Source organism: Sorex araneus, chromosome 3 (assembly GCF_027595985.1).
Source record: "Sorex araneus isolate mSorAra2 chromosome 3, mSorAra2.pri, whole genome shotgun sequence".
In the NCBI taxonomy this organism is placed as follows: domain Eukaryota; kingdom Metazoa; phylum Chordata; class Mammalia; order Eulipotyphla; family Soricidae; genus Sorex; species Sorex araneus.
Window position 1 is genome coordinate 47754390 of NC_073304.1, and position 231080 is coordinate 47985469.

Consider the following 231080-nt stretch of genomic DNA (forward strand, 5'->3'; position numbering starts at 1 on the left):
CAAAATTCGTGCTCTTCTCCTTCTAATGCCTCTCTCAAATCCCTCTCTTCCTGCCACCCGCATAGGGGCTATATTTTTATATAAAATATATTTTTTATTTTATAAAGTAGGTCACAATATTTTATTGCGTTTAATATTCAGACACCAATCCCACCATCATACACCTTCCCACCACCATATTTCAGGTGTTCCAATATTTTTATATTTTTGTTTTACCTCATTGTTTTTGCTTACTCTGATTTCTTTGTGCAAGAACAAAGTTCTTAGAACTGAACCCTGTTCATAGGCTTTCATGTTATCTCTTAGTGGCTTTCCCTTTGCTCATTACCATCATGATCATCCCGTTGATCGTCGATTTTCTCCAGCGGTCTCAGTACCATCTCCATTCGTCCTAGCCCTGAGATTTTAGAAGCCTCTTTACTCATCCTTCCCAATGGTGCGCATTGGAGGCTCTTTTAGGGTCAGGGAATGAGACCCATTATTGCTATTGGTTTTGGCATATGAATACACCATGGGGAGCTTGCCAGGTTCTCCCATGCGGGCAAGAAACCCTCAGTAGCTTGCCAGATTCTCTGAAGGGGAGAATTAGGCTATAAAATGTTGCTTCTGGGAGCTTGGTTTTATAGTCTCTGGATGTTGGCTGTTGATGGGATTACATGGCACCCCGGAGACAGTTTCTGGTTGTGACCGCCTAGCTAGAAAATGGGGAACCTGGGCAGAAAAGACCTAGTCATGATCAGAGCAGGCTTAGAGATCTCAGCCCCGGGTCCCACACACTTGGGTTCCTCTGCCAGTTCCTTCATGCGAGAGGTTCTTCTGAACATGTGGAGAGGGGCCTTGAGCATGGCTGTGGCTGGGTTCTGGAGGTCTTTGGCTGCTGGTGCTCTGCTTGGGGCAGGGAGGGAAACTCAACCCACCCCCTCCAAGGGACCCCGGTGAAGACAACCAGGCGCAGGGCAAGAGACTCTGCCCCCCTTTGCTGCTAGAAATAATTCCGTTTCAGACCGTTCCTGATACAGTCCTTATCTGCTCTCAGAGACTGTATCCAGCAAGACAGAGCAAGTTCCTATCCTTGCTGGTTTTTTAAGGCTGAGGGAGAGAATTGATACAGTGGGAGTAAAAGACAAACTAGTTAATCTAAGGCTAATCTTATCAGATTGTTTTCATCTCAACCACCTGTAAAAGGATTCAATCAAGAATAGATGATTCTTGGAATGGGAAATCAGGATGGGAAATAGTAGCAGATAAAAGGAACCGCCAGACAGGCTCCCAGACTGCAGAATCAGGTCCAACCCACACAGGAACAGAAGGCGGAATGAGGTAGGACTCATAGATTGGGAAAATTGCTGAATCAGGCAGGGCTCTCATGCCCAGACTGTGTCAAGTTATTGAACATGGGAGTCTGACCTACGCACACATATCCACGGTCAGAGACAAAGGAAAGTCAAGACCACAGAGAATCACTGGGGTGCAGTCCTAAAGAGGCCCAATGACAAGAGTTCAGATGAGGAAAGAATACACTGCATAGATAATGGTGTAGGAGTAAGATCAGATCTCACACACCGGAGGCAGCCAGGATCTGAACCAGAAAGACACAGACACACACAGACACATAGACACACACGCACACACACACATGCACAACTAGTGGTGTTATACACATACACTAGTAGATGTCTGAACCTTTTTATTTGAACTGTATAATAAACTTTTATTTCTTAAGGATTTGAGTTTTGTCTGGAAACCTTCCATACAATTCTCAAGAAATGGCATTTGGGACATGCAATTTTTAAAGATAATTTTGTGATTACAAACAATAATGAAGTACTGATGCCAGATATGTAAATAGTCCTAATTAGATTTATAAAGTGATAAATTATGAGAAATATTCTGTCATGTCAGAATATGATATTAAGCAGATGCTGTGAGACCTACAGTTTTCAGTTAAGATGCTGGAGAGAAAGTCAAGAAAATCGTATTCAAGATTCTTTTTTTTTATTTTTTAAAGAATTTGCTCAAAGCTTTTGCTAAAAATCACCTACTGTAGTATATGCTAGTTGTATAATGAAAGCAAGCCCAAAATAATAAAGAAGGGGGGAAAATCCAGGAAGGAAAGTAAACATAATAATAGGAAGAAAGAAAAAAATAATTAAGGAATGTTACATGCAATTGCAGATAAAGTGTTCTGTAAAAAATTTGAAGAAAGGGACCTGAGAGATGGTGCAGCATTGCATGGGGGGAGCTGGAAGGGGGGGAAGGGGAGGATAGGGAGGGCCTGATCATTGCCAGGTCCCTTAAACACTAACAGAAGTGATCCCTCACCACCACAAGGGGGTGACTCAACCTTCCCTCCTCCCTCCAACAAAAGTGGAGAAAAGTAGCTTTTAACATTTGTTTTCTGGAATTGATCCTTCCATGCAAAACAAAAGCAAAAACAAAAACAAATCCCTGTTTGCTCCTGACCTTGTTTTTCTATTTCACAGCCCTACATTGTCTGTCAGACACTTGAAATTATGTCTGATCATCAGCTCTTGTGAGGGGGACATTGGAAGATTTCAGGTGTAGAATGCTAAATGAACACATCAGAGTTAAGCAGGGGCTAAAGCTAATTTGGGAAAAGAAATAAAGCAGGTTAAAACATTTACCTGCTGCTGCTGCTCCTCCTCTGCCTCTTCCTCTTCCCCTTTCTTCCTCTTCTTCTTTATTTTATGTTTTGAGAGAGGCAGGGTACGCCCTGCAATGCTCAGGGCAATCTAACTCAGAACCTTGGTACAAAGCATGCATTCCTGCCTGCTGAAGCACCTCCCAGCCTTCCTTCTCTTTTTATTAATTTTATTTTTCTTTTGCCCTTTCTAATTGAAGGTGTCCTGTGACCTGTCTTGGACTGTTGAGAGGAAGTGTGATTCCTAAATAATTCTGTGAAGATAAAGCCATTCCTGCACTTGAAGAAAGTATTTTAAAAAGCCCTAATTATTAAATAATTTGAGTTCTAATCTTTGATCAGAAGTTTGATCTTATTTTTTGGATTTTTTTTTTTTTTGGCGACATCCAGAAATGCTCGGGACTTACTCCAGTCTTTGTGTTCAGGGATCACACCTGGCAGTGCTCGGGCTAACATACGTGGTCCTGGTGATTGAGTCCAAGTATGCAGCATTTGAGGCAAGTATCTTAATTCCTGGACTATCTTTCCTGCTTGGTGTCTATTTAATTATTCAACAAAGTTGTTAAGATCCATAGAATGGTTAGGTTAGATCTCACTTGAGAAGCTGACCTGATTTCTTCATCCTTCTCCCAAAATCCACCCCTTTGTTAAGCTTGCAGATACATATGCTTTAAGAGAGCAGCTTATGGGAATTTTATTGTTTATTCCTGTGTCCACTAATCTGAAACCCACCCTTTCTTTCTTTTTCTTTGCCTATAAAAACTTTGGGAGATACTCGGGCTGAAGAGATAGTTTAACAGGCTGAGCAAATGTTTTGTGTATAGGAGGTCAAGGTTCTAGTACCTTCACCACCTGGTCCCTGAGGATTGCCAGAGATGGGAGTAGCCCCTAAAATCTTCCAGGTGTGGGGGGTGGAGTGATAGCACAGCGGGTAGGGCATTTTTCTTGCACGCAGCTGACCTGGGTTCGATTCCCAGCATCCTATATGGTCCCCTGAGCACCGCCAGGAGTAATTCCTGAGTGCAGAGCCAGGAGTAACCCCTGTGCATCGCAGGTGTGACCCAAAAAAAGCAAAAAAAAAAAAACCAAAAAAAACTTTTGGTGTGGCCACAAACTCCCTACACACAAAACTAAATAGCTTTAGGGCTTATATTATAGGCCAAGACCCCATTTCACCTAGGTTAGATTTCTTTATCTTACATGATCTTATATGATATCAGAAACAGTAAGGAAGTCTTCAAGCAGAGGGACAGAATGATTTAAATTAAACCAAAGAAAGTCCTTGTGTTCCTATAAACATTGGTTATTCAAATATGTTTCTTTTATATTTGTTTATTTGGGGGGTCACACTCAGCAGTACTCAGGTCTACTCCTGGCTCTGTACTCAGGGATCACTCCTGGTGGAGCTTGGGAAATTTAAGTAATGAAAAGGTGACAGTTTCAGCATTATTATGCCTACAAGACAAAAAATCAGAGAAACAGCTGTCTCTTTAAAGGTTATTTTTCACAATTTGCAACAATTTTTAAACATTTAGCATTTTTCTTAGACCCTTGTGTTAAAATCCAGAAAACAGTATCCAGAACATGTTGATAATAGAAATGCACACAAAAGTTTCTGTGTTGTACAGGAAAACAGGTTTGATTTTCTAATGAATGTTATCAAATTAGTACTCCATTGCATTAGACATTTTTAACAAATTGTAAAGGAAAAGAAGGTATTTTTTCCTGGGAGTTTCCCAAAGAGAGAATAGCTCTTTCACTCATGAGACACTTTGTTAATTTTGAAGACTTGCTTTTAAAAACCCGGTTTTTAAAAGCCAGTCTCTGAAATTTCATGATTTAGCATTCAGAGCAAAGAACTGGGTCTGGAGAGATAGTATAGAGGTTAAAGTGCTTGCCTTGCTTGCAGGCACCCCCAGTTTGATTCCTGGCACCACATATAGTCCCCAAAACACCTCTTAGAGTGATCCCTGAGCTCAGGGTCAGAAGTAAGGGCTGATTACAACTTACCTCCCCCTCATCCCTCTCCTAGAAAGCAAGAAAGATATATTTTTGTTTTGGTTTTGCATTTTTGGCTGCTGGGGTCATATCCAGCAGTGCTCAGGAATCCCTTCCAGGAATGCACAAAAGACCATCCAGTCCCACAAATCAAACCCAGACCCCATGCATACAAAGCACGTGCTCAGCTCCTGAGCTATTAGGCCAGATAATTATATTTTCAATCATAGAAAATGGATAGGAATAAATAAAAATTTACCTAGTTAGGCAAGGAGCTTGAAGCATTTACCTTCTTGACTTGTGGGGGAAAGTTTGTCTGACAGTAATAACAACGGACGATAACAATGATAAGAGGTGGAGAAAGAGGTTGGGGAGATGACTAAAAGGGCTAGTGCACGTGTTTTGCATGCTGGAGAGGTTTGGATCCCTGCCAGCGGGGTGCTGTGGTGGCAGTAGCACCATTGGTATAACCAAAGTAACCAAAAAGTCATCAAACAGACAAAAAGGTAGAGAGCGAATATTCCCAAAGTTTCTGGGGAGTACCTATCGCCAACTGATCAGTTATGTGAGCCAGTGCAACTGTGTTCAATGCTTAAGTTAACTTGCTGTGGGTTGTTCTCATGAAACAATGTTAATATAAGCACAGACTCCAGGGAGGGAGAGTGAAAATAGAGGTTCACTCCCTAAGTGAAGAGACTTAAAGCTTACCTTAGAAATGTCATATCAAAGCCTTGAAGATCAGAGGAACCACAAAGAGAAACAAAGACCTGGGGTACATAAATCAGCCTGGCTGCTGAAGAATTTGGGGCCTGTTGAAATTGATGAGAGATGTAACTTAGGAAAGAAACCTGGTCAGCCAATCCCCACAGATGCCTAGTTTTATATAAAATTTATTATTTTTGAATTAGGAATTCATTGATTGAGATTCTTTGATTTGCAACACTATTAAGAATAGTTTGCATGCATATAATTCCAACATCACACCCATCACTATGTACTCACCCATTTTTGAGAAGTTTGGGGAGAGCTCAGTGGCAAAGGCACCAGCCTTAAAGGTCTGAGGCTGGTGGGCTGTGAACTTAGTCCCTGGCAGAGCAGCTGCACTCCTGCTTCCAAGAGTGTGATCCCAGCAACTCTTTTGTTTTAAACCCCAGTCTACAACACAGGTGTGATGTCCAGTGTATCACAGCTGAGTGGGTAAGCACTCAACCAACATGAGAATAGTCCCTAGTGAGCACCTGTCTCCCAGTGTATGCAACTTCTAATCATCACAACAACAATAAAGGGCAGTGGAATATATTACTTTGTTGGCTTTTGAGGTCACACCCAGTGAGGCACAGGGGTTACTCCTGGATCTGCACTCAGAATTACTCCTGGCAGTGCTGGAGGACTCTATGGGATGCTGGCGATCGAACCCAGGCCGGCCACATGCAAGACAAATGCCCTACCGGCTGTACTATAACTCCAGCCACGAAATATATATTTAAATTAAAAGAAAATTATTTTGAACCAAAGGCAACTAAGAAGCAGTAAAACTAGAACCACTTGCTTTTCTTTCTAGAAGGATATTGTTGTTGGAGATAGACACTCAGCAGTCCAAAAGATGTACCAAAGCAGTGTTTCTTAATACTTTTCTGACATGGCTCCCTTTCAAATTTCTTTCTTCCCCTCATCTAATGCCATTAGCTACTCATTTACCTTTTTGTCACCTGTAACCCCTGGGATTGTCCTGGGAACTTATACAGAGCTTTATGGCCCCCAGTTGAGAAACACTGTACTAGAGAAATCTGCAAACAAACCTTACTCCAGGGAGAGCTTGGGGGTAGAATATCTGCCTTGCAAGTGTGATGCCAGTGAGGCTGCAAATTTTATTCCCAGAACCATCTCAAGTATTACAGTGAAATCTCAATGGCTCTTCATTTTGGGATCCCTAGTACTCCTGCAAAGTATGAGATGTCTAATGCACAACAATCAATTGTATGCAAGTAGCACAATTAAGTGTGTGACCCCTCTTGAGCACCACAACTGAGAGCTGCTAGTTCTGTAATCAAGAATTTCTTCTATAAAAACAAGGGGAGAGGAAGAGGAATATGTAAATGACTAAGATTTGAAAATATTTCCTCCTGGACCAAACTCTAGCTAAGCTCCTCTTAGTCCTCTTGATATATAAAGGCTTGATTCAGGCTGGAGAGATCATATGGGAGGTAAGCCACTTGTCTCGTATGCAGCTGTACTCGGTTGGATCCTTGGCACCATGTATGGCACACTACCAGTGGTGATGCCTGAACACAGAACCAAGAGTATTCCTGAGTACCATGGGGTGTGGCCCAAACCACCGCTTCCCCAAATAAAGACTTGATCATACTCAATTTTTTTTCTCACAGTTCTAAGATATATCTGGAAGATGACTTCATCCCTCCTTTAAGTAGTTGCTTGAGAAAATTTGAAGCTGTCACAGAAATTTATGCCATTTGTTCTAGTTGTCACCTGAGGACTGGTCTCTGTCTCTCCAGCTCTATGTAAAAATGGAATTTTAATTTCCAGAGTCAAGGTATACGGCTAGCTTGATGGCATTTATGATGAGTCTCCCTTTGCAATTTTGCACTATTGTCCTTTCTCCCTTTTCACTCATTCACCCCTCAACCACACGGTTACCTCCATAAACTCAGGTTGAGTTTGGTTCATGTAGGACTTCTTTCTGCATAGAAGAACTTTTGAAAAACTGCAAAAGTACTTGGTGATTAAAGTCTATCCTTATCACTTTAAGTACTGTCTGGCTTTGTTCAACTGACAAAGTACCAGAAATCTGGTATCACTCTGTATGCTACAGAGGCCCATTTAAGCAGGATTTTGCAGATAACAAGCTGGAAGCTGAGTTTTGTTACTGTTATTGTTGTGATTTAGTATTGGAGTCTACACCCAGCCGTGTACTCAGGGGACCATGCAGTGCCCGGGACCAACCCAGCGACTTTCTCATGCAAAACATGCATGGGCTCAGCCAGTAATCTCTCTAGTCCTGTGAGCTGGGTTTTAAAATATGCTACTTACGATATGCTACTGTATGGAGAACAGAACATAGCTGGTAAGGGGAATTAAAAGCTGGGAGACTAGTCACTGGCTGCTGAATGGTTAGGTGGAGGACCATCGTGGATATCCAGGCTGTGCACATTATCTGGTGCATTATGTACGTGCACATTAGTATTTGAAAATTACCCTTTACTCTCTTTCCAGCCATTGGGGGGAAGGGCAGTAATTGAGAATCATTCTTCTGTATAGTCCCTTTAATACTTCTCATTTATTACTCAGCATTGCTGGAAGAGCTAGATAGCCATTTGGATAATTTTTCAATTATAGAAAAGTGAATCCTAAGGCTGAGAGAAGAAAAATCTTAGGAAGAAAAAAATATAGCTGCTTCAGGTCAAGAAAAATTACAGCTCCCCTAGGGTAATTCACCATTTGAGCAAATTTCCTTATTTTCCAGGGAGAGAACAACCTCAATTCCTCTCCTAAGCTCAGAAAAAGCATGGAGAATTCTGTTTCGCCTTTTTGTCTTACATTCTGTTTCTGATTTTCCTCTTAGCTTTCTGGAGAACGTGTGCACGTGCTACTACGTTGCTTGTGGCTTAATGATAAAGATGTGTGTGTGTGTGTGTGTGTGTGTGTGTGTGTGTGTGTGTGAAGGGGTAAATTTGCACTTTCTACTTATTACCATTTTATTTCTGTCTATGTTTTGTGTTTGCTGGTACTTTCTACTTTTGTTTTGGCAAGCGAGAGCAGCAGCTGCCTCCAGGGAATTTCATGTTCTGTCCCTAATTCAAGGCTGGGGCTGGCCAGGATGAAAGCAGGAACAAATGCAGGAGAAAAGCAATCTCTCTTACCCTCCCCATCTCTAAACACAGTCTCCCTGATGGTGTTGCTGGAGCCAAGACTGGCCCTCACGGTTCCCACTAATGACTATGTAGGAATAAATAATCTGGGCTGTTAATGAGGATTTGAGTGATTGCCCCCACAAGTCAGCTTTCCAGCAGCCTGTGGCTCCAGAGCTTTGAGAAGTGTGTGTGTCTCAGAAGCAGCTGCCATTTTCACATTCCTTCCTCGAAGGCAGGACATTTTTAAAAAATGAGGATAAAGCCGCTTCTGATAATGGGCCTCTTGGGTGGCACCCCTGGAAAATAAAGTAGGTCCCAGCCTGTCTACTCTGAGCTGGAGAAAGTGAAAAAAAAATCTACAAAGATGAAGAGGAGGGGCTGGAGCAATAGCACAGTGGGTAGGGCGTTTACCTTGCATGCAGCCGACCCACGTTCAAATCCAGCATCCCATATGGTCCCCCAAGCACCACCAGGAGTAATTTCTGAGTGCATGAGCCAGGAGTAACCCCTGTGCAATGCCGGGTGTGACCCCAAAAGAAAAAAACAAAAAGATGAAGAGGAACTCTGCCTTGAACCTCACTTGCACAGAATAAAAGTTCAACCCTAGTTAATGCATATGACAAATCCGTTTTGATCTCTTTGGCCAAACATTGACCCTGAATGTTGGGGAGCCTTTGAAACACCAAGAGGTGGCAATTCAGTGCAGCAACCCCCAACCTCCATAGGCCTCCTGGGTCCTTCAGTGCTGTTAGTCTGCCATCAGTGCTCAGCCACTGCTAGGCCAGCCTCAGGCCCTCACATCCTGACTCCCTCTGCCAGACCTTTACTGTCCTCAGTGCTATGGAGTCACTCCTCTGCTCCTGCACCATCAAAGGGACACAAAGGGCATTTCTGTGACCCCCTGGGGTTCAGGGACCTCAATGCTGATTATTCCGGCTTCACTGACCTGTGAAATGGAACAGCTTAACTGCATCTGCCAACATCAAAGGCTGCAGACAGGAGGCACACCTTACTGCTGTTTGGTTTGTATTATCCACCGAATAACAAAGATTCGAGCCAACATCTGAAAAAAAAATCAGAAAATTTTCATTTGTTTCAGATCTTCACCCATCCTTTTCTGTCTCCCTGTATTCTCTGAGCCTTCAAACAGGTTTCTTACAGATAATAGCTGAAACAATCTGCCCCAATATACCACAGAAGAAATGATTGATGAAAGATAGCCACAGGTGTCTCTATTGATGCCAAAGTCAATCTGACAGTTCCTAGTGCTCTGAATTAGAACCTTGAGATACTTTCAGAAGCACAAGAAAAAGCACAGGTTACAATCTGCTTGTTCTTTGACTATTCACTTGCACCCAAGAACTGGTGATCCAAAATTTGGTAATTCCTGTAATTCCTGATTATCTTTCTTAGCATCATAGCATTGCCGTCCCATTGCTCATCGATTTGCTCAAACGGACACCAGTAACGTCTCCACTGTGAGACTTGTTGTTACTGTTTTTGGCATATTGAATATGCCACAAGTAGCTTGCCAGGCTCTGCTGTGTGGAAGGGATACTCTCGGTAGCTTGCCAGGCTTTCCAAGAGGGACGGAGGAATCAAACCCGGGTCAGCCGTGTGCAAGGCAAACACCCTACCTGCTATGCTATTGCTCCAGCTCGATTCTCTTTCTTACTAAAATAAATAAATAAAACCAAAAGGAAAAACACCCCCTCCCAAAAGCAGGGGGCAGGGATTAAGACAATTTTATTTCATGTGACTGATCCTGCATCAATCTCTGATAACACCACTTGGCCCTTGGACACTACTGGCTATGAGCCCTCTAGACTCCACTTCAATAAATAAATTGGGATAAAGAGGTCAGAGGATCATGAAATGCAAAACAGCACTTCTCATTCAGAGACTGCTGGTGGGAGTTTCTCCAGATTTAGAGAGATGATGAGTAACACTATGCCCCTAGAGAATATAAACTCTACATTCTTGTAAACCGGGTTATTTGAGTTTAAAAAAATTTTTTTAAGAAAATGGAAAGTATTCTAAGGACTAGAATTAGGAGCTGTTTGGGAGGGAGACTGGGACTTGGAAAATCTTACAAAAACATTAAGGAGCTCCCTGAAATTAAAGGAAGTCAGACCATTTCTTTTAGATTATATTTTATGTCAAGATATCTGTAAAATTTGTTGCATTTATTAAATGTTTGTGATTTACTGCTTTTGCTTCAGGGGGAGGTTGCTTATTTGTTTTAAAAAATTATTGAATCTGGGGGCTGGAACGATAGCACAGCGGGTAGGGCGTTTGCCTTGCTTGCGGCTGACCTGGGTTCGATTCCCAGCATCCCATATGGTCCCCCAAGCACTGCCAGGAGTAATTCCTGAGTGCAGAGCCAGGAGTAACCCCTGTGCATCACCAGGTGTGACCCAAAAAGCAAAAAAAAAAATTATTGAATCACTGTGAGATACAAAGTTTTTCATTTTGAGGTTTCAGTCATGTAATGTTCCAACACCAAGCCCACCACCAAAGTTACTTTTTTTTGCTTTTCTCTTAGTTTGGGGCCATGGCCCATGATACTCAGTGCCTACAGTGAGCTCAGTGTTCTGGAGGTCATTCTCTGCCATGCCTAGGGACCGTGCAGTACAAGGAATCAATTCTGGGTCTCCTGCATGCAAAGCATATACTTGATCCTTTGAGCTCTGTCTCCGGTCTCACATTACATATTCAATACCTGATTATTACATGAACCCCTTCGGCATACATAACCATCTGTGTGTGCTAGTGCAAGTATATCTTGATGTGGAGATGAGGTTAAACTAGTCTGTGAGGAACAGTGTGTGAGGGAAGGCCTGAAGCCTGGTGGAGAGACAGGCGAGGGAAGGTCCAAAATCCCATAGTTGGAGGCATCTAGCTGATGCCCCTCTTAGCTGTCCCCTAGATTTCAAATATTTGTCTCAGTCTATTTCAGGAGCTTTTCACAGCATATTTTCCTCTTCATTCAGCAACCTTCTCATTTACACCTCTGGTTTCAAAGCTACATTTGCTGATTTTTTTTTTGAGCAATTTTCAGTGTTTTTGTTTTATTCTCCCAGTACATGTCATTTTATTATTTATTTATTTATTTATATTATTGAATCACCATGTGGAAAATTACAATGCTTTCAGGCTTAAGTCTCAGTTATACAATGCTGAAACACATATTCTACCACCAAAACAACCCCAGTATACCTCCCATCCCTCCCCCCACCCACCTGTGTAACTGATAAATTTCACTTTACTTTCTCTTTACTTTGGTTACATTCACTATTTCAACAAAAAACTCACTATTATTATTAGGAGTTCTCCACTAGAGACAGACCTGCAGTGGAGAGATATGAGGCCGCGATTGCGGCTGCGCGGTTTTGGATTTCTGTATTTTAGCACCTAAGTCCAGGGAAATTTCTTCCAGAAATTGGGTCATTGTGAGCTTGTATCTCTCATTAGTAGTCCTCATAATATGGTGGTCACCATGCCCCTCCCCCCAGCAAGGAAAAGGTGAGCGAGAAAAACCTTTCCCCTCCAGGGCAGGCATGGGGCCGCAACTTAGTTCTCAGTCTGGAGACATTCTGCAAGGAGCTGCCGGTACCAAAAGGATTATAATTGCCAGCAGCCACTGCGTTCTGAGATTGGTTTCTGTGCCTCTGGGATAATGGACTCCCAGGGGTGGCGAAGCCATTCCTGAGGATATATTTTGCATATCAGGAAAGGTCACATGGCCACATAAGTGGCCGTGCAGTTTGGAGGTGTCCCATTCCCGCACACCAGAGCCGTGTTAGTAGCTGCTCAGTGTCGCCAGGGCTCCATCAGGATAAGGCATGCCAGCTGTACCTTCTCGTTTGGACCCCCGGTGTTGTTGGCTCGGTCTGGGGTCTGGAGAATCTTCAGCTGGCAGTGCCCACCGGAGCAGCCCAAATTCTTCACTCTACATTTGCTGATTCTTAAATCTAAACATTTAGATCTGCATAGAGCCCCTATGTACATAATCTTTGAACCTCATTGCTCAGTGGATCTTCCCAAAATTCAAGAAGAGGGAGATGTCACTCAAGAGAGATAGAGCATAATAAGCCACAATGAAACATGATATTTCACTATGGTGTAGGAGAAGTAACACTGATGAGCATCAAGTAGAGAGTAGAATGATGAGCATCAAGTAGACTGTAGAATCAGGACTAAAGAGATGGCTTTGTGGACTGAGCATATGCTTTGCCTGTAAGAGACCGAGGTTCGATCCCCAGCCTCTCCTTCACTGCTGGTGGGAATGCCGACTGGTTCAGCCCCAAGGAATCCACTCCATGAACTTCCGGAGGGGCCCACGTCCTGGAGACACTCAGCAGGCAGAGATCATGATGTTGGAGCCATAAGGAAGGCCATGTTCGATTCATGAGTTTCTTTGGCAAATGTTTCTTGGTGCCTGGTGTTTGCCAGGCCCCAGCCCAGACATTGGGGTGCAGCAATGAACAAATAAATGAGGACTTTCCCCAGCAGAGTTGACCTACTGGGGACAATAAACATCAATAAATGCAAAAAGAATAATAATATGCATTGTTTGGGCACATATACTACCTGTGCCCATGTGTAGCTATAGAGTGCAGGTGGTTCCTGAGCACATGTGTTACCTGCATCTCCCCTCTTGAGATGAGTACTTTCATACTTTCATATATAATGCTGGGATGTGTATTGGGGCTCCCTCTACACTCCAGGGAAGCCCATGTTCTCTTTTGGGTGCATTCTCTCTCTCTCTCTCTCTCTCTCTCTCTCTCTCTCTCTCGCTCGCTCGCTCTCTCTCTCTCTCCCTCTCCCTGCCACCCTCCTCCTCAAAACTTCCAAATAAAACCGGTTTTAACTTCAAATAAATTAATTAATTAAATGTATTATTTGTGGAGACTTACCAGGCTCTGCCGTGAGGGTGAGATACTCTCAGTAGCTTGCCAGGCTCTCCAAGAGGGGTGGAGGAATCGAGCCTGGGTTAGCTGCGTGCAAGGCAAATGCGCTACCCCACTGTGCTATCATTTCAACCCTTGATGAGCAATGGGTTGACAGTGATACAGTGATACAGTGATTTGTGGAGACTAAGGAGATAGTATATAGTGGATGGGGTGTTTGTCCTGCATGGGGTCAACCAAGGTTTAATCCTTGGCACCTCATATGGTTCCCTGAGCAACCCCAGAAGTGATCCCTGAGCACAGAAGCAAAAATAATCCCTGAACCCCTGTTGAATGGGACCCCAAAACAAAATAAGATGATAGAATGTATTATTTGTTTTGGATCCACACCCAATAGTACTCAGGGGCTACTCTCTGAGGATGCACTGGGGACCGTGTGGTACTGGGATGCTATCTCCTTTTAGCTGTCTCTGCAGCCAAGGTTATTTGTTGTTGGAGGAAGAGGGCTTTAGGCCACACTCTGTGGTTCTCAGGAATCACTCCTGGAAGGGCTTGAGGGATCATGCCTGGGATCAAACAGGGGTTGGCCATGTGTGTGCAAGACAAATGTCCCTGTAGTATCTCTTCATCTCTTAAGCCCCAAATGATGATTAACACCGTGGATTTCCTTGGCAAATAGTGGTTTGAAATACACATAATTCTCCCTGTAACTGTTATAAGCATAATACTCATCAGTGTCCTGTCCACAATCACGCTTGCTCAGAAAATATGTAACTCCCTATGGAGCTCCCCGACCAGAGGTTCCTACAACATCATACCAGACCAGCTCCATCTGTTTTACTTAGGGGGTGGCAGAAATGCACTTTCTCCAGCCCACCCCAGATTGTCTGAATATGAGATTCTGAGAGTGGACACACAGACACATGGCAGACACACAGCCTGCTCTGTGTCTTAGCAAGACCCTCGGGTGAGATTTTCTAGAAGGAAAACAAATCTGGTTGCTCCCAAGCTGACTTCTTGCCCATGAGATACACTGCCGTGGCCCCGCTGTGACTCTCCCTCGGCACAGTTCCCTCTGCATCATCTATTGGCTCGAGTTCAGCCACAGCTCAGCACTTACTTGTTTCCAGGTTGCTCCCATGGCCTGTACCTGTATAGGCAGCCTTCATCTGCAACAATTTCCTTCCCACTTCCTTTCTCACCCCTTCAGACATCAAGTGAACTAAATTGAGGGAGATAAATTGGTCAAATCCTTTGTTCCATAAAAAAAAAATTACCATCTCTGTCCTTCTCACACTTTCCTGGGAAGGAACAAGTTCTTTTCTTTCCTTCCTCAATTGTTCAGGAGACCCCCCAGATGCCCATACAATCTTGAAGAGGCTTCCCTGATCTCATCATGAGGACCTTTGGCCCCTGATGGGGAGGTATAGCATGGGTAAGAGATGTGACTTTGCTCAGGCCTTGATATTGCTGCCTGAGTACCATTCTTACGTTGTTCACTGCTGCTCTCAGCTCAACTGATTTGCAGCTAGTTTGTGGCTTTAGCTTCCTGCCAGCCAGGGGAGACTAACTCCCATCTCTGATCATGAGCAAATTCTACATTTCCTGTCACTAGCCCCTATATCACAGAGGCAATATCCCCAACACTGAATGTATCGGCTTTACAAGGGAGAGCGAATCCCTTTTCTGGAATATTCTGCAAAGATACATTTTGACTTATGACTGCAGAATTAGACGACTAAAAATGATCAAGATTTTAAAAATCTCAGTTCCAGTCACATCTAACAAACCTGGAAGACCCAGGTAGGTTTAACATTTTGTCTCATGCCACCAGGGCACCATCTATTCCATCCCCAACCAATATCATAATTGGCAGCTCTCACTCATAGCCTCAAAACAAACTGTCAGCCCCAAGGACCCCACAGCTTTACATTTGACACAAACATGCCCATAGCATTCTGGTGCCTTCCTTAACCCAATTTTACTGTTTCACATTCTTCCCTTGGAAATGTAAAGTTGCAAGTTCTGGTTGCATTGTAGACTCTGGAAAGTTTCATCAAGTTGTTATATGACAGCTTACATTCCTAGAGTTTCCTTGTGACCATCCACGATAAACTCTCATTCCATCATGCACACACACAGTCCTAATCAACTTCTTCTTCTCCACATATAAAAGTCTGCTTTAAACCAGACCTCAAAGACTCAACACAGCAGACCTTGACCTTCCCCACCCAGGCACTATCACTCATCCTCTATGATTTGCAGCTTTGCCTAATTTATTAACAGTTATATGGGCAGCCAGCACCCAATAAGGTTTTGTTTTTTTCCTTTCTATATCCTAATTGGTGTCGGGGATGGGGAAAAAGGAGGGAGAGGTGTAAGTTTGTATTCAAGGAAACAATTTTTTTGAGTGCTTTTTTTTTTGAGGGGTGGGTCAGGGAAGTGGGTTGGATCATACCTAGTGGGTGCTCAGAATCTATGCTTAGAGGTCACTCCTAGTAATCTCAAGAGCCATCTACGGAGCCAGGAATCGAACTAGGATCAGTCATTTGCAAGACAAACTCCTTATTCTCTGTGCTTTCTGCCCCAATAAGAGTTTTGTTCTCTCATCAAGTTCAAGAATAAAGAATTCCTATATTTTCAGATGTTAATACTGAATATACTATAAAAACAAACTGGACAGACATGGAGATAATATCCCAAATGCCTTAGTCTTTACAGAAAAATTGCCCTTTGACTTCTTCCAGGCAATTAAGCTTATCTGTAATGTAAACATGACCACAACAATGACAACGACAGACACGACGACAACGACGGTGGCGACGACCACCAAGATGACAAGGATGGATGATGATGATAATGATGGTGGTGGTAGTGATGATGATGATGATAATGATGATGATGATGATGATGATGATGATGATGATGATGATGATGCCTTCTGAGAACTGACCAGCAGAGGGTGCTCTTGAGAAAGAATTATTCAGAAGTTTCTGTCAGGGACTGGAAAATTCCCACACAGGAGGCACCCTTAATTTCAATTATTGTAATTAATGGTATATGCTAGCGGAATTTCCGCGGGACAAAAGCCAGAACAGTCACGGAGTGACAGAGGTACCAATAGTGGAAAACCCAGAGGAGAAACTTCCCAAATAATGCTCAAAGAACTTCAGGTGTTTAATGGGGTTTTGCTTTCTTATTAAGACTCCCGCAATAACAGAATCCTTTAGGTCATATCATATTGAAATATATCATAACTACTTACTCTGAGTCCCCTGAGAAATTTTCGCTGCATTCATATAGGAAGCCACCCTGAAGCAAGAGTTCACAACCTTTTCTTTTTCCTGGAAATAATAGACTTTCATTTTTACAAGGGCCACATAAATTCTGTCACATTATCTCTAGTCTTTTGCTATCGTTCAAAAGCAGGCACCGAAAATGCAAAACTAATGGACATGACTGTGTTCTAATACAGCTGACTTTATGAACCCTGAGAATTAAATTTTATATAATATTTACAGGTCACTAAATATCATTTTTCTTTTGATTTTTTCTCAAATAATTAAAAAAAAATTAAACTTGTATGTGATGAAAAACTTAACTGGTTTATACCTTGGCTGGTGGTTTCTATCAAGAAAGCTGAGGGTGTTAAAACGTCTCTTTGTGGTCCTATGTCCGTCTGTTAGTTCTGAGAGGGATGTTTCAAATGCTACACTGAGATACTCATGATTCCCAAGGATCAGCATAAATAACGGATTTTTCTGATGGGATAGCAAAATGTGTGTCTCACCAGAAAGACTCCTCTGAGCAGGGGGGGAGAGTGAAGGTACTGTGGGTCTCACAAAGCTGGGAACTCAGATAGAGCATCACAGACCGCCGTCTCGGACATGTTGTGCTTAAGTGCTCCGCCTTGCTGTCCTCACCTGTAAAAGGAGGTGATAATAGCATCTATCTGATAGATCTTTCTTTGGGACTGTGAAACTCAGTTATGGTCGCTTTTGTCACCTAGAAGGTGCGACAAAGCAAAAGAAATACTTCATGTATCTCAGAGAACCAGGGTACACTCTGACCTAAATAGTCGGTTTTAGGGTGTCATTGTTCACCCAAACTATTCTATTGCAACAGTCTATAGAGAGGGAGGGAGGGAGGGTGGGAGAGAGAGAGAGAGAGAGAGAGAGAGAGAGAGAGAGAGAGAGAGAGAGAGAGAGAGAGAGAGAGAGAGAGAGAAGAACAAGAGAAATGAATTTCTGACATTTTGGGAGGCCAAATAATCCAAGATCAAGTTGCTGCCAGTCTTGGTATCTGGGGAAGGCCTGTCGCCTGGTTCACAGACTCTGTCTTCTCTGTGTTCTTGCATGTCATAAGAGGTAAGAAATCTCTTGAGGGTCTCTTTTTCTAGGGGCCTCCTTCAAATATCATCACATCCAGAGTTAGGACTGTGGCAGGTGACTTATGTGAGGTGAATGGTAGTAACCGCAAGAGGGCAGTCTGCCACCTTTCTCTCCACCCTCCTCAGTCGCCGGAGACATGCCTAGATGGTTCAGGACTGCTGGGGTCTGCCAGGAGCTCCTGTGTGGCATGGATGCTTACACCCCACCAACTCTACTCAGCAGCTCTCTCACTTGTGTCCCACTTGATCTACACAACATGGAATGGAATCCCCACCACCCGATTTCTCAAAGAGTAGTGGAACTCAGGAGGAACTGATCTTTGCAGAAAAAGGAAAATCAGTGCTAACTCATACCCAGGTCCTTCTCAGACATATTAACTACCCTCAGCAGAAAAAAATTTTCAGGAGACAAGCTCTCAAGTAAAACAGTTTATTTAGTGATTACGGGGAAGGAGAGAGGGAGAGTGTTGCATCCAAGAATGAACAGATACCTTCTGAAGGGATATACATGATTACTTTTCAGTATCTGTATTGCAAACCAGGATGCCCAAAAGGGGTGTGTGTGAGAGAGAGAGAGAGAGACAGACAGACAGACAGAGACAGAGAGATGGAGACAGAGACAGAGACAGAGAAGTGCCTGCCATAGAAGCAGGTGGGGGTGGGAGGTGGAGAGGGAAACTGGGACATTGGTGGTGGGAAATGTACACTGTTGGAACATTGTATCACTGAAATCCAATCACAAACAACTTTGTAATTTTGCATCTCACTGTGATTCAATAAAAAACAAATTAATTAAAAATAAAAAGAAAAAATAGAGATTTCTCCAGACGGGGGAGAGCAGAGGGTACACTATAAAGTAAAAGGAAAGCATTACATATCCCAAATTGAGATGTGGGTTGTCTCCAGAATGGGAGAGCACCCCACGTTGCAAAGTTTGTTTTCTAGGTTTCCTCCCAAACTGCCCCTTCTAGGAGCTTCCTATGTAGATAAATGGGTTGCTAGGCTGTTATCAAGGGGAAGAGCTTGAACTTCTGGTGATTTACCTTTGTGTTCTCTTTTTTTAATTATTATTATTAATGAGTCACCGTGAGGTACAGTTACAAACTTATAAACTTCCGTGCTTGCATTTCAGTCATACAATGGTCGAGTATCCATCCCTCCACCAGTGCCCATTTTCCACCACCAACAGTCCCAGCATCCTTCCTACCATCCCCACCCTGCCTCTGCAGCAGGGCATTTTCTTTTGCTCTCTAACAGAATGGGAGACTAACACCCAAGATGATTAAAGATAAGTACTGGGAGGATTACTCCACAGCATTGAAGCCGGTCTCACATACTGGGGGAAAAGGCAGTTTAGTTAGAGAAGGTATCACCAAGCAAATGGTGCTAGGAGGATCTGCTTGGGATGGGAGATGCACCCTGAAAGCAGACTATAGACTGAACATGATGGCCACTTAGTACCTCTATTGCAAACCACCTTCGGGCTCCTATCGCAGCTTTTTGTTCCTACTTTAGCTTCACCTCTTGGGAGGGGGCTCCAGCTTTCCCTGGGCCAGTGCTGGAACCCGTAAGAATCTTATTGATCTCAGTCCTATGTTCATAAAATGCTTTAGGGGCTTTTTTAGTGCTAGTGACACAGAGACTTCTTTGAATCATGTCTTGATTTTATTACTGGTTTTATTACTTCCCTGTGAACTCATTACCAGTACCCTTCCCACCTCCACCTGTCTACCTGTTTTATCATTTTATTTCATTTATTTGAAGGAGGTTTGAGTCACACCCAGTGGTGCTCTCAGACCACTCCTGGCTTTGTGCCCACAGAGTTGGTACAAAGTTCTGAGGATTGAACTGGATTTGATTGAATATAGAGAAAGTGCCTTAATTCCTGTACTGTCTCTACAGTCCCCCAAATTAGAATTTCAATCTATAGATAAGGTACAAACAGACCCACTATAGCATCTGGTACTAAGATCTGGAAGATCCTTGAGTATAGGAGATACTCCAGGTTCTTTCTTTCCTGCTCCCTTAGCTTAGTGCCTGCCCCCGGTGGTATCTCAATCATAAGGGAAAAGCTGTGCTTTGGCAGATAGCTGGGCAGTGCTCAGAGCACACTCATTCCAGTTATTTGATTACAGTTCTGGGGACTCTGTGCCTTTCCTTGTAATTGTGCTATTTTATTTTTGAATGTTATGAATTGTAGATGATAGGAATGCAAATTAGTTCTTACTTTACACATGCAACTAAATTTTATCGAATGGAGCTTCAACGGACCTTTTTCTCCCATTATAAAAGAAGCTAGCTTTGCCTGCATCTGCAAACTTATCTCGATATTCCTAATCAAAAATGTCTATGGTTTTAGAAATTTGCTTTGAGTCTGTTGTAACCTCAGTCTGGTTTCTTTATCACGAGTGAGTTCAATAAAATCTTTCGCTTGCCCATTTTGTACCTGTATCAAAGTCATGATTTTAGCTTTTTGGTAGAAAAAAAGTGGGCTGTTTAAATGTGCAATTGAATTCTTAATATTTTCCTAGAAAATGTCTGAACAGCGTCCTATGAGACACCCTGAAACACTGTGTTTTGCCTGGTTGATCTTTTTTTCTCCATGACACTTATTCTACTCATCATACTCCCACTCAATAGCAATGTCATAGCCCAGTCGTGCTTGGTCTACTGCCAGCTCTGTATTCATTCAGGGGTTGCTTCAGACTGTGCTTGGGGTGGGGCGAGGGGCACCATGCAGCGCTGGGGATGGAACACAGACCTTCCCATGCAAGGAATACTCTCAGCACATTGAATTGTTCCTTCCACCCACAGCACAATTTTGAATGACACATTTTCCCAACTGCAAATAGGGGACTGTACAAGAAAGCTATCTTCAAAGTTATGCTCTATCTTTAAAAATATAATTTCCATGCTTTTGTTTTCTTTGGACTACATCTGGCAGTGGTGGGAATGAATGGGTGCTACTCCCAGTTCTGTGCTCAGGGATTTCTCTCAGTTGTGCTTGTGGAAAACTTGTGGTGCTGGAGGCTGACCTGGTATTGGTAGCATGTAAAGTATCTTAACCCAGAAATATCTCTCTGATTTGTTCCTTTTATTTTATTTTATCTTTCTTTGCTTTTAGGGTCACACCCAGCGATGCACAGGGGTTACTCCTGGCTCTACACTCAGGAATTACTCCTGGCAGTGCTTGGGGGACCATATGGGATGCTGGGAATCGAACCTGGGTCAGCCGTGTGCAAGGCAAACGCCCTACCTGCTGTGCTACACTCCAGCCCCAGATTTGTTCCTTTTATTTTTAAAAAATTATTGAGGGAGAGGCAGGAGTTACAGCTCAGTGAACTGGAGCCCATGGTTTGCATAAAGGAAGCCTGGGTTCATTTTTTGACACCCCATGCTCCTCTGAGCATCATCAGGGGTGGGCTCTGAGCACTAAACCAGGAGTAGCTCGTAATTACTGTCTGGAGAGTTCCAAACTGAACAAAACTCTTGAGATTTCCCCTTAGGATTATTAGGACTTAGTGTATGAAACTTGTATCTGCTGCTACCATATTAGAAATTAAAACTAAAATTTAAGAAATGCATTTATTAATTCATTAAAATTAACAAATCCATTACTTGTTAAATACAAATAATGTGCCTTTATGAAGAATAAATTAATTTTCAAAATAAAATATAGCAAGAGAAATATTACTGTAAAGTTTTGTAAATCCTTTTAATATTACTGGATTCTCCTGTGTGCATTTATATTTAATTTTATGTGACATTAATATCATACAATTTCTAAAAGCTCTGCTGTACACTGATGAGAGAAGAGAATTGAAAAGTTAAATGACACCTTTGTATTATTATATGTGTATGTGAGGGGATGGGGTGACATCCAACAGGGCTCAGGAACTATTCGGGGCCTGGTGCTCCAGGATTGCACCACCAGGCCAGGTATCAGGTCTGGGCCTCTGACCTGCAGAGCATGCACTCCAGCCTGTGAGCGCTCACTCTAGGCTTTTGGGATTATCATAAAGTAGTTTGACCCTGTAGACTTCTTTATATCCCAGGTAACCCAAGAGTGACTGAAACAATCCCTGAGAGTTACTGTTATAAAGTAAACCAAGATCACCTATAGGGTGGAGTAGTGATATATATATATATATATATATATATATATATATATATATAATTTTTTTTTTAGGAGATGTGCCAGTATCCTGATCTTGTAACAGTTTGCTTTTGCAAGCATTCTGGCTGTGTGTGTGTGTGTGTGTGTGTGTGTATGTTTGTGTGAGTGATATCTCCTGATCTGTGCTGTATGCTGCATTGCAGGCCTGAGTTGCCAGAGCATATTCCTGGAATCGGGACAGGAAAGGGTGTAGGAGAGGGAGACGGAAAGGAGCACTAGTCTTGCCAGAAGAATATCAGGTTTAGACCTTGAAACTGTGTTTGCAAGAGCCTTTGTTATGAGATTCTCTCCTCATCCTTTTCTCAAACAAGATTTTGAGGATGAATGCCTGGGAGCTTCCTCTGCCAGATTCACAGAAGGACCCAGAGCTCTGACCTTACAGGGAAGCAGTTGCTGTGATAGTAGTTAAAAGGGGAAAGATTTTCCTCTCCTGCAGTTTTGAAGGAAAAATATCAAATACTCCATCCTTGTTAAAACACCCTTTGAAATCCCTAAAAATTCCTTAAAGAGGGCTGAGGATGTAGCTCAGTAGTAGAGTACTTGTCAGTATGCACGAGGCTGTGAGTTTGATCACTGATACTGCAATTAAAAAAAAAAAAGGAGCAGGACGTGTAGCAAGAGCTCAATATATTTTGCATACTGGAGCCTCAGGTTTGCTTCCCAGTACTACATGGTCCACCAGACTCTGCTGGGAGCAACCCCCAGTACCAAACTAAGAGTAGCCCCAAGCTAACTTCCATCCCCCCATCACCTCAATATCCTGGAAGAGGCTCTTTGACATCAGAAAAAAGTTTTCCCTGCACAATTAATACTTTCTGGTACCAAATGAGCACAGTGATTTGGAAAAGTGTTGCAAGAAAGAGTTAATTGGTTTATTCATTCCAGAAAAGTGAGTCAGAGGTTGGAAGTTTACAAGCAATCTGCTTGTAAGCAAAAGAGCAATCGCTTATTTTATAAATAAGAACAGATTTTGGACTTTTCTTATAACCTCTCTCTTGTGTACTTGCATGTCAGTTTACATTGAGAGATACTTTAGAGTTTATTTTTTGCAATCAAGACAGATCTAGGTTCATATGCTTGAGTTCCCACTTGGGGTGTGTCCACCTGTCTACATGTCAAAATTCTTGTTGGAGAATGGAGATGCATTATTTTGAATCTAACTCATCCAATGAGAAGCTGACAAGGTCTTGAAGCAGGTAGCTTATTGGGGCTGGAGGTGAGGGAGATATCAGAGGGCCAAAATGCAGGGAGAGAGGAAGCAAAATATAGGAGAGAACCCAACAGGGTGTGGCATTGGCTTGGTTATGGAAAATTGAGGTTCAGTCTTACCAGATTCACCCCTTGTCCCCAGATAAAATGCAACTCAGAATTTTTCTCTGAAGCATGTGTTCTGGGACAGACATCCAGACTCTCACCACTAGCTAAGGATTGATGCACCTCAGCTCCCAGGCCTTCAGGGAAGAAGGAGATTGAACAAATGTTTACAGCCCAGCTGTGGCTGAAGTCAGAAGTGGATCACAGAGGGACACAAGGCACAAATACCTGCTGCAGGAGATAAATGCTACTCATGTCATAGTCTGTCATAGTTGCCAGGAGAGCAAAGCAAACGTCTGTAAGGGGCTCAACATGGTGCTGCACTTAGACAAGTGCCAATAAGTGTTTTGCATTACTATTGCAACAGCTGCTGTAGCTATTAACATCATCATAGATTAGTATTTTTGTGTTTTATTGAATGATTGATAGGGATATAGTGATGGTTTAGAAGAACTTCAGGGATGGTACCAAAGTCACAGCCTGCTTGATTTCCTATGACTTATGACCAATGTTTGTCGTTATTATAGCATTTACTAACTTTCTCCATGTGTGTGTATTTTGTTAAAATTTGGGCACAATAGTGGGGCAGATTCTCAGTGGATTGGAATGCTTGATCTCCATGCAGGAGTCTGGGATTTGATCCACATGGTACTCTAAGAACAGCTGGGAGCAATGAGCTGGGGTAGTCTCCAGAACTTCCAGGTGTGGCTCAAAAACAAATAAAAAATTTAGTACAAGTTAAAAACATATTCTGCCAGTTTCATGAAATGGAGGAATGGTTGCTAGCCCTTGCTTTGGAGCTATACTGGTTAACAGAGCTTCCTGCCATGGTGAAAATGTTCTGTATCTTTTGAAATCTCCTGATTGCTGTTAAATACAATGACCAATAACTGCATGTGATTATTGGGCATGTGGACTGGAGAGCATGCTTGCACACAGGACCTCCAAGTTCAATCCCTGGCACCACATAAACCCCTAAGCACTGCTGGGAACAACAGCCAAGTACTCAATACAGAGTAGCCCTTGAGTACTATAATTGCACATCAATCCTTTGAGCCATCTCCTGACACCTACTTTTGACCTAATCTTAAATCTTTCCTCCTCTAGCTTTGTGCAAGGCAAACCCTTTAACTTCTGTGCTATCTTTCCAAGCCCTGACCAGTCTTGTCTTTGCTTTGAAAGTTGGTAGCAAGCAGGATTGTCTAGCAACTTCTTTATCACTCCTTTATGATACCCCTTGACTTGCTCTCTTGCATTTGTCTCTGACAAGCTTGCAAGGCAAATGGATGAGGTATGCTTGTTTCCACTCTCACACGAAAAGGTCAAAGGGCTTGTTCAAGGTCACCCAGGAACTGTTACCATTTTCCAGCTCATGCAAAGCAAGTGTTGGCTTGTGCCCAGTTGGAATAGAAATGAGCATGCAACATCTTCCCATTACCTTAGAGTGGAGGTGCCCCCTAGCCCCAGGGGTCTCTGATTTTGGACAAGGAAGAACACGAGGAGTTCTTACTGAGGAAAGGCCTGGGAGTCCGTGACCCCTTTCATCAAAAATAAATTCTGCCCGAGTCTCTTGATTCTAAATAGAATAAAATGTAGATTTGGGGCAGAACCGAAGGGAAAGGGATTTCCCTTGGCAAATGATTTGCAATTTGTGGATTGGAGCTGACCCAGCTGCAATTCCCACGTCATTGTGAGCGCTGTCTGAAATGTGACCAGCTTATTAAAGAGTAAGAGCTGGAGGCAATCCCCCCACAGGGATGCCACAGAACAGAAGCAGAGTCGAAACCCACCAGCTCTCTCCTCACAGCGTCTCCTGCTAACAGCGAGCTGGATTTGCACCCACAAGTCCTGTGCCAGCTCCCGGCGCCCACTGCCTGCTTGCTGCAGAGCAAACAGACTTATGTGAGGCAGTGCTTTCCCTCATGGCTATGAAAAGTGAGCGCTCATTAATCCTTAATTCTGTGGTCTTCAGACTATTGCATTGCAACAGGGGATATTTTCAAATGCCACTACCAGAAATTCTGCATTTGGTGGAAGCCTGATGTCTGCCTTGAAACATTTTTTGTCTCTTTTCTTTCTGGGAGGCTATGTGCCCTGTGAAGCTCAGGGGCTACATATGGCTTGGCTTGGTGCTCAGGAGTTGCTCCAGGTGATGCATGGTTAAAACTCATACATCACCTGCATAGGGTACCAGAGTACAAACCTGAGTGTCCGTTATGTAAAGCATGTATGCAAATGGGTGAAAGCATCTACTCCAAGAAGCGCCTTCTTCTGGGGTGAACGTCTATCCTGCTTCTAGGAGACCCACCCGGGCCTTTTCTGGGGAGAGGGGTGGGGTTCTCCACTCACTGGCAGAACTGGAATAATATACAGAAAGTTTTCATGACCAGATAGTTCTGGAGTCTCTCTGTGCAGCTGCTGAACCTAGAGTTCTAAGCATTTATTTAGTACTTATTTTGTGTGTGTTTTGGGTTTGGGGGACATACTCTCAAGTTCTTAGAGGCTAGCTAGTACTTGTTTTACCTCATGAACAGCTTTATGAGAGCATTTCTTGCATTCATTATTTTGTTTGTTTGTTAAGAAAATTTCTCTGTGGCATCCTCTAGCATGTTAGAGTGGACATACATACAACATGTCTGTGGGATCCTGCCCTCTAGACCACCCATACCACATCTCCTTGTTTGTCTTCCAAGGAGGCAGAGAACCAGGGAGGATTGTGAAGAGTTTTATGTTGAGTGTCCTTTTTCAGGGAACCCTAGAGAAAGTCAAAGGGATTCATACATCCCACCTTACTTGTTAGGTAACTTCTTGCTTCTTAAGCCGACCATATGTCGAAGACAAGGTGAGCCATAGGACTTCGTAATAAAATCACGGCATGAGCTGAGTCTGAAAATTCCATTTATTAAAACAAATACATTATTTATGTGGGATGAAAATGCACACATCACATTCAGGTTTTCCTGCTTTAACATCTCTGCATTTCCCTCTCTGAAAGACACTCCATAGATCTTATATATGGAATAAATGAGCAATTCTTGAGCTGGGAAAACATTAATGTTTCTAACAATTGACCATAGCCAGGAGCAGTCAGAAGCAAATACTTAAAAAAGTACAAAATTTCAGAAGACAGCATGCTTGATTTCTCAAAATTCCTTATGTGAATATGACAGTATGGAGGAACAGTTTTTAATTTTTCCTTGGTACACAATCTATTTCAAACATTATTAAAATTAGTAAAATTAGCCTCAGTCCTAAGTACTTACTGGCAAACCGTTTTAAACTAAATGGACTTGGTTTGAAACTAGAAAATAATGAAAACCAAAATTAATGTTAAGAATGATGCAGAAAAAAAGTTTTTTTTAAAAAATAGTTTGCTTTTTAAATAATAAACATAGTTTTAATGCTTAACCTAATGTCGTGGCATATTTTCATTACTATCCAATACATAAGCTAAGTTTCCTATCAGTCACTCCTTTAGATAAAATTATGCTGGTGAAAATGATTGTTGACTTAAATTCTTTAAGAGAATTAAAGCTCTTTAGAGGCATAAGTAATCAAAGATTTCCCTAGCCCCTTCAACAGGTGAAAATACCAATAAGTCAAAACACATTTAAAGACTTTGGTATTATAATTCCAACTGCCGGACATAAAATTATGAAAAAGCCAAAAATAATTTAAACCTAATTTCAGCTGGTCTGTGCTTTATGCATTCTCTCTCCTGTTAAAAATGTTATAGACAATTTGGGATATCCTTAACTCAGAGCTTTCTTATGATGCCTCCTAAATGTTTTCATTCTACCCTGTAACTCCTAAGATCTAGATTTATGTGAAAATATAAAAAATGCTTCTAAAAAGAATAAGTTGTGCCAATTATAAAGATCATCAGGGTCTCATAATGATGCCTTAACAACTACTATAAGAGTACTTCATTGTTTATATGGGGTCGGTCACATATTTTCAATGCATAGTTTGGCTAATACTAAACAAGTGTATAGAATTTAGGCTGATTCAACAGTATCATTCAACTGTTGGCCCAACATTGTAGTTTAAGAATAAATACCCTGCCAGATTTGTTTCCCCTTTATGTCTTCATCAGCTTCCCATGGACTATTACCAAAGCCCCCAGGTTTGAACAGAAGTATCTAGTTATAGAAGCACATTTACTATTTTGTAAGTGCCTTAGTATTTTCTTCCTTCCATTCAAGCATGGCCTCACTTGGATGTTTTTATTTTTACTATCATGCCCATAAAAATAATTATTTACCAAGTTTGTGGGAAAGTCTGTCCTTAACACTTTATATGTGTTTATCTCCTCTTTCTTCCCTCTCTACCCTCCTCTTACTATATTTTTAAATAGAAGGAAGAAAATAGTAAAAGTAAAATAAAATGCTTTGGGCTATCAAAGCAAACAAGATATAAGAGTCCATCTTTGGCCTGAGCATGACCCGGAGAAAAATCTAGAAAGGCTGCCGGGCTGTATTACTGGTGGAAGCTAGAGCTGCAGGGAAAAGTCATTTTCGAATCCTCTCCTGGGATGAGAGAGCTCTAGCTGCAAAGAAGTTGTAGATAAAGGCCAAGAGACTCACAAATGAGTACAACAAAATCAGAAACAAAAGAGTATATTGGAAAATTTAGGGGTTGCAAAATAAAGACCATCTCAGTGGATTAAGGAGCCAGAACCTTTTGTGGGCTAGCTAGCTCTGGGGGGACTCTCTTTGCCCCCCTTCTCCCTGGCTGGTAAGTGGCAGGGATTCTGAGAATTAGTCTTCTATAGAATCAAGAGTTTGTCACTCCTAGTACTGGAATAGAGGAGGGCCACTGTTTTTGTTTTTGATTTTTTGCTTTTTGGGCTACACCCGGCGATGCTCAGGGGTTTCTCCTGGCTCATGCCCTCAAGAATTACTCCTGGCAGTGCTTGGGGGACCATATGGGATGCTGGGAATCGAACCTGCGTCTGCCGCGTGCAAGGCAAATGCCCTACCTGCTGAACTATCGTTCCAGCCTCCGAGGGCCACTGTTTTGAAAAGAGTTCAGAAAGTTGTCCTTTTCCAGCAAGTATCATGCAACTGAGAGTTCATACAATTTAGGGAAAGAGGAAATTTACTCTACTGGGTAATGACAGCACTTACGCACTCATGGTGAAGCCTTCCCTCTCTGGCTTGAGGGCACCTATGCTGCCCTGCATCCTGGATAATTAAAACCAAAGGCTTTGGAATCTGGAAAATCTGTTGAAGAGGCGTTTAGGCCAATTTTAACTTGGAGGTATTTTAGGCATGGCTAAGGCTCTGAAGTCATTTCATTTTTCAAAACCACCGAGGATTTTTCCTCCCCAGCTTCTTTTCTCTCTCCTTCCATTTTCCAACTTGATAGTAAAACAACAAAACTTCTGAATGGATGTAACATAGGGACATTTTCATGCAGTATTACCCCAAAAATTGCCACAAATATATGAAAGCACCAGTCACAACACATGGTTACTTGCAGAATCGAAGCTATCATGTACAAATGTTAGGAATAGTGATAAGAGAACACAGACAATCAGCATTGTTGTTACCATGAGGATAAACCACGGGGAACATCTCTCTAAACACTTCGGGTGCTCATCCTTGGAGTATCATCTTACTACAAGTCCAGCCTTATCTGCAGAACTACTCTAATGGGAAGAGAATAAAGGAGAGGGGTACAGAATAAGGAAAAAAAGAAAAATAAAGGCACAAAGACTCAACATCAATGCCATTAAACTGAATCACAGCTACACTGCACGACTCAGCTTATCAAAGGGTATTCTAAAGGCAATTTTCATTCCCAGAAGATTATACATATCTCAGCCAGAAAAGCTGTCTGTTTGAATTTTTATTATCATTATTAATTTTTTTAAAATACAGAGCAGAAACACAATGTTTGGGGAGGGATAGCAGAAAAGAAATGACACCGATTACATAGTCCCCTCCTCCAGGCGGCGGAGCAGGTATCCGATCTCTTCAGTCAGGCTGTAGAACAGCTTTCATTCTCGTAAAGGGGTCTCGTTCTTTAAACATGCATAGCCTGGAGCTGCCAGGCGGGTTCTCTCCCTCTCTTCAAATGCTGTGGACAAGAAAGGTGCCCACTTTGCTAAAAACTCTACATCAGTGTCCCAGGAGCCCCCGAGGCTCTGCAGGCTTCTCGTGAAGACTTAAAGGATAGCACAGAAAAACTTCTTCTCCCTAAAGGGGTTCTCTGACGCAGGAACGGGGGTCATCAGCGGGTCCTCCTTGGCATGCGCTTCGCAGTAGGCCATCAGGTCTGCGGCGGCCTTGGATACCTGGGCAGGAAGACAAAAACAACTGTGGCTTTAAACGAGGCCTTGAGGAGGGGACAGTCAGCCCAGGTCCAGGATTTTGGGTTCGGATCCCTGCTGCCTCACACAGTATGTGAATGTGAGCCTCAGGGTCCTCCTCTACCAGTAGGCAGCTGCTGACTGAGTGCACAGGAGCATGGAAAACAAGTTGGGAACAAGGGGGAGCTGGCAATGGCACTTAGGCTGCAGAAAATGAAGAAAATGAAGGAGGTGCTCACTGTCGGGAATACCAAAGTGTCCACCTTGAGACCATTTTGTGCAGCCCAGAGAGTCTGTGTCTCATCCAACTGTGTGTCCCTGTTTTTTCCTTATCCAGGACTGGAGGATTTAAGGGTTAGAGGCCATCCTGTAAGTCCAGTGTGGACACAAAGTTGGCTTTAGGTTCTATTAGCTAAAGGCATGGCTCTGCTATTGACATGTTGGTTCTTTTTTTAAGAAACAATGGTTAGAGATGCTTTATATCACTTTCCCCACTTTATCTAGTCATTGAAACCTGTCATGAATGGGACCTCCTCTTGGATGTAACTGCATCCATTCCAGAATCTATCTACACTGAAGATTTGCTCTGGTCAGTAATTTTCTGTTGCCACAGCTCAGGTAAGAGTTTTTCCTGCAAGTGTTTCTGCTGTTGTTCATCAACATGTGCAGACTCACTCTTTCACTAGCATATTGCATGCAGAATAAGTCTGAAAGGGTTAAGTCACTCAGAGCTGGCTGTCCGCTTAAAACTACAGTTAGCTCGTGCCTTTTCACAGCATACAGGAACTTTCTGCTATTGTCACGATCCTGGCACAGATGAGAGAGAGACACTTCTGTGTTTGGTCATCAATCCAGGTCACTGGAAACTTATTCACACCTGGTTCTCAAATTATTGCTGGTTTTGCTTTCAATGAAGCAGACTCCTTAATAATTTCTACCACTTTTTTCTTATTCTTTATTTTGGGGGTGTTGGGGTTGAGGATAGGTGACACTTGTCAAGACTGGAGGCTACTCTGGCTCTGTGCTCGGGGAAGGTCACTCCCACTACTCAGGACACCATGTGATGCTGGGAATTGAACTGGGGTTGGTTGTATCCAAGGCAAGTGTCTTTATCCCCTGTACTATCTCTTGACCTCTTTGTTATTTTATTGTTTTTGGGCCACAGTTGTTGATGCTCAGGGGTTACTCATGGCCCGGTGTTCAGGAATCACTCCTGATAGTGCTCAGGAGACCATATGGTTGCTGAGGATTGAACGCGGGTGGGACATGTGCAAGGCAAGCACCTTCCTGCTGCATTCTTTCTGGCCCCCTCTTTGTTATTTTTCTTTTTCATGGTGATGATGGTAAATTAGGGTATGCCTGAATGGATCAGAAATACTATCAGTGTTTTCTCTTCCTTTTGTAGGCTTTAAGATCTATGAATTTTGTTTGTAGGTCAATTACTCAATGGAGCTTTTAATTAGTCAATTAACTAATTAATTAAGGGCCTCTCCAGAGGGATTGGTGACACTAGAGCTTTGCTTTACAGTGCTCTGGAGGCCAAAAGGTTCCAGGGATTGAAGCTGGGCTCCTGTGCATGCTAGCTTGCAACCCAGCCCTTTGAGCTATCTGTTTTTTGGTACCAGTAGCAGTGGATTATAAGTAAGCTCAGGAGTCACAATGAATAAAACATCAAATCAAACATGAGGGAAAATAATGCTGTCAAGAGACCTGGTAAACACAAGATAGATGAGGCTGCTGCTACCATAAAACATGATCAAGTTCTGATGGCCATGTAATCCCATCAATGGCCAAGATTCAGAGACTACAAAACAAAGCTCCCAAAAGCTTTTTGAATGCAGCCTCGCTCCCTCTTATAGTCTAGCCCTCTGATATAACTAAAGCAGCACACATGTGTTTGGTTTTAACATACTTGCTTATATTCTCTTATATACATTATCTGTCCCTCTTGGAGAGCCCAGCAAACTATCGAGAGTATCCTGTCCGCACAGCAGAGCCTGGCAAGCTCCCCGTGGTGTATTCAATGTGCCAAATACAGTAACAATAATGGGTCTCATTCCCCTGACCCTGAAAGAGCCTCCAATATGGCACCGTTTGGAAGGACGAGTAAAGAGAGACTGCTAAAATCTCAGGGCTGGGACGAATGGAGATGTTACTGGTGCCTGCTCGAGCAAATCGATGAACAACAGGATGACAGTGATACAGTGATTTATGCTAATATTTATGATTGTTATGTCTTTTGCAAGTTTAGTTTTATTATATAATTTAAATATTAATCTCATTATAGTTTTGAACTTAAGTTTTATCACCACAGGCATTAATATAATAAAACAATATGTTTATAAAAATTTCTTTGTTGTGATTTTTTTAGGGTTTTAGGCCACACCTTGTGGTACTCATAGCTTACTCCTGGATCTGCATTCAGGCATCTCTCCTGATAGGATTTGGGGGACTATATGTGGTGATGGAGATTAAACAAGATAAGGGTGCTTATCTTGTCAGTCATGTGCAAGATAAGCACCCTTTTGGTGTACTATCATTCTGGCCCCGTCTATTTTATTGTTTTGTTTCAGACATTGACTTAAACTTTCTCTTTTGATTTTTTTTGACATATACAATAATCTTAAGGTAGAAATTGTTATTCTTTTATAGCGACATATCACTCAAGTTATTCAATGTTACACAACAAAGCATATGGCAAAAGAGCACTCAAACCCTGATTTTTTTTGTCATTAAGTCACAGTTATCTACATAAACACTACTCAAAAAACAGGGCAGTTCCAAATGATAAAATTAAAATTCTTTGTACAGCCATATGAAATGCTAGTGTGACAGACTAAAAAGAAACAGGGTGTTCTTGTCTTAAAATCTCTAAATGAAAGCAAAGGACAGACTTTCAGACTGAATCTCAGCTACTTTGCTTGTGTGTGTGCCTTTCACTTGTTTAAGCTATAGTTATCATCATATCAAACAGGAGCTTAGCTGTAAGCTGCATAGGGGACAACAATAATATCTATACTCAGTGACTAAGAGGAGATACTTCATTCTCCCTACTCATGTATTATATTTACACACAAACATGTGGCAGGAATATTCAGTTTCTATAGAAAGTGCTGTCCTAGGCAAAATTAAAAAGGCTAGATTTGTTTATGGACTGGAGCAATAGCACAGCAGGTAGGGTGTTTGCCTTGCATGTAGCCAACCTGGGTTCGATTCCTCCGTCCTTCTCAGAGAGCCTGGTAAACTACTGAGAATATCCTGTGGCATATTTGTTATGCCAAAACAGTAACAACAAATCTCACAATGGAGACGTTACTGATACCCACTTGAGCAAATCGATGAACAAGAAGACGACAGTGCTAGAGTGCTATAGATTTGCTCATGTTTTTTATTTGAATACTTGACTGTGAACAGGTTCCTTTTTGAAAATATTATTTGATCTAATTTCCTCCAACTAGACTGTCATCTCCTATGGACAATGTTAGACTGTCACAAAGTCAGAATTCTAACAGTAGTTAAAATAGTTTCTCATACTTATCAATGCTTACTATCTGCAGGATGTGCTAATCATGTTATACATAAGATCCTGCTTAATCCTGCGTTAATATCATCGTTTTATATATGGGAACTAGGTTAAGTGCTTGGTTAGATGTTTGTCCTAGAACTCCGAATCAGTAGCAGAGCTGTGAGTCTTTGTGTTTTTCACTTAATCTTTTAAAACATTCTTTCTTTCTAGGCTGAAACTGTCAATATTTTTCCTTATCTTGCAATCAGGGACGCAATAATTGCTTGCTGACTATTTTGGCTAATGCTTTGAACATAACTACTTTCACATTTCATATCTATAGACCTATTTCTTCCACTAATACTTTTCTAGTAATGCTAGAAAACCTCTCCCTTTTATTCTGCTGAATTTTTCTCCAAAAAAATCTCATTTTTTCCCTCTTAATTGTCATCTCTTTCATAACCACCCTACTTCCAATCTCCATCTTTTTCCATAATTATTTAAATAAAGTGATTAATTTAGGTTTGTTATAGACAAAATCTTTGCTCCCCCAAATTCAGATGTTGAAATTTCTTATGCCAACATCATGGTATTTGTCAGTGGGACCTTTGGAGTGTGGTTAGGTCACAAGGCAGAGATTTTAAAGACACCCCAGAGAGCTTCCCCGTTTCTTCTGCTATATGAGATTACAGTGAGAAGATAGCCATTTATGAGCCAGGAGACAAGCTCTAATCAGATACCAAAGGCTGATCTTAGAATTTCCAATTTCCGGAGCTTGAAAAACAAATTTCTGCTGCTTATTTCATTTTAGTTTTTGATGTTCTGCGCTGAATTCTTAAATAGGTTAAGAGAGTATTCATGGGAAGAATCAGGTGTTAGGCCATTAAGTTCAATTGTAAAAGAAAACTGGTATATTTTTTTACTAACCTAATAGCAATTCAATATTTCTTTCAGTTACAGACAACACATTACAGTAACAATGCCAGTCCCTGTGACTTAGTCATTAAGAGAAGTCAGATTTTTTTTATCATATTATAGTTACAGTAGCTTTATCAACATTCCATTTATGTTTATCTGCTTTATAGTTATAGGCCACCATTTGATTTCTTACATAATCAGCCAACAGAAGAGTACGTTGTCACATATTTTAAAAATATTCTGATAAACTCTAATTTAGTATAATCAGTTTCTTTTGTAATTTAAAAACATTATTCTGAGAAGAGGACCAAACAAGACCTTAGCATAGAGGCAAACATATCTAAGGTCTCCCAAAGCTTAAGAATCCCAGTTGGAGGATCTGGAGAGCTAGTTCAATGGGCTGAAACACATGCTTTGCATGCAGGAAATCCTGGTTCAGTTCTTGGTGACACATGGCCCCAGAGAACTGCGGGTATGACCTCCTTCCCCCAAAAAAAATTTTTATTGGGAATGACTCCACCTTTACAACTTTTCTAGAAGTAGTAGTATTTATACTGTACCTAAACTGATGTTTTAAAAACACAAACTAGCTGACATTACTTCCCTTTTTGTATCTTTCGATTTTATTTATTTATTTATTTATATATTTATTTTTATTTTATTAGTGAATCACCGTGAGACAAAGTTACAGACTTACAGGTTTTCATGCTTACGTTTCAGTCATACAATGATCGAGTACCCATCCCTCCACCAGTGCCCATTTTCCACCACCAATGGTCCCAGCATCCCTCCCACCACCCCCACCTTGTCCCCTTCACCCCTCCCTGCCTCTGTGGCAGGGCAATCCCATTTGCTCACTCTCTCTTTTTGGGTGTTGTGGTTTGCTACAGAGGTATTAAGTAGGCATCATGTTCTGTCTGTAGTCTATTTTCAGCCCGTATCTCCTATCCCTAGTGGGCCCGCCTAGTACCCTTTGCTTGGTGATCCCTTCTCTATCAGAGCTGCTTCTTCACCTATCATGTGAGGTCAGCTTACAAGCTGTGGAGTACTCCTCTTGATACTTATCTCTACTATTCTTGGGTGTTGGTCTCCCAGTCTGTCTTTTTTTGTATCTTTCTAACATCTTCCAGTGATACTTTGTAGGAAACCAAGACTTCATAGAATACCATATGGATCCTGCATGCTCTGGGCCTGCTCATCTTATCTACAATTTATGTTATGGCATTCTTCCATCCTTACATATTAGGTTATTTCAAGTTTTGTGAGAACTCTGACATCTTTTCTGCTTCAAAGCTTCACATATTCGATTGCTGGAATTATTCTTCTCCCCATCAACTCAACAGACTGGCTCACTCTTTCCTTTATGAGTGGCCTGGTTAAAGTCTTTATTTGTTGATTAATTTATTTCTGTTTTTCAGCCACACCTGTTGGTGCTCAGGGCTTATGTCTGGCTCTATCCTCTGTGCTCAGGGATCACTCCTGGTGAGGCTAGAAGTGGTGCTGGGGCTGCATGTCAAGCAAGATCCTTCCTTATCCTCTGTACTCTCTTCAGCCCAATTTTTGAGTCTTTACTGAACACTTCTGCCAGTATTGATTTTGCACTTTTCCATTTAAAAAACAGTTACCTCTACTTGCAATCGTGACCATTATTTATTTGCATCTGTTAATGGTCTTTCCTTTAGTCACTATGTTGTATGAAAGCAGGAATCAAGGGTTTCATTCACCACAGAGTCAGTGTGAACACACTGGAGACAATCAGCTGCTGGAGGAGTTCTCAAATATAACCTTAAAAATGTTCCATTCAACTAATATTTAGTGGGTGCCTAGTATGCTGACACTATTCAGGATGCTCAGAACTATGAGGAAATAAAATACACAAAAATTCTTAACCTTATGAAACTTATGTACTTTCCTAGATTTCTACATCTGAGAATCATGGACTAACTGTGACTAATCAACTCTTCTCTTACTTAAAAACTGGTCAAAATAGGGCCAGATATTTGGCATAAGAGGTAAAGCATATCACTAGCATGCATATGGCCCTGTGTTCTATTCCCCAGCACCAGTGGGTCTGGCTTTTAAACAAAATATAAGGAAAAAAATAAACTGAATATGAACAAATGCTTTGAAATTTTTTAAACTTGCTTGGCTTATGCACTATATCGTGCATTTTGTGGAGACTACTCTTGGTGCGTTTTAAGGGATGGGGCCCAGGGATCATGCGTAGCAAGTACTCCAGTCCTCTGAGTCATCTCCTCAACCTAACCAAATATTTTTTAAATGTTAGCTTATAGTAAACACAGAATAGTAATCCACAAGAAATGGGGAATGGGGGGAAACAAAATAATTTCCCTGGCTTACTTTCTACAGGGTTTGAACAGACCGAGATAAAGGCAGGATATAGTTCAGGAACTTGCCTGGTTTGAGAAAAAAAGAAAATAAAGAGTTCTGCACAGACACACATTCACACAAAGAGACAGATCTGTAGCCCTTTGGAATTCCCCTGTCTCTAGCAGAATACTGATCAGCACATATGTGAGAGAAAGCTGTTTGAAACCATACAAATAATTTAAGAAAGGATAAAGTGAGACAATTTTTGATGCACACAAGGTTGGGATAGTTGGTGTGTTCACTGGCTAAAACAAAAAGATATTATAGCACTTGGGGGTTGAGTAAAGTCCTAAAAAGGTTATCGTTTTGATAGTGGTGCTAAAGCCACTTGGATTTTTGTGAATCCGTGAAGCATTATACAAAGTTTAAAAAATAAGTCTTGTTTGTTTTTGGGTTTGTAAAAATAAGTCTTGTTTGTTTGTTTTGGGAATATTTTTTACCACACCTGGTGGTGGTCAGGGCTTACTCCTGGCTCTCTGAGTAGGAGTCACTCTTGGCGCGCTCCTAAGCATCTGGGGTGTCAGGGATCAAACCTGGGTAAACCAAGGGCAAGACAAGCCCCCTACCCACTGTACTATAGCTCCAGCCTCTAAAAATAAGTCTGTATTAGTTAAAAATATTTCCAATTTAACTATTACCCAAATATTTAAGATAATACCATCATGTGTGGGGAGAAAGGGACCCTTCTACACTGCTGGTGGGAATGCTGACTGGTTCAGCCCTTTTGGAAAAAAATATGGACGACTCTCAAAAAATTAGAAATTGAGCTCCCATTTGACCCAGCAATACCACTGCTGGGACTATATCTCAGAGAAGCAAAAAAGTATAGTCGAAATAACATCTGCACTTATATGTTCATCGCAGCACTGTTTACAATAGCCAGAATCTGGAAAAAACCCGAGTGCCCTAGAACAGATGACTGCTTGAAGAAACTTTGGTACATCTATACAATGGAATACTATGCACCTGTTAGAAAAAAGGAGGTCATGAATTTTGCATATAAGTGGATCGGCATGGAAAGTATCATGCTAAGTGAAATGAGTCAGAAAGAGAGAGACAGACATAGAAAGATTGTACTCATTTGTGGAATATAGAATAACAGAGTAGGAGGCTAACACCCAAGACTAGTAGAAATAAGTACCAGGAGGCTGACTCCATGGCTTGGAGGCTGGCCTCACATTCTGGGGAGAGGGCAACTCAGAGAAGGGATCACCAAGTATAATGTGGTCGGAGGCCATGCGGGGTAGGGTGATGCAGGCTGAATGTAGACTAGAGACTGAACACAGTGGCCACTCAACACCTTTATTGCGAACCACAACACCTAATTAGAGAGAGAGAACAAAAGGGAATACCCTGCCACAGTGGCGGGGTGGGGTGGGGGGAGATGGGATTGGGGAGGGTAGGAGGGATGCTGGGTTTACTGGTGGTGGAGAATGGGCACTGGTGAAGGAATGGATTCTTGAACTTTGTATGAGGGAAACAAGAGCACAAAGATGAGTAAATCTGTAACTGTACCCTCACGGTGATTCACTAATTAAAAGTAAATAAATAAATAAATAAAAAGATAATACCATCATGCCACAAGATAAAATCATTGATGTCTACAACAGCATTAAAAAAAATCAAACATGCAATACATAAAAATTCTCTTCCATAGTGAGAAAAATTAATTAAACTGATGCAGATGTTAAAATTGGTAGATAAGGATACTGTTGAATAGCTGTTATAAAGAAGACAGAGAAAGGCAAACATAATAAAGAGAGATACAGAAAATATTAAAATGGCTTAAATAAGATTTTTGGGGATAAAAACATTCGGGAAGATATAATGTCACAGAAGATAAAACTAGTGAACTTGAAACAATAGGAGCTCTTCAAAATAAGGCACAGAAAGAAAACATATTGAAAAAAACAGAACAAGTAGAAAAGTTTAAGTGGCCCAATATACATATAATTGGAGACTCTGAGGAAGCGAACTAATATGGTGAACTAAAGCGAGAAAAAAAATCTGAACACACAGCAACTGAAACTTTTCCAAATATGAAGATTAAAAACCAGAAGTTTCTAGTTATTCAATAAACGTTAAATGAATAAAACATGAAGCTAAAGATCAGTAGGCTATAGCAGCTCTTGCTGTATATTTAGGAGGCTGGGGTTACATTCTGGCCACTTTGTGGTCTCCCATGTACTACTCAAAGCAATTCCTTAGGCATAGGGCTAAGAATAACCCTTGAGCATTACTGGGAGTACCTAAAAACATAAAAGAATAAGTAAAGAAGGATAAAGTAAAGTGTAACAAGGCAAATGAGGTTGAGAGTGTGTATACAGGGTGAAATGGGAAAGAGGTTGCAATATCCAAGTTAATATGAAAAGTATAACAATTTTTTTAACAAAAACTTATATAATGAAGACTACAGTACAAAATGGTTATCATTGACATGTTATTATATTTGTGCATTTTTAGTGTCCTTGACAGTGCTTGGGGACCACCAGTCCTAAGAGAAGCATACGATACTAGGGATTGAACTAAGAAACTCATGTAAGGCAGGTAGTCTAGCCTTGTGAAATATTTCCCTGGAATCTGACACTTCCATGTAATAACTTTGAGAAGCCAACAAAGGAAACACAATGTCCTAAGGAAGAGAGATAGCTGAGAGTCAAATGAAGAAGGTGCTTCAAAGCATTAGATCTCATTAACCCTACCAAATTTTACAATTAGCTCAAGCAAGAAGACTAAGAACTATTTGATTTAGCAATCTGACGTCAGTAGTGATAAGAGAGGAAGTGGAATGGTGGACATGAAAACCTCACTGGAATTTGCTTAGGAGAAAATGGGGCCTCTAATATATTCTTTCTACATGATTCAGTTTTATGGCCATAGACATTCATAATAGGAAGGAGCGGTCCTGGGTGGGGATTTGGTTTACCACAAGAAAGCTGGCCAAATAAGAGTCAATTTCCTCATTGCCAGTGAAGGAAGCCATAAATACAGAAAACACAAAGTTAGAATAAACTGATAAGATTTGATGAAACAGATACAGATGTGTGTGTGTGTGTGTGTGTGTATGCATGTGTGTGTCCACTTTTGTCTACTAGTCCTGTCTACTGAAAGCATTTAGGAGTACCAACACTTCAGTAATTAGCACACTTAACATACTGAGCTTGATTTTTAAACACCAATCTCACAGGTACTTGTGTTCTTTGAAGAAAAAAGATAATTCCAGGAGAGAGAGAGGGCAAGAACAAGAGGATTCTAGAACCCTGCTTTGTGCTCCAACTAAAGGAGCACTCTAAAAATGATGGAGGCTGCTCAAAAAGACACTGTGACCAGAATTCTAATATAAATCAATTTAAACATCAAAATAAGTGATGATGGCAGCAGATTATAAATCACTGACTAAAATAAAAATAATAAATTCATATCAGTATGATTGCATAGGATTGGAGCGATAACATAGCAGGTAGGGCGTTTGCCTTGCACGCGGCCAATCTAGGTTCAATTCTTCCATCCCTCTCAGAAAGCCCGACAAGCTACTGAGAGTATCCCGCTCACAGGGCAGAGCCTGGCAAGCTACCTGTGGCGTATTCCAAGTCTCACACTGGAGATGTTACTAGTGCCCGCTCGAGCAATTGATGAGCAGCGGGATAACAGTGCTACAGTGCTGTAATTGGATAAAAGTAGAATACTTCAATATTTCTTTTTTTAAAACACGTAACATGTTTTAGTTGGAAGTTTTGAGGAATGGAAGTTTTGAGAGAAAGAGAGAGAAGAGAGAGAGAGAGAGAGTATATAAAATTAATTTGATCAAGAGAAAATGAGGCCTTCTCGAGAATGGAGAAAGAGCTCTAGTACACATCACAGAATTAAAGTATGAAAGTATGAGAATACACATCTCAAGAGAGGAGAATCATGTGACATGTGCTCAGCACCACACGCACTCAATGGCAACACGTGGGCACAGGCTGAACATGTGCACCATCTTCAATATTTCTTAACTACAAAGGGAAAAGGAATAACTACATACAGAAGCCTAGAAGATATGATTTTAATCAAGTAATCAAGTTTAACATCACTAGTGACAATCTAGAATTATGCTACTTAAAGAACCAGATAAAATGAACACTCCATCAATATTATAATGTAAATGCCAACATTATAATATTACCTGAATAAAATCACAAAAAAATCAGACAAATCCAAACTGAGTGACAATCTACAAAATAATTCTATCTTTATTATGGATTGTTAGATTATTTTGATTAGGTTTTGATAAGGGTCATAGGATTAAAATCTTTAAGCTGTCAAGATCATAAAAATCAAGGAATTGTAGAGAACTAGGCTTCCCTGGCAATTAAGTGTCATGCAACTCTGAAGTGGGTATTATTGGGGTGACTTGCAATATTTAAATGCATCCCAAGATTAGAGGTTGTAATGCATCAACATTCAATTCTTAATTCTGATGACTAGATAGACATTGTTTGATTATTAAATTGTTTTAATAATTGTAAATTATTAAAATACAGAATATTTTTACTTGTATAAAACACACTAAAGTAGTAGCAGGTGATAGGCATATATTGACAACTTATTCTCATTTTTGTATCCTTGAAATTATTCCCAAAATTAAAATGATTTTTCATAAAACAGAAATGAGAGAAATCAGTGACAGCAAATAATAGGCAACCTTTACAGTAAATTATGCTACAAAGCAGAACAAAAAAGTAAGGTTGGAGTAGTGTTCAAGAAAAATAACTTTAATTTTATGTAATAGGGGGGCTGGAGTGATAGCACAGCAGTAGGGCATTCACCTTGCACACAGCCGACCAGTGTTCAATTCCTCCACCCCTCTCAGAGAGCCCGGCAAGCTACTGAGAGTATCGAGCCCACACGGCAGAGCCGGCAAGCTACCTGTGGTGTATTCAATATGCCAAAAACAGTAACAATAAGTCCCACAATGAAACATTACTGATACCTGCTCGAGCAAATCGATGAGCAACAGGATGACTGTGACTGTGACTATGTTATAGGGAGGAATAGAGGCTAGAAAGATTGTGCAGCAGGTAGTGCACTTGCCTTGAATGCAAGCCAACCTGGCTTAATCCGCAGCACATCATACGGATCCCTAAACCTGCCAGGAGTGAATCCTGAGCTCAGAGTTGGGAATAAGCCATAGCACTGCTATCTATGACCCCAAAGCCAAAAGAGAAAAAAGGAGAAATAAAATTAAGCTTGTTGATGATGGACATAATGAAACAGAGAAACAATGTGACGATTCAAGGAGGGAAGGAGATGGTGAGACTGGTCCTTGCAGGAGCCAGTGCACAAGGGAAGAGTTGGTTGGAAACACAATTTCCTGGCATTCCCACCAAACTAGTCTGGAGTGAAGGGGACTCTACAGACCCAATGAAGGTTCCTAGACTGATTTTAGGCTCTGAAAAATAGCAGCCTACTCTAGGCAGATTCTTGACAGTTCCAAGGAAGAGCAGCTGTCAGTAAGGATAAAAGCCAGATTCAACAATTTAAACAGTATGTAAGGGTAAAGCTCAATCTTCACTATATCCTGAAATTGAAACATATCTTAAAATTGATGGTACAAGATGCTTGCAAGACATCAGGCAAAGAAGTAAGGCCTAACAGGTCACCACTGTGGGGGTATGGGGAGGAAGCTGAGAAATTTTTTTTAGGGACTCAATCAATCACCCTATCAGTTGAGCTGCCTGCATTAATGGAGTCATCCAGGGTTGACAACTTTAATTTGTTGCTTAAGAGAACTTCAAAGATTATAATGGGGTGGAAGCTTGAAATGGGAAATGATTGTTAACATTGAACATTTCCTGTCATCAGTCTGACATTTTAGCTGAAAGGGAAAATAAAAGAAGAAAAATTGAAAAATCTCTGGGACGAGACCCTAGAATTTCAGGCTGAGAGATTGGTCTGACATCTGTCTAAAAATATCTTTATAGTTTTCTTATGTCTACTAGCTACTTTGGGAGCCTTATTTTTCTTTGAATCACTAATTTGTAATTCTAGCAAGAGAAAATTAAAACAACTAAGGGTAGAAAACACAGAAGAAAGCTTAGTATTATCTTATATGCCTTGAAATGATACAAAAAATGTGAGCAATATTATGCAGAGACGGGCCTCTAGCTTTGGGAATAAAAAACAGGAAAGGAATAGGAAGCCACATTTCACCATGGTACCCTCTTGGATAAAGGTGGGGTGACGAGATCTTTCTCCTGGGATTGTGAAAAGCACCCAAGATCAAAATGCCATGTGATAAGAGAGAATGCAAACAATATGGATAAAATTATATTTTTATTTTTGGAATAATGTGTGAATATTTTGTCTTCTCCCTATTCTTCAAGTTGATGTTAAATGAAATATATATGCATATATATCATCAGAGTATTTTTTTACAAAGAGTAGAATAATTTTTGAAACAAGTGATCAAAGAAAGCATATTCAATTTACCTTGTTAGTGAAAGAAAGGTATTTAGGATAGTCATCCAAAATAGTTACATCTTTACATCTTAAGAATGGAGATATCTTATGGCTTGAAAACTAGATTATTCAGAAATATTCATTTCCCATGGATTTCAAATGATCAAGATTGTACAGTTCTATATTTCTAGAGCTCCTTGGTACAATTCAAAGACTAAGAATGTCCTTGGTGCTTAACAAATATCTACTGAATTTATAAAAATTATATCAAGCCTCATAAAAAATAAAATGTTAATTCTTGAATTAACTTTTAAACATTTTACTTCAGTTTTAGCAAACCTGATGCTTAGGACTAGTCCCACTGAACACAGTCCTTTATGTATCTTTTATGTACTGTACCAGTTTTATTGAGCCACGGCCATGCTCAAGGCCACTCTCCACACATTTGGACAAGCCTCAAGTATGAAGGGATTGGCAGAGGAACCCAGGTGTGCAGGACCCGGGGCTGAGACGTCCAAGCCTGCTCCAATGGAGGCTAGGCCTTCTCCACCCAGACCCCCCATTTTCCAGTAGCTTGGCAGACACACCCACAAACTACCTCTGGCGCCGTGTAATCCCACCAATGGCCAACATCCAGAGACTATAAAACCAAGCTCCCAGAAGCAACATTTAATAGCCTTTTTCTCCTTCTTGGAGAACCTGACAAGCTACCAAGAGTCTATTGCCTTTACCGGACAGCCTTGCAAGCTCCCCGTGGCATAGTCATATCCCAACTACAGTAAAAGATATATACATACCTCTTGGAGAACCCGGCAAGCTACTGAGACTATCCTACCCGCACGCAGAGCCTGGCAAGCTACCTGTGGCGTATTCATATGCCAAAAACAGTAACGATAGGTCTCATTCCCCTGACCCTGAAAGAGCCTCCAATTGTTGGGAAATATGAGTAAGGATAGGCTGCTAAAATTTCAGGGCTGAGTGTAATAGAGACGTTATTGGTGCCAGCTTGAGTAAATTGATGAACAACGGGGTGACAGTGATACAGCGATACCAGTTTTATTAATTCTTAAAATGCTCTCAACTCATCTATAGGAAAGACTATGCCTTAGGGGCTGGAGCAATAGCACAGCAGATAGGGCGTTTGCCTTGCATGCGGCCGACTTGGGTTTGATTCCCAGCATCCCATATGGTCCCCTGAGCACCACCAGGGGTGATTCCTGAGTGCATGAGCCAGGAGTAACCTCTGTGCATTGCCGGGTGTGACCCAAAAAGCAAAAAAAAAAAAAAGACTATACCTTACCCTTCCCAATAAATTGAATGTAAACACTTTAGGGACTTGATGTTAAAAGTTTCAACTCAAATGCTGAAAACACTTTACAACTCCCCGAACTAGAATGATGTTCCTTCTCTGGTACCAAGCATCTTGTCACTTGGCTCATTTCTTAGTACTACTTTCTGTGAAGTTCATTTTCAATCTATTTTAAGTCAATTGTTAGAAAGATGATTTGATTTTTATAAATGTTCAGATTCTATTCAGTAACTTTTACTTTTTTGTCAATTATGAGCATCAGCCAAATCTTTGTATGCTGCACTTTTTTTTAATGTATCTATAAATGTTGGTTACTTTACAACAATACACTTGATATAATACCACTTAGCTATCCTTCAGATAATCAATTTCATACTTCTTTTGTTGAATTGTCTTAACTTCATTGTATTTCATTGAATTTTTTTTATTGTGATAGCTTCAGTTGGTCAAGTACATTCATGCTTGGAATTTCCCAAACCACAAATGTAATGGTAAATGCCATGGGGAATATAGCCCCTGATATCTTATTAATTGACATTCTCAGAATAATAAGTTATAGTGATCTAGAGGGAAAAAAGATGCTTCCTGAATGCCCATACTTGCAATACTATGAGTGAGGCAGAAATATGGACAATTTGTGGTTGTTGACACTGGGATTGTAGTGTAGTTGGGAGAATTTATTTAATAAAAGTTAAATTATTTGGTAAATTTCTTAGTAAATAAGATCAGAATTTAAAAAACTGGTCAAAGAACAAATGGAGATTTGATTTCAATGATTCCAGTAGAGGCTAGGATTTGGATAGTACCTATGTTCATTTGGATGACTATATTTGGATGACAAAATTCCATTTGCTGGTGAGTTTATGCTGGTGAATTTATGAACAGAAATGTCCTGGAAATTGGGAAGCTTAAGATATCAGGTGTCAGTAGATTCTGTGTCTTGTGAGGACCCTTTTCCTAGTCCACAGATGGTGATCTTCTTGTTATAACCTCACTTGGTGGAAGGGGTAAAGGAACGCTGTGAGATCTCTTTTCTAAGGGGGCTAGTTCATGAGAGTGACAGCTTACCTAGCCTTCTAATTCCACCACACAGGGAGTTAGAGTTAGTCTCTCTCTTTTATGATACCTTCTATCACTTCTGCTTTTCCCCATCCTCTTCTCCTCAGGTGACATTATTATTCTTAGTGGCTTGTCTTTTTATTTTGCTTTGTCTGGTTATGAATTTTATGTTCTTCTAGCATATATATTATGTAATATTTGCAATTTTTCCTTCTCATTTATTTCATTAAATATAATTCTCTTAAGTTCTTTCCCTTTGGATACAAACAACTGAATTTGGAAATAAACAGCCAAATTTCATCTAACAAAACCAAACAAGTGGTATTTTAGGGACATTTCCAGCTTTGTGTTTTATTCTTCAGTGGTGTTTGGGGAACACACAGTGCCTAGGATTAAACCAGGACGTCTGGCATAAAAGGCATGCATAAAAAAGTTCTCTGAACTATCTCCCAAGCCCAAATTCAATCAATTCTGTTGGGCACTTCAATTTCTTACCTATTTTAACTATTGTAAATAATGCTGTCATATACATATATAATATATACATACAAATCTGTGTTAATGTTTCTATAGTTTTCAAGTTTTTAAAGGTGGAATTGCTAAATAGTATAGTAGCTCTATCTTTATTTTTTTGAAGAAACTTCACTTATAGTTTTCAGGAAGTGTTTGCCCTAGTGTACATTTTGAAGGGATTTTTATTTCCACATAAATTTGGTGGCAGACACAAACTTTTAGTTTATAGTAGTTAGGAAAATAAGGGGGAAAGCATTCTCAGAAATGGACTTGGAATAATTAGGGGAATGATTTGGGAGAGTGAGAGGTAGCTGGAATGGTTTCTTGGGAACATTGGGATTAAATAAAAATATGTTCGACATCTTCTATGTGTGGCCAATTTATGAGGTATCCAAAGAGTTAATAAGTAGTCATTTCACTTAGGATCCTAATCTTGACTTTCTTTTGCTTTCACTTTTACATGCATTTTCATGTCACTAACAAAGTTCTCTATTGAAGAGTCTGCTTCCAGCATACAATAATTTTCTTCCTTAACCGTCTTTCTCTTCCAACTACTAAGGGGATTAAATCTTAGGAACCACAGCTGTGCAGTGGTTGAAGATTTAATATCAGTTGACTGAAGCTGCCAATAACTTATCCTTGCTAGAACAGAGGTCACTCTAGGAATGTGGCTTGAGATCAAAGAGATTAAGTCGACCTTTCTCTTTGTGGAGCTGAAACTGTGAACGTGATTCTGAAAGCCGTGGGGAGCCATCCTGAGTCTACCATATGGAACCGGCAGCTGAGACATCTTATACCTTCCAGGAAAAGAAAGACGCAGACACAGGAAGAAGTCAAGCCATGCCCCAGAGCACTCACAGTTCCCAACAGCCTTCCTTTCTCACTTCCACTGCTTCCCCAGACAGATTCCTACTTTTGGATTCTGAGACACTCTTTCTTTTATCATCAGTTTTCTTTTCTGGCTTATGCTATCTTAGGATGCATTCCTTTTATCAAAAATCAAAAAGTCCTAAGAGAGTGATAAAGAAATAGATGTCCTGAAGCCTCATGGTCCTTGACTTTGGGAAATGCTTTCTCAACACGTGTTGTTCCTTTTCTACCTTTGCTCAACATTAATGTTAAGTCGATTGCTGCTTCACATCTCTTAGTGTCATTGCCTCTACATCCCATCGCTGTCCCTTCTCTCAGATCTCTTCCTAGCTTCCTTTGCTCTGTCCATGAAAGCAATGCTAACAATGAAATAAATGCAGAAGGTCTGGAGGTGTAATTTACACAAGCCTGGGATCAGATGACGAGTTTATTAGTACAAATCTCGGAAATTAACAGACTCAATGCTAGACAGGTCTTCTTTTGGCATGGCTCCTCTGCAGCACAGGAGGAAGAAAGTTTGCTTAAGGGACCCTGGGCAGCTCCAGTGTCAACTGTGGGGCTTTTTACTCTCCCTGTTTCCTGAGGCTTCAGCTGCAATAGGCTCAACCAGATGTACACAGTCATTGATGCCCATTATAGCTTAAAGAGGTCACTAAATCTGGAAACTGAAAAATAGGAGTCTTCAGAGAGAAGTCCCTTCCTGCAAAAATATCAAACACAGAAAAAAAAGGTGGAGAAACCTTGAAGGGACTCCTAAAAGCAGATAACCAAACCCTGAACCAGCTAGCTGACAACTGTGTCAACACAGGCACAGTTTCATCCAACAGCTAAACTAAAAATAATCTGACACTTCACCAAGGCATGCCTGCCTGGCTTTGCTGTGCAGAGCAAATGCTGAAGTACAAGCTGCTGTAGGATTTCTAACAACTTCAGGTCTAATGATGTCAAGAGAAATTTAGAGACTTGAAAGTGAAGATCACCTAGGAAAGCAACCACTCTATGTTGTTTGCTAGATGGATTTTGTTGTTGTTTTTCACAGCAGAAGTACCCAAGGGGGATTCAGAGTGTGGAGTTGGCATCTTTCTGATGACATTTGGTAATTATATTTTTAGGGGTGTCTTTTTTGTATGGATGATAGTTCATATCTTTTTGTAGAAGATAGACAAGGCTATCAGGAGGGCAAGAGCCATGTATTTATTTCTTTCTCCCTCCATATCTGTAGGACTTAACAAGACTTTGCAATTCAGAAATTCTTAATAAGTTATTTATTGTGTTAGATACATGACTGATAAGATAATGGGAAAGCAGTCTCAATCCCAACCTTATCGTGAAGATTGGGAAAGCTTTCTATAAGAAATAATGATTAGCTGGAGCCTTTAAGGACTCATTGAGATGGAAAGCAGGGAGGTTCAGAGAAGTACATTTGACATTTCTATCAAGGAAATTTAAAACTATTTCTATATGGCAGGTGGCTGAAAGGAAAATAATTTTTTAAATGGACAGGGCCAGAAGTATTTTGCAGACTTTACTAGAGATATTGCATTTTACTTTTCATAATAGAGATCATTAAAAAATTTCTGGTTAGGGCTGAAGTAATCATACAGCAGGTAGGGTATCTGTCTTGTACACAGCCAGCCTGGATTTGATCCCTGGCATCCCATATAGTCCAACAAATATCCAGGAGTAATTCCTGAGTGAAGTGCTAGGAGTAATCCCTGAGCATTTTTGGTTGTGACCCAAAAAATAAGCAAAAAAAAAGGAGAAAGAAGGAAAGAAAGAAAGAAAGAAAGAAAGAAAGAAAGAAAGAAAGAAAGAAAGAAAGAAAGAAAGAAAGAAAGAAAGAAAGGAAGGAAGGAAGGAAGAAAGAAAAGAAAGAGAGAGAGAAAGAAAGAAAGAAAGAAAGAAAGAAAGAAAGAAAGAAAGAAAGAAAGAAAGAAAGAAAGAAAGAAAGAAAGAAAGAAAGGAAGGAAGAAAAGGTTTCTAGACAGTAAGAAACATGAAATTTTCTTACAGAAATTTTGATTTGGCAGCAATGTGGATAGTAATTGATGCCAGGGATGCAGATGATTTGGGATTTTAGAGATCAGTCAAGAGCCTCTAATAATGCAGTGATTTGGGTGAGCAATGACGAAGGTTTGACTTTGGCATGAAAAGATCTACTTCTACCTTCCTCCTCCTATGGCCATATTTGAATTGCTACTAACACCATCACATCCTCCTCCAGAATCCAGGCCTGGGGGTGTTGAGCTGTAATAGAAAATACCAACCGCCATAGCTTTCACTAACACTTTTACTTGATTGTGAGCATGGCAAAAGATTGTGGTATTTTCCAGAAGTTCCCTGGGTAAAACCTTCCTCCCTGTTTCTACCAAAGAGCAAAAACAGAACAATTTTTATAATTCCACAATCACTTCTCTCAGCAACTGTCATAACTACCTGCTACAGGAAAGTATTTTCTGCAAAAGAATAAGCAGGAAGAGGTAAGGGAGAAGGAGAAGAAAAAAATGGTAAAGGAGAAAGGGAAATGATGAGACCCTCATTCACAATTAAAGGAGAATGAAAACTGTAGAAAGAACTGAAGAAGTTTAAATCATAGGGTCTACAACCGGGACTCAAGTTTTGCAAAAGAGATTTACAATAGATGGGAAAATGTTCTTAGATATTTGCTAAGCTTCTCTGAGGAAGATGAGCTCTCCTTTCACTCTTTAGCACATACCTCCCTGATGGGAGTTAGAAGAAATAAACCCTTTCTCTTAGGACTGTGATTATCAAACTTGGTTATACAGGGATATGAACTGATAATTAAATACAAAAACATACCTGAATTGTACCCAAGAAATCTGGAAGGCATTTGGAACAATGTTCCATTTATTTTAGTAGTAAGATGTATGTTTTTGACATGTTAATAAAATTGTTTCTGCTCTTCTGTGGGAGATAAAGTTTTAATATTCACATTACCTCCAATACAATAGCTGTGCACTAGCAATGATGATGCGTAGTCCCCTTATGCCATTAAAACCCGCCAGTAAAGATCTGAATATTTTGTTGGGCTAAGTCTTGGTGCAGTCTGGGGTAGGCTCAAGTTAAGGAGCAGCTTTTTTGTCACGTGTGGGGAGCAAGAGAAAGAAAGAAGCAGGTAATTAACTTCTATGTGACCTTTATGCTGTGTGACTTCTTTGGGAGTGATTTTTGTGATTTGAAGGAAAATATGCAATAAGGGATAAAGAGAGGAAAAGGCCTTGAGTGGGATATAAGAGAATTGGGTGTGAAAGAGAGAAAATTGGAACTTAAGTAAGGACAAAACATTTAAAATCCAAAGGAGAAGAGGGTATTTATAAGGTCAGAGAAGTCACCTGTTGTCTGGTTTGTTTGGTGTACTCTAATGTTCTTGGCCACAATTCAGTCTGAGTATATGTTTTATTTTGCTTTTCTGTGCTTATTACTCTGTTATTAACTCTGCATGGAGATAAAATAATTTATAGTATTACTTTATGTTGGAGAAACCTAAAGAGAGCAGAGACATTAGGAAAAAAAGACTTTTGCCTAATCATTAAGCTTCTCTTTCATCTCCACTGACTTCATCACGTCCATGCAAGTGTCGTAAACTGACAGGTATCTGTAAATGCTCTGCTATAGAAGGAACAAGGAACAATCAAGGTTAGGTGAACTATATGATTTATGTTGTCCTCACCTTTATCCTATCAATGTTAGCTTCCATCTTCAGTTGTTCTACCAGCTTTCTTGCTTGAGCTATGCTGGCGGTGTTGTTGCTGGCCATTGGAGAGCTGGGAGGGTCTTTTAAGCACACTAAGAGAGAAAACAAAGAGGAAGACTTGCATCAGAGAGCTCAGGAGCCACCAAATGTGCATGCTTATAATAAATGAGAGATCTCCAAAGAGTGGCCATAGTTAGGCCTTGGTCCCCCACAATCTACACAACCACAGTCCAGCACTGCCTCTAATCGCATCTAAACCATAAGATATGTTTTTCTTTCCCCCTATCCTTTGTCTTTGAAGATGGGGTAGAGAAGAGAGTTAATGAAGTCTATTCATCAAACCTGTTAGAATAAGATACACTCCTACATTAGGAAAGCAGGTTATTAAAGTTATCTTGATTTATGGACTCCAAATTGTGAGGGTAATGTGTACGTTATAACTTTGTTTATTGAGTATTAATACTGCTGACAGACACTATATTAAGTGCAACCAGGGAGTTATGAGTCAGGTGAGTAAAGAGATGATAACTGACATAATGCTCAGGAGTGAAGACACTGAGTTTACAGTTTACTCTTGAAGGGTTAAAACAACAACATTTTAGCGAAAATCTAAAACCTTGGCTTATTGTACTGCAAAGACATCAAGATGGGTGTAGATATTTAGTGTTATGAGTCTATTATTGTTTTAAATGGTCATTTCTCTTCATTCTGCTTGACATATAGCTGGAATCACAATTATCCACTCTGCTCACAATTTATCAGGAACACATTTATATTGTCAAAGTGAAGTACTTCCATGTCTAAACTGCTATTTGCATCAATGAGTTCACTCACACTGTTTTGGTATCATACACTTATTACTCTCATAAATATGAAAGTGGAACATAAGTATTTAGAGCGGAGTCCTATCTTTCCTGGATGCTGAGGTTTCTTCACCTCTGGGTTTCCTTCCTTGTTTGTGCCTTCATCCCCTTCGATTGCTCTCCCAATTGCATTTCTATGCTTTCTTTTTGACACACCATCTCACCTTATTCTTGTTGTTTATTTCAGAAAATATTCTACTTATTGTTGGTGCCCCTTTTCTCCATAATTTTTCCTTTTCTAAAAATTAAATCTCACTCCCTGTTACATTGCCATACACACATGATGGTACTCCTGATGATATTTTAGGACCATCTCAATAAGCATCTAATATTGAAGTCACCTAATATTGAAGCACTGTTTGAGAGCTGTAACTTGGGAGAGTGAATAGCCCAAGAAATGAGAAACACCAAAATATTGCTTTAGTCACACTGGTTGAATCTTTTTATCTAGAGATGAAGGAGGATTAGATTAACATCTCAAAAAGGAAAGAGGGACATAGAAGCACTGGGAAGGAAGAATAACTCATTATAAGTTCTAAACATAGATTCTTACTTATCTACTAAAGATAAAAAATTGTTTTTATTACCAAAAAAGAAAAGCAAAAGAGACCATTTATAATCTTTTCTTTTTTCTTGACATTGAGCTATTCAAGACAAAACAAGAAATTATGTATAATTCTCTGCAAACAAAGAGGCCTCTTCATAGACAGTATTACTTTATAAAGAAAACTGCAAAATAAGATACTCTAAAAGCATTTACAGTATAAAGTGGAAGATAATTATCTGCTCCTGCAACTTATTTTCAAAGAGTTTAGAAACAATAAAATGGGATGGAAGACTGAAGGAATTTTGAAGTCACAAATATCTCTGAACTATACTTTAATATGCCTTTAATATGATTAAGGCAGAAAGAATTGTATCTAAAAGCAAAAAATACTCTTCTGGAGTAGTTGAACTATTCAATTCATCCAAAGTTAGAAGTAGTCACAATATATAAGTTTGTGGACAATGTTCTCTGAAGTTACTTTTTCTGTCAATCTATATTTTATCGCACTAAATTGCAGATTATTGTAGAATTTCCAAATCCTCATAGGTCTCTTAAGGAGTTTTGGGATTCAGGCCAGATACTTTTCTGCCCTTGAATTTAAACCAGACCATGCAATAACCTATGAAGAGAGATAGCTTGCCTTCAAATATTTCTTCTCTTCTTCATTACTAATAATCAATCAGTATTTTCATTAATCAAAAAAATTATTTTTTACTTCTTATTTCTAACAGAAACTTCAAGAACTCAGAATTTTAGCTGACGTATATATGGAGAGAGAGAGAGAGAGAAAGAGAGAGAGAGAGAGAGAGAGAGAGAGAGAGAGAGAGAGAGAGAGAGAGAGCGCGAGCGCAACACACATGTGTGTGTGTGTCGCTAGGGATAGAATCCAGGATCTCGCATATACAAGGCATGCACTCCATTACTCCTTTGGAGGGCTAATTTTGCTGAAGATATACGTCCCAGCCTCCACTGAATCTGGGTCTAGTTATATGACTAAGTTTTGGGAAAAGAGATGTAAGTAAAAATATCCTTGTACCCTTTGCCATTCCTTCCTTTTGCTAAAAAGCAGCTATGTGAATAGTGCTCCATCTGAATCTCTAGGATATAATCCAGGTTGAGATGAAAGAATCTAGGCTCTTATTGACACTATAAAGCCACCATGTCAGCTGTAGGCCAGGTGGGTATTTTCTGTATGAAGAGAAATACGCACCTATTTTGTTTATACCACCAAATTAAAGGTGTATCTGCCATCAGGTAACATTTCTGGTATAAACTGGTTAAATTATCCATTATTTTAATTCACATATCTAGGAAATGTTCTCTGGGACAGGACATTTATACCCTGAGAAAGCTAAAAAAGAAAGTACAAGAGTTTTTAATTGCTGCTATAATAACATATCACTGCAAATGTAAAAGTTTAAATAGTAGATATTCAGTATCTTACAGTTCTGGAGGTTAGAAATCTGAAACAGATTTTACTGGGCAAAGAGCAAGGTGTTGATACGGCTCTATACTTTTCATTTTCTAGCATTTTTGTTGTTGCTTTTGTTTTTTTGGTGGGGGGCATATCTAGTGTTTAGGACTTACTTCAGGCTTAGTGCTCAGAAATCAATCTGGAGAGGTAATTCCCCACCCTCTACTCACAAAGCCCAGAGGCCCCTCAATGTGAAATTCAGAACACTGGCAACAAAACAAAACAATTCCAAACCAAAAGTAAAATAGCACTAAGCCATGCATGAAAAATATATACTCAAAAAAAGCACTCCATGAGGAAAGGTTTCCCTAACTGGGCTCTTAACCTCACTTACTATGATCCTTATTACCTTCCCAGTAATGAATAGTGTTAAATGCTTATAATTATCATAGCATTTTACACTTTATATGTATATATAGTTTATTTAGAAGACAGCAGAGTCTCTTTCCTGCAAAGTGCTGGTGGAAGATTATGTTGGGTTATATATTTGCCAGTGAATACACAATTATACTCCACCCCCACCCTTACCCTCTACCCCCACCCCTACCTAAAACAATTGCAGGGCTTGTGTATGAGAGATTGGTAGAACTCTGTATGGATGTTCTAATTATCCCACCTGAATTTCAAACCCAAGAATAATACAGAAGGCATTTTATTCTTTCCAACTGGTAACCCCCCCACACCCCCATCACCTCCCCAGAGGAACATGAGAGATAGGCTTGTTATGGAATAATAACCATTAAATGTGTTTTCTTTTTCTAAAAATACATTCACATTTTAATTTCTTTCAGGAGGAACTTTTCTGTTAAGAAACCATACATTTTCTTGTCATTTGGGCTTGGGAGTAAACACACAACCCCTTATTTCTGTGGCACAAAGATAAATAAATGCGTTGATAATGGGATCTCTGCCTTAGAGGATAGGTTAATTGCGGAGGAGTCCATTTTCTCAGACTTTAATGGTGTTTTTTTAAGCATGGCATCCAGCCGACTTCCCTCTGGCCTTTCATTTTAATTATAACTGTAGGCTCCTCAGAACTCTGTTTTGATTTTGTAGTAGGTGCTGAGGGAGCGTGAATGATTTGTTTTGTATATTTACAGGTTAGGATTGCATTAGCAATAAAACAAACAACTTTTAGGTCTAGCAAACAAATTAGGTTTCCAGTCTCTCAGTCACTTAATGATAGTTGTATTATTCTGCCAGCAATATTATTGGCGATTGGTTGCTAGCTGCTTTTGAATTAGAAAAAATTAGTTTCATAAATATTTCAAGTGAGAGACTTTCAGATCTTGGGCAACAAGCGATGTGGGTAAATGTCTCTGTTAACTATTCATATCACATCCCGTTTAGGTTGTGACTGACCATTGTGCCACTTCTTTGGGGGAGAAATCCCTACTCTGATTCATTCCACAACATTGAGCATACATATTGCCACATGTATTCTATTACAAATACTGAATTTCCAGCTGACATCCATTCCTGTGAAGGACTTTCATTAGTCAGAACATTAACAAATGTATGAATATTAGATACAATATGAATACAAAACTAAATGTAAGATAGATTGCCAGGTTTCGGGGTCTTCTTCCTCCCTGCCCCTGGGCATCTCTTTTTATGACCAGTATGCCACTTTGACCTGAATATACAAAAATTGTAGCACTGTTGTCATATTGTTCATCGATTTGCTCAAGCGGGCACTAGTAACGTCTCCATTGTGAGACTTGTTGTAACTGTTTTTGGCATATCGAATATGCCATGGGTAGCCTGCCAGGCTCTGCCATGTGGGCAGAGTACTCTCGGTAGCTTGCCAGTCTCTCCGAGAGGGACGGAGGAATCAAACCTGGGTGGGCTGTGTGTAAGGCAAACGCCCTACCTGCTGTGCTATTGCTCCAGTCCCAACATAGCACATCCGAATATCTACATATCAGTAAACACTTGTTTCTTTTGGTTCTCCGGCCATTAGAAATGGTTGAACCAATAAAGGAATGTATCTGTGACACTCACTACTTCTCTCTGCACACTTGCAAGACCCAGAGTGTCAGAACTGAAATCTTGACAATCGTGTTCTTTGCCAATGGCGGGTTTCAATCATTGAAAATATCACAAAGGTGGCGTGGCAGTGCCATAATGTCCTGGTTCCTTGACTTGCCTTTTCTGCAGAGTGAAGCAAGAGGTGCACAACAAGATAAGGGAAGAAGTAGAGAGGGAGTAGGGACAAAGGAGGGTGTGGAAATGCCCCCTTGGACATGGGCAGAAAAGAGGCTGGAGGGAGGACCCTGGGTTCTGCAGGCATTGGTGGGTGTCTGAGGAAAGGGGAAGTGGATAGGGAGTCAGGCAGAGGGTGTGGAAGCACAAGATGGGCTTCCCCACAAGCCCCTCAGGGAGTTCACAGGCAACCAGGAGGCAGAGAGCTGGACAACACAATGCTGGCTCAGGTGAAGGATGGATTCATAAACAAAAGAAAGCAGGAGCCTTCCAGGCACCTTCCGCCCCCTCCGGTCTGCCCTCCCCATCTTTTTAGTGCTTCTCATTTCCGGGAATTCGATTTGAAGGCCCCTAAAGCGTTTGTTTTTGTTTTTGTTGTTTTTTTTTTCACTCAAGGACCAGGAACTCATACTAAAAATGAATATTAACTTATAAACCAAGGCCTTGTCATGCATCAGGAATCGGGCCAAGTACTCTAAAGCATCACTATTTAATTTTCACAAAAGCTCTTGGGAAGTAAGCACCCCTTGCAGGAAACTGAGGCTTAGGTTAAGGCAGAGCATGGAAAAGGAGGGTGTGTTTCCAAAGCAGTCTCGCCCAAGGAAAGATTTTCTTTCATCCCTTCTCAGTTCACATTTTAGAGGCAGCAAACTGAACCTAATCTGGGGAGATGGTACATGTTTGACCATTTTCACTAACCTAATAGCAATTTTATGGTGTTCGTAGCTACAGGGAAAGCTAATGTGAATGAGGACTAATGCGGAAGCCGTAGCAACCTAAAGAGCTGGAGGGCCAGGAGGGAAGAAAATGAAGCAAGGCAGCAACTTAAAATCCAATTTATCCTCTCCCCCTGGGACGGTGCCACTTAACCAAATGGGAAAGACAAGGTGCATGTGACGCCCGAACATCAGCACAGAGGCCGGCTCTGCCTTATAGGTGGGGGGAAGACACAGCAGGGCTTCCTTTCCTCACTCAGGTGCCAGAAACCATTGGAAAGAACAGTGCTCTGCTTTCCAGTAAATGCCTGTTTTCAAAATAACAGCTATATGAGAGAATGCCTTCCTCTCAGATGGAATCCTTGGTTGGCTGCTCTTAACAGCTCTGACACAAACAGCCCTGGAAAAAATGGACACCGAGACACAGATTTCATGGGTTTTGTAAAAGGAAATAGGAATGAATAGACTGGCACAACTGAAAAAAAAAAGACACATTAGCTTTTCGTTCTTATCTGAGCTTTGAATGAGGAAAAAGCTTCTATCATAAAAGAGGCCTGGCGTTCTCAGATGTTAGAAGGGCTTTGTTCACTCCAAGGGGAGGGAAAGGATTGTATTTAGTATAGCATATGTTAGATTTTCTTTTTCTTCTTTCTTGCTTTTTTAAAATATGAAAGCCCAGACCATGAACCAGTAGGGTTCCAACAAAAGAGAAATAATGAGCTTGTTTCCATAGAAATGGCTCTGCTAACCCACTGATGTCTAATACTCCACAGTGGCAGGCCCGGGGGTATAGGCCAGGCACTGGCCCTCTGTCTTGGCAAAGGAGATTATCTCTGGGTTAATTAATTTCTTAAAAACAAAGCCACTACTTTAACCCTAAATTCTCTGGATTGCAAAGGCTGCTGGAGTTCAGGGAAATGAAGCCCTAGTCTCCTTCCCACTGCTTAAATAGCCCTTGGGTCTATGAGACTATGTAAAACATGTGATCTCCCAAATCAGCCCCTCAGTAAGAATTACATCTCCACTTTTCACTTTTTTGGTTTGTTTTTATTTTACCATTCTGTTTCTGGGACATTTCTGATGATATAACTGACAGGTGATACAAAATAAAAAACTGGGGCTTGAGAGATAGTACAGTGACTACGGTACTTGCCTGGCATGCGGCAGAGCCAGGTTCAATCCCCAGCATCCCATATGGTCCCCTGAGCACTGCCAGGAGTGATCTTGAGTGCAGAGCCAGGAGTAATTCCTAAACACAGCCAGGTGTGACCCCAAACAAGACACAGCAAAAAGGTAGAAAAACTTTTACTGGGAGACATAAAACCTGGAACTGGTCTATGCTGACATGGCTGTTTCATAGTGGGGAAAAAAAAATCACTGCATTTTTCTTGGTCTCAGTGGCTCAACTAGAAGAGGTGTTAACAAGTCCAAGATTTAACTCCAAGGTCTAATATTTGTGAAAACATTTTGTAAAACATGGGATGCTATTCAAGGAACAGACAAGAATAGAGAAGACACTACCATTTATTGAGCAACTACTGAGCACCATGACCTACAAACATGATATACACATCACCCCAAATTCTCTCTCCAAGGAACTTGGAAGAGAAATTGGACTGAAACAGGCCAAAGGGAGAAAAATCAATGTCCATGACTCCATTAACTGAGATCTTAATAATAAGCAAGAATTCAATGAACAATCCAAAGGAGACACTAACTCGGGCAGGAGTGGGAATGAGGTGTGGTGGTCAGTGCATCTTAAATCAAACTTAGAAACTCCTAATTTGTAGTGGCAATCTATTGCAGAGATGGCAAATACTTGAAAATCCTTTTTTATTTAAAATTAGTTACCAGGAATTGATTGAGTACTTTATGAGAATGATCCAGGATCTCCACCTGTTACAGTTTCTTAGGAGACCAGCCACTGAGCCGGTATGACAGTGCCATGGATACCTCACAATTCCCTTTCTGTCATTGCTATCTTTTGGAGGGAAAGGTTCATGTCCACATCCAGCAGATAAAAGCCTTTATGTAACCAGAGAGTCAACATTCTCTTTCTAGCACCTGAGGCTGATGGCTGCTTCCTCCTCGGGCCACTATGGAGAGGCTGGAAGAGCATCTGTGTACACAACCAGTGTTTTCCCACAAAAGCTCCATGCCTACCTTGGCCTTCTTCACCTTTTTTCTCTAGTCTTCAGCCAAACCAGCCTACTCTGTCGTCTGAACAGATCATGCCCACAGTGGTCCTGGTTTGGCCATTTTTCAGCCCCGCCCATACACAGCTCAGTTCAAGAGTCTTCCAATAAGAAACCTTCACTGATGGTGACACCTTTCTCAGCCCCACAGCCCAGGAACTGTTGCTAGCATAATTTAAAACATTTCTCTGTCTTAAACATAATTTAGACCATGATTTGTATTATTAAATATCATTTTGTCTAGTTATTTCTCCTTAGATATTTATGAAACCTGCCATTCTTTCTTCAAAATTTCTTAGGTTTGTCAGTTTCCACTGGTTAAACAGGCCAAGCTAAGTTTTACCCAGAGACCTTTGTTCTTGCTGATTCTCCTGTCTGCGGGCTCCTCAGGCCCCTGAGCCTACAATGCTCAGGCTGTGCTTTCTCCTAGGGCTGAAGCGAAGCTCAAAAGTCAAGTCTTCCTTGATTGCATTAGAAAGTACCCCCTATTCCCCACTGCAGTTCTCTAGTACATCACTTCATTTCCTTCACTATATTGCGATAATCTGAAGTTGCTGAATAATTTGAGTCTTTCTCTTCTATTTCTACATAAACTAAGAACAAAAACTCTGTCATATTCACAGTAGGTGCTCAATAAATACTTACGATATGCGAAAAGTATTCCATAACAACCCCAGAACCCAGTCTCACAAACATAGATTCTCAGTAATGTTTGCTACTTGGCACATAGCATCACCTATGACCTCACCCATGGCGCCGCCTCACAGACACTACTGGATACAGATTGCTTACAGTGATTTTCTTTGGTTGCAAATGGGCTTATGGAACATGTTTCCCCAAGTACATCTCCCAGACTCTAATTATATCTCATCTGATCTTCAACTATCTCCTGCTTTCTTGGGGCAAAAGACAAGCTGGAGACTACTGCACCTTCTCCCCTTATTACTTCTTCACTACTGTCAAAAATGGAAGAGATCCTTAAGAAACCCACCAGATATAATCTGGGTTGCTTTGGGCAACCTAAAAACCTAAAAACCATTTTATACAGTTGGAAAGCTCTGCAAGAACTGCATGAAAATCTTAATGTTGGCTGCTGGGAGCTTCTCTGAGCCATGGGCACCTCTGCCCACTTGTACCATTCCTGAGAGCTCACCTCAGACAGTATCTCTCTGGGAGACCTGAAAATGCAGCTTACAAGACCTCCTCCTCCTCCCTCCCTCCCTCCCTCCCTCTCTCTCTCTCTCTCTCTCTCTCTCTCTCTGTTTCTCTCTCTCCTCCCTGTCTCCCTCTGTCTCTGTCTCTGTTTCTGTCTCTGTTTCTCTCTCTCTCTCTCACTCACACACACACACACACACGCGCGCCACACACACACACATTCCCTCTCTCCTCTAATTCAGGCTGTGAAACATTTTTTTCTCTTACAGAAGGCATAGCTATGATTAGAAAACTGGAAAATCGAGATTTAGAAACAAAAGTCTCCTATAATCCTTCCAATGATAAACAATCAAATTAAGCCTCACAGAAACCTTTCAAGTACCTAGCCCCAACTTGGAATGCTTTTTGCTGTCCTCTCATGTGGGAAGATAATATTTACTAATAGACATAATCATTTTTGGGGCCTGAGTAAAGACCTTTTGAAATCTTTCTCATCTATGCTGCAAGGTTTCTTCTCCACCCCCCCAACCCCACCCTGCCTTCCCACGTTCTTAAGAGACCAGAGTGATGCCAATATTCCCCTTCCCTCTCCTCTGTTGATGCTGCAGGGATGGGGGTCACTAACACACTTGGTTGTGGTGCTCACACACTCGGCCATAATGCTTGCTGAACACAGCACTCACAGCCGTGGAGCTCACACATCTTTCTAGTTATATTGCTGATGGGGTGTGACACCCATTTGCTATGGTGCCTGAAGGTGCCAGCTGCAAAGCAGCCAGAAATCACTTGCAGCATGATGGCCCAAAGAAAGCAGAGCTGCCGGGGCTGTGCTCTGTGCATGTGCGGGTGCTTGGCACCAAGGATCACACTTGGGCTCCTGCTTACAAGGCGAGTGCTTTAGCTATGGAGCCATTTCCTAACCTCTGCTGTAATTTTGACCCGTTTTTTTTTTTTTTTTTGCACAAGTTGTGCTCAGAGGGCCCAGAGACCACCATATCTGGTAACATTCAGCCAGTTGGGCTGTAGATTCAATATTAGCCCTGCGAATGTGATGCTACTTGAGACCTCTGGTGCCAGGGATCACAAAGATCATCCCAGTGGTGCTTGTGGGCCCCTAGGAAAGACTGTTAATGCTCGTGGGGCTTCTAGAGTTATACCCAGCAAAGCTCTAGAGGTCTTGTGGTGCCAGGGATTAAACTAAAACATATGTCAAAACCCCTGGACTACCTTTCTGACCATTCAAGTATCACATTTGATATCACATTTCCAAAGGTCATTAGAGCTCTCTGACATGGAAAATAGCCATTTAAGTTTTTTTTTTTATAAAATGGATATAGCAATTCTCCTTCAATTTTAATACATAGTAGAAACCTGAAAATAATTAAAAATGGAAAGAAAATAATTCTTCCTTTTTGTTTGTCTCTGAGTAGGATGAAAACTATTGCTAACACCGACTAAGACATACCCTGGAGTGGAGGGGAGGGGAGCCAGGAAGGAGGCTGCTGCCCCAGGAGCTGCCAGGCAGCTTGTAATGAAAAGACTGATCTGGAGTGTTGGCTTAGACACTGGAAGCACATCAGGGACATATATTATTTTCGTTTTTTAATAAAGCTACTCAATATATACTTATACCTTCTATTAAAATCTTTTTTTTTTAGTGTGCTTCCTTCCTTACACAGAAAATTTTGAGAGCAGTCTCCAAGTCCTTAGGAAAGTTCCCCCTAAGCAGAAACTGTGAATTTAACCAACCTCATTTTATATACCATGGAGCGCATGAGATGAAATCAGTCTCACACTGTGGCAGGACCTTGAAAGTAGTTACCATAAAGAACCATCCACTCAAAGGAATGGGTGGTGGAACACTGTAGGACTGAAATCCAATCACAAACAGCTTTGTAAGGGTCTATCTCACAGTGATTCAATAAAAAAAGTTAAAAAAAAAAAGACCAATCCACTCTAAATAAATTTTCCTTACAGTCCCAAATTTAATATTCTTTAATCACTCCTGACACAGATTGAGAAACTACATAAAATTCTATCCTCCAGCACCCACGGAGCACAGGGTAGCCACTGTGTGTACTGAATATATTCGGTCCAGTTTGAGTAACCCCTGAGGACATGACATGTGAGCATCTTCAGGTAAGGGTAAAGAATTTTTTGAGAAATAAGCAAACCAGAAAATGGCTCCTTTGTCAAGTTATGCCACAAACTCCTTATGAGGCAAAGCAGGAGACATTTGAAACCCACTGACCCTAAGCCGCAGTTTCACAAGAGAAAGGAACAAGGACGAGTGATGAAACCAATCACCTTAGAAAATGAACCATGGACTTAAAGCTGATTGGAGGTACCTTGCACCATTTCCTGAGTATTTCTGATGCTCTGCTACACCCTAAATTGTATAAATCAAATTCAGGTTTCTCAATAAGCATTTTTTTCCTCTTCCCCTCCACCTCCCACTGCTATGTGAGCACACTCAGGGCGAGGTAGAGAAGAAGTCCTGGACATAAAACTATATGCTACTCTCTCTAATGACTCGTTGTCATCTTTGGTGATCACTACTCAAATGTAACACATGTGAATTAGACCAAAGGAACTGGTCTTGCTACTCCTACCTTACCTATTTTTCTGTACAATTTTTGCAAAGAAGGTAATAAACAGCAAATTGGCTGAGCATATTTCTGCATGAAATAAAATAGGTTTCATCACTGGAGGAAAAAAAACAGGTAACTGTATCTCCCAAGGATATTGTGGAGGATGTCTCTGTTTCATAAATGGAGTGTCTTGTAATGGAAATATGAAGGGAAGGATGGAGTAGCAGTCGTGCGAATGCTTAATGAGTTAAGACAGCATCTTTGGCATGAGTGGAATTTTAGAAGGGAATTTGGATGAATCTAGAGAACGCTGAATTCTAAAGTTGGAGGTCTAGATTCGAGTTCCAACTTTGCTAAGAGATCATGGAAAAGCCATTTGACCCCTCTAGGTTGCAGATTTCCCCCCCACACATACAACCGCCCCCCCACAAACACTGAAAAATGAGAGAGAAAAAAATTATTGTTTCCTTCTTACTACTTTTGTCAATTGTTCATGAGGAAAGATCAAAGGAAGCCAGTGGGTTGAAAGGATGGAAAGCTTTCTATTCTCTGATTTCCATTTCCTAGACTCTTATTATACCCTAACTCTAATTCAAGAATCTAATCGATTCACTTCATCTTTCACTATCCCACTGTAAGTGGGTCTCCAGTGTTCTGCAGATTTTCTTCCACTTTTCCTTCAATGACTTTATTCACACTTTTCCCCTCTCCCTCAATTCTCTAATCTTTCTTCATTTCCCTATGCTCATTTTCAGCTTGTTCCTATTTTCTAATAGCAGCACCCAAAAGAAAAAGGCCATATTTTCCCTTAATCACCTCCATCAACTCACATACATACTTACATACTGCACTTCTACAATCACAGGCTACACCTTACCTTCTCTCATGGTAATTGTTTGTGCTTTTTGTAAATGATGAGCCCCTTTCCTTAACACAGGCTCCCATCTATTATTGACCAAAGACCTTGCTTCATTTCCTTTTATTTTTTCTCATGTTTTCCTACATGGTCAATTATCTCCTCTTTGTAGGCATAGTTTTTAAAATTTTTTAAAAATTTTATTAAATCACCGTGTGATAGTTACAAGCTCTCATGTTTGGGTTACAATCTCACAATGATCAAACACCCATCCCTCCACCAGTGCACATTCCCCACCACCAATATCCCCGGTATACCCCCCTTTCCCACCCTCCCCCTGCCTCTCTGGCAAACAATATTCTTAATACTCTTTCTCTAATTTTGGGCATTATAGCTTGCAACACAGACACTGAGAGGTCATCATGTTTGGTCCATCATCTACTTTCGGCATGCATCTCCCATCCCGACTGGTTCCTCCATCCATCATTTTCTTAGTGATCCCTTTTCTATTCCAACTGCCTTCTCCCCTCTGCTCATGAAGCAGTCTTCCGGCTATGGGGCAATACCCCTGGCCCTTGTATCTACTGTCCCTGGGTGTCAGCCTCATGTGATGTGTAGGCACAGTTTTAACAATAAAAAATACTAAACACAGTTTTAACATAAAAATATACTAAAACATCTCCCATCTGCAGAAAGAGAACAACAAAACTTGTCCCTTGTTCTCATGTTCTCCCCAGTAGTAGTCTAATTTTCCAGATATCTACAAATTCAGATATGTCTAGCCAAGCTACCCAGGGCATATTTGATATGCCAAAAACAGTAACAACATATCTCACAATGAAGACATTACTGGTGCCCGCTCAAGCAAATCAATGAACAATGGGACAACAGTGCTACAGTGCAGTGCAGTGCTATTGTGTCCATGTCTTTATCCATTTCTCTCTTGTAGCAACTCTAAATAGCCTTTTTCCTACTGTGCTATAGAACTACATTAATCTCTATTACCAGTTGGTCTTGCCATCCAGCCAACCTAGTCTCTTGTCCGAGAGCCTGGCTGTCTTCCCTGGGGCCCCTCGAAGGGGGTGGGTTCCAGTTTCCCTCCCCACCCCAAGCAGAGCTCCCGGCGGCCAAAGACCTCCAGAGCCTAGCCACAGCCATGCTCAAGGCCCTCTCCACACGTTCAGATGAGCCTCACGCATGAAGGTATCAGTAGAGGAACTCAGGTGTGTGGGACCCGGGGCTGAGACCTCCAAGCCTGCTCAGATCAGGACTGGGCCTCTTCCACCCAGATTTCCCATTTTCCAGTAGCTAGGCAGTCACACTCAGGGACTGCCCCAGTGCCATGTAACCCCACCAACAGCCAACATTCAGAGACTTAAAACCAAGCTCCTGGAAGCATCTGATAGCCTAGTTCTCCCTTTGGGAGAACCGGGCAAGCTACTGAGAGTTTCCTGCCCACATGGGAGAGCCCTGCAAACTCCGCATGGTGTATTCATGTGCCAAAATCAGTAACAATGCTGGGTCTCATTCCCCTGACCCTGAAATTCAAGCCTCCAATGCAGCATTGTTGGGAAGGACAAGTAAAGAGAGGCTTCTAAAATCACAAGGCTAGGACAAATGGAGATGTTATTGAGACCACTCAAGAAATTCGACGATTAACAGGATGATGATGATGATGATGATTGTTTGGCCTCTGTCTTGGTTTATTGTGGTTGCTTTATTATCATAAACTTGATGTCTTAAGGCAACAGAAGTTTATCCTCTTCTGCCTTTGGAAGTTAGAAGTTCAATATCAAATTCCACTTGAATCAATAAGGCATCTTTAGGGCCATTTTCCCTCTGGATGCTTTAAAGAAGAATCTATTACTTGCCTTGTCCTGCCTTTGTGGTTGACAGCATTCTTCAACTTATGTCCACATCTCTCTAATTTCTATCTCTGTTGTCATTTTGCTTCCTCTTCAGCCTGTGTTATTCTTCTACTGACTCTCTTCTAAGGGTACTTATGCATGCACTAAAGGCACAACAGGATAATGATGCTACATTATGAACCTTTACTTAAACATAGCTACAAAGACTTTTTGACATTTTTAGACATCATTAACAGAATCCCAGAATTAGGACCTGATAACTCTGAGGATATTATTCAGTTAAGACAACTTTCTAGCAGCATTTAATATGATAGATTATTTCCTTCTCTTAGGACACTTCATAACTACAAAGACCTTTTGCCCTATTAAGACATCATTACCAGAATCCCAGGATTAGGACATGATAACTCTGAAGATATTATTGAGTTAAACAACCTTCTAGCAGTATTTAATATGGTGGATTATTTCCTTCTCTTAGAACATTATCTTCACTTGATTTCAGGGATACTGTCCTTCCTTTCATTTTTTTCTTCTTTCCTTTTTTTATTCATTCATAAATTTGGTAAAAGACAAATGACTTGCCAACTTAGCATTCTTTAAGTGTTTATTTCAATAGTGTTAACCATAGTCACATTACTGTGCAACAAATCTCCAGGACTTTTTCATCTTACAAAACAAAAGCTTTGTTGCCCAATGTGTCTGTACCCACAATTCTACTTTCTGTTTCTATAAGTTTAACTATTTCAGAAATCTCCTCTAACTTGAATCATAGGTTCCTTTTTAGAAACTGATTTATATCATTTAGCATAATGTATTCAAGGTTCATTTTGGCATGAACTATAGTTCCCTTATTTTTATTAAAAAACATTTTTTGGGGGGCTGGGGCGATAGCACAGTGGGGAAGGCGTTTGCTTTGCACATGGCCAACCAGAGTTCAATTCCCAGCATCGTATATGGTCCCCCAAGCACCGCCAGGAGTAATTCCTGAGTGCCTGAGCCAGGAGTAACCCCTGTGCATAGCTGGGTGTGACCCAGAACCCCAAAAATAAACAAATTACTTGATTAATTAAAAATAAAAATAAAAAACTTTTTTTGTTATTTTTGGGGTCACACCCTGTGGTACTCAGAGCTTACATCTGACTCCACTTAACAATCACTCCTGACAGGACTCAGGAAATCGTATGTGATCTAACAGATCACAGTTAGGTCGGCCATGTTTGAGGCAAATGCCTTACCCACTGCACTATCGCTCCAGCTTGTCCTTTTAAAAATGACTAATATTCCATTGTGTGTGTGTATATATATATATTTTGTTTGTTTGTTTGTTTGTTTATCCATTTGTTAACTCATGAAGACGGGGTGCTTCTATCTCTTGGCTCTTGCGAATAGTGCTGTTATAAACATGAATTCACAATGATCTCTTCAAGCTTCTACTTTTAATTCTTTTAGATATATACCCAGAAATGGGATTTTTGGGTAGTTTTATTTTTTGAGAAATACTCATACGTTTGTTTGTTTTTTAAACAGAAGCTGCAACATTTTTACCAACAGTGCACAAGGGGTTCAATTGTTCCTCTTTCCTGTAAACATTGGTTATTTTCTTCCTTGCTCAATTTTACTTTTTCTAGCTCCTTGTCAATCCCCCTTCTTGGTTTTATTCATTTCCTTGATTCCTCAGATCTCAGACTATATCTATGCTGTTCTCTTTTACATATTTCACCCTACCCACACACATCAGGTGATCTCATTCAGACCATGGAGGCAATAAACACCATTTTTTTGCTCTGTCTCTCAAATTATATCTCAGGTACCAGTCTTGTACCACACTCTAGACCATATAACCTACTACGTACCCAACCTCTCCATAAGAATTAACCTATCTGATTTGACTTATCCCAAACCAAAATCTTAATTCTCTCCCCTACACTTGCTCCTTCCAGTCTTCCTTATGATAGCACTGTAGTACTGTCATCTTATTGTTCATCAATTTGCTTGAGGGCACCAGTAGTGTCTCCATTGTGAGACTTGTTGTTACTGTTTTTGGCATATCGAATACGCCACAGGTAGCTTGTCAGATTCTGCCATGAAGGTGGGATACTCTCAGTAGCTTGCCGGGCTCTCCAAAAGGAATGGAGGATTCGAACCCAGGTCGGCCACATGCAAGGCAAATGCCCTACCTGCTGTACTATCGCTCTAGTCTGGTATCAGTATAAAAGACTTCCTTATGATAGTCAATGGTACTCTCATTCTTCTGGTTTCTTAGACTATGAACATTGAAGGTATTCTTATTTGGTTTTGCTTTAGCTCTCCTCTCTAACAGCAAATCCTTAGTCTCCCTGTGAAAAAATTCCACCTCTTCTTTTCTGCCACCCTCCTGGCCTTTACTTCTTGCTTGACATTTCAATATTGTCCTGTCTCCTCTGATTTTGTCTTGTCTCTTCAATCTATCTTTTATATATAAAAAAAACAGCATGTGTGTTCATCGAAGGTGTATGTCAAAGTGTTGTCAGTTCTTATCTCCCAACTCTCTAATGGCTTCCCACCATGGTATACAAGATATGAATGATAAGATCCATGGGTTTCATTTTGATTTCACTCTGCATCATTTTATTCTTGTTAATTCTAAAACAGCTTAAATGTCTCCTTGATGTTTCTTAAATCTGGCAAACATACTGCTGTCTGCTTGTACACTCTGATCCCTTCAAGGGTTCAGAAAGCTCTTCCTATAGCTCCTCCTGCACCCCACTGTATCCAGGTGTCTGCTCAAATCTCAGTATCAGAGATCTTTACTGGCTGTCAATCAAAAAAAAAAAAAGCATTATTCCTTTTTGTACTTCTTATCCTCCTCACCCTGTTTGTGTTCCTTCCTGACACTCGTTGTCCCCTGACATGTTACTTGTATTGTCTGTATTGTTTACTAAAATAAAAGCTTCCTGTACACAGAAAATGAATCTATTTTGATCACTGCTGAATTCTGAATGCTTAGAACAGTGTCAGACTCATCTCTCAAAAATTATTTGCACAATGAATGAATAAGGCACCCATAGGCCTTCATCAAGAGTAATTCCCTAAATGGAAGTTTGTTTCTATTGATCATATATAGCTGAGACTTGAGAGCTTTGACTCTCAAGTAGGAACACACTAAAGGAACAGAAAAATAGGATGCTTGTCTTGTCCGTGGATGACCAGATTCAATCCCCCGCACCTCATATGATCCTACAAGCTTTGTCAGAAGTTATTCTGAGCCCTGAGCAGAGCTGAGTGTGGCCCCCCCCAAACAAAAACTCAGTATCTGGGTGTTAACTTCAAAACAGGTTTCTTGGAGCTGGAAAGATAATTAATGTGGTTATCTTACACACAGCTCATCCCAGTTCCATCCTGGGCACTGCAGATGCAGTGACCCTAAGGTACTGCCAGAAATGATTCCTGAGCATAGAGCCAAGAGCAGCAACTGAGCATCACTGGAAGTGGTCCAACTCACATCAGCACCTGTGAAAAAATGTTTCCTATTTTACTTAATGTTGACCTTCCCTGCAGTTTTGAGAATTCAATGCTATTTTTTTAGTGATACTTCTGAGGCTACTTTATTCAACTTAATTTTAGGATATCACTCTAGAACGGTAAATGTAGTAGAAGGTTATCTTCAAGAACTAATACTGTATTTCCCATTGTTTGGGGAGAAACACCACTAGGCAAACCAGAAACAGATTTGCAGATGAGAAACAACAGAGAGATCAGATGACCTGACCAGTCTCAGGGAGGGCCATGACAAGTCAATTATTATGACTTTGAAAACTAGTGCTTTCATGAGAGCGAGCCCAGGAAAGAAATTCCCAGTTTTACTAGGTATTTCCTGTGAACAACTAGTTTCCTCTATAAAGTGGGGCCAAGGAAGAGATTCACATTTAGAATCATTTTATATAGGTGATGGATTAGTAAGGCTGTTGGGTATGGTGACTCTCATCACCAAGGAACACAGCAGGACAGGGCTCAACAAACATTTTGTGGGCCTGTAATAAAGTAAAACTGACCCTGCTCAAGAAGAATGAGTGTCCAGACCACATTTGTACAGTGTGTTGACTAAATGTATCGAAAGAAAAAAATTGAAGAGTCAGAGGAGCATATCATGCCTGGTTAGATCATTATTCATATGACTGAGGGTTATTTAGAGTGTCACACAGGTTGAGGCTGAGACGAATGGACCACTTCACACAGAGGAGTGAAGATGAGTAATCTATATAGAAGCACATTGTGGAATTTCTAGAGATAGATGCTTTCATTACCACTGAGTTTAAAAGTAGGATGATTCATTTTCTTCTAGCTGACACACACAGATAACTATCATCCCAGCAAACAGTTTCCAGGGGCTCTGAAATAAAAAAAATTCACCTCTCTGTCAAACTGGAATCAGAACAACCTGTGTCAGTTACCACTGCAGGCCTCTTCTCTCAACACCTGTGGTTCCCATCCCACCGAGCAGGGAAAGATCAAGGGCATACTGCAGCATGTGGATTCAATCTTGTCTCACACTAAGGACGATTTCCACCCAAAGCAAACCAAAACTGAGAGGGAAAAAGAGGAAGACAGTTTGGTTTCAACGCCTGGATGCTCATTAACCTCATCCACACTCAACTACTTTTGGCTCAGTGTACATATTTATGACCTCATACATCATGCTAGCCATTTTCCTTTTATCCTTACTGTTTTGCTTGGAGGAACAGCATTACTGGTGCTGTTAGAGAATTACATGGTTTACAGATATTTTTTTAGAAATGCTCATTTTCCTTATCTGTCTTAAAAGACTGCTTGTTGAGAGTTTCTAGTCTTGGCATCCTTCATCTTTTTGCCCTCTGCGTGTGTTAGCTGGATCATGCAGCTATGAACTGCATCTACCACTGGGGGTAGAGGAGAAAGGGATGTACCAAGGAGTGAGTAGCCCCATTGCAGCCACAATTTAATATAGCTGGAAAAGAAACATCAAGTACTCCTCTATTTAAGACAGTTTAAGTCTCCCATTTAGGTAACTCCTGATTAATAAGTCCAATTAATATTCTTTTACGGCAGAATCATTTGAAATGCTCATGATCGTTAGTTATTAAACAGCTTCTTATTCTGAAGAGAATGAGATTTACATCTAAGAATTATACAGGGGCTGGAGTGATAGCATGGAGAGTAGGGCATTTGCCTTGCACACAGTGGACCCGGGCTCGATTCCCCACATCCCGTATGGTCCCCCAAGCACCACCAGGAGTAATTCCTGAGTGTATGAGAGAGAAGGAACCTCTGTGCATCACCGGGTATGATCCAAAAAGAAAAAAGTAAGAGCTATACAAATGATAGAACAGAATCTTTAATAAAATCTTTCAAAAATAATTAAAGTTATAATTTGGTGAGCACAGAGTGTACATGGTTTTAGACTATGATTCAACTCAGGGTATTGTGGTGATAGAAAGATTGGAAAAAGGCACTCAGCAGGGACTGCAGAGGAGATCTGTCATTTCCATGCAAAGAATACTTAAAAACTTAGTTTCAGAAAACATTCAGTCTTCATTTACATAACAGATCCTTCTTCCTAAACATCTGGGTTGTCTTATTCATTCCAACTGGGCAATTAAACAGAAATCTTTCCAGCCCTCTGGAATGACTTTCTTTAAAATCTCAGTATAATCAAGAGATTTGGGCTTGCCTACTAAATACACCAGGCAGTGTTGGGAGCTGAGACAGAACTACTCATAAACCCCAGGAGCTTAAACCTCTAATGGTAAAGACAGACTGACCCATAAATGGGCAAGTCGAGTATGGGTTCTTGTGGCCCAAGCTAGGAGAAAGACCAATGTACAGTGGAAGTACTTAAGACAGTGAGTAGTCGGAGAGATAGTTCAGAGAATAAGACACTTGTTCTGCAATGGTTGGCCTGGGTTTGACCTCCAGTACCTGCTTGTATACTAACCCAAGTACCAAGAGTTATTCCTAAGCACAGACTCAGGAGCAAACCCTAAGTGAGTACACCTCTCCACCCCTCCCAAAAAAAAAAACCAAAACAGGCACAATATCAATTTTTTTAACTTAGAGATTTAGAAAAAGTATTAATGTATAGTAATACACTGTATATATTGAAATATAGGAATTTATTAGGTTATATAAGCATTTCTCAGTAAGATAGTGCTTCCTAGATGCTGGGGTGAGGCAAACAGAGAAATGTAGATCAAAGGATATAAATTTCTAATTACAAGATAAATAAACTATGGGCATCTAATATTCTCATGAAGACAGTCAACAATTCTATATTATATATTTGAATAGTAAAATTAGTATACACAATTTTAATTGTGAAGTGATAACTAACCTCACCAATGTCATTATCTTACAAAATTTATGTATGTCAGTATATGGTCTACACCTTAAACTCTAGCAATGTTAGATGTCAATTATATCTTAATGAAACTAGAAAAAAAAAGAATCAGATGAATCTAATGCATAAAGAATAGCCGAAAGCAAACACTACCATAAACTTATTTTGCAATACTGATGTAAAGTACACACAAAAAAATTGCGATTCAGTACTGAACACAAAAAAATTACAATACTCCAAAATAGTTTCTCTACTTAATAAGCGCAATATGCCAAGGAAGTGTTCCATGTACAAGAATAATATGTTTGTGTGCGGGCCAGTGGCGCAATGGATAACGCATCTGACTACAGATCAGAAGAATGATATGTTTAAGTCAGATACTTAAAGCAAAATGTTTCAAGTGACAGTGAGAAAAGAAAATAACTTATCTGCGCAACAAGAACTAATGATAGAAGGAGAAAACAGAGAGCTCAACAGTTTTCTCCAGCTTTGGATATGAATTGAATATGAATTTGCTCTGAAGCACATGACTGAGACAAACTGAATGGCAATGACATAAAGCATCCAACTCAACTGATTTAGGATGACTAATATTGCTTATTATTATTTAATCCAGTGGTGGTGAAATCATCACTGAACTACAAACTGCACAAAAGAACAGACAAAGAAGTATCTTAATTTGAATTCAATGCTATTTACTTTTAAAAGGGATCGGAGAAAAGTAGCATATGAACTGTAATTCAATATGACGTCAGCTCCAGATTGCACATGGACTGTAATTCAATACAACGTCAGCTCCAGATTAGCAATAAACATTTGGTTCCAGACATAATAAATTACCAGGATAATTTACCAAGTTGTTGAATTGTCTATGCAATAAAATGGAATTATCTAACCAACTGGAATTACTAATGATCAGGGGAGACCACAAAAGGGAAAGACAAGTCAGCCCAGGAAGTAAAGAAGACTCTTGTATTAATTAACAGCCTAAGAAAAGGCATCAGAGGGTGTGCCTATGGTAGCTTGCCTCAACTCAAACTAAAAAATTAATCCAGTTCATTCTAGAGTCATCATGGCCTCAGTTCTGAAAACCAGTTCCGCCCATCAATGAGATGGTCAGACTTCTTCGTCAAAACCCTGGATGAACTGAAACCCTGAATGAGGCTCTTTCTGGAGCTTTCCTGTTCCTGGAGCGAGCAGATATCATTGGGCTACACTAGCACGCAACAAGGATGAATAGAGACATTGCTGGCACCCGCTCGAGCAAATCAAAGATCAACAGGAGGACAAGTGATACAAGTGATTATAGAGTCATATTTTTCAACTCTCTGTTTCGTCTTACATATTATCTTTTGTCTATGCTCAGTGCCATAGAACTTAAACCTTTATTCAATTAAAAAGCACAAAATAAACCACAATTCCTTACTTCTTTGGATCATTTCCCTATTTATTCCTACATACTTGTCTTTTTTTCAAATTTTTGGGTTTTTTTTTTTTTTTTTTTTTGCTTTGAGGCCACACCAGCAGTGCTGAGGGCTTACTCCTGACTCTAGGATCAGGGATCATTCCTGGCAGTGCTCACAGGACCATATAGGGGGCTAGGGATCAAGCCTAGGTTGGCTATGCACAAGTATGCTACCCTATGAGCTATTGTTCCCCAACTCCCCCTAGCTTCTAGCCCCCTATTCAGTTCTTTATTGGCATTTCCAGCTTCAGTGTCAAGATGTCAAGGCTTGCCTAAGAGAAACTGAACAGCAAGCCCTGAAGCAGCAAGCTTCCAAGGATTATTTTTTTCTTTTGGGGTCACAGCCAGCAATGATTAGGAGTTACTCATGATTCTGCACTCTGGAATTTCTCCTGGCGGTGCTCAAGGGACCATATGGGATGCTGGAAATCAAACCCGGATGAGCCACATGCAAGGCAAATGCCCTACCCTCTGTACTATTCCTCTGGTTCCACTTCCAAATATTTTTGAGAGGAATAATTATCAACCATTTCCTGACTTTTGCATTTCATGGGGGAAGGGAGAATTTGAGTCACACTTGGTGGTGCTCAGGGGCTATTCCTGGTAATGCTCAGGGGTCTATATGCAGTGCCATGGAAGGAACCAGGGTAGTCTGTGTGCAAGGCAAGTGTCTTACCTCCTACTACTATCTCTTTGGCACCCTTTTGCACATTTTAATCATTTTTACCTACTATGTTAAAGCATAGGTATTGAAAGTACCAAGAATCATGATATCTATACTTCCTGGCTTCAGTTAGATTTTCTATACACTAACTGGTCGAATTACTTAAACACTCAACTTCAGTTTTGTCAACTGTAAAATCAGTGCATGAAGTACCTGGTTCTAAGGATTGCTGTGAGTATAATTTAAGATGATTTATGTACAGTACTAGAATAGTGCCCATATATACACATGTAGGGTTTAACAACCTCTGGCTCTTGTTAGATTGATAGATAATAGAAATGAGATGACAGGTGGCAGTATCAGAAGTAGACAAGAAAGTGTTACCGACTTGAAAGCTAAGTGAGATGAGTGTTCAAACTGAATTTGTAATACTTTTGGTGTGCCCATGCTTTGAGAAATATGCTCCGAACTCCACTCTCTGTGTCTTGGACACTAGCAATCTAAGATAAATTTCAATTATGGGCTTTTACCTTTATGATAAGCCATCAGGGCTGGTTTTACTTGCAGGTTGCTCTGCTGAATTCAGGAAATGCTCTGATGTAGACTCACCTTCTCTATGAGTCCCTCACCAGTGAAAATTTGTAGTCTGGCCTTACCAAAAGTTGTGTATTCCATAAAGTCCTCTTCCTTTACCATTCGTCATCAACCACTAGTATCAAGTAATGTATATTAACATGCACAATAATGCACCACTAACATCACATTCACAGCAGTGGTGATCAAGCCCTGTAGAGGGCTTTCATGAGCATTATGCCATTTTAATTGCATAGCTCTTTTATGGTGCAAGGCACCAGTTTATGGTGCAAGGTCCAGTTTTAAGATTAAGAAATGGGGGCTTGATTTTCTAATCTGTAAAATGGTTAGTTCTACTTTTCCCTATAAATACTTAAATATATATAGATACTACTTAAGTATAACATATATTTAAATTACATACATTTAAATGTATTTAAACTGGCTTGCTTTACCTTGTCCACAAACCTACTAAGTAGTGCTACGTTAGGAACCCACAGCTTCTGATTTGAATTATGATGCCAATCGGAACAGAACGTTCATTGTTTATGTTCCTACTGAGATGTGAATGACCAGTAATTGGAACCTCTCAAGAGACATATGCTTTTAAAGAAACACCTGAAAGGCTAATGCATGTATAACTCTAGAACAAAGGTGGAAGAGGAGGACATGGGTAATTTTGAGATGAGAATATCTGTTTTGTTGTTCATTTTTGTTGACTTGTGGAATGAACCCTAAACTCAAATGTTTTGGGGAGTCTCTTAAGGCTGAATAGAGGAAACCTCTGCCCATAGAGAATCTATAAACTTTTCCTCTCAAAAATAAGGGGTATATGCTATTTTTATATTTATCTCTATTTTGCATCCTGTTTATGTTTAATATAAATTAAAATCTAAAGCAGTGAATCTCTTACCATTTAAAAAAATCTATTTTATTTATTTTGGTTTGGGGGCCACAGCCAGCTGTTCTCAGGGCTTACTCTTGGTTTTATGCTTAGGGATCACTCCTGGTAGACCTCAAGGAGTCATATGACGAGGATGAACCTGGTTGGCAGAGGCTGCATGCAAGGCAAGCGCCTTCCCTGCTGTAATATCTCTCTGGCCCACACTTACCATTTTAATCTTTGTAAATGGTTATAATCTTCCTTTTTAAAAAGATACTGTGAAATCCATTTAAAGTCTCTGAAACCAGCATCCTTTTATTTAAACTTAAATCTTATTTATTTACATGTATGTGTATTTGCACACACATGTTAAAATATAATCCAAATCCTGTGTGTACATATCACCTATATTATGAAATGCAAAATGTAAATATGTATACATATGTATTTAAATATGTGTACAAAAAAGTAGAACTAACCATTTTACAGTTTCAAGAAAATTTGTGAATCATTAAATTAATTCCTCTTTATTTCCCCAGTTAAGATCCAAACCTTCCGGAAGCTTGTCAATCTCTGTGTCATTCTAATTTAAGACCCCAAACCAAGATGGAACACCCTCGGAATAGATGCAAATCAGCTAGATGCCATCTTGTGAGTTCCAACAGGAAATAGGACATGTTTACCATGGCAGCACTTTGCCGGCCTGGGACAAAAAGAAACCTTTGATAGGTTCTAAGTATTTCCTACTTAACGCTTATTACTTTCTCTGCTCAGTTATTATTCTTAAATGATGGTGTTTTGTAAAAAATAAGACCACCCTGGACATGGGAAGCCATACGGAAGGTTATTTGGCAGAAACAATTGCTCTGCTAACAAAATGTACGCTGGCCTGTTTGAAGGCAAGGCTCCTGGAGATGCCTGGAGTTAGCGTTGTGGAAAGTATTTACATGGCCACATGCACAGCACTCCCCCGACTCCCACCCCCACCCACAGCCTTGAAAATTAGCAGTTATAATCTTTGACTGGACTCTATTGAGTCCTCCCACCCGCGGCTGCTCAGGAAGCACATACCAGCAAACAGAATGAAAGGGGCCTTTATACGCAGGAGTCGGTTATTTCTTAAAGACTCCCACATAAAAACTTTTTTTGTTTTTTACTCTCCACACAGTCTTTGGAGGAGGAGAAAGTGAAGATGGGAGATGGGCATGCCACAAGCCTGGAGACAAAGGAAAGGCAGCGAGTGGGGAGTGTCAGAGACTTTTCGCTGTAAAAGCTGCAGTGTTCCTAGGCTGACAGGGGGCCAGGGTCCGGCTGGCAGGGCGAGAAGGAACTGGCCTGTTACTACCACTTCGGGTCCTCTCCACAAAGGGATTATCCATGCAAGGAACATTAAGGAGACATGCTAGTGCTCTGGTCTCCAGAAAAATGCCTGAGAACTGGGTTTTCTCAGTAGAAAATAAGTAGACCTCATTTCTAGTCTTTTTCTTTCCTATTTTATCTAAAAAGCTATTTCATAAGAATCACAAGAAAATTCCCCCCCCCGTTGATTTTTTTTCTAAAGAGACATCATCTCCTATTCCAGACACACCCAAATTTTGAATAACATGTCAAAAAAGGCTAAAGTTTTACAATTTAACTTATTTGGTTGCAACATGATTCAATATATACAGCTGGATACACATGTAAGAATATGTAACAGAACTCATTTATTTATTTTAATTAATTTAATATTTAATAAAGTTATCATACTCTATCTAAATCTAGGTGGTACCACTTAGGAAGAAAATATGATGGAAAACTATAAAAATGTGGGAAAAAAGTGAAGAGAAAATGATGCTGCATCTGTATTCATTTCACTCAAACAAAATCTCTAAGATAGACAGAAGTCAGGCAAAATTAATGCTTACAATATTCTTAATGAAAGTTTTCACAATTTTAGAAAGACTTCCCAAATGTATTTGCAAAGTATCATTACACAGCTAAAAAAGAACAAAAACACGTTCCCTGAAGAGAAGACACCTCTTAGCACCCCTGTTAATGGCATTCATCTCTGTGGCTTTGTTGTTCTGGCGCAGGTGTAACAGTATTATGAAGTAAGCACTAATTTAATATCCTGTGCACACCCACCCAGGGGCTTAATTAACCGTCTCTGTCCTATGGAAGACAGTCACTAAGGGTTTCAAAGCGTATTCTATAATTAGGACTCCTCTTTCAGTAATAAAAAGTTGTGCCTTTCAAACCTGCCTGAAACAAAGGGAGGCTGGATGGGAATTGTAGAAACATAAGCCTCAATTTCCACACACTACCCTGCTAGTATATTTGCTCTACTGTGATGAGCATTCTGCTTCTGTTGCAGTCCCATCCTGCAAGGAGCTACCTCCTTAGTAATAATGCTAATGTGTGCGGGCTTACCATGAAGCTGGCAATGTTGTGCTTTACTTCAATTAATTCATCAGATTTTCACAACACTGTGTGGTAAATGTGAACTCTATGCTTTATTTTACCTGTGTGGAAATGGATGCACAGAGAGGTAAAGAAACATAAGATTTTGCAAAGAGTAGGTGACAGAAGTGGGATTTGAACCCTTGGACTTTGGTTTCAAGTTCCAGACCTTTTTTTTTAATCACTCTTTCTAGGATTTGAGGTCTATAAAGACCACAGACGTGACATAATTTTCTTTAATTCTATCGGAGAGAATGAGCTTCAGTGAAATTAAGTGACATATAGGTAGTTATTGGCTAAGCCTACCATGGGGCCGTGCCTGCTCTAATCCTAAGGAAATATGTAAGTACTACTTCCCTGTCTCACTCACATCTCATGCCAATCCCACCAAAGAACAAGGTCTTTCTAAGAAGCCCAATTTCCTTTTTCATTATTCCAACAGAGTCTCCCATGTGCTCATGGTTCTATCAATGGTGATTTGTCAGGCCTATGTCAACGCATAATGTCTTATTTCAGAAAAATTGGTAGGAAGAGGGCAAATTGATGTTTGGGTCATCCTTGTTACCTCCTATTATCTACAAAAAATGAAAGGACATAGAGGCTGAGAACCACTTGAAGGACACTATTCTAAGAGCTCACAATCCTGATGGACATCTAGATCTCTCTACTTATAAGTTCCGCCTGATGTAAGTCTTATTAGTTGTATTCCATGGCATGTAGTTCTATTCTAATCCTTCCAAGGACTTTTGTACCACAGTCTTTAGTTATTTGTGTGTGTATAAAGTTGTATGTGTGTGTGTGTTTACTTCCCAAATAGACTGCAGCTCCACAAGGACAGGGGTAATAACTATTTTGTCTGCCTATAAATATCTAGAGCCTGGTATATAGTAGATGCTCACTTAATATTTGTTAAGTGAACTGACATTAAAGACTCAGTAATAACATGTAAAAAGGGTGCTCTTATGTTTCTACATTTATTATTTTCCCTGATAAGTGTATTTTTCAGTGTTCATTACCTTTACTTGAATTTCATTGCTAGGGCAGAACATGCTCAAATAAGGTTCAGAAACCCACTGGCTACATTACTTACACACACACACACACACACACACACACACACACACACAAAACACAAATCCCCATCTGAAATGCAAGCAATTATAATTCAATGGCATATAAACAAGATTATGAGGGCATTTAAAATGTTAAAAAAATAAGCTCCTTAAACAATCTTATTTATATATCACTGTATTATAATAGCTTGTGCTATTTTATCTAAAGATTCACTGAGTAAAATTAAACAGAACCTTCAATATTGAAAACAAAGCAAATTATAGAGTTTTAAATTCTCTTTCCTTGAATATGATGCATAGAAGTTTCCCATAACAAATAATATTCTCAACTCTTTCACCAGGAAGAAAACCAACTCTAGTCAATAATACTAATTTGTGGTAGTCACCAATATGCTTTACTTTCCATTCTACTTCTTGATCCAAGTCAAAACTGTCACATATTTTGTACCAAAATTCTTGGTACAATTTACATGAATGTGTTGATTATTTATTTGTTTCTTTATTTTAAGAAGGTAAGTGCTCTCTGGGGAGGACCATTTCAGAGATGAGCAGTTGCTCATTTCTTTTTAGAAAGTACCTTTGTTGTACATTAGGACAGCTAGATTTAAATTTTGGATTCAACCTTGTATTCTTCTTGAGGAAAAGGAAACTAAAAAAATCTGCTCTCTTTTACAGTGAAGGCAATAAAAATCAACTTTGAATTTTGAAAAAATGCTCTCTACATAAGAACCATTTAGAGTCATAAGTGACCCTGTACATGCATAGATAGTATAGTTTATTAACAGAATGCTAACTACATTTTGCCAACATTGTTGAATCATACCAGGTCACAGCTCAGGCAGGTGTTTGTGACACTGTCAGGTAAAATTGCTTCCTTTCATACCAGTGTGACAATGATAAATGGAAATGATCACTTTGGACAGGAATTGAGTATTGAGAGTAGGTAAAAGGATATACTTGATAACCTTTTGGTATCTGTATTGCAAACCATAATGTCCATGATGAGAGGGAGAGAGAGGGGGAAAGGAGGGAGAGAGCAGAGAGGCGGGGTGGGTAGGAGAGAGAGGAAAACTGAGAACATTGGTGGTGGGAAATATACACCGGTGAAGGGACAGATGTTGGAACATTATATGATTGAAACCCAATCATGAACAACTTGACAACTTTGTAACTGTGTATCTCACTGTGATTCAACTAAAAAATAAATAAATTTTTTAAAAGTGCTTCATTTGGGAATCATATCTATTCACATCTATTCCTGAGAGTGAGAGAGTGAGAGTGAGAGCGAGCAAGCGATTGAGAGAGAGAGAGAGAGAGAGAGAGAGAGAAAATCTGAGAGACACAGAGACCTACCATGCAGTATTCAGGGAGTCAGGAAGCTACCAGGCTGATGGTTCAGTATGATCATTCTGAGGCTCTGGGACTCCCTGGGCCACTCCAGCACAACTTACCATTCTCCAGGGCCAAACCTGGAGGGCTCAGGGGACAATGTGGTACCAGAGATCCAACCTGGGTTGGATGTTTACAGAGCATGCATCTTTACCCAGTACCATTAATCTATCTTGTCCCTTGTTTGTTAGTTTTAGAAATAATACACTCATATAGTTATTTGAAAATAGTAAAAAATTGAGATTCAAATTTATGATAGAAATAAACATGTATGGGCTGGAGCGACTAGGGCATTTGCCTTGACGCAGCTGACCCGGTTTGACCTTCTCAGAGAGCCTGGCAAGCTACCGAGAGTAAATTGCCCACACAGCAGAGCCTGGCAAGCTACTTGTGGTGTGGCGTATTAGATATGCCAAAAGCAGTAACAACAAGTCTCACAATGGAGACGTTACTGGTGCCCACTCAAACAAATCGATGAGCAATGGGATGACAGTGATACAGTGACAGAATGATTAATTATAAATATTTAGGGTGGAGGGTTGAATCATACCCTGTGGTGCTGGCTCTGTGCTCTGGCAGTGCCAGAGATTGAATCAGGCTAAGCTATGTGCAAGGTAAGTACCATTTCTCTTACTATCTTCCAGGTCTCATAAATTATCTTTAATCCGAGAAATTCAGTGTGTGCAGGCTGTGCACCATTAGCTAGATGCCAAACAACTTGGTTTTTTAGAAACGTGGCACCAGGCTAAGTTTCCAACTCTGATCTCCTAGAGCAGGGTTTCTTAAACTTTTTCCACTCATGACCTCTTCTGCATCACCTCCAGCTATAAATTTTTTTTACATGACCTTGGATCTATAAGTGGGTAAAATAAGTATACAAGTAAAACACATACTGATAATATGTCGCATACAAATATATTTTAAATGAAAAAATCTGAAATTTATGTGACCCCCTTCCAGAGCCACAATGCAGTTTAAGAAGCAGGACCCAGGGGATGCTGCCTCTTGAAGGAGACGACAGTGCCAGGAAACCTGTCCTGTCTTTGTTGTCTGGCAAAAGGACTGTGATTTTCCTGTGTTTTCCTCCTGAGACACAGCAAGTTCCTCTGGGGGAAACTTGCTCCTTCTCCATCCCTTTTCCCAACAGCAGCTGGGTTTCAATGGAAAAGTAATCACTGAGGACTTCACTTCAGAGCATTTGGAGAAGGTCCGCACTTGGATGGAAGAAAATCAGAAATGTGATGTCATTTGGACAAAGTGAGGGATCAGCAAGAGAGGCACTCACATGTTTAAGGTTTAGTGAGAGTCCCCTTGTGATTTATCTTTGTGACTTCCATACTCTCAGCAACCTCTGCCTATCAGAAGTGGTGGTCCCCACACCAGCACCAAATAAACCTGCCAGTGATATAGCCTACTTCTCCCTCTGGGAGAATCTGACAAACTACTGAGAGTTTCCTGCCCACAGGGAGAGCCTCGCAAACTCCCCATGGTGTATTAATATGCCAAAACCAGTAACAAGCTGGGTCTCATTCCCCTGCCCCTGAAAGAGCCTCCAATGCAGCATCATTGGGAAGGACGAGTAGAGAGAGGCTGCTAAAATCTCAGGTCTGGGATGAATGGACGTTATTGAGACTGCTCGAGAAATTCGATGATCAACAGGATGATGAATGATGATGATGAGTGTATATAAAATCTGATCTCCAGAAATGGCGAGTCTGAAACTAAGTCTGTTTCTTAAATCAGATAGCCTGGAGATAGCCTGGGTGTCATCAATCCACCATACTTCATCCAGGAATGCCTACACCTGGGAGAAAAGTCCAAGGTGTGCTTGTGGGGCTCTGACAGTGCCACAAGCAATACGAACTTCTCATGCTTCTTGTTTCTGGCGTCCTCCCCTCTCTTTAGCTCCTACTGCAGACGAAAATTCTGCCCTCCCCAGAGAATGTATTTAATTTGATTCACTTCCATTTCCTTCCTCAGCATTAGTTTGGTGGTAAAAGTTTAGTACTTTAAGATGTTACACACTGGCATCCTAGAGAGGGAAATACGGAATAACACAGAATGGGTCCTTGTGGGAAGCCAATGTGCAAATTTTCCCCCCATGATCTGCCAATGGTGCAGGATTTTCAGCTACTCCATTTATCTCCAGGGGGCAAATAATAAATATGTTTCAGCACCCACTCCATTTCTGAGTCTCCTTGGGCTAGAATAATAACAACTAAAATATGGCTTTTCATCTAAAATTATTCCTTAGTTAGGCAATATCAGTTCCACTTAACACAAGGAAATTTCACACAGAAATACATAGTGATGTAGGATTTTATGCGATGAATCAACTCTTATTCACTCAGTGCCTACTCCATGGATTATGTTGTATAATAGAGAACAAAGAAATAAGCAGGAAGCAGTTCTTGCATTCAAGGAATTTACCTTGGAGGCTGACTCTCGATTATCTTTCATTGTCCTTTATATTTCTAATGCATCCTTTGTATTTCTAATGCTTCTGTCTCTGAAAGTGACAGTAATAATAGGTTGATCTTACAATAACTATTGCTGTCACCTGTCACCTACTGCTGAACTCCCAGGAGAAAGAAAAAGCTTGGCTGGAGTATTCGATAGTGTTTCTCCTGAGGTTAGAATCCAACAGCTGTCTCCAAAGTTCTAAGCACATGGCCCTTAATTCACACATGCAGGCAAAATGATTGCTTTGTGCTAATATGCGCTCCATTTCAAAAGGACTAATTTTAGAGCAGTGACTTTTTCTTCCCTAAATATCACTTTGTCAAAAAAATTTAGTTTTATGTTGCAAATAAATCATCTCAAGAACTTAAACTCATTGAGGAAAGTTTCTATCTAATGAAAGAGTAATTTTAACTCCAAATGTGGGGTGGGACATAGAGGTGAAAACTGGAGTTTGCTTGAGACGAGGGATGAAAGCCAAGCCCACAGTGACAAATGTACTACAGAACAGGTGGCTTCTGCTGCAGGCTGTTGCCCCCAACCTTCCCAATTTTCCGTGTATCCAAAATTTAATTTGCTTTTTTCAGCTGGCTTTGTAAATCCCTTTTGTATCTGGGGAGCAGCTTAAGAATCTTTTGTGAATTCATTTATGTTCTTTGTTCTATTCATTTCAGTTAGGGCAATAAACACTTCACAGAAATAATCCTAAAACACTCCTAATTATACACAAATGTACTCTTTTCTCTCATAACAGAGAAATGGCACAACAGGATACAATTTTCAACCCAAAGTTGCCACTCTTATGCATGAACCAGTCAACTGCCCTTAAAAGCTTCTTTTCCTTTAAGGATCGTGTCCTCATTTGAAGAAAAAAGAAAAGAATATGGAATAAAGTATAGGGAAGTTGAGCTCTAAACTTGGCCAAAGTTTCTGAACACCTAGGGCAAAACGGTGAATTCTTTCCTTTTGGACAAAGCATCATTTTGGACAAAGTAAGTTCTTCTTCTTGTTTTTTCTTTTCTTTCTTTTTTTTTAAAAAAAAAATTAAATCCCCTTGAGATACAGTTACAAAGCTTTCAAGATCCTCAATGTTTCAACACCTATCCCTCCACCAGTGTACATTTCCCACCACCAATTTCCCCTGTATTCCTCCTGTCCCCCACCCACCCTGCCTCTATGGAAGGCACTTTTTCTCTCTCTCTCTCTCTCTCTCTCTCTCTCTCCCTCTCTCTATCTGTCTGTCTCTGTCTCTGTCTGTCTGTCTCTCTCTCTTTCTTTCTCTCTGGGCATTATAGTTTGCAATACAGATAATGAGAGGCCATCATGCTGGGATGAAAGCAAGTTTCTTCTTAAGTAGAAACAAATACCCTGAAGTTCTAAACTGGAGAAGAAATCCTGAAGCATCAAAATTTTTGGTCCCTTTCTAATGGCCATCAGACATGACAATAGATCATGCACGTATTCAGTCCATTTCCCTAGATTTATTGAGTTCCAAAACATTGTATCTTCATATTTCTCTCAAAGCTATGAAAACGTGAGTGATCACAATATGGTCAGATTTTATTTGAAGAGCATTTTTTTAAATGGATGACTACCAGATTGAATTTCAATACTACACATAGTCCCTCCTAACAGCGAGTCCTTAGGAATCTGTCCAAGAACTTTTATCAGCCAAGAATTCACTCAATTAGAGGACCACCAGATCCAGGCTGCAAAGGAGCTCCCTTAGACTGCTTTAATTAGGTCTTTCACTTACAAATGAATGAATTCCTGGGCAACACTTGAAGCACAGTATTCAGGTTGTCTATTTAAAGCTTTATTTATTTTGGGGTTTGGAGCCTCACTCAGTGGTGCTCAGGTTTACTTCTGACTCTACACCAAGGTATCACTCCTGGTAGTAATGGGGATTGAACCATGATTGGTCTGCTTATTATTGCTCAGGCCTAGTCTATTTAAAGCTTTAAGTGGTTTTTTAAAAAACAACGGCAATAATCATTATTCAACAATGCCACAGGGACTCAATATCCCAAATGATTTACTAAACCTCTTCCCATTTTACTTTTGCTCTCATCCCACTTTTACCCTGGGCACCCTGAGCCGGGCAACTTCTTCAAAATAATTTAAGGAGAACAGATGAAAGCAGCAATTATGGTCAGTGTCTCATCAGGAGTTCTTTAGGCCCCCCCAAAGCTGCCTGAGATGTGGTCCTCTTCCACTTAGTTTGGACTGATGTCCACTTAGTATTACTTAATTAGTTCCAGTGTAGTGGCACCCTTGTCCGGCAGCCTCTAGCCAAATTAAAAGCGGTGACAGACATATACAAGAGCCAAAATGGAGCCATTGCCTTCTCACAAAATAAAAGGCAATAGCATAAATATGTTCTACATATGTATGTACATGAACATATACACATATGTACATATACATATAATATATGTATAAAGGCAATCAAACAAGCAAACAAAAGACTTGAACTTTATATAGTGATTCCTGATGTAAGTACACGTATGTATATTTCAACCCGTTTGGTTCAGTCAGGCAGATTGGGTAAAATTGTGAAATTAAGCCAAAAGAAACTTGTGTTTCCTTCAGAAAACTCATTATAAAAATTAAAATAATATTTTGGCTATTTACGGACATAATTTGGGATAGGGATGAAATGCATTTGTCAAGAAACTAAATGAATTATTGGCAATGATCTTTACTGAGAAACCCACCAGGGATATTCTCATCTGAAAATAATCTTGGAAAAGAAAATGTCTGAGCAATTAAATAAAACAGTGTGAAATGAACAGAACATCCTTGACCAGACTGATTAACTGCATCAAGATAAGCTACTACATCTGTATAGTTCTACTTAGAGTTTAAAAGAGTGAGGTTATAGAATTGTTTCTGTTAACATCAATAACTACAAAAATCCCTCAAAATTAGGCAAGATATTAAGATGGTCACAATGCATAAAATAAAATCTGTGCATAAGATCATCAAAGGTGGCAGAGAGATAGTACTGCAGTTAAGGCACTTGCCTTGCAAAAGTCAACCCAGTTCCATCTCTAGCATCATATACGGGTCTCTCAAGAACCACCAGGAGTGATCCCTGAGCACAGAGAAGGAGTAAGCCCTCTGCACAGTTGAGTGTGACTCAAAAACGATTTTTAAAAAAGTCATTGAAGGTTATACTCCCATTAACTCCTATGGTCTATAGAATATTTATATCAGAAATTTCTAATTTTAATTTCTGGATAAAACTATACTCTATTTGATACAGTGGTTACTAGTAGTAAATAAACAAAGCAAGTTATGTAAAGATACTAAATATATAACATTTATTTTACATAAACTAACTTATTTTCTTTTTTCGCTCAAATTTCATTTTGATATAGTTGTTCAGAATAATTAACTACATTTAATATTTCAACACCAATCCCACCACCATTACACCTTCCCACTACCATCTTTTGAATGTTTCCACGCCTAGCCTTAAGGGAGACCATTCCTTAAGGCTGACAAGGAACAGAAACACGGAGTCTGTTTTCACTAACAAGTATGTGGGCCCCAGTTTTGTCAGCCTATCCTTTAGAACAGCACTTCTCCACAGGGGCCCATGGCGTCCCTTGAGGGTCCCCGGGATAGTTCACGGGACCACAGGTGACAACCACATAAATGAGGAGAAACAATCACAGCAGGGAACTAGGGGGTTAACAGGCAGAAGGAGGACAGTGGAAGGACCTAAATAATTTATTTTATATTGCTTGTTATGAATATTCCACTAAAATGATCCAGAAACTACCTTATTTTCTAATTATGAAAATATATACATCACTCAAAAAAGTATGAGATTCAGAGACCTCATATAAGAATATGAAAATCATTTTGGAATCCCATCATCTACAGATACAGTTTTGGCGACATTCTCTTCATTATCTTCATACACAGACATACATGCACAAAATGAAACTCATATGTGAAAAAGCATTTCAATTTGTATATTTGAGCTATTTGTGGTTACTGCTGGCTCACTTTCCGGAGAATAGGAGAAGTAACTTAATCCTGCTAGTCTTATAAGTGCAAGTTGAGGGTGGTAAGATCCACTCTCTCAGGAACTCAGAGTTTGGCAGCAGTAAGAGTCCTGGTGTTATTTCTTTCTGGGCAGCATCCCCTTCCATCTATCACCTTCTCTCTCCCCTCATCAGGTTTCTGCAGTTCCACCTGGTCCTAAGAGGGTCCTATGAGGTCCTAAGAGGGACAAACCTTGTCCTGATACCATGTTCCCTTTGGTTAGTTAGACCCTTTGCTTATCACTAGCAACTCTCTATTCTTTTAAGTTGTTTTTCCCCATTTAAAACATTTCTACGGAGGAATTGTTGTTTTCAACATTACTGACATTGCTGTCTTATGTCTGCAGTGCCACTGCATCACACCTACCACTAGAGAAGCATTATCCCAGCACCTCATTCCCCAAGTCCCTTGTCTCCCACCCCCTTCCCTTGATTGCCTCAATTCTCAGAATTATTCATTCATTTACTTATGTTGATTTTGGGGCCAGACCTAGTGGTATTCAAGGCATATTCTGGGATCTGAGCTCAGGGACCACTTCTGGTGTTGCCTGGGGGACCATATGTAGTGCTAGGGATTGAATCTGGGTTGGCTGTTATGCAAGGTAAGCAAACTTTCTTCTGTTACTATCTCTGTGGGCCCATAACTTTTTAGTTTTGAGTATTATTCTAGTTTAGGAACATGATTATAATACTGTTAACATTTATGGTTTTGATATACAAAGTTATTTTACCTTCTCGACCACCAAAAGGCCCCAAATCCACCATCACTGTCCTTTGTCCTTTCTAGTCCACCTCTTCCTTCTTCCTTCCCACAAGTGCTTGCAATCTTTCATTTTTGTAATCCAAAGTCAAACATTTGTCAGCATCTGATATGCTTATTCCCTTGTTTGGGGAGCAACAATATATTTAAATTTTTTTCATGATTTTTCTTGTTTCATTTTGTTTTATGGGCTACACCCAACAGCAGTGCTTAGGGGACCATGTGGTGCCAAGGATCAAATCCAGGTCTCCCATATGCAAAGTATCTGTTCCCATATGCAAAGATAACTCCATTGAGTTATCTCTATGGCTGCAACTCTTCCTTTATTAAATAGCTGAATTAAAACAACTTATTTTTAATAAGTTGTATCTTTCACAATCTACTATTTTTAAAAAATGAAAAACTCAGAGAAAATGTTAAGCAAGTAGAGTGATGAACCCCGTATGCCATACATCTATATTTAACAATCATAAAATCTGCCTTCTGTGTCCCTCAGTCTTTCCCAACAGAATCAACATCATTAGATTCCATCCCTGCACTTTTCATCAGTAGCATTCCTTTGAAAGAACAGAAAGATGACAGCTTAAGATAATCCCCAGCAGAATTAATGGACATCAGGAGTTCTACATAAGTATTTAGCTTTTCCTGGGAAGTCTCTTAACTCAAGGAAACAGGATAAAACCAAGCCAGGTGACTGGATGACTGAACACAGGTGTCTCACATTGGGTGTCAGACTTTTAGTGAGTCATCAGCTATAGTCTGTCCCTTGTGTGCTGACTTTGGTCTCCCGTTAGAGTCACTGACACATTAGAAGAAAGAATCTAAACTGGTAACCCTTCTGGGGATAATAACACTTTTTGAGAATGTCAGATTTGGCTGATTGCACAATTCTATCCTAAGAATTTCATCCCTGAGTGGCTTTTCTGGTGTGTCTAAAGAGGTGTAGCAGTAATGAAAGTGGACAGGATTCAGACCTCAAGAGGGGTTCTGCCCTGGTCGTGCCGAAAGGCCTCTGGGCAGTCTTCACTGAGCAGAGTGACTATAGCAACAGCAAGACGTGATAGTCACCCCCTGGCCTATGTATTGGTCAGGAGAATTCAGTGAGAGTAGAACCTCTCAGAAATTACTGCATGCCACTGCAATTAGGGAATTGAGGGAGGGGGTTTAAAAGAACAGGAATACAGAGGGTAAAGACTCACTACACTGCTCAAGGTACATCTATTGAATCTGAATATTTTCTTCTTCCTTTTCAGGCCATTCCTTCTACGTTTCTCCACACCCCTCCCCCTCCAATTAGAAAGTTAATATATGACTGAGATGCAGGGTACGAACCAATTAAGAACTTGAACTCTGGTTGTTTCAGTGGCAAAAAGCACCTGTCTTGCAAGAGTCAGGTTGAGTTTGATGCCTGGTGCCACCTACCTGTGCCAGCACCATCTCCATGGCTCTGTTGTCAGGACTTCAGCTCTGCAGTGATGTGTCCCATCTCCTAAGCATAACTCAAGTGTGTGGATGCCCAGTGAACAACACAACTAAAGATGTACAAGCTGTGTGGTAAGGTGTGTGACACTGGTGATCATGTCTGTGAGCACCACTGTGAGCTCCAGGAAGCACGACAATTAGGAGGTATACAACCAAGTGTATGTGATCCTTGGGCAGCACAACCACAACAATAAAGAAGGGAGAAAAGGAACTTGAGGACCTGGACTGTGATCCTCAACTGTTTAAGTTTGAGTTTCAGATACCTGACTCAGATACAGTAACTTCCAGTTACTTGGCTTGGTTTTGACTCATTTCCTTGTGGTAAGAGATTGCTCAGGGAAAGTTAAAATAAATATTTAGGTGAACTCCTGATGTTCAGGTCTGTCATCGACTAGCTAGGTGATCTTGGGAAAGTTACTTGACTTCTATGACTCCAGGATAACATTTCCTGATCGTCAACATAGACACGGTGCAAAGAATAACACACACCTACTGGGATCTTGTAATGATTAATTTAAAAAAATTAATGTGTGCTGGAGCGATAGCACAGCAGGTAGGGCACTTGCCTTGCACACTGACAACCTGAGTTCGATTCCTCCATCCCTCTCGGAGAGCCCGGCAAGCTACCGAGAGTATCTTGCCCACACGGCAGAGCCTGACAAGCTACCCATGGCGTATTCGATATGCCAAAAAAGTAACAAGTCTCATGGTGAAGACGTTACTGGTGCCCACTCAAGCAATGGGATGACAGTGACAGTGATAGTCTAGGCACTTAAAAAAACATCTAGCACCATTAGTTGTCAAATAAGTCAATTGAATAATGGCCTTTTCATGCCTTAACTCATTTAATCCCAACGATAACTCCATAAGTGAAGGCTATCATTATTCCCACCCTACAGCGGAGAAAATGAAGTCCCCATTAACCGTGTGCTGGAACTTGAATTAAGTTCAAACTCAAGGACTATCCCATGCTTAGGGAACTGGGTGAGTATTCCCTTCCCTGCCCCATATGGAGTTTATTCCTTCAGTTCCCCCTACACACACACACACACACACACACACACACACACACACACACACACACACACAAGTTTTTATTACACACAATACTATGCAGTAGTATCCTGTTGACAGATTCTAAAAGCTGGAGCTGACCTGTACGTGGAGCAGCACTCACAGGCCCCTGCTCCCATCCTCCCCCCTGACCACATTTCCGTCCTACTTCCTGCAAGTCACCCCTGGCAGATTCTGAGGCTAAAGGCATAGCTCTCAGTTGTACACCTCTTTGTTAAGTAATGGCTCAGAACTGATTTAAGTAATGCATCTCAGAAGCTCAAGTGCTAAAAGGCAAAGGGAAGGAAAGTAGGTTGTTCTGGAAGCTCTGCCAATGAATTCCATGTAGACACATGACCCATATTATGTCAATTAAGAGCTGCTGTGGAATCATGCTGAAGTGGGCTTTTTAATACTGAACATTGTAAGGTAATGTGGAGTGGAATAAGGTTGGCTGAATGCAATGGGGCCTTTCATCAGTAAATCAGTTAAGAGGGTCTGCATGGACTTCTGTTTAAATCATCCCAGATAGCTGAGAGGCAGAGTGGGATATGGACTTTAGGCGAGGCAGGGTCAAGAGGCAGGCCCAGATCCTGGCTCAGCCTAATAGCATTCTGCCCACATTGCCCAGGTACCCAAATTGGGGGAGAAAGAGCAAGGCTAATGGAACCTTCTCACCCCGCTGAAGTTTCTTTGCTTCAGTCCAAGATCCAACCCTATCCCCTTCATATCTGTCATTCTGAACACTTCCATCTCAGGAAATCCTTTGCACAAATGACTTCTTCCAGCAAAATAGCTAGAGACCCCGTATGACCTGTCTGAGACCTTTCTTCCACCTTCCTCCCTGTTAATGATCAGTTTGTCAAACAGCCAACTCGACTCTGTCCCCTGCGCAGCCTTGGCAACCATTCATTCTCTGTTACTTTTTCCTTCGCTGGAGTGACTCTCCCAGCTTTACCCAGCATTTCTCCTACTGACCTCTAACTCATGCCTTAGATCTCCATTTTCCTACCTCCCTAAAATACTCTTGATTCTGAGACATGATTACAGTTTGCAAACATATTCACTTGTATCACTGTCATCCCGTTGCTCATCCATTTGCTTGAGCGGGCACCAGTAACATCTCCATCGTGAGACTTGTTACTGTTTTTGGCATATCAAATATGCCACGGGTTGCTTGCCAGACTCTGCCGTGCGGGCAGGATACTCTTGGTAGCTTGCCAGGCTCTCCAAGAGGGACAAAGGAATCGAACCCGGGTTGGCCGAGTGCAAGGCAAACGCCCTACCTGCTGTGCTATATATTACTTGTGATTATTTGATTATTGATCATCTCCTCTAGTTGACTAGCAATTCTCTTCTGGGTATCTTTTAAGGCTCACAATTATATAGCCAGGGCCAGGTAGAGCTTCTGGCCTACAATGGACATTTTGATTGTTACTATCTGTTGTTCACAGAACAAATGAATGGATGAAATCTTCTGCTAATGGGAAATAGTAACCTTGCTTGTACAGTTTTAAGTGATGCTGATGCATGCTTTTTATCAGGTAGTTTGTGTTGGGGCTGGACTGAGCTATCAGGGCGAGCCCATGTACACTGTACCGTACCACGGACAGGAACATAGGGACCCATGAAAATGGGCGAGACTTCTCGTGTGTCCTGACTGGTTTGGATGAAGCTGAACATTTTCCCCCTTCAAGCTGCCTTCAGAAAAATAATTTCAGAATACTGAAAAGAGCAGTTTTTCCTTCTCTCACAGAAGCCTGGCTGGTCTTTGACATGCAGATGGCGTTAGCCAGGCCTGACCTTTGATATTGTAAATTGTAGATTTCAGGTGCTGGCCCAGCTTTGTCTTTGGGATGTAAATCCAGGTGCCTGTAGAAGGTTTCAGTTTTGGTTTTGTATCTTTTCCTTCTGAGTTCTGTATTCTTTTCCCGAGGCTATAGGCCTACCCATACAAGGAAACAATATGTTCCATTGTCTCAATGTTCTCCCTGTAAGTTTTTGATGCCTTTGGTGACGTCACTATATTGCGCCCTTTAGAGGTACCATGATCAATAAAAGGAGGTCCACGAGGCCCTCTGCCTTTGCTAAGAGCCAGAGCGAGCCTTAGTCCTCCAATCAGTGATTATTTCTTCCGCGTTCCTATCTCAGCGCCTCCGATTGCAGAACGTTCACGCAACAGTTTGCACTTGTTGAAAGGAGCTTTCACACAAAGTGATATTTCTGAAAACACATTGGTAGGCACTATGGAAGAATGGGGGACATTGGCTTTCCACAGTACAGCTTGGAGCAGTCTAGTCTAGCACTGTTATGTTTCATGAGCTGAACAAATAAATACCCATAAGACAGTTTACCTCAGGAAAGCTAGCAGATCCTGCTGCTAGAACCAGTCACCTATAGCCTTTCCACTCTCCCCATCTTGCTGGGGACCTTTCTCCCTTATTTCTGTCATGCACATCTGCCTCCTCAAAAATCACAGCCAGATGCATCACAGCGAAGCAACGGTAACAGCAGAAGATGTGTGTAGAAACGTGACCCATTTAATTAATTAATGCATGGCCCCTATTAATTAATTAATGGCTTCCCAGGTGGTGCTAGAGCAATCTTGCTCAGGCCCTGCTGTGCTGGAGATTACCCCAGGCCACCCCAGCAGTGTACAAGGTCCTCCAAGGCTCTATCCAGTAATGTGGGGTTAGACTGGGGGAGCAACAGGATCATGTGCTGCCAGAGATCAAAAATTGCAGGCGTTTCCAGCAATTTAGTCACCCTGGAAAGAGTGTGGATACAATGCTTTTACCAGATAATTCAGGTATATCTGTAAATGTTTAATGCAAATACCTTTTCACTCAAAAATTCATTTAAAAAATTTACCCTGAAGAACACACATATTGAAGATATATACATACATACGTGTTCTTCAGGGCAAATATATATATATATATATATATATATATATATATATATCAGATAGAATTCTTATTTTGTCAAAAAAAGGAGGGGTATCTAAACTGTCCAAAAATAGTGACTGGTTAGAAAATTCTGGTACAGTTTTATATCTGTTGCAATCGGATATGGTATATTATGTTATGGATCAACTAAATAATCTTTTGTGCCTGTGCCTGTTTTTAATTCTATACAGCCTTTTATTTATATATTTATTGATTTAGAAGGTTGGCCATACCCAGATATGGTCAAGAGCCACTCCTGGTGGGACATGGGAGACTATTTATAATGCCAGGGATCAAACCCAGGTTGGCTACATGCATGGCAAACAACTTATCTGCTGTGCTGTCTCTATTAATTAATTAGTTAATTAATTAATGGCTTTGCAGCTGGTACTTGAATAATGCTGCTCAGGTCCTGCTGTGCTGGAGATTAGCCCAGGCTACAACAGCAGTGCTCAGGGTCCTCCAAGGATGCACCCAGTAACGTGGGGTGGGGCAGGGATGGGGAAATGGACGAGATTATGTGGTGTCAGTGATCAGAAAGGAAGCTGGTGTATGAAAAACACTTGCGTTATTCCCCTGTACACTCTCTCTCTCTCTCTCTGGCTTTTAAAAAAAATTACACTATTTATGCTCCAAACTCTATCTATATGGATTCTTATTTTGTACCAATTGCAAATGGATCAAGATCAGCCACAAAAGGCAGTTTGTTCTCTTCTCAGGATGCACCATGAACAACAGGGAGTCCAACAGGCATATGCGACATAGGAGCCTAGAACTGATTTGGACCCAATCAGACTGCTACTTAATTGATTCAGACAGTAGTTCAAAATAAGTGTCCCAGGAGAACACCCAGAGTAAAGAGAAAGGGACAGTACAACTAAAAATGCTGCCCATTATTTTCTTGCAAAATTGGGTTTCTGATGACAGGGAAGGGCTCCTTCCAGAGACAGGTTGCATTCTGCTTAATGCCAAGTGCAAGGAACAAAATGAGCTTCCATTGTTGCAAAAGCCTTTTCTGCCACCACAGTTAATGTATTTCCACTCAAGACTCTTATTTTGATGGGTTTTTTTTTCAATCTCACCATAAGTAATGGTTTGAATAATTTTTAGGGAAGCTATTATTTTCTACTTTAAAATGGCTGGCACGGGCATCATACACTTTTGTATAACCGAAGAAAATACTAGCATGACTCACCACCTCAGAAATCAATGAGAGGTCAGGAAGTGTGGCCTGTGTGTCTGGAGGGAACCAGCGTCTCCAAGGAAGGCACCACTGATTGTGCCAGCTTGGTGCAAAACTTGGCAGTAGTCATGGGTCTGAATACAATGCAGAGCCTCTGCTTTGATTTAGTAATAACATCCTTGAGCCACAATGCAGGGTTTTCAAACAGGTGGCATGTTAAATACATTTTATACATATGTGTTCTAATTTTACAAACAGAAGTGGATAACAGACTGATGCATTAAATGCAAATTCATTTCAAAATATTTTCAATCACTGTTATGTAAAGTACAGTTTCTATTATTTAATATACTAAAATTTATAAAGTTTTATATATGAAATATATTTCCAGGGCTGCAGTGCATGCTTGGCATGAGGAGTCGTGGGTTTTAACTCCAATAACTTAAGGTTTCAAGAGCATCACCAGGTCAAACCCTGGTAGCCTCCAGCACCACTCTGGAGACTCAAAAAAACAAAAAAACAACAACAATAAAGACATTTCAAATTGATATATTGACAATCATGGTTTTAGGAGCCAGAGAAATGGTTTAAGGTTAAGGGGCTTATCTTGCTTTCCAGCACTGTCTATGGCTCTCTAAGCACTACTAGGAGGAACCAACCCCTGAACCCAAAGCCAGTACTAAGCCCTGCATGTTACCAGGTGTGCCCCACCTACAAAAAACAACAAACAACAGCAGAAAGAAAGGAACAATCATTGTTCTAGAGATACTTCAGGGAGATAGAAATTTCTGCTTCTCTATCAAATGTAACTACGTATAGATTTAATTGTATTTGCTTTGTAAAAATGAAAGTTCTGTACTAAGAGTTAAGCAAATAGGCTAAAGTTTATAGTTAGAGAATATACTAATTAGAGAATATACTTTTTAATTCTTAAAAGAACAGTTTTATTCTACATTAAATATGATATTATAAGATCTATAATGATACACTCCTACTAGGTTAGAAAGTTAATGTACTCCTTCATTCTAAAATGAAGAATGAAGGAGTAGAGGAAGGACAGAACAGTGCCCTTTGAGGTGGTAGAAAAAATAAATTCTCTTGCTTCATATGGAACATTTTAGAAACTTCCATTGAATACATCCCTCTGAGTGTACTGCCTTAGAAGAATGAAGAAAAGTGTTTTAGGTATCTGCCATATTTTATGGCACATAGGAGAGGTGTGTAGCCAACACTGGTTCTATCCCCAACATAACATATGGTCCTCCAAGCACTGCCAGGAATGATCTCAGAGCACAGAACCAGGAGTGAACCCTGAGCACTGCCACAGGTGTCCCAAAGTCAAAAAATAAATAAATAGCGATTTTGGACTAATTATTCCCCATTTCTTGGACTATAAGCTGATTCAAGAAAGCAGGAAGTACAGTTAGACCAGAAAGCAGGGAGATATAGAGAAAATGTGCCTACACCAGACCCACGTGTGAGGACATGTGCACCCCAGTGCATTTACAGAAAAATATGTGAAATAGAATGCAAACATCAATTTTTTAAATTCCATGAAATAGAGAAGAAAACAGACATTTTTATTTTTTAACAGAGATAATAATTAAAACAAAAGTCAATAAACACATAATTGAAGACAATATGAGGCAGACAAAGAAACAAAAAGATCCTAAGGGACAACAGTATGGAGTGTTTCTGAAAGTCAGCATGGTTAGCGAGTCATGTGCAAATGGTTGAACTCAGACAGATGCCACCTGGGAGGGAGAGAGGAATCCAGCCTGAGAGGCCCCAGAAGTGATTAGAAGGGTGTATGGGCTGGAGAGGGCACTCACTGGTAATTGTGTGTAGCCTCTGTTCAATCCCTGTCCCCCCAATTCTCCTTAAAAAAATGGAATTCTTCTAAAAAAAATCTCCTTAAAAGTTTTTTTTCCTCACAAAAATGGAAAACTGTATTTTCACTTAGAGTGTAATATCCACAATGAGAAAAGTTTGCATTGCATTAGCACTCTTGCAGAACACCTATAAACTGCACAAAAATGAAAATCTCCCAAACTCCAGCTGTCTGAAGCCACTGAAGTATACCGAGATACAGGCTGATTTGGGAAGTGGGTCCAGACTTGGAAGAAAAAGTAGTAGTGATGGGAATTTCCATCTTTAGTTTCTGGCCTAAGACTCAGATGCATTCAGCACAGTGACCAACTCCAACTCCAACCTGACATCTTCTTGGCCTCTGAAAGTCGGAGCAGAGTTTGAGACAAAGAGAGCAAGTAAACTGAGTTCTTCTCAAACCAACTGGTTGTAGCTGTGGGACCTCAGAAGTAGTATTAAATGCTTCTACTAAGGTTCCTGACACCTACTTAGGATGGCTGGTGCAGGTCTAGGCAGCTCCAATGACAATACAATAACCTTGCTGATCTCAGAGCACCCTTCTCCCCGCCCCCCAAAAAAGAGGGAACTGAAAAGCCTTGTGATGCTTGGAGATTACTCTGGCTCTGCGCTCAGGAATCAATCCTGGCAGTGCTCAGGGAACCATATGGCATCCTGAAGAGTGAACCCAGGTCAACTACATGCAAGACAGACCCCTTCCTGCTGTACTCTCTCTCCAGCCCTGAATATTTCTGTTTAAAGATGCCTTATCTGGGGCTAGAGCGATAGCACAGCGGGTAGGGCGTTTGCCTGGCACGTGGCCTACCCAGGTTCGATTCCCAGCATCCCATATGGTCCCCTGAGCACTGCCAAAGGTAATTCCTGAGTGTAGAGCCAGGAATAACCCCTTGCATTGCCGGGTGTGACCCAAAAAGCAAAAAAATAAAAAATAAATAAAGACGCCTTATCTAGCACATATTTTTGACTCATTAGTATTGAACTCATAGCCAACAGTACTATAACACATGAGTGAAGCCCAGGAAGCTTATCTAATATGCTTTATCAGCAGAAGGCCTGTTACAGCCTTCTTGTACTTAGGAAAGGGAGATAGCACTTCAGCTTCAGGCCTGAGGAGAACTTTCAATGGGTCTCTCTCTTTTTTTTTTTTGGTTTTGTCTCTGGGCCACATTTGCTGGTGATGGGGGCTACTCTCAGTTCACTGCTTGGGGTGGAGAAGTCACTCCTTGCAGGACTTGAAGGGGCCATCTAGTACCAGGCCTCCTGCATGCAAAGCTTGCATCCCAACTATTTGAGCTATCTCTTTGAGGAGATCTATATAATCACCATTAAAAAAAAAAAGTCACTATAATGTGAAAAGAGAAATGCACTTAATAGACCATGAAATAACACTTGTTTGCATAATGAGAGTTTTCACAAAGCTTTTATTTGACCCCATTATTCCAGCTCAGAATAATGTGTTAAGCAAGTCAAAAACTTTATTCGTCCGCTTGTATCTGTGAATAGTTGTGAAAGAACCACAGATATTGAGTTGGGGATTGCAAATGAATTTTAGTGAGCAAATTAACAATTATGGTATCTGTGAATAATGAAGAGTCACTATTTCATTCACAGAAATCTTTCTGAATAGCTTTTGCACATTGCTATTGCCACCATCACCTTCACCTTAGTTATTACAAATGTATGAGGAAGAACAAGTGGATGAAGAAAATAATCTAAAGTTTGGGGAAAATAAATAATGCACATTTAAAAGGCTAGATTATCATGTGAACGTATGGTCTATAATGACTATAAATTAGCAGTATATAAGGAATGTAAATTTTGCTTTAAGATTTCTAGTTCAGTCATTAGAACGCCGATAAATTGAAATTACATCCCAATGATTTCTTTTTTTATCTAGATATTCTCCTTCTCTTCTTCTGTTTCCATTCAATAGATGGATGTGTCATTTTAAAACAAGATTGCAAACACAGTATGCAAATGAACATTTTTCCTAAATGCCATAACCTTATACTCATAAGTACCATTTCACATGACTGAATACTATTCCACTGAGCTGCTAAATATTTTGTTATTATAAATAGCTCTACTGTAAATAACTTTTCAGAGAAATTTTCATTTTCTTTGACTTTACTTTCTCAGAATAAACCCCAAATTAGGTAATAATAAAAAAGTAAAAGTCCTTGATTGCTAAAAATGAAGTAATTAGAACATTTCAAATGATGACATACTCTCCATGGCTTGGAGGCTGGTCTCTCATTCTGGGCAACTCAGAGAAGGGAACACCAAGTAAAATGTAATTGGAGGTCATGTGGGGGAAAGATGATGCGGGCCCAATATAGACTAGAGACTGAACACAATGGCCACTCAACACCTTTATTGCAAACCACAACACCTAATCAAAAAGAGAGAACAAAAGGGAATACCCTGTCATAGTGGCAGTGTGGGGTGGGGGGAGACAGGACTAGGGAGCGGGGAGAGGGATGTTGGGTTTACTTTTGGTAGAGAATGGGCACTGGTGAAGGGATGGGTTATCAAAGTTTGTAAGGGAGAAACATGAGCACAAAAATGTATAAATCTGTAACTGTACCCTCACATTGACTCACTAATTAAAAATAAACTATTAAATTAAAAAAAATGATGACATACTTCCCTGTCTCTCCAGTAACTCCCCAGAATTGCTTTTATTTCTTTAATTTGCTAAATTTGTGTGTGTGAAATTATATTTCATGACATTTTTAGTTTGCGTTTACATAAAATTTCTACTAAAGATGAAGAGCTATTGCCTATTTGCATTTGGTCATCAGAAAAGCTAGTGTTTATCAAGTTTCTAATTGGTACCCAGACTTATGTCAGACATGGATCCTAAGCAGGAGCTTCCCACTGCCTGCTTCGCTTTTTTACATCTATTAAATTCTAACTATCTACTAAAGATTGATGCCATCTTTCTAGCTTTGAACAAGAACTTTATTTAAATGTGGACAATAAATCATTACCTTCAATTCCACCAAAATATTGCCCACACTTCCCAATTCATCAACACTTTCCCCCAGTGATTTGGTTGAATCATTTTAGAATAGCTGGAAATGAGTCATATTCAAAACATGTACCAATTGGCAAGACAAAATAGAAATGTGTTGGTGAATAAGTCAATAATATTTGGGTAATGAACCAAGACTATTTAACCAAAATATACTTAACATTCCTTTTATTTGTTGAGCCAACCACATCATAAAATAGATTTAACTAACAGTATGAAGAAACAATTTCGCTAAAATAGTATATAAAATAGTATATAAATTTCCAAATCATTTGTTGGTCTTTACATACTGTTGCGGTAATCCTCTTTGATGGAGCTGTCTGTCACCTGACAGAGTGCATACAGCACTGACAGTGATGTCTTTGGGAATTTTCTGGCATCCAGACATATGACAATCTTCCCCACAGGCCTGTATCTCAATGCAGTTATCTCTAACAGACTTCTGCCTGCTCTGTCAGCCTTGCTATCTCTTAGCAGCCTTAGAAAAGCAAAAGCGTGCCACACACACCTCCACTGTTACCCCTAGACCATTCAGTGACTGATGGGGTCACCGACATGAGAGTTGACATTCGTGCAAGTTTAGTTCTGCCTCCACGGTCATTGATTTGTCACATTACAAGAGGTTTTATAATCTCAAGGACGAGATACTTCCTTATTGCCAACTAATATGAAACAGTTCTGTATTTTTATCACCAAAAACAGTGCTCCCAGAATATACCAGCTGAATACTTGTTCTGGCCACCACTAGCAAATGCCTTATATGGACTCATCACTCAGAAATGTCATTCCTGCAGACTTGATGACTTCTGAGATGACAGATCTCAAGCATTTCCTAGTACTTCAGGTCACCAACTCAACAGGCATGTGGAATACAAGGGAATCAGCCTGAAAATTTCCACAGCTTAAGTCTGCACTCACTAAGTATATATTCTAAATAAACAAAATCCTAAGTAGACTGGATGGAACATCTTTATAATGTGAAGATGGTGTTAGTCTTCCTGGCAGTTATAGAACCATTAGATCCAGATTGCTTTAAGGCCAGGTTACTGTGGCCAGAAGAATTTAATCCAGAGAAGAGAAAGGACAAAAAAAAAAATACTGTGCTCTCTCCCAAAACCTATTTCTACCCTCTTCAAAAAAAATGGAAGGAGGTTAATAGGATTTATAGCTTTTTAAGCACAAACCCATTAAGTTTGTTAGGGAAAATAATTCCCCAATTCAGAAATAAGACATCAATATTACTGCAAGTTCTTTAAAACTTCAGAGCATTCTCCAATAAACTAACTCAGCTTCATCAGACATTGCAGGAAGAAATTTAGAAAAGGTGACTATTGACTTGGGCCAGACTCTGTAAAGTAAGACATCCACTTAGAAAGATTAATAAATTATTTTAATGCAGAAAATAATGCAAATTATCTTATAGAAAATATAATCCCAGACATTTGTCTTCATTGCCTTATTGAACATGATTTGTTTTTCAGTTTTATATTTGATATCTCCTTTAATGAGCTGACAGAATCTGTGACACATATTCACATGGGGTGGGGTCTGGTGTAATCCATTGTATTCAGTAAGTAAACACTCCAATGTCACAAATATGCAAGCCGTTTACCTTTACCATCCTTTACCATCTCAAACTTCTCCTCCCCCACCCACACCATTTCCATGCTACCAAGTACAGCAAATGAATAAATGATCCAGTTGTCAGCTTCATTTTTCCCTACACAACAATACATTGTCATTAGCTTATTGTTTGATATTCCAGTTCTCTGAGAAACCTGAAAGTTATATGAGAAGTTGTTAGGAATGCAAATATGGATTTTCATTAAAAACCAGCTGAATCTGGAAGTTGGGGCATGAGAGTAGCAATCTGTATTTTCATAAGACTGCACAGGTGATTATTTTATGAAATTTAATCAACTAGGATGGGTATAAATCATAACAAAATTAAGTGACAAAAGTACTACACAGGTCGTGAAATGAAAATTTCATGAGACAAGGATCACAAGAAAGAGTATATCCCCTATGAAGCTGTACTCTGTATTCCCCAGAGATGTGTTCAAACACACACACACATATCCACACATACAAACACACATACACACACAGAGCTCAAACAATTTTTTTACTTCATTTAGTGCAGGTTCCCTGTTCATTTTTAATGTAGATTTATAATCTTAAATGAGAATACTATGAGTAACTTTCCCCTAACGTTTAAGCCCAGTCATTATATACTAATTGTCATTAGCTTATGGTTTAATGTTCCTAAGCGTATGAATGAAGACTTATTTTTGTATTCTATCACAATAATCATTTCCATTTTAAATTCTATATAATGCTATTTATATTGTGGAACTTTTCATCATTTTTGATTCTTTCTTTTTCTTTAAACATCTGAAAATTAATTTTTATCAATTAACTTTAGAACAACTTTGTTATATTTTATAAAGCATCTTGTTAACATACATATATAGATCTGTGTGTGTGTGTGTATATGTGTGTGGGGGGGATGGGTGGATGTGTGTGGTGGTGGTGATGGTGGTGCTGGAGAAGGAAACCAGGGCCTCACATGCAAGGCATGCACTCTACTATATAAACATTATCCACAGTCTTCCTATTGACTCTTATTTTTTTCTTTTTGGGTCACACCCAGCGATGCTCAGGGGTTACTCCTAGCACTCAGGACTCCTGGCGGTGCTTGGGAGACCATATGGAATGCTGGGGATTGAACCTCATCAGCCGCATGCAAGGCAAGTGCTCTACCCACTATACTATCGCTCCAGCTCCCCTATTGACTCTTTAATTAAAATTGTTAATTCATGATTAGTTCATTCAATGTTGGGTTAAAAACAGCAGGTTTGGGGTTCCCATGCTAGCTCTGCAGATCAGTAATTGGCTTTGTGCAAGACACCGAGCCTTAGACTGTGAAACAGCAGCCACAACACCTCCTTAATCGGTCTTATATAAGAATTTTTTAAGAACAACACATTCTTATCTCCTGTCAATTTTCAGGTGATCACAACATCAACACTCTATTCCTTCTATCCAGCTTCAAACATTGCAAACCCTTCTTTTTTCTATTCCTCTCAGTTTCTCTTATTCCAGGGAAGAAATAAAATAGTGATAGATTTTTTCCTCTGCAGTGCTCATTAATGGCCTAATTATTTTGTATATGACATTTTTATTACAATTATTTTTGGGTAAGTCATGCCACAGTTATAAAAATGTGACATATGGGGGACTTGAGATATAGTATAGCTGATAAGTAAGTCACTTGTCTTCCATTCAGCTGGCACAGGCTTGATCCCTAGCACCTACGAATGATCCCTGAGCACAGAGCGAGGAGTAACCCCTGAGCACAGTTGGATGTAATCCCACAAAAACAAAAACAAAACCAACAAAAATGTTTCATAATAATGTAATTTCTGATTTTTTAGTTATTATTAAGAGTTTCCATGTGCTCAAGTACAGAATATATTTTTATAGCCTTTATGTACCAGAGATACAAGCTCTTATTTTCTACAGGAAACAAAAGAAAAACTACACTTGTTCCATCAAAGTAAAAATGTTCTCTGTAGCTGGGGCTGGAGTGATAGCACGTCGGGTAGGGCGTTTGCCTTGCACACGGCCGACCCAGATTTGATTCCCAGCATTCCATATGGTCCCCTGAGCACCACCAGGGGTAATTCCTGAGTGCAGAGCCAGGAGTAATCCCTGAGCATAGCCGGGTGTGACCCAAAAAGAAAAAAAATGTTCTCTGTGGGCTGGAGAAATAGTACAGTGATTAAGACACTTGCCTGGCACAAAGCCAACCTTGGTTCCATCCATTGAACTATATGTGTACATATATATATATTGCAGGAGTGATCTTTGAGCATAGAATCAGGAGTAAGTTCTAATCACAGCTGAGTCTGGCCCCCAAACAAAAATAAAAACAAACAAAAACATCTTTGTGTTAAAAGACATAACCAACTAGAGCAGGCAATCTCCTGATTGGGGAAAATATTTGCAAATCATGAGGTTACGATCCAACAAATAAACTCCTCAACAACAACAAATAAACTACCCAATGTAAAAATAGGCAAAAGACTTAACTACACTTTTCTCTGAAAAATATAAATTGATACATAAAAAGTGATGTATGAAAAGATGTTCAACATCACTAACCACTGGACAAATGAAAATCAAAAGTATAAAGAAAGACCAATTTGCACCCATTAGGCTATTATTGAAAGCCTAATGGCTACTATTGAAAGCCTAACTCAGAAACCAAATCTGAAAACAAGGGTCGATGAGGAGGTAGCACTGTAGCGCTGTCCTCCCGTTGCTCATCAATTTGCTCAAGTGGGCACCAGTAACGTCTCCATTGTGAGACTTGTTTTTAATTGTTTTTGGCATATCGATAATACGCCACAGGGAGCTTGCCAGGCTCTGCCGTGTGGGCAGGATACTCTCGGTAGCTTGCCAGGCTCTGCCATGTGGGCGGGATACTCTCTATAGCTTGTCGGGCTCTCCAAGAGGGACGGAGGAATCAAACCTGGGTAGGTGGTGTGCAAGGCAAACGCCCTACTCGCTGCACTATCGCTCCAGTCCCGATGAGGAGGAAGATAAACTGAAACCCTTGTATATGATTTTTGGGAACGTAAGATGGCATAGCTGCTGCAGAAAACAGAATTGTGGTTCTTCAAAAAGTGAAATTAGAAGTCCCCTGAAACCCACAAATACTATCTGTGAGAATGAGACATTCTCAAAGAACTAAAAACAGGATTTCAAAAGAGTGACCTTACCTGGCAGCGTACCCAATATAAACTGCTGGGGTCCTACAGCAGTTTATAACACATGTTATCACATGCCCTGCACTTGGACCACATCCCTGTTGCCCAAAAGCAGAACCTAGGAGAAATATTTACATAACCATATTTATAACAGCATCACTGGACAACAGTCAAGAGGTGGAAGGAAAGCAAGTGTCCATCAATCAATGAAAAATAAAGAATATATGTCTGTATGTACATATAGATAATAGGATATTATTTCACTTTAAAACGTAACTGAGTGGGCTCGAGAATAGTTCTAGAGGTAAGGCATTTGCCTGGCTCAATATCTAGTAGCATGTATGGTCTCTGGAGTATTACTAGGGGTCACTCCTAAGCATAAAGCCAGGAATAGCCCCTGAGCACTGCTGTGTGTGCACCCACAAGACAAAACAAAAAGGATATTTTAAAAAAGGCAACTTTGACACATATACATGCTACAACATAGACAATCCTTGAATACATTTTACTAAGTGAAATAAGCCAGAAAAGAAAAAACTACAAATAAATAATCGCATGAGTACCTTGGAGTACTTAAACTCAAAAAGATTGCTGCAGGACCTTGGGACAAGGAGGAATGGAACCTGATTTTTTTACCTAGCGCAAAGTTTTAGTATTACAAGAGCTTTCCCCCAAGGAAAATTGGCTCAACATTCTCAATGTCTAAAAGTTGGTTGACACAGTAAATTTCTTACATGTATTTTACAAAATTACAAGACAATTTTTAAAAATCCAAGGTATCTATTTCCCTCTCTCTACACTTAATTTTGATAGAAGTTCTAATTCTGCTTTACTGTTGGTACCACTCTTGCTTTGATCCCAATTATGGCCATGGACTACAGACACAGAGACCTTCAGAGCAGCAGCCAGCTCAGTCTGGCGGGTTCTGCCACAGAATGGCTAGACTGTAGCTGTGGCAAGTTTAGATAAGAATGGATAGGCAGAAAGCAGCTGGGAAAGAGAAAAGCACTGAGCTCCCTCGAGAAACCCAGAGGACCAGAGATAAGGAAATGTCCCACAAGTTCCACAAACCAGCTGAAACAGCTGTCCTTGAAGGGCAATTCCAGAGCAGAGACAGGTTTCCAAAAAGCTGCCAGAGCAATCACTAACTGTCAGAGACATCGTTTTCATCACAATTACCTTCCCTTCCCACTTCTCTATCCTTCTCACCACCGCAGAGTGAAAATATATTACAAATGCAAGGTCTTGCTTAGTTGTTAGGATTACCCAACCTATTTATTTCCATGAACTTCTCATGGTTTTATAATAGGGGTCTTGAAGGCAGAGTTGATGATGCCCGAGTGCTATAGAGCAGTGGTCTCCAACCACTGGTCCAAGGACGGGTGTGGGTACATGAGCATACAAAGGTAGAAAAAAAAATCCACTGATCGTCCACAAGTGTAGAAAGTTTGAGAAACACTCTTGAAGAGTGTTTCTGTAGAGGCCTGTTAAAGGAAGCAGGGCTAGGCACTGCACTAGTTGCAGCTGTCAGGAAAACCTCCCCATAGTGACCAAGACATTCCTCAATCAGAGGCTGCCAAGTTACAGAACAGGAGGGCTCTGCAATGAAATGCATGTGTTCTTATTCCATGCACATCCAATCGTTTTTAGTTATTTTTAATTCAGACAAAGAACGTTCCCTTGTTCTTTGTGCTATTTTGTTTTGCTCTATTGGGATTTTGTTAGAGCTATTATTTAGACAATTTTCTTTTCTTTTTTTTTTTTTAAATAAGTAATCTAGTCTTGTTTCATGGTTGTTGTTTTTGTTGGTTTTTTTTTTCCTTGCATATTTTACTTTGATTAAATGAAGAGGAAGATGCCAGGAAAGAACTATAAGAAAAATATTTTCTCTTAGCCAGGTCTGTAATGTTTCCTTCTGCACCTAATCCCAACACACATCTGTATAGACCCAGCAAAACCTATATATAGGGGCTATTTCTTTGTTTGAAATAATCCATTCAAATCATTGAAAAGAACCACTTAGAAATTTTCTGTATTTAAATATTTCATAATAATTTATAAGCATTATTAGCCGCAAAGACAGTTTTTGAGAAATGGTTGAGAAAATTCCACTCCAAAACTTTCAAAATAAGAGATCTGTAAACTATAATCTGTGGTCTGCAACATATGTAACTACAGGACAGAGATACGTCATTTTGAGAAACCGCTGCCAGAGATGGAAAATAAAGGACATAGAAAATACTACCCAGAGATTAAGAACCTTTACAGAAAATAGCCACAATGTGTTACTCCATAGTCAATAGGGCCTCTCTATTGATACAACACCTTCCTCATTGTTCTACCACCCAACATCCTCATTTCAAGGCAAATCTTGAAAAGAATGTTAATATTATGCAAGCATTTCCTGTGGCTTTCCGTTCAGAGATAACTCCTTCAACACACAGTGGGACATGTGACTGTTAGAATGTGATGGACCTTGAACTCACATGTGGCAAGACTAGTGACATTTTCTTTCTTCTTGACTACATTCAGTTCCCTTGATCTAGTTAAAACGTTTCTTTCTCTACCAGAATTTGAGAATCAGAGGCCCCCCATAATTTGGTAGTTTATTCAGAAATGCAGTCTATAACACAGAGTATTTTATATGCCTAGAAAGCACATTGAAATACTGATCCATCCACTTAAACATATTTTCATCAGTTAAACTTCTTGATCCTCTTCTTCTTGAAGTTACCAATAAAGCATATTTTCAACAGGAAACTTGGCTTTCTCTGTATAACCTTCTCAGCAGCTAACTTTTCATTTTATTTTATTTATTTATTTTTTTGCTTTTTGGGTCACACCTGGCGATGCACAGGGGTTATTCCTGGCTCTGCATCCAGGAATTACCCCTGGCGGTGCTCAGGGGACCATACGGGATGCTAGGAATCAAACCCGGGTCGGCCGAGTGCAAGGCAAACACCCTACCGCTGTGCTATCGCTTGAGCCCTTAGTACTAATAAATCAGGACGTATCCAAAACATTTTCCTAAATTTAATAAGACCTACTTCTGCTCTGCCTTTGAGGACTCTTGGACTATGCTAAAACAGCTGTTTCACTCTTGGAAGGAGACTACCCAAAGGATAAATTCCACTCTAGTTGCTACTTATGCTTTCCATTATTTTCTTGTTTCTTTACTTTGAACAGTATCCACTCTCTATTCATTTCTTTATGATATTCTCAGATATTTTAGTTTGTTTTCTTATGACATTTAATGTTCATAGTACTGCCATATTTTTAATATAGGATTTTATGTTTGAAAAAGTGTATCTATTTTAAGTGGCATAATTAAATTTATATCTGTTATGAATTTTATTTTTGGACAACTGTCATTCTTTACTGTCTTTATTTTTGTTCTCTCTTGCTTCTGCTTAAATATGCCACTGACTTTAATTAAACACAATCTCTTTAATTAAACACAATCTATATATTTTCCTTCTTCTTATTTTTGAAATGTTTGGAAAAAAAGCATTAAATCAAACTATTTCCACTTACACCAAAGTTTTACACCTTCCCCTGCCCCCATAGTGCACTCACACTACCATAATAATTACCAAATTAATTCTCTGTAATGTTTTGACTTTTTTTTAGGGGGGTGTCCAACAGGCAGTGCTCAGAGTTTATACCTGACTCTGCACTCAGGAATTATTCCTGGCAGAGCTTGGGGGACCATATGGTATATCAGGGATCACACCTGGGTCAGCCGCATACAAAGAAAATGACTTGTCCTCTGTACTATTGCTCTTGCCTCTCTGTAAGTTTTAATTGCAGTCACATATGTCGTCCAAATTCTTGTGTCTTTCACTGTCACTGTCACTGTCATCCCGTTGCTCATCGATTTGCTCGAGCAGGCACCAGTAACGTCTCCATTGTGAGACTTGCTGTTACTGTGTGTCTTTCTATGAATGAAAAAGAACTTTTCAACTATTTGCTTTGAATCTCCTATATCTCATCTTGTCTCACTCTGTTTGGGAAATGTTATTCAAAACTACTTTCTTGGGGGTCAGCAAAACTAGCATTGGTTCTAATTCTGCAACTGAAGAAAGCTACTTAGCCTCTCTGTGAGACTTTTTTCTCATATGAAGAAATATATATATAACCAGAATGTTTGAATATTAAACAAAATGATGTTTTGAGGAACCTTATACACAGTAAATATTCCTTAAGCATTCGTTCCCTTCACAGGGACTTACAGAACTTCCTTCTAAGTTTTAGGCCACAATTTAATCCTGCAATGAGATCACAGGCAGAGTCTTGAGGTCTTCTATTTGGTGTCTGCAGCTTCCCAGCCTGGAATTTGATAAAGCAGTCACAATATTTTTTAAAAATCCTGTTTTGAACCCCAAGTGTAAGGTCAACGACCATTGAGAATTGGTGGAATATGTGAAAATCTTTCTCTGGCTTTCCCAAATGAATGAAATCTTGCCTGGATATTTTTTTCCCCCATAATGAAAACTGCAAATGTTGTTTTATTTCCTTGGGGAGTTCATGATCTCAATTGCAGCTACATATGAAATCAGTATTTTGAATGCTATCTGGTATTTACTTCCAGATGTTTTAAGATTTCTTCCTCACTGAAGCTTGAAAATGTTATAAGTAAGTCTTGATAGCTCTCTGTGGATATTAATTTCCGCTTAAGGATCAAGTCTTTAATCAGTTTTGGAAACATTTTGTACCTTGTATTGTTCCCTCTTAAAATTTATTTCTTCTGTTGATTCTAGCTTTTTGTTTTTGATTTTTTTAAGGCAAAACAGTCCCATCTTTCAATCTGAGAAAAATCTGTGTGTGTGTGTGTGTGTGTATGTGTGTGTGTGTGTATGTGTGTGTGTGTGTGTTTTGGGGTGTTGGGGAGGATTAGAGATCAAACACATTCAAAGCACTGGGCTATCTGCCTGGTTTAAAGTTTAGAGAATAAGTTGTCAAGAAGAAAGTAATGCATATTATTTTGACTCAATAATTGATAAGTATATATCCTTATTATCTATCTGAAAATTCCCAATATAATTCTTCACTCCTAAAAACACCTTAATTGTAATATTGCAATTACTACTTCGTGGCTTTTATACTGTGGCTTTATGTCTTCTTTCTTTTCACTTAGAGGGTATTTTATTTTTGAATTCTGAAATCTTTGTATTACTTCCTATCAACTGATTTCAAAGATTATTATTCTTTAATAATTTTTTTCTTCAGAATTACATTGAAAAACTAGTCGGGGGATGCCAAGGAGATGGCTCAATTGGAAGGAACCCCAGGTAGTGCATCTAACCTCACCAGATTCAACCCAAGTACCCAACTGGGAGTAGACTCCTCCATCCAACCAGAATGCAATAAAACTAAGAAATAAACAACCAAAATGTTTTTGGGCTATTTTGCCACAAAATATAAGAAATAACTAAAACCTTGTTAGGTTATTTTGAAATTTTTCTATGACATGATTTTAATTATTAAGGATGTACTACCAGAGACTTTTATTCAAAACATTGTCAATGGCATTTTAATGGATTTAATATAAAGAAGATTGTCTACACAGATACTTAAATCATTAGTTTCAAGGGGGTTATAGTAATTTTACTTGTAAATTCTAATTTTTTAAGTAACTATAAAAGTCTATGTACATTTTTCACTTATGACAATCTACTTTGTATCATCTACAAAATCATCTACTTTGTATCTTGAAATGTTATCTATAAAATGAGTATTCAACAGATTCTTCTTCAAAAACACAATGTAAAATTACACTAATTTGTTTTCTCCACTAAGATTTAATTTTAAACAAAAACTTGGCTAAATACAGAACTAACAGAGGAAACAACAGGCCTAACTACACACAGTGCTGCCTTCACTAATAACAATATTGACCCTCAGTAGCAAAGTTGGAATGAGGTCAAATAGAACAGAACTCTTCTAACATTCAGGTCCAGCTTCTCATAACTTGTCCCTGGAAATAGGAAGTAGGAACTACTTTGCAAATCTGTCCAAGAAAATTTTTAGCACCAAGGGCAGAAAAACTATTTATTTTCATTTTTATCTTATATTCAGCCCTTGAACCAAATTCCCAGTTCCTGAGGGGCTGGAGTGATGGTATAGTGGGTAGGGGGCTTGCCTTGCAAGCATCTGACCCAATTTGGATCCCTGGCACACCATATGGTCCCTGAATCTATCAGGAATGATCCCTGAATGTAGAGCCAGGAATAAGCTTGAGCATCACTAGATGTGGCCTCCCCAAAATAAGAAATAAAAACTTGCATTCTGAGGAATAAATTTTAAAAGAAAGTTCAGTGTCTATTTGAAAACCACTGTAAATGTTTTAAAAATATAACTTGAGCACAGGGGCTAAGGTGCTTGCTTTGCAAAAGGGTAATCCAGATTTAGTCCCCAGTACTGTATCTGGTCCCATACAGGAGTAATCCCTAAGCACTAAGGGGCATGGTCTCCCCTTCACATCCCCTTCCCCCCAAGAAAGATACGGCTTGAATGAACAGAGTCATGTTTTCTATATTCAGATACACTAAATTTGAAACTAGTTGATCCTTTCTAGTTTAACCTGTAGCACTGTAGCACTGTCATCCCGTTGTTCATCGATTTGGTCAAGTAGGCACCAGTAACATCTCCATTGTGAGACTTGTTGTTACTGTTTTTGGCATATTGAATATGCCAGAGGTAGCTTGCCAGGCTCTGCTCTGCAGGCAGGATACTCTCAGTAGCTTGCCAGGCTCTTCAAGAGGGACAGAGGAATCAAACCTGGGTTTAAGCTAGAATTTTAAAATATGAGTCACTGTCAAGGGTTCTGGAGGAGTCACACTATCCCTGTATGTTCAACCTGGAGGTGTGAGACTGACGATTTGATGCTAAGTCTTCAAAGGTTATTTCCCCCCATTAGAGATTTTAGCAAACTCAATTTGAAGTTTATATGGGAAATGTCAAAAATTACCATGAAATTTTGGAAAAGAAGAACATAATGTGACTAAGTTGTTTTTCTTTTCTTTTTTGAACTAGCTTTTATGTTGTTTTTTTACATTTTTTAATTACATAAAGAATTACAAATAAAATAGAAACAGCTGAGGTGGAGTGAAGTTATGCATATTTGCTAAGGTTAATGAGCAGTTTTGGCTCTGAGCTCCCCCAGTACTAAGTTGGTTTTCTATATATTAAAACCAAAACCAAAATTATTGTAATCAGAATGGCATTACGATGACACAAGAATAGAAAGTACATAGGGAGAACATTTAGAAAATATAAAGTAACCAATTTATAGTGGTGTGTGTGTGTGAAAGTAAAGGTCTGACTAACATAGAATTTTAATTCAGTACATAAAAGAAGGTTTTCAAAATAATTGGTGTTATCAAACTAACAACATATAAGGTTGATATATTGTCAATCTGATATTTATTCACACCTCACACCAAATACAAAGTGTAGCCCAGATAGATTTAACATCTGTGAAAAAAAAATACATTAGTTAAAATATTAGAACAAGAGATAGGGTAGTTTTCTGACCTTAGATAAAGGAAACTTACCTAAATAAAATCAGAAATCATCAAGAAGGACTGAAGATAGCTCAGAGGCCTAAAATGCAGGATTATCATGCAATAAGCTAGATTCAAGCTCAGGCTCTGAATGGTGTAGATCTTATAGCTTTTAGCACCACGGGGGAGCTCCCATGACCAAAAAAAGAAACCATAAGCGGAAATAAAGATGTGACTAATGTAAAAGGAAAAAACTGATATGGCAAAAGATCAATTGCACAATGCATCACAGGTAAAATATTACTATTGGTAGTAGACAAAGGTCCCTAAAAATTGATGAGTAAATCAAGTTTATAGAAGCATAAGCAAAAGAAATGATAATTTACAGAAGAATTTAAAATATAAACCATATAAAATTTGCTGAATTTAATCAAAATATGTAGACATTAAAATAGAATACCATTCTCACCCATCAAATAACATGACCCAGTGATAACTAAAATATGTAGATTACAAGCCATTTCCTCTGACTAATGAAGGCCTGAACTGTTAGAACTTTCTTTGGGAATAATCTTGGCAAGATATTTTAAAACTTAAGATAACACTTGTCCTCCAAGATTTATAAAGCACCCACAAAACTCAACAATAAAGTAATCTAACAACTCCATCCAAATATAGGAAGAATAGACGAATGGACATTTCCCCAAAGAGAACATACAATGGCCAATAGGCAGTGAAAAGTGCTCATCTTTACTTATGATTAGTGGAGTGCAAATCACAACAATGTCAGAATGGAATATATTGAAAAATCTGGAAACATCCAGTGTTGGAGGTACGGGGTGAGAAGAACCCCCAGTCACTCTTTGTGGGGAATAAGATCTTGCTTAACTTCTTTGTAAAACAATATGAATATTTCTCAAAAAAGTAGGAACAGAACTCATATGTGAACCAGTGATATCATTTCTTGGCCTCTATCCCCCCAAACAAAAAAAATTATTTGAAAGAACCTATATGCACACCTATGTACAACACTTGGTACAATAGCCAAGATATGGAGACAACCCGAATGACAAACTACAAATGAATGTGTCAGTAAATTATGATCTATATACACAATGGAATACTATGCAACTATAAGTAAAGATAAAGTCATGCAATGTACTGCTACATGGATGCACTAGAAGGTATCAGGCTGATTAAAGTAAGTTTGAAGAAAAATCTCAACACAAAATGATCTCTCATATTTGGAATTTAAAGACACATAGGGCTGGAGCGATAGCACAGCAGTAGGGCATTCGCCTTTCACGTGGCCGATCCATCTTCGATTCCTCTGACCCTCTCGAAGAGCCTGGCAAGCTACCGAGGGTATTGCGCCCTCACGGCAGAGCCTGGCAAGCTACCTGTGGCATATTTGATATGCCAAAGACAGTAACAATAAGTCTCACAATGAGAGACGTTACTGGTGCCCACTCGAACAAATCGATGAGCAATGGTATGACAGTGACAGTGACAGTGACAGTTCAAGACACATAATACTCTGTCACTGTCACTGTCATACCATTGTTCATTGATTCCCTTGAGCGGGCACCAGTAATGTCTTCATGGTGAGACTTGTTACTGGTTTTGGCATATCAAGTATGCCACGGGTAGCTTGCCAGGCTCTGCTGTGCAAGCAGGATATTTTCGGTAGCTTACCAGGCTCTCCAAGAGGGGCAGAAGAATTAAACCTGGGTCGGCCGCATGGAAGGCAAACACCCTACTATCTGTGCTATTGCTCTAGCCCCAAAGACACATAATGAGGTAGCAATAAATAGCCAAAAGCAATAGAACTGGAGAATTGGTCCATAGAAGTGAGCTTGGGAGGTGGAGGAAATGGAAGGAGTATTTGGAATCTTGATGGGGGGAAGTGGGTACCCTGGTGGTGGGTGTGGTGCTGAAGTGACGTGAGCACAAAGCTATCATTAATAGTACTATAACTTACAATATCTCATTAAAGAGGAAAAATACATGTGTCTTTCATTTCAATAATCTCTCCTTTTAAAAGCTGAAGCAGACTGAACCACTGTTACATAGTGCAGATTACTTAGGGAAGAAATATAACGACAATCTAGTGTCCCACTGTTCGTTTCTTGCCAGTGGACAGAAACCACCATGCACTCACTAATACAAATAAATTAGAGCACACTGATGAGGCTGGCAAATGCCTGAAACATTTAGACTTGATTTTGCTATTGAGTTATGCATAAACAAGTATTTTTTCCCAACTTTTTCCAACCTAACAAATTGGTATTCTTACAAGTTATTATATATTTAGCAAACATAAAGAAAAATATAGAATGATATTCTTCATATTATTAAACTTGGGCAAGGGATAAGGAAAAGAAAATGGAAATTAAAAAAATTTTATGCAGTAATCATTGTTTTACTTATTAAAAATTCTGCCGTTAAATGATCTAATAATGGTTAAATAATAAGAGAAAAGAAATAATGCTCTCCAGCTGGATAGTATTTAAAAATATATCTATAGGCAGAATCTACAGTAATGGTGCATTTAACTTTATCAATGTCCTAAACAAAATATGACTTAATTCTCTGTCTTTTCCATCAAGCTCATTTAAAATGAAAACTCAAACACTGTTATTAGAAAAATATATATTCCAGTATATCTGCATCAAAACTAATCACTGTATTACTGTCATCCCGTTGTTCGTCGATTTACTCAAGCAGACACTAGTAACATCTCTATTACACTCAGCACTGAGATTTTAGCAGCCTTTCCTTACTAGATTGGAGGCTCTTTCAAGGTCAGGGGAGTGAGACCTATTGTTACTGTTCTTGGCATATCGAATACGCCACGGGTAGTTTGCCAGGCTCTGCTGTGCAGGCAGGATACTCTCGGTAGCTTGCCAGGCTCTCCAAGAGGGATGTATATATCTATTACTGTATTTTGGATATGAATATGCAACAGGGAGCTTTGCCAGGCTCTCCCGTGTGGGCAATAAACACTTGGTGGCTTGTCAGGTTCTCCGAGAGAGAGAACTAGGTTATTAGATGTTGGGAGCTTCAGGAGCTTGGTTTTATAGTTTCTGGATGTTGGCCATTGATGGGATTACACAGCCTGGGGAGGAGAGGGTGGGGAGAGAGGCAGTCTCTGGTGTGACTGCCTAGTTACTGGAAAATAGGGGATCTGGGAGGAAGAGGCTCAGTCCCCATCAGAGCAGCCTTGGAGATCTCGGCCCTGGGTCCCGCACACCTGGGTTCCTCCGCTGGCTCCCCCATGCGTGAGGCTTGTTCGAACATGTGGAGAGTGGCCCTGATCATGGCCTGTGGCTGGGTTCCGGAGGTCCTCAACTGTTGAGGCTTTGCTGAAGGCAGGGGAGGGAAAGGCAATCCTATATGTGCGTGCTTCAGCAGGACATATACTAAAATTGGAATGACAGAGATTAGCATGGCCCCTGCGCAAGGATGACATGCAAAATCAAAACTAATAGAACTAAAAATTCAGAGAATACTAAGTTTTGACAAGTGGGCCACAGGAACACTTTCATACTGCTGATGAAAAATAAATCAGTATAACCACTTTAACATAATGTGATATTACCTAGTAATGTTGAATATTGCATTTTCTATGACCTAACAACTGAATGCTAAAGTACATGTCCTAGAAAAACTCCAGGATGTGAACAAGAACACATGCACAGACTGTACAGGGCAACATTTTCATGAGAACAAAAAGCTGGAAGCAAACCAAATGCCCCAAATGGGGTAGACTAGATAAAGCGAGGGATATTTCATAGAGTGAAAGAACAATACTGACATAATAATTTATGTGCGATAGCAATAAAAATGCTATCATACATCTACCTGAATGAATCTTAGATCATAACGTTGAGCAAAAATTCAAGTCAAAATAAAATCATGATTCCATTCCCCAAACAGGCAGCACTAAACAATAAATATAAGGAAAAGCAGGGAATTTTTTAAGACTATTTTTTCTAAGAAGGGGAAGAAAGGAGGACAAGATCAAAGAGTAGCACATAGATGTCTTCAAAAGTAATATTTACCAGCAAAGGGGAGTGGAAAGTCAAAGACATGAGTGTTTGTTTTATTAATAATCCTTCATTTGTGTGTACACACACATATTTTCTTTTATAGCATGGCCTATTTCATGCATGTGGCATGCACATGCACACACACACAGAACCTATGTCAATGTCTGCTCATGCCTAAAAAGCCTTTTTCTAGTCCTAGGAATGTCATTTAATCATCTTGCAGGCACATTTTGCATTATAGGTATGTAATATACAAATGAGCAGATATAGTCCCAGAATGATACTCAAAGGAATATTCCAGGAGTCATGGTACTCTGGTTAAAAAGGAAAGTTCTGGGCTGGAGCGATAGCACAGCAGGGAGGGCATGTTTGCCTTGCATGCGGCCAACCCAGGTTCGATTCCCAGCATCCCATATGGTCCCCCAAGCAACACCAGGAGTAATTCCTGAGTGCAGAACCAGGAGTAACCCCTGAGCATCGCCCGGTGTGACCCAAAAAGAAAAGAAAAAAAAAAGGAAAGTTCTATGCAACTTTCTGTAGTGCTCCAGAAGCTGAAGTTCAGAGTAGAGCAGAAAACTCCAGGTGAACACATAAAATTTTTTTCTTTTGGGGGGCGGGGGCAGGGAGGGGAGGAGTAGGGCAGTTGCTTTCTTTGTTGGGCCACACCTCAAAAAGTGGTTCTCGGGACTTACTCCTGCTTGCACTCAGGGATCAGTCCTGGTGGTTTTGGGGTATGGGGTGTTGGAGATTAAACCCGAGTCAGCCGTGTGCAAGGTAAATGCCCTATCCACTGTACTATCTCTCTAACCCCAACGGAAACTATTTTCAAGTTCCTTGAGAAAGCAAAGGTAACATTTCTGAGTAGTTCTTTGGGTTTTATCTAATGACTCCAAAACTCAAACCGTGACTAGTAAGATTTTTGTGAAAAGCAGGGTGGTAAGCCCTTTTCTCCCAATGGTAAATTATTACGAGGACCCAGGAAACTCTGCTTTGGGGGTGAGTGAGTAGGTGGAGCTCCATTAGCAGATAGAACAGGTCCTGATTTGCCACGCTGAGCAGTTAAAAGAGTTTTAACTTCCACCAGGTGAAGGAAGACAAGTAGAAAGGGAGGAAATCTGTCCTTCTCATTCTCCACAGCTGCTGGAAACCAAGGCAGCAGACTAAATCAGAACGTCTGGCCTCTTCCTTTCCAAGGATTATTTTGAGTATTTCGACTTCATTCATTCTATTTTCTTTCTTGTGTTAAGAGTTTGGTAAATAATCTGATTTAGCCAAAATGCCTTACTGACAGGATATCCTGATTTTAGTTAACTAACCAAAGCTAGAGGAAAGAGTGATTAGAATATGAACATTATCTTTAAAACAAAAGACAAAAAGTAAAATAACCACCAGGAGTTTTATCATCTCAAGTAAATAAAAACAACAGAATGTGGAACTACCTTCCCAAAACATCATATATTCACAGAGGTGATATTTTTACTTCCTAAAGCTAGAAAGTTCTACTTTGCCTTCAAGACCTGGAAATGGAGATGGAATGAGTAAGGTAAAAGGATTTACATTTTTCCCATCAACAATGAAAAGAAAGAAATTAAATATACTCTCCTTTCAGCATGTTTTCTCTGAGTAATATATTAAAGCAACTTCTAGAAAGGATAGCTTTGAGTTGAGTAGAGAGATCAATAAACAGCAGTATGTGTTTGGAAAACAGAAGGCCCACATTTAAACCCCAACTCCTGGGCCTGAAGAGGTAGTACAGCTGGTAGGGTGCTTGCCTTGCACACGGGTGATCCGGGTTCAATTCCAGGCATCCCATATAGTCCCCTGAGCACCGCCAAGAATAAGCACAGAGCCAAGAATAAGCCTGGAGCACAGAAGGATATAACCCTTCCCCCTAAAAAAAACCCCACACCTCATGGTTCCCCAATACCACCAGGAGGACCTCACAATATATATTCAGAAGAAGCTTCTGGACATGAATAAGCTTGGTCCCCTAAAGAATCAAATATAATGCATACACTATAAAACTGACTCCTCTAAAATACACAAAGCAGCATTTTAGAATATTCAAACTTGTATATTCATTACCATGATCAAGTTCCAGAACACTTTCATCACCCCGCAAAAGAAAACCCAGACCCATTAGCGGTCACTCCTCATTTCCCCCTTCCTGAAGTCCTATAATCACTAATGTACTTTCTGTCTTCATGGATTTGCTTACACTGGACATTTCAATAAACAGAAACATAAAACAGGTGGTCTGCTATATCTGGTTTATTTCACTTAGTGTACTGTTTTAGCACGAATCATTATTTCATTCATTTTAATTGCAAATAACATTGCATTGTACCAATGTGCTACAACTGTATTCAATCCACTCTTGAGGAACATTTAAGTTCTTTCCTCCCAGGTTGCTTGTTTATTATTAAGGACAAAAGAAAGCCTAGGAGGCAGAAAGACCTGGCCTTCAGCTCAGAACTCAACCTGGGGATTCATAAACACAATTACTGTTATATATATATACGCAGACTGAATTCTTACAAACTGCACAATTCCTGAGGATGTTAATGATGATTTCTACTGTGATAACACAGAATATGTGAAAACTTTTATTCTCATATTATTAATGAGCAGAGAGTCTCTTGCCCACACGCCTGGCTATCTTCCCGGGGGCCCCTCGGAGGGGATGGGTTCCAGCTTCCCTCCTCACCCCGAGCAGAGCTCCCAGCGGCCGAAGACCACAGGCACCTAGCTACAGCCATGCTCAAGGCCCCTCTCCACATGTTCGGACAGGCCTCATGCATGAAGGTACTGGCAGAGGAACCCAGGTGTGTGTAATTCCATCAACAGTCATCATCCAGAGACTTAAAAGCAAGCTCCCAGAAGCACAGGGCCGCAAAGGCTATCTTGTAGCCTACTTCTCCCTCTGGGAGAAACTGGCAAGCTTCTGAGAGTTTCCTGCCCACATGGGACAGCCTTGCAAGCTTCCCATGGTGTATTCATATGCTAAAGCCAGCAACAAACTGGATCTCATCCCCCCGACCCTGAAAGAGCCTCCAGTGCAACATCGACATCGTTGAGAGGGCCGAGCCGAGAGAGACTTCTAAGATCTCAGGGAAAGGACGAATGGAGAGGTTACTGAGCCCGCTGGAGAAATCGACGATTAACGAGGATTTCGTGATTCGTGACTATTAATGAGATAAACAGAAGGGAAATGGAATTAAAACAAACTAATATCCTCCAAAAGATAAGAAGATAAACAGTGGTCTGCAAATGCAATAGAATACCACTCACTAACAAAAAGAATAAACATGATACATTATGTTTATGTCTCATGAAGACTATTCCACTGCAGTCATAAATTAGTATAAAATATTAACTGCACTTATATGAAATTCAGAAAATGCAAACTTGAGTGTGACAAAAAGCAAGTCAGTAGATGCCAGAAGATGGAGATGGGAAGGAGCTCTTGTTATTGGATGGGAGGGAATGTTTGGATAGATATTTTCATTATTTTTATTGTAGTTTGTGTGTATATATGTATGTATATATATGCACATATATATACAAATTAAAATTTATATGATTTAGCCTGCTATTTGTAACATCTACATACCTATAAGGTATTATGCTAAGCGAAACACATATAACAAAAGAACATATGACATCACTATTATAAGGCGTATTGGAAAAAAACTAACAAATGAGCTAAATAAAATAGTATTAAAACTTTAGACTATAAGACCAATTAATGCTTACCAAAAGGGCAGGAAGAAGGCTAGGGGCTGGAGGCAGAGACTAAGGGGACATAAACATTTATTTGCAATGATGCATACCTGAAACTATACAATGTTCTAATACACTGATACTTCAACGTAAAGAAAAAAGGAAAAGCAATTTAAATATGTATCACTTATTATATGTCAATTATACCTCAATCAGCCTACTAATTATGAACTATGCTTTTAAATAATATACTCCCGATAGAAGCATATAAGTAACTAAAATATGAAAAACACTGTCTTCATTTTGCACATACAGTTTCACTAATTTAGAAAAAAATCAAATTATTCTTATTTTACAAGTAAAGAAACTTGAGATTGTGCACATTCTGTAATTTGCGAAAGTGGTTAAATAGCACTGTATCACTGTCATCCTGTTGCTCATCGATTTGCTCGAGTGGGCACTAGTAATGTCTCCATTGTGAGACTTGTTACTGTTTTTGGCATATCAAATACACCACAGGTAGCTTGCCAGGCTCTGCCATGTGGTGCAGGATACTCTCGGTGTCTTGCTGGGCTCTCCAAGAGGGACAGAAGAATCAAACCCGGTCAGCTGCGTGCAAGGCAAATGCCCTACTCGCTACGCTATCGCTACAGTGGTTAAATAAGCTGAGATTTATTTCATTTTCTTAAACCCAATGTCATTTCCTTTTTTACTGTTTCTACCAGTAGAAGTGCTGGGTCCCAACATTTCCCAGGTCTGGGAACCTTCAAGTACATAGAAGAGTCTATTTATGTTTTAGAGTCATATTCCAAATTTGTTTCATTTGGAACACTGCATGCCTCCATAAGTATCTCTCCAATCATACTCAGTTGATTTATTTATTCTAAGTGTATCAGAATGATTAATATGGATTAGGTCAAGGTAAGTAATCTTTGTCTCTAGATCAAAGGAGTAAAAACAATTCATCTGAGATCAAAAGGAAGCTGGGCAAAACAAGAAACTGGCCACTCACCTCACTAGCCAAGCATTGTCACTAGTCAAGTGACAACAGTTATTCCTTCGATATGGGAACATGAACAACTGGACTCATCAAATGCCATTTGACCAACTATGACTTTGACTAAGAAAAATGTATGAAAAAGTTAAATTGTTATAACTATTATTTTGGTAAAACTTCTAGATTTGGAGAGAGTTGTTTTTGTCATGCAAAACTTCCATAATAAAGGCCAACTCTGCTATAGGTCATTTACTTCCCTTCTAATCAATTTGTCATTCTGCTTCACCCAACTCTTTGCCCAAGTAAACAAAATAGCACGAACTCAGCAACAAACTTCCTTTTTTCTTGTCTTCCAGTTGGGCTTGGTTAAGGGATAAATAACTATATCATAGGGAGAAAGGAGAATCATTTCAAGGTATTTTCTCCCTGGCATTCCTGTCTGTAGAGTTCTCTTAGCTTCTCTTTTTAAAAAAAATTTTATTCGTGAATCACCGTGAGGTACAGTTACAGACTTAAAAACTTTCGTGCTTGTGTTTCAGTCGTATCTTCTCTTTTTAAGACACCCTCTGCTCCCAGCCTTCTGCAAAAGGGCATTCTTCCTTGTACTTTTTGTAAACTCATTATCTTGTAAATGTTTTTATTATTATGCTCTCCTAAGTTCATCTGTTTCAGGGAGAGTTATTTCTAATACGGCCAACATTTTTCTAAGTGCTAAGAATATGCCTTATTCAAAAAGCATTCTAAGTTCTCAGTTTATATGAAAGCACTGTAATTTGCAGGCATGATATCCAGTCCAGGCAAAGATAAACAAGATCGAGGGAGATGCAAAGTGGAGTGAAGTGGGTCCAACAGACCAGATTCACCACACACGCTAACCATAGTATAAAACAAGACAGATTCACAAAAGTTATAAGCAGTGACTATCTGGTATTATAATACTCTCCTTATTTTCTAAAATAGAGGTGGTAATTTCATTCTTGCAACTTTTCCTAGCTCAAAACAACACATCAATGAACAATACTTGCATTTATACAATATTTGAAATTTGTAAAGAGTGTTCCAATTAATTGTCTCTACTGATTTTTATTGTATTACAGATATAGTCAGGACAAAAATGTCATCCCCGTTTTATAGATCAAGAGAGTAAAACCTGGAGGTATCAGTTAGGAGTCTTTTAGTAATGTCTTGAATGAACATAGAAAAACAAAACAAAAATAAATTGGCTCACATGAATTGGGTTTACGGACTACAACTGCTTCTGGGTTCTTTTATTTCTCTTTGTCTATGACACTCTTTCTCTTTAGCTTCTTCTCTTTTTGTTAAACTCTACTCTCTTAGTATGGGGAATATTGTCTGCCATGGAGGCAGGGGGAGAGTGGGAAAGGGTGGGTATATCTGGTATATTGGTGGTGGGGAATGTGCACTGGTGGAGGGATGGGTGTTTGGTCATTGTGTGATTGTAATCCAAACATGAAAGCTTGTAACTATCTCACGGTGATTCAATAAAATTTATTTTAAAAAAACAAAAAACAAAATACTCCACTCACTTAGTTGACTAAAATGTGGCCTTATTGACTTTCTACCTCTGCTCCATCAAGATGAGTTGGAAAATTACAAGGTAACGATCTACTGGCTTCTGCAAGTTTGTGTGTCCACCCATTGAACCACCTCTGTGGTCAAAGGCTGAAAAACTGTGACTTCCCCTGTTTGTGTCAACTCTCCTCCCTGTGGTCAGTATCACCCAAACAAGAAAATAAACAGGCATAATATATCCACTCGGAAACTGGTGAGGAACAAGCCAGACATCCTAAATTGTACAGTGGGATCAAACAACTTATCCAGGGAGCAGGACCATAGCTTTCACCTCAATAAATGAATTTTTATTTTGATAACCGGATTGCATGTGTGACAACCTTCTTCTCCTATGCTTTTGCCTGACAATAGAGCCACATATGGGTTGCCGTCTTCTCTCTTCCCCACAGTCACCAGGTAGCCCAGTTCAAGACAGAGCCCTGGAAAGGCCCAAATTCTACTTGTGATCCTGTTCTTTATCAGCTATGTATGTGGGCTACCTCTGTTGACCACAACTTCCTCCTTTACCAAAAACCGGTTCTTGCATCACAGGGTCATCGAAAGGCCAAAGGGAAACAAAAGACTCCAGATGACTTTAAAAATTATTTTTAAAGGTAGCAGAAAGCTTCAAGGTTTATTGCTTAATTTCCATTCATAAATGTTGTAGAAGCTAAAACTACACATTCACCTTCTCAGCTCCCTTCCACGAGCCCTCTCTACAAGCATCACTTTGGTACTGACATTTTCCCTCTTTCATTTTTAAAAAGGCACTTCTCAAAATGAGGCATCAAATAATGCTTCAGAATTAAAAGATTTGGTCCAGAAGATAAGCTTATGAACAGATGACTTAATGACACTTATCGTGCTCACCTTTTCAAGAGAGATTAATTCAGAGATGGAAAATTTCTGGAAGAGACACAGAAAACTATTAATAGTGCTGTCTCCAGGGAGTGGGTCTACAAGTGATGTTTGAAAATAAAAGTCTATCTTTCACATATGCTTGTCTCAAATACTTGAATATTTTAATCTTACATGTTTTTCATAATAAAAAGAAAAAGAATTAAATGAGTTTTATCAGAGAGAAGGGATATAGTATTACCAAATATAATGCCTAAAATAAGCTTTCAATAAATTCTTGTTCATTGATCTCACTAGGTGTTTCTAGTCACCGCCTAGCCAACAAAATAAAAACAACATCACAAGACTAAAACCCAGATTTCATCTCTGTCATTATACATATTCTCCACTAATCACGTTAAGAGAACATTCATTACCACCTGCCAAGGATAGGGTTTTAAACTCTTACACCTTAACATAATACCCAGTGATAAGAAAACTTTCCTTCTCAATTCTCAGTAAGAAATTGAGCATACAACTACTGCTTTCTTTTTTTTTCTTTTTGGTTTTGGGGCCCTACCTGGAAGTACACAGGTTTACTCCTGGCTCTGTGCTCATGGATCACTACTATGGGTGTTTGGGGGATCATATGTCATATTGGGGATAGAACCAGGATTGGCTATATGCAAGGCAAGAGTCTTCCCGCTATGCTGTTTCTCTGGCCCATGGTTACTTAACTTTATTTCTTCTCTTTCTGTTGACACACTTCCTTATTAGTATCAGAGAATGGTAGACTTCTAGGGATTATTCTATTTTACAGAGTGGAGAGGGGTTGCATGATATTTTTCTAAGAAATGAAAGGTTACATGGCATGTGCCAAAACTAAGGAATGAATTTAAATAGTATTTTTTCAGAAGATGCAATAGCTTTCAAGTGTGGCTTATGTGCAGTGGCTAAGTGCTGTTCTGGTTGCCTAGTTACAGCTCTGCAGAAAGGTCAAAACGATTGTCTCTAAACCTAGAAGGAATAAAAATCCTTAATGTATCATAATTAACCCACGAATTATGCATTAGCCCCTATGTGGTCATCCCTTAAAGCATATGCCTGTTGGATTTTGATCAGGTGACCCCTCTTGGGGATATCTAAAGAGATATTTTAATAAAAGACATTTCTATATATGAAGTGTGTTACCTTGCTCACATTTCATTAAAATGTTTTCATATCTAAACTCATCCCATTTTATCATATCCAACTACTATCTGCTGCAATAGGATATTAAAAAATACTTTCATCTTGGTAAAACTTTTATCCTTTGAGAGGTAAAAGGGAGTTTAGTGTCTTTTATTTTATTTAAATTTTTTATTAGTGGGTGTCTTTTATTTTAAACTTAAACATTTTTTGTGATCAACTTTGCAGCATATAGACTATAATTTAGTGGCACTAATTCTGCATATCATAATTAACAACTAGTGCCATAGTTCTCAGATGTTCCTCTCTCACCCCTTGCAGAGGTGCAACACTAGATATCTTTGAAATTATAAGACGAATAACAGTTATGATCAATAAACACAGCATGAGTACATTAAAATGACTAAAACATTTCCCAGAATTTGAAGACAGGAAGAAATAATCCCCCACTCCCTGTAAATGAAGTGCCTGGCTTCTATTGCCGTGATGGTGGTGGTAAGTATCAAATCCAGAGGCCCCACATATCCTAAGCAGATGTTCTGTCAATTGGATCACATACCTAGCCCCATAGTTTGTTTTTTTAATTGAATCTCCATGAGATATACAGATACACAGCTGCTCATGGTCAGTTTTCTGTCATACAATATTCTAACACCCGTCCCTCCACCAGTGCACGTTTCCCACCATGAATATACCAATGTTCCCAGTTTCCCTCTCACCACCCCACCCTCCAACCTGTCTCTACTGTCTCTATGGCAGACACCCTCTCTCCCTCTCTCTCCTTCTCTGTCTCTCTCTCTCTCTCTCTCTCTCTCTTCCTCCCTCCCTCTCTCCCTCTCTCTCCTTCCCCTTTTGCGGTTTGCAATACAGATACTGAAAGGTTATCATGTTTATTTATTTTTTTTTACCAATTTTCAGCACACAGTTCTTATCCAGAGTGATCACTTCCAACCATATTTGTCATAGTGATCCCTTCTCTATCCCAATTGCCTTCTTCCCCAGTACTTGAGGCAGACTGCCAGTCATTGGCCCTATAGTTTTTAATCAAGGTAAAATTTGCATAAAATAAAATCAAACATTCATCACTTAAAACTATACAATTCAGTACCACTTACTCCACTCTCAATAATGTGTGGCTCTCATCTATATCCAATTCCAAGAAGCTTCTATTATTCACAAATAAAACTTGTACCCAGAGTAATCACGTAAATATCTTACTCTCACCTTATAAATATATTCTTTTCCTCTGATAAACAATTCTTCATTTAAACAATCTGGGTTTAAATTAAACCATAAGGTTGGTTTCATTTCCTCTGAAATTCAATTTATGGAAGAGAAAAAACAGAGGTCCAATAAAAAATTAGACTAGTCTTAGGCAAATGAATCTAGGATTGGGAGTACTGGAAGGGATTCAAAAAAGATTTAAGTTCCTTCTAGGTGAAGATCAAAAGAATTTACAGTCTTATCCATGACCTTCCCTTATCCTCTCTCCAAGACTGGTAGCACTCAATCTTTTTTTTTAAATAAAACAAAACAAAGCAAAAGTATTAAAAGAAAATTATCTAACAACTAGGACAGTTTAGAAGATAAGAAACAATATGTATTTTTAAACACACACACACACAAACCCTACCCTCTCTGAACGCCAAGTGCCCATGGAGAGGAAAGCTAATTTATAACACTTTCAAGCACGTTTATACTCTTTGCTTAGTCCCCCAGCTTGGAAAACAACAATCTCCAAATAATAGACAGAAATGCAGGCTCTCCGCCGAGATGTAACCCCAGTGGCTGCACATGTGCGGCCTCTCTGAGGCTGAATGAGCATGATTCCAGAGGCCATCTAAACTACTTTTGGTACCAGCAGCTTCTTGCAGAAATGTCTCTAGACTGAGAACTAAGCCTCGGCCTCATGCGGCCCCAGGAGGGGAAAGGTTTCTCTGTCTCCCCTTTTCCTTGCCAGGGGAGCATGGTGTGGCGACCGCTATCTTATGAGGACCACTACTGGGAGGTACAAGCTTGCAATGATGTAATTTCTGGCAGAAATTTCCCTGGACTTAGTTACTAAAATACTAAAATACAGAAATCCAAAACCACGCAGCCACGATAGTGACCTCATATCTCTTCATTTTCAGCAATGGAAAAGAAATTATCAAATGCTTCCTTTTCAGCAGGCCTGATTCTGGAGGGGCCAGGGGGAAACTCCAAACAATAATAGTGAGTTTTTTGTTGAAATATTGAATGTAACCAAAGTAAAGAGAAAGTAAAGTGAAATTTATCAGGTACACAGGCGGGGAAGAAGGGGATAGGAGGTAAACTGGTTTTCTGTTTTTATTTTCGGTGGTGGAATATGAGCACTGGTGAAGGGATGGTTGTTCGAGCATTGTATAACTGAGACTTAAGCCTGAAAGTTTTATAACTTTCCATGTGGTGATTCAATAAAAAAAAATAATAAAAGAAATGTAAAGGATATTGCCCAGGGATGTCCCTACGTTTCCATTTTGGCTTTGCTATGAATGACAAGGGGCAAGATAGCCAGCAAGCATAGAGAAAGAAAAAGGCTGAGGTGCCACTTAGGGCAGCCTGAGTGTGAGTGGCACATACTAGTCTGGGGGGGGGGCAGAAAGAAGGACATTCTTGTTGCTGACATCAGCCACTCCAATCCCTCCCCTCAGCATTCAGGGCAGCCTTCTTAAAGCTTATCTCTTTCATGGTCTCTGCTGTCTTTTGGGTATGAAGGGGTGAGATCAGTTTTGTATACAAAAAGCAGGGTTTAAGTGCAGCAACCCCTGTGTTGCATTAGCAAAGTTGGATGTGATGCTTTCCCAAGAAGCTGCTGTTCGGAGTAAAAGATGCAGCAGTTTCCTTTGGTCACTATAACAAAATTATTAAAGTTGCTACAATCAAGGACTTAGATAGGAGCTCTGTGTAACACACAGGGAACGAAAATTTAAAATGCAACATTTTGTTAACTGTTGCTGCTGTTTCTTAGTTCTGACTCTGAAGCTGTTGAAATTGGTTGGTGCCAAGATGTATATGTGGATAAAGCTTTTTCTAAGAGTTAGATTAAGTGTCATCCTCAACCCAAATCCTAAGGGTTGTTATCATTTTTTTTGTTCAATGAATATTTGCCTTAATAGTTCATGGACATGACCACTGCTAGAGCCATTTCTTTTTTCTCTTTTTCCTTTTTGAAGGGGAGCTTCCCCAGAAGTGTTTGGGGGTGTTTTCACTTTCAGTTAAATCTGAGAACCATGAGGGCCAAACATGGTGGTGCTCTGGGACCACGCAGTACCAGGGATTAAACTCGGGGACTCACACCTGCTAGGTCCGTACTCCAGCGCCTTGAACCTTACCCTCTACGAGAGCCATTTATTAGAAATTGGGAAGTGACTTATGCCTAATTTGTGAAGGATCCTCCCAGTGTTAGCACTAAGAGTTGCCTAATCAGGAAATTCCCCAGAACTGGACAAATCTGGACAGTTTGTTACTCTCCTGATTGCCCTGAACTCGACCTGAAGATCTGAACTGTCTGTAGAAAGGGGTCCTATAGAGAGGAAAAATGGCTGAAAAATGTAAACTCTCAACACAAAATTTCAAGCTGAATCCAACTCCAGGAGAGGGCTTTCAAAAACAACCTTGTGGTCCATCTCAGTCCATCGGCTAGGAACAGTGTTTTAATACATGGAAGAAAGTAAGCGATCCCTATAAACTAGCCAAAATAAGTACTACCTTGAAAGACTGAAATCATTATTTTCCCAATTTTCACATTTTAGAGTCTAATAAGAATACTATGACAAGCAAACATAACAATAAAATTAGTAGCTCCCATTTTTTTAGTGATAGTCAAAGATCTTGGAATCTACATACCATAAGCAAACTTTCCAGAGTCAGAGAAAGGGTGTTAGGGTGCACATTCTCCAGGGACCATTCCCTTAAAACCAAAACATCTGGCCAAGAAAGAAACTGCTGTATTTCAACTTATCCACTAAATTCAGTGCTGTATGTCACTGTCATCCCATTGCTCATCGATTTGCTTGAGCGGGCATCAGTAACGTCTGATTGTGAGATTTATTGTTACTGTTTTTGGCATATCGAACACACCACGGGTAGCTTGCCAGGCTCTCTGAGAAGGGTAGAGAAATTGAACACAGGTCGGCCATGTCCAAGGCAAACGCCCTACCACTGTGCTACCACTCCACAGCCTCAGTGCTGTATACTCCAACAAAATCAAAAGATTTTAGTGGCTGTATCTACAAAACAGGATTTGCAGAGACAAGATGAGAATTGGCTTCATCAATTTGAGAATCTCAAACCATCTCAATCTTAGACAATGGAAGCCAGATAATCCTACTTCTTCTGACTAATATATTTCTACCTCTCTGAACAATTATTCTTTCTTGTTTTTAAGTACATAGACAAATAACTCACTAATTATTAAAAATTGTCCTAGACTTGGGCGGTTGGCAGTATGTAAAATTCTACATGGACTTTGTAGATATGAAGGACATTGAGGAGATCTAAGAAGGACATTGAGATTACTCTAAAGTTATCCAGGCATGACAAAATCTTACTACAAGAATTCTTAGACGCGAGATCGACCCCGGAGGCAACTGAACCACTTTGGACACGAGCGGCGCCCCAAAAATGCCTCCAAACTGTGTGCTCGGAGCTACTGGCCCAGGCGCGGCCAGTGGGGTATGGTCTTTTCTCTCTCAACTCTTTCTTTTTGAACACAGCGAGGCAACAGCCAGTTTTTAGACTATGCAGGAAGCCCAGGAAAGCCGATGGGGCGGGACTTCCGGATCCGCCCTGTGCCAATGATATTTAAGCACAGAGCCATGTGGGGACGCTCCTTTGTGCTGCCACGTGAGATCGACCCCGGAGGCAACTGAACCGCCAGCGAGTGATGCAATTACCAAAAGAATTTTCCCTGGACTTCATATAGAAATCCAAAACCATTAGGCTATCGCAGCCGCGCTACCTAATATCTCTTGATTGTCAGCAATGTGTAAATGTTCCTTTTTGGTAGGGCTTACCGTGGGGGGAAACTCCAAACAATAGTACTGAGTTTTTTGTTGAAGGGTAAAAGATTGTAGCGATAGAATTTTAGGCAGAATTTTCCCTGGACTTTATATAGAAACCCCAAACCACGTGGCCGCGACAGCCTAATGTCATCTAATCATCAGCAATATGAAATGGTTCCTTTGTAACGGGTTGGACTTTGGGGGGACCATAATAGGGTTAAAGTTTGTAGTGACGTGTAATTTCTGGCTGTACTTTCCCTGGACTTTATACAGAAATTCAAAGCTGCGAGGCCGCTGCCATGGCCGCGCGACCTAATGTCATTTAATCATAACCAATATGAAATGGTTCCTTCTTAACTGGTTGGACTTTGGTGGGAAATCCTAACAAGAATAGTAAGTCTTTTGCTGAAATATTGAAGGCAATCAAAGTGGTAGCCATCTCTATAGACTGAACTAAGCCATATCCCCACGCCGGCTGAGAAGAAATATCCTTCTTTCTCGGGAAGAAACACGGCGTGGCGTTAACCATAGTATGATGTCCATTAAGCTGACACGGACCTGGTGGCGTGGGAATGGAATACAAGGGAATAAATTATTATGTACTTGGAACAGCGGGACGCTGGTGGAACCTCGAGCCGGGGCCGATACCAGCGTATTACTTTTGGTTCCAGAAACTGCTGGCAGACATTCTTCCAGACTATCAACTAAGCCAGAGCCCCACGCCGGCTGATGACGGGAAATAACCATCTTTTTCATTTTTTTTCCCCTTTGTCAGGCAGCATGGTGATTACTAAATAGGCGTGAACTCGGTGGCGCGGGACAAGGTGGGGGGGGGGAAATAGAAAAGTTATGTAACAAACAGAGGGACTTAATATCTCTGCATTCTCAGCAATGGAGAGCTATCAAATGCTTCCTTGACAGTAGGACTGTCTTTTCTTTTTTGGGGGGAAACCCTAGCAACAATAGTGAGTTATGTGTTGAAACATGGAATGTAACCAAGATAAAGCGTAAACGAAGTGAAATTTATCACTTTCAAGGGCGGGGACTGGGGAGGCGGGAGGGGGCGGGAGGTATAATGGGGTGGTTGGTGATGGAATATGGGCACTGGTGAAGGGAAGGGTGTTTGAGTATTGTATAACTGACATAATCCTGAGAGAACTATGTAACCTTCCACATGGCGATTCAATAAAATTTATAAAAAAAAATTGTGGCAACACTGGAAAAAAAAAAGAATTCTTAAAATCAAGGAACATTGCCTGTTTGAGTTCAGTGTTAGATGTGACTATCAAAGAAGTAATGCTTTTGAATATGAAGATGGAGAAGAGGGCCATCTCAAAGCCTTAGAAGTCAGGGAAAAGATGTTTCCCTACATTCTCCAGAAATGAAGACAACAGTGCTGTTATGTTGACTTTAGCATAATGAAATTTCTACAGAACCTAACCTGAAGATCCGTGTGATTGTAAATTTGTACTGTTTTTAGCCACTACATCTGTTATCGTTATCACAATCACTAAAGAAATAGATCTTTCATCACTGCTGCTGTTTTATTTGCATGATTTCTTAGTAGTGTTTTGCTTTAAATTCCAGTATTTGACCATTTCTTCCCTAGAGTTTAATTTGCATCTCTGTATAGACTTTAAAAAATAGATTTAGTACTAGCACAAATATGCTCAAAATCCCTCCAGCAGTGCAAAACAGCAATTCTTTTAAGATGCATAGTTTGTTAACTTTTTTTAGTTTGTTAATGTAGAGATTACTTACAAAAGTTACCACTGAGCATTACTAAAACCATTAAGTGTCCACAAAGCAAAAATGATATTAGGTAAGAAAAGAAAATACTAAGCAACCTGTTTCAATTTGTATGCTAAGACTCAAGTGATTTGCAACATTACCCTACAACATTCTGCATATCACAAGATATGCCACTGACCTTTTGTGAACCAGAATAGCAAGAGCACAATGAAGAACTGTCCCAAGAACAAGCCAGCATGTCCCATTAAGAAATTTGGTTTGAAGTGATTTGCTAATCAAGGTGGGTGATTGCCCAGACACTACACCTCACCAGTTGCTTGAGGGATTTCCCAAGCAGTATCTAGGGATCATGTCATGCTGGGGATTCAAGAGTCCTGCATACATCCCCTGATTTAAGAATTTTTGATCCATTTTTAAGCATAAAAATCAATCTAAACACCAATTAATATCAAATGTAAATAAAACTATCTTTAAAATCAGTAATTTGGTAGAGTGGAGGAATGGCTGCCCCTCATATATAAGATAGGAAGTATTTAATTTTTTTCTTTAGACCTCATTATGGGGCCAGAGAGCTAGCACAGGCATCAAGCCTTGAAAGAGCTGACTTCAGTTTGATTTCTGGCAATACACGGTTCCCTGAGCATCTCTGGTAGAGAGATGGAAGTAGCCCCAAAACACCACTGGTCTGACCCCTCCACTCTCTCCTAAAAAACAAGAACCTCATTATGACATACAAAGGCTGTACATACATGGTTCCTAAAGTCAATGTGCACACACACACATACACACTCACCCCTCACATAGGGAAATTTTGCTTCTAATAAGCCCCTGCCAGAATTTCCAACCTTGGACACACACACACACACATACACACACACACACACACACACACACACACCTCACATAGTGAAATTTTGCTTCTAATAAGCCCTTACCAGAAGTTTCCAACCCTGGATGGATACTGAATCTCCCAGAGAGCTTATTAAAAATTACAGACTCTCAAATCTCTAGGGGTATAACTGGGCTGTTGTGTTTGCCTATCCTTTATATTTTTTTCTTTGGGGTCACATGGAAGGTGCCTGAGGACCATGAAGTGCCAGAAAAAGGACTAAACTCAGCTCTCCTGCATGAAAAGCGTACACTTAGATGGGTCATCTCTCTGGCCATGTTTTTAGTGCTTCCCGGGGAACTATTGCTCGGTATCCATCTATAAGTAGTTTACAAGAAAACTGGATATGGTCATCCACATATTCAAATTTGTTCCTTTGATCTTGGATTTGTAACCCAGTTCTCACCACCCACAAAATTTCCCAAGAGAAATATAGGAATTATCCTCATGTCTTTTTATTCATTTATGTCTTGTCTTTAATCATGAATTCTGTTATTCCATATCCAACCCATCATTTACAAACCCAGGACCTCTACTTACTTTGGTCTCACTTACTTTGGTCTCTATCCACTTCTAGTTCCTACAACCTAAGGAATTTCCCTTTAAAAACTCAGATTTTGTGCCTATCTCTGTCTTCCCACCAAAACTGGAATTTAAACGTTTCAGGGGAGAAGGAGAGTGCCAATTGTGCCAGGGCTAAAATCTCAGAGTTTTTCAGCCAAGAACTGTTTTCAGCATGTCCTTCTAAACCCCAGTTCTGTGCATGTGGGTTGCTCAGCAAGGCTCAGTGAAGACCCACAACTTCACTGCTGCTGGGATCAATCCAGGGTCAGCTGCATGCAAGGCAAGGGCCCAACCTTCAAACTTGTGAACACGACACTCCAGATCTTCCCAAAGCTTCATGGTCTGCTTTTCAAGACACTCCATGGTCCCCATCTTTCCAGCCATATTGCCGTCACTCTAACTTTCTAACGTTTCCAGGAGGTCACGATCCTTTGTGTGCCTTTGTGAATCATGTGAAAACGATTTCTTACTCTCAGAATGCCTCTTCCCTGCTTCTCTGAACTGATGGTATTTCAAGTCCAGCTCAACCATCCCTTCGCCCACAGTTGTTTCCTACCAGACTCACCACCAAGGCAGTCCACTTTCTTCAGCACCAGCGCACTCACTTATACCTTCCCATTGACCACCAGAAACTGCCTCCTTGACAACATCTCCTCTGTGAGTCTGAGGCACCCCGCTGGGTAAGACCTGTGTGGTTGTCATCTTTATATCCCTAGCACAGAGCATTCCCTCATGTGTCCATTCAACACTTTTATTAAATATGCCACATAGCTAAACATGTACAACAGCTTGTTTGATGCTGCTAACTAAATGATTTGCAAGTCAGGCATTATTCCGGCTCACCTCAGCCAGGGTGCAGGTCACTCATGGGGCATTTTTGATAGCAGAAGTTACATAAGAGGACTGGGAAAAGTTTTGTTTGGGTTTTGTGTATTCAATGACCAATGTACTAAAAAGTGAAGAAGTGGAAAAATATGTTTTGAAATTGTGCCATTTTTTTTAATATCTCAACTTTCAAAATTGAAGTTGCATGATGTCCACCATATTTTCATTCTGTTCATGTATTTCTTAAAGATAATCTGATTTGGAGATGGTAAAAATCTACATTTGAGGCTCTCCACAGCAAGAAGTGAGGAAATTTCCCTCCAAAGAAGGCTCTCACACCAGCAAATGACGAATAAATGGATTTAAGACCAGCTTTAGTATATTAAAGCAGGTTAAACTTTTATTAGCATATTTCTGTAGTTATATAAATAAGACATTAAAAATTCAACAACCAAGTTCAAGTCACTGACAAATAATTCAGTGAGAGGAGAGAAAAGATGAGGTTATAGATAAATGCAACCATGCTATTCATGAGTTGATAATTATTAAAATTTATTTATTTATAGGGAGATTTTATTCATTATATTATTTTCTCTCCAGTTTGGAGTGATAGCATAGTGGGTAGAGCATTTGACATGCACATGGCTGACCCGGGTTCAATTCCTCTGTTCCTCTCGGGGAGCCCAGCAAGATCCCGAGAGCATCCTGCCTACATGGCAGAACCTGGCAAGCTACCTTCGGAATATTCAATATGCCAAAAATAGTAACAACAAAGCTCACAATGGAGATGTTACCAGTGCTCGCTCGAGCAAATCGATGAACAACGGGACAACAATGCTACAGTACTACATTATTTTCTTTACTTTGGAATATGCTTGAAATTTGTCTTATTGAGGTTAAATTTTAAAATAAAAGGAGAAATTCAAGTTGTAATGTGTTGGTTGGGGAGGGCAAATACTTTATTACCTGTCTCAGCACTACGGTGAGCAAGGTGACCCATCTACAGCCAGATCTCAATGGACTATCTAATTTCAAAAGCCAAGGCAGATTCTTTTAGAGAAAACTCCAACAGCATTATATTGATCACTTGCTGTTGTTATTATTGCCAGTGGAAAAGCCCTCACAATGGACTACAACCAATCTATTAAGAACAAGATTTATCCTTTCCCGAGTTAATCTACTTCTTGCACAGTAAGTCCTCAATGACTGTGCCCATCAATTACATTGGTGTCACAAGGATACATTTTTTTTTTTAAAGAAATATTTTATTGAACCACCGTGAAAACAAAAAAAATACAAAGCTTTCAGGTTTAAGTCACAGTCAAATACTGATTAAACCACCATCCCTTCACCAGTGCACCCGTTCCACCACCAAGAACCCCAATGAACCCCCCTCCCACCCCACCCCCCATCCAAGTAGCTGATGATATTCCCATTACAAGGATACATTTTTTAAAGTCAGTGACTTCAAAAGCTTTTTTACCTCAGGTTATTTCCTAAAAATAAATAAATAAATAAATAAAATAAAAATAAGTGGGGGCGGGGGAAGCTCACAAGTAATGCTCAGGAGCCTGGAGGCTCCTCTCAGAGATTCCTGGCCAAGGGGACCTGTGGTTCAGAGAAGAGACCTGAGACTGAGGTTTTGCCTAGGTTCTGTGATGTTGGGAATTACCAAGATCACACTGATAGTACTCAGGGCTTCCTGAACCATCTCAGTGGTACTTGGGCAACTCAGCAATGTTTGGGGGACCCTATGGTGCTGGGGATCAAACTGAGGTTGGCCTCAAGCAAGACAGGCATCTTAAGCTCTGAAATATCTCCATACACATTTATTCAGGGTTTTAGGAGAAAAATGTAAAATTCTCAGTGAAAAATATTATTTTAACTATCTTGAAGCAGTACCCTTTTTCCCCTTGTCCTGAAGTCATATCAATATTGTTAAAGAAAATATGAATTTCTCTTTTTATAAAACATCACAGAAGGCTAATACTTGCATCAATAAATCACTTAAGGTTTTTCTTTTTTCCTCTTGAAGTTATGGTTAGATTTAAGAAGATTCTAGATTAAACTATTTCAGAATCTTACCTTTTCAGTTCTCAAAGCCTCAGGCTCTTGGAAGATCTGGCTGTTGAGAAAGCAGAGAGGATAATGGGTTGTTTTTTTAAAAGAAAAAATAACATGATACTTATAAATGAAATGTTTCAAAATTGGATTTTGACCATAGGTCCTGGTTGAAATCTCTAAGGGCAGAGGGTCTCACAAGTCTACATTTCTAAGCTAAGAAACAATTTTGTTTTTCTTCTAAAAAATGGATCTATGAAAATATAAGTCATTTGAGATTGGTTAGGTGGAGGGCATCCTTACCCTTCAAGAAAACACAGTTCTCTGGGAGACTATCAGAAGCAGAGTTATTGGTGACAGATGCTAATGAATAAAAGCAAGTTGTCCTGTTCAACTACACTTGGCTTTGTCCCGGAAGAACCAAAGTGCAGAAGGGAGAAAGTCTTGCTAAAAGTGTTAGGGGCAGGGTGGAATTCCTTGTGTGTTGATAGAGTTCTTGAGAAGGGTAAGTTAGTGGTTGGGAAGAATTGAGAACTAAAATATTTTTAGCATGCAAAACATCTGCAGGCCATTTGGAAGTAGAGATAATTCTATCCCTAACCATTAGCACCTCTGAGGATACTAACTGGTGTTAGCCTAATTATGCTCCTTTGTCAAATGTTTCATAGAGAAGAAAATTCACATATAGAAACACTTCTTAGCTCTTGAGAAACTACCTAGCTTGAGCTGGAGCTTAAGGGGGGGGGGGTGTTCTCCCTAAGCCTTGGGAAAAACTCACTCCAGTTTTTCATGATTCCGAACACTGATAAAACCGGTGTCCAAAGTATTATAACTAAGGCTGGAAATGAAATTCATATTGGGTCCGCGGACCAAATGAATATCAATGTCTCTAGAGGTGTCTCATTGCCATAAGCTCAACCCAACCAATTATATTCCTAGACAATTAGAAGGGATCATATGTTTTTTAAATGAGCCTAAATTATTAGAAAACAATTATCTTGTGATTAAAGACAGCAAAGGAAATAAAAAATAAGTCAAGAGCAAAAAAAAACAACCTATTTTCAGGAACTGAACCCCAGGGATAACAATGATCAGTGGGACTTGCAAAATAAGCTATTTGGAGTGCTCCTAGACAGCACTTAATTTTCACTGATAGCATAAATTGACACAATCCCTCTGGATGGCAGTTTGACCTGGCTTGTCAAGAGTCTTAAATATGTTCCCAATTGTTGCCTTAATGATCCTACTCTTTTATAGAAATAAATAGATGAAGAATCACCACCAAAGTCTATGAAAGAGCAAAACATCAATAATACAGCCTATTAAACAGAAAAACTCTAAAATGATGGAACTTTAAAATAATAAATGAAAATTTTTTAATCATCAGAAAAATTGGCATTTCAAGTTATGTGAAAATAAAATAAAATTATATATATAGTATGAACACTAATGGCTTCCTTATGTATTTTCAGATATGTATCCTAAAAGCTTCAATTATTTTCATATTTACTATTTCTTCTAATCTGTGATATATACTATTTTCTAATAGACAGTTTCTGTATAAATCTCTGATATATTTTATATAAAAAAGATTAGAAGAAAAAACATCAAGATATAAAGAATGCATTATGTCTTGCAGAGGATAAAGAATGTAGCAGACTACTATCTATTGCCCCAATATCTGCCCTCTTCTTCATAAACAGATCGTCTCTGATGTCTAAACATGAAATTTTCATATTTGTTGTCAATTGATTGATAATTTTGGGGTGAGAAAAGAGTCTAGGACTGCTGTTACCATTAATTTTTGTGGAAAAAAATAAAGCATTCCCTTGCCCACAAAACAAACAACTGAATCCAACAACTGTATTATTCCAATAAGAACCTTCCACTTTCAAATATTATGAGCAACTAACTTAGAGTAGTGTGCTAAGGTGTATGTATATGTGCCACGTATTAACAACTTTTCTTAATCTCCATGATTACTAGGTGTGTGGCCATGAGACAAAATTTAACAGGATGACTGCAAAAGTATTTTATACAACTTTGGGGTCATGCCCTCCCCTTTCCACTTTTCTCTTCTTCTGATGGTTTTAATGGAGGTTTTAAGCAAATCATCTTGATCATCAAGCAGAAGAAACAAGCTTGGATGATGGAATAACATGGCAGGAGGCTTCTGAGTCTCTGGACCATCTTATAGAACAGAACTATCTTACCAGCTCTGGGCATTTGGTGCTAATCTCATATTGTTCTACAGTCATGGTGATATCAAATTTCTATTACAAGCAGTTCAACAAACAACTTCGTTAACAGAGGGGCTATTCTTAGGCTTTTGTTTTTCTTAACTTCATTTCCTATAATCACCATAACTTATTTTGATAATCAGAAAACAACTGAGTGTTGTTTTCAAGTGTTAATAAAATAAAGATAGCACAGAATAAAGTTTGACCAACCTGGACCTTCTTCCCATATGAGAGTAAATAAAATGTATAACTGCTATAAATAATGATTTTGCACATGCCAGGGAACAATTTACCCACAAACTGAGTTTATATGACCTATTACCCCATGACACTTTCAACCTTTCAAAAAATAGTATACATGAGGAAAAATTGTTTAATACTAAGTAAAACCTATTTTAAAATCTCCTTGAGCAATACACTAAAATATAAAAGAACCTGAGTCAATGTGTTACAATTATCTGTTTAAGAGGATACTTAAACTCCATAAAGTGAACTTTGAATCATTATTTTAAAGTTTTACATGCACATTCATACCTTAATTTCAGGACACTTTTGGTTCTCCATATATAATTATAGTGAATCAAATCATTTCCAGAGTAATTTCACAGAGTCCATGACTGTGATGACTGTTCATCAATCGGGTATACAGTTCAATTTCACTTCTCCACACCCCCCCCAAGAGTGAGACCTCAAATTTATGATCTCTGCTGTGACCATGTGTAAGTATTATAACATGACTTTCCAAGGTAAAAGAGTCAGACCAAGTTCAGTGCATTAAATAAAGAAAAGGTATCTGGTCTTCTTGGGGATCAAATCTGAAACAACAGCCTGGCTAAAACCAATCATTTTAAAGATAGTACAATTAATTATTGGGGGATCATTTAAAACTGGAGGAACATTTTACTAACAGTATTTGATTTTTTTTATAAGTTTATTAAAAAACCTATGTGTGAGAGACTAGCACACATCCAAAAGAACAAAAGCAACCACTGTTGGAGAGGATGTGGGGAGAAAGGGACCCTTCTACACTGCTGGTGGGAATGCCAACTAGTTCAGCCCTTTTGAAAACAATATGGACGACTCTCAAAAAACTAGAGGTTGAACTCCCATTTGACCCAGCAATACCACTGCTGGGAATATATCCCAGAGGAGCAAAAAAGTATAGTCGAAATGACATCTGCACTTATATGTTCATCGCATCACTGTTTACAATAGCCAGAATCTGGAAAAAACCCGAGTGCCCTAGAACAGATGACTGGTTGAAGAAACTTTGGTACATCTATACAATGGAATACTATGCAGCTGGTAGAAAAAATGAGATCATGAAGTTTGCATATAAGTGGATCAGCATGGAAAGTATCATGCTAAGTGAAATGAGTCAGAAAGAGAGAGACAGACATAGAAAGATTGCACTCATCTGTGGAATATAGAATAATAGAGTAGGAGACTAACACCCAACAATAGTAGAAATAAGTACCAGGAGGTTGACTCCATGGCTTGGAGGCTGGTCTCTCATTCTGGACAACTCAGAGAAGGGAACACCAAGTAAAATGTGGTCAGAGGTCATGTGGGGGAAAGGTGATGCTTGCTGAATGTAGACTAGAGACTGAACACAATGGCCATGCGACACCTTTATTGCAAACCACAACACCTAATCAGAGAGAGAGAACAAAAGGGAATACCTGCCATAGTGGCAGTGTGGGGTGGGGGGAGACGGGACTGGGGAGGGTAGGAGGGATGCTGGGTTTACTGGTGGTGGAGAATGGGCACTGGTGAAGGGATGGGTTCTCAAACTTTGTATGGGGGAAACATGAGCACAAAAATGTATAAATCTGTAACTGTACCCTCACGGTGATTCACTAATTAAAAATAATAAATAAATAAATAAAAAGAAAACAGAAAAAAAAACCTATGTGTGGGGGACAGAGAGATTGTATAGCATGTAGGGGGCTTGCCTTGCAAAAGGCCATTCAGGAGGATGATTTTCTTACTGGAGAAAAAGACCACGGGCAAGGTTCATATCCACCCCCTGCATCCCATATGATCCCCCAAGCACTGCCAGGATTGATTCCTGTGTACAGAGCCAGGATCAATTCATGCACATTGCTGGTTGTGGCCCAAAAATTAAAAAAAGAAGAAAAAAATACTTTCGCATGTGTGCGCACATTATATCTCACCAGGTATACCTTAGAGACTGAGAGGTAATTATAATCAGATAAAGAACCCAGTTCTTTTCTTCCTTCCTCCCAGAGGAATGTTAAGTGGTCCTTTTCTCTTCTGTCAATCATATCTTCCAACAAGAATCCAGTTAAGTCATGTTCAATAACAAAGGCAGGATGCCAGAGTGTCTTATCTTCCCTTTCTGAATGACAGTGCCAGTGTGTTGTCAAGAACCCCCAAAAGTCCCTCCTTGCTATAAGAAAACTGAAGTTGACAGTCAAACTCTGAATTTTCCATTTTTCTTCTCCTTTTCCCAGGAATACAGCAAGGCAACTTGACAGGCCTAATTACCATGGTTACAACATGCACTGTGATTATGAGTGTGTTTGTTTTTTAAAATGACTCACAGATTGTTCCCCCAGAAGCCCTAGACACACAGGTTTCTAGCTGGCTTATAACCCATCTAAAAGTTTTCTTGCAGATTTCTGACTCTTATTAACATGACTGGTGCAATGAAGAGAGTCATCAGATCAAATATGCCCAACTCCTTAAGGATGAAAACCCCCTCTTGGTTTCTTAAACATTCCAAGATTAATCAATTTAAAACTCAGGTTAATAATGAAATTAATTTGAGTTTGTACACTGGAGATAATTAATCAGGTCCTAATTTAAATAATTAAGGTATTTCATAGTGTAGTTTTAGAGACCCAAATGAAATAATTAGGGGAAATAAAACCATTAATGAAAAATATCAAATAAAATAACCTAAATCTGCAGGGCTATAAGATCCCATATAAAGCATTAGAAAGGAATAGATGAAAATCTTAAAACGGAAATGTCTTCAAATCAATGGCCAAATAAGGACATTTACATTCCAAATGTACACATGAAAGAGTCCAGACTTCCGAAGAACAGTGAAAGACTTCCTGTCCTTTTCTCCATAAGTAGGCCTTGAGCCATGCTTTAAACTAAACACCATTGTTTATCACAGGAATAATGCAACACTCAGAAGAATGAATTTCTTTCTGAAGACAAAGGCCATGGGCAAGGTTCAGGGTGTCATTTTCTCAGAAACAACCTTTGCTCTATGATGCATCATTCTGAATCAGCTCCTGGTGAGAGGGATCTTTTCCTAAAGATGGTCTCAGGTCTGGAGTTCAGAATCCACAGTGAACTGCCTCCAAAACTTAATGCTAGAAATTCTGATATCCTCATTTTCCCCCAGTGTAATAGAATATTTTGAAGAAATAAAAATTATATGAATCTAACAGTATAAATTTCCTAGTGCTTAAATATGACATATAATATAAACACAAATAGATATTAAAATATTCACTATTGTAAACATGTTGCCTTAACTATATAAAATGTTTAAAAGTCCAACTCTAGATAACTGTATCTTTTACATAACTGTTATCAGTTACATGTTTTTCTCTGGAATTTGAAGGGATAACCAAAGAGTGTATCAGTCAGGATAAGCCATAGAGTGGCAACAATTCCAAAGTCTTAGTGGCCTATGATAAAAGAATTATTTTTCACCCTCAATATATGTCCTTGCAGGTGAGAGGAAAGACAGGTGAACATACTGTCTTCACTCTAGGGTCTAGGCTTAAGAGCGAGCTACCTTTTTGTAGTTGTGCCACTGTCAGTTGGTTATCAAGAAATATACGTACATCCCTGGAAATGATGTATGCTTCTTCCTGGAAGTGATACATATCACTTCCGCTTCTTTCTGGATGTGATACACATCACTTCTGCTTCTTCCTGGAAGTGATACACATCACTTCTGCTCACATTTTACTGGCCAATGAAAGCATGACTCATGTTGTCCAAGAAGTGGAAGCCAATAATGGGTTTGAGATGAAAACTAAAAGAAAAATTTAGTTCTAAGCATCTGGATTACTAAAACTGATAGAACTAAGTAAAAACACCAACATCTGACTATTCCAGGGAAACAGGCCTTCTCAGGCTGTTCCCAGCCCCAGTTTCTGTCACCTCTGAGTAACATTGGGTCTCACCATCATAGCCACTGGAATTTGGTACCAATACAATAGATAGAATCAAAGATACCCTATGGCAACTATGTGGTAATTGCATTATATTAATAACAGCTATAATTATAAGCTACCATAGGTCTAATAAACACTTGTAAATTATATGATTTTCTACTAACAATGAGATGGATGTTGTCATTTTATTTCCCTTTCTTAAGTGAAGAAACTGAGGCATCAAAAATGAAATAACTTGGACAGAATACTTCCTTGACTATTGTAGCACTGTAATCCCGTTGTTCTTTGATTTGCTCGAGCGGGCACCAGTTATGTCTCCATTGTGAGACTTGTTACTGTTTTTGACATATCGAATATGCCACAAGTAGCGTAAGCTCTTGACTATTAAGTCATATAATATTATCTTTCTACACTACACTACACTACACTACACTACACTACACTACACTATTTTAGTATCATTTAAGTACATAATAAGATAACCATGGCTATTTTTTTACCTCATATATTTCAACTCTTCTTATATAAATATATTATTTTAACTAAAAGAAAATCTTGGGAATATTGAATACCAAGTTCCTTTTCCCCAGTGAAAACAACATAAATCTGTTAACTAAATTATTTTAATTTTTTGAACACAACATGTTCCCTAAACACCACCATCACTTACAGGGTTTAAAAAGAGAAAAAGTTCTCTAAGTATAGGTTTGAAAATGAACATTTTTTCCCTTTTATCCTTTTTCATAATTTTTCTCATATGTTTCTGCACAGACCAGTTAGATACCCTTCTTCAATAGAGTTCTTGTGCTGCAGAGATAGTACAGAGCAAAGGGTCTTGTCCTGCATGTAGCCAACAGAATTGATCAGTGGCACTGCATATGATCCCCTAGCATCACCAGGAGGGACCCATGAGCACAGAGCTTGGAGTAAGTCCTGAGCACAGCCAATGTGGTCCAATAACAAATTGAACTCTGTTGGCAAAGTGTAGAAATCAACTTGCCTTTTATTCCTGTTTAAAAATGCAAATCTAAGAGTAGGAAGCATTCAATCATTTATCACAAAAAGGTACTCCTACCATGAAAGCTTCATCTGCTATGATGAAAATATACAAAACGATACCTAGAGACTATCAGTCAAAACACAGAAGTGATGGAAATTTCACTGAAATTTCCCCTTTTCCTTATTAATGCCTCACATATGCATTGCCTCTGAAAAAAAGCACCAAAGGGAAAAGTAGACTACAAGAGAGAAACCAACAGTAATGAGGTGCATTTTGCCTCTGGAGTTAGAAAGTGAAACCCAGTTTTCAAAATCACTCATAACCAGAAATTTCAGAAACTATGCATTGTGTTCTTCCAGGGACCGTAATTAACAACATACATACCACTGTAGAAAAAACACATTCATATTTAACTTTGACAGATACCGTACATAGAAACCACCGGCCTCACTCATTCATTTCTTGGTCCAGGATAAATTTTATTCAAATCAAAATGATTTAAATTGATCATTTAGGAAGATGAAATCAATTTTAAGAGCAGGTCATAGAAATTAAATGCAATTCTTATTGCTTTAGAAGACCTGATTTATTTTTATCTGAAATAATTTGTCAAGACGTTTACTCTTTATTTTGTCTCCCATTAGCCATTTTGTGTTTTTCTCTGGAATTCTTTCTCCTAACCAAGATGATTACCATTGGAACAACTAAGTTTTCTTGTTTTTTGTTTTTTAAAATTGTGTCTGTGCTTTTTTTTTTTCTTGACACAAAATGTGTTCAACCCAAAGCTATGTGACTGCAGTAAGTGAATGATGAACCTTTTTGAGCCTTAATATCTGCACTTACAAAATGAGAATAATAACAACAACAACAACAACAATAATAATAATAGAGGTCATTTTCTACCTGCTTGCTCACCATGCATTAGTTCCTTCTTCCCCTGCCTGGACAATCAGACCCTATTTCTGAGGTCAGGTGAACAGAGAATTCTGAGAAGGTGAAAAGCTCCATGCTCTCTAGAGAATTCTTAAATTAACCCAACCCAGCAGTTCCGTCCGCTCTATCCACTAATAGAGTATGTGTGTAACATATGAGGGGTATTCTGCAAGAGATCCCATCTTGTAACCCTACAGAGAACTGCATGAGAAGAAACAAACTACCTCATTGTAGCTACAGATACTGAAATCTGCCTACAGTTCTGAAGTTGTAGGAGCTATCCTTACACAGTGAAAGGAACTGACTTAAAATGGTAATGTCAGAGGATGAAGTGGAAGTGGCTGACTGATAAGAGTATTTGCCTTGCATGTAGGAGGTCCTAGGTTCAATTTCCAGCAAACACACACACACACACACACACACACACGTGCGCACACGCACACACACTTTTTAAAATGGTAAACTGACTTGCTCTGGATGTCAGGATGGGAGGAAGGAAAGAATTCAGGTTACTGAGGATATTGTCTGACTATGAATAACTGACCCTGGCTTTTCCCTCCTTTCAGAAGGTCGGGAGATAAATATTCTATTGTTTAAGTCATTTTTAAAAGGTGCTTGTTTTTTAAAACAAAATCCAGTGTATCCTGATAGAAAAATATTTCTCATCTCATAGAATTAGTTTTAAAACTACTTCAAGGCTGATATACACAAATAGTCATCATATAGAAACACAATCTCCCCAAGTACTGGTTCTCAGCTTGATTCGTGAAGCAAGGGTTGACCTTCATTCATTCAAACCATCCATACACAGGCTAGAGCTTGAGTTCAGGGGTGGCTTGAATGAGCCCTAGGTGAGGTTTCTCCCCAGCTCCCCACCGCCACATCTAAACAGAAGTACAGAAATCATTGCTCTCTTTTCTTTATTCCTCTAGGAGATAAAACTATGGAACTAAGGTTATTTTGAACAATAAAATTGACATTTAATTCAGACAACAAGCCCTGCAGTGCTATGCCGAAAAGCATAATTAAGCAGAGCCGTGGTCTTCTTGTTTAGATCAATCAGATCTAAATAAAATACAACCTAAAGAGAGTCGTCAATAAAGAGGCCAAGAGCTCTGCAACTGGAGTTTGCCTCTTGTAATTGAAAGTATCTTTTCTGCAGAGGACAGCTCGACTTTATAGATTATCATACACATATGCGAAAAGGCCACATTTCCTCCAGCATTTCACCTTATTTATATTTAAGAAAGGCAACTGCATCTTCTGATTGGAAGTTCTCTCCCCTAAAGCCTTCACCCTCGTCATAACACAGAGTCTCACTTCAAGTGTCACCTCCTTAGAGAGTCCCTCAGGGATTATTCAACTAACAAAAACTCACAAACTCTTGTTCCTACCTCCATCACACAGACAATCTCTATCGTTCAACCTTTTCCATGTTATATATCTCAGCGCTTATAACTTCCGGATTCTTCTTCTTCTCACCCCTCCCACCTCACCCCCACCCACTGACACCCACATGAGGATCTAATCTTGGATTATTTTGATTTTATTCACCTGGACTGAGGCTAAGAAGAGAGGTATTATTTAAGTATTTCTGCTGTGTAATCAGGTCTAACACCACTGATTTATGTGTTTACTGGGTTTTCCCCAAAGCTAGGATACAAGCACAAGAAACCCTCTAGCTGTTTATCCAGTCTCCCTGCATCCAGCATCAAGGGGCTCACTGCAGACACAAATGTTGGCAATCTATTGTAATTACATCAATATCTGTCTGTTACCCCAGTATTTTATGAACTCCTAGAAGACAACTTGAGTGTCTAGGCCTCTTTGCATAGAAAAAAAAGTGACAAAAAGTTCATTAAATAAGTGAAACAGAAATACACTGTATTTGTGAAGTTAAATGTTCTCACCAAGAAAAGAGGAAGAGGATAAATAGGTGAGGTGAGGAATGTGTTAATTAACTCAATGGAGAGGCATCCTTTCACAAGTATAGATGCATAGCCAATCACCGTGATGTACACTTTGTCTCACAATTTTTTTTTCAGTGATACCTCAATAAACCTGAAAATTAAAACAAAAAATATCAAATTATATCTGTGTGTTTAAGGAAGCCAGAAATAAAACCAGGTGTGAACACTGACCTCCAAGAACTTGCAAAAGAAAAATGGAAAAGAAAATAAAATTGTCATTATACACACCAAAGAATGCTAACTGCTGTTATGAATTATCAAATTTCAGGGAAGGTAGACTGTCATTTTAGAGAAAAAAGAAAATATCAAGCCAAGCTTCTTTAAAGTAGCATTTGAACTGAGCCTCACACCATAGAAAATGATTGTGGGGTGAGGTTTGCAAGGAGAAACAAGAAAGTTACTCTTGGGAAAGGCAAGAACACAAACAGCAGCTGGGTGTTAGAAGGGCCTGAACCAAGATACTGAATATCAACAAGGAAAAGAACAAAAAGTGCCAAAATGTATTTCAAAATACCACATATTGGGCAGTGCAATGAGGGACTATAGCTTGCAGTTTTTTTTTATAGTGAAGAAAATAATAAAATTGAGTCTTGACGCAGGAGCTGAAAGAATGGAGAGTCATTAATAGTTATTAGACTCAGGGGAGCTGGTTTTAAAGCACAGGGGTGATGAACACTGGGTTGGACATGTGGGTTTGTTTTAGTGGTCTGGGTGTTCTGGAAAGTTTGCAAGGAGCTTGATGAGCAAATTTAGAGAATTGGTAAGAGATCAACATGGAGACTCAGGCCAAGGATTGACCCACACAGAGGCAATCACTGAAATCAGACAACGATTTGGTTAATGAAGAAAAAATTGAGAGGCCAGAGAATCAAATTTTCGGATCACTCCCATTTATGGAACGATAATTGGAATTAATGATGAAATTGGGAAACTTCGGAACTTGCTACCCCCAAATATGCCCCTTTGGCACAAGGATTCTTTTGAGTTCATAATTTGGAGAAACAGCAGACACCGGAGAAAATCTGTATAAGTTACTCTTTTCTGTTGTTGTTTTTGTTTTGGGGCCATACGTGGCAGTGCTCAAGGGTTACTCCTGTCTTCATACTCAGTCTTCACTCCTGCCAGACTCAGGAGACCATAAGGGAATGCTGAGGATGGAACTTGGGTCTGCACATGCAAGGCAAGTCCCTTACCCGCAGTACTATTGCCTCAGCCCTTTGGTACATTTTCTTCTAAGACAACTTTGTGTTTATATTGTACCAGAGAGAAAAGTGTGGAGAGCCTCCACAGAAAAGGATGAATAATTTACTAAAGATTCTTGTCAGTGGAGAAGGCATTGACTTAAATCTATAGAACAAACCTTTCTCTAGTTTTCTTTGTTTCCCCTGGTAACTTCTAGAGTAACTAACCTCCCCTCGTCTTGCTCTTTCTATTCTTTAGGTGTAAATGGTATCTAAACTGAATTCTAAGACACCTTCTGAAAATCACTCACTAGCACTGGGTAAGGATGGTGTTATACACGGTGATATACTTTGGGTATTTTTTCATTAATCATCTATCTTTTGTTATAATGTTCTCAACTGAGCACATAGTAGGGTTGAGGGAAAATGTTTTTCCTCTGCTCCTTATACAGGTTGGTAGAGGTTACAAATGTCACTTGTTACTAACATATATAAAACACTTTAAATGAGTATTTAAATAAATTATATATATTTAAAGTTTTGTGCCTGAGCTAAACATGTTTGCAGGCAGATAAGTCAAAGAGGTAGGCAGAAGTTTGGGTTATTATCAAGCCCAGCACCTTTTTAAAAAAGTAGAAAGGAAGTGGAATGGAGAATTCCAACTAGAGTTTATTCTTGGCTTAAAGGAAAGACTGTTTGACCTAAGAATGAAGGTAACAAGAATGAACAAAGATAGAGCAATTTGACATGGTGAAGAACCAACTTAAAGAGGTCTGTAATATATACTTTCTCAGAAAAAAAAAGAAGTTGAGGTTATCTGTGATAAAGAAAGGAAGTGGGGACTTGGGTTTAATTGAAGTCCAAGTTTTTATTGAAAATTCATAAGGGTTATTTTTTAAAAAGGAATTTTAAAGAGCAGTAATTAAATGGGCCTGCTGATGTGGATAAATCTAGAGCAGAGGCCATCAATTTCACTTTCAGACCCTCTAGGGGTGCAGGTGTGTGGCGGGGAGGTGAATCATGGAAATTCTGGACCCTGAGTATCCCTGGCAGGGGATAAGCAAAGGTCAAGGGAATAGGCTGGGGGCATATAGTGCTTCCACAGATACGAAATGTTACTCTGAGTTTGAGAATTAAGTTTTCTCATTTTTAATGTTTAATAAGGTTCTCTGAATATTGACTTTCATTAAAGAGAACCAGTTTTTTCAGAATCTCAATTTCATAATGGCATCTTTACATTTGAACAAACACAGAAACTAAATTTATATGGAATGTTAAATGTAAACATTAACCTCTTTTTAAAAAACAAATTTTTTTTTAAACAAACAATTTCAGGAGAGGCTAGATGTAAGGATCTTCTCTAGCCATTTGCCCCCTGTGAAGGGATGTTAAAATCAAGATTAAATTAGGAGGTGAAGTGAGGGATCAATTAACTAAGCCACTCTGGGCTGCTTCTTTATCTATCAGGGAGGGTTTGATGCAGGCTAGATTGATTCCCAAATTCTTGAAGTTCTACTGTTTTGTGATGTCCTGGGCAGGGAATAAGCCCTTTCTCTGTTTGTTTGTTTGTTTGTTTGTTTTGGGGGGGGTGGAGATCTGCAGCCTATGGTGCCCAGGGACGACTCCTGATAGTGTTCAGGGGATGATGCGTTCCTAGGGATGGAACCCAAGACATGTTCATGCAGCGAATGTGCTACTGCCCATGGAGTTGTCACTGCAGCCAAGAGACAAAGTCTTGATGTTATTAAATTTATACCAGGCATGGTACCTCTAAGCCCCTGCAGAATAAACAGATTTGCAAGTTAAATAAAGCCAGGGGAATCCTTTTTACCCCCACCCCAATACATATACTCAGCATTACACTAAGTTGACACATAACTACTTAGGAGCTCTTCAAACACTCCAAGTCAGCGTCTACTCCCCACCCCAACCCTGATTCCAGCCACCGTGAAGCTCAGATGGTGTCACTATTCCTGAGGCAGCTCCCTCATATATTAACCCAGCTCTGCTCCTTCCCATCCTTACACCCAGCCTTGCCCGTTTCAGAATCGGGATTGAAATCTGTAGTGGAAGATGAAGCACAAAATAATTTTTTTTTTAAATTTCCAACGAGGAGGCATGGATTTAAATCACATTCCATTCCTGAAAACTTGCGGTCTCGGCATCTGTGGTTGACTACAGCCCCCTCTGCAAGTTATCACTTCCGGTGATACAGGGGTTGAGAAAGTGTGAATCCTACTTCTGCCTTTTAATTGATCCTGCTACTAACTATGCATTTTTCTCACGCAGTGAAGGGACAGCTAATAAGTGGGGATGAGAAGACACTGCGGCGACTTCCCCTGATGTCTCGTCTGCGGTCGAACCAGGGGAAGGCATGCATGCTCCACACAGGTTCCTCAGTGTGGCTGCAACCGTGAGCTCTGGATGGCACCAGCAGCAACTCTTGATAGCAACTATTACAGTAGCCTTCAGATTCTCTCACCTTCTGCTACCCAGTTTGAAATTTACTTTTTGTTCTGTGATGCTTTTGTTTCTGGTTTAGGAACAGTGTTTAAGGGCTACTCCAGACTCTTTGCTTGACAGCCATTCCCTGTGGAGCTCAGGGAACCATATGGTACTGCAGATGGAACCTGGGCCTCCTGCATGCAAAGCATGTGCTTGGCCCACTGAGCTCTCTGTCTGGCCCTGAAAGTTACTTTTCAGACAGGCATTTTATCTGGGGAAGGGCGATACTGGTATAGACTGTCCATTAGATACAAAGATTATAATAATGATCTTAATGGCAAACTACGTTAGGAGATTTCTTCATTTGGAAATGGATAAAGAACTTAAATAAACTTCTCCAGAGAAGATATGCAGATGGCCAATAAGCACAAAAACAGGTGCTCAACATCATTATCTATTAAGGAAATGCAAGCTGAAATCACCCGTTTTTGGCAGGAGAGAGTTTTTTGCTTGGAGTGCAGGCTCCTCAAACTGGAGACCTGGGTTTAAGTCCCAGCACAGCACAGTCCCCAAGAGGTGTGACCTCCGAGCACTAAGCTGGGAGTCGTCCCCAAGCACCATTCGGTGAGACCTCAAAACACGGAAGAAAGAAAGGAAGGGGGCAGAGCAACAGAACAGAGAGTGGGGTGCTTGTCTAGCATGTGGCTGACTTGGATTCGATCCCGGATACCACATATGGGCCGCCATGCCCCACCCTGGGAAGTGATCCCTGAGCACAGATCCAGTAGTAAACCCTGAGAAACTGGGTTTACAAACCTTGAAATGTGGCCCCCACAGAGCCAAAAAAAAAAAAAAGAGGGAGGAAGGAAGGGAGGGAGAGAGGGAGGAAAGAAGGGAGGGAGGGAGGGAGGAAGGAAGGGAGGGAGGGAGGGAGGAGAAGGGAGGTAGGAGGGAGGGAGGGGAGTAAAAGGAAAGAAAAATCAACTTTTTTGATACCAATTCGTGCCCATTAGGAAGACTATTGTGAAAATAAAGGGGCTCAGAGAATAGTGAGTTTGGGTGAGAAAATGTAATCCTGTCCACTACTGAGTGGACAGTGCACAGTGAAGTGCACAGTGGAGATGCCACTTGGGAAAGCGAGGTGGTCATTCCTCTGAAAACTGAACACAGAATTATAAGATCCAGCAATTCCTCCTCGGGGCACTCAAGATGAAGTGAAAACAGAGACACAAATAGATATTTGTAGTCATTGCTGCATTATTCACAGCAGCTAAAATGTGGAAGCAAACCAAGTATCTACCAACAGATGGATGAATAAACAAAACGTGGCATATATGTATAACGGACCATCATTAAGCCTTAAGGAGGAAAAAATCCTGTCATTTTTAAGAGCATGAATGAACTTTGAAGTTATTGTGCTAAGTAAAATTAGCTAACCACAAAAAGACAAAATGCTGCAGGATTCTACTTACATAAGGTACTTAGAGCAGTCAAATTCTCAGAGTCAGAAAGCAGAATAGTGGTTTCCAGGGGCTGCAGGCAGGAGAAAGCGGGGAGTGACTGCTTAATGCAGAGGTTTCCAAACTTAAATAGTCTATATTTCCCCCTTTTCAAAACAAAAAATCAACCCCCTAGAAATCTACCTTCTTTCTTTAAGTGAACAAACAGAAAATACACGCCCTCCCCCCTTGCAAACAAAACTCTACTTCCACCTCTCCCTCTGTCCCCCACCCTGCTGATTATTCCAGTACTCTGGGAAGGGGTTATTGCCAAGTTTGGAAAACACTGGTTTAATGGGTACAGAGTTTCCACCTGAGAAGTCTCAGAAGAAGATGGAGATCTGAAGATGAATTGTGGCATTGGTGTCAAAAACCATGTCTTATATATTGTCAGGCAGAGTATAGTTAAAAAATAGTCGAAATGGAAAAAATATTTTAAATAGTCAAAATGGGAAAAATTATTGTTGTGTGTATTTGACAATTAAAAAAGCAGTTTCCTGGAACCTTTGTTGTAGAACTTTACACCACTCAAAAAAAAAAAAAAAAAGGTATATTCAAGTGCCTGCTCTGCACCAGGCATTTAACATAGTCACACACAAAAGATAAAACAAAATAAACTATAACAACACCTCTTCACACGCACACATTCACAAGCCTTCTTTAATTATTAACCCCTTTTTTAAAATGAAGAAGCTAAGGTTCCTAAGTTATCATACCAGGTCAAGGATTAAGAACCAGACACAGAGGCAAAGGCAGATCCGCCTGCCTCAAAGCCTGCATTCTTTTCACTCCACCATGTTCTGTTCTTCCACCTACAGTTGTCTCTTTGAACAGGCTCTTTGTGTTGACTACAGAGCTGCTGTACTGAAAAGTTGGCCCTGCCTTCAGAAGTAAGCTAAAAAACTCAGTTAACCAAACACATTACTCAGTGCCCACCCCATGGAGCCCAGAGTATCCATGAAATGATGGAGTCATGTTACTACTCAGTCATTAACCATATGGCAGGAGAAAGAAGAAAAAAGAAAACAACCTCATACAATTAAAATTTCAGTGTTGGGTGACTCCTTCCAAAGCCACCGAACAACCTCAGCAAAAGCATTATGTCTTTCAAAATTCCATCTGGCTAGAATCTGCCTCATTTTAGGGTGAAGAAGCATATCCCTCTTTTCCTAAACAGTCAACCAGCAGAGCATGCTCTCCTGTTACCAGTGCCAGGCCTGGAGCCGAGATGGGAAGATGAAGCAAATGTGTGCAGTGCAGAAAATAGGTCCCTCCCAGCTGTTTCGGAGAGGGCCAGAAAGCCAGGAGTCCTTGGACCCCGGTTTCCTTTCCTCTTTCCTGCAGGGGAACCACACAGAGAAGAGCCAGGCAGATGGTCTACACATCCCAGACTGTAGATGGGTTAAAACCCCAAGACTGGCGCAGTCGTCATCCACACAGCCCATGTGCTCAACTTTCTACTTCATGTGCTAAGAGGCAGTGGGATCAGGGTCCCTGAGCCTCCTGGAGATCTCTCTGGGAAGGGCCTCTACATCTTTCTCCTGGACAGGCAAAAAGGAAGTGGAACTGAGGAGTACATGACAGGACTTGCTTGGCCCACAGGTTTGATTAAACTCAGTGACTCTGGCGGGGGATCTCCATAGTTTCAACACCAGCGATCTTTGCCCCTTGCGCACACAGTACAGGTTTATTTTAAGGAGAAGTAACCTCAGAAAGCTACACGTTTCTTTTTTTCTTAGCATCTACAGAGGTTCTTAGGTCTGAAAATAAAAAGAATTTTATTTTGTGCTTGCTCCTACACAAATTTTAAAAAATTAAATCAATTTCTAAGATGGCATTTTTTTAAAAAAAAATCCTCTACCTCTTCATTGAGAATGGTTATAAAGAAAGAGATGAAAACACTCCTAACCGGTGTACTCAGTGTTGAAAAATCTATGTTTTAATGTGTGTGTGACCAACTAGAACATTTTTTATTATTCCTATTTCACCATAAGTAGTCCTTTCTTTGAAAATGAAAATGATCTCTTTTCATTCTAAACACTAAGAGAAAAAAAAAAACCTTTATCAATGACCACTTATTGTTTAAACCACACTTCCTGTTGGGAGATTAACCTCAATTTTAAGAATCATGCTACACTAGGATTTTAAACTCTTTCTCCTCCAGATCCTGCCAAAGGAATCTCACTACCACATTTCAAACTCATCAGGCTTATTTACTGCACTTTCATACGTAACTCATAAATATGAACAAGCTCATTAAGCACATTCATTGCTGGAGAAAAAAAAGATTAAAAATCACATACAAATTTTATTTTCCGGTTTTACTCTGTACTAAGAAAACAACCCAGTGCCACTTTTTTTTTTACATTTTTTCCCTTGTCAAGGCTGATGTGCATCTTGCCCTAGACAAGAAGAAAATCTAAATCAACACAAAAATCCATAATAATACCAGGTACTGCCTCAAGACAAATGAAACCCTCCACACTCCTCAGGGAGGGGGAAAAAAAGATGCAACTTTAGGCTAAGACCCGCAGCAAATGGTAGCTGTTTCTGAGCTGCTCCCAAAAGCAGCGGCACAAGGCTGAGGAAGACACTGCTTTTTGAATGGTAAATACTGCCCCTTAGATACGCAATTCCAGCCTTTGTTGGCAAATTCTGACTACAAAAGGATTTAACAGCAACAACATCCAACCCCTATAAGACCAGACCCAACAGAAATCAAATCACAGCCATTAGAATGCAAAAGAGAAGACCCTCAGGGGCAATATGTGAGAAAGATACCAAGAACACTTTTCAGTGCTTACACCCCTAAAACAGGGGACTGCAAGGCTCAGAGGATCGGTCCACAGCTTCACAACACCAAGTGATTTCAACTCAGCCCTGCGTTTCTTGCAGAGAACTATGCAAACAGCTTCTTACATTTTGGCGTGTTTTTTTTTTTATTGACGAATCACCAAAGCTAAGCTCTTAACGAAGATGAAAAATTAAAAAAGAAAAAAAAAAGCAAATGTGATCATTCTCAAAGCCCTTTAAAAATAATCTAGTTTAATCATTTGCCCCCAGTTCTTATCTGATTTCTCTTAGAAAGCTGTCTGAAAAGCAAAGATCGTTCTTATCATTCAAAAAAAAGCAACGTGAAAAGCGTTTCCTTTACCTGCTCTTGAGGCTGTTCAGAGGCGTCTCTCCTCTCACTGGAGCCGCTGTGTTCAGGCGAGCTCCGGTGCAACCCGCCCAGCCCAGCCCAGCCCAGCCCAGCGCAGCAGTAGTAGAAGCAGCCCACGGAGTGGCAGCCGTTGCGTGTATGTGTAGCAGCGGCGCCTGCAGTCCAGGGACTAGTCCCCACCCAGCTTTGTCTTCAATCATCGATGATTTTACGGAAGCAGCGCATCTCCCACTTCCTCCTCCTCTTGGTAGCCCTTAACTGTTTTCTTCCTCCTCTCTTATCCCATTTAATGGCTCACTCCACCAGTTCTGCCTTCTTTAGGACTTCTGACCCTCACTTGATTAGAATCCTCTTTCTTTCTTTGTTCCACGTGCCACTGATGCTGTGGGTTCCTTTCTTTGCTCTCTCACTTCCTCATCGCCAGCAGCTGCCAGCAACTAACTGCCCCTTCCCTGCCTGATCTTTAATGGTTGCTGTTGCTGTTTTAGACTTAATGGTCCCTGATGATCCAGAGTTGCTCCTAATTTACTTGGGTCCCCACCGATCCAGTGGCTGGGAGCTTGTAATTCACAGCTCATGGCTGGAGCATTTCCCCCCACCCTGTGACCAACATTCCCATTTGTTTCATATCTCCAAAGTCTCACTACCTCTGAGATCTTACTTAACCTATCTGCTCAGAAAAGAATGTCGCTGTTAAGTATTCTTATGAGGCAAAGAGTGACACAAAGTTCCACAGTGCTTTCAACAGTCCTATCAGTGAGGAAAGTTTCCCAAAAGAGATCCAAAAGTGCTGGGAAGGAGCAAGGAAGGTGGCTGTGGGTGCTGTGCTGAGTCCATCCAGCAGCGCAGGACTCTTACAACCCATAATACTTTCTCTCCACTTTTGAAGATGGTAGGGTCTGTGGATTGGGCTAGAACTTGCAGGCAACTTCTCTGTGAGGACTGGGATCTAAAGTCTCATTTATGGAAAACCTGAGCAAATTACTCAACTTTTTTTTTTTTTATTGAATCACCGTGAGATAATTATAAGCTTTCATGTTTGAGTTACAATCTCACAATGATCAAAACACCCATCCTTCCACCAGTGCACATTCCCCACCACCAATATCCCTAGTATACCCCCCTCCTTTCCCACCCTCCCCCTGCCTCCATGGCAAACAACATTCCCCATACTCTCTCTCTACTTTTGGGCATTATGGCTTGTAACACAGACACTGAGAGGTCATTTATGCCTTAATGTCTTCATCTATTTGATAGAGATGACTCCATAGTAGAACGGAGGATAGCCGGGATGACACACAAAGTGCTAAAGCGTTGTTCCTGGAACATAGAAGTGTTCAGTGCCTATTAACTCATACATTGCCAAACCAGGACCAGTATACTTGGTTTTATGATGCGTTGTCCCTTAGTGTATTCACAACTAAGCGCTGATGCTCGTGGTAACAATTCACTCAACTTGCAAGCCATTCTCTCCCAAGACCAATGCAAAGTTCTTGGCGAAAACTAGCTAGCTGGTTTTGGAGAAAATAGCTAGTAGTAAGGGTAGGGGATCTTTCCTGGCAATGATGGTAAGAAACTTCTCAGGATTCTGCACCTGGAAAGCAAATCTTTCCATACACTAGAGGTGAGATTAAATCTGGTTTGGCCTTAGCAATCCAGCAAGTTAAATGATAAGCAGTGTTGAAAGTCTAAGGCTGGCACAGGATAATGGGATAACCATGGAGCTTTCTAACACAGGCAGGGGACCACAGCACAGTGCTCTGGAAGGTAGAAAATTTAATTATTTGAAAGGTGCTGAGACAGTCAGAGGGCAATCTGTTCTGATTCCAAGCCCTAGGAACAGAGCTTGCTTATTTCTTCTTGAAAACTTTTTCTCAAAAATACACTGATGTCAACTGACTAGCAGCAGAAAATGACAAAGTGTATTCTTTTAAGCTTAAAAGAAACAGATTTGGGGGCTGGAATAATAGCACAGCAGGTAGGGCATATGCCTTGCATGTGGCTGACCCAGGTTTGATTCCCAGTAGCCCATATGGTCCCCCGAGCACCGCCAGAAGTAATTTCTGAGTGCATAAGCCAGGAGTAACTCCTGTGCAAAGCTGGTGTGACCCCAAAAGCAAATAAGTAAATAAATAAGCTGATTTTGAGCACCAGCAAATCGAATTATAGTGGAGAGGGATGACTGGACATATATTTCAACAGTCTCTGGAATCCACAGATTAGGGACCCAAGTGCCAAAGTTTATCAGGAGCTTTGAGATAAAAATCTAAGTCAATAGATTGTGAATGGGTGCCAAAAGTATGGAAATAAATTTTTGGTTAAATTTAGATTAGTGAATCTGGCTATTCACTAATAGTAATATCTGGCTCTTCACTATTACATTACATTCAAATGTCTTTTTAAGTTTTAAAATTTTTTGTCCCTGCTTTTTTCCTACTCTCACTGTTACATTCATCACAAAGTGGTTGATACTTTTTAAATTTTACTTTTGTTCATATTATTGAGTTTAATTTTTTATTTTTTTATTATTATTTTTTTTTAGCCCGGCAGACCCCAGGCGCTCTCGAGTTTAATTTTTGATTTAAAAAAAAAATCTGGTAGTCCCCACAGCACTGGCTCAGTGCTCAGGGACCATGTGGCACAGGGGATTGAACCCAGGTCTTCCTGAATGTCAACCATGCATTGCCTTTAAGCTATCTCCTCGGTCTCATTCAGACAGAAATATCTCTAGAAATTGGTTTATGGTCTGCTAATTGGTTTTTCCGATCTCTGGCCATTATAAAGCCCTCAGTATGTTGAGCTGTTCATGATGGAAAGTTCCAGCAAGTCTCTCTTCAAAACTAAAAACTAGATTTTATGTTCTTTCTCTTCCTCATTAACCTCATTGCTTTCAACCCATCTTTTAATAGCCTCCTTTTTAGGAGAGAAGAGAAAAATGTGGGGGTGTAAATTGGCCGAGAGATAAAATGAATCCAGATCAGAGCTCTTAATACAAGCGTGGTAAGTACACACACTAAGTCTGTAAATTGTGCATTTGTTAGGAGATATAATTATACCACATCATTAACAGTTCAAACCATCCATTACAAAATATGAGCCTATCTTAGATAAATTTAGTCAATGCATAAATCAGAAGCCTGCATATTACTCTAGCATTTATCAGTGGCCCTATTTATACCTTATATTATTGAGCATCCTAACTGGGTTTTCCTTAAAGATCATTAATATTAGCACTCCTCAAATTATTTTTTTAATAATTTATTTATTTTTTAATTATTGAGTCACAGTGAGGGTACAGTTACAGATTCACACATTTTCATGCTTGTTTTTCCCTCATGCAATGTTTGAGAGCCCATCCCTCCACCAGTGTCCATTCTCCCCCACTTATGAACCCAGTATCTCTCCCATCCCCTATCCCATCCCCCCACCCCACTCCGCCTCTGTGTCAGAGCATTCCAATTTGTTCTCTCTCTCTCCTTTTGGATGTTGTGGTCTGCAATAGGGGTATTGAGTGGCCATCATGTTTAGTCTCTAGTCTACTTTCAGCGTGCATCTACCTCCCCGCTCGGGATTTCCAATCACATTTCACTTGGTGTTCCCTTCTCTATCTGGGATGACTTTCCCCCAGCGTGTGAGGCTAGCTTCCAAGCCATGGAGCCAACCTCCTGGTATTATATACTACTATTCTTGGGTATTAGTTTCCTACTCTGCCATTTTATATTCCACAGATGTAGCACTCCTCAAATTATATGTATGTATTATCTCTCCTTATCTAAAGCCCATTTCCTTTTCCATATTCTCCATTCCACATCATAAGGAATGCAAAGCAGATACACATAGCAGGAATATAAGCAGGATATCAGAACCAGTTGTTTTTGTAACCCCCTTAACTCATCCATTCGTCCCCATACCAGACTTTTCCTTTGGCCAGCCCCCCCTTTTTTCTATTGCTGCATATAAACACTGTATGATTATATAAATGTTTTGGTTTCCTTATATGACTCAATTCTCCTCGCTTATTCTCCCACCTCCAGTCCCTCTTCTAAGCCATGCCTCTAGAATTACATTTCTAAAATGAAGAGCTGATAATGTTTGCCTTCCTATAATTGCTCAGTAGCTCCTTCCTTGTCACAGGATATGTCTTATTTTCCACAACATACAAGGTCCTCTGTGATATCACCCAACTAAAATTCTAACTTTACTATGTAAAATGCTGTGTGCAACCCTATACCCACTTTCATGGTGGCAACTCTGTGGCAGTTTTCTCATGAGACCATGCTCTTTTCTCTCTGCTTATGTGATATATGTCCATTTTTTAAAGTCAGACATGCCTTCCTTCCTTCCTCCCATTTTGTTTTCTCATAGACCCCTGCGTATCCTTTGGTTTAAAAGATACCGGGTAACCTGTCAGATGTTTCTCCCTGGCTTCGCGTTCAGGGATCACTCCTAGTGGGGCTCAGGGAACCATATGGGGTGCCAGGGATGGAACCTGGGTTGGCCACAAACAAGACAATTATGTGCCTCTTCTCCTCTCTCCTTCTCAGTGTAAGATGTATGTTCATCTCAATCAGCATTTGAGCTCCTTAAGGCTAAGGCCTTGTTTCATTCATCTGTGCTTGTCGCCTAGCAGGTAGTGAACAGATGTTTGTATAACAAAAGGACTTCTTGGCAGAAATTCCAAAACTGTTTTTGTGTTACTTTGCATATATGAGAATGGAGGGGGAAATAAAAAAGGAAGTCTCTGATATGAGAAATTGGTCATGGGGAAAAAAACAATAACCTCTATATTTATTGTGCAAACTGACTCCAGGAAATCATAGTTCATGCATAGCAGATTCTGATTATGTTTTATGTAGAAAACTCTAAAGAATCTGAGTGACCCCTGGTTCCACAGCTACACTGAGTTGCTTAAAAAGAATAACCAAGCAACAAAATAGTCAAGACAGGTTTTTTTTTTTGTTTTTGTATCACACCCAATGGTGTTCAGGATTTTGACTCTGTGCTCTAGGACCATTCTTGGCTGGGTTCAGGGACCATACGGGGTGCTGGGGATTAAATCAGGATCAGCCACTTGCAAGGCAAGTGCTTTGCCATCTGTACTATCTCTCTGGACCTTAAAAAAGTTATTTTTTTGAAGATCAACAGAAAAAAAAGGAATCTAATAAATAAAATAAAAATCTAATCTTTTACTTAGATTTCTGGATGAACTTTAAAGAGACTCCTTATTAGTCATAAAGACTTGTGTATCCACCCTCCGACCCCATCTACTCTCATACTCTCCAGGTTTGATACTTCTCAGCTGTCCAGCACTCATAGGCCAAATCCCCATACTCCTCCTCTAATCTCTTTCAATATATCTCCTCCCCTCCTCTCTTTCCAGGCCCAGGCAGGCCTTTACTGTTTTGACTGACTTGCCTCTTTGACCTAAACTCTCCCTAATTTTCCATCTGCCAGTTTGGATCTCTCTCTCCCCTTTCTATTAATACAGAAATGAACCAAAAGTCCCTCTAAAGTCCCCTCCAGTGCATGTTAGCTTGATGAAGAGGGAGGAATAAAATGGGACTTATAAATGAATTCCTATGTTAATAATTTTTATTCATGCACATACATTGTCAATGCCTTTGATAAATTGCTCAATTGTTGTACCAATTTGTTACCAGAGTAAAAGAATGAATAATTTACTTGGAGCAATAGCACGAGGCTGACCTGGGTTTGATTCCTCTGTCCCTCTCGGAGAGCCTGGCAAGCTACATAGAGTATCTCGCCCACAGAGCAGAGCCTGGCAAGCTACCTGTGGTGTATTCCATATGTCAAAAACAGTAACAAGTCTCACAATGGAGACGTTACTGGTGCCTGCTCAAGCAAATCAATGAGCAACGGGATGACAGTGACAGTGACAGTGAAAAACAGAATTTCAGGCATTTCTTAGATGGAATTAAGGAATAGATGCCTCCCAAAAGACTTCTTATAAAAAAAAACATATCCCCTATGTGATCTATGTGTCCCTGGATAATTTCTCCACCCCAAACCCCAAATCTTGAGCCTACTTTTCCTGCTCCTACTTTTACAAGCCAAGAAGACTAACTTTTGTTTAAAGAGAATCAGAGGGCAGGGTGGGCAGAACTAGTCTTCTCTTTTCTACTGGAAAATGCCTATTAATCTCCCAATCCAGTACAAGAGCCAGTGGGACAAGGGTTTGCATGAGGGCCAAGTCTTTCAGAGAGTCAGTGTTAGAGACTTTAAACTTGGGTTTAATTATGTGTGTGTGTATGTGTGTGCGTGTGTGTGTGTGTGTGTGTGTGTGTGCATGTGTCCATGTTCTATAGCATAAATCCCTTGGGATATTGTCAGTGATGAATGAGTTCAAGAATTTTTCCCCCTAATACTTCCTGAGAAAACAAACACAAGTGTTGAGAGAAAAGGGAAGAAGAGGAACAGGTTTCAAGGCAAAGGGGTAGACAGAAGTTGGGGGGAGAAGAGGGCTCATCAAGAAATATGAGGTTGGGGCTGGAGCACAGAGGGTAGGGTGTTTGCCTTGCACATGGCCAACCTGGTTTTGATTCCCAGCATCCCATATGATCCCCTGAGCACCGACAGTAGTAATTCCTGAGTACAGAGCCAGGAGTAACCCCTGTGAATCGCCGGGTGTGACCCAAAAAAGCAAAAAAAAAAAAAAAAAAAAAAAGAAATATGAGGTCATGTTGATAAGCTTTCTATCTGGATATGAAGGGACAAGGAAGGGAAGGTAATTGAAGATGGGAAGGGAGAGAGAAAAAGCTGGAAGCAGGTAAGAAAAAAATTGGAAAAGCCTGGATGCAGAATAATTTAGACCCAGGGAGAGTTGGACAAGCTGAAGAAAACTGACATTGGTAACTGACGTCTATGAGTCTGTACTTCTGCTCTTCCTACAAGCAGAAAATGTCCCAAACCCTCCTCCACCAGCAGAAGTTGGGGTTGGACTATTGACTGGGAAGACACAAAAGTTTAAATCAAATGAATTCTTACCATAACCCATGGAAATGTTAAGCCTGAAATGTAAAACCTTCTAAAAATGTCTCTGAAGAGCCATACTGAAATTTAGGCCTAACAGGAAATAAGCAAAATCTGGAGGTAGCCAGCAGCAAATTATGGCAGAGGTTAGAGAACATTGTGCACTAGCAAAGTCATGGAAAAACAATCCTTTGAGAAGAGTGTCAGGTTTAAAGGATCTGAGTCAGTGAGATTAATATCATGCAAGTAAATCATTTTGGAGTGTCTCGATAGAGAAGCTATACAATAATAATTCCAATAATGTGCTAGTGGTGAGATAATAAGGAGAAACATAATTTTTCTGTGATAAATATGTTGACCCAGACAAGGTACTCTATTTAATAGTAAATAGGTTGGCAAAAGAGGCTGGAGAAATAAAGATGTTTGTGGCATTTTCTGTGTCTGTTTATCTTTTGCTATAAAGTGCATTCATAAACCAATGTAAGTTAGGTCTTTGATTCCTCTCTACCTGCCTGTCTTACCTAAGTTTTAAAGCTGTCATTTTGTATTTCGAAGAAGGAATTGTGAGGTTAAGTGATGAAACTGTCCTCTCTGTCAAAGTCCAGTCAATCTCATGACTAGATTGAAAGCTTCCTCAGGGCCAGAGCTATATCTCTTCTGTTTGTATTCAGCACTTAGATATCACAAGTACTCAAAATGTTTTATTTAGTTAAATCTAAATAATTCATCTTTGTCAAAGTAATTTATAAGCATAATGCACTATTTTCAAAATGTAGAAGCATGCATTTTACAAAGTTCTAAAAGAATGAGCAAACCAGACCCCAAACCTTCTTGATATATTACCAAAACCATCCTTGACAATCAAAAACTAAGAAGGGATGCTGAAGACAGTATAGCTGGCAGGGCACTTGCCTTGAATGAAGCTAAGCCAGGTTCTATCCTCAGCATCCAATGAGGTCTCCCAAGATTGCCAAGAGTGATTCCAGACAGCATTGACCTGAGCATGGCCAGGGTTTCCCCCATCCCACCCACCCCCCAAAATTTGAGAAGATGTATCAAGGAGAAAATGTGATATTGATATTAAAAAAAGGAGAGGTGCTAAAGTTAACAACCAAGCAGTAATATGAAACCAGGAAGGAAAGTCTATTATTTCCTTGGATGATAATAATAGGTAGGAAGTTCTTACCTTGTTATGTCAATTAATTGCTTTTTTTGCAAATCTATAAACTAGAAGTTTACATTTTTCATCATATGAGATGTTTAATGGAACTCCTATTACAAAAGAGATGTTGAATAGAACTTCCTGTTACAAAAAAAGATTTCATTTCCTAAATTTCCTAAGAAGTTATTCAACATTTTTTAAGTATTACTTGTATGATTACACAGGAAAAATTCAACAGAGAATTGTGTCGTGTATAGTAAATTTGGAAATCTTAAATTATTGACTTGGCAAAATAATAAGATTCCTTAGAAAATTACTGTTTTCACTTGTGTAATTTTCTAAAATAAAATGGTCAGGTTTGGTCCTTACTCCTCCACAAAACACCTCTTGCTTATCCTGAGTTTAGCTGTTTTCATACTGTATTGTTTTGTGTTTCCCCTTCTTTATCTTCTACCATGTGTGGAGTTCTAGAATACACAGGCAATTTTATAATCAGTGTATACCTCTGTTACCTCCACAGTGCTCAGTCGATAGCAAACTAGTAAGTGTGATACATATTTTCTGCATAGAAGAATGAAAGCAAAAGATGCTTAGATTAATAGATACAGAGATTCACTTTATTTTTGGTTTGAGGGCTACACCTGGTGGCACTTGGGGACTATTCTGCTCAGTACTTGAAAGTTGTCCCCTAGGCAACCGTTAGATTCTGGGGATAGCGCCTGTTTCCAAAGCATGTACTACCACACATGGATCTATTTCTCTGTCCCAGAGATTAATTTTAGGAAGAAGATTATAAACCAAAGAGTGGTAAGTTTATAATTTCAAGAAAATTAATGGTATTCAACATTATTTTGTTAGTGATTAAGTTTGCCACTATTTGTACATTGTCATTTACAGCTTTGTTTTCAGATAAGAATGGGCTACTTGCTCAAGATAAGTCATTGTTATTGATTTCTTCTCAGCTCAAAACATTGGAATCTACCCAGACCATAGTCAAGTTATTAGTTTGTTATTAAAATATTTATGTACTTTCCTCCTACCATTCCACCCTCAAATTTTTGCTTCCAGAAAATAGATTCATATTAACTGTAAACTGATAGCATAAAGACAACTTTTTAAAAAAAACTCAGCAATACTCAATAAACACACTTGGAACTCTGATAAAAGAGGAAAACTACATTACCTTACCCTTGCTTAAGAACTATATACATCAGTGATTTTAATCTGGAGAGGGAGGCAGTTATAATTTCAAGTAATAGAGTCAAGAAATAAAAAGAATTATATATGCCCCTTGCTAAGGGGACAACACTGGAGAAAAAATAAACTTTCAAGAAAGAAAAATATTCAGAATGAATATATTTGCTCAATATTAATAAGACAGGCTCCCAATTTCTTCAGGAATAATAGTCTAAGGAAATTTTCCAGAGACACATTATTTATGGCAATTATCAGACAGAAACATGGAAATACTTTTTTACCCCTAAACATCTAGAAAGAAGACTGCTTGGCATGTTAGGTAGGTTCTTGATGGTTTCTGGTACATAGTAAACTCACTAAATTTTTGTTAAATGAATGAATGAACTTCACAAAAAAACTTTACAGAAACTATTCATAGGCGTGATGTATGCAAATGATAAGTTTAGTTTAATGACAGATTAAAGTCATTAGTTGTGGTATGTATCGAAAAGGTACATGCAACTCATTTTTGAAAGGAGTTACAGTGTTCTGTGTGAATCTCATGTGGAATAATAGTAACTATGCACATGTGGAATCAAGTCCTCTTTTCCCATTCACTCTGAAAACCAGCTTGTTCTTCCCACTGCAAGAACTGTGTCTGGATATATGGGTTATAGTCTCCCCATTCATAGGGAGAATATATACATGTGTATAATTAAAATGCAGCTCTTGGTTGATGGAGAATGAGAACTGTCCTTCCATTCACTATAGATGGGGCCACCTTCCTACTTGCCATTTATTCTCCTCTGATTCTCCTGACCAAAAGTCAGCATTTTCTTCAGCTTTTCATGTGCCAAAGAAGAAATTTCCACTGGTACCCTTCATCGATTTCAGGATGATAGAGAAGAGGGAAAATAAGAGGGAACATTAGGAGGGGAGGCTTTCTTCTCTCCTGCAAGTCACCTTTTAAATAAGCTCTCAGAAAAGATGAAAGGAAAACTTATCCAAGAGCCTACAAAACAAAAGGCAAATTGACTTTAAGAGGGAGAAATGTGAAGTCTTGCTTTAATAAAATTTAAAGAAAACACCATTCTTTCTCTCTCTCTCTCACTCAAAAAAGCAAATAAAAAACTGAAGAAGGAGAAAGGATCATGAGGTAACCATATTACCTGTAATACTCCCAGAAGGAAAATTCTTAGAATAGTATTACTCTTTCATTAGATTGCTTTGGCTTACTCATTTGGCTTTGTTTATTAAAACACTAAGTGGTATTACTCTTTTTGTTAGGGAGGGAGGAGTAATATTTTCATTTACAAGGAGTGAGTGGAGCAGAGAGATACTACTGCAGGTAAGGTGATTGCCCAGCATGTGGCTGACCTGAGTTCCATCCTCAGCATCCCATATGGTTTCTCGAGGACTGCCAGGAGTGATCCCAGAGCATAGAGACAGGAGTGATATCCCTGACCACAGAACCAGAAAAAGGCTCTGAGCTCTTCTGAGTGTTAGCAAAAGAAAAAACCGAACAAACAGAAAAAAAAAAAAGCAGCTAAAAGGAGTAAGAATGTTACAGGATTTGATCATTGAAAAGCAATTACTTTTATTTGGGTGGGGCACAATGGTACTCAGGACGTATTCCTGGCACTACACTCAGGAATTACTCCTGCCTTGGCTTGGAGGACCATTTGGGGTGTTGGGGATAAAACCCAGGTCACCTGGTCAGCCATGTGCAGAGCAAGCACCCTACTCACTGTACTATCACTCCAGCCTCTATTCCCCATCCTTTTCAAATTATTCTCTTTTATCCTTCTCTGCTTTGCCCTATGCCCAGTAGCATCTACAAAATTGACTCTGGCAATGCTTTTTGTATTAAGCTAATATTTTTATTTGTTATAAATATTATATATAAGATCTGGAGTCTATTAAAATATGGTACTATATTTTATACATTAACAAAATTGTGGACTGGAGTGATAGCACAGCAGGTAGGGTGTTTGCCTTGAACGTGGTCGACTTGGGTTTGATTCCTCTGTCCCTCTCGGAGAGCCTGGCAAGCTACCGAGAGTATCATGCCTGTATGGCAGAGCCTGGCAAGCTACCCGTGGCATATTTGATATGCCAAAAACAGTAACAACAAGTCTCTCAATGGAGACGTTATTGGGTGCCTGCTCGAGCAAATCAATGAACAATGGGACAACAGTGCTACAGTGCTACTCTCTACAGTGCTACAAAATTGTGCTTCAAAAACGTTAAATTGGGGGTGGAGCGATAGCACAGCAGATAGGGCGTTTGCCTTGCATGTAGCCGACCCGGGTTCGATTCCCAGCATCCCATATGGTCCCCTGAGCACCATCAGGGGTGATTCCTGAGTGCAGAGCCAGGAGTAACCCCTGTGCATCGCCAGGTGTGACCCCAAAAGAAAAAAATCAAATTAATATGGAAATCATGGAATCATTTATTCACCAATTATTATTTTCTCCAATGCACAAAAAAGAAGAGAAAGTAAATTTTTTTTTGGCCGGGGCACACCTGGAAGTGCTTATGGCTTACTTACTTCTGACTGAGCTCAGGGATCACTCCTGGCAGATTTCAGGGGACCATATGTGGTGCCAGAGATAGAACCCGGCTCAGCCGTGTGCAAAGCAAATGACTAACTCACTATATTATGGCTCTGGTCCCACGAAGCAAATAATTTTTTAAAAATACAGTCACCTGTATAAAAGTCACTGAATGACATAGAAAACCACCCTAATCTTTCTAACCCCAAGTGCTTAATCAAAGATGTATCAACAGTGTGGTACCCTTCAAATACCAATGCAGACCCAGTGGGTAAGGATTTGCCTTGCATGTAACTGACTCTAGTTTGGTCTGTAGCATCCCATTTGGTTCCTGAGCACCAATAAGAGTAACCCCTGAGTACAGAGCAAGGAGTAAGCCCTGATTACCGCAAAGATGTGGCCCCCAAACCAAGAACCAACCAACAAACAAAAAATCCAGAAGCCAATGTGGTCTCAGGTCATAAGTTGTTTTTAAAAAGTTTGACAAAATATCAGAAGAATCACAACACTCTAAAAACGAAACTGATTTTTATACCACCCTTCCTGCTCCTCCCCTTCATCCTTTGTGTTTCTCCTGTCTACTTTAGATGAAAGAAACCTGGAGAAAATACTTAAACCAGTTGCCATAAACAACTGGCAACTGGTTTACCACAGGTCATAAGATTTACATAAAGTCTAACTTTCTGTAAATTTTAAAAAAGAAATAAGTCATACTTTAATGCTATTTCTTACCTGTGGGGTATCTGCAAGACAATAATTCTAATTAAAATAACTCTACAACCCAAATAATCTTCTCAAAGCTTCATTGGTATATGAACTTGATTTACACAAGCTGCCTATCAATTTGTGGAGTCAGAATGTACAAATTACTAGAGATGAGGGCATGCCCAGGTGTCCAAAAGTAGAGACTACCTCTCCCAGCCCTTCACTTCCAAGGTTATTCTGGTCCTAGCTTTTCTCTGTACAAAATCCAAGAAAGCAGAACCTTCTTTTCTGCTTGCCTCCAGCTGAAACCTGGTACGGAAATTCTAAACATTAGTTAACTATGTACTTTCTTCAGGTGGTTATAAAGCTCAAGTTCTCAGAAACAGCATAAAGGTTTGCTTTCTTGGGTAAAAGGAGAATGACAAGGTTTGGTTACCAGGTTTATCAGAAAATTAAGGGTCAAAAATGAGGAAGAATGCACAGACTGGGCTCCATCTAGTCGTGGGAGCCAGCCCGGGGAGACTGGACAGTCCTTCACAGATCAGTCTCAGCTTCTTTTACATCAGCACAGAACATGTGGTCACAGAACAGAGGACACTCAGGGAACTTTTGTGGTACATGAGAGAACCATGGTAAACCCTTAGCATCCTAACCCCTATACTATCTCCCCAGCCCTGAGAGTGTGCAGTTTTCAAGGCCAGTTCATAAAAGACACTATGGCTTCCACTTCAGCTTTTTAGATGTATCAGTCTGGGAAAAGCCAGGCGCCATGCTGTGAGGTCACCTGTGGAGAAATCGACAGGGATAGGACATTAGATTTCCTGCTGATAGCCTGCATCAGCCTAACTACCAGGTAAGTGACATTTCCACCTTGGAGATAGGAGCTCTTCTCCAAAAAAATCCTTCAGATAATCAGCATCTTGGCTCTGAATTCTTGACTGTGAGGCCCCTAGAGCTGGAAATAGCCAGGTAAATTGCTCCCAGGCTCCTCTCCCACAAAATTTGTCACTGTCACTGTCATCCCGTTGCTCATTGATTTGTTTGAGCGGTACCAGTAACGTCTCTCATTTTGAGACTTATTGTTACTGTTTTTGGCATATCCAATATGCCACGGGTAGTTTGCCAGGCTCTGCCGTGCGTGTGTGATACTCTTGGTAGCTTGCTGGGCTCTCTGAGAGGGGCGGAGGAATCGAACAGGGGTCAGCCATGTGAAAGGCGAATGCCCTACCCGCTGTGCTATCGCTCCAGCCCACAAAATTTGTCAGGCAGGATTTTCTTTTAAGTCACAGATTTGGGGGAGGGATAATTTATTAGATAACAATAGAAAATTGTATGTTCCAAACGACCTGACTCCCCTTGGGACTTTGGTTTCAGCTGATTTTGGTCAATGCATGGAAAGTGATGTGAGCTTATTTATTCCTATGTACAGGTCACTGGTCTCCTTTCTCAATAACCGCAACCCTTCTGGGAAGTCTGACGGGACTCCAGGACAGCAGCTCTCTGCCAACAGGATTATTTCTTCCTTTTGCCCCTTCAATTCTAGGTGAGGCATCACATATCACTTTTGGTTTCCTTAACCCTGCACGTATCTGTAACTGGTCCCAACCCTGCACATATTTCTGTAACTAGTCCTCTCAGGGTTGGAGCAATAGCACAGCGGTTGGGCTTTCGCCTGGCAAGCTACCCGTGCGTATTGGATATTGGATATGCCAAAAACAGTAACAACAAATCTCTCAATGAGAGATGTTACTGGTGCCCACTTGAACAAATTGATGAGCAACGGATGACAGTCCTCTCATTCTTCTGAAATTTTTTACTCTTTCATTTCAAGACTCAGGAAATTATACAAGACCTCTGTTGGGAGGAAAGAAGTTTTGGAGACTTGAAGGAAGTAAGGCAAGAACATCTCCTAAGAGCTGGGAATTAGCTCAGAGGGCGAGCGTGTATACAATGCATGGTAGATGCCTGGGTTTTATCCTTACGGCCTTACGGCCCTCAGAGCACCTTAAGGAGCAATACTTAAGCATCACTGGGTCTGACCCTCAAACCAAACAAAAGAGGATCTTCTACTATGCGGGAAAGTGTATTCTGGCAAGTGTAAGGCCCTGAGATGAAGGAATTCTTGACGGATTCAAATAATAGAAAATAGGTCAGTAGACACAGTGGAATGCACAAAGAGAAAGTGGTTACTTAAGTTGTAGGGATGGAGAGGCTGTTAGGGGCTATATCAAGTAGAGTGTGTGGATCTGAATTGGGATTGTACTGAGGCCATTGGGTGAGTGAGGAATGGGACATGATGTGATGGAACTTTCACTGTGGAACAAGGCAACAGACACTTCCAGGATGGAAACCTGGAAACCAGATAGGAGGGACTTTCAGAATGGAAGATGGAGATGAAGACCAAGATGGCATGGTCTAGGTTGATGGTAGTTTATGTGGCAAGAAGATATTTAATTCAGTTTTGGAGTCAGACTTGTAAAAATTTGCTACTGAATTGCATATGAGGAAAGTTGAGCAAGAAAGACAACCCTGCAGGAAGGAATGATGAAGGCTGGTCACTACTGCCATGAACATAGTGTATTGCGGAGGTGGAGTGGGAAGGAAGAGAGGGGAAATAAGATTTATTGTTTGAAGCTGTGGGGGAGGGAGGAAGAGTAACATTCTGCTGTTTGAAAAAAAGGAAGAGAGTGTTTTCCATTTTTCTCATTATGTAAAGAAAAAGATCAACATTCACAGATAGTAACATTGTTTTCTGGTCCACTAGAACAAAGCCTTTAGAAGACTTCTTAAAATCAAGAAGTGGATTCTCAACTTTAGCTACAAATGTGATCATTTTGGGGGGTCATCTGGTCCCCACACATCAGACTAAGCAAATAAATAAGCTCAGAAATCAAGTGGGTTCTGGGAATCCAGGACCTCTCTCATTTTTTATAAAATATAACATGCCTATTATCTGAGGATTCAAATGATCATGCTTGTAAAAGATAATCTTACTGGTTAACCTTACATAACTTTTTTTCTTTTTTTTTAAATTTTGAAATATGACTACCTTAAGTTCCCAAAGCAGATGTGACAGGAAACAAGGCAACAGACACTTCCGTTTTTCTCGGGACACCCCTTGCCCCACTTCCGCAGTTAAGGGCTCTTCTTGTAAAATTAGAGTTGTGCTCCTCCACAAACTGACACACTCACTTTGCATATACAACAGCTGTTACCTGCTTTTCTTTTGCAGATGTGAAGCTTTACAGAGAACTTGGCAGTGCCCTGTGAAGTCTGTGTGTACAGACACCCCACCTCTTGCTACAGACTTGTGCTCTGAGAGAAGGACACACCCTTGGTCTCTTGGCGCTTTTGCCACATGCTCACTCGCTCACTCAGACTCCCGTCTATGACAGTCGGATTTTAATTCCATACAGGCACCTGTCTTGATACCAACACACATTGACTGTTGTTTGTTGTTGTGCTCCTAATGACTTCTGTCTGGATTCTGTCGGCTTCGCGAAGGGACACAGCCCACTGTGATAAAATGGACTTCTCCTCCCTGCCCCCTCTGGTTACCATGGCAACACTGAATGACTGATTTCCTGGTTGCCATGTAAATGCAGTGGGATCCCAGCCACTGCACCACACAAAGACGTCAGTAAGAAAACCGAGCAAACAAAAAACGTATTTTAAAAGACAGTTTCTTCTTAAGGGTTTTTTTTTTTCTGACACAAAAGTATAGAAAAAGAATCTTATTGTAATTAGAAATGGTGCTCTTCTTCGGGTGGGTATACTCTCCCTCACCAGAGAGGAAACTGGGAAAGGGGGGGGAAATCCCTCCTCAGTACCTCTAGATGTTGGCATGGTAACAGGAAAGCGTATGCCATTCTCAGGTGACTGTAAGCCCGCAGTAATCAGCCAGGGTCTTAGGGAGAGGAAATCAGAAATGTTTACCTAGACTGGGAGAATTAATTTCAATTGAAAACAAAATCCAAAAAAAAGTCTGATGAATATGGTTAACAGTACTTTTTACTTGCAGTTTTATCATTTTAGCATTAAAATTCCAAATATCGTAATATAACATTTGCTTGACAGTGAATTCTTTCTATCACAAATGTTATATAACAAATTGCAGCTGTTTTTTTAAATTGATTTTTACTTGCTGATAAAATCACATACAAAAAATTACAAAACTTGATTATTTCAGATTTCTATAGCTTCCATTTCCTGTTTCTTTTTTTAGTAATATTTATTAAAAAAAGCAGTCATGAGAAAAACAAAATAAATTACATCCTACAAAAAACAATAATTAAACTTGTTAACTCACCACCTTTACTTTTCACAATTATATTTTAAAGTCAACTTATTTAAAGTTTGTCTATTTGTGGGGGGAGGGGGCAGCTACATCCCCCAGAGCTCAGGGCATTGCTCCTGGTTCTACAGTCAAGGATCATTCCTGGCATGGCTCGAGAAATGGTATGGGTGCTTGGGATCAAACACCAGTCTGTCACATGCCAGGCAAGTGCCCCACCTAGTGTACTATTTCTCCAGCCCCGTCCTATTATCTTCTTTAAAAGAAATCCTTCTGTCTTTTGAAGAATCTTTCATATTTAGGCTTAAGAAATGGAAGCAGGGGGCTGGAGTGATAGCACAGTGGGTGGGGCGTTTGCCTTGCACATGGCTGACCCGGGTTCGAATCCCAGCATCCCATATGGTCCCCCGAGCACCACCAGGAGTAATTCCTGAGTGCATGAGCCAGGAGTGACCCCTGTGCATTGCTGGGTGTGACCCAAAAAACAAAAAAAAGAGAAAGAAATGGAAGCAGATAGAATTTCTGTAGACTTATTAAAATGGCCATTTATTCTTCACTAATAATTTTTAGCAGGTAAACCATGTCATCAATTTTTGTTGTTTTTGTGATGTTTGGTTGGTTTTGATGCCACAAACAGCAATGCTTGGGACCACTCTTGACTCTGTCTTTAGGAATCACTCCCAGTGATACTCGGGGGATCATGTGGTGCCGGGGATTGAATCCTGTGCTCCCTCATGCAAAGCATGCACTTAAACCCTTTGATCTCTCTTCTTAGTCCCTGATGTAGTTTTTGAACCCTTGTCAAACGTTGGAGCTGCAATGAGTTATAGCAATGTTTTTCAACTGCCAGTCTATAAACCGATGCTGGTCCACTGAAATTTGATGCCGTTTTGTGAAAGAGTTATTGCTGCCAAGCACATGGTCTGCCTTGGTCATGTGGCAGCTACAATAATTCTTTTCCTGGACCAGCAGGCAATTTTTGCAGACTGGTGCTGGTCCACAGAGCAATGTCTAAAAACCACTAAGCTAAACCACTTTACTAAATCACTACACTGACGCAGTCCAGGTTTGTTTGTTTGGCTGGTTTTGGTTTGGAGCCCTCACCCTGCAGTGCTTGGAGCTTACTACTGTCTCTATGCTTAGGGATCACCCCCGGTGGGGCACAGGGAACCATAGTGGGACCAAGAGGCATTGGTCACATGGAAAGCAGAGGCCTTATTCCTTTACTATCTCTCTCGATCAGCATCCCAGATTTTATTGATGTTAGATAACTAAAGTTAGAAACAGAATTGTATGCCTGTGGTTCTCAAGGATAAAAAAGATAATGGATCCAAGTCTCATAACTGTCATTTCTTAATATTTTCTTGGCATTCAGCGACATTGTCTCATCAAAAAAGCCAGCATATTCCAAACTGGGTCAAGAGGTGTCACACAGACTAAAAGAGTTGGGCAGGAAATTTAGAGCTTAGAGAATTTTGCAAAAATCTTAGGTCAAACGAGCTTATTTATATCAGAACTTTTCAGAGCTTATTATATTACAGTAATCATAGTGAATCTCAAGGAGGAGGTCTAGAGGAGATGATGTTTCAAGACTGTCAGGACATTTCTTAGTTCTTTGGGGAGTTCTTTGAGAAATGCTGGGCCAGATTGCTTCCAAAATCTAATTATATAGATACACAAATTTTTTATTCATGATTTTTAAATTAAATTTTAAAAAAGCGATTGGCTCCATATGATCTCCAAACTTAGTCCATATACAAACTTATCTCAAGGGAGCCAAATAAAAAAATAAAGAACAAAACAAATGCATAATAAATTGGGTATCTTTTAGATGTCTTTTAAACATGAGCACATTGGTGCACTTTTTTCAAGGTTTTACCATAGTTTCTTTAGGTCTAACAGGTTAAACTGTCCACCAACAAACCCCATAAGAGGTCCGAATTGTTTTAGCAAAAGTTACTACCAGGAAGGAGAAACTGGAATTAAATTCAGAGAAAGTGGTGATACCTTGGGTTGGAGGTGATACCTAGTTGATTCAGGTGATATTAGTTGGTTCAGCGAAATATTGTGTAGGATTCTCATAGGAAGAAATCCCAGTGTTTACTGGGGACTAATTCTCCCCAGTAGAGATTGTGGGATTCTCTAAGTACATTTACTCTTTATAGGATACCTCCTTTCCACCAGCTGAGTAAACAAGTTTCCAGCAATCTTATCATTGCTGAAGCCCATGAGAAAGCAGTGACAAAGGGCACTATCTCTAGTTCCTCCCGCTCAGTCTAATACCTCCCATCAAAAGAAGACCATGTCAGAGGGTAGATGTCCCCTCTCCCAGCCTCAGCTAACCTGCCCAGAGGAGACGGACATTTGAACCAAATCCGAGATATTTAACAGGGCCACACTATTTCAACAAAGAAAAGTGACTAAGTAGGTAAGGGTCAGAATATTATTGAAAAAGCTTGTTACCCAGGAAAAAAGGAAAATCCAACTGGCATGACATCAGAGGCAGCCCTTTGAAAAAGAAAAGATCCATGTTTTCCCCTTAACAAGTTGAGTACGTTCAGTGAAACTGGCTAAGGAGATAGAACAGTCAACAATGTAGGTAACAGAAGCAGCAGCATAATGAGAAGAGAATTTAATTTATCTTTAGAACAGAGGTAGTCCTCAGCCTGGGGCTATGGTAAAGCTTAGAGCTGAGAACGAAGGACCCACTGAGGCTTTGCAGGCCCCTTTTTCTATTGTTTGGAGTCACAGAGTTGGCAGAGGATAACTTTCTATCAGTCATGAATAATTGGTTGGCCTAGTGGGCCCAAATAGCTGTGGTGTGCTTGGAGGGTACATGGTAAATGTAGGAAAAAGAGATGGGTTGGGTTGTTTTGAGAAGAGCCTTCTATGACATTTCAGTAAATGTGAGAAGATGAGGTACTAGGCAAGATTTTAATTAGAAGATTTTATCAGCCTGAGAACTGTCTTGTCAGGAACTGGACAAGATTTTACTTAGAAGGTTTTAGTAGAGGACAGAACGAAAACCATCCTCTGTCCAGTCAGAAGACAGAACATGACCAGGTTGCATTTCAGAAAATACCATTCCATGACCATGTGGGAAAGTCTTTGAGAGGGAGTAAAGCAGAAGGTAGGAGGACACATACCCATTTTGGAGTGGTTTCAGAGCACATCTGGGAATGTCCTGGAGGAGAGATATCGTTCAGGCAACAAAGCCTAACCTGCTGTAGGATTGAATAAATTCCAGGTGCTCATCTAGTCCATGATGATACTGGTGGGACCCCAGGAAATAGCACGGCTGCACAGGGGCAACAGAAATTATCAGGGTGTCTACACTCTGGACTTGGTGTGTGAAGGATTGGGACTGCTTAGGACAAAAACTCTGCCAGTCAATCATAGGTTCAGCGGCCAAGTCTGATGGCTGCAGAAGGGAAACAAAAAAGAGATATAATAAATTGCTATGACGTGATACTCTGAGACCCATGGGCTCTCTCACTCCCCACCATGAAGTATCAGAAAATATCCTGCCACCAATCCTGCCACCTATCAAAATCAGAGTTTTAGAAAACTTATTTTAAGGCATCAATTCCAGACGAAAAGATTCTAATTGTACCTTCTTCCGCGAGTTCCTCAGTCTAGACTAGATGTTATCAAGACAATTGCCTCATATCTGAATAAGCTTTTAGCATCTTGGCTCTGAATAAGAGGGTTTTTTAAGGACCTCAATTTCATTACCATTTAGGTCGGTGGAGGGCAAATAAGCATGATGTCATGATGTCCATCCAGGTTAGACAAAAAAGGAGACTTTCAGGTCTATCAGCACAGTAGAACCTCCTTAAGCACAATACGTAGGTGAAAGATTATTTCTCCTGATTCAACTTTCTGGGTGGTCATCTGAGGAGTAAACTCTTTTTGAATATTTTATATTGAGTCTACTGGACATGAATCTCCCTATTGGGGACAGAGTCAGCATGGTTTGGGCTGTCATTAAGGCCAATGTGTGGCCCAGCATAAAGGCATCCCCCTGAACCTGCTCCTTCTATCTGTAGGGAGTCATGTCTGCTTTTCTTTTCTTTCATTTCTTCCTATTTCTTTCCACCTACATACTTTACAGTTGGCTGGATCATTTTTTTAAATGTTCTGTTAAAATGGCATGAGGTCAGATTACCTGAGTTCAAGTCCAGATTCTCCCAACAATTAGCTGGTTGACCCCTCTGTGCAGTAGTGTTCTCATCTGTAAAGTGGAGAAAGTAGCATCTTATGAGAATTAAGTCAGAACAGTGAACAGCTCTTTTCCTAGTGGAAGCTTTAAATAAAGGATTCTATAATCTGGGCAAATGTCTCCTAGGAAAATACATTCAAATACAGAGCCCTGGGCTCTGTTCCAGTTAACCCAGAGAAAGGGACTAAGATAGCAGATTCATGCAGAGGCCTTTAAGAACCACTACGTATAATTCTGGCTCCTATGACACTGTCCCTGTTCTTCCCTTCCATCTCTTGAGCTTTCTCCCACCTTCTGTTGAATGTGGCAGGTCTCAGATATTTGCAGACTCTGGTTGTTGGCTAACCAAAGGTAGACCTCTGTAGAACCACTTATCTTCCTGATTTCATAGTATACATTTGCCTCAGGGTATAACTGCAACATCTATGGAAAAAATCCAGGAGATAGAGAGGGATGCAATTAATTTTTGTTTTCTCTGTGGGAGGTAAGGTATTTTAGGCATTGTGCACATGGGTAACTAAGCCTAATTTCAGGGCTTTGAATATTTCAAGGTAGGGAGAAGTTCAGCAACTGGTTTACATCATGTAACAGAGAAGGTCTGTGGCAGCCTAGAAGCATACCAGTCAAGCTAAAAGTCTTTAACAGTGGTATAAAAATTTAGACTTCACTCCTAGATGCTTGGTCTAGAGGTAAGAAGAAAGGAGATTATAACTTTTTTCTCTGTGTCTAGAGCAGGGAATAGATGGTGCCCAATGAGGCAGCCTGTGGGTTCAGGAGCTACTTCTGATTTTCTGCTGAAGATAGATTTTGTGCTTCTGCTTTTAAAGATGTCACAGGGATCACAATTGCCAGGAAGATGCCAACAGAGACAATACAGAAAAATAGGGTTCCTTAAAGAGATTGACATGGAATAAGTGAAAATGAAGCAGGTGAAGCAGAAGACAAAGTAACCCGGTCTTCCAGGCTCACAGGCTCCAACATGATGGAGAGTTGCCCACCATGTCACCCAGTCATTCCACTAGCAATCGGAAACTCACTTTGTCCTTTCTGGTACTTTTATACCTTCCTGAGTCCTCCACAGATGGTTGGTTGCCAGATGTAAGTAACTAGTGCAAAAAACTGCAGAGGGGCTGGAGCGATAGCACAGTGGGTAGGGCATTTGCCTTGCACTCGGCCCACCCAATTTCAATTCCCAGCATCCCATATGGTCCTCTGAGCACTGCCAGGAGTAATTCCTGAGTGCAGAGCCAGGAGTAACCCCTGTGCATCGCCAGGTATGACCCAAAAAGTAAAACAACAACAACAACAACAACAACAACCTGCAGAGTATTTCTAATGTCTAGTGCAAGATAAGTAAGCCAAGGGGCTGGAGCAATAGCACAGTGGATAGGGCGTTTGCTAACCCAGGTTTGATTCCCAGCATCCCATATGGTCCCTTGAGCATTGCCAGGAGTAATTCCTGAGTGCAGAGCCAGGAGTAACCCCTGTGCATCGCTAGGTGTGATCCAAAAAGCAAAAAAAAAAAAAAAAAAGTAAGCCAAGTCCTTTCTCCAAGAGCATCCTGTAGCTGGCCAGCACTGCAGGACTGATAGATGTCTATTCATTCCAGGCAATGTATCAGCTACCTCATGTCTGAAGTTAGACCTGGTTCTGCACATGCTCCAGGGCTCTTCATGTATAACCAAAGGACTTAACAGTAAAGTTTAAAACAAAAAGAATTTGTGGTATGCATCTTGCTCTTTTTTCCTGATTATAAAAAATTATCACCTACACATAGCATATTTTATGCTTTTCAAACTACAGTTGTGTGAGTTTAATAAATACACATCATTGTAAAATCACTACCAAAACCAAGATACAGAATGGTTGTATCAACCCCCTCAAAGTCCCTCATTCCCTTTGCAATGAACTCTTTCCTAACAATCCCTGACAATCAATGATCTGTTTGTTATTGTTTTTTTCTTAAGTAGTCTTTATTTTTGAAAGAGTACTTTTTTAACTTCATAGCAACATTGAGAAGATACAGACATTTTCTATATATGCCTGCCTGCCCCCCTCCCCATAGAAGCTGCCCTATTATTGATATTTACCACTAGAGATACATTCATTATAATCAATGAAGCTACATTGACACATCATGCTCATCAAAGAGAATAATTTCCATTAGAATTCATCTTGATGCATATTGATCTGTGTCCGTTAGTGTATACTAGCTTCATTTCCCTAAATATTCTCTATGTTTGGTCTAGTTATCCTTTATAGTCCTGATGATCTTGGACAATCTTTTTTTTTTTATACTTTCTCCATCATTTTGTCTTTTCCAAGTGTTACATCATTAGAACCACACAGCTTTTTCAGACATACTTTTTTTCATATAGCAATATACATTTATGTTTCCTTCATGCACTGATCTTTTTATTCTTACCTTGTCCAGAATGTCAAATAAATAGAATCATATGATCTGTGGCCTCTGGAATATGATTTCTTTCCCTCAGCAGAATGTACTAGCGATGCATGTATGTTGTTACTCTGTATTTGTATGTGTGTTTTTCTAGAGAACAACCCAAGTGGAGATTGAGAAGAGGGGGGCTGGGACTAAGAATATCATGAGCTTATCTATCACAAATGAACCCAAATGTTTTTATTATTATTATTGTTGGATAGGTCACATTCTGGTGGTGCTCAAGGAACCATGCAACATCTGGGATTGAACCAGATCTGAAGAAACCATTCAGAGGATTAGAGTGCCTGCCTGCATCTGATCACAAATTCAAATCTTTTTTGAGTCTGACATGCTCCAAGAATGACCCTGGCAACTCTGCTGTTGAGCGCAGGAGCTCGATGGTCTGTGATCTCCAGAGTTGTAAGTGATTTCTGGCTACACGACAACCAGGTATGCGTGAGCACCACAAAAAAGGAAGTGGCCCCCAGTGAACACCACAACTAAAAGGATATGTGAATAGCACAGTCAGGTCAGCACCTGAGTGAGCACAGCAGTGATCCTTGGTGAGCACCACAATCATAACATGGGGCTCAATTAGGGGCACAATTTCAGCAAGCCTGTGTGCAAGTCCTGCAACTAAGGGGTGCAAACACTGCGATCAAGTGTGCAAGCACCGTGACTCTGATATGTGGCCCCTACCTAGCAGCACAGCTGATTATTCACTATCCATTCCTGTCACCACAACCTTGACCACAATAATGTAGGAAAGGGGAGGGAAGGAGAGAGAGAGGGAATGATAGAAAAAGAATTTTCTCTTCAATGAGTTAAATCCTTTAATGAGTTACTATTTTTTGTTTGGTTTTCTTTAATTTTTTTTTTTTGAGAGGGTGTGATATGGGCCACACCTGGAGGTGCTTTGACTCATGACTCTGTGCTCAGAGATTACTTGGCAGTGCTCAGAGGAACATAGATATAGTGCCTGAGATTGAACTTTGGAGGATAACATGCAGGGTAAGTGCCTTAATCCCTGTACTATCTTTTTAACCCTAATGATTTATCCTTGTAAATTTACATCAGATGGTATTTAGCAGAGCTTTGCTCATTGTTTTCAGTACATTTTAGTTTATTCTCATCCAACAATTTTCCATTCCTCCAAGTCTAGGCAAGAAAAAATAAAATTTTTTAAAAGATATGTTTCTTTAACAAAAACTTTTCTGACTGCTGTAGTGTTAAGATGAAACAACTCATGAGAATAATGTTGAAAATATTTAACAATGCTTATAAAAACAAGTTTCTCGAAATAGCTTGTCTTTTATTGGGAAACTGTGGCATGGCGGGGCGGGGTAAGAGAAGGAGGTAAAACTTGATACGCTTCTTTTGTGGGGGGGAGGGGACTTTCAATTCGTGCTGAAAAAGCCCCAGTGATTCCCAACTAATGAGGCTGGCTTCTCAATGCTCAGCCCCTTGGTGCTGGGGCTGCTTGGACAGCTGCAGTGGAGCTCAGCGTTCCCCAGGGCTGCACTTGGCACCTTGTGGAACAGCAGCTCAAACTGGGTCAGCTGCATGCATGGCCTGTGTCCTTTGCCCCCAAGCTTCATATATTTGGGTGGGATTATGTGAAGGGAGCGGTAGGTGCCCTGGGTACAAGTGCTATACTGAGAAAGGACAGTGGCAAGGGACATGGGACGCTACAAGAGGTGATTAGAAAACACCTTTGTTTTCTATTTGGATGACTTTCTTTAACTCTAGAAGCATTTTCATATCATCTCACTGAACTCTCAAACAACCCCATAACATGTACTCTCCCCCCCTAAGAGAAGGAGGTAGAGATGGGAAGACTTCAAGTCCATTTGGAATGAATCAGCACCACAACTTCAGGCAGCCCAGTCAATGCTGCCCAGTTCCAAGGAGGACATCTGTGCCCCTCTATCCCTTTGAAGCACTCTTTGGCATGATGAGCTCTGAGCTTTAGCAGCAAGACCCATGTTTACAAAGTGACAACAAAAGTGAAAACTAGAAAACAGCATTTAAGATAAGGTTTTCTATTCGGTGGCTCGTTTACATTTTGCTTCAGGGAGGAAGCCTCCAAAATTTGGAGTTTTTCTTTATTGGGGCATTGTCAGGAGCGGGTAGGTGTGGGTAGATTAAACATCCATGAATCTGCCTAAAACGTCTTTCTGGGGCACAGTTGTGCACTCCAGCTTGCAGAAGAACACAGGAGTTGAAAGGAAAACTGGCTTAAAGTCTGCCAAGGCTGCACAGCAAGACCAGGAGTGGTAGCTTAGAGCTGTGGGGAGGAAGGAGAATGAAGGTAGGGGTTGGGGAGGAGGAGTCTAAAACTCCCCATTTTATTTGTCTATGTAACCTTGGACCTCTGAAATGTTTCATGCAAAGACTACTGGGAGATATGGAGGTCTGGATGTCAAAGTCATTTTTCTCCCTCTCAAGCAAGATCAAAGAAATGGGGTAAAAAGGGAGGTTTAGCTGCTGTGAGAATAAATGACCCAAATGCCTACTCCTTCTCTTCATTTGCTTTTTTCAGGGGTTCAAATCCAGAATTATTATCTTAGTATTCCTTTGTGTTGCACGTGATAATTACTGAATCTCAGTAATTATTCCCTCTTCCCTTAACTAAGCCATTAATAAACATCAGGTTCGCCTGGACGCTTTTGCCCATCCTCTCTATTGCTCCTTCCTCAGAAAGAGAATTTGAGCAGTTGAGACAAGGTAATGATTCCAGAGACTAATGCCTAATAAAGTATTCACCTCTGCTAACACAGTCTTCTGCCTTGAGCAAGATCCAGTTGATCTCAGAACCTCCACTCTTGTGCAGGGAATTCTATCCTTCTCCATTTTACAAAAGCTGGGTGGGCATTCAGGGTTCCTGGAAACCAGGCATATGTTATAGCTTCTAACACATGGCATATGGAAAAGCGGGTCTCTCTGGACATGACAGAAACAAATGGAATGCCCTAAAGGGGATGGAAAAGAAAATCTATTTCCAGAAGATTTGCATTCTATTAATGAGCACTTCAGGCCATGTACCCAATTACTTTGTATTCATGACAGAGTTAGTCATGTTCCCAGAATCTGCTTAGGCACTGTCCCTTCTGCTCCCTTTTTCCCCCCATGGAAAAGACTCTCCTAGGAAATTTAACTGGCCTGAGCAGCCTCAGTAATGAGTGGTTCACTGCACTCTTTCTTCCCCAGGGCACAGTGGTGCTGGCAGGCACAGCATGCAGGAGCTCGGAGCCTGTTGCACAAGGCCCAGAAGCTGTTCCTCTGACTTGCACCCTCTGGAGTGGATGACATTACCACCTTCCTGGCCTTTCATCTGCCAATTTTCTATGGCACTTGACTGTTGTCTCCCAGCTGGCTGACAAGTTCTGCCCTTAGTCCCCAAGGAAGACAAGCCTTCATCCTTGCTCTGCTGACCTCAGCAGGAGCCAGTGGCTGCCAGATGTCAGGCAAGCCCAGAAATGGATGCGCGCGTGCGCACACACACACACACACACACACACACACACACACACACACACACCATGTATTACTGCACAGGATCTAAGGTTGAAAATACATATTCGTGTCCCAATTAACAGGAAGACAAGAACCCTCATGAGATAATTCTTGCTTCCTTTCTCTTGCCAGCCTTTGAAATGCTTCTACCTTCTCCAAAGTCTCACTTTTTTTTTATTGAATGCACTTTGGGGAGGAAATTAGCATTCAACAGATGTTTGTACTGTTTATTTTACTTTGCAAGAAATTATCCGAAATGTGGAACCATGGGTCTAACTTAGTTGGTTTTGCCCACTGAGGGGAGTTAAGAGCAGCCTGACTGCATCTCCAACCATCTACTATAAGCCATGAAAACAGTGTCCTGCACACTCTGTGATTTCCCTTGTAAGCCACCACCAATATTACTGTGGACTGAGAAAAAGATGGCAGCACAAGTGGTGATAGCTTCAATGCGATAGTCATACCATTCATCAAATCTGCAGACAGCACACATGAAGGATGCTGGCATGGCTGGGAATGGTCTCTCTCAATACCATTGCGAGTATGTCTCTAAACACTAGCAAGGTGGCTCTTGCTAGTGTTTCAAGAAGTCAAAACTGCTGTTCTGGAGGCCCTGCAGATAACCTGCACCTCATCCCCTCTGCCTGAAATTACACAAAAATGGTTTTGATTTCTTTTATTTAAGGCTCCCTATTTATTGTAAAAATACACATTCAGCTCCAGTCATCTCCTCCACCTTAGAGTAAAGAAACATTTGGATTTTCCTTAATGAGTTGTGTTGCAGAGGCAAATGTTATTATATTTGTACTGAAAATCTGACCCTACTCTAGGTCTTAAGAAAGATACCTTTTGTCTCTAGAGAGATAATAGATGTCAATAAATAAAAGATGCATAAAAGTTTATAATGGTTTATATTAGGGAGATAATAGAAGAAATTCACAGACCTAGAAGAACTGAAGAAAAGCTTGAAGGGGGAAAGAAAATCAGTAAAAAATGAGGATTGTTTTAACATCACATGAGGCTGACACCCAAGGACAGTAGATACAAGGGCCAGGGGGATTGCGCCACAGCTGGAAGACTGCTTCATGAGTGCAGGGGAGAAGGCAGATGGAATAGAGAAAGGATCACTAAGAAAATGATGGCTGGAGGAACTAGTTGGGATGGGAGATGTATGCCGAAAGTAGGTAATGGACCAAACATGATGACCTCTCAGTGTCTGTGTTGCAAGCTATAATGCCCAAAAGTAGAGAGAGAGAGAGAGTATGGGGAATATTGTCTGCCATGAAGGCAGGGTTGTTCTTCGTCTAGTGTTCTGCCTATTCTATTCAGGATGACATGAGTGAACAACGTGTAGACGACAGACAGCAGGCAGATTGGGCGAAAGTTGCCAATGTCGTGGATGTCTCCCTTCTTGTACAACAGAAAGGTCCTACTGGTTTTCCACTGGGATGGAACCTTGCATTCAGACAGGTAGCGTGTGAAGAGTCGGGCCAGTGTATTGATGAGTACTGGCTGCAGATTCTTCAGGTGTTCAGGTCTGACCATGTCTGGACCAGGTGCTATTCAGGTCTTTACCAGCGAAATGGCGTGTCGGATATCAGAAGGGAGAACATTGAGAACGACATATCCATCCTGCGGATTTTGGTATGTGGGCAGGTGGACATGGCTGTCAAAGAGATCCGAGTAGAAGTCGTGAATAATTTTCTCCATTGCCTTTCTGGAGGATGTGATAGATCCATCAGGACGTCGAAGGGCAGTCATCTTGGTCTTGTAGATGGTGAAGGACAGGCGAGCGTTGCGAATACTTTTTCCGGCTTCTTCTGCACTGGCCAACACTGCTGCTCTTCTCTCTTTGAGGTCTTCCTTTATCGCATCTCTGCACAGCTTTGTGAACTCGGACATTAGCTTGTGGTTGCCTGAGGCTTGTGCCAAATCACGTTGACAAGTGAGCTCGAGAGTTTCTGAAGACAGGCGTCTGTTTGTGGCTTTCTCACTCTCGAGCATTCTTCGCACAATCATGAGGTGCTGAACCAGTCAATCGTATTCCTCGTCGATGTTGTCAAGGATGGCATCTTCCCACGTTGCTGCAATAGTGCCAAAGAGCTCTCAGTTGTTCATTCGTGTCATCCTGAATAGAATAGGAGAACACTAGACAAAGGACAACCATGTGAGCAAGCCGGGTTCCGAAGGGGATTCAGCACGATAGACCATATCCAAACAGTAACCAAACTCATTGAAGTTTCACGAGAGTTCAAGATGGCGCTCTGTCTAACGTTCATCGACTTAAAGAAGGCCTTCGAGTCTGTTGAGACTGAGGCAGTCATCAAAGCCCTGGCCGAACAGGGCGTTCAAACTCAGTATATCAAAATCCTCGGTGAGTTGTATTGTGGATTCTCCACCAGGATCTCACCGTTCTACAAGGAAGTGATCACTGATGTAAGAGAGGGGTGCGGCAGGATGATACCATTTCACCAAAACTCTTCAATGCCATCCTTAAGAACATCATGCGATGACTGGAATGGGAGTGAAGATAGACGGTCGGCAATTACACCACCTCCGCTTCGCTGATGACCTCGTTCTCATAACACCAAACATTAGCCAAGCGGCACAAATGCTGACCTACTTCGACCATGAGTGTGGAAAGGTCGGATTGCAGCTGAATCTCAACAAGATGATGTTAATGAAAAATGAACTGGTCCCTGAAGCTCCATTTGCTCTCAATGAAACGAACATCTCCGAATGCAGCAGCTATGTATACCTGGGTCGAGAAATCAACATGAGGAACTACTTGGTGCCAGAACTGTGCAGGAGGAAGAGAGCAGCATGGAATGCATTCAAGAGCGTCGAAGAGGTGGTTAAAAGAACGAAGAACTTCTGACTCCAGGCACATCTTTTCGATTCCACCGTTCTTCCTGCACGAACATATGCCTCAGAGACCTGGGCCCTACGAAAACAGGATGAGAACACTATTAGGGTATCCCAAAGAGGAATCAAAAGAGCTATGCTGGGAATATCATGCCTCACTCAAGTGAGAGAAGGAATCTGGAGTTCTGACCTCCGTTGACGGTCTAAAAATCAGGGATGCTGTCTCGTTTGCCAAGGCATCAAAAATCAGATGGGCCGGTCATGTAATGCGATTCAGAGACGACCGCTGGACTAGAGCTGTTACCGACTGGATTCCACGGAACATCAGGAGACCTCGTGGCTGCCCACCAACTAGATGGTCAGATTTGTTCATCAAATCTCTGAATGAACGATTTGAGTCTTCCTGTTCCTGGAGCAAGCAGATATCATTGGGCTGCACTAGCTCGAAACAGGGACGAATGGAGATATTACTGGCGCCCACTCGAGCAAATTGAAGATCAATGGGACTACAAGTGATACAAGTGATGGAGGCAGGAGGAGGGTGGGAAAGTGGGGGGGTATACCTGGGATATTGGTGGTAGGGAATGTGCACTGGTGGAGGGATGGGTATTTGATCATTGTGAGATTGTAACCCAAACATGAAAGCTTGTAACTGTCTCACGATGATTCAATAAAATTAATTTTTTTAAATGGGGATTTTTCAAAACCATGAGGCCGCTAAGTGCTGTCACTCAACCTCATACCTCTTCATTCTCAGCAATGGAAAACAAATTATCTAATGCTTCCTTTTCAGCAGGTCCAACTTTAGGGGAGAGACTCTCCAAACAATAATAGTGAGTTTTGTTGAAATATTGAATGCAATCAAAGTGAAAGTAAAGTGAAATTTATTAGTTACACAGGCGGGGGGGGTGGACTAGGTGTGTGTGGGGGCTGGGGTGTGGGGGTGCGGGGTGGAGCTATACTGTGATTCTTTGTGGTGGAATAGTGCACTGGTGAAGGGATGGGTGTTCGAGCATTGTATAACTGAGACTTAAACCTGAAAACTTTGTAACTTTCCACATGGTGACTCAATAAAAAAATTTAAAAAAGGGGGCTGGAGCGATAGCACAGCGGGTAGGGCGTTTGCCTTGCATGTGGCCGACCTGGGTTCGATTCCCAGCATCCCATATGGTCCCCTGAGCACGGCCAGGGGGAATTCCTGAGTGCAGAGCCAGGAGTGACCCCTGAGCATCGCGCTGGGTGTGACCCAAAAAGCAAAAAAAAAAAAAAAAATTAAAAAAAAAACAAAAAAACAAATAGAAACATCACTGATTGGCAATAAAAAAAATAAAAGATGAACTTGTATGTTATTGTTTCTTCTGTTGTGAGATCATATCTGAGCCTCCAGCAATTAAATTTAAATTCCTAATAGTTTCTGATTAAGGAATTATTAAAAAAATAAATAAAAATGGGGATTTTTGCAATAAGGTTTATAAGAGAAAAGAGAAGGGCTAGGGGCCAGGAGAGAGTACAAAGGACTGAAGTTCATGCTTTGCATGTGAAAGACTGGTTTAATTTCCCACACTGCATGGTCCCCTGAGCACTAGTAAGAGTGACCCCAAACACCATGAATGGGGCCCCCAAACAAGCTCATAAATAGAAAGACATTGAGTGGGGTAGGGAAGTTGGAGAAAATGTTACAAAGAGGGACCAAATGTGGTTTATTTGAAGTTTTCATTGGCACAGATCCCTTTTATGTACCTGGAACCAAAGTACATATGAAGTAATATATGTATATATGTTAATTTTAACCCTTCTATAAATTATTTAACTTTCAGATCTCATAAATCTAAATGTCAAGTACATCTTTCAAGAAGTAAATGAGTGATGTTAAAAAATAATGTCCAGATTCCACAACACACAGTGTCTCCCTTGTCATACTAGGGCCCTATCTAATGAGTCTTTCTGTGAGGCATCTAATTCAGAAGGGTGTACAGTGTCTGACTTACTATCAATTATGTATTAGATCATTTTATAATTCTGTAAAGGGAGCCCTTAGACATTGCAGAGAACTAGTAAGATGCTACAGACTTAATTGTATCGGCCCCAAATTTCCTTGTTGAAGCCCTAAGCTTTTCTCTGATTATATTTGGAGACAGAACATTTGAGAGACGTTATTATACTTAAATGAAGTCATAGGATGGAGTCCTCGTGATGGCATGTGTGTGTACTTAAATAAAGAGATACATTGAGTTTACACTTTCTCGTGCCCTCTCTCTCTGCCATGTGAGGATACAGAGAGAAGGTGGGTATTTGCAAGCCTGGAAGAGCGATTGCAGGAAAAACTGACCATGTTGACGCCATGGTCCTGTACTTCCCATTCACTAGAATTATGAGAGAATAAATTTCTGGTGTATTAAGTCACCCAGTCTATCATTTTTTAATTATGGTAACCCAAGTTGATGAAAACATCTACAGAGAATAATTTTGCTCTCTAGGGATAAAAATTATTTCTGAAAGAAGAAAAGAGGGCCCCCAGGGTTTATTACTCCATGATAAATAAATTAGTATTCTCTTTAGCAATCTTATTCTTTACCCACTTTTGTTTCCACTGACTACACATAATATTATTTTGTCATCCTTTCAACTGGCTTTGCCATCATTTTTGTGAGTCAGATAAATCTTTGTTACACACTATGAATTTATGTAAGAACTGTGTTTTTAATTTTTAAAATAATGCTTCCAATTGTGACAGGAGTCTAGGAATTATGCCACATGTTGTGTAATGTCTTCAACTTTGATATATTTTTGAGATTTTTAGATTTCAGAAAAGACTTAAATTACCATGTAGAAAAACAATCCTAAAATTCATGCAGAGTCACAAAAGACCTAATGAGTAAAAGCAGTACAGAGACAGATGAACACACCTTGCACTTCCTGATTTTAAATTATATCAGAAAACTGTAGTGATACAAACTGTAATGGTGGTAAAATGAAAACAGATACATAGACCAAAACGATAGAATTGAGAGCTAGAAATAATCTCTTACTTAAAGTCAGGAGTTTTCACTATTTGAAAAGGGAGTCAAAAAAATTGGTGGAGGATAGGAAATGTACACTGGGGAAGGCACAGGTATTTTAACATGATATGACTGAAAACCTATCATGAACAACTTTGTAACTGTGTATCTCAATTGTGATTCAATAAAGGTATAATAAAATTTTAAAAATTATTTGTAGCACTGTGGGCTGGAGCGATAGCACAGCAGCAGGGCGTTTGCCTTTCACATGGCCGACTCCAGTTTGATTCCTCTGCCCCTCTCGGAGAGCCTGGCAAGCTACTGAGAGTATGGAGCCCGCACGGCAGAGCCTGGCAAGCTACCCGTGGCATACTGGATATGCCAAAAACAGTAACAATAACTCTCAAAATGAGAGACTTTACTGGTGCCTGCTCGAACAAATTGATGAGCAACGGGATGACAGTGACAGTGATTTGTAGCACTGTAGCACTGTCATCCCGTTGTTCATCAATTTGCTTGAGCGGGCACCAGTAACTTCTCCATTGTGAGACTTGTTACTGTTTTTGGCATATCGAATATTCCACAGGTAGTTTGCCAGGCTCTGCCGTGCGGGCGAGATACTTTTGTCCCTCTCGAAGAGCATGCCGGGCTCTTCGAGAGGGACAGAGGAATCGAACCCGGGTTGGCCACATGCCAAATTATTTAAGAAGTGTATAAAAGTGAGCAACTTGCCCAAATTTTAAAGAGTCAGTGACTAAATAAAAGATCTTCTGAATGCCAAAAAGAAAAAGAGAAGATGAAAATTAATGGAAGGAAGTGGAGTGAATGGGAGCAATCTCTGCGTCTTTGATCGAGGGAAGGTCTGGTAATAGATGCGCTGATGGAATGGTGGATTCACAAAATTCTCTCATTTACAGTATTAAAAAGTCATGGTGCTTCAATAAAAATGGGGAAGAATATTTAGTAGAGAAAAGACACTTTATTCAATAAATGATACTGGGAAAATAATATATTTAAGAAGAAGGAAAATTAGCCTCCGCCTTTTACCACTACAACAATGAATTCAAAATAAAGTCTATAATTCAAAATGTAAATCTCTAAACCATAAAACTCCTAAAACAAAATGTTTTGGAAAAAAACTTTTGGTAGGAGTCTTAGTGATGAATTTTTGGAAATGACAAAGTACAAACAACAAAGTGAAAAAATAAAAGTGGGATTACACTAAACTAGAACACCTTTTTACAGCAAAAGAAACTGTAAACAGAAATGAGTTGGCAACATGGATTAGAAGAAAATATTTCCAAATCACATATCCAACAAGGGGTTAGTTAATAGTGACGATACTAACTCGTCTGGAACTCATCGGAGACCAGACAGAATGATCTCTCTCATATGCGGGACATAAAGAAACATAGTGCTGGAATAAAGAGTACCCTGAGGCATTCAAAGAACATAAGAGCTAATATTCAGTAGAAAACATGCCACTTGAAGGGTCTGAGGGAGGGTCAGGGAGGAGGCAACTACTTTGGTGGAGCAAAGCATTCAACTGCGAGGAGGAAGTGGTGCTGAAAGGCTGTAAAATGTTATGTATGAAAACTTATCAACAACAGAACTGTAAACCGTAGTGTAAAAACACGTATTAAAAGGGCAAAAACACCCCTCGTAAAAACAGGGTGGGAATCAATCCTGGGCAGAATTGGCAGACGAACTGGGCACTGGTGAAGGAATCCAAGCTGAAACATTGTGTGCCTAAAACCAATCATGAATAATTTTGTAATTTTATTTTAAGTAATAATAATTTTTAACTCGTCCAACAAAAATAAAAATTCAATGGAAAATGTGCAAAGGACCTCACTGGGCATTTTTCAAAGAAGATATACAAATGGTTGAACGGTGTAAAGAACGGATCTCACATCACTATTAGGGAAGTATAAGCGAAAACCACAATGAATTACCATCATTATTATATCTCCAAGAACAACAGGAGCATACGGGGAGGGGAGTGTGAGGATGGCTAAGAGACTAAGAGAGCCAGGATGTCTGGTGACTGCATAGTGGAACCTAAAGGGAGAAAGAGTCTGGTGTTGTCCCCAGACCCCAGGGAATGTTCCTGAAGTTCGAATGCCAGACTACAGGGTGAGAAGAACTCAGAGCAGATTTCTGAAGGAGGAAAAACAGGATCCCTCTCCCAGAGAGTAAGTATTATCAGAGACAACATTTTCCAGTGTCCTAACTTAGCCTCAGACTAGTTCCAAAATTATTAATTGAGTTTGTGTAAGTTTGTAAACTAAACTACATCTTTAGGGTGTTTGAATGCCAGCTTCATACCTGCCATATAAGGCTGTAGTTCATTCCAGAATCCTCAGCAGGATAAGGAGTCGGAAATCAGAAGCCAAACTTGTTAGCCTAGCAAAAAGAACCTGTTTTCTTCAGCTCTGGCTATCACTCCTTGATTTACTCTTTCCTCTCTTTCTCCTCCTGCCTCATTTATCACTCTCAGCTAAGATAAGCAATATCTCAACGTTTGCAGGTTTCTTCTGCTTTCCTTTATGATAACAACGGGGCCCATTTTCAGGCAGCACATCACGTGTGCCAAGCAAGAGCTCCAGAGCACTTAGAGGAAGGCAAGTGGCATGGGGAGAAGAGCACATGCAGAGCAGCGCCGACTCTGCCTACCCCCCGCCCCTCAGCTTGAGACAGTTTTCGCCTCCATGGAGCATCCTGGCCACAGACATGGCTTCTACTATCTAGTGACTCAGATTCCTGGGGGATGGTGACAGGACTATCTGGGACCATCAGTTGCAAAGGTTCTAGGTAACTCAGGTTGAGGAAGTGTCTTATTTCTACCTAGAACTCGCTTACTGATAATGCCTGGCACCACCTCAAAGATAGCTGGTACCTGCCTTCCTCCCCATCCTTCCAACAAAATCTCTGTCCTTGAATTATTCTCTCTTCTCCTCTCACTTCCATATTCTCTCCCCAAGTGCATTACCCTTTTTCATCAGGCACTTGGGGCACCATTCATTCCACAGAGAATAAAGGCTTCAATATTTGCTTGTTGTCTATGACCTCCCTATAAACAGGAACCTACTTTCTCCCAAAAGTTCACCCTCTCTTGTTTTTCTCTCCAGCAGAAGTGGCTGTTTTGTTTCTTTGTTACTGAGACAGGAGGTAAGGTTTGGGAACCAGATTTACCTAGCTTCCTGAGGCTGTTTTTCCATCGCACAAATTTCATCAAAGTTTGACCCTTTGGTCTAAAGAGTTTTCACCACATACTGCCCAAATCCCGTCATAAGGTGGGATGCTTATACATCTATGTGACTGATCACCCAACATGCTAACCTTTGGCTCCTCAATCTTTCCAAAGCTCAACACTTAACTAATTACAGTTTGGAATGTTTAAACTCAAGGTTAATAGCTCTCTAACTTTTCACTACAAGAGATAGCCAAGACCAAGATTACATTTTCTTCCAATTCAATGATCTTCAAATTTTAACAAATATCAATATCACTTAGAGAATTCATTAAGGCACAGATTGCTGAAGTCCATCCCCAGAATTTTTGGGTTCACTAAGCCTTGGATTCAATAGTTAAAATGCGTGCATGTTTCACAAGTCCCCAGGTGGTGCTAACCCTGCTCCTCTAACTACTATCCTAAGATGCTCAATTGTTCCTAGGTTACCTTCATTTAGAATTACCTGGAAAGCTTCAAAACAGGTGTGGTTGTCTGATTCTCTTGTCTTATGCTCTATGATTTCAACTTAATCTATCTGGAATGTTGATTGGGCTTAGCGTGTCTAAGAGAGTCCCTGATGATTCTATGTATAGATGAGTCTGGAAGCCATAGGTATCCACATGGTTGTGGCCTCCTGATCTCTTCTAAACTATGCATCCACTTGGATAATCATCGGTATTCTTGTGTTGGCCTCCCTCTCTAAGAAACTACGAACCTATGTCAGTACATTTTCTCATTATTCCTAAATATTAGCTATCAAGTGTGGCATAGAAAACAATGTCACCTTTTTCGTTAGCTCATTCTAATTATGTTTGAGCATTACTCTTTTTTCTAATGGTGGTAGAGGTATAAAACTACACCTCTTGGGGCTGGAGCAATAGCACAGCGGGTAGGCATTTGCCTTGCACGCAGCTGACCTGGGTTCGATTCCCAGCATCCCATAAGGTCCCCTGAGCACTGCCAGGAGTAATTCCTGAGTGCATGATCCAGGAGTAACCCCTGTGCTTTGCCAGGTGTGACCCAAAAAGAAAAAAAGAAAAACTACACCTCGATGTGCTCTGGATTAATTCCTAGCTCTGTGTTCAGGGGTCACTCCTGGTGGCACTCAGGGGGCCATAAGGGGTCCCAGGGGTAGTGATCAAATTGGAGTCACTTGCTTGCCAGGCAAGTGCATTATCCCATACTATAATACATTCATCTTTAACTAATCCTATAGATGTATTGGTCTCCATTTTCCTTATCATAACTCTAAACGTTTACTGATTTAGTTCCCTGCTTGAATGTCTTAGATGATCTCATCTTCTATGTCATCAGGCATAATTCCATCAGTCATGATCTCTTTCAAGTTTTCACTCCACCCAAACAACAAATTTTTCTATAGCCATACGCTTTGCCTTTTTAACTCTTCATTTTACAGAGTGACGAGTCCTTATGCTAGTTCAAGGTCAATATCTCTGCCCTTCCACGTCAGTCACCTTAATATGATAGCACTTAGCATGATCCATACACCTTCAATCACCCTCTCACTGCTCTCTTTCAACCTTTTGAACCAGAGATATAGCACAGCAAATAGGGTACTTGCCTTGAACCCAGCCAACCCAGGTTTGAGCCCCAGCACTCCTGTTGCCCACCATGACTGAACACAGAACCAGAGTAATCGGACACTATTTGCTATGGCCCCAAACCCCAGCCCCGACAAAAAAAATTTTTTTAATCAGATCTTTAAGCTCTGTCTATCTCTTACAATCCTAACTTCTACGTCTCAGCCATTGTCACCTGGTGATGGCTGAGTCGGGAGAAGGAGCATGCTCTTCCAGGTATCTCTTCTAAAGGCTTTTGAATGTGATATTCAGAATTTCTGTTATTTCTTTTTTCTTCCTGCCTTGCCATGTAAAGAGAAGACTCTGCTTGTGCTGCCAACAACATTCACTCGTCTTTATTTCCAGAACCCAACTTTGCTCAGTATGCTAGGCACTAATGAGAAAGCTGCTTCAGAAATTCACAACATGATAATAATGACACTTTTGCTTCCAATGTGTATTTATTGCTCAATAAAAGACAGGCACATAGCTTCTGTTAGCACAATGAAGAGACAACAACCCCAGCAGAAAGCTTGGACTTTCAAGAATGACAATTCCAGCTCAGCTCAGGGGTGGGGGGGGGGGAGGCACAAATGAAAAGAGATGGCAAAAACACACACAGGAAGCACAGTACAGGAAGGAAATCGAGTCAGACAGAAGAGCATGTAGTTTTGTTTGCTCATCTAATACAATGAAATAAAGCTTGGTTTAGGAAGTGTGCTTGAACTGGTACTGAGGCCCAGGTGTCAGGGGGAGATGACTTATGGTAGATTTCTTTCATCATGGTTTTCAGAAACCATAATGCTGACTTACCCCAGAGGACTATCATGCCTCTATTCAAGAGACAATATAGGTCATAAGGGCTGACAAAAGGCTTTCGTGGAAATTACCATGGTAACCCATTTAATATAAAACATTATAATAGTGTAATGCCTAATATTAAATATTAAAATTACATAAAATTCTTATTTTGAAGAACTGTTGATATTTAAGGCATGACACTCAAAAGAAAATTGTTAACTTGGACCTTATGATATTAGAAACTTATGTTTCAAAGAATACCGTTTAACAAATAAAAAGACTAGAAGAAAGTATTTTAAAATCAAATAACTATAAGAGTTTTTATCAAGAACTCAATTCAATAATTAGGTAACCCATGGCTAGGGGTATAGTTTGATTGGTAAAACTCATGTCTTACATGTGCAAAGACCTGGGTTTGCTTCCTGGCACTGCATTATCATAGCCCCCACAAAAATAGCAACAAGTATCAATATCTGATTTGGTTTAGTTTAGGGACCACACTTGGAAGTGCTCAGTGTTTACACCTGGATTTGCCCTTAGGGATCATTCCTGACAGTGCTCAGGGGACCATGTATGTACCTGAGTTGGCCACATGTAAGGCAAGTGCCTTACCCACTATACTATCTCTTAGATACCAAGATAATTTTTTAATGACCAAAGATGTGAAAAGATAACTCACCAAAGAAACATGAGTGGAAATAAAAAAAATGAAAAGCTGCTTAGCATCATTTATTGTTTCAGTAATGCAAATGAAAGAGGCAATGAGATATCCCTCATACCCAGCAGATTGACTATCATCAAAAAAACTGACACTACCACTTGTTAGTGAGAATATATAGAAAATCTTTCATGCATTGCTGCTAGGAGTGTAAAATGATATGGTCACTTTGAAAACCAGTTGAGTAGCTCTTAGAAAGATAAACACAGGGAGGCCATAGTAGAGATAGTTTAAGGTGTTTAGGCTCACCTGATTCAATCCTTGGCCCCAAATATGGTCTCTAAGGTCACCAGGAATAATCATGAGCACAGAGCCAGGAATAAGCCCTGAAATCACATGCTCACTCTGACCACCCCCTAGTGTTAAATATAGCTCAAGGGGTGGAATGCAAACTTCTGAGGCAGGAGTCAGACATTCATTCCCCAGCACTGCCTGCTCGCCCCCCAGGACCTTTGGGAGTGCCCCACAAACACTGTTTTGGAGTGCCCACCCAAAAGTTAAACATAAATATATGTTCACATGAGGATGCAGATATGAATGTTCATAGATACATTATTCATAACAGTCTAAACTGGAAATTTTTCAAATATTCATTCTGCTATCAATTAGGACACAGATAAACAAAATATGCTATCTATACAATGCAATAATATTCAATAATAAAAATGAAAGGACATGTTGATGAACCTTGAAACAAGAAATAACATATATGAACCTTGAAACAATGGCTTATGCGAAAGAGGTCAGATATAGATGACTGTTTATGTTTGATTTCATTTATATAAAATGTTTAGAAAAAGCAAATTTGCCTAGGGCTGGGGCTAAAGATATGATAAATTGTAAATGGGCATGAGGAAACTTTTCTAGGAGGTGGAAATGCCTTAAATCTAGAATATTTTATTTATAAAATATTAACAATTCTTCTTAAAATTACCAGTGAGCCAAATTTGCATTTTAAATGACTAGAAAAAAATATGAGTAATAACTTTCACGAGATATAGGAAATAGCCACTTCATCCTCCAATCCCAGTATTAGTCATTGACTCCAAACTCAGGGAAAGGGTTTCTGGGGATCTTCAATCAGTTCATGAAGATAATGGATTCATATTTTGACAAGAGAGAGCTGAGGAACTTGCATTAGCATCCAAGCTGAGACTCCTGTATTCTTCTGTTGTCCCTTTACAAAGACCTAGAAAGCCCACAAATTGGATCTTCATTCTCAGTAATGTAACAAACTATTACCTTTTTGCCAGAAGTCAGTTATTTTCCATGATAACATATTAATCATGGTTAAAATTGGTCTTATTTGTCCTTCAAGGCCACAAAACAATGTATAATAAACACATCTATGGTACGTTCTCTCTGGGACTGAAGGGTGTGAAGCAGCAGGAGATCTTCAACATCGACTGAGCATCTTTCATGCTTGAGACAGGATCATTAAGTTTGCAAACCAGGCAACAAAGATGGTGTAGCCTCTGTATTCAAGGAATCTGTGCACTCACTGGGAAAGAAAGCTTAGAAATGATTATTAGTAAACAATTAGGAGATGATTGAAAAGCACCATAAAATCAAGATTAAAACTTCAAAATATAATTTAAGGGAGTTGCAGTAGATTTAAGTTGATTTAAGTTTATTTCACTTGAAAGTCTTCCTTATTTTTTTTTTCCAAAAAAAATCTGAGGAGTTTGTATAAGTTGAGGTTGGTAAGTTAAGAATTTGTTGTTTCTGTGACAACTGCTTATTTAGTGATGTTTTTGCTCTGCTTTTTAAATTGCATGAATTACAAAATGGTTTCATTTCCAACTCAAGAACTCATCAGTAAAACCCAGCCACGCTCCTGTGTTTGTGTATATGCAGCTGCAAAATTTCATTCTTTCTCTCACTCTATTTTTTTGCTGATGCCCTCAGTTCTGCAGAATGACAGTGCCAATGTTGTGAAAAGTAAAACTATTTCTCCTATGATGACTATAAAGGACACAAGACAAATTTCCCAATATTGTTTGTGGGTACTTTAGCATAGCTGGTTCACCAACTAGAGTTCCTTAGCAAGTAATGCTAGCTGCTTTACTTGAGTTTCCAAAAATACTGATATCTTTTCTATTGGGAATTTGCCATTGAGTTTTCAATACTTAAAGACTGTAGATACTAATGATGGTAGCTCAGGTTCGTGCAGACAAGTTTGCATTCAGTTTGCATGACATTCCTATTTAAAAAAAATCTAGCAACTTGTGGAGCTTTAAATCATCATATAACTTAGGGTGAAAATTTTCTTTGCAATCATTAAAAACTATTTGGGGAGGGCCCAAACAGCTCAATGGACTGAGTTCGTGCTTTGCAAGCAGGAGGCTGCTGTTTGATGCCCAGCACTGTATACTTCTCTGAGTACCACCAGGAACAAATCTCAGACTATGAGGCAGGAGCAGCCTCTCTCTGACCACAGCTGGGTGTGGCCGCCCAGACTAAACAAGCAAAACAATACTTGGGAAATATTTTAAATAACATGGGATAATGTTTCTGATTCACAATAACTGAGGGAATCTGCAGCAGTTTTAAAATGTAATTTAGCCATGGAAAATTCATTTTTAAGGAGTATAAAACATTAAAAATATTAATAACTGTCTTTGAACAGTAGAATTATTATTATTTATGTTCTCTGAATTTATATACTATCAGTAATATTAGAAATAAAAAACATTTTTAATAAGGACACCATGAATATCTAACAATATTACAACTCATTATATTTACATTCCATGTTGTGATTATATTAAACTAAAAAATTTTTACACAGAAAAATGAAGCAATCACCCAAATCAGAAGGCAGCCTTATAAAATGAAAATAAATATTTGCAATCCATTTATTTCTTAAGGAACTAATATCTAAAACATGTGAGGAATTTATACAATAGTCAAAAAGCTGATAAAAACGGACAAAGCATTTACATAGACTTATCCAGAGAAGACAAATAAACAAGAACATATACAAAAATATTCAGCAATATTACTCATCAGAGAAATGCAAATTACCAACAGGAGATGTCACCTCACATTTGGTAGAGTGACTGTGGTAAAAAAAAAAATAACAAATGTTGAAGCTTTAGAGAAAGGGAACTCGATGCACAGTTGGAAAGAATGTAAATTGGTGTCGCCACTATGGAAACAGTATGGAGGGGCCTCAAAAAACTAAAAATAGAAAATAGAACTAAGATATGATACAGCAATTCTGCCCCTGGGAATATATCTGAAGGGAAACAAACTCATTTTCTCAGAGTACTGTGTGCACCTTTTGTTTACTGCAGAGTTATTTGTAACAGCTGAGATGAAAAACCTAAGTGTTCATCAATAGATGGATGGATAAAAAAAGGTTACACACATCATTCAGCAATGAGAAAGGAAAAAGATTGGAAGGCAGGAGAAGAAGACTCAGTGGCTAAAGCACCTATCTTATAAGCATGAGCCCTTGAATTCAATCCCTGGTACCACGGTATGCATCAAGCAAGATTCTGGTAGCTTCTGGGGATCACAGACAGTTTTCAACTCCATTGCAGCCAGGTAGGTGCAAGCAAAACAAATGAAGGATGGGACCACAACTGATAAAGTCTGCAAACCCCACAGCCAGGAGTACACTCATCCATGGGAGCATTTGTATGATCATTGGAATTATGATTTATGAATTATGATCCTTGAAACTATGGAATTATGATCCCCAGCAAGAAGCATGGCAAGTGTGAAAGCAACATGACCTGATGTTTGACCACCGCCCCCCCCCCAGCAAGCACAACAATCAAGAACATATGTGACCCAAGTCATGACAATAACACCAATGGAAGAAAGGGAAGAGGAGGGGGTTCATGCAGAAAAGGAAATTCTGACATTTGCAACAACAGAGATGAACCATCAGGACATAGATGAACCATCAGAGGAATATAAATGCTGCATGAGCTCACATATAAAATCTAAAAAGAGCAAATTTATAGAATTAGAGAGCAGAATGATGGTCGCCAGTGACGGGGTGGAGGGTGGAGGAATGAGGAAGCTATCAGTCCAAGGGTAGAGACTTCCAGTCAGAAGATGAATAAATCCTCACAACCTAACGCATAGCATGGTGATTTTAGTTCACAATAATGTATAATAATCTTAAAAGTTGTTAAAAGTGTAGATGGTAAATGTTCTCACTACAGACATGTAATTTTGAAGCATTTACAAGCTCCATTAAAAATAATCATTTCCCAAAATATATCTATATCGTCATTGTGTTCACACCTTTCAAGAAAATGTTATTCCATTAAAGCTGAAAAACTATTTAACAATATGAAATTTTATTATATTCTCCATTGGAAAATCAGAATTCTAAGTGAATTATGTTTCTACTTAGGCAAACATTTTCTTCAGTGCTGGGAGTCAAACTCAGAGCCTCACACATAGAAAGCAAATGCTTTTCTCCTGAGTGGTATCTCTGGTCCACGGTAAACACAAATTTCCCCCACAGAAGTAGAGATAAGAAAGTAGACCTTTGGATGTGACTGCAATTCAGATCAGAGGGTAGGACTGTATATGGATTAAAATGTATGAAAAATTATTATAATACAAAACATCATCAGTAATTTGGCTAATAATTCCTACAACAAATCTTTTTTTAAAAAAAGTTTTCATTAGATCACCGTGAAATAGTTACAAACTTGCATGATTGAATTTTAATCAAACTATGCTCGAGCATCCATCCCTCCATCAGTGCACATTTTCCACCACCAATATTCCCAGTGTCCCACCTGCCACCCCCACCTCATCCCACTCACTGCCTCTGTGGCACTTACAGTCCTCCTTACTCTCTCTCTCTAGTTTTGGGCATTGTGATTTGCAATACAGGTATTAAGAGGTCATCATGTTTGGTCCTTGATTTACTTTCAGCATGTATCTCTCATCCTGGGCAATTCCTTCAATCATCATTTACTTAATGCTTCCTTCTCTGTTCCAACTGCCTTTTCCCCCAGCACTGGGGCCGGCTTCCAAACGGTGGTGTGATCCTCCTGATCCTTACCTCTACTGTCCTTAGTTGTTAGTTTAAAAATAGAATATTATGTTATTTTATATTCCACAAATGAGTGTCATCATTTTATGTCTGTCCTTCTCTTTCTGACTAATTTCACTTAGCATGATAATCTCCAAGTCCATTCACTTATATGCAAATTTCATGATTTCTTCTCTTCTAACAGTTGGATAGCATTCCATTGTGTAGATGTACCAGAGTTTCTTCAACCAGTTGTTTGTTCTCGGGCACTCAGATTTTTTCCAGACTTTGGCTATTGTAAACTGTGCTGCAATGAACATACAAGTGCAGATATCATTTGTATCATATGTTTTTTTTTTTGCATCTCTGGGATATATTCCCAGAAGTGGTATTGCTGGGTCATATGGAAGCTCAGTTTCTAGCTTTTGGAGGAATGTTCACATTGTTTTCTAAAAAGGCTAGACCAATTGGCACTCACACCAACAGTGAATAAGGGACCCCTTCTTCCTGCATCTGTGCTAGCACTGGTTGTTCTTGCTCTTATTATTGTGTGCCAGTTTCTGTGGTGTAAGATGATACCTCATTGTTGTTTTGATTTGCATATCCCTGAGGATTAGCAATGGAGAACATTTTTTCTTGTGCCTTTTGGCCATTTGAATTTCTTTTTTGTGGAAGTTTCTGTTCATTTCTTCTCCCCATTTTTTGATGGGGTTAGAGGTTTTTTTCTTGTAAAGTCCTACCAGTGTCTTGTGTATTCTGGATATTAAGCCCCAAACTGATGAATATTGGGTGAGTATTTTCTGCCATTTCATAGGCTCTTTCTGTATTTTAGTCACTGTTTCTTCTGAGGTGCGGAAGCTTCTTTCTTAGTTTATTGTAGTCCCATTTGTTTGTTTGTTTCCACTTGTTTGGTCAGTGGTATTTCATCCTTAAAGATGCCTTTAGCTTCAATGTCATGGAGGGTTCTGCCTACATTTTCCTCCATGTACCTTATGGGTTCAGGTCTGATATTGAGGATTTTAACTCATTTTGATCTGGCTTTTGTGCTTGGCATTAGACAGAAGTCTGAATTCATTCTTTTGTGCCTACAACAAATCTTGACTTGGTAACGATCACTGTGTGCCAGGCCCTGGGTTGCTGCTCATGAGATCTTCTGAACTGATGACAGCAGAGTGTGAAGGAAATGAAGACCTAACCTACGTAAGGAAGAGAGAAGCACCTGATTCAAAGATCTGACCATATATTTTACAAAAGAAGAAGGTCTGAATGCTACTGTGGTGCTGGGTCTCAGAGGCAGACCAAGGGATTCAGACTGGTTTAAGAGGGGAATCGGCTGCTGGAATTTAATTCACATCAACAGACGATAGCCTCTAAGATGGGACATTTGGAGAAAGGACTAAGTCTGAGATGCACTCAGGTAGCAATAGCTGAGTAAGGGTGGCATTTGTGGGAAACACACACAAGTACTCTAAGATGCCTTGCAGGCTTCTTCTACTTGACACTTTCAGTTATGCTTATTAGAGGGATCACAGGTATAGGGCTCCACCATAGAGTATTGACTTGCACATGAGAAGCCCTGGGTTTGATTCTGGGTACCACAAAAGCTGTCGCTGTCATCCCTTGCTCACCAATTTGCTTGAGTGGACACAAGTAACGTCTCCATTGTGAGAATTATTGTTACTGTTTTTGGCATATTGAATATGCCACGGGTAGCTTGCCAGGCTCTGCTGTGCGGGGCAGGATACTCTCAGTAGCTTGCTGGACTCTCGGAGAGGGGTTATAAGAGGGGCGGAGGAATCAAACCCTGGTTGGCTGAGTGAAAGGCAAATGCCCTTACCTGCTGTGCTATCGCTCCAGCCCACCACAAAAACCATGATAAAAAATAATAACAATAAATAGAAGAATCATGTGGAGGCAAGAGGTTGCTTCCACGTTTACCATGTTGGGTTCAGTGCATTTTCGCCTCCTTCAGCAAAGATACCTTGTCATATGAAGACCTAGAAAAGAGTTCCGGTCTGGAGAACTTTCATTGCAAATTTGATTGGAGGACCCAGGGAGACTGCAGAGAGTAAGACAGAGATCCTGGGACAAGGCTCTGTGGAAAACAGACTTTTAAAGAGGCACCTGAGAAGTCCTCAAGGAACAAAATCTGATAGAATATAAAGGCAGAAGCCAAGGGAGAGGGCCACAAGCAGGGAGTGGGGCTACATACTCCCAGAATAAGAGTTAAAGAGCCACTCCAGAAGCCACATCCATCTGCTGATGAAGGGAAGGCCAGGTAGAAAGAGATGCTCGGGAGGTAGGGAAGAGTTTGGGCATGAGAGTTGGTGGGAAGAACGTGTTACTAATGTTAAGAGATTAGAGTAATAGTATTATGGCAAGGCAGATATATGTAGGTGAGCCTTGAACCTCATGAAAGTTGGGTGCAAATCCCCGGCCAGTAAAAATTTCTCAGAGAACCTTGATTCTTCCAAACTTAACTTCTTTCATTCTTCAATATTTCTGATGGTTTGTTCCAGGATACCGACCCCCGTACTTAAATCTTTGAATAATCAAGTCCATCATCACTCTTCCCCATGATAGCCAAGTTCCATGTCATTATTTTAACTAACATTCATGATGGGTTAAGCCTATAAATGCAAAAAACACTCAGAGAGAAAAAAGAAAAATATCCTCCATTAAGTGGACCTGTGCATTCATCCCCACACCGTGCATGTATCAATGGTAGTTCCTGCTAGGCTGAATTTCAAACATGGGAATCAAGCATCACCCAAATGACCGGCTGAAGAAGAGCTGCTTTTCTTAGATCCCTTTCGTACTTCACTCATGGTCACAGAATGCAATAAGCCAAATGGATAGCTGCCAGCAAGAGATATCTGGTCATCTGAAGCCTGAGCTGAAAGACCACCCCAACCTCAGATAATGCCATTGTTGGAGAGGTCCTGGTACTCTGTTCCTTTCAGTCACACCTCCACTGCAATGCTGTCAGACCCTTTAAATGCAATTCAATTTCCAACCACCCTGGACCACTGCCAGGACAATATTGTTATCCAAGAGCCTCTGATGCATTCATCTGTCTCCCCAGCAGAAAGGCGATGTCATTTAAAGGGCAAATAGACACATCTCAATTCATTTTAGGGATTCAGGCCACAATATAACCCAGTGCTTTGTGGTCAGGGTAGAACAGATGTGAGGGCAGAATGGGCAGGCATGCTGTCCATCCCACAGTCCCTGGATAGCTGTATTCCTGCCTCCTGGTATTGACACTGTGTGGATCCTAGTTTGGATCTAACCTACTAGAATCTACCATTTTTTGTCCCTAACCCAGGCAAGATAGGTAGGTTAGATTGAATTTTTCATCACAGAATCCCAGCCTGTAGCTGTACCCCTTTCCCTTTGACTCCAGACCTGACATACAGAACTTGAGTAACCATCTCATGACGAGGAAGTGACAAACAGGAGTGCAAGGTCAAGATCATCAATATACTTTGAGCCATGACATCAAGTTGCTGGATCAGTGCCAGGAGCCACAACTGAAATTATTTGTATTAAGAGAGAAAAGTAAGTTTTAGACTAAGTACCTTGTAAATTGTATTTTCTATTTATAATAGCTAAAAGTAATTTGTTCAGTGTATCCTTTGGCTTGCTAGCAGAAGAGCCCCATCTTTGTTCAGAGCTTTGTCCTTCTGTAGGACTTCAGTGATGCTGATTTCATCTGCAGTTCTACTGGTAGAACTGAAATCCTAGTGGTAGTCAGTATAATCCTAATTGCCTTGCCAGTGTTAAATTAAGAAGCAGACACACTACTGCTACTGGGGGTGGAAGATAGAAAAGTGGATCTAATGTGCCTCTCTTACCTTGGCTGGACACATGCTTTGTGTTCAGTCTTCCACACCTACCTGTTTTGCTTACAGTAGGCCTGGAGTTTGATCCTGATACAGCTTGGTCTCGAGCACTGCTAGAAACTAGGAATCCCCCTCCCCCACCCCTGCCCAAGTACAAAGTCAGTAGTAAGCCCTGAGCACAACTAGATGTGGCCCAAAAATAGAAAAGAAAAAAAAAAGACATGGAACTGGGGGACTGAAGCCTGTTGGGCCACACTCCACATTTATACCCAGTGGTGTTTGGGGGAATCATGTGGTACAGGAACCAAATTGAAGTCAGCTGTATGGAAAAATTGCACTCTAATCATAGTACTAGTTTTAAGCAACATAAATATTACATTTACTCAAATATGTTATTGTTTAATAAGCAGCATTAGGCTTGAATGTATGCTTACACTTTCAACTTTGAACATCATTATAGGAGCTTACATATTTTCATCTTTTTAAAAGATGTGTGCACCTTCTGGGAATGCCCAATCGAGCACAAGAAGCATAATATTCAATACATGTTTGTGGAGTGAAAAAGTGCACAGGTATCTCAACTGGGAGTAGATAGCATCAATTCTTATTTTAAAATGAAGTATTTTGCATTTAAAGCAATGTGTCTGACAGAGATTCTATTTTACAAGAGTAATAAGAAGCAGTACAATGGATACAAATGCTAAAACTAGAAAGGTTTTTAGTATTAAATATATCATCGTAAGTGCTACTATCTTATTTATTATAAATATGTGAATGACTGACATGGTATTATGTGCTACATACATGACCTTGTGTTTTATTCTATGACCTTGTGTATTAGATATTATTACTGTAAGTCTTTTTCTAAATGTTAAAGAAAAAAAAGAATGCAACATCAGGATGGATGTAACTAAGCGTGTTCCTAACCTCTAATTTAGGTAATTTAGTGAATGAAATGGAACTTTTTCTTTCCTTTTTTTGTGGGGGTAGGAGGACACTCCTGGCTGTGCTCAGAGCTAGCATCTGACTCTGTATTCAGGTATCACTCCTAGAGATTCTCAGGGGCACCATTTGTGGCTCTGGGAATTGAACCAGGATCAACCACATATGGAACAAGAGTCTTAGTTTCTGTACCATTTCTCCAGAAGCATCTAGGACTTCTAAGCTGATTAAGTTAAAGTATGATTCTTAAGTTATGTTATAATGGCCTGAGACTTTTGTGAATATGGAATGGAGGGTAATGCAATTTGCAAGTGAACAGGATGTATGTATGTATTTGGGCTCTAGGGAACAAATTGGTAGGATAAATAACCCCACAGGAGATATCCACATCATAGTTCCTGAAACTGAAAGTGGTAAATTATTATTATCCTCTTATTTTAAAGGAGGAGGCTGGCACATGTGAATAACCTAAGGATCATGACACAGAGATTATGTTTTGTATTATCTAAGTATGTACTATATTTAATTATAAGTATCTCTAGAAAGACAGCAAGAAGGTAAGTGCAGACAAAAAGAAGGGAAGCAATGTGAGAAAACTAAGGAGAGATGAAGGGATGTGGCTGCACACCCAGGAATGTTGGCAGACATTAGAAGTTGTAAGGAGCTCATTTCTCCCTTTACCCTCTGGATGATGTTCAGCCTTACCCTGCCCACCTCTGCTTTCTGATGCCCTTCACTTGGTTTCTCCTCCTCCAGACTTTCCCATGTGACTGCTCCCACAGGATAGTATACACTGCAATATATATATATGTATATATATATGTATATATGACACTGTCATCTCATTGCTCATCGATTTGTTTGAGCGGGCACCAGTAATGTCTCCATTCTTGGTAGCTTCCTACAATAAATATATATATACATATATAAATTGAATTATACATATACATATACAAATCAAATTTTATATATATATTTTATATAGATGTATAACCTCTAAATATTGACAGCTGTATTCTACATAATGTCACACATCCTATATTCACCTCCCACATTCTATTGATCATAGCAAGCCACTAGCCCAGCTCAGAAAGACTCCAACTCTTAGCGTGAAGAATGACAAAGGACCTATAGCCAGCCTCAATTCTTTGTGCCATCTAACTCCTTCCACTCACCTCTATTCCCCTTAACCTCCCTAGTACTATGTGTTATTCCTTCTTAGTATAACCACATTAGTGTTGAAGAGACAGGCTGTAGGTCTGGGTTTGCCTCTGCTTATATCCCAACTTTACCACCTGCCTACCTCAGGAAATTCAGCAGATTACTACTATGTCTTTCTGCACTTCTGTGTGGTCAACCATTCATTTCAGAAAGGTGATAATCTCCCACACCCATACAACATAGGTTTGTCAAGAGAATAAAGTAGGTTAATACAAAGTGTTGTAGCAGTTTTTGACTTTGGTCCTTCAAAACTGTATCTGGTGGGCCTAGGTCTTATTTAGTGCAGAATATAAAGAAATCAAGCTGGGCCTAGAATTTAGCCTCAGGAGCTGGGGGTACTAAGAGAACAGTACATATAATTTCAAAGGAATCACTCTTGCACCAAAATACATTGACTAGTTTGATTACATGAAGAAAAGATGGGTAACCAAATACTTCTATTTTAGCTTCTGGAAGTCCTGTGCCAGAAACCCTATTTCTGTAAAGCTGGAAACTTACGTCCTATGCCCTAAAAGATAAAATCATCAAAAGTTGAATTTTTCTGATTGAGTGGTGCTTCTACTTCATCTTAGAAAGCCTACTTCATCTTAGAAAGCCTTAGGAGTCTTAATACCAAAGCACTTTTTCCCTAAAGTTACATATTTTTAAAATTTTATCTGTGTATGTGTGGTATTGGAGATCGAACCCAGAGCCTTACACACAAAAAAGCAAAAGTTATAGTACTTTTCCATATACGTCTGCATCCTTAAATACCTCTTTTTTTAGAGAACTTTTCAGATTTAAGGTATATACTTATTTGCAGGACTGGGTATTGGCAATTCTAATCTTGGCATACAACATGCTCAGCCACTAGAAGCCATAATTTGCAGCCACAGAGTCTGCACAGGAAATTCTGCATCTCCTACTTACATGACAGAACACAGAGCCCCAAACACAAAGACCACATGGGAAAGGGCAGAGCTATGGGAATAAACCAGGAGCTGAGGGCAGACCTCAAAGGTTGCTTTTGTTTCTCTCTATAAACATTCATCATATTCTTTGACTTGTGAGAATTATATTTTCCAGTTCCATTCTTTCACAAACAGGTTAATGATTGCTTACCAAGAAAGGAAGGGTGAGGGAATGATTTAAATTCACTCAGGCTGAGACTCATCATACTAATGCATTAGTTCAGATGTCACTTTGGGGCAAGACTGCTATTAGTCTGCCATCATTCATCTGAAAATTCTGTAATAAGACTTCTGCCCACCATTATTTGTTTTACAGTGCAAAATATGCAGAGTGCAGTCAGAAAGATATAAGTGGTATGTAGAATTTATGCCTAAAATTCTGAAATCAATTTCTTTTGTGTCCTGAATGTCATCTAAGCAAATAATATTTTTAAAATAACAGCCATGGGTCCAGCACTGTGCTAGTCAGTGCGAAAAGAAATGGGATTCAGGAAAAGGAAATCCTGCTTGTTGAGCCCATACTCTAATCAAGGCACCTAGACAATATTGAATTTTTACAGGGCCCCAGAAGTGAAAGTCTGTCCTTAATGGGATATAATACAGACATGGAAATGACATACTGTATTTTTACCAACGAGAAATAAACTTACATGTATTTAAGTTCTTACTGTAATGTTCTGATACAGGTTTATATTGTCGTGTTTACTACAATCAAGCTATTGAACATATCAATCAACTTATGTAGTCTGTTCTTTCTTTCATCCTCAGTACACATTAAGTATATAGTAGAGTGTTACATGTATAGAACAGAACTGTTGTTCACTGTAAGTTACCGTATGGGTATGGTACATAATAAGGTCTCCAAACTTAGTCATCCTGCATATCTGAAACTTTGTACCCATTGATTAACAGCTGTTTGTTTTCCCAGTCTCTCCCCACTTAGTTCCTGGAAACCATAATCTTCTCTTCATTTCCAGGAATTTAACTTCTGAAGAGTCTACATGTAAAAATACATGAGGTAAATTATAAACAAGATCAGGCAGATATCCCTGTATCTGCCTTATTTCACTTAGCATAATGTTCTTTGCGTTCATCTATGTCATCACCAATAACAGGATTTCCAATTTTCTTTCTTTTTTTGTTTTAATAATATTTCTGCTTGTTTGTGTGTACTTTGACATTTTCTTTTCATTAATCTATCAATGGACACATGTTCCTCCCATTTCTTGGCTCCTGTAAATATTGCTGCTAGTAATATGTGGATATAGAATTGATTTAATTTTCTTCAAATTTATATCCAGAGTAGAATTGCTAGATCATAAAGTATTGCTATTTGTATTTTTAAGGATATTCCATAATGTATTCTATAATGTCTATATCAATTTATATTCCCAACAATAATACCCAAAGGCTCATATTTTGCCGTTTCCTTGCCAATGTTTGCTCTTTTTTTCCCCCTATAATAGTCATCCTAATAGTTAGATGCAGTCTTGTTTCCCAGATGATTGATGATGTTTAGCACCTTTTCATACACCTATTGACTTGTGCCTTCTTTTAAGAAATGTCTGTTTTCTAATTTTTAAGTAAAAACTTTTTACACTTTCTGCTTATTATATATTTAAGATATTAACTTTTTATCAGATACATGGTTTGCAAATAATAAGTCTTCCCATTCCATTGCCCAGGTATGCAGGTCCAGTGACTGCAACCTCCAGGTCTCAAGAGGCAGGGGATGGGCTGGTCCTTCTCATCTCTCCGCCCCTACGAGACCCTGGATGTTACGCCCACAAACTGCCTCCCACTGCTATGTAAGCTCATTAATGGCCATGATTCAGAGACACACAAAAGAATCTCAGAACTGAGCAGCTCGATGCAGAGATTTCTTCAGACCCTAGATATCTAAAATTTTAGAATTCTAAGAGTGTTCGGTCACTCTCGCCTCATAACATCTTATACTATTCATAACAAACAATACAAAATAAATTATCTAACATCTGCCTGTTAGACAGGTTTGAGTGGTGGCAGGAAAATTCAAAATAATGGTGGTGGGAAGGTGTAATGGTGGTATTACAGTTACACCATAATTGTGTCAAAATATTGATTGTAATGCTTTATTGTGAATGACTATGAAAATAATTTTTTTACAACTTTATGTATGACAAGGAAGACATAATAATTACTACAATAAGATTCGAGTACAAAATAAAATTTAATGCAACATATTTTAGACGCCAGCATTGAAAATTTATTTATGTTAATAAGGATGGGCTGGAGTGATAGCACAGCAGGTAGGGGGTTTGCCTTGTGCGCAGCCGACCCGGGTTCGATTCCTCCACCCCTCTCGGAGAGCTCGGCAAGCTACCAAGAGTATCTCACCTGCATGGCAGAGCCTGGCAAGCTCCCCATGGCATATCTGATATGCCAAAAACAGAAACAACAAGTCTTATGAGGGAGACGTTACTGGTGCCTGCTTGAGCAAATTGATGAGCAACAGGATGACAGTGATACAGTGACAGTGTTAATGAGAGTTGGTATATAAAAGGCTTGAATGTCTTCATTTACATAGGCTAAAATCATAAAGTAATCAATCATCACAAACTGACTTATTGATTTATCTTCTGATACATTCATTTGCCATTCCTTTAAATTTTGTTGGAGCAAGTATGTGAAATAAATTTGTAATATGCTTGTCTAAGGAGCAGTTTGGGGGATGGGAGGGAACTTGGAGACATTGGTGGAGGAAAGGGGACATTGGTGATGGGGTTGGTGTTGGAACATTGTATATATGAAACAACTCTATTATGAGCGACTTTGTAAATCATGGTGTCTTAAAAAAATAAATATTTTTTTAAAAAAAGACCCATGTTAGAGGAAGACTTGAACTACTTATTTTCAAAAAGGAGTCATTAACATAGGGTTGTCAGATTCTATCCTCACTTTCCATCCTTTTATTCTCTGGTTCTTAGAGTCATGGTGAGAAATAAAATTGGGCTTTAGTCAATCTCTTGGAAATGTTTGTTGTTGTTGTTGTTGTTATTGTTGTGTAAGTATCACAGATTGAACCCAGAGCCTCACATTGGCAAAATCTTTGTTTTCCAGGGAGCAGCTCCTCCCTTTATCAATCTCTTGAATTTCCTCATGCATCTTTTAAAAGGTTCTAGTAAGAAATGCTTTACAATTTTTCTGCTCTTTATTTAAATGTGGCAGGAGGGGCTTCTCTTTAAGCCCTTCTATCTGAAGTGATCTCAGCTATCTCTGAAACCTCAGGTTACTTTGCTTGATTTACTTTCAATATTTTTGAAAATCCTTGAGGTGGTCTGTACATTAGTTCTGTTGTTTACTTTTTCCTAGGACATGCTCCTCTGATGAACCTCAGGTGGAAAAAGGCTAGGTCTTATTTCTTTTATATCTGGGCACAGGACTTGACAGGTGTGGATGGTCAAGATTGTGATCTTTATTGTTGAAATATTATTGAAATAATGATTGTGATCATTACTGTTGAAATAAGAAAACGGATGTTTTCCTCTTGCAGACGTTAAGAGGAGCACTTTCAAGGAATGCTCATGAAACCTGAGGACCCCTCCCACAATTCTCTGGGATCCAGAGGTTTAGAGTAAAGGTCCACAGTGGGACTGCGCCAGAGGCAAGGCACACACCTTAGCCCCTGTACTGTTTGACTCCAAAGAAAAGCATTTACCACCAAGAAAAAGGAAATTCTTATTAAGGTTCCAACCTTATATAGTGGAAGTCTAATGAATTTCATGATCCCAATCTTGAATAGAATTTCTACTCATGCTTGGAACAAGATGGGCATCACCAATTGAAAGATAAAATCTGATGACTTGTTTTCATTCAATACTGACAGTAGGTAGAATCAAGAAGTCTCAGCCAGCAGGGCTGGAGAGATAGTACAGCTAGTAGGGCACTTGCCTTGCATGCACTCAATGACCTATGTTCAATTTTTGGCATGCCATATGGCCTCCAGACCTTTGTCAGCAGTGATCCCAGCATGTCGAGGCAGTAGTAAGCCTTGAGCATCATTGGGTGTGAGCAAAAAACAAAAAGAAAAGAAAAAGAAAAAGTCTCAGCCACAGACCAGGAACATTAATACCACATGGCTTCTCACTGAGTTGTTGCACTTCATTATAAATGTGTGGGAGCTGGGGCTCCTGGTGCTATTAGGCTAATTGGTTTCCCTGTCAGATAGCTCTGAGCCTACTTTGAAGGTAGGAAAGGTATTTTAAGATCAACTATGCTTCAAAATATGATTCTAAGACCCTGTACTATATTTTTTAAAAAGCAACTCATTATCCAAAGTTCAGTTTAGAAAATATTACAGGAGATAAAAATATCCAGTTATATTAATTACCAGGATATACAAGACACTAGTAGAACTGTATAAGGAAAAAACCTCCAACCCCATCAAAAAATGGGGAGAAGAAATGAACAGAAATTTCCTCAAAAAAGAGATGCAAATGGCCAAAAGGCACATGAAAAATGCTCCACATCGCTAGTCATCAGGGAGATGCAAATGAAAACAACAATGAGATATTATCTCACACCACAGAGACTGGCACACATTCAAAAGAACAAAGGCAACCAGTCCTGGCATGGATGTGGGGAAAAAGGGATGCTCTTTCTCTGTTGGTGGGAATGCCGACTAGTCCAGCCTTTCTGGAAAACAATATGGACAGTCCTTCAAAAGCTAGAAATTGAGCTTCCATATGACCCCGCAATACCAGTTCTGGGAATATAGCTCAAGGATGCAAAAAAGCATAGTAGAAATGACAGCTGTACCTATATATTTATTGCAGCACTGTTCACAACAGCCAAAATCTGGAAACAACCCAAGTGCCCTAAAAAGATGATTGGTTAAAGAAACTTTGATACATCTACACAATGGAATACTATGCAGCTCTTAGGAGAGATGACATCATGAAATTTGCTTATAAATGGATAGACATGGAGAGTATCATTCTAAGTGAAGTGAGTCATAAAGAGAGGGACAGACATAGAAGGACTGCACTCATTTGTGAAGTGTAGGGTAGCTTCACATGAGGCTGACACCCAAGGACGGTAGATACGAGGGCCAAGGGTATTGCCCCATAGCTGGAAGACTGCTTCATGAGTGCAGGGGAGAAGGCAGATTGAAAAGAGAAGGGACCACTAAGAAAATGATGGCTGGAGGGACCAGTTGGGATGGGAGATGCATGCCGAAAGTGGATAATGGAACAAACATGATGACCTCTCAATGTCTGTGTTGCAAGCCATAATGCCCAAAAGTAGAGAGAGATTATGGGGAATATTGTCTCCATGGAATCAGGGGAAGGGTGGGAAAGTGGGGTATACCCGGGATATTGGTGGTGGGGAATGTGCACTGGTGGGGGGATGAGTGCTTGATCATTGTGAGATTGTAACCCAAACATGAAAGCTTGTAACTATCTCACGGTGATTCAATAAAATTGAAATATGTGTATCCAATTAAATTCTGGATTTCCATTGTCCTTCTAAGTGGTTTCACCATATAAAAATTTATAATAATTTAAGATGCAAGTTTAGAGAAATAGTTTAATCATTTGTATCACTTGTCATCCTATTGATCCTCGATCTGCTCGAGCAGGCGCCAGTAATGTCTCCATTTATCCCTGTTGTGTGCTAGTGTAGTCCAATGAACTCTGCTTGCTCCAGGAACAGGAAGAGCCTCAAATCGTTCATTCAGGGTTTTGATGAAGAAGTCTGACCATCTCATTGGAGGGCAGCCACTCGGTCTTTTGACATCCCGTGGAATCCAGTCCATAACAGCTCTAGTCCAGTGGTCGTCCCTGAATCGCGTTATGTATCTGGCCCATCTGATATTCGATGCCTTGGCAAATGAGATAGCGTCCCTGATTCTTGATTATGATGGAGGTCGAAACTCCGGATTCCTTCTCTCACTTGAATGAAATGTGAAGTTTAGAGAAATAGCTTAATATTTAAATCAATAAGAACAGATACTACCCATGATTTAGCCAAAGGAGGGAGAGGTGATCATAATACTTATAGCATTTTAATTGAGTCCTCACGACCCTCCAGGCTGCAAGGGAGTTAGTTATCCATGAGAAAGAAAGTTGAAAGGAGGTCTTCAGAGAATTAAGACAAGAAAAGCCCTCTAGGAGGCTGGACAGATTACTTGCTAAATACCATTTTAATATATATATATATATATATATATATATATATATATATACCATTTTGAGTTTAGCAGATACAGAATGATAGTTTTCAATCCTGGCAACACATTTGAGTCTTTGTGTATGTATGTCTTAATACTTAATTCAGACCTTAATGTGTTTCAATTCATACTTTTAATACGAAGTACATTTAGTAAAATAGACTCATCCATGGGTACAAGTATTGATGTATTTTAATAAGGTTACTGTCTTGTACACATCATCATATCAAGACAGAAGACATTATAGCTTTGAGCAACTTCCCAAAGCTCACCACTCTCCCAGACTAGCATGTGGACAAGGCTTGCTGGCTCTTACACGTTACTTAGGTAAGATCACATAACATGTACTCATGCATCTATGTCTCTTCCCTGAATTTAATGTTTATGTAATTAATTAATGTTGTAAATATAAATTATACTTGTTAAGGCTGAAATGATATTGGTTTATAGCATTGTATAGATTTCAGGATGAATCAAGCAGACAGACAGATAGGACAGAGACTGGCAATGAGTTTTCAGAAAATTAATAAAATTAAGATATTATTTGGAGCTGGAGTGATAGCACAGTGGATAGGGCATTTGCCTTGCATGCGGCCTACCCGGGTTCTATCCCCAGAATCCCATATCGTCCCCTGAGCACCGCTAGGAGTAATTCCTGAGTGCATGAGCCAGAAGTAACCCCTGTGCATCGCTGAGTGTGACCCAAAAAGAAAAAAAAAAGATATGATTTAAAGAATTTACTTAATCACTGGCCCTATTACAGCCCAAAGAGCATAAAGACTGACCTATTTTATGGACACAGAAACTGAGGTCACTAAGACTCAAACGGTACACCAACCTGGGCCCAAAAGAACGCTGGAGAGAGAAGCTCTGGTAAGAATAAAATGCTGTGATAAGCACATGAAGTTTAACTACCAGAAGTCAAAGGTCTTCCCCACTTTTTTTTTGTTGTTCACACTTGACAGTTCTCAATAGCTCAATAGCTCTGTGGTCAGGGGCCACATTTAGTAGTGTTTGGAGAACCATATGCAGTGCTGGAATTTGGACCATTGTACAGGATTTGAATCATTATTAAGGCTGCAGCCACATGCAAGACAATATAACCACTGTACAATCTCTCTGGCCCAACTTTCTTCTCTTTGACAATGTGACTCATATTAACAAAAAGCCTCAATTTGGGTCAATTTGGCAGAAAACCTGTAAAACCAACATTGAAAGGCAAGGTATATTCCCACATTCTGGGGATCACCCTTACCTCAATTTGGGATGTGTAGTTCTTTTCTTTTACTTTATGGGGCACCCTTGGTTCTCTTTCCTCTGGAGAAGACTGTTCTCTCTCCAATACATTACCCTTGCTCTTTCCTTCCTCATACTCTCTAAATAAAACTGTTATACTTCACTAATTTTTTCCTCCTGAAATTTTTTTCTGTGAGGCAAAGCAACAGGACTGGAAAGAACCTGGCTAGGAGTTAGGATAGATTTTTCCTTTTCCTGCAAAGAGCTATTTCTCACTCCAAGCTGAGCTCTATTACTCCCCAATAAATTAGGTGGTAGGATAAATTTACATGCCAAGTAGATCAAGTGAGATTAAGGTGCAATCTCATGATTGCTAAGTGGAGTTGGTGGGACCCAAATATCCATGTGGCACAGGTAGTCATAGCATACTGTCCTGACCCACTTAGTCACTTCCTCAGGTAGAGAGGAGGGTAGTAGACTCCCTTGTTGGGGCTACTATCTCTCTTCTCTCCCTACTTCACCTAAGTCACCTGCAATAAGTATGGCCTATTAAATCAGTAACTGTATCCAGTATTTTTTATTGCCACCAGAATTCTTGCTTCCATCCAATATAGTACAATTGTCCCCTTTAACCTGATTTACTTCCCCCTCTTCCCTTCCCTTCTATATTCTGTTCTTACAATTTAAATTGTTTTGGTTCTATTTGTTTTAATAATTTGTTTTGTTTATATTTCACATATGGTTGAAGTCAGATGGTTCTTCCTTTTTGCTGTTAACTTATTTAATTACGCACGATGCTCTCTTATACCATCCAGGCTGTTGCAAATGGCAGGATTTTAGTTTTCATAATGGCTCATTTTTATTCTACGTTTACCTCATCTTCTTGAGTATTCTTGGGTTGTTTTGTACTCATGGTTATTATGAATAATGCTGTAATGAGCATGACCCTGCATATGTATCACTTCAAATACCCAAAAGTGGGATTGCTGAATCATATGGCATTCTCATTATTATTTTTTAGGCTTCTCTGTAGTGTTTTCCATAATTTGAGTTAATTTACGTCCATTATTAATAGTGTGTAATTTTCCCCCTCATTTCCACCAACATTTGTTTCTTGTCTTTGTAATTATAATCTTTTTCACATAGTCCATACCTTTTTGGCTCTGCATTATCCTAATAATGTGAACATGTTAATTTTATATTTAATAACATTGACCTACATATGTGTTTGTTTCAGTATTGCTTTATCATTCCTCTTCAGAGTAAGTGGTCATACCATACCCACCACAAAATACTGAAATCCATCCATCTTCATCTGTTCCCCTCCTCCTCTGAAAATATCCATTCTGGTGTCTGAATAAGAGGGTTGGTCTTCCCTGCTCCTTTGTGTCATTATATTCTACATACGAATGAATAGTTGTCTTTTTTTCTTTGTATTTGTCTCTGTCTATGGGCACTTGTAGTATGTGGGTAGGGCGTTTGCCTTGTACACAGCCGACCCAGGTTCAATTCCTCCGCCTCTCTCAGAGAGCCCAGCAAGCTACCGAGAGTATCTCGCCCGCACAGCAGAGCCTGGGAAGCTACCCAAGGCCTATTCAATATGCAAAAAACAGTAACAATAAGTCTCACAATGGAGACGTTACTGGTGCCCTCTTGAGCAAATCAATGAACAGTGGGAGGACAGTGCGACAGTGCTACAGTGCTGCAATAAACATAGGGTTGCATGTATCCTTTTGAATTAAAAATATTCAAGTTTTTAAAATAGATATCTAGGAGTGATATTGCTGTATGGTATGTTATATTTGTGTTTTAGCATCTTGAGAAGTCTCCATACTGATTTGCAAAAGGGCTGGGCCAGTTTACATTGCCACTAACAATCTAGTGTTCCCTTTCCTCAATAGCGTTGCCTATACATGCTGTTCTTGGTATTTGCAAGACAGGCTATTGTCACAGGAGTGTGGTAATATCTCATTGGAGTTCTTATTTGCATTTCCCAGGTAAATTGTGTGAGTATTTTTCAAATGCCTGTTGGCCATCTGTATGTTTTCTTCAGAGAAGTGTTTGCCCTCCCCCCTCCTTCCCTTTATTGTGGTGAAGACCGGTCGGAGTATCATATCACACAGTGCTTGTTTGCTATCTTAGCATATCTGATCTCACATTTCTTTGTTGGGGGGGTCACACTATTTTTGTTATGATTATCCTGTATATTCTGCTTGCAGTGCTCCCTGGAGGTCACTGTGATGCTCACATGTATGCTCAGGGGTTGCACACCTTAGTTGTGCTCAGACACTTGTGGTTTCACAGAAGGGAGATCATACATTCTGCATGGGACCAGGAGCCACAAATAGCAGAGCTGCCCATATTTGCTGCCCATATTATCTATATAGTTCAGGTGTTATATCCTTATTGGATCAGGGACCAGTGATCAAACTTTTGGCCTCACACTTACAAGGCTGGTGCTTTTCAGATTAGCCATTCCTGGGCCCTTCTGCCATTTTTTGATGAAGTTATTTGTTGTTATTGAGGTTCTGTCTCATCAGATATCAACACCTTGTATGATTAGTGCTTGATAAATGTTTTCTCCCTTTCTATATGATATATTTTTGTTTGACTGATTTTACTTTTTAGCATCATTTGACAATACTAAAATTTGATGTAGCCCCAATTATTTACTTTTTTCCCCCTTGCTGTTGGAGTCATGACCCCAAAGAAATCACTAAATCTACTAGAGTTTTTCACTTATATTTCTCTCAATATTTTATGGTTCAGGTGTTATATTCAATGAGTGTTATAACACCTATAGTTCAGGTGTTATAGCCTTATTGAACCATTCTGATGACTTTTCGCGTATGGTGGAGATAATAGTTTGATTTCAATATTTCACCAGTAGTTAACATATATTTCCAGCACCACTTATTAAAGTGCCTCCAATTTAATAATATCTCCAATGTATGCCCTTGGTTTCTTAGTAAAAAGTATCTATGCTACCAACTTTCTTGTATATATTTTATAATACCTGTCTGTTTTCATATCATAATACTTTTACATAACTATTACAATTGACTCTGTCAATTCACTCTATGTATGGTTTTTATACATCTTTAACAGTGAGAATACTTGCTTTTTTAAAAATCTTACTAATCTACAGCTTTCTAACTGTATTTTTATTTTCTATCAGAATGTTTTCAGCTCATTATGTATTTTCTTATCTGTAAGACTGATTCCAGCAGCCTCCAAAAAGTTCTGACTCCATTCAGTGAGAAAAGAGAAGATGAAGTGATTTGTTACTGTCATCTAGTAGGTAGAGGTGACTAGACCACTAAATATCCCATAATATAAAACAGTCCCCACGAAAAAGGATTATTGAGTCTAATATCAATAGCTTAGCTCCTGCTAATTGATACATTCTCTCTGGTTCCTCTCCCTTTATTTTAAAAATATTTTGTCACATATATAGTTAAGCTTCCAATGTTTTTATGTAATCTTATACACATATCCATATGTGCCATCAACATATTCATACAAAATTTGACATTTTGTTTTATATATTATAAGATAAAATCCTGTGTTTGAATTACTCTCTGCTTCAAAATTGCAACTACTTCCCAGTTCTCCATAAAGAGAATTCATGCTGTTTTAGTGACTATATTTTTAAGTTTTAGTGTGCCTAATGTAATTTAGAAAATGTTTTACTTTGGTAGAAGGAAGTTTCAAGTAAAAGTGTGAAGGTTGTGATATATTATTATTTTTTTAATCTTCCTTCCTTCTCAAACCTTACTTCAAATGTTCTGGAACAAATAGTGCATTCTATGACCTACTGGTTGGTAGTGTCAGAGAGTAGCATCAGTGCCAAGGTTTCTAGGGAAGGGGATCTTGCACCATGGAACCTTAAGGGCATGCAGTCTCAGCATGCTAACTAAAGCCTCTATTAGGAAACGAGAGAGGTAAGAAAGCAAGGGTAGGGTGCTTGGCTTGCACATGGCAAACCCAGGTTCAAATCCTTGGCACCCCGTATGGTCCTCCAAGCCCATCAGAAGTGATCCCTGAATGCAGAGTCAGGAATAAGCCCTGAGCACCACCAGAAGTGGACAAAATCCAAAACCAAACAAAAAATTTTCTCTTAATATTGTTATTCTTTCATTTTTCTCCTTATTTTTTGACATTTTATTTAAAGAGTTTACACGAAGACCATAATACCAACAGTAATTGAAACAAATTATCCACAAATAATTACTTTTTAAAATATTAAAAAATATACATACAAAAATTAAACATTTCGTAAATGTCACTGTCACTGTCATCCCATTGCCCATTGATTTGTACAAGCAGGCACCAGTAACATCTCCATTGTGAGACTTGTTTTTGTCATATCAAATATGCCACGAGTAGCTTGCCAGGCTCAATACTCTCAGTAGCTTGCCGGGATCTCCAAAAGGGCCAGAGGAACCGAACCCAGGTTGGCTGCGTGCAAGGCAAATGTCCTACCTGCTGTGCTATTGCTCCAGCCCTTCATAAATGTACAATGTGGAAAATTATAAAAACCTTACCACACCTGTACAATTAGCACCTGGATTGACATGCATGAGCTGGCAACAAGAAGTACCCTTGCACTTTTTCTTTTTAGTCACTACTTCTCCCAACCTAGTTCTTCTCTTCACTTTTATCAGCATAGATTCATTTTGCCAAGGGTTAATACTAAAGTAGATGGAATCAAAGCAATATATTCACTTCTGTCTTATTTTTACCACCCACATTAACTTGATGATATTCATTTATATTGTTGTGTATGTTTTAGTAGATACCCATTCTTATTACTGTACAGTATGCAAATACTACATACTTCCTGTGGAAGAACCTTTGTTTCAGTTTGAAGGATCTTTCAAACACTGATGTTATAAACATTATTATGATTATCTTTTTTGTGAACATATGTAACACATGTATGGATTGTTACTGACTCTTCAAAGGGGCTTTCTTGGGTTATAAATGTGCACATGTTTAACTTTACTGTAATGCCAAACAGGTTTCCCGAATGGTCACACCAATTTACAAACCTGTCACAAGTATAAGAGAGTTCCATTTGTTTTGCATTATTATCAACTCTTGTTATTTTCCACTGCTTTCTTTGTTGGCATCCTTCTGGATGTATCATGGGAATGTAAATATGGTTTATTTTATATCTCTATAATAAATGCAGCTAAACATCTTTTCATATACTGTTATGCCTCTGGGTATCCTTTTTCATGAGATTTCAATTTTCTATCCTTTATTTTCAAATTTAATAGCATTTACCCCCCTTCTTTATATCTCCTGCTGTATAAAGATTTTCTCATACCCCTTGCCTAAAGAGAAGTTTTATAACATTTGCAGTTTTAGGATAATATTCTTTCATTTCATAAGCCTGTGCTAATTCTATTTTTAGTTTTTTAAATAAAATATCTTTATTTTGACTTTTAAAAATAATTAGTCTTATAAAATCAGTTGTTAGGGCACCTATTAACAGATAAAGGGTTTGTTTTCTTTAAAAATTTTATTTTTATTTATTTGGGGAGGTTGGAAGGCTACACCCATCAGTACTAGGGACTATTCCTGGCTCTGTGTTCAGGATTGACTCCTGGTGGTGTTCAGAGGACCATCTGTGGTGCTGGGGATTGAGCCAGGATCAAGCTAAAGAGGCTGCATGTCTTACTTCCTATACTATCTGTCCAGCCCTTCTAAAGAATGTAAACAAATAACCTACTATATTGCACAAGCTCTACAAAAATACCTTCCTTTGGAGTAGAAATTACAGCTTTATAATAAGTCGGTAAAAAAGAAATCAGTGATATTGAGAGGTTTCTAATAAATTTTTATCTTTAATTCAAAATGTGACTAAAATGTACTTACCAGTGAAATGCACACATAATTACCATATGCAAACAAGTTTCCTGAATACAAAAATTTCTTATTCATAAACTTCAACTAGCATGATAGCTATATAGCATTTTACAATGTGGTCTGAGTTTATAATTATAGATTGTAAGAAAACACATGATAGTGAATTAAAGCACAATTCTCTTAAAATTCTACATTCATGATATATTAGTTTAATTCTTATCAACTATGTTTACATATAATTTTGGTCTATATTTGTGAATAGGGTTGAATATTTTGTATGGGGTCCAACAGTTACATACCTATTGCTTTGATGTAAGAATACACATTTGTATTATGCTCATGCCTACATTTTTGCCTTCTGTGTGAGGAATTGAATAGCCACAACTGGTTCTTTATCAGCAGACATTAGTTCCAAATTTCATGTGAATTTGTTGTACAAAATCTCTCAAGGAGAGCCTAGAACTAAGCTACACATAAATTATGAAAAAAAAACCCTCAATCAACAGTCTATACTGGGGAGAGTATCATCTCTTCCATAAATGGTATTAGGAAAACTAAATCCTTTACTTCATTCACACACAAATCAACTCCAAATGGATTAAAGATTTGAACATTAGACCAGAAATCATGAAGCTCCTAGCAGAAAACATAGAAGATAAGATCCTTGAAATGTGTTGTGGTGGTGATTTATTTTTATTATTCTGAAACTTAAGTAAATGTACCAGAAACAAAAATAAGACAGTAGACTAGATCAAACTAAAAATTGTACAACAAAGGAATCCTCAATAAAATGAAAAGAGTCAATGAAAAAAGAGTTTATATTTTAATTTAAAATTAAATTATGTCAATTAAAAAGAAAGAAAATCCTTTAGGCTAAAAAATTTTGTTAGACCATTAGTTTTATAGTTTCAAAGCAATTATTTTTTTCAGTGTGGGGGGGCTGTTTGGGGCATATATGGCAGTGTTCAGGAATCATTCCTGGTGATGTTTACAGAATTGAATCCAGATTGGCTATAAGCAAGGAAAATGCCCTGTCTGCTGTACTATCTCTCCAGCCTAATAGTCTTTAACATTTTAATTTAATAGGAATTTCAAAATTACTTAGCACTGTCCTCGGGAGAGAGCTCAAAGGCTGGTATCCTGTGACTTACATGTATAAGGACCAGAGTTTAATCTCTGTATTGTAGGCCCACCGCCCTACAAAGCCTCTCCCTTCCCCCATCACAGTGCTCATGTCAGGTTAGAGCATTGAATTGACTTGCCCTGCTGACCAAACATCACAGGGAGTGGCCCTGGGACCACTGAGCATTGCTTGGGAGCTCCCTATCCCCAAATTACTCAGTACTTTTTTTTAAATGGGGGCGGGGGTGAATGGAGAGCTGGTGACAAAGTTTTTACTTTCCTAACTACACATTATAACCCTTGGGGTCAAACACTGACCTTAGGTCAAAATCACAAAAGTCCTCAATTAACTAATAATTGCTGGCAGGGTTCCACTGAAATATCTTTACCTCATTATCTCTGGGTTGCTTTTCAAATCAATTGGTCACCACAACCTGCTTTTAGAGATTGTCTATTCCTCCCCCAAAAGTCAGGGGAAATGTGAAAAATGAAATTACTGATTAAAGATAGAAGTTAATTAATATAATCATTTTGGCATGAGTTTAATTTAAAGTCCAGTTTTTTCTTCAGCACACCTGAAAATAAGCTATCCCCCAGCTATTAGAATTATACTGAGGTCTATATTTTTCTTAGATGAATTTATGTTTCACATACACAAAGGTAAGAATCTTGAAAGCAATTTACACAAAAATTAAGTACCAATACATATTATTGGGAAACAAAAAATATTTATATGCCTTTGGTTTTTTCAAAGGCTGGGTAATCAAACAACTGACTGATTGGGGCGGTGCTCGGGGGACCATATGGGATGCTGGGAATCAAACCCAGGTCGGCCGCGTGCAAGGCAAATGCCCTACCCGCTTTACTGTCGCTCCAGCCCCAATTTCTTGTTTGTTTGTTTGTTTTGAGGCTACACCTGCATGTGCTCAGAGCTTATTCCTGGCTCATTGCTCAGGGATCACTCCAGGAGATGCTGAGGGTTGGAGGAACCATATGGGGTGCCTGCCAACAGTCTTTGGGACAATCACTTAGGGAGGTTATCAAAAAGAACTAAAGAAGAACACAATTACGCGGGAAAAAATTGACTTTTTTTTCCATTCATCAGGTTTTCCCTTGGAGATGTTCCAGAGAAATGTTTATATATAAATATTTCTTCTTACATATCATCTTACATATAAATATCTCTTCTTACACATAAATATTTCTTCCAGTAAATGTTTTCATGTAAATATCTCTTCAAAGGTAATCTTCATTCAGTCTTCAGGACCTTCCCATAAAATGAACCAATTGCCAAAGTCGTAGTTGGCAAGTAGGGAAGTTGAGTCTCACGTACAATGCTCAGTTCTTACTCCTGGTTCTGTGTTCACGGATCACTCCTGATTGATCTTGGAGGCAGAATGTTGCGTGGAGGATTTGAATGAGGTCATAGGGATATCTCTGGCCCCTAAGAAATATTTTGGGTGGCAAAATTTTTGCTTCTTTACTATACACAATCAACTTTTGCACACACATACACCAATAATAAATAAAAAAATTTTGTCTCTAATGTTAACAATGAGATTTTTGTTTCCAAATAAGCAATGTCAATAATTCCTTTGAGTAATCTAATGAGAAATAATTTTTTAATCTTTGTATTAGTTGAACACTGATTTTATCATTCTAAATTATGTTTTAGCTACTATTAACATGATATGTTTTCCAGTGTGTAATTCCCAATGTACATTCCCAATGTTGCACAGTCATTATCACCATCTACATGTAGAACATTTGATCCTCCTAAACTGAGCCACTCTACCCACTAACAGAAACTCCCCATTATTTCCTTCTCCTGGAGCCTAGGAACCACCACTCTATTTTCATTAATGAAAAAAAAAAATTTCATGATTGAGTTTCAGTCACCCATCCCTCCACCAGTATGCATTTTCTACCACCAATGTTCTCCCTGTATCCCTTCCTCCACCCCTACCCCATCACACCCCTTGCCTCTGTGCCAGGCACTTTCCTTCCTACTTTCTCTCTAATTTTGGGCATCATGGTTTGCAATACATATACTGAGAAGCCATTGTGTTTGGTCCTTAGTCTACTTTCAGCACACATCTCCCTCCTGAGCAATCCCTCCAACCATCATTAACTTGACCTCTCTACCTTCTGTCTCTGTGCATTTGACACCTCTCGGTGCCTCATCTAAATGGAATCATACAGAATTGTCTTTGTACTAACTCACTTAGCATATGTCCTCAATGCTCATTTATATTGTCTCATGTGTCAGAATTGCCTTCCCTTTTTAGGCTAAATAATAATCCCATTCTATATAAATCATATTCTCTTATCCACTCATCTTTTCATAGATATTTAGATTACTCCCACCTTTTGTTACTATGAATATTTTTGCTGTGACTATGAGTATAAAAATATTTGCGAAAGCTCATAATTTCACTTACTTTTTTTATTTTTATGTATTTATTTTGGTTTTGGGGATACATGGTGCTGTGTTCAGGTCTTACTCCTACTACTGCACTGTCTTGGAGCAGCTTGGGGGACTACAAGCAGTGTCAGGGATCAGATCCTCAGCTGCAGGCAAGGCAAGCTCATTACACTCTATGCGATCTCTTCTGCAACCACTTTTACTTCTTTTAAACATGAAAAATATCTAAGAAGTAGAATTTCTCTAGTCAAATGGAAATTCTATTAATTTTTGGAGGCGCTGTCCTACTGGCATTTCTACAAAGTTTCACAGTTGCACATGGCCGCCACAAAGTTCAAGGTCAAAACTAAATTTTAAACCCATTATTTCTGATTGGCTGTGGCTAAAGTCTAGCCACAGCCATGCTCAAGGCCACCCTCCACACATTTGGACAAGCCTCACACATGAAGGAACCGGCAGAGGAACCCAAGTGTGTGGGACCCGGGGCTGAGACCTCCAAGTCTGCTTGGATCGGGACAGGCCCTTTTCCACCCAGATTCCCCATTTTCCAGTAGCTAGGTGGTCACACTGCCCCTGGTGCCATGTAATTCCACCAACGGCCAACATCCAGAGACTATAAAACCAAGCTCCCGGAATCGCACGTGGCTGCAACATCTTATGGCTTAGTTATCCCTCTGGGAGAGCCTGACAAGCTACTGAGAGTTTCCTGCCCACATGAGAGAGCCTTGCAAACTCCCCATGGCATATTCATATGCCAAAACCAGTAACAATGATGAGTCTCATTCCCCTGACCATGAAAGAGCCTCCAATGTGGCACCATTGGAAAGGATGAGTAAAGAGAGGTTTCTAAAATCTCAGAGCTAGGACGAATGGAGACATTACTGAGACCGCTCGAGAAATTCGACCATCAACAGGATGATGATGATGATGATGATGATGATGATGATTATCAGTGGTCATGATAATTATTTCTGATTATTATGACCTCAGGACTATCATTTGTTTATCTACCCACCTCTGTACCTACTACAGAGATGTTTAGAATAAAAAAAAAAATGTGTTGGAATTGGTAAAAGTGTCCTGAATCAGAATGGGTAGGCACTGATCCCTAATCAGCACTTTTCTCACTGGAAGACTTGTTCTGGGTGCTAGAGGGCTACTTCGCCACCCTCCCCGCCCCCCAGTAGGCTTTGCAGACCCCTGGGCAGGTAAAGCTCAGTTCAGCAAGTCCTAATGACATACTCAACTGTCCTGAGAGACAGAGACCCAGTCTGCAGCAGAGAGTTTCTCTGGACACTCATCATTGTTCCTACCTTCCCGAATATCATTGCCTAAAAAGGACTCCTTTACCCCTTACTTCATCAATGATAATCTTCCGCTTCCTGACGCTTGTCATCTTCTAGTTCATTTGATCTTTAACCTTACAGGCATTTTACCAAACCCTGCCTGGAAATTTGTCTTCTGTACTTCCTTATAGTCAGACTTTTCCCACTCTGAGAAGATACCTGGAAGTGAGCAGTATTTCAATTAGGATTATGTCATCATTTGTATGACTTCATTGTGTTCATTTAAAGGACTAGGGATTTTTTTTTTGTACCTGGATTGACATGTGTCTGGTTTGTAGAACTGACTTTTGTCCCTTAGGGCTGGGAAGAGGAGGTGGATGGGATGCAGGCAGAGGTAGCTTTGTTCTTTTGGATATAAGTATGGTCCCTGGAGCTGAACTTTCATATTTATTTGAATTTGCTTGGAGGTCCTCCTAAGGCTCCTTTCCTCCTTCTGAAGGGTCCCTCTTCCCAGTTGAGGTGGAAAAATGAGCTATTGGGGTTTTTTTTATTTGTTTTTTCCCCTCCCCTGCCCCATGGATGGCACCTCCTGGGTCTTCATGCTGGTGCTCCTGATCACAGCTGCTGTGCCCATAATCCTGCTTCTGAACCCTTCCTCTGGTTCATCTTCAATTACTTCCTAAATGATTCCTTGCAATTTTGTGCGTTAAATAGATCTGTCTGTTATTAGCCCCCAAATGTGCTCATGTCTCGTCTTCTCCCAGAAACTCTAAGCTTTTAATTCAACTTCCTACATAATATTTCAAATAGGATGTCTGAGAAAATGTTCAATCAAATATATCACTCAATTTAATGGAATTTTTCCACTTAACTGGTTTCATAAAATCAAACTTGGGTTTTATTTTTCTGCCTGGGTACTTTTTTGCCTTCTTCTCTTTTTCAGTTAGTGGCTTCACTATTTATGCAGTAGCTTAGGCCAGAATTCTTATTTGTAATTTTTGAATCTTTTTCAATGGTTCCATCTAATTTGATCCGCAAATCCTGTCACTTTTACTTTCAAGGAACATTGGAAAACCTGCCATCATCACCTGCTTCACTGCCATCAACTTTCCTGGATTCCTGTGATGACCTCTGTACATGGCAGTTGCTTTCATGTCTGCCCCTTCTCTGGTTTTCGAGATTAATCTCATAAAAATATGAATCATATCCTTCCACTTCTGCTCTTATCTCTAGAACTTCCCCTTTTTATCCCCCAGACAAAATTCATAGGCCCTGATACAATCTGTTGATCCTGGATAACCCTGTATGATATGTCTCTGGCTGCCACACCTCTTGTCTTCTGATTCTTGGACCCACCGTGCCCCTATTGGATCATTGCATCATTACTGGGCCATTAGCTGTGCCTTGTACCACACTGTACTCAGCATTCCCACCTCCAAAGGTGAAAACTGCTTTCCTTACATCTAGAATACTCTTTCCATAAACTCTGCATGGATCATTTCCCCGATGTATTCAGGACTCTGCTCATATGCTGTCTTCTCCAAGGGAGGGAGGGGTCTTTACATTTGTAGAAGCTCATCTTCCCACAAGAAAAATACATGACACCATAGGAAACTGCTAACTCTACAGGTAAAAAAAAAAAATGGGAGTCAAATATCATCCAGTTTCATTGGTTCAATGTAGACATCTGATACAATGGTACTCACCTGCCATTCTTTATATGTTTATGGGTATTTCTTTATTCATTGGCTCTTTGTCTTACACCCGCTGCCTCTGCCACCCCACCAGAGTGTAAGCACCTGAAAAGCTCTCTCTGGACCTGAATTGCCCTCTCTGGACAGTGCCTCAAACAGAGGCACCTGGAGAATATTATTGTAAGCTTCTTTTGCCTAGCCCGTTAAAGAGGAAATTCATTAACTGAGTCTCATGTTCATGCTGGTATTTGAAGTTGTTATTAAGACACACACTCACATCTTATCTAGAAAAAAATCTCTTTTGCTTTTCCCCTTTCTTGGCAAAATAAAATTATCAACAAGACAAGTAAAAAAAATGCTATGCTTAGAAAGAAATGGAATTTCTACTTGAAACGCAAGAGCTGATGTGTTTTTGCTATTGCTATAACTTCCAAGTGTGAGGATTCTGTGATCTTTTTAGGAATATATTAACTAGAGCTCCATGTTACTTAGCTGAGATTCCTAAATTCACTTACATTATGCCAGGTGTTTTCAAGTCTCTTAATGATGGATAAAGTATTCAATTATCAGTGTGTCAATAGTTTCAGACTTTTCCCAAGAGTTGCATCCAAAGATGCAACTTAAGGTCCCAACTACACTTGGTTCAAAGAGTTGTTTGAGTACCGAGTAGGGGGTGAGGGAGTAGTGGGGGTGGGAATTTAATGACATTTGTCAAAGATGAGAAGGCATCTTGGGGGGGCTGGGGGTCAGGGGTTGTGGTGGTTGGGCCACCCTCAGCGCATTCAGTGGCTATTCCTGGCTTTGTACTCAGGAGTGACCCCTGGTGGTGCTTAGGGGACCATATGTGGTTCTGAGGAGTCGGGGCCAGTAAAGAAAGCGCCTTAACCCATGTACTATCTCTCCAACCCTGGAAGGTTTTCTTTCTCACAACTGTCATATAAAATGACTGTTGCAGTGGGATTTACAGTGGGGCAAAAAATAATGGGCTTGACTCTGAATGCGACATGGCTGCAGGAGGGAATCCAGGAGTAGAAAGAATCTGGGAAGGCGACAAGGGGGTACCAGTAGAGAGATACTTTAGGGCTTGGCAGCTACTTGCCTCAGTCCTAGTAGAACCAGGGGAAGAAGAGGTGTCTATGAAAACCCAGAAAACCAGAGAAGGGCCCTTTATAAATGGGACCCAGGCCTCAAGGAAGTGGGTGCCAGCCAACTGGTGCCCGTTTGTGTTTGAGAAGAGGATTCTGAGGACATGGAAAATGACTGCTGTTGGAGTGATGCTGACAGCAGGAAGCACATAGGAAGCCAGGCCCTTCTCTCTGCTCCAGCCTTCCAGGCCCCTGGTAGCATAGCAACAGAGCTGAGAGGCCAGACTCAGCACCTCACAGCAGAGAACAGAGGAGCGGTTTGGAAACAAGGAAATGGCTCCACAGCCGGTAGACTGGCCTTATGCCATACTGACCTTTGCTCACCCTCCACCTGTTTAATGGGAAACCACCCTCCAAATGAGTGAGGAGTCCAGGAGGTTTGGGAGTTTCAGATTGAATTTGGTTCCTGACCCCCTACTTTCAGCCACATCCCAGTAGCCAGAGGGAAATAATGGAAGGGAGGGAAGAGGGGAAAAAAAAAGAGAACAGAGAAAAAGGATGAGAAAATGATGAGAGAAGGCAGGTAAATGAGACAAATATGAGAGCTGTTTTGGCTTTTCCAAAAGGGGGATTCAAACCTACCCGTGACAAAGGCAAAAGCTCTGCAGACCCTCCCAGCTCTCATTTGGAGTGCATGTCCTGCTTGGGGTATCTTTAAAGAGTCCTGGGGTATATTTTTATTTCTGCAGAATCAATAGCCACTAATAAGAGAAGCTGGAGTTATGTGATCATTTTCTTAAAAAAAAAAAAAATGAAACTCAGTCGCTTGGCAGAGCCTAACAGCAGGAGGCCCTAACGAGTTCCACCACAAATTAATCGTGCCTCGTTTCCCCTTTAAACATGGTTTTGTTTTGTTTTTTTCTCTCTCCCTGTGCTCCAGCAGCCTGGCTCCAGCAGCTGTGCTGACTGTGTAATTGAGTCATTTCTAAAGAGCTGAGCCGCAGGGTCAGTACTGTATGTTCCGGCGATCCCTGACTGTCAGGTGGAGGATTAAATTAATATTCTGAGCAGTTATCGATCATGTGCAGCTCAGCGCAAGGACGCCAGCGAGGGCCGATGGTACCGGTTTTCAGGCTCCTACTTCCATCAACAAACTAAAGGGGATAAAATCCAGAGGCCGTCTGATCCCCTCCAACAAAATCTCTTAGACTTGCTGTCAAAGGGAAGACTAGATAAAACGAATTGAAGTCACAGAATCCAGAATGTTGCTGTGTGCTGTATCTGCCCGAGCTGATGGCTCTGCCTTTTGACTCCTTTCCTTTCTGCTGAATAAATGTTCTATATGCAAGATGGTCCTTTCTGGAAGCGCGAAGTGAAATAAACCTATAAAAACTCATTTTGCTGGAGGGAGAAATCTTAATTAAAGGGCTGCTTTTTTTTAAAGAGAGGCATTTGTAATAAAGCATTTTTCATTATGTTTGGCTTGGCCCCTGTCACCTTCCCTTCCATGATCTAATTTCTACTTCTCTTATTTAATGGACAACCTGAGATTGGTTTTTGCAACAGGTTCATTTCCAAAAAGTTAATGAAGTCAAACTAAATATAGACGGTTGTTCAAAAGGATTTCTGCTGAATACCGAGAACTTATAGTCTTGGATTCCACTTTCTGTGGGGAGATGAGATGAGATTTGTCAGAAAACAAAGTCTTTTTCATATGTTGTATTAGGAAGCCATTTAACTGTTAAGCTTACAGAAAGAGCAGCATCTTATCCACTGCCAATTAAACATACCATGCGATCATTTTTTGAATTTCCATAACAAAAAATTGAACAGAAATCATAGATTTACTCTATAGGATTCAACGTGGGGAACTTTGAATACATATGTAGCAACAGTCTTATCAAGGAATAAAGGTAAGAATTTGAGTAATTATGGAAAGAAATAATAGGCATAACATTATATAACATTGTTTGCTCTGCCAAGAATCAAATCCAGGGTTTCACACATACAAAGAATGTATTCTACCACCATATGGGAGGCCAAGGATCAAACCTGGGTCAGCTGCATGCAAGGCAAACGCCCTATCCAGTGTACTATCACTCCGACCCCCTAAATATATTTTTAATAGTCATGCCATAATATTGGTCTTCTTATGGAAGGAGCATGGGTTTGGGAGCCAAAGGTCTTGACTTATTATTCTGCCATTTTATTTTATTTTTTAATTAAATCACCATGTGGAAAGTTGAAAAGCTTTCAGGCTTAAGTCTCAGTTATACAAAGCTCGAACACCCATCCCTTCACCAGTGCACATATTTTACCACCAAGAATCACAGTATACCTCCCCCCACCCCCCCACCCTGCCTGTGTATTTTAAATCAAGATGGAATAATAAAGAACTAGATTTCTAATTCCTGCCTGAAACAACTTTAAAAACTAAGGGGGGAAATGAAACAATTGTTTTCCAAATGTGGACATTAAGAAACAACAGCCTGAACAGAGGAGATAGCCTGGATGACTCCAAGGGCTAAGGTTCACACCTGGCATGCAGGAGGCTTTGGGCTCCATTCCCTCCTGGGCCCAGGTAGGCCCCTGAGCACCTCCTGGTATAGTCATGATGGTCCCAAGTATCATGCACTGTGGCCATGGAGAGACCCAATACCACATCAAGGGCCTCAAAACTGAGACCTTCAAACCTGTACTGTAGGAATTATAGGAAAAAACATGTATTTGACCAAGTGATATCCAAAAAAGGTATGAAAAAAACTTGAGCAAAGATGAAATATTAACAAGTAACCTTGGAATAATTGGTTATCCATTTGTATGTGTGGGGGGTAGGGAGAGGCAAATAGGTTGAAAAAAAACTTCAATAAATATCTCACATCAGGGAAAATGAACAAACATCACTTATAGACCTGTACAGAGCCCAGAATTACAAATCCTCTAGAAGGAAATCTTTGTGGCCACTGATTAAACAAGACCTCTCTGATGTGTGCTTTCTCCTCAAGATATATGTTTTCCCTTAAACATATATCTCCCTTTCTTGTCTCCATGTTTCTTTGCTTTTTGCCTTTCTGGAGAAACCAGTGTTGTCTGTCAAACATACTTTTCTCTTTCTCTCCCTCACACCTTTCTAAATAGTTTTCAATAGAAATGTTCTTGCTTCACCAAAAAAAAAAAAAAAAACATTAAAAAAAAAGACTTTTCTGATGTGACCTCCCAAAAGATAACCAGGGGAATGAAGCTTTGACAAATTGAACTTTCTCAAAATTTAAAACTCTCACTTTTCATATGACCATGAAAAGACAATCTATGGAATTAAAAAAACTTAAGTCTCACATATCTGAAAAAAGCATTTGTAAATAAATCCAAAATAAAGAGCTCATAAAGTTAGTAATAAGTAGACCAAACAATGTTTTAAATGGCCAAAAGATTTGGGGGGCTGGACAGATAGCCCCAAACTAAGGTTCTAGCCTTACCTGAAGTCGACCTCTGTTTTGATCTCTGGCACTGCATATGGTCCCCTGAGTACTTCCAGATTACACCCCCACCACACTGCACTTAACTGTCCATTACAAGGACAAGCACAGCTAGACTGGCCACAGCCCACCAACAGAAATAATCCAAATTACTATCAAAAACTTGATCAACAGAAATAATCCAAATTACTATGAAAGGCATGATCTCTCCATATAAACATATATTTCATATGTATTCACATATTTTATTGCTTAACCTCAATAATAAAAAGGACAAAACTACTGATACATACCACAACAGGAATAATTCTCAAATTGAATATGCTGAGTGCACAAACCAAATAAAAAAAACAGTGGCACTTAGAGGCCAGGAGATGACTCAGTGCCTGCCTTGTCAGCATGAAGCTGAGAGTTTGATCCCCGGTTCTACCACATACATAGTCCTGGTGGCTCTTCATGTGTGCGGGGAAACTCTGCTCTCTGAGATTCTCACCACTGCAAGAGATTTTTGGCCACAATGAAGCAATTCCGGGTGTCAGTGCAGTATCAAAAAAAGTGTGTGAGTACTGTGGCAATGGGTGCAAGCATGCATGCAGGCACCAAAACTAAAGGAAAGTGAGTACTGCAGCCACTATGTGAGCACCACAACCTGATGTGCACTCCTAGGGAACACCACAACCAAATGAGCAACCACCACAGCCGTGTGTATGTGTGTCTGTGTGTGTGTGTGTGTGTGTGTGTGAGAGAGAGAGAGAGAGAGAGAGAGAGAGAGAGAGAGAGAGAGAGAGAGACCTCAGTACAGCAACATCAACAGAGGGGAGGGATGGAGGGAATCACAGAGCATGCAGCATATTTCCCTCATAGAGTATCCCACTGTCATGGAAGAGCCTGGCAAGCTCCCCGTGGCGTATTTGATATGCCAAATACAGTAACAATAACAGGTCTCATTCCCCTGACCCTGAAAGAGCCTCCAATCCTTGGGAAAGACGAGTAACATCTCAGGGCCGGGACAAATGGAGACGTTACTGGTGCCTGCTCAAGCAAATTGATGAATAACGGGATAACAGTGAACAGTGATACAGTGATAAAATTCTATCAGTGGAACGAAAAACCAGAAGTCAGAGCAATGGTTGCTTGGGGGTATTGGAGGGGAACCAGAATGATGAGGGAGACAGAATTAGAGCTGACAGAGGAAGTGGGGTGGGAAGGAGGGGGAATATAGTCTTAAGGAATCTGGGGAAATCTGTGAGGATAATGAGGTGTTTGTTGGTTGTTTCACCATTTTATATACATTGAAATGGATCAAATCCTACTTTAAATATTTAAATCTTATTGATTTCAGCAAAAATCCCTTGGGACCCTGCTCTAGAAAAGTTCTGACATTTCTGCCCCCAGTCTCTCCCCTGTTGTCCTCTCTGACTGTTCTTTTCTCCACGACGACGACGTAGGCCCAGAATCTTGCACCCTGCTATTCCGGAGCAGGACCTGGCAGGAGTTGCTGAGGGTGGAATTGTTGCTATGACAGATTTCGACCACGAGATGGCGCACGACTCTCTTCTTCCAGAAGAGTAGCTGGAGCAAGCGGAAGTTTGAAACCTTGAGAGTGTTTCGAATGAATGAAAATGCATTTGCTTTCACAATGGATCTTCTTCATTCTTAAAATCATAAGGACGAATCTAAGAGCATAAACACCTTCTTCGAAGGCAGGATGACAGATGTACTGCAGGAACACTGCACTGGGGAAAGCTGGAGGGTTAGCTAAGCGTTTGCAGCAGATTTGCTTTGTCCCTCTTTGTTCACATTCTTGTTATAGCTCCTGACTCCAAAGCAGTTGGGACAAAGGGCAGAGGGAAGGTGCTGGAGCACTGTGATGCCTGAAGCACTACTATGAATAGCACTGTAATTTTTGGTGCTGACATGAAAATAAAGAGAAGGAGGGGAAAAGGAGTTGGATGAGAAATGAATAATTTCATAGACTTTCTCAAGTCACAACTGGTAAAGCCGATTTACCACCAAAAAAAAAAAAAGCTAATCCTAATCCCTATGTAAATATTCATAGGAACGTTCAATGCTTCAATGCTTTTATTTTTTACCTTGCAGACCAAGTTATTTCCTATAACAATTGTATGTTTTTTTCTAGAAAAAGGATAAACTATGTGCTTGTAACAGGTATAAATAAGAAAATTAACTGGGGGCGGGGGGCCGTGGGGGTGGAGTGGCTGAATAGTGCAGTGAAAAAGAAACGCAATGAGGATTTTCAAGAATTCTCCTCCACACCATTTAAGGGAGAAGTAGGAAGAAAAGGTGCTGGGACCACCACTGGCCTCTCGGGTGCAGTCAATGTGTGTAGAAACATCCCCAGAAATGGGGAGATCTGCGGCTCTGCCTTGTGTGGTAGTCATGAGAATTAACTGGACATCCACGTTCTCTATGGATGAGCGGCCACGATGATGGTCACACGGCCAATCAAACAGCCAAAAGTGCCATGTTGGAGAGCCTGGTCTTGTTCAGTTCCCATGTCTTCCTGCTGCCTTTCCG

At 39.9% G+C, this 231080-nt stretch overlaps 1 protein-coding gene and 1 pseudogene across 5 annotated transcripts; one reads left to right on the forward strand and one right to left on the reverse strand.

Annotated features, from left to right (window-relative positions):
- Positions 1-26204: 26204 nt before the first annotated feature.
- On the reverse strand, positions 26205-153247 carry GNG2 (G protein subunit gamma 2). Of its 5 annotated transcripts, XM_055132397.1 has the most exons (6): positions 152895-153247; positions 149714-149774; positions 134328-134367; positions 122034-122069; positions 50337-50452; positions 26205-29624 (listed from the first exon to the last, which is right to left on the reverse strand). In XM_055132397.1, exons 5-6 carry the CDS (start codon positions 50421-50423, stop codon positions 29496-29498), a joined length of 216 nt encoding a protein of 71 aa, XP_054988372.1. In that variant the 5' UTR covers positions 50424-50452; positions 122034-122069; positions 134328-134367; positions 149714-149774; positions 152895-153247; the 3' UTR covers positions 26205-29495. The 5 variants fall into 5 exon arrangements, with proteins under 5 accessions (XP_054988372.1, XP_054988373.1, XP_054988371.1 ...); XM_055132398.1 differs by lacking the exon at positions 149714-149774; XM_055132396.1 differs by lacking the exon at positions 122034-122069 and having other exon boundaries at positions 152895-153231.
- LOC129403874 (U6 spliceosomal RNA) lies at positions 114222-114321 on the forward strand (annotated as a pseudogene).
- Positions 153248-231080: the final 77833 nt, after the last annotated feature.

Excerpts from the sequence above, each read along its gene's own strand:
- GNG2 (XM_004601738.2), bottom strand. The coding sequence starts at position 50,423 with ATGGCCAGCAACAACACCGCCAGCATAGCTCAAGCAAGAAAGCTGGTA. Across the intron at positions 29,625-50,336 it reads CTAACATTGATAGGATAAAG|GTATCCAAGGCCGCCGCAGA; the intron begins GTGAGGACAACA and ends CTTCCTGCCCAG.